At 52.6% G+C, this 273,498-nt stretch overlaps 18 protein-coding genes across 28 annotated transcripts in view; 5 read left to right on the top strand and 13 right to left on the bottom strand.

Annotated features, from left to right (window-relative positions):
* The window catches only part of ITGB4 (integrin subunit beta 4), a gene marked incomplete at both ends in the record, with an annotated part of 20,728 nt that extends 11,936 nt beyond the window's left edge, over positions 1-8,792 (top strand). Inside the window, 13 exons of the mRNA XM_084298278.1 lie at positions 133-313; positions 445-582; positions 1,123-1,305; positions 1,502-1,633; positions 2,653-2,853; positions 3,743-3,907; positions 4,380-4,553; positions 5,556-5,705; positions 6,381-6,569; positions 6,830-6,985; positions 7,419-7,583; positions 7,983-8,096; positions 8,650-8,792. Coding sequence (XP_084154404.1) covers positions 133-313; positions 445-582; positions 1,123-1,305; positions 1,502-1,633; positions 2,653-2,853; positions 3,743-3,907; positions 4,380-4,553; positions 5,556-5,705; positions 6,381-6,569; positions 6,830-6,985; positions 7,419-7,583; positions 7,983-8,096; positions 8,650-8,792 — 2,091 coding nt within the window. The remainder of the gene's footprint in view (positions 1-132; positions 314-444; positions 583-1,122; positions 1,306-1,501; positions 1,634-2,652; positions 2,854-3,742; positions 3,908-4,379; positions 4,554-5,555; positions 5,706-6,380; positions 6,570-6,829; positions 6,986-7,418; positions 7,584-7,982; positions 8,097-8,649) is intronic.
* A 2,554-nt stretch (positions 8,793-11,346) lies between these two features.
* On the bottom strand, positions 11,347-15,080 carry GALK1 (galactokinase 1; the record flags this gene model as incomplete). Its single annotated transcript, XM_084298286.1, has 8 exons — positions 11,347-11,460; positions 11,872-12,034; positions 12,401-12,551; positions 12,674-12,855; positions 13,234-13,369; positions 13,863-13,982; positions 14,302-14,491; positions 14,922-15,080. 8 exons carry the CDS (start codon positions 15,078-15,080, stop codon positions 11,389-11,391), a joined length of 1,173 nt encoding a protein of 390 aa, XP_084154412.1. The 3' UTR covers positions 11,347-11,388.
* An 8,850-nt stretch (positions 15,081-23,930) lies between these two features.
* On the bottom strand, positions 23,931-25,711 carry H3-3B (H3.3 histone B). Its single transcript, XM_084298692.1, has 4 exons — positions 25,589-25,711; positions 24,964-25,105; positions 24,727-24,880; positions 23,931-24,630 (listed from the first exon to the last, which is right to left on the bottom strand). The coding sequence occupies exons 2-4, from the start codon at positions 25,089-25,091 to the stop codon at positions 24,502-24,504; spliced, it is 411 nt and encodes a 136-aa protein (XP_084154818.1). The 5' UTR covers positions 25,092-25,105; positions 25,589-25,711; the 3' UTR covers positions 23,931-24,501.
* A 3,206-nt stretch (positions 25,712-28,917) lies between these two features.
* On the top strand, positions 28,918-70,794 carry UNK (unk zinc finger). 6 transcript variants are annotated; one of them, XM_084298744.1, is made up of 17 exons: positions 28,918-29,049; positions 46,188-46,397; positions 48,004-48,180; positions 48,586-48,716; positions 48,840-48,975; positions 50,560-50,677; positions 51,398-51,482; positions 53,329-53,471; positions 54,758-54,805; positions 55,689-55,853; positions 60,137-60,205; positions 60,887-61,061; positions 62,215-62,316; positions 63,779-63,967; positions 66,707-66,888; positions 67,416-67,673; positions 68,077-70,794. In XM_084298744.1, the coding sequence occupies exons 1-17, from the start codon at positions 28,952-28,954 to the stop codon at positions 68,230-68,232; spliced, it is 2,442 nt and encodes an 813-aa protein (XP_084154870.1). In that variant the 5' UTR covers positions 28,918-28,951; the 3' UTR covers positions 68,233-70,794. The 6 variants fall into 6 exon arrangements, with proteins under 6 accessions (XP_084154870.1, XP_084154871.1, XP_084154869.1 ...); XM_084298745.1 differs by having other exon boundaries at positions 55,689-55,889; positions 66,791-66,888; XM_084298743.1 differs by having other exon boundaries at positions 55,689-55,889.
* A 5,068-nt stretch (positions 70,795-75,862) lies between these two features.
* Positions 75,863-89,273, bottom strand: UNC13D (unc-13 homolog D; the record flags this gene model as incomplete). The annotated part of the gene is made up of 32 exons (XM_084298725.1): positions 75,863-76,406; positions 76,489-76,694; positions 76,960-77,083; positions 77,522-77,642; positions 77,864-77,947; positions 78,070-78,141; positions 78,218-78,323; positions 78,510-78,589; positions 78,715-78,783; positions 79,035-79,241; positions 79,732-79,830; positions 80,014-80,157; positions 80,399-80,519; positions 80,831-80,961; positions 81,137-81,188; positions 81,430-81,527; positions 81,965-82,021; positions 82,296-82,386; positions 82,693-82,817; positions 83,409-83,526; positions 83,642-83,745; positions 83,927-84,019; positions 84,309-84,413; positions 84,705-84,774; positions 84,977-85,045; positions 85,470-85,514; positions 85,872-86,049; positions 86,134-86,200; positions 86,450-86,509; positions 86,809-86,916; positions 87,155-87,187; positions 89,214-89,273. The coding sequence occupies 32 exons, from the start codon at positions 89,271-89,273 to the stop codon at positions 76,300-76,302; spliced, it is 3,204 nt and encodes a 1,067-aa protein (XP_084154851.1). The 3' UTR covers positions 75,863-76,299.
* A 7,525-nt stretch (positions 89,274-96,798) lies between these two features.
* WBP2 (WW domain binding protein 2) lies at positions 96,799-104,203 on the bottom strand. Its single transcript, XM_084298279.1, has 8 exons — positions 104,107-104,203; positions 103,273-103,381; positions 102,582-102,717; positions 100,885-100,977; positions 100,457-100,573; positions 100,115-100,237; positions 98,685-98,761; positions 96,799-98,402 (listed from the first exon to the last, which is right to left on the bottom strand). Exons 1-8 carry the CDS (start codon positions 104,163-104,165, stop codon positions 98,349-98,351), a joined length of 768 nt encoding a protein of 255 aa, XP_084154405.1. The 5' UTR covers positions 104,166-104,203; the 3' UTR covers positions 96,799-98,348.
* Positions 104,204-106,380: 2,177 nt separating this feature from the next.
* TRIM47 (tripartite motif containing 47) lies at positions 106,381-115,125 on the bottom strand (the record flags this gene model as incomplete). Its single annotated transcript, XM_084298341.1, has 6 exons — positions 106,381-109,987; positions 110,959-111,033; positions 111,676-111,871; positions 112,406-112,636; positions 112,727-112,822; positions 114,307-115,125. The coding sequence occupies 6 exons, from the start codon at positions 115,123-115,125 to the stop codon at positions 109,362-109,364; spliced, it is 2,043 nt and encodes a 680-aa protein (XP_084154467.1). The 3' UTR covers positions 106,381-109,361.
* A 1,118-nt stretch (positions 115,126-116,243) lies between these two features.
* Positions 116,244-119,995, bottom strand: TRIM65 (tripartite motif containing 65). Its single transcript, XM_084298236.1, has 6 exons — positions 119,528-119,995; positions 119,000-119,095; positions 118,690-118,926; positions 118,373-118,544; positions 118,038-118,118; positions 116,244-117,113 (listed from the first exon to the last, which is right to left on the bottom strand). The coding sequence occupies exons 1-6, from the start codon at positions 119,963-119,965 to the stop codon at positions 116,530-116,532; spliced, it is 1,608 nt and encodes a 535-aa protein (XP_084154362.1). The 5' UTR covers positions 119,966-119,995; the 3' UTR covers positions 116,244-116,529.
* Positions 119,996-121,907: 1,912 nt separating this feature from the next.
* MRPL38 (mitochondrial ribosomal protein L38) lies at positions 121,908-126,461 on the bottom strand. The gene is made up of 9 exons (XM_084298442.1): positions 126,360-126,461; positions 125,932-126,111; positions 125,241-125,369; positions 124,958-125,166; positions 124,553-124,625; positions 123,900-123,945; positions 123,418-123,576; positions 122,882-123,018; positions 121,908-122,544 (listed from the first exon to the last, which is right to left on the bottom strand). Exons 1-9 carry the CDS (start codon positions 126,415-126,417, stop codon positions 122,408-122,410), a joined length of 1,128 nt encoding a protein of 375 aa, XP_084154568.1. The 5' UTR covers positions 126,418-126,461; the 3' UTR covers positions 121,908-122,407.
* A 270-nt stretch (positions 126,462-126,731) lies between these two features.
* On the bottom strand, positions 126,732-140,909 carry FBF1 (Fas binding factor 1). Of its 3 annotated transcripts, XM_084298589.1 has the most exons (30): positions 140,489-140,909; positions 140,141-140,168; positions 139,434-139,475; positions 139,041-139,131; positions 138,647-138,707; positions 138,117-138,167; positions 137,816-137,960; positions 137,163-137,243; positions 136,196-136,315; positions 135,184-135,337; positions 134,784-134,917; positions 134,209-134,311; positions 133,760-134,113; positions 133,067-133,150; positions 132,695-132,789; positions 132,451-132,509; positions 132,177-132,221; positions 131,951-132,085; positions 131,616-131,716; positions 130,964-131,170; positions 130,452-130,559; positions 130,186-130,325; positions 129,903-130,021; positions 129,664-129,786; positions 129,131-129,316; positions 128,203-128,379; positions 127,902-128,039; positions 127,670-127,802; positions 127,215-127,321; positions 126,732-126,906 (listed from the first exon to the last, which is right to left on the bottom strand). In XM_084298589.1, the coding sequence occupies exons 1-30, from the start codon at positions 140,489-140,491 to the stop codon at positions 126,823-126,825; spliced, it is 3,408 nt and encodes a 1,135-aa protein (XP_084154715.1). In that variant the 5' UTR covers positions 140,492-140,909; the 3' UTR covers positions 126,732-126,822. The 3 variants fall into 3 exon arrangements, with proteins under 3 accessions (XP_084154715.1, XP_084154717.1, XP_084154716.1); XM_084298591.1 differs by lacking the exons at positions 140,141-140,168; positions 140,489-140,909 and adding an exon at positions 138,841-138,932 and having other exon boundaries at positions 139,434-139,477; XM_084298590.1 differs by lacking the exons at positions 140,141-140,168; positions 140,489-140,909 and adding an exon at positions 138,841-138,929 and having other exon boundaries at positions 139,434-139,477.
* A 2,286-nt stretch (positions 140,910-143,195) lies between these two features.
* On the bottom strand, positions 143,196-163,066 carry ACOX1 (acyl-CoA oxidase 1). 3 transcript variants are annotated; one of them, XM_084298256.1, is made up of 14 exons: positions 162,626-163,066; positions 161,489-161,648; positions 156,321-156,481; positions 151,241-151,348; positions 150,594-150,713; positions 149,876-149,991; positions 149,221-149,390; positions 148,727-148,889; positions 147,807-147,997; positions 147,406-147,585; positions 146,781-146,886; positions 146,550-146,693; positions 145,494-145,700; positions 143,196-144,496 (listed from the first exon to the last, which is right to left on the bottom strand). In XM_084298256.1, the coding sequence occupies exons 1-14, from the start codon at positions 162,735-162,737 to the stop codon at positions 144,446-144,448; spliced, it is 1,989 nt and encodes a 662-aa protein (XP_084154382.1). In that variant the 5' UTR covers positions 162,738-163,066; the 3' UTR covers positions 143,196-144,445. The 3 variants fall into 3 exon arrangements, with proteins under 3 accessions (XP_084154382.1, XP_084154381.1, XP_084154383.1); XM_084298255.1 differs by lacking the exon at positions 156,321-156,481 and adding an exon at positions 153,080-153,240; XM_084298257.1 differs by lacking the exon at positions 156,321-156,481.
* A 2,365-nt stretch (positions 163,067-165,431) lies between these two features.
* TEN1 (TEN1 subunit of CST complex) lies at positions 165,432-167,386 on the top strand (the record flags this gene model as incomplete). Its single annotated transcript, XM_084298399.1, has 3 exons — positions 165,432-165,517; positions 165,629-165,786; positions 167,250-167,386. The coding sequence occupies 3 exons, from the start codon at positions 165,432-165,434 to the stop codon at positions 167,384-167,386; spliced, it is 381 nt and encodes a 126-aa protein (XP_084154525.1).
* Positions 167,387-169,967: 2,581 nt separating this feature from the next.
* Positions 169,968-173,970, top strand: CDK3 (cyclin dependent kinase 3; the record flags this gene model as incomplete). The annotated part of the gene is made up of 7 exons (XM_084298387.1): positions 169,968-170,095; positions 170,687-170,764; positions 171,223-171,343; positions 171,882-172,052; positions 172,433-172,534; positions 173,247-173,450; positions 173,845-173,970. 7 exons carry the CDS (start codon positions 169,968-169,970, stop codon positions 173,968-173,970), a joined length of 930 nt encoding a protein of 309 aa, XP_084154513.1.
* A 4,831-nt stretch (positions 173,971-178,801) lies between these two features.
* EVPL (envoplakin) lies at positions 178,802-201,419 on the bottom strand (the record flags this gene model as incomplete). Its single annotated transcript, XM_084298233.1, has 22 exons — positions 178,802-182,245; positions 183,108-183,200; positions 183,704-183,814; positions 183,903-183,986; positions 184,417-184,567; positions 184,683-184,876; positions 185,447-185,585; positions 186,018-186,196; positions 186,914-187,095; positions 187,832-187,929; positions 189,169-189,323; positions 189,463-189,609; positions 190,531-190,656; positions 191,101-191,196; positions 191,856-191,963; positions 192,567-192,728; positions 193,398-193,436; positions 193,683-193,808; positions 194,451-194,574; positions 195,196-195,350; positions 195,705-195,804; positions 201,346-201,419. The coding sequence occupies 22 exons, from the start codon at positions 201,417-201,419 to the stop codon at positions 178,802-178,804; spliced, it is 6,087 nt and encodes a 2,028-aa protein (XP_084154359.1).
* Positions 201,420-208,733: 7,314 nt separating this feature from the next.
* Positions 208,734-223,730, bottom strand: SRP68 (signal recognition particle 68). The gene is made up of 16 exons (XM_084298538.1): positions 223,571-223,730; positions 221,356-221,422; positions 220,617-220,730; positions 219,443-219,638; positions 218,592-218,674; positions 218,240-218,349; positions 217,793-217,875; positions 217,407-217,547; positions 213,958-214,056; positions 213,579-213,643; positions 213,128-213,287; positions 212,330-212,424; positions 211,953-212,082; positions 211,444-211,519; positions 210,553-210,605; positions 208,734-210,095 (listed from the first exon to the last, which is right to left on the bottom strand). The coding sequence occupies exons 1-16, from the start codon at positions 223,689-223,691 to the stop codon at positions 209,868-209,870; spliced, it is 1,821 nt and encodes a 606-aa protein (XP_084154664.1). The 5' UTR covers positions 223,692-223,730; the 3' UTR covers positions 208,734-209,867.
* Positions 223,731-227,313: 3,583 nt separating this feature from the next.
* Positions 227,314-233,934, top strand: GALR2 (galanin receptor 2; the record flags this gene model as incomplete). The annotated part of the gene is made up of 4 exons (XM_084298340.1): positions 227,314-227,654; positions 228,721-229,405; positions 233,318-233,471; positions 233,756-233,934. 4 exons carry the CDS (start codon positions 227,314-227,316, stop codon positions 233,932-233,934), a joined length of 1,359 nt encoding a protein of 452 aa, XP_084154466.1.
* Positions 233,935-234,681: 747 nt separating this feature from the next.
* Positions 234,682-255,437, bottom strand: EXOC7 (exocyst complex component 7). Of its 2 annotated transcripts, XM_084298533.1 has the most exons (20): positions 255,278-255,437; positions 254,490-254,555; positions 253,608-253,792; positions 253,023-253,128; positions 252,255-252,477; positions 250,614-250,781; positions 249,562-249,573; positions 245,133-245,225; positions 242,644-242,789; positions 242,335-242,487; positions 241,803-241,901; positions 241,170-241,232; positions 240,783-240,849; positions 237,961-238,026; positions 237,121-237,241; positions 236,601-236,696; positions 236,239-236,302; positions 235,660-235,701; positions 235,365-235,498; positions 234,682-234,937 (listed from the first exon to the last, which is right to left on the bottom strand). In XM_084298533.1, exons 1-20 carry the CDS (start codon positions 255,335-255,337, stop codon positions 234,835-234,837), a joined length of 2,067 nt encoding a protein of 688 aa, XP_084154659.1. In that variant the 5' UTR covers positions 255,338-255,437; the 3' UTR covers positions 234,682-234,834. The 2 variants fall into 2 exon arrangements, with proteins under 2 accessions (XP_084154659.1, XP_084154660.1); XM_084298534.1 differs by lacking the exon at positions 249,562-249,573.
* Positions 255,438-266,966: 11,529 nt separating this feature from the next.
* FOXJ1 (forkhead box J1) lies at positions 266,967-270,975 on the bottom strand (the record flags this gene model as incomplete). Its single annotated transcript, XM_084298537.1, has 2 exons — positions 266,967-267,785; positions 270,442-270,975. 2 exons carry the CDS (start codon positions 270,973-270,975, stop codon positions 266,967-266,969), a joined length of 1,353 nt encoding a protein of 450 aa, XP_084154663.1.
* Between the last annotated feature and the right edge of the window lie 2,523 nt (positions 270,976-273,498).

The raw sequence follows: 273,498 nt of genomic DNA, 5'->3' as shown, positions 1-273,498 counted from the left end.
CCCTTCCTGTGTCTGCTGCACATGCGTGGTCACTTGTGCTGAAGGGATGGGGAGAAGAGACCCAAAGGAGAGAGCTAGCTCTCCCTTCCTGGCTCCTCTCCATGGAATCACGGCTTTCTCTTGCTTTGTCAGGTGAAATACTGGATCCAGGGGGACCCCGAGTCAGAAGCTCACCTCATCGATGTCAAATCACCATCGGCAGAACTGAATAACCTCTACCCCTTCTGCGACTACGAGATGCAAGTCTGCGCCTACAACGCCATGGGTGAAGGGGTCTACTCCGACATCATCCACTGCCGCACGCTGGAGGACGGTGAGCGCTCTGCACCTCGTTTTCCCCACATGGGAGCAAGCTGGCATCCTTGTGCCTGTAATTCAGGGAGCTCTGAGCACCTGAACGCTCCCAGCTGGAATAATCTAAGCACCTCGTCCTTGCCTTTCCAGTGCCCAGTGAGCCTGGCCGCTTGGCTTTCAACGTCGTCTCTTCCACCGTGACGCAACTGAGCTGGGCTGAGCCTGCAGAAACCAACGGGGAGATCACGGCGTATGAAGTCAGCTATGGACTTGTTAACGAGGACAACAGTAAGAGCTCGTTTGCTGTCTGGGGCAGCTCTAGGAACAGGAGAGCACTTTCCACATCTGGGCTGGCCCCAAGTTGCAGTAGAACCAAAATGGATCCAAAAGCATTTCTTGTAATAGTGGGATCTGGAGGGGTCATTTCCAGAAGGAGGGAGTACAGGAAATCATCCCTCAGGACTTAATCCTGCAAAGCCATGAGCACCCTCAGTTCCCATTCACTTTGGCAGTTTTTTTGCGTTGTTTTTCACCTTAAAAACTTAGCTCATACATCTAGAGGGACTGTGGTGCCAGAAAGATGCTATCTGGTGACAGTAGCTGATACACCAGCAACAGGAGACTTCTGCTGTAGGTTGACTTCAGCATTCAGTTTGGGGATTTCTCCAAAATTATGTCATGCCTGTCACTAGCAACCCAGATAGCCTCAGCACCTTGTCCCAGAGCCAAGCTATGTCCCAACACCAAACCACAAGCCTGTTGGCCAAGGAAGATCTGTGGCGGGGTTTCTCTGTGTCTCATGGGGGAAATGTGCACCTGTATTTTCAGTACCCATTGGCCCAGTGAAGAAGGTGCTGGTGGAAGACCCAAAGAAACGCATGGTGCTGATAGAAAACCTGCGGGAGTCCCAGCCCTACCGCTACATGGTGAAGGCCAGAAATGGTGCTGGCTGGGGGCCTGAGAGAGAAGCCACCATCAACCTTGCTACACAGCCCAAGCGTCCATTGTCCAGTGAGTTATTGTCCTGCCTGGGTGGGGAGCAGGGGAGGCAGGAGCAGTGCCGAGGAGCTTTCTCCATCACCCTGCTGCTTCTCAACACCCTGCCCTCTCCAATCGCCCTGGTGAAGGCTGAAGGCCAGCCTGAGCGTGGTGGAGACAGTGTGGTTTTGAGCTGCACGTCTAATGGCATTTTCCACCTCCCCTCCAGTCCCCATCATCCCCGATGTCCCCATCATCGATGCTGAAGGAGGTGAGGACTATGACAGCTACCTGATGTACAGCTCAGATGTGCTTCGTTCTCCGGCTGGCAGCAAGCATCCCAGTGTCTCTGACGATTCAGGTACGTTGCTCCAGGTTTTGCAAAGGTCATCTTCAACGTTCATTTTTTCCTTAATTGTTTTCAGCAGTGAGTTCTGTTGCTCCTTTTGTCCTCACAGCGACAGGGAGATGTGAATCATGGAGCTGGTGGAGATCAGCACTTCCAAAGCACAGTGCTTGGAAACATTTGACTGGTCTTAGTCTAAATAAGACCCGTGTCCCCTTGTCTTAGCCATGAGGCAAAGGCAAATCTCAGTGTGGGGTGGTAGAGGAGTTTTTCATAGCCCTCTGTGCTCATCTTCCCTTCATTTTGGTGTCTGAATGGACCAAGAGTTACTGTCAGAAAACAGGATCTGGCGAGGCACAGACCTCTGAGTCCCTTGGGTGCTTGGGGTCTCAGCCAAGCCAACAGGAGGGAATTCAACAAGTGGTGGGGAGGCACTGGCCAGTGAATTGGATCCCGGTGGATCCCTGTGGCCTCTGAGCTCTTCCTTCATCACTTCGCTTTGAGTGGGGCTGGCTCTCATATGCTATACTGGGACAGCAAGGGGAAGACTGGCCATAATGAAATGCTGAGGTTGTCATTGGGATCTGGAGGGTCTTTCCTGGGGGGTTCTCCAGAGCCTGGGATCCAGAAGCAAGTCCTTGCTCCCTTCAGAAAACAGAAATAACAGGAACACCAAGTGTCTGACCATCCCTTGTGCACATCGTGGAGCAAGGAAGCCTCTCCCGAGCAGAGGACCAGTGTAGCAGGCTCTTCGTGACAGGGACAGCCATATGGTGGGACTTGGACTCTCACCTTCTGTCATGACGGACACAGGGCTGGAAAACAGCCCTGGGGCTGGGGCACCCCCTGCATGTCACGTTCCCTCCATCTACCACTCACCTGATGGCTGCACCTCCTGACCTCGTCAGCCAACGGGCCTTGTTCCCCCCAGCGGCTGCCCCTTCCCCTCCCCGGCAAGCAGCACGAAGGCAGTGGGGAGCCCACCCCGTCCCCCGTAGATCATGCCAACACCAGTGCTTGCCTTGTCCCAAAAGGCTCCAGGTGGAAATATGTGCAGCTGCTGGGAGAAGACTTGGATCTTCGCCGCATCACCTGGAGGCTCCCACCCGAAACCATTCCCCGCCTCTCTGGCAGCAGCCACCTCTCCTCGGACACCGAGGGTCTCCTCCGCGAGGAGGACAGCGACGTGGCTACTGGCAGCCTGATGAGGAGCGGGACCCCCCGGCCCCAAGCAGGTGAAGGACGGCTTCGTATGGCCCTGAGTGTCCTGTCTCGTCCTGCTCTGAGCCACGGGGCCTGCGGCTGGGCCCCCCCCAGCACGTGGCCCCCTTCCTCCCCTTGTGTGCCCGTCCTCCTGTTGGCGTGATGTTCACATGCTGTAGAGTCTGCTTCAAAGCCTTGTCCTGGTGTGTCTGCTCACGAGTGTCAAGGTAACCCCCATCTCGGCATGGACTTGGGAGCCTGCTAGCAAGTTGCTTCTACAACAGGCCGGACCTTCAAGGCATGAGCCAAACTCAAATGATGCCTGCTAAGTACCACCTCCAAGGGCAGCTCCTCACCTTAACTGAGTGCCCTGAGCTACCAGGGCAGATCTGCTGGACCGTTAAACAGAAATCACTCTCTCGTGGTAGCTGATCTCTCCCGGCCTGCTGAGAGGGGATGAGGATTTATCAAGGACCTGAGCAGCGAAGCAGTTTGCTTTTCAGACCCAGCTGAGATGGGATCCAGAGTGAGATTTGGAGAAACCGCCTCCATAAAGGGCTGTTTTTCTTCTTCTGGCTTCTTTTTTAACCTGAAATTATAAACTTGTGTTTGCGTCAAAGGAGAGAGAGAACCACAAGGCAGTGCCCCAGCGAGGCCGAGGTCTGGAGTTACCTTGGGCACCATGGGTGTCTCTGGTGCTGGGTGTAGGCAGTCTCTGTTTCCCGTTTGTTTCCCCGTTTTTGCGTTGGGTGACCGTGGCTTGTTCTAGATGAAGCGCTCCAGAACCACCTTCCAGAGTGGCTAAGGCCAGGACAAAGCCGAGGCAGGGTGCACATGGTGCCTCCTGCTTCCTCCCCAGGGAAACTGGAGCAGAAGCCCAGTCCTCCAGCCGCCTTCCTCACGGTGTGCTCTCTTCCACAGAGCACCTGCTGAACGGCCGGGTGGACTTCTCCGGCAGCAGCAGCACGCTGACCAGGGCAACAAACACCAGCTACCACCAGCTGAGCTCACACGTGCAGCAGGAGCACAGGGTGATGGGCAGCTCCTCGCTGACCAGAGACTACTCCACGATGATGATGGGGCATGGTGAGTGCAGATGTGGCAGGGCCACTTCTTCTCTTCTACCTTCATAACCACCTTCAGGTCCGTGCCCTGCGGATCCTTTGGGGGTGAGGACTGTGCTCACAGCCAAAGGGGCCCGTGAACCAGAGATCTGGAAGGCTTTGTCCTTACTACTGATGTGCAAATGCTTTGGTAAGGCTGCTCTGCTTCCAGACCACTCTGCAAAGGGTGCCCATCCCTGATGTGCAGAGCACCTGGCTAACTGCAAAGCATCCCAGAAAAAGCACGTCTTTCTCTCTTACTCTGTCCAGCAGTGTGGTTCCCTTTCAGCTCCATGCACATACACCAGGCTGATGCTGCCAGGTTGCAAAAAGACCTTAAAATCTGAGCCTTAAAAAAAAAATCTCTGTGCAGGAGCCAGCACCCGGGCTGAGCCCCCTCTGAAGTCTTCACCCATGTTTTTCTCTTTCTCTCTTTCTCTTACGCTGCTCTGTAGATTACCCAGGGAGATCCCTCCCTCCCATCCGTGAAGATGCTGGGAGGACAATCCCGCTGCCCCGGGATGTGGGTTTCAGGAGCAGGGCAAAGGTGAAGGGTTACTACCCCAGCACTGGCTTTCGGGACTCTATAATCATGACTGATGGGTCTGCAGGGATTTGCAAGTACATAGGTACAGCTTTGTCCAGTGTCTCCTTCCAGCCACGCATCCCATAACCAGCCAGGCCACTGGCCATCCGTGAGCTGTTGCCATCTGCTGCCCCCAGACCCTCTCTCCATGGCTTTCTGTGTGCCACCCCAACACCCGGGCTGTGCCTCCATCACACCACCTTTCCATTTGCAGGTCACTTCAGCTGTGTTTCAAGCCACGTGGGCCAATTAACACTCACCGCCGCTGCCACCGTGCTCTAACGAGCTGACCACCTCATTGCCCCCTCCTTTTCATTCCTAACAAGCTTATTGTCCCCATTCTTACCCCACAGGCCTTTGGAGGACTCCTGGGGAGAACGTGTGCTCCGTACGAGATGTCCCTCTGCAAACTCTTTGGTCAGAAGTCCATGAGGTCCTGCCAGGAACTCTGTTTGGGTGCTGCATGCAGAAAGCAGGGGCAGAAAACAGCTTCATGTGCCCGTCCCTGAGCTTCACCTCCCTGGGAGGTTTCTGTGCTCGCCATGAGCCTTGTGTCCCACTGGGCTGAGCTGTGGGGAGCCAGGAGCACCCTGCTCTGGTCCCAGCTGCCTGTGTCCCCTTGAACAACCCCTGGGCTGCTTTAGCTGCAGGTTAGGGCCACTCTGAACAGAGCTGTGTTTGCTCTGAAGATGCCTGTGAAGGGTTGGGCAGAAAGGGCTGCTTTGGGGTGGGCCAGGAGGGTCACACACACTACATGGACTTCTGCTCTGGTTGCTTCACCACAGGGCCATGAAGCTTATCTTGCCTTGTCCCACCCGAGGGTGGCCCCCCAAGTTTGTAGGACATCCTTGTAGGTGTGCAGAGCCAGACAGTCCCCCTCTTGAGAGGCCCAGCTTGCAGAGAGGACATCTCACCACGTTTTCACCACGTTCTCCCCGGACCATCAGGACCATCCCACGCTTCCGCGTGCCGCTCCCTCCTCTCCCCCAGCCCAACTAACCCCTCACCCCCAAACCCCTGCCGTGACAGTCCCGTTCTGCCTCAGATTCCAGGCTGCCGCTGGGCATCCCCGACACCCCGACCCGTTTGGTCTTCTCCGCCCTGGGGCCCACCTCCCTGAAGGTGAGCTGGCAGGAGCCGCACTGCGAGAAGGAGGTGCAGGGCTACAGCGTGCAGTACCAGCTGCTCAACGGAGGTGAGCGGGCAGGCAGCTGGGTCACTGGGCAGTGCTGGGAGCTTCTGGTGGGGGAGACTTGCCCAGGTCTTCTGGGCAGGCTGCTCTCTTGGGTTTCCTTGAGCAGAAGGGTTGGAGCAGATGATCTCCAGAGGTGCCTTCCAAGCACAACCACTCTGTGATTTCGAGCTCCCAACTGTACTCTTCCTGTAGCCCCGAGGAAATGTCTCAGCCACGTTTTTTATTCCCTCTTTCTGTCGTGGGGACAGAAAGCTGCTCTAGGGTTTGTGGAGTCACTCCTCCTGCAAAAAACCCTGTGCTCCTTCTCCATCATCATCTTAACTGAAGGTTTTTTCATCACATTGGATTTGGAGGAAGGATTGGAACAACAATTTATTATTTTTACCTGAAACTTGGGGCAGTTAGTGAAAATGTAATTCTCTTTGCTTGAAAATCCCTGAGTTTTCAAGAAGCCATTGTTTGTTCTAAGCCTTTTTTGGAGCAACATCTGGTCCTGTGCTACCAGCTGGTGGGGGCAAGGTGTGATGGAGATGGCTGGGGAGGGGGGAACCTGGATGAATTTCTCTGGCTCAGTTTTCCAGACAGTTCATTTGAGGTAGGGTTTAGGAGAAAGCCAGGGCTCTGCCTTTGTGCCTGCAACACGGCGCTGATGTCCTGCTTCCCCGTGTGTCCCAGGAGAGGTGCACCGCCTCACCATCCCCAACCCCGGCCAGAACTCAGTGGTGGTGGAGGACCTGCTGCCCAACCACTCCTACATCTTCAAGGTGAAGGCACAGAGCGAGGAGGGCTGGGGCCCCGAGAGGGAAGGAGTCATCACCATCGAGTCCCAGGTGGACCCGCAGAGCCCGCTTAGCCCTGTTCCAGGTGAGGTGGATGGGGGGACCTGGGTGGCGCTGATGGCTCTGTTTCTGTCCTCACTGCTGGTGGTTTTCTCTCCCCTTACCTCATCCTGAGCTCTCCTTTCCTTTTTTTCATTAAAAAACGGGACCTTCTGCCCCATGTGCTTACCTTCCCTTAGCTGTTGGGGTACCTGAGGCCTCCCAGCTCATTATACAAATGCTGTGTGCAGCCCTCAGCTGGGATCCTCCCCACCACTTTCTGACCCCTCGCTTGTGCCCCCGCAGGATCCCCCTTCACGCTGAGCACACCCAGTGCTCCCGGACCACTGGTTTTCACTGCTCTCAGCCCCGATTCCCTGCAGCTCAGCTGGGAGAGGCCCCGCAAGCCCAACGGGGCCATCCTGGGCTACATGGTCACCTGCGAGATGCTGCATGGAGGAGGTAAGGTAGCAGGCTGTGGAAAACCAATTCCTTGTGCAGAAAACGAGATCACCTCCAGCAGAAACTTGCTGCCTTTTTGCTGGGAGCAGCAACAGAGTTGTGTGCTCACACCAGTGCAAAATGGGGACGTGAGACTGGTTCCAGGCCTGGGAGCAGCTGGACCCCGATGCTTTAAGTCATTGCATGATCTGGTGTAACAGAAGTGGGGAGAATTGGGATGTCACACAGCCCAAATCCAGCTGAAGTTATTTGCTCAGGATCAGCACTGCACTGAAGTAGGGCTGTCTTAGCTGCCCTATTTCTCAGGGTGTGACCGTACAACCTGTCGGTGGCACGGAGCTTAGGGAAAGCCAAGACTCCAGCCAGAAGTGGGAGGTATTTGCATGGACGGTCACTCCTATCTGTCTTCACCTGCGTCTGTCTGCGTTTTTAGGGGAGCCCAGGAATATCTACGTTGAAGGAGACAATCCAGAAACAACCCTGACCGTGCCCCACCTGAGTGAGAACATCCCATACAAGTTCAAAGTGCAAGCCAAGACCACCCAAGGCTTCGGGCCGGAGAGAGAAGGCATCATCACCATTGAATCTCAGGATGGAGGTACAGTACCACATCTTCCTGGAAATGCAAAGGCAAGAAGTCTCTCAGAGCAGTAAATACAGCTCCTGGAGCCCTTCCCTGCTCTGGTTGTGATTCTGTTTGCTATCTCCATAATGAAGGCAATCCTGTACCTTGTGAACGCTGTCCCTATTCCACAAAATGCACTGAATGACAATTACAAGAACCTGTCAGTGTTTAATTTATTACAAATCTTCTGTCTTATACCTGATTCCATGCATAGGCAGAGGTCCTCAGTCCTCCCAGTTCCTCCTAAACCCAGCCCTAATGACAAGACGAACCTCCTGAACTGACTGTTGGTGCTCGTTGTGCAGGGGGGTCACAAGCGTGGGAGCTCCTTGTCATTTCCTGGCTGACTTCTCCTTTTTTCCTTCTCCCCAGGCACTTTCTCACAGTTTGGAGGACAGCAGTACATGAGAGAAGTGTACAACTTTCCCACTGAATACACCACCAAAACCAGCATCAGCCACTCCTCCCTGGACCCCCACTTCTCAGGTAAGGGCTTGCTGTCTGCTCTGAAACCCTTGGAGAGCAAAGGTCAGCTCTGCTTTAACCTCAGATGTCCCAGGCAGTGCAGGGGGGGTCCACCAGGCAGGATAGATGGAGAGGACCAGGCCCTTTTCTGCACCACGTCCTGCTCTGCCCTGCAGGCAGTTGCAGCCATTTCCCTGTGTGCTGCCTGATCACAGAGGGAAATGTGAGTTTTTAGAGCCCCACAGGAGCAATCTGGTGATGAAATCATAGTTCTTCCTGCAAGGCTACGCCTCTGCAGAAAAGTATGATGACCATTTTAATTACATCAGTCCAGCTGTCCCATGTTGTCCCTTGAGTTCAAGGACTCATGGGCTCAAGCTGCAAGGAGGAGAGTTTAGGAGCTGGTAGAAAAACTCATCTTATTGACTGGCATAGCAAAGTACTGAATTAATTGATCTGGAGAGGTGGTATTGAAGGTGAAACCTCTGCCAAAAAAACATGAGGTAGTGCAGACCCCACTCCCCGTGACCCCATACTCAGTGCAGCACCCTGAGCACGAGGCCTCTCCTTGCAGATGGCATGCTGATGACAACCCAGCGGGTGGAGAGCGCCAGCAGCACCCTCACCAAGCAGGTCACCAAAGAGTTCGTCAGCAGGACCGTGATGTCCAGCGGGACCCTCACCAAGCAGATGGAGAGGCAGTTCTACGAGGCCTGAGCCAGGGCAGGCTGCCCGCCAGCGGGACGCCGCCGTTGGGGCGTGCAGGGCTCCGTGGCACGGTCCAGGAGGGCTTCATCCAGACTCTGCCGCGGTGCCTGGGCAGCTCCTCCTGTGGGCAGAGACTTTCCAGGGCACTTCAAGCTCTGGAGCTCAACTTTAGAGCCCAGTGCACCCCAAGCTCTGGTATGGTTGGGTCATCAGGCGGGTGCTCGCCATGCCCTGTCCTGCCCTGTAGAGCCCCAGTCCTGCAGGATGTACAGGGATGCCTTCCATGAGCAATCACCGCTCACTCCAACACCATTTTTGATGCCCACCCATCCGAGCACTCCTGCAGAAGTGCAGGTGTCTCAATGGTCCCCACCTCCCCAGGTAAATGGAAGGCAATGATTTACTCCTGGGTCCTCGGTTTTGAGAGGAGCCCAGCTGATGGCATCCTGAAACAGCCTGATATTTATAGAGGGTCACCGTTCCCATCTTTGCCCCGGGCTCTCTGGAAAACGGCTGTCTGCTGGAGATGGTGATTTTGTTCTGGGTTATTTTAAGAGCTGCATGGTAGCGGGTCAGGGTAACCTCTGCTTTCCTACTGCACCTGTCCTTCGCTGCTAACCTTTGGTACCACGATAGCAAAGCATAGCTTTCCATCTGTATAGCACTACTTGTGTTGGCCTCTGATGCATTATTTTTTTTTTTTTGCATACGATATTGTACAGTTTTCGTAGTATATATATAAATATATTATAAATTTTATTATTTTATTAAAAAACAATGGAGGTGGATGAGATCTATGCTGAGTGTTTGAGGATAAACTGGGACCGTGGCTGCTGAGAAGCATCACATAACTGGAAGAAATTAGTTAAGGTCTTGATCCAAAGGCTGCTAAAACCCATGGAAAGCCTGGTTTTGGGCAGCTGATGCCTGCCAGCCCTGCAACCCTCAGCAGCAGGCTGCCAGCAGCTGTGTGTGAACGTCTGCGGGCTGGAGCTGCAGCACGTGCCTGTGGAAGGGCTGAGATCTGCTGGGGAGCAGGATGAGAGGAACGGTTCCGTTACGGTGCCTGGAGCTGAGAACAGTGCTTGGGACATCACACAAGGCTGATGTGGACAGAGATTGTGGATGGAAAATGTTGGATTGCCTTTAAAAGCCCTTTTGCCCAACAGCAATGCCCCAAAAGGGACCTGTGAGCACTCGGGAAACACAAGGGAGGAATGGGACTGGGAAGAGCAGCATTTCTTCAGGCTGAGCTTATCTCCTGAGCCTTTCTCCTTGGCTTTAGCCGTCCTTGGACAGTGCTGGGTGTGGGGCTGAGCCAGGACCTTGCTGGGCCTCGTTTCCCAGCTCTGGGCAGGATGCCCAGCATCTCGCCACCCTCTGCCAGCACAGAACAATTGGGCTCCGTGTCTGGATGAAAGTCACGTTTCCCTGGCTTGTTTCAGCGGCACGGGCACAGGCGAGGAGCTGCTGGAAAAAAAGATCGTGCCCAAAGCAGCAGCTGCCACCTTCCTGGGTTGGTGCTTTCACCCAAAGCAGCAGCTGGCTCTTCTCTCTGGCAGTATCGCCTGCTTGATTTGATCTGAGGCTGCACCTTGGCTTATTTTATTTTTTGGAATCAGAGAAAGATTTTCCAGCTCTGACGGTGCCAAGAGAGCTCCCTCTCCTCGCCAGGCTGCTCATGTGGAGGGGATGGGCTTTACGTGTTTGAGCACAGCTGCACGGGGATGAGCGATGTCCAGAGGGGTCTCCAGGAGTGCAGCTGGAACTCGGGCAGTTTTGAACTTGGAGCAGGGCATCCTTCACCAAACCTACCAAACCTGGGGCTTTCCCAAGCGAGCAGGGATGACTTCCAGCTCCCCTCTCACCCCTGCAGCTGGGCTTTGCTCTCCCAGCCCAGCAGGAACAATTTCCAGCTGCTGCCTCTCCTCCTGCCCAGGAGCTCCACGACCCTGTGCTTTGTGCTCCAAGGGAAAAGACCGAACTCAGCCTCAAACAGGAGCCCCTTTTCCAAGCATTTTAACCAAAGGCTATCCTGTTAAGAGAAGTGTACAGCTCCCCAGCTGCTGCTCTCCCTGGCAGCACATGCTCCCTGCGTGCACGAGGCTATGTCCCCAACAGTGTCACTTTTTAATTATCGGCTGGTCACTCGGGCTGTTGGTGTTCCAGGTCAATCCGCCAGCAGGTCTCCGATCAGATGACTCCCTATTGCACTCAATAAACATTTTCTCTGGTCTGCCTCTTCCTTTTTCCTTTCAAAAGCATAGTTTCCCCCTAGGCCCTCCACCTGCACCAGCAGATGCAGGATGCGCTCCCGGGGGCTTCTGCCCGCAGCCCCCCAGTCACTACTGGCATGGGGCGCTTACACCAGTGTGAATGTGAACTGGATCCACCAGTCCCTGCTAGGAAGAGGTCCCCAGAGTCCTTCGTGGCTCAGCTCGGTCCAGGCAGGTGCAGAACGTGCAAATGTTTTACTTTTATTAAGCAAACGATGCAGGCAGACAGCTTGGCTCCCTGGTGGAGCGAGGAGAGCGGCTGCTGTTCCTGTCTCAGCAGGGACATGATCCCAGCACGGATCCCGGCTCGGACAAGATGCCTGCTGCTTCTACAGGGGCAGCACCTTTGCCCCATCCGAGGGTTTGGAGATGTAGAAGGTTGCAGTGCCGCTGTACTTCTCCTAAGGGACAAGAGGAGCAGTAAGTGCTCACTGCACGCTGCTGGTTTCGGAGAGCATTGGTGACAGCACTAGGATCGTCCCTGGGCTGCAGCTACCAGCACTGAGCTCAGCACTGCCTATGGATTATTTTTCCCTAGATTGATTTAGCTGCCCCAAGGCTCACCTGCCACTTTTTTGCTCCTTTTCTTGATGCAGTAAAGCCTTTTAGCAGTGCTCTGCAGCCAGCACAGTGCAAACTGCCTGGAAGAGCTTAGCAGCATCGGTGGACACGGGGATATCCCTGTGCATGAGGGCTGGGCTACCCTGACCCTAACTGCCTTAGGATCACAGCTTCAACATCACCACAGGCCCATGCCTCAGTGCATTTTAGGGATCTTTAAGTCAATCTCCGGTCACTTTTCTGCTGTGTACCTGGATGTGTTGCTGGGCCCTCTCTGCAGCCTCAGCCACCAGCAGCGTCACCGTGCAGCCGCCAAAGCCTCCTCCCGTCATCCGGCTGCCATAAACCCCATCGACCTCCAGAGCTGCTGCTACCAGCTCATCCAGCTCCGGGCAGCTCACGTCGTAGTCGTCCCTGGAGAGAGGAGACCCGGGGTCAGCCCCATGTTGCACCCCACCGCAGCAAGAAGGGCTGAAACACATCTCAGTGCGCCCACTGCTGCAAAAAGCAGCAACGCGGGGTGCCTGCAGACCCCAGCCCGGTGCTTTTCCTATAAAGGCACTTGTTTATAGGAGCAAGGTGCTCTGGCTGTGAGAAGAGGGACCCTGTAAGGTACTTGACCAATTGGCCAGGGATGTGCAGAGGTCTCTGGGGCTTTTCCCCAAGCTGTTACAGGCTGAACCAGGAGAGAGATGCTGGGCAGGACCCGTGCCTGGCTGCATCCCCAGCTGAGCGACCCCCACGACCAACACCAGCACCCCAGCCCCAGCACATCCTCACCGAAGGGAGTTGTGACTCTCCACCATCAGCCTCCCGAACGTGTTGTAGTCCCTGTCCTGCAGCGCTTGTGCTGCCCGGACCGTGCGCTCGATCTCGCCGATGACGTGCCTGGCACGCCGGTACACCTCCTCGCCCAGCCGGCCCCTGGCCGCTGCGGGGACACGCGCACCCCTAAAGCAAAGCCCCTCCAGCTGGGGAAGGAGGAACACGGCCGCATCCCGCGACCACATTTCCCTGCCCCATCACGCTGCCCCATGGAGCAGCCGAGCCCACCTTCCAGCTCGGCCATGGTGGCGTCCCGCAGGCTGGCCTTGCCGAGCACCGCCGCCGCCTCCTGGCACTGCCGCCGGCGCGTGGGGTACTCGCTGCCCGTCAGCGCGTGCCGCACGTTGGAGTTGGTGATGAGGACGGCCAAGCTGGCATCGGTCAGCGGGACGGGGACGGTCTCCAGGGACCTGCAGCGAGAGAACAGCACGGGCGGCGCGCCCGTCCCCACTGATTTCTCCGGTGAGGCCACGTGGCACGCAGCCCGTGCCTCGCCGGGGCAAAGTCCGCGTGGTGTAGGATTTCTCTTGAGCAATTCTCTCCTTCCCAATTATTAGTCCCAAATTAGGCCCTCATGACTTTGCAGGAAAGCCAGCCCAGGCACAAGGGAAAGGATACACAAGGGAAAGGATGCACAAGGAGCAATCGAGGCACCTCAGACTAGCCCCAGCCCCATGGTGAGATTTTGGGTTGGGGGTTTAATGCCTCCCTGCAGCTCTGTTTCATGGCCATAGGATCAGCTGGTCCCCAGCCCCAGCTCGCAGGCACGTGCCCGAGGAGGTGCTGACCTGCAGTCGATGAGCAGCGCGTGGCCCTCCTTGCCCATCACGGATATGAACTGGTCCATGATCCCGCAGGGCATGCCAGCAAACGTGTGCTCCGCTTTCTGGCACGCCAGTGCCTTGGCCACCAAATCGCCATCGTCTGTGCCAGAAAGGAGAGGGGCAGGGGTTAGCAGCTCCGGGATGGTCGCCCCCTGCCCTGGAGCAGGGTGAGCAAAAGCAGCAGTAATGGTTTGCTTTCACTGGGGTTCGCCAAAGGGCAGCCATCGTGATTTGCACCCTACAAAGTGTCCAGTGCTGAGCTGCCCCATCCTGGCTCTGCAGCACTTTGTCCTCCAAAGGATTTTGTGTTCGTGGGATGTGGAGAACTGGTGCCCTGGGTGACACTGAGCGCTGCACGCAGCTGTGGGATGGGGTTTGTTAAAGCATCAGCTGCCAGTGTTTGTGGCTGCATCACTGCAAATCACCTGTGGCAGCCTGGGGTCCTCAGATCCAGCTGGTTCTGATAATTTGCCGCTTATATCTCAGCTGGCCACAACTGAGACTGCTTAACAGAACAGCAGCATCTCTGAGGACAGCCCTGGCTCTGGCAAGGGAACAGAGGCACTGGGGACAAGGACCAGCAAGGACCGTACCGGGGCAGAGCTGCTGCAGGAAGGTGTAAGTAGCCACCTCCAGAGAGGCAGAGCTGGAGAGGCCGCCACCAAGGGGGACGTCGCTGGCTATCACAGCGTTGAAACCAGGCACAGGACCGCCTGTGGGAACAGAAGAGAGGAGAGGGGCTGTGAGCCCCCTGTAGGGCTGGGAGAGCTCCTGGGGATTCAGCTCCTGGCGGAGAGAAGCCCCTGCTTAATATTCTGGTTTTTTTTTTTTTTTTTTTTTTTTTTTTTTTTTTTTTTTTTTTGCACAGTGACCCGCAGAGAGGGGTTTGGGCTTCTCTCCACCCCAGTGCTGTGATCCTTGGAGCTGTGAGCACCTCTGCTGGAGCCTGGTCCCACCAGCAGCTGCTCCAAAGGGATTTTTGGCACCCACTGGCCATGAGAACATGGAGAGGCAGGAGAGCTCTGGCCTTACCCCGGTAGTGCTGGATCACGCCCTTGACGTAGTTGGCCCAGTGTGGCTGCCCGGGGCTCAGGGGGCTGCTTTTGCTGGGAGCTGGGAACTGCACCCTGCGGGGCTCATCCGCTGCCTCCGAGGTGGTGAGGATGGAGATGGTCCCGTCCTGCGTGGGGGACCCCACCAGCACTGTCCCCAGCTGTAGGGCCTGGCGGGGGGACACGGGCTGAGCGCCAGCCCCCTGGGGATGTCCCCCTTGGTGGCAGGGGACAGCCGGGGGCTGCTCCCACCCGCACCGATGGCACCCTACAAGCATCACCCTCAACTCTTCCCACGTGTCAGCACCCAACATCCCAGCCTTAGAGGGATCCCCCAAAAAAATCCCAGCACCCAAATGTTGCCCCCAGCCTGGGGGGGCACCGCGGGGCTCAGCTCAGCAGCAAAACCTCTTCCTGCAAGGCTTTTGGGGAAGCTTCTTTTCCTGTTCCTCGGCCTCCCAGCAACTCGCTCCGCGTTTGCTTTGGGGCCGAGCTCGGGCTCCTTGCAAGCCCCCCAAGGAAGCCGGGCAGCCCCTGGCCACCTCCATCCTCCCCAAATCCCACCCCGGGGGATGCCTCGGGGCAGCCGGGCGCCCTTACCATGGGCAGCACGAAGCCGCCGTTGTAGTCGGTGTGCTCGCCCAGCAGATTCACTCGCCCGGGGGCCCAAACCGCCCCGGCAGCCGCAGCCCCCCCGAAAGCCTCCCCGTAAGCCCTGCAGGCTGCAGCCAGCAGCGGGGCAGCCCCGGGCCCTGCCATGACTGCACAGCACGGAACGGCTCGGATCGGATCGGCCCCGCTCCGCCCCGACGGGGGCCGGGCTCGAACCCGCGACGCTGCGGGGCGGGGATGGGAGGGGGGGGCCGGGGCCGAGCTATGGGGCGGGGGGGTGGCAGGCGCTGTGTGGATAGGCTGTGGCTGCCGGCAGCGGAGCCAATCTGTGCGGTTTTTAAAAATAGAGATTCCTATATCCGTGTTTACATCCCTGTATCCTCGTATATATATCCCTGTGTTCGTGTATACAGCCCTATATCCGTCTCTTTATCCTTGTATATATCCTTATACATCCCTATATCTATCCCTATATCTGTGTATGTGTCCCTATATCCATCTATGTATCTGTTTATACATCCCCATGCATTCCCATATCCATGTACACATCCCTATAGCCTTGTATATATCCCTATAGTCATGTATACATCCCTATATCTGTCTCTTTATCTTTGTATATATCCTTATATATCCCTATATGCTTATATATGTCCTTATATTCATGTATGCATCCCTATATCTACCTCTTCAGCCTTGTATGCATCCCTATACCCATCCCTATATCTGTGTATGCATCCCTATACCCTTGTATATATCCCCATATATATACATCCTTTTATTTGTGTGTACATCCCTATATCCTTATATATCTATCCCTATCCCGATGCCTATATTTTGCTAATATATAGACAGACTGACACAAATATACACCCTTCAGTCACTGTTACGGGCGTTTGATGCCTATACAACACCCGAGCATGCTGTACGTAGGTGTGCGGTTATACACACGATGTCTCTGCCGTACCTCCGCACGGTAACGCCCGCCTCTGCCTCTCATACTTGTGCAAATACATACCGACGTGTGTACACAAGCTGACGTGTCACGAGCACGTATGGGCAAGGCGGTGCGAGAGGCCGTGTATAGGTGTGACAGGGGCTCGCGTGCCCCCCGTGCTCGTGGCTGACCCGTGTGGGGTGGCGCCTGAGCTGGGTGTGAGCCCCCCTGGGCCCAACGGGGTGCGGGAGGTGCCCGGTGCCTCCCGGTTGTGTCCGATGGCTGGGAAGGAGCCGCTGCTGAGCGCCCTCAGAGGTGAGAACAACCCCGGGGGTTCCTCGGTGTGGGGTCTGAGCAGGGGGAGCCCAAGGCAGGGGGTGTCGTGTTTGGCCCTGCTGCAGCACGACCCGTTGTTTGCGTTGGCTGCGCCCACGCCTCATTATAAGGAAGTTTTCTGGAGTTTCAGCCCGCTGTCAGGGTGGGTCTCACCCTGCTCGCACCCTGGGCACTTCCCACGGTGCCTACCCAGGGCTGTTCGCTCCCCAGCAGCCCCCCCACAGCCTGAGCACCCAAGGGTGCTGCTCCTCCCCTCCTGCAGGTGAGGTGCTGCGGCTGCGGGAGGCCGGGGGGCCCTGCCTGGACACCTCCCCACACCTCGCCTCCATCTGCCAGCTGCTGGAGAGCGTCCTGCGCAAGGGGCTCCGACGTGAGTGTGCCTGGGCACCTGCACGGAGCAGGGGCTCTGGTGTCCCCCCTGTGTCCCCCACGTGCGGCCGAGGCCCTCGCGCTCTTCTTGTGGCTCTTCTTGTCCCACAGAGCCGGTGTGGGGCTTGCGGAGACGGGATTATTGGCACTGCCTGGAGCAGCTTCCCCAGGGGGACGGCGGCAGGTGAGCGGCGATGGGGACAAAGCACAGCCACGCTCACTCCAAAACCCTCAGCCGCAGCAAGGGTGCTCCCCGAGGGCTGAGCCCAAAACCATTTTCCCTTTTTTTCCCTTCTCTCCCAGCAGGCCAAATCCTCTCTCTATCAGCATCCGAAGAGCCGCCACCTGCCCCAAGGTGCTGACAGCACAGGGCCGCGGCCGCTGCTTCCTACGCTCGGCGCTGCAGGGGAAGGCGCTGGCGGCGGCCCTGCGGCAGCTGGCGCACAGCCCCCGGCTCCTGGAGGTGTGCAGCACGCGGGGACCCCACGGGACGGGAACCTTCGTGGCTCCTTTTTAGCAGCCTCATGGCTCTTCTCGCTGTCTTTCAGTTCTACGACCCGGCGAGCTCCATCCTCGGCAATGAAGTCCTCCTGGGTAAGCCGGGGGCTCCGGGGAGGAGGGATGGAGCCTGCAGCTGTGGGCATGCTGCTGAGGGGCAGAGAAAGGAGCTGGGTGTGATTTTTTTTTTTATTTTTTATTTTTTCTAAGCCAAGCTCAATGGTAAAATCTAAGTAGGCTGCTGCAGTGATGGAGAAGAAGGTGGAAATGTTTAAAGAGGGCTTGAATCAGTCTGAGGTTGGTTTGAGTGTCGTGGGACCAGGCAAATTGCTCCTGAAGTGTTTTCTGTGCTAGTTTTTTGTACCAAGGGTGGTGATGGAGACACACTCCAAGGGGTGCCTGGGCTGTGATCTCTGAGGGGCTGGCGAAAGCTTTTCATCAAAATCAGGAGATCAATAACCCTGAGTTAGCTGCCCCTAGATGCCCTGTAAGTCATGGCTCCTCAAGGAGCCAGGAGAGGGGTACATGTGGAGGGTCTCTCCCTAGAGCATCATTAGTTACACTGAAAATGGCTTTATTTACACAAAAACGGCTTTATCTACACCTCAGCTGTGTCCCTGTGAGGCTGCAGCTGCTGGGGCCCAGCAGTGACACTGCCTCTCCGTCCCCTTCCTCCCTGCAGAGCCGTTCCTCTCGCTGGTGCTGGTGGTGACAGAGATGGATTTCTCCCTGGATCTGCAGGTGCGGCGATGAATCGGGTGTGGGGGCCCCAACCCCTTCCCCGCCGGCCCCAACGGCGCCGCGCTGCTTTGTTTGCAGAACTGCAGCTTCTTGGACGAGAGCTGGCTGCTGCCGGTAAGAGCTCGCTGCTCCCCGCTGCCACCCGCTCCGGCCCTTGCTGGAATGTCAAACTGGGAGAATAAGGAATTGCTTGGTTTGGAGGGATTGCCACGCCACTCTCTGGCCATCTGCGGCCGTATGGAAACTGGGTCGGGCTCCCCAGCACGAGTGGAGCTGCCTCTGCGCCGAGGTTGGATCCCGCAGGGTGCCTGCGCTGTCACCAGGAGCAGATCCTGGCATCGCCCTGGGCGTAAAACCAAGCAAAACCAAGCCAAGGCAGCACTGAGGCATAAATCATTGACGTAGTTTCCCCATGCTCCCTTCTCCACTTCATTGCCAAAAAAAATCCCTGTTTTTCTGGGCTTACACGCAGAATGCGGGTCACCTGGTTTTGTTCTCCTTTTTGCTCGCTGTAATATTTTTGCTCGCTGTAATATTTGTGCATTTGCACAGAGGCCACAAACAGCAGGGATGCCTCGACGTCTTCCAAAATCGCAGAGCATCCCTCTGTCACCTGTTTTAACCCCAAAGCAGCCCCGAGAAGCTGCCAGAGGCCTGTGCGTGCAGGAGGCAGGGCTCCCGCTGGCTTTCACGCGCTGCTGGCCACGAGCGCTCCCGGCTGCCTCTCAGCTCCCTGCCTAATGCACCGTGACAGCGAGGGCTGCTGCGAGCCGCGGCGTCTTGGAGAAGGGGCAGTGGCATCCCCCGGCTGCACGGGGACACGTGGGGAGAGGGAGAGGAGCTCAAAATTCATTTATGGGGCTGGATCTTTGCTTTTTGGGGTTGGTTCCAGGCAGATTTGTATCTCGTGAGTGTGGGCGCGGTAAATGAGGAGGGTGAGCGGCCACCGATGGTCCCTGTCTGGCTTCAGAAATTAGGGACCGGCCTCTGTGGGCTCCCAAAGCCTTGGTTTGTTTGGGCCAGAAATAACCCACAGCAAGAGATCCTGCGCTGCCCTCTGTCCTGGTCACACAGGGGAAGGAGCAGGAGCTCCTTGGGTGTCCTGGGGCCACTGCTGGGGCCGCTGTCACCAGCTGCTCTCTTGCAGGTGTGCATCACTTATGAGACAGTCCCGTGCCGAGTGCTGGGGATGGTGATCAGGTAGGAGACCTCAGTCCTCCTCCTCCAGCAGGATCTGGAGGCCCAGGGAGTCAAACTGCCCTGAAAAGGGGAGACAAAGACCCCTGAGAGCACTGGAGCTGAGGCTGGGGCTGTCTTGGGTCCTTCTTTTCCCCCATCATACCGGCGTTTGCAGGGAGGCTTTTCCCTCCCTCCACATATCCATGAACAATTGCCACTGGCACAAAGGGGATGAGGGGATGGGGATGGGTCCCGGGGGCTGAGCCGTGGCTCGGCCGGACCCACAGGTACGTGGACGGCCGAGTCTTTGTCACCGAGGTGCTCCCCGAGAGCCAGGCGGAGGTGGACGAGGTGGTGCTGGCCGGCGACGTCCTGGACGAGATCAACGGCTGCTCGCTGCGCAACGCCTCCAGCGGGCAGGTGGGGCACGGGGGGCTGGCACGTCCTCCCCTCTGCCTCCTCCGCCCCGTCCTCCCTCTGCCTTGCTCCATCCTTCCCTGCAGGCCGGTGCGATGGTGCAGAAGCTGAAGGGCCAGCCGCTGAGCTTCCGCGTGCTGCGGTGGCGGGGGCACAATGGAGAGGTCTACGAGCCCCTGCTGCCCTACCTGAAGGTCCTGAAGGAGAAAGAGCCCCGCTTCCAGCTCCAGCGCCGCCCCCGGCGCCGGGTCGAGAGGGAGACGAGGAAGGTGCAGGGGGGCAGGTGGGCACCTTGGGGGGGCTAAGGAGGGGCTGCGAGCATCTTCCCTGCCAAAAAGCAGCAGGAGGATGCGCGGGGTCCTCTTCTCCGCAGGCTGCTCTACAATGTGAGGTACCTGGGCCGGAGCAGCGTTGGGATGGTGAGGAGACGGGCAGGGATGTGCCCGTGGGTTATTTGTCTGGTGGGTTTCTTCTTAAGTGCAGGGGGAGTTATTCCCATTCCTTCCTTCCTGCTCTGTTTCAGTTTGGTGGCAAGGAGGTGCTGGAGTGGGCCATCCCTGCCGTGCTGGAGAGGGGCTCAGCACCACGGGTGAGCGATGGGGAGCGGGGGGTGCTCCTGCTTGGAAAACACCGGGAGGCTGAGCCTGGGCCCAGAGGTGCTGTTAGGCTCGGGTTGCTGTTGTTCGAGCCTTCAGGGGTTGGTCATGGAAATGCTGAGATGAGAGAGCGTTGGGTGGTGGTAAAAAGGGTGGAACATGGCCCCAAACTGGGTCCTGGGTGTTCAGAGGGAGAGAGGACAAGGCCAGCCTGTGGGTGCTCGCCCTCTGCTGTTCCAGGGCTGGTGGCCTTGGTGCAGGGACCTGGCTGTGATACTGAAGTTCTGTTGTGGATCCACGATTCTAAAAGATCCTTGGAAGAGAGGAGGCCCCTACATCTTCAACCCACCCTTCAATTTTTTTCCTTTTTTTTTTTTTCTTTTTAAATCCACTTCTGAAGCACGGTGAAGTTGGTCTCTTAGTTTGCAGTCTCCATCTCCTCTTTTGACCTGAGGGTTTTGCCACCAGCAACCAGAAAGTTCTTGGAAAGCCGCGCTTCATCGCCATTCATTACCTCTGCTTTTGGATAATCTCAGTCTTGCAAGAGTCTTATTAAAAACAGAGCTCAGGAGCTGTGATCATTAGGGCTCTTTTCTTTCCCCCATTCAGGAGGTTTTATTTGATGTGAAGGAAACGGAAATCCTGGTACAAGAGAAGGCTTCTTCCAAGGTGAGTGAGTGACACCCATGGGTAGCCAAAGCTTCGCAGGATGAGTTGGGAGCTGGGCCCCAACTCTTTCTCCAACAGGGATTTCAAAACATAGGTAGAGACAGTGGGGGGCCAAAAATAGATGAGGGTTAAAGGTTTTAGGCAGGTTTGCCACCCACAAAGGCTGTTTGAGCACAGTTTTCAGAGCTGGCCGTGTCTGTTCCTGTGCAGAAGGTGTCCCAGGGTGCACGTTGTACAGCCCAGGCTGTGCCTGCACGCATGGTCTGGCGCTGAGCAGCCACGTGCTGTGCAGGATTGATGCCCCCGGAGTTTTCTTTGTCTTGTTTCTGGCTCGTGTGTAGAGCATTGCACCTTGACTGCCCGTGGTGGTGTTGGAAGGGATCTGCTCGGGTTTGTGCGTGTGGCTGGGGCTGTGCCACTCACCGTGGGACTGGGACACTGCCCAGGGGAAGGAGTAGCCTTGGGGACAACGCAGAGCAGCAGCAGCACCGTGCCCCAGCCTCCCCTTTTCCCCCACACAGGTCCTGTTCCGCTACCTCTACCCCGAAATCTCCTGCGTGGGACGCCGCCGGGACAGCAGCCGTTTGTTCGCCTTCTGCGTTGTGTAAGTGTCACCCGCGGGCTGTGTGGCTCCTTGACACAAGGCGAGCATTGAGCAAGGGTGCAGCACCTGCAGGGGCAGGCAGCAGAGCCCCCCAGCAACGGGGACCCGGTGCCGTGGGACAAACGCATCCCCCAGGGCAGAGCCTGGCTCGAGGAGCCTCGAGGTCGTGGCCAAAGCGAGCCACGTGCGGTGTGACCAGCGTGGAAAATCAGCGCCAGTAGGGCAATGCTTTGGCCAGCACATGGGACGTGCAGCGGGGCTGGGAGTGGGCATCCTGCCCCAAAAGGGGGATGTAGGGGGGATGTGGGTCCTGGAAACACAGCGCTGAGCCCGCCGCGTGGCTGCTCGTGCGACTCCAGGAGCTGGCGCTTGGTCCCTCCCGAGTCCTGGCGCTCTCTGATGCGTGTTTCCACATTTAGCTCGTCCCCGGAGAGCCCCGAAGGGAACACGTTTGACTGTCTAGTGTTTGCATCAGGTTCAGAGCAAGAATGCGAGGAAATCATCAAGAGAATTGGTAAGGGAACATTTTATTTCTTCAGATATAATTACAGTAAAATGTGGAGTACCAAGAATTGCTATTCCATGCCACCACATGCAAGATCTAACAATTGCTTTTGTAGAGATTACTAAGATGAATAGATACTTTGATAGGTTTTTTTCTTTTTATTTTTTTTTCCTTTAGAACTGCTTGACAATTATTTTAAGAAACAGCTTCTAGGCATACCCAGATGTTTCATTGTTTCCACTAAGTACTTGGAGGAAACTTTGTTTTCGAGGGATGTTATTTTACAACATGCTTTTCCTCCAGGAGCCCAGCCTGCTACTGCCATTTAACACCAGATCAAGTATTACTAAATCCCATCACTCGCAGTTCCTATTTATAACCAGCCTATGTACAAGCTTCCCAAGTTAGGTGGCTCCTGGGCTACTGCTGACCCCTGGTTTCTTGTGGGACATCCTTGCTCGGTGTCCCCTGGGAGGGCTGTGCCCGGCAGGAGGCACCTGTGAGGTCTGTGTGGGATCTGCAGCCCAGCTCCTCCCTGTGCTGTTTTCCAAAAACCTGAAGGCAGCTCCTGAGGCAGACAGATAAAGGCGCTGAGGTGGTAACAGCCCCCTCTGATCAGCTTCCAGCCAGCCCTTGAAAACAATTAAGTTCACAATTTAGGTGCAATGAATTATTTTTCCCTCCTGGTTCAGCAGTGAGGAAGAGCGTTACCTAAAATCTAATCTTAGGTCACTTAAAGTTGTATTTTTAGCAGCTCCGTGGCAGTTATGATAATGATCCTAACCAGGGGCTGCGTTTGTTCCAAGTACATTTGGAGCAGATAGGGAAGGGTGTTGAGGAAGTTGTGTAAGAGCCCATGGTAATGAGCACTTGTTTCTCCAGCTGCAGGATTTAAACACACCGAGTGGTTTGTCTGATAAGGGCCAGCCCTGGCTTGAGCCCTGTGCTCCCCCCTGCTCTGCTGACCCAGCTCAGGATAACCCAAAACCCAGCGCCCCCGTGGGTGAGGCTGGGGGTCCAGCTCCCGTGCCTGGCCGGAGCGGTATTTTTGTACTTTCAGGATGTTGCTGTAGAAGGAAGTGCTGTAAACGCATCCGGTCTTAAAACAATTGCATGCATGGCCAGCGTTGACTTATTGCCTGCTCTCTTGTATAAACAACTCTTTCTTCCTCCCCAAATGCTTCTTTCTCCGTGGATATTTTTTTATTGAAATAAATCAAGATGGACTAGCTTGAGCTACTTCCTTGTGCAACTTCTGCCTTCGCTTTAGCCTTACCAGCATATCCTGTTCTTTACTAAGCGAGGAAAGCCGGTCTAGCAATTCCCATTTAGATGTTAATTACCTGTTCCAGATGTAGTCTGAGCAGCTTTTCCATACCACAGCTTATTAAGGCCTGGCTGTTCCCAGCGACACTACTAAGAAAACCAGAACTGTGTTAGCAGGAAGCCCGGAGGAACTGTCTGAAGCGAAGGTTTGTGTCTAATCCTGTCTCATCAAAAAAGCTTAGCTGGGAAATGAGGCTCTTACCGAGAGCCTAGCAGCCCTCTCCGGTTTGCCAGGCAGCCCATCTGCACTCAGGTTGTCTAATTAGGTCTCACATTTGCATACCATCCTGCACTGCTACAGCATAGCTACTGCATTACCTTGGGCTTAGTCATGGGGCACCATCACAGAAGCAGGGAGAGGCAGCAGCCAGCACCTCAGCCCCACAGGGGTGTCCCAGGCTCCGGGACACAGCCCTGGCCCAGCAGGGTAGAGGCTGGGGGTTTCACTGCAGGCAAGCCAGCGTTAACACTTCACCATGAACTTCCCCTACAGGTACAAAAAGGGAAGAAAAAAAGCTTAGCACTACAGCTGTGCCTGAGCAGCTGCCACCACTAAACAGTTACGCTTTAACAAAACTCCCCCCAGAGAAGGCAGCTGGAGCTTAGCCCAGGCCTGTCCACCTACCCCTCTGCTCCCTCAGACAGGGCTCCAACTACAGCAAGGCTCCTAAAAACTCAAGGGTGACCAGGGCAGGTTCTCTAGCTCTGTTGAAAGCCTAAGTTGCCACAGCACAGTCCAGTATTGCACGCATCTACTGCTAACATACTGGAGCCGGGAATAAGCTTCAAGCCCATACAAACCAAATGACAAAGACTCCTCACATGTGAATGTAAAACATTTAATTTAAAAATGTTGACACTACAATATATAAAATAGCTATTATAAATGCACATAGTGTATTCTATAGCTGCCAGGTTTACGTTTTTAGGAAACTGTAAGTTACACTGTGGTTAAGACTTGTAGTTTCACCCTCTGAAAAAGTCCACATTTGATCACAGTGATGTATGGTCAGACTAACAGCCCCAATTGTTAAACACTTGGATCAAGTCATAACCAGTTTTATTGCAAAAGGACCCTGTACACATTTATATCAATTCTAGTACCTTACAAGTTTAGCTACCCAACAAGTCATTAACATACAGAAACATGCATGAGAAGCAAGAAAGATCACCCATCCCTTCTGCATATTAGCAACTTGTCACTCCTGAGCAACAAGGCTCACATCACTGAGGTTTATGTGAACAGTCACTTTTAGCATTCATCCTGAGTGAAAGATGGAATGACTTAAGTACAAATGCAACATATTATAAACAATTTCTTACAAAAAAGTCACAAATTAAAACCAAAGTATTTTACAGAATTTACTACAAAACACCATAAAAACAGCCTTCACTTAAGCCCTCTCTCCCCGTATCCTGCGAGCCAACTGGATGTCTTTGGGCATGATGGTGACTCTCTTGGCATGGATGGCGCACAGGTTTGTGTCTTCAAACAGACCCACCAGATATGCTTCACTGGCCTCCTGTTTCAAGAGCACAAGAAGAAATGTTGTTAGAAACCCTCAGCGAAGCGCGCTCAGCACCGCGAGCTCCGAGGCCCAGCAGGCCGCCAGCAATACCTGCAGCGCACCGATGGCTGCACTCTGGAACCTCAAGTCTGTTTTGAAATCCTGGGCGATTTCCCTGACCAGCCGCTGGAAGGGCAGCTTGCGGATCAGCAGCTCCGTCGACTTCTGGTAGCGACGGATCTCACGCAGGGCAACGGTGCCCGGCCTGGGTGGAGGAAGGAGGAGCAGGTGAGCCGGGGCAGGGACAGCAGCGGGCCAGGCCGGGCCGTACCGTGCCGGCAGCCTTACCTGTAGCGGTGAGGCTTCTTCACGCCGCCAGTAGAGGGGGCGCTTTTCCGGGCCGCCTTGGTGGCCAGCTGCTTGCGCGGAGCCTTCCCCCCAGTGGACTTACGGGCAGTCTGCTTTGTACGGGCCATTTTTCTTCACTTACCTACGAAGACAAGCACGCCTAAGACAGGGCCCAGCTGTCCCGGCACGACCCTCCACAGGCCCGGCATGGTGGCATCCCTCCCCCCCCGCGTCCCCGAGGCGGCAGATGCCGGCGGGCTGCCCCCTCCCTCCCCCGCCGCCGAGGCGGGCAGGCGGCCAGCGGCCTCCCCCGGGAGGAGGAGGAGGAGTCACGGTTTCCCCCCCTCCGCCCCCGCTCTCCGCGTCGCGGCCCGGCCGCTCCCCTCCCCGGGGGAAGCGGACTGAGTCACGCCGCCTCCCGCTTCCTCCCGGGCCGCCCCGGAGGGAGGGGAAGGAAGGGAGGGGGGATGGGGCCCGGCCGTGACTCAGGGCACGTAGGCAAGGCCCGGCCCGGCAGCCAAGCTCCGAGAAAAAAAAATAAAAAAAACGAAGAAAATAACAAAAAAAAAACAAGCCGCACGACACCACCGCTCGCCGCGGAACGCACCCGGTAGTCGCCGCTTACCGATTAGAGAAGAAGGACGCACCGGCGCCGGTCTCGCTGCGCACCGAAGCCTGCGCTGCTCCCACCGCGACCCGCTCCGCAGCCTGCCACCCCCTCACTGCGCCCTCCCCGCCGCGGGGACCCGCTTTTTATAGCGGGGGCGGCACACGGCGCGGTGACCTCACAATGCCCGAAAGCAGCGCGCCGTCCAATTGGCCGGGACCTCCGCCGGCGCCGTGGCGTCACGAGACACAAAGGCCGTGCTCCGGTTCCTCGCCGCCGATTGGGCGAGCGCCCGGCCGCTGATTGGATGTTAAAGTCGGCGGCTGATTGGGCGGCGCGGAGCGCCAAGGAGCCAATCGGCGGCGGGCGGGCGCTCTGCGCGCTGATTGGACGAAACGGGGCACGGTTTGGATCCTACCCTTTGTTGCAAAGCTCCACAATGGGAAGTCAATAGGAGCGGGGCGAGCGGCGCCGGGCCACCGGGCCACCGGGGCTACCCCCGGCCCCGCCGGGCCACCTCGCCCCGGGGCGGGCTACGAGGCCCCGCCGCCTGCCGGCCCGCCCGCCCCCCGGCCCCGCCAGAAAGCGCCTTTAGCGGCGGCTGCGAGCGGCGGGGCCGGGCCGCGGGGGGTGCCCGGGTCCCGCTGTGCCCCCCCCGGCCGTGGGGGGACCGCAGCCACCGGGGTTGGGGAGGGGGGCACGGGGAGGTGGTAGAGAGGGGGTGCGAGCACCCCCGGGAGGCAGCGTGTGCTCCTGGTGCGGCCACGCAGCGTGGCCGGGCCGCCAGCGCTTGTCACCCGCTGGTGTTGGGGTCACGGAGGGGTTTGGGGGGGCTGCAAGGGCTCGTCCCGGGGTTTTGGGGGGGAATCGGGGGAGTTGTGGGGCTGGGGGGTGCTCCAGGAGGTGAGCGGGATCGGAGCGATGCTCAGGGCCAAGCGGGGACGTCGCCCCGGGACGTGTGCTGGGTGTGGGTGTGCGAGGAGGCCCTGTCCCTTGGCACTGCCACTTCCCTCCCCACACCGGGCTCCCATGCGCCTTGCTGGGCGCCTTCGAACTCCCAAAGCTCCCTGCAAAGTTTTGGGGGAAGTGGGAAGCCGGAATCCCTCGTCCCTGTTGGTAGCATCGAGGAGGAGAACAGCAATTAGGTCAAAACGCCGTGTCTCCTGGGGCAGGTCGCTACCTCCAGAGTCGCGGCTCGCTGCGCCTCGTTGCTTCATTACAGCCGAGCGACTGCTGGGGGTGGAGGCCGGCCCCTGCCCCCACGGGAAGGGTGCCATGGGCAGGAAGAACAGGTCCCAAATGCCCCGCAGTCGTAGCACGCCGAGCATGGAGCGAACACAAACAGCCTCCTGCTCCACAGCCGCTCCCCAAGGTACCCGCACGCTCGGCTCAGCGGCTGCCATCGGGCAGACTTTGCATAAGGTTTTGCATCCTCCCCGAACGCCTGCGTCCCTCAGGCCAACGCCTGGTGTGACGGGCAGAGCAGGGCTTCTGCCGCACGTACGGAGCGTGTGTCTCGTTTGCTTCTCTGCCCTGGTGAGACGAGCAAACGCACGCCAACGCGGTGCGACAGCACTGTGATGTGCGGCGGGGCAGGGGATGCCGGGGGCATGTTGCATCCCCCCGGCCTCCGATCGCCTTTTCGGGTTGATTTTCTCTCTGTGAAGAAACGAGGTGAATTACTTGTCGGAGACAAAAAGCAGCATAGCGAGGGGATGAGCCGGGAGGTGTGTGTAAACAGTCATTTGCGTTTTACGTGGTTTGGAAAATTGAGACCTGAAATAAAGAGTTCCCCTTTGGCCTGAGTTGTTTGTACTTAGGAGAAAGAAATCTAGAAACCTGTTCTGAAAACTGCACAGCCTTTACGTTTGGTATTTTTAAAAGCATAGCACGCTATTGCTAATGTGAGGGGACCGGTGCTGGGCGTTTGTTACTGGGAGCTGAGAGGCATTGCTCAGGTATTTCCTCTCCCATGTTTCTGGAGCGATGATTGCTTACGCTTCTAATTTTAGATACTTCTGATTTTCCTTCTCTTTGAATTAAGGCTGAAGAAAAGCTGTGTTGGGTTAAACAGAGGATGAGGGAAAGGCGTAGAGAGCAGAGCGGAGTAAACGACCACGCGTTAACAAAGATGTGCACGCAGACAGAACTAAGTGCACCCTGGGCACACTTAGCTGGCGGATCCTAAACGTTTCTGTCGCTTGGCAGTTTTCCTGTGCTGAGTTTTCCTGACTGTGAAACAGAAGAGGAAACAGCGTCCGCACCAGATCGTCAAGTAAACAGCAGCACAGAGCGACTCGAGTCAGTGGTTTCCGAATCCCTGCGCACGAAGCAGCAGTGTTATTAGCTGAGCAGGTTTTTCCTGCGGGTTCATCACCGACAGCGCCTGTACCTTTGACCCAACGGGGTGTATGTGGATGGAGACACTACGTGACATCCTTCCACACCTTCCGACTTTGAACAGTCGTCCCGCTCGACCACGAGCTGCGTGATTCTGTGTGTTTGCCTGCCGCGGGGGGGCTGTTCCACGGCCACGGCGTGGGTCCCACGCGGATAATCCTGCAAAGGCAGAGAGCTCGCTGTTAGGTGCCCCCGCTGCGAGCCTGCCCACGGGGGATGCCGAGCCTGGGTGGCGATTAACGCCCTTCCCCACCTCCCCGCCACAGCCGCCCGACCTCAGCGGGCAAACCGGCCCCGGAGGTTTATCATTAACGTTGCTCAACGCTGGCAAAGCTTTAAAAAAAAAAAAAAAAAAAGGGGGGGTGTTTGCCACAGAAACTCCCGCTGCCCTTCGCCACGCGAGCGGAGCCGTGCGGGGTGGCAGCTGTGGGAGCAAAGTCCCCGGGAGGCGCCTGCTCGCCCCGTCCCGTCCCGCTGGGTCCTGCCGGGCTCTGGGGGTCCCGTGTGAGGCCTGGGCTGAACCTGGAGCCCCCCCGCCCCCGTGTTTCTGCTGGCTGCTCGCAGGTAGGCTGCCCGCTGCTGCCTGGGCCTTCCTCCCTTTCCTCCTCCTCCTCCTCCTCCTGCTCCCTGCAGCGCCCAGGCCCGCGGGGAGGCCGCCGCCGCCGTGCCCCCCCCCCACCGCCCGGGGGCGCCCTCCCCCCGCCCCCCGCACTACAACCCCCAGCGCCCCTCGCGCGGCAGGAAGCGGCCTCCCCCGCCGCCCGCGCGGGGCCTTCTGGGACTCGTAGTCCCGCCGCCCGGAAACCGCCTCCCGACCGGGCGGAAAGCGCGCGGGCGGCGGGACTACAACTCCCAGCCTGCCCCGCGCCGCCGGGGCGGCAATGGCGGCGGCGGCGCCTGCGCGGGGCTCCCTCCGTGCGGACCGCGCAGAGTGAATAATAAAGGTCTCCACGGCGGGAGCGGCGGCGGCGGCGGGAGGCGATGTCCAAGGGCCCGCTGCCGGGCGGCCCCGCCGCGGCCGGGCCCGCGAACGCCGCCAGCGCGCTGCAGGCGCAGCCCGAGAAGCCGCAGCACTACACGTACGTAAAGGGAGAGCGCGCGCGCGCGCGCACGGGGCCGCCCCGCCGCCGCTGTCGCCGCCGCCGCCGATTCCGCCGCGCGCGCGCGCGCCAACGCGCGCCTGACGTCAGCGGGCGGCACGCGCCCCCGTCGCGCGCGCGCGCGGCACCGGCTGGAACCGGCCCCAGCCGGAGCGGGCCGGAGGGTGGGGGGAGGGGGGGGGGAGCGGCTCGCGCCCCCCCCCCCCCCCTCCCTCCCCGCAGCCCCGCCCGGCATGCACCGGGGCGGCCGCGGGGGGGGGGGGGGAGGAGGAGGAGGAGGAGGAGGAGGAGGAGGGAGGGGAGGGGGAGGGCTGTGGGGGGGTCCTGTCAGCGGGGTCTTGCGGCCCCCCCCCCCCCACAGCTGTTCCCAGTGGGGCACTGGTTGGCACTGGGGTGGAGCGGGGCCTGTTGGCATGGCTCACCCGCACGGAGCGGGGCCCCCCCTGGCAGGCGCTGTGGCACAGCGGGGGCCCGGCCCTGTCCCTGTGTCACCCAGGCGGAGCAGGGCCCCCTCCGGGTCACCCACATGCAGTGGGGTCCCCCCCCGGTTGGGGTCCCCCTGTCAGTCCCCAAGCCATGGGGCTCGCACCTGGGGTGTGCCCACCCCCAGGGAGACCCTGGTCCCACAGGGTCCCCCCATCGGTCACTGGGATGGGGAGGGGTCCCCCCTCAGACCCCCAGCCAGATTTGGGACCCCCCCCACCAGTCATCAGTGGCAGAGCGGGGTCCCCATCCCCATTGGGATCCCCTATAAGTCACCCACCTGCAGTGGGGTCCCCCCCGTTGCTCTCCCAAGCCAGTGTGGGGTCCCCCCATCGATCTCCCAGCCCATTTGGGGTCCCCCCGTTGCTCACCCATCCTCAGGGCTCGTACCTGCCCCGTGCCTTCCCCTATTGAGACCCCATCACCCCAGGGACACACGGGGTCTGTGCCCCTCAGCTCAGCCGCGTGAGATGTGGATGTCGATTTTATCCCTAAAATAATAAAGTTTGGGAGCGTGGTTGTGAATGGTGCACCGTGCTGTCCGTCCTTACCCGTGTAGGGTGTCGGTGATGTGTAGGAAACACGGAGCTTGTAGTGAGAGGGGCAGGTTTGGCGTCTCTGCTCTTGTCGCTTGGTTTTTATAAAGTGGTGGTGGGCTTCAACGTGAGACGCGGAATAAAACCAGACGTGGGGATAACGGGGTGTTCGCCATCCTCACCTCGGTGGTGGTGACAGAGAGGGGACAGGGCCTGCCCCGGCGGTGGTGGCCGCAGGGACACAGCCAGGACATCGCGTGGAGGAAGATGAAGGTGGCAAAGGGGCGAAGCGTGGCCGTGGAAACGAGGACATCAAAGATTAGGAAAGAAACCCTGCAGGAAAGGTTGTTGGAAACGGGCAGAGGAGGAGGAAGAGTGGGACCGAGTAGCTGAAAAGGGGGAAAAGAGGACAGCGTGGAACAAAGATGATGGTGTGATTAGCTTTTTTTTTTGTTTCCAGAGGGGAAAAACACTTATTTTCAGATGGATGCTAAAAATAGTTCAGTGAAAACAGTTGCAGGAAGAGCGAATAACCCCGAGTGAAAGATGGGCTCGGGGAGCGCGGAGTGCTGTCGGTGGGACACGAGCCGTGCCTGGAAACTTTTCGATTCGTACACGAGGTCACAGCAGCCCCTAAACGTCCTCCCGATACCATATGGCAGCTTGCTCGGTGGTCGTCCGCGCGAGCAAGTCGTACGTTGTCGAGATGTAAATATTTTCTTCCTTTTTTTTTTTTTTTCTTTAAATACAGTTTGTTTCCATAAAACGACGTGAAGGTTGCAAGTGGTAAACTCGAGGAAGCTTAATTATCTGCGTGCTGTTCCCTGGGGACATGCAATCTGGTACCGGGGAATCTCTCTCTTGGAAAGTTTGGGTTGGATTTCTCAGGAAGTTTTCCAATTTCCGTGTCAGTGTCGATTCCTAAGCTCTTGGTATTTGCATGAGATTTTTAGGTACTTTGCAGTGCAGCTCTGTATCTCGCGTGGACGCCTTGCTGTTTATTCTAGATGCAAGGCAAGAGAAAATGTGGGAAAAATAGAGTTATTGATGCTCTGCCACCCCGTTGTCACGGTTTGCTGGTAGAAGAGGAGCCTAAAAACCCCTTTTGATTGTGTCCTCGCTAGCGTGCAGTTAGTACTCCCAGCCACGCAGTCGTTTTGGTGCCAAACTCCTCTTTAATTATGAACGCCGTATTCCTCACCTGGGGATCTGCTCTGCTGCTGTCTGCAGGATTCAAGTGAGTAAGGCACCGCTCAGCAGCTGCCGTCAGGCTCTCCCCGGGTTCCTGGCTCGGGGATGCGTGCGTGCGGCCGTGCCCCACGACCCCACATCTCACAGAGCGGGGCCGTGCGGTGTCCCCGTGTCCCTCGGACCGAGGGCAGGAGCGCGGTGCGGGGTGAGCTGATGGCTCGCAGTGGGAAGCGGCTTTGCTTTGCGTACGGTGTGTCAAACCTCAACCGATTGTTGGCCGTGCACCGTTTCTTAGCTCTGGCTGGCAGGGTTGCTTCTGTCTGGGGCTCTCGTCTTTAATGTGTTACCTATGAGCGGGAGCAGAGGCTGAGTTCAAAGAAACTGAAAGCGAAGTCACGTAGCATCGCGGATAGCGAGCGGCTTTGTTTCGGTCCGGTCTGTTCGCTTGGCTGTTGCGGTCCTCGTTGGTTTTTAGGCCGACTGGCCGCGTTAATTGTGAGCTCTAAAGGCTGGGCCAGCTGCTTGGGTGCTCGTTGGTCTCGCAGAGTTTTAGATAAGCACAAGCAGAAGGCTCCTTCGTTCGCTGTGCGCTCACCTGGAGTCAGCCGCTGGGATAACTGCAGGGAACCAAGTCTTCTGGTGGAGATGAATTAACCCATTTAATAACGATAACTTTAAAAAGTGCATTCATTCATTCATTCCTTCATTCAAAATAAACATGTTGAAAATATCCCGAGTTAGGTTATGATCTCTGTGGGGCACAGAGCTGTGGGACACAACCCAGACCAGCTCTACTCAAGACGATTCTCTGGAGCGTGCCCGTCTCAAATATCCACAGCCATCCCCTAAAGAAACTTGGGAGTTTCCCCGCAGGCTGTCCCCTTGCTTGAGATGTGGACCATGATGCCTGGAGCACGTCCCGCCCCCCTTGCTGCACACAGATAAGCTTTGCAGCCTACAAGGCCGAAATTTGTCTTCCCTTTTGCACCAGGGGAGGAATGGGGGGAAACTCCTGAAGGATCGGTGCCCCGTAAGCGGTGCTGGAGCCGCATCCACGCGGGGACGTGTGCCTTGTGCTCATATTAAAGCCTGCTGGGTCGCGCTCACCCAGGCTCTCTCTCACAACCGTTTCGATGCCAGCCATGTAGAGGTAAAAGGAGCAGTGCACCCGAGTGAAGGGCATTTGGAGTGGGGATGGAAATCGGGCTGATGCAATGCTGGAGGTAGAGCTCAAGCTGACTTTGTACCCAAGGCATTTTTGGATCTGCGGGTGTTTGAGCAGAGCCTTGCCTCGTGGTTTCTCGGCCTTAAATAGGAACTCGGGCTGGGACAGCGCTAGAAATGAGAAGTGAAGAAGAAATAAAAGGAGCGAGGTCACAGGTGGATTTGGATTCCTGCGAAGAGCTTGCACGCGCGGTCTGATCTATCTCGAAATCTTACTTTTAAATTCTTGCTCAAAACAATGGCACACGGAAACACACCTCAAAGCATTTGTAGGAGCACAGAGTAATCCTTATCTTCGTATCAGCGGACAGTGTCTCATCGCTGTCAGGGCGAGCAGTGTCTGATCTCAGCCGTGCAGACTGTCTGTGGAAATAAAAACCAAAACCCAGATGTGCAGCAAACGCACTTTCAGAGTTGTTGCTCTTTCTGTTCCTCCAGGACCCTCAGCGTTTGTCTTACAAAAGGATTTGCGCTGTTAAATTCTGCTTTTGGTGTGCCTGGTCCTCACAGCCCAGCAAAGGTGTTGAGGCTTTTGAAATTGTTTTCTTTTTCAACCAGCAGAGCTCTGAAATCACAAACTGCTGCCCTCGTGCTGCTTTGGTTTTCCTGGTGAGAACCCTTCACCAGTACACTGGTACGGACTTACCCAGGAGCAAAACCTATCCCCCTACTAAAAAAACACAAAACGAGCATGTGCATTACTAGATTTCAGACTATGTAACACCCTTGGAGGTAGGTAGTTAGGAAAGCACAGAATAAGTGTGCCTTCCTTATTTATTTAAAAAAATATTTTTAAAGTATAATTTATAATCCAGAGATCTGCCAGCACTCCACTGTGTTGTTACCTATAAATGTTGGTTTATTTAATCAGGTGTGTATCGGCTGGTCGTTTTTGTTGTTATTATTATTTTATTTTATTATTTATTTGTTTGTTTGTTTGTTTTAAGTCTGCACAAGCTTCACTGCACACGCGTCCACCACAAACTGCTGTTAGGAAGCGTGAATAGCATGGGAAGTTGGGAATGCAAAGTCCTGGAGCGTTTACAGGAAGGGCCACGCTCACGGTACGTGCTTGCCATTGAATCCCTGCGCTGAAGCAGGCTGGAGGATAGGAGCCTGGATTTTAGGGGACTGCAGAGGATGGGTTTTGAAAGCCTGCACCGCTCTGGACCGTGCACGTGGTGCTGCAGCGAGGCGTTTCTCTGGTGTGTTAAGGCAGGGCTGGAGCTGCGCCTTGCTCGCCGCGCTGACGCTTCAGAAGTGAGTGCTTTGGGTGATCGAAGCGGGCAGGGAATGCACGTGCAGATAACTGTTACGTGGGATGCACGTAAATATTTTGTGCACCGAGGGCTTCCCGCACTATTCGGACGTTTTCCGAGTTCGTTTTGGTCTGGCCAGGTTTGGTGTTCCTCAAGTCTGAAGTCCCGTGAAAGAGGAGAGGTCCGATCACACAGAATCATTCCCACTTGGAAAATGGTTCTGAGATTTTATTTTTTATTTTAAAACAAACAAACAGAAATGAAAGCCTTTGTTAATGCTTCCACGTTATTTATGTTAGTGTACAGGATAATTTGGCGTGGCATGGGAAACAAGTAATTTGAAGGATTGTTTTAGAAAACTTCAGAGTTCAGGGTTTCCCAATAGATCCATTTTTTCTCTTACCTATTACCTAATATTTCTCCCCAGCATGGCTTTATTTTAAGGCAAATTGTCAGCATCCAGCGTGCTACTTTTGGTAGACCTGCTCTTGCCACCAGAATAGGGCTTCTGATTTTCTGCGAGACCCCGAAACGTGCACTCCTCTCCTTGCAGAGCATCTGACCAACTCCTAGAAGCCGTCCCACAACGTCTGCTTGTCAGGACCCTGAGAGGGGTGCTCGTTTCGAGGGGATGCCGAGGGGTAAAATTCTTCGGTTACCTTCGTGCTTTCTGAAAACTTCCTAAATCTTTTTTAAAATTCCAAAAGGCGGAGCTGAAAGAGGTGCTGAGGAGTTGCCTGGTCCATCCCTTGGCTTAAAGGAATCACCTACATCTACACTGTTTCCAAGAGGTTTTTTTTTTTAACATCCCTTACATCCCTCCTTAACATCTGCTTAAATTTCTTGGTGAAATCGTGGACTGCAAGAGGGAGACAGCCGTAGAGGCTTCTGTGCTGTAAAGCCCTGATACACTTCATAAACCTGGTGTAACATCCAGCACGTGGCTTGCAAACCAAGTGCAGAGCTGTCGGAGAAAGCCGTGCCCTGTGTGCACAGCCTGGCAATTCCCTCGCTGTCCTCTCTAACGGGGACCAGGTGCCAGCAGGCTGTGCAGCAGGGCAGATCCCCTAGCTGCCTTTCTTCTCTACTGCGTTAAGACAGTTTGTGTTTTGTTCCAGGGCAATCAGGAGCACCCAGCCTCGCTAGGAGAGCTCGCAGGGAGCTGCTGAAGCCTTCCTCCAACTCCACCTAGTGCTGCCAGCCCATTTAGATGCTTACGATAATTTTCTCAGCAATCTCTGTCATTCCTTGTGTATTTTGATCAGTGCTTGATGCCGTTAATACCGGTTTGACATTTGAAGCATCACTTGGAATGAATGCTCCCTTGAAACGAGTGCCAACGATTTCCTCTGAAATTTGTTGCAGGCTGCTGAGCGGCACAGCCTCGTGCTGCCGCGGGGCTCGGCTCAGCTTTAGGGGGCTGTTGTTACCACGAGGGAAGTTTGGGGCTTCCTTTGAAAGAAAAATGGGCATTTTTCAGTGCTGAAGCTAATTGCACCATCGCAATGTTGATAATAAATTGCGAGCTCTCTGAGATGCTGGCTGCTGGCCTGATTCCTATCTCTTATTAAAAGTCAGGGACGTTAAATTGAATGTGGTTGTTGGAACAGCAGCAGAAGGGGAACTTGGACTGAGTTTGTTGTCAGACAAGAAATCTGAGGCCATCGCTAGCTATCTGTTGGTCAGGAGTGCAGATACGTTTTTGTGGAGCACGCTGGCTTGTAAGAACAATTGCACGGCTGATTCCAGGTAGGAAATGATGGTGGGGTTGCTTTTTATCATCACATGCCTAGAATTTCTTTTCAGATTAATAAGCAGTCATTGAAAGGAAAATAGCTTCTTGAGCCTATACCCGATGAGTATCTGCAGAAGTCTGAATTGCAGCCAGTGTTGTTTCACTCATTAATCTTTATCTTCCGCGTGTCACCGCCGTTCATAAAGCAGCAGCCGCTCCGCGCCCGGCCCGCTCCGAGGTGATTGTTCTCCTCTTAGTTTCAATCAGCTGAGAGCTTCCCTGAACAGCACCTGGGTATTGCCATCGGAACAGGAATAAAACCAGCAGATGCCTCGGGGCAACCGTGCGGCTCTGCAGCAGCAACAACAACAAAGGTTTGCGCGTTTCGAATGCCTTGCAAGATTTGTTCCCATCTCAAACTGAGCCGTGGTGGCGTAACCCAGGGCTTGCCTGTTTTCCCCTCATGCCGTGGTGCTGCTGTGGGAAGCATCGGTGCTCCTGTCAACCTGTCTGGGTGCAGGGTTTTGGTTCTGAGGTGTGCTGGTCCTGTCCGTTGGGCTGCCATGGACGCAGAGAAAATCACCGGCACGGCGAACAGCGATTCTGTACAATCAGCCCGTGAGAGCTGGCTTTTATTTCTGTGCTGGCACATGTGTTATGGCTGCAGGTTTCTGCCTGCTAGGTAATCGTCGTGTTTTGTTTCGAACTCACAACAGAAAGTGTCTGTTCACAACTGTAAACCTTTCCAAAGTGCCTGCTGCAGATGTGGCTGGCTCTCAGCCTGGAGGGGCGCAGACAGCTTTGCCTGCTCGCACGTGGAGCGGTCTGGACGAGAGCTCTGCAGAGCCGTCGTTTCGTGAGGAGTTTGAGGTTTATGCTTGTGGTTCAGTGCTAGTGCAGACCTTCAGACAGTTCATGTCCTGCCTTAAAATCGTTGTGAGCGTGGGACTGCAACTGATCCTCGAGCTGCTTGTTAGATCATGAAGGCTGCGGGCACGGGCAGGAGAGGGAGGGCTGCAGCATCTGGAGCATCCCCTGTGAGGCTGGGTGCTGAAGGTTAGCTGCTTGGAAAACACTCGTAAAAACCCATCGCTGAAAGCCAGAGCCGTGTAACGGCTTGTGTGGAAGCAATGTTGTTCTGAATTAGCCTTTACAGATCCTTGCGCGTGGGATGTTTTGTTGTAGGGAGCTAGCAGAGAGAGTAATGCAGCGCTTCGAGCAGCCTGGCCCCATTGCCAGCCTCCCCAAGTGTTCCTACAGCTGCTGACCCTGGGTAGGCTTTGGGAGGGCCTGAAGGAGCACCGAGAGAAATGCTGTGTCAGAAACCTCACGGGAAGCTGGCGTTTTAATTTTTACAGCACAGGACATGGATGTATTCTTCGGGCCTCGGTTCATTTCGGTCGAGTCCAGCAAACCTGATACATGTCAACTCCATATGAACCTGGTGTTTCCAAAGATTTATTGGGTGTTCTCCACATTTGGGACTGAAAAAAGCCCACGGATGGATGTTTCTGTTAGGTAATTAGGAGTAAAATACGTGCTCATATTTAAGCACACGTCGATGTATTGTAGTGAGAATGGAAGCAGGTGGAGGCCTCCAGCAGCGTGTAGCTGTCCAGCTTCATTAAGTTTGAGGATTTTCACTGAAACAGTTGAGCTCAGTCCACATGTTGCTGAAACATAATCGTTTCAATACGATCCTGGTTTCGTAAGCTCAGCACTTAGGCAGGTGCTGTAGGGGAGGAATAATGTGGCCCCGAAATAGGGTGTGGAGTAGAAACCAACCTGGAGAGCGATGAGGGCTGTGTTTGAGGCTTGTTTTAGGCACAGCTGGGGTGTTGTCAAGCTGAAAATCCGTTGCTCCGACTTGGAAAAATTGTTTCTGAAAAACAATTTAGAAAAATGTTTCTAAAACATCGCGTGGACGGCCTGAATGTGTGGTTAATCCTGAGGCCACGCCGAGCGATGCGTGTTCACGGCCAGCTCGTTCGGAGATCAAACTGGGTGAAATGTGAGCGTGAGCTGAAGGCTTCATAGCTCCTAAGGAAACAGCTCCAAAATGCCCTCTAGATAAGGGTTTGCATGTGCCTGTCCTTGGATTGTTTTAATTATAAAGCTGAAAGCTCCGTGCAAACAAAGACTTGGGTTTAAGACGGGTTTTATGGGAATTACTCTGCCTTATTACCATTCATGGCCTGATGATGCAACAGGTTGATGCTTTAAAAAAAAAAACATGCAGACAGAAAAAAAAAAAAAGCCTCCAGGTGTTCCACTGGGCTGGTTTGAATGGCACAGCTCCACGCTGGGCTGCAGGGAAGAGGGGCCGAGCACCCCCACACACCCACGGTCAGTAACGCAACCCTAACCCTGAGCCTGGGGTCCTGGCTGCTGGTGCACAGGGCAAGCCTTGATTTTATGGCCTTAACTCTGCATGCAAAGCCACGCTTCCCTTTCCTCACCGAGACACGGCCTTGGTGAGCTGCTTGAGCTGCATGGCAGGATTTCTCTCCAAACGAAGCCATTTTTTGGCTGTCTGGAAACCGAGCAGCGTTTTCCCTGAAGCTGGTGCGGGGCTGTCTTCCTGTCCCGGCTAGGCACCGTGCTGCAGCATCAATTTTTATTTTTTGTTTTCCTTAGCTTTTCTGTATCCACGAGAAACAGCCATTTGTCAGATGTTTTGCTTCCCATTGACAAACCTCATGAAAATTTCTGCGAGTTGCCACTGTTCTATTTCGGGACGGACGGGGCTATTTTTAGCAATCAATTAAAGCTCCCGTCTGTAAAGTGCCGGGAAAGTGATCGAGCGCAAAGTAATCCCTTGTTCTTCCCGTGGAGTCCGGCTGACTTGCTCGCATTGTCACCCGCCCCGGCGTGCTTTGACATCCCAAAATAGCAGCTGGTGCTGCAGTTTGTGCAGCACACGCTACCCTGCAGCCTTTAAGCGGAAGCTTCCAGCTCAGCTTCGCCTGCCAGATCCATCGGATGTCGAGGAAAAGGAAAACTGGTGCGTGCTGCCTCCCTAGTTCTGCAGCGAAGAGCAGGGGAACCTCTCAGCACACCATGTGCTACGGACGTGGAGCCGTCGTCCTTTTCCTCGCAGAGGTACACCGTGGGTTACGGGAGCGCCTCGAACAAAAACGCCTCTGCGACCAACCCAGGCCAGCTCCGTGCATCTGCAAGGAGTCTCTCCAACTTTCACTTTCTTTCTTCGCCCTTAGGCTGACATTATTGTCAAGCTCTAATGGAGAAGGGGAAATCAAACAGCTTCACGATCGCCCGGCGCTGTCTGCGGTGTGACCTTTTTCCAGTTGATGGTTCAATTTATTTAGGTGATAAAGAAAACACCGAGGCATGTGAAGTCTGTCTTCCTGACAGATGGGAGCTTGCCGAAACTTTTTTCCTCATCCTTTTTTCCTTCCCCGCGGTCGCTGGCAGCCTTTTGTTTTTATAAAGTGGCCCATCTATTTTCCTCGGAGGTTTAAATGCTTTCTAATCTTTTCAAGGCTTACAAAACTGCACCTGACTTGACAGCGTGGAAAGGGAAAAAGCCGAGCGGTTGTTGAGGTGTGCTGAAAAAGAGCGATGCTCGTGTTTTGTGGAAGGCGATGCATGGCATGTGCAAAAATCCTTTGTGTTGGGGGCATGGGGGCTTGAGCAGGTCTGGGAGCTTGTTGAGAAAAACAGCATTAAATTGGTATTTTTGTTAAATCGGTCCTAGCATTGGATTCTGTCACAATAGTGGTGACTGATAAAGGTTCCTGCCAAAGCCTGCTCAGAAAACTTACCCTGAAATCACGATGAAAACCATCAAGCTTGCTGCTAAATGTGTTTGCAATTATTAAATGCTTATTATTTTGTTTGATACTCAGCTGTGACTAGCGTGAGACTGTATTTCAATACGAAATGACATCTGCTAGTAAGGTTTTTTTTTTTTAAACAACGGCAAAAAAAAAAACCACCACACTCAGCTCCCCCCAGCCGTTTGTTGGAACAAACTTGTCTGAACTCCTGCTCTGATTAGAAGGATGCTGAATGTTTCCTTGCCAGGGGTCTAGGCAGGTTTTAGAGCAGGCTGCGGGCAGACCCCAGCTGTGGGGTGGGGAGTGCGGTTTCCCTGTGCCCACCCCTGTGAAGTTTCAGCTCCTGTGAAGCTAGATTGCTTCTTTCATGCTTTTTTTTTCCTCCCAAATCCCAAGAAATCACGGGAGTGGAAGGCTGCGTTCCCTGTCAGGAAGCTCGCTTTGCATCGAAATGAAAACATTTTATAAGATGTCTTGGGAAAGGTAGTGTCAAACCCTGTTTCTGAAAGGTGTTCGGAGGCCGTGGGCGCTGGCAGCAGTAAAAGCCCCCGAGGCTGGCGCCTCGCTGACCTTCTTGGCGTGCTGATGAATTCCCTAAAAGCAAAGCCTTCCAGCCGCTCTGCTGGTGTGCCAGGAGATGTGGCAGGGTGTTACAGGGAACTGCCGGCGCAGAGAAACCCAAATCTCAATAATCTCACAATATCCATTGCGGGCTAATTATCGTGAAGCCATGCTTTTCTTTAAATCCCCGTTTCTTTCTTTATTTACAGTTGTTCTCGAGTATCTTTGACTGAAGAGCAAAAACTCCGGAGCAATGTCAGAGCTGCATATCGTGGCTTTCCCCCTGTCAGTAATGATATGTTAGACAAAAGGTACATTAGTAGGATTTTTATTGAGTATCCTGTTGGAATAAGTAGATACTGTCATGCGCCACTGACTCATTTCAATTGGAATACCACAGTTCAGTAAAGGAAAATAATTGAGTCATGGGTTTCTTACTTAAAGCGTGTTTGATATCATCTTCTGTAATAAAATTTTATGAGGGTGAAATGAATTTAGAGAGCTGATTAAATACGGACAGCTCTTTTCCCCTTGTGTTGGGTTGGTTCTCTGAGCTTAAAAAGAAAACAGCGGTTTTGAAAATATTTTCAATAATAAGCTGTATTGAATTTGAAACATCTATATCTACAGGAGCATTGTTTTTTTTTCCTGGGTTTTGCAATGCTGCCCACTTTGCAGGAGTCTGTTGGGGAAGCACGTTGGGTTTGCTTCAGACAATTCTGCGCTAGCTTGAACCACTCATTTAAACTTTGAAGCAGCGCTGGTAATTTTCTTTCTTTCTTTCTTTATTCCTAAGCTGAATGAGGGAAACTTTGAGCTTCCTGCTGCCTGGAAAGGTGGGTGCTGAGGGGAGCTTCCAGCAGAGGAAAGCCGGGGAGCAGCTGGGAGCAGTGACCTCTGTCGTTCACACAGCAGGGCTCAGAAAGCTCTGCCCGTGGCTGCGGTGTGCGGGGACCACCTGAAACTTTACAGAGAGGTCTGTGGCGTAGCCTCGTGCTGTCCTGTCTGAAACAGCGGGACGTCACGGATGTAAAAAGGCCAGCACAAGCCCACGGCATTCCCAGCTACTTTATGCCGATAAAATTATATTTTTGCTGCATGATCCTGTCTGTCAAGAGATGCAGGCAGACAGGACTAAAAGAAACGTTACTGGCATGAGAGCATTTTCTTCCTTATCTCTGAAATCTTCACAGGAAATGGAGGTTTGTTTGTTTTCTTTTTTCTTTCTTTTTTCCTTTTTTTTTTTTTTTTAAACAAAAGGCACTTTATTTGCAGGGTTCTTGGTTAGATTTACCTGAGAGTGACCCGTGCTGCCTCCTGCGAGTGGCTTCATGTGACGGGAGCTGCTGCGGGGATGGGGCCCCATGGCTGGGGCTCCCAGGAAAGGTGTCCGTGGTTTATTTCGGTCTCACACCACAAAATCCAGCACAAGTCACTCACGTGGGCCTCTCCGAGAGGTTCTTTAGCATCGTTGTGTGGGTGTAGGCACCCACCATGTGCACGCAGAACCTGGATGATGCTGGCATGAGGTCTCCGTGCTGTCCTCCTTGTACAGGCAGAGTGCCTTAGTCTGGATTAGACAATTACCTCATGGTTTTCTCTCTGCTGTCGTACTGCTGCAGAAGATTTAGATCCTGTTTGTCAGCCTCGGTGCTCTCTTTGGGCCCGAAAAGAATTTTGGCAGAAAGGGAATTGATGGGGAGGAGTGAGGAGGGCTGCGAGGAGAGGAGCCCGTCCTGGGGCTTGCAGAAAGACAGCGCAGGGGTGCTGGAAGGGAAGGAGAGCCCGGCTTTGTGTTGTGGGAAGAACAGGGATTTGGAGGAGTTGTTTTTCTCCTTTCTTTTCCACCTTCGTCAACAATGCCTCTCCCCCCCAGTCCTCCTGATCCCTCTGCTATGAAGCAGAGATTTCTCTTCTGGCGTCACTGCGCGTCTTCCAGTGATTTCAGGGAGCTTTGGGAAAGGCTTTTAACGAGGAATTTAGAGCTCAGCTGTCTTCGTGCATTACCAGCACATTTTCCTGAATTGAGCTCACGCCAGTGCATGCGTGACTTTTATCAAGTTTGGCAGGAAGTCTGCGGCCCTGGAACATGTTATGGATGCAGGTATCCTGCGCGCCGCGCTGCTTGAGCACGCCGGCTGCTCGCACAGCCAAACCAGCAACGCTGCAGCAAGCCGAGCGATCTCTGCAGCAGCAGGCGAGGAATGCGACCAGGACAAGGCTGCAATTATTGAGTTTGCAAATGAAGCTTCTCGGTTAGTTTCTTCTTGTGTTTTTCTTCCCCTTTTTTAGGTTTGATTTTTTTGTTGGTGGTGGTGGTGACATTTGGAAGTGCAATTTTGCATCTCCCCCATACCCTGTCTTTCCACCTGCAGCTCCCGAAGCAGGTTGCAGCTCGATCCCCCCCAGGGCAGAGGGGGAACTGGCTGCAGTTGCTGGCTGCAGATGCAAACACTTGCTGAGCTGCTGCTAGCAGTTACAGGCAGTTGGCAGTTCCCCTGCTAGCATAAACTCTGGCGGAGAGTTATTACTGCCCCTTCCCACTTCCCAGCCTGCAGGAAGTGGGATTTCAACAAAGTAAAATTCTTGGTGTGTTGTCCCCCTGCGCCAGGACTTTGCAGCTCCTTTTATTCTCCAGGAGTTCCCAAAGCTAGTTGGGAAAAGTCATCTTTCCCATCGTCTTCCTAGTGAAAGAAGCTTTCGTTTCTAGTAGCAGCTGTCCCGCTCAGCAGCAAGTTCAGTTCAGCCTGGTGACAGGCATTGTTCTGGCCGGTATTGTCTTATTTGTTTAGATAAATTGCATTTGTCTTTGGTAGGAATTGTAAATGATAAGGTTTCCTCCAGGAACCTGGGTGTTGCTGTTGACTTAATGTCGTATCACGAGAAGATCATGCTATGTGCTTTCTGCTTCTTAAAAAATTGAGCTTGAAAATATTAAATAAAGCACTTTCTCTTGTGTTATATGTGTGTTAAGTAGATGAATGCAAAACTGATCAGTTTCAAGTCTTTTTTTTTTTTTTTTCTAACAAATATAGAAATAACTCCTATGTGAAGCAGGGTACTAATTTGTCTGCCCCTTGTGTAGAGTTTCCTGAGCTCTTCAGAGAGTTGAGAAATGTGAGTTATCATTGCTAGATTTCCTCTTCCTGTAAAGGCATGGCATTTGGCTGACATGCTGTGAAATATGTACCAGTTATCAGCATGTTTTCAGTTTGAAGGGTCGTTCAAAAATTCCTTTTCCCAAGTCCACTGGGAAAGTATTTGCGGAGACCGTGCATGCCAGGAGGATCTGTCACGACAGTGTGTTCTGCTTAGAGCCTTTGCCGAGAGACTATTGAAATATTAATAGCATTCTGCTTAGTGAGCAATCACATTGCAGTCATACAGTCCGTATATCCTTTCCCTGTTCCCAAAACACATGTGGTTTGGATGTCTCTCATATATTTTAATACAAAGTGGCTGGTTGAGTGGCCCGTGTTCCCCCAAAGGAGCCAAAACTCAATTCATAAATCAAGAAAATAGAGGCCTATAAGGCAATTTACCATTCAGGCTATTGTGGAGGAGGGCGAGTTAAAATGTTACAGTGGGCTGAAAAAAAAAAAGAACCCAAAGCAGTGATTGAAAGGTTTGAAATGACCGAGTTAATGTGACAACTCTGGTTTTCCTCTGTTGGGCTTGATGGCAAAGGTGATGGTGCGCAGTTAATGTGTTGCTGCCGAGCTCGGTGATACCTGTTTGCGGGGCTCGCTTTGAAATGAAGAGTGAGAGATCATTTATTTAATAGACAGCATCAAAGCATGAGTTTCTGATGAAGCGAGTTAGGTGTTAAACACTTCTCAGGTGAACCATTTACTTATGTAATTATCTCTCATTTACATTATAATAAATGTTTCTCCAGGGAGTTTAGCCAATCATGAAATGCAATTAATTTTCAAATGCTCTTCAGCAACAATTGACACTCCAGGGACCGAACTCCCTCGGCTGTGTGTACGTTTTTAAACTCTCCAGTTAAAGCGAAGCCATTTCAGCTTGTTGATCGTATATTTTTAGGCTTTTTTTTTTTTTTTTTTTTTTTTTTTTTTCAATGCCATGTTTCATACATGCCTTTCACTAGAGGACTGGACTGGAGTGCTGGGCTTGATGCCTGGGTGGTTTAGGTCTGATATCTCCCCTCAGGTCTCAGAGCACTGGCGAGGTTCATGATGCTGGTCCTCAAATTAAGCCTGGACTCTTCACTCACTTTGGTGAAGATGAATGCTCTTTTGGTTTCCGTCGCTGGCTCTGAATGCTGTATGACACTGGCTGGGGCACGCAGCCCCTGTTTTGCTGTTCTCTGCATGTAAAACAGCAGCAGCATGAAAATAAAACCTCCCCTCTCAGGTGTATGTGGAGACGTCTGGGTGGAAGGGCCTGGCTGGTGACCAGGCCGTATCCCGCAGCGCAGTCAGCTCATGCTGCTTAAGTTTGCTTAATTCACTTTCTAACCTAAGTGTTGTTACAGTCACTTCTCTCCTAAGTCTTATTAGCGCACTGATAAGATAAAATAATCTGGAGAATTCCTTCTACACCTGTACTTGGTCCAACGGCTTGGAAAGCTGTCCAAGCATGGATTAATTCTCTCACAACATTCCCTTTTCAGATGAACTGCTGTGCTTGGAGTGGGGACCTCCATTTGAAGGGAGCCGGCTTTTTAAAAGCCAAAAGGAACAAAGCGATGTTGTTAGCCCTCGTCTGCTCCAAACGGACCTGTTTCTGCATGCTGCCTCCACATTTTCTGGCATTAAGGAGTAGGCCCCAGTGCGGATATTGGGAATGGGTGGGCTCAGGGTGCAAAGGGCACGCGGCCTTCACAGATCCAGGGCGAAGGCACATCCCACATCTCTGGAGGCTAAAGAGGAGGAGCTTTTATCCTTTCACACTGGCAAAATCCCATGTAGGAAAGCTCTCACCACTGCTAGTCTCTCCTCAGAGCGAACAAATAAAATCACTTTTGTTGGATACATCTGTTTTCCTGAGGCTTTCTTGTCAGCCTCGGGTGAGGAGGAAAGGATACTTCATTTACAGCTGTTGCTCTCTGACTGAGTTCAGTGCAATATTTGTAAATACATCTTTAGGCATCAGGAACATTTCCATTTATTTAGAAGTGTGATAGATTGTATGGTATGGGAATGAATACCTCATAAATTCCTGTACTCCATTGTTTTGCCTTGATGTATACACACAGCTCAAAATGAGTCCGCATCTGCTGTTAGACCACCCTGCTGCTTCCAGCAGAATGCCAGCGTTTATCTGACGGTCAGATTTTGTTCCTCCCTGCTTTAAACCTCTAAACATAAGAGACCAGAGTGTGAGCTGTTGTGGGAGGCAGTTACCCCTGGTCTGCTGGGGGCCTTCTGTGGTGTTCTTGGAGCCTCACCCCATGGGGTTTGGGTCCAAGCTGCTCGAGTTGTTGGTGTGTTCTCTCAAAATACCTGGGGGGGGTCCCTGGGGGGTTTCGGGCAGCATGGGGTTGGTAAGCACCTCCACACAGATCACAGTCAGTCAGATCATCGTGTTGATCTAAACCATTTTGTAATCCTCTACAATCTGGGTTTAGAGACTGTCATTAGTGTCACAAATAAAAGCTTGTGACTTCTTTAGTTCTCGGGATAAAAGAAGGCACGTACTTTCAGAGAATTACACATGAAAGTAAAGCATGTAAGCATCCAGGAGTTGAGGATAGTTACGCTGCTTTTCAAGAGTGAGTCCCGAATTCACAAGATTGCAGGAGAGAAATGGATTGATTTTATATTTGCAGCTGGCATGTGCCTGAAGGAGAAACAGAGAGAAACTAGGAGGAAAAGAGGTGGAAAAGTTGTTGTTGTTGTTGTTTTCTTTAAATCTTTTTCTCTCAGTAACTTGAAAGAAGTCTATTTTATTGATTTATTTTTTTTTAAACTGACCTCTGAGGGAAAACCCTTTTTGCCCATATCTCAGATTTAGAGATAGAAACGGTTGGAAAGGTACTTCAGAGTTGTCTTTTCTCACAAACGGTTTTCTAAGATTGTGAAAAGCCTCTTTGCAATGATACCGGAAGACACAAAGCAGTTCCAGCTACTTTTAGCTTTCCAGTTTGTGTTAACCAACCTGGTAACTGATACCTGCCCCTTACAGACAACCAGCAGCTCGCAGCCTGCAGTGCTGAGAGGAAAATCCAGGCAGGTGTGGGAAGGACAGTGTGCACCTCTGGGACAGATGCTCTGGTTTGGCACAGGCTCTGTGGGGAAATTGGTTATCTCCAACCACCATCCCAGTCCTAAAATTCTGCTTTTTGGGCTTCTGTCTGCAGTTACCTGAAGGAGTTCCGCACGGAGCAGTGCCCTCTCTTCGTGCAGCACAAGTGCACTCAGCACCGGCCCTACACTTGCTTCCACTGGCACTTTGTCAACCAGCGTCGTCGCAGATCTATCCGCCGCCGGGATGGTACATTTAACTACAGCCCTGACATTTACTGTACCAAGTATGACGAGACCACAGGAATCTGCCCAGAAGGAGATGAGTGAGTAAAGACTGCACCCTGCTTTTCAGGCATTAGGCTTTTGGGATGGGTCCAGTGATGATTCCAGCCAGGTCTTGTAGAGATGAGGCAAGTCAGCAGCAAAGCAGCTGTGTAGCGTACGTAACATGAGAACAGATGTAAAAACTGTAGTAGCAATCCCTGTACTCCAGGCCTGCTGCAGAGATGATACCAAAGTTGATGGGAATTCAGCTTTCATGTATTTTTAGCAAAGCTGGTGTGAAAAAGAGCTAGCTGACAAATGGACTTAAAGAGATTCTTCCTCTAAGTCCCTAATTGTCAAATTATAGCTTTTGCTCAGTAGCTTTATAGCTCAGTTTTTAACAGATTGCTGAAAGAGTAGGAATTTTGTCCTCAATCTGTCCCTGAATTATCCATACCCAGCTTTTTGAATCATACTAATTTCTTGCCAGTTTGTTTTGTCTTCGTGATCTTTTAAGAAGCCAGTAGGGAAAGGTCAGGTGTCTGGAATAAGGCAACAGGAGGAAGAGTTTGTTTTGTTGGGTTTTCCCTCCTTGTGACTGTGGTAAGTTTAAGTGAGAGATGCAAGTGTTTCTGCTGTGTATGTGGCAGGTTCCTGCAGTTAATGGGTTAACACAGCAATATGACTTCACCCACGTGACAGATATGGAAGAATAAATAGTGTAGCCAAACCATGGTCAAATATAGAGAGTGTTTTATATAGAGATGCTATAGAAAGATGGAATTTCAGTTCCCTTTCTTTGTGCCAGTATAAACACACATAGAAAAATGCTATTTATTGGGAAAACAATATTTTTTTGCCCGATTAAGTAAAGATCTTGTGGCTGCAGCAGAATGGACTAAATCCCTAGCCTGAGGCCTCTGTTTCAATACTTTTCTTCCTTCTTGTAAGAGAACTGGAAGGGATTGGAAAAATAAGATATTTGGGGCCTTTGGCTTTTAGATCACTGTCTCATATCTGGCTCAAATTCAACAAATGAAAACTGCTGCTATCTCAAAATCCTGCTGATTTGTATTTTTAGCTAAACACTGCAATGCATAAACTTCACCGATTCTATCACGTTCTTTTTATATTTCCTGGTGTAGATTATTCTTTTTCTGCCTAAGAGGGGAAACAAAACATCAATTAAAATGTTAGAGTCGTAATTCTCCTTTCTGGTCCTGTGCTCTGCATAAAGGATGCATCTGGCTATAGATAGACTGTCGCAGCCCTGTAGGAGGAAAGGCTGTTACCAGCAGGAAACAGTAACAGCACGAAGTCTAGATGGGGAAATGGTTTGTGCCATGTGATGTCCCTTCAATCATGGCTAGTATATCAGAATGCCTCGACAGTGTCCTTGCTCTTTTCCAGATCCCTGGCAGTCAGTAGGGTAGAATAATAAGCTGCTGCTGGCTTAGTAATTCAGTTGTCTGTTTTGGAGGGAAACTACTAAATACTGTGCAGTGACAGGTTTAAGGGTTCTTTGTAATGTTGGAAGGCACAATAGGAGAAGGAGAGTTAGCAAAAGCGTTGCCAACAGCATCCTATATTGGCAATTTGTCTCCTGATAGTGTTGAGTCTGTGTGACTAAACTGTGGCGGTTCTTCCCCTTCTTCTGTACCTCAGATGCCCCTTCTTGCACAGAACTACTGGAGACACAGAGAGGAGGTATCACTTGCGCTACTACAAAACTGGAATCTGCATCCATGAGACAGACTCCAAGGGAAACTGCACAAAGAACGGAGTCCACTGTGCTTTTGCTCACGGGCCCCATGATCTGCGCTCTCCGGTGTATGACATCAGGTTAGTAGGGCTTGGGGTTCTGTATGAAAAGGGTCATTTCTGGGACCATACTGCTTCAGAGTGAAATGCTTGGTGTTGGAGTGATGATGATGTATCCATTCCTAAAAAGGTAGGTCTACCAAATCTCCAGGGAGGATACTCAAAACGGGGCAGGGAGGGAGCACACTTTAAGCTAGTTGTGATGTGGGAACTGGTGGGGGCGTCAAAATAGTGCATCCGGAATTGTCAGAGGATGAAGAGCAGGTATTGCAGTTACTGTTTGACTAAGGATGTTCTGACAAAAAAAAGTATGAATGAAATGCACCCACTTAAGAATGGTTGCATGGTATGTCACAGTTTTTATCAGCGTTTATCTGTCTTCACCTGCTCAATCTGTCTGTTGTTCACTTGATTTTGTCCACCAAGGGAGCTTCAGGCCATGGAGGCTTTGCAGAATGGTCAGACTACATCAGAAGGTGGCATAGAGGGTCAGTCTGCAGTTGCTGCTAGCCATGCTATGATAGAAAAAATACTCAGCGAGGAACCAAGGTGGCAAGGTGAGTGTCAATTAAGCTCTGCAGGACTGGGAAGGTCTGGTGCTTGTGGAGTGCATGCTCCTGTTAAAAACCTTTGTGTAATAAATAGAGATCATGGTAACTAACTGGTTGTGTCTCTTGCAGATACAACGTATGTGTTGGGAAATTACAAGACAGAGCAATGTAAGAAACCCCCCCGCCTCTGTCGGCAGGGTTATGCCTGTCCCTACTACCACAATAGCAAAGACAGAAGAAGAAGCCCAAGAAAACACAAATACAGGTAATCCTGGGCCTGGGTCTTCTGTTTCCCAGCTGAATTGAGTGGTGAGGTGTATTAGAAGCCTGTAAGGAGGAAGGATTTAAGATTTTCTCTGCTAGATAGTTTTTTAGTGTGCCTCTAAGGCCTTTACTGACAGACATGATGGACTGTTATTTCCATCGAGGAGATGGGGTAACAAATAAACAGGGAGTTCTGCTTTATAGAGGAACCAGCGTCTCTAATAAATAACTGTTGCTAAATAGTGTTACAACTGGTTTTACAGTGAACAGGGTCTGCATCTGTCTTCCCCTTCTCAAATAAACTCTCGCTTTAAAAAGCAGTGCAAGAAAAAAAAAAAAAATCCCCATCTAGAAAAAACTCTCAGAGCAGTGTTTTCATGGGTAAGGGATTCAGAATCACCAGGCTGCTTGTTGTATGTGCCTGGTGATGGGGATCGTGAGGCACATTGTGACCTGTACTGTAGCTGGACATGCATTCCTAACCGACTGCTAAAGACTGCTACTGAGGCACCAGGGTGTTCTCCTCGCTCAGCTGTCCCTGGATTTTTCGGCATGCTGCGTCTCCCTGAACGAGTTTTATCCAAGTTATAGGCCCTCATTTCCTCTAACACAACAGAGCTTTTGTTGTGATCTCAGTGGGGTTTTTCCTTAGTTCCCTTTTGAAAAACATAAGAGCAGACCAGAAAGCCAGGAGAGAAAATACAGTGGATGTTCTCACTTCCCTTCCCCGCCCCCAGCATTCACAGAAATTTTTGAATCGATACTGAAGTTCTGTATTTAAAAAAAAAAAACAAAAAAATCCAAGGAATATCAATCCCAACCCCTTCAGGAGAAACAGGAACACTAAGTCAGTCTTCAGGCAGTGGCCACGTGCTTTCTGTCCCTGTCTGGGTACTTTGGGGAAGGGAAGAGGTGAAAGCTTCTCTCCTCCTGATCCCTTCTTGCTTCTGTGTTGCTTCCCCACCCCCAGCTGATGTGGCTGCCTCTTCTGTGCAGGCATCTGCTGCTGCTGCTGTCTGCTTCCCTCTGCTGTTGTTTTGGGGAATGGATAAGAGCATAAAGAGCAGAGGAAGGAGGTCACAGCAAACACTCAAACTTGGGAAACGGAAGTGTTCCCAGCTGGGAGAAAGAAAATGGGCTTGCCTTTTCCCCAGTGACCTGACTCTGCCTCTGTCCCACATGGCCACACTACAACCCTGGAAACATACCACTGCAAGGGTATTATGTGTTGTAGGATTAGCCAATTAACTTATTAGCTTTCTATGAATGTACAGTTCCAAAAGAGAAACCAGACCTTGCATCTCTGACGCTAATCACATCAGCTGCTAATATTGCTGAGTTACGTTGGTTCAGGTTGTATTAGGTTTCAGACAGAGAGCTAAGCCATGCTGCTTCCATTGGGAAACTGGGAGAGGGGGAGGAAGAAGCAATAGCAGCACTGTGGGGGCTGAGGAAGCAGCAGTCAGCCAAAGGGATTGTACAGCTGGGAAGGGGGGGGCAGCTGCGCCTGGTTCCCAACTGAAGAAGCAAAGCTCAAAACACATTTGTGCATCTGCTGCAGTTTGCTGCTCCCTTATTTCCACAGATCTTCACCGTGTCCCAGTGTGAAACATGGAGATGAGTGGGGAGATCCTACCAAGTGTGAAAATGGAGACTCGTGCCAATACTGCCACACTCGCACAGAACAGCAGTTCCATCCAGAGGTACAGTAACCTGCTCTGACACTTCAGTAGCTGACTAGAAAAGCAAATGAATTCCTGGTTTATGTGATACATTCGTGTGCTAGCTGGGAGAGTCTGTGTGCTGCTTGCGGCGTGGTCCTGGGATACAGAGGGTATAAATACCCACAAATTGGTGCTACAAGCTGCCAAACTCTTAGATTGAACATGTGCAGAGCATTCCTGTATCCTTGCAGAAAGTGTAATTAAGACTTTGTCCTAGTCTGCTTCGTGTTACAGTGCTGAAAATCTTTGTTGGGCCTGTATCAGCAAAGTAGCCATTGTCACCGCCTGTCGAACTGGGGTGGAAGGGAAATAATCAATTTCCTACAAACGTTGTCAACAGTTTGTCATTTTCCTTCCTTACATGGCTGTAGCTTTCTGGGCTGTTACCTACCAACTGTTTCCTACCCTTTAGCACTTTTATCATCCATGGAGCTCCCAGTGAGACTGAGGGAGTTGATGGCAAACTGGTAACCTTTGGGAGATGACTGTGATGGGAGTGTTCTTTGCGTGAGCTTAACTGTAATGGGCATATTCTGGGGTTTCTGTAGCTGTAGTGGGTCACCCTGAAACCTGCTGGCCTTTTTGCCTTTTATCTGTGTTTCTATCTTATCATTGAGTCTCTTTATAGTACTTTTGTACCTGGGCTGCCAGTCACTGTTTTTCCTGTTCATGTCTGGTTATTTTTTTTCCCATCCTTAGATCTACAAATCCACCAAGTGCAATGATATGCAGCAGTCTGGCAGCTGTCCCCGAGGACCCTTCTGTGCCTTTGCACATGTAGAACGTACGTGGGCTGCTTCTCTCATCTTTCATGGATGTTTGAAATTGAAGCTATGGAGAGCGTCTGGCCAGAACAGATAGCTTAAAATAGCTTAAAATATAGGGCCACAAAGAGCTTCTGTGAAAGAGTTTCAGAAACAAAGTATTAACTTCGATAATTTCTGTAAAACTGTGATAGTGAGAGGTGTTAACAGAGCTGAAGGCAGTAGGTAGTCCCATTGCACTGTCCCTCGAAGCATTTTTCCCTCTGTCTTTCACTTGCTCAGTTCTCCATATGTCGAGTTAGGAGAATGAACAGAGTGAGAGCTGCTTGTCTTCTGTAAGTAGATGAACAGTTCATAGCTAAGTTGCAAACTGGTTTAATTTTTAAAAGCTGATGATAAAATCGCAGGTTATAGATAACACATTGATCTGTTCTACAAATTAAATAACATTTTACTATTTATATTTTGCATAAAGTTTAAACCTTCAGGTTGGTGAAGAAAAATATGCGGCTTTTGGTCCACTGTTCCTCAAATCTGCTTTTCTTACTAGCTCCTTGATTTATAGAGCATTATTTTAATCCATTCATAGGTAATGGTTACCTCCCAAGTCCTATGGCTCATACTTTTGCACTCCAGTCTCATTGTTGAATTTGCAGTAATTAGAGCAGGTTACATATAAGTCAGTAGATTGGCTCTGATACTGCCTTGCTTCATGGCCTTGAGCACATCTCTTTGTTATTTGATTATCCTTTGTGAATGGTGGAATTAGTAATTGCTGCCTTTGTCAAAGGATGGTGAGAGTACATTCCCTACAGTTTACAGAGCTCCTTTATAGGAAGCCTGGTAGACAAGCAGTAATTACAGCAAAGGCTCTGGGCTATAGTGGCCCAAAACACAATAATGCAACTGCACAGTTTGATGCTGCAAGCTCAAGAGAGAATGAAATCTTGATAGACAAACAGCATTTTGCAAAGTCCCTCGTCTATAACACAGTATTTCTGTTTAGGAGACGCCGTATTCATAACAAGGTAACTGTACTGGATACTATGAAAAAGCCAGAATAACGTTCTGTGGCTAGCTAGGTCACTCAGTCCTGGTTATTTCTTGTGCAATCTAATGGAATTGTGTATATATAGATAGATAGATATGTATATATTTAAGTCCTTTTTTTTTTATTAAGGTGAACACTGAGGACCTAATTAACTTGAAATAACACGAGTACATTTGTTGTACATGCTCTTAGCATGAGTTTTGCTGATTATTAACAAGACACGTGTAGAAATCAGTATGTTAAAGGTATTGCAAGTATGGTGCCTGTCGTGTAGATCTTGTAAAGATGCTGAGCTGTATTACATGGAAAGACTACAAGTCTGCAGCATCTCTACTCCACCGTCCAAGTCAATGACACTTTCTTTTTGTGTGGTTGACAGCTGTACGCCTTTCTATGTATGTTACTTTCTTTTGGTAATGGTTTCTACTGCGAGCAGATGGGAACTTATCTCCCTTGGCTAATTATAACGCACCCATCAACTTTGTGCCTAGCAAAGAAGGAAGCCCTGCTTAGTTCAAGACAGCTGAATGAATAACACACAATTCATGCGAGGAAGATAATTTTGGAGCAGTGTTAACAGACTAATGAGCAGCACAGTGTACAAGTGGTGACAGTAATAACATAAGGAATATTAGATTAAAAAGTAGCTATTTGCCAGATAAGGTTGCTCCTTGCTTTCGTGCTGCTTATAAGTAGGTGTTTGTGGAATATTTCTTCTCTCAATAATATCTAACTATTCTTGTTCATAAACATCTTGTGGCCCATTGCAGTTGTACAGCTTTGAGTAATGCTCGATGTGCTTGTATTTCTTCCAGAGCCTCCTCTCAATGAAGATTTACAGCAATCCTCGGCTGTGTCTAGCCCTACCCAGACAGGCCCTGTGATGTATATGCCATCAGCAGCTGGTGATTCTGTTCCAGTCAGCCCTTCCAGCCCACATGCTCCGGACCTTAGCAATGTATGTAGCCCTGTGAGGAGGCCTTGTATGTGCTTTCTAAATCTGGATTTCTCTGAGTTGCTGTTCTTCCTTCTCTAAGAAGAGAACTCTTAAAGTATCCAGAGACACAAAGGATATGACGTTCTTCTTTTAGATACCAGCTCCATGCTTTGTAGAGGGATCTCTTTGTTTGGCACACACAGTTCAGTGGTTTTAGCATCGTCATTTCACCTATAAAATTTCTAAGCCTTCCTTTCTGCACAAAGCTTGTTGATGTACTTTCAGGAAAGTGCAATAACCCTGTACATGAAGTCCAGTGCCTTCATGTCTGGAGGTGCATATCAGGCTCAGTTTCCCAAGTACTTCTTAAAGGCTGTGAGCCAACACAATCTAAAGTACATAACTACAATCGAGTTTGTTTACATACGTAAACGCAGAGGCTCAGCCTGCGCATGTTGTGTGTTTCATTATAGGATATCCTTGTTTCCCTCCCTCTCTTCCTTCTGGATATAGCTGAACACTGCAATATGTTTAAATAAGGCCCCAGAGTATTGGTAGTACTTCTGGTTGTACACACAAGAACGAAGATCTTCAAATGCTGAATGGAAACACACAGAAAGATGATAAGCGTATGGAATGCTAGACCACTTCATTTTTTTTAGTTCTTGAAGTCTTTCCTGTTTGCACTACTGTTGATAAAGTGTATAACCTTTTCAAAGGGTTGGTCAAGGTTTTGAGAAAGTAAAATAGCGTGAGTTTAACTGGCTTCAAACTGGTCAGGAAGAAGTGAACTCATTTAGGACCTCTGTTTTATCCTGTTTGAAAAGAGAAACTGGTAGTTTGATTTTTCCTAGTGCCAAAGCCAACCAACAGTTCATAGTTCTGCTGAATTTGATTGCAACTAGAATTCCAAAGAGATCTTGGAAAGACTGAACATAGTATTTTCTCTTGGTAAATAACACTGTAGAAAGAAGTAAAAAACAGAAGCCCTTTATCCTACAAGTATATCACCCAAATGCTCTACTGCAACAAAATTAACGATCTCTTCCACTTAATAGCCCATTTAGGTCTTTTTCTATCTCAAGCTTTTTATTCTTTTAAACAGTCTCTTTACTAATCTTTGGATGCAAGCCACAAGGCAACACATGTCTTTCTGTGACTTCATCACTCCACAGGGCATCTGCATGTAGCTTGCAAACAAATATGGCTTTGCTGGTGATCATTTTACATGATGAATTAATCAAAGAAAAAGGTCCCTCTAGCAGCCAGCCTCACGTGGCGTGTTCTGTTTTGTATTTGTACTGTAGGTGTGGAGTAAAGCAGGAACTCTGCCAACTAGCCCCACCTCCACCACAGTGAGTAGTAACTTTGCAACTGTAGGGAAGCGTGGACAGCAGAATGTATAAAAACTAAATCAAAACATTGTAGGATGTTCCCTCTTCCTAATGCAAACCCAAACTGTGCCACGTTTGAATCTGTGGTATCAGTAATTGTCTAAATGTTGTTTGAAACACAGCCATGCTTGCCAGTGCAGGCAAATAACTGATAATAATCCCAGAGAAATGGGACGTTTGCACTCATCCACATAGGCTCTTTCTCTAAAACTCCTCTTAATCTCCTTTGCTGCTGTCTGTGGCTTCATCTCCAGTGCAAAACTAGACTTGTTGCATGTGGTTGTGATCCCTGATTACAGTCCAAAGAACAGAATTTGGAAATCCCTTTTTTAATGCAGCTGTTGATACTTGAGTAGTGTCTGCATTAAAACTTCCAGATTTCCAACTGAAAAACAAAAAATGCAGCATTACATATAGCTTAAATATTCTTGGTTGTTCTGACTGCCATAATACCTTTCCAGGTTTCACACTACTCCTCAGAGCTCAGATAGGATCCATATCACACAACTGTCTAAGGAAAGTGAGGAGGGTTTTGGTCCGGTTTGGAAACTGCCACATCTAAGGCCTCAGAGTAAACGTTTTTAGAGCTGTAGGTTGGCTTTTATAAGATTGCACTCCAGTACAAAGTGTTGGCAATAAAACCATAATTGTGGGACTGTGTATATCCAGTATCTATGGGAGCTTTTCCCTGTTTTTTAGCTCCTGTTTACTGGAAGTCTGTATGCTTGTGTTGACTGTCAGTAAAATTGATGCCCACAAAGAAGTGATTGAGCTGTTCCCTGCGATGCTTTTCTTCTTCGACTTGGTGCTGCTGTACTTTTCTGACTCTTGTTCCTTCTATTAGATTCTTTGTAGGAACAGCAGTCTCGGAAGCCCATCTAATATATGTGGGTCTCCTCCTGGCGCAATTGGAAAGCCACACAGCTTGGAGAGCATTGGTTTTCCTCCAGATTCAGTAACGGCAGCCGGCAGCTACAAGAAAGCACCGGGGTTTGAGCGAGAAGATCAGGTGGGGGCCGAGTATTTGAAGAGTTTCAAATGCCAGGTTAGTAGGAAACGCTGGCTGGAAGAGTTGGGGGGATGAAGAAGATTGAGAAATTGCCTGGTTTAGATTGAATGTACTTTTAATTTTCAAGGAACAAAAGGAGAAAGCACTATTCTCAGTAGCAGTTCTCAGACCTGTGCTGTTGCTTTCAGTGTCTGTTCCAGTCTCTTCCATCTTACATCTGTTCCTGTCTGGTTAGCTGTCATCACGCACTCAGTTTGTAGAAGTTCAGCTGCAGCTTGTTTCCATAATCCATGACGACTTCTGTCCTGTCTTGACCCTGGCAATCTTCCCACATATCACTTCTTGCTCCTTCTGTTTTCATATTTAAGCCCTTGCCAAGAGTTAGTTTCTTTTTTGCTATATTGTCTTATGGCAACTCATCCTTCCTTCTCTGTTCTCACTCTGAACTCTAACCTTCATCTCCATAACTTGTTTTATCTTCTGTTTTCAGCATTCATTTCCCTGATGTGTTAAAAATGCCATGTTAGTTGTCTCTTGCTTCTATGGCTGTATTCTTCTGATCCTTGATGCTCTCTTCTCCTTGGCTTCTGTCATAAATTTAAATTCCTCATTCTCGTTTGAAGATCTCTTATCCAACCGACATCTCTAATGACATTCCCTCTTATCCCTTTTGGATTTCCCAGTCTTGCCTAGCTGCTTCCTTAGTTGTCTCCTTCTTGATGTCACGCCTTGTACAAACAGCTCCCTAAGCCCCAATCTCTTCCATGTCTTCTGCCACGTTAGCTTTTCCACAGACAACTTCTTTCTGTGAATTTCCTTTCTTGATGTTACAGTTAACTATTTTCTCTGCACCATCCAGTCCAAGTCAGCCGTGTCCAACCCAGAGGAGGGGTTAGCTACTTTTATGAAAAGCTGCCTGCAGAAATGTTTCCTACAAACTAACTTAAAAAAAAAAAGTCTATGTTGCTCGAAAACAGAGATAAGAAGAAATACTTTTCTCAGCCTGGCTTCACTTAAACTCTTGTCTGTAATATTGAGAAGCTAGTCCTAATAAGCTTATTGCTGTGTTAGTATTGCACTGCTGTGAGAAAACAGTGGAAATATCCTGTCCAAACAAGATCCTGCAGAAAGTAGTTGAATTTAGAAGCAGACTGTGGGTTTTCTTGTATTTATTTTTCCAACTTTGGGAAAATATGATCAATCTTTGCAGTAGGACCAGTCTCGAGGACTGCTTAGTTGAATTAAAATGATTTAGTGACACTTACAGATTAAGCTATATACGTGTAGGCTTTCTTGTAAATGCTTCCATTGTTTGGCTTAACGTGCCATGTGGCTTAGGAAATGGCAAATTGATGCAACGCATCTTTGGGGGTAAAGTGCAGAGCATGCTGTGATCCTGGCACTACTTGTGGGCACAACAGCTTGTAGCAGTTGTGCAGAAACAAAAGGAGAAACATGTGCTCGTTCTGTTGCCTCTGCTGCAAAGGAGGAGTGAACCCAAAGCTGAAGGACCGAGAGAACCCCTGTTTCCTGCCAGCAGAGGCAGGGTGCCAGGGAGGCCCAGCTTTGGAGAAAATGGGCAGCAAGCCTAAGCCAAGGAGAAAGAGGATGGAGCTTGAATGGAGCCTTTAAAAAGAGGGCCAGACGATGAGCATTTATGTCTAAGGTCCAGGCTGTGCTACAAAGATACTGTATTCAGGTAGCTTCTTATTCATGTGGCTTTAATTAAGTAAAAAACTGTGTTAAATGACTGGAATAAATGCCTGTTAACACAGAGACAGAAGTAATCACAGTTGCCTTATGCTGGGCTTCTAAAGACAAAATTAGGTGTCTCATAAGTGTCCCGATTTAATTTTGTTTCAATCTATAATTACTTTATCTTCTGTAATTCCCTTTGGCTGCAGTGGGCACCGGAGATCCTCGTGTATGCTGTAAATTAGGCCAGTAATTAGGCACTTAACTTTGTTCACTCATATTTGGAAATGTAAGAGACGCTCTGGCTCAGCCCTGCAGTCGGGTTGTAATTTTTTCCTTGGTCGTCTTAGTACAAATAACTTCTATCTTATTAGAATGAAAAATGTGTTAATAGATTCCACATCGCTTGTGGTAAGGCTGAGCCAGCACTTAGGGCTAAAAATATTTTTCCGAAGTCCCGAAAGATTTAGCAAGCTGGAAAATGCTGGCTGCGCTGGGAGGAGTTGTGTGCCACGACCAAGAGGTGTTTCTGTGTCCTGACACAGCGTCCAGCAGGCTTGTTCCGTACTGGTCATACAACATTCAGTTTCATTCATAATTTATGCCCTCTGTTTTTCTTTCCTGACTGCAACAACGTGAGCTGGAGAATTTCAGCGTGCCCTTTGAATTCCTGTGTTGATGTACGGCCCTTTTTTATGTTACAGCTAAAGGAGACTGGCTTAGTGGTCACAATTGGTTTGCTCCATTTTTACACTCATGTTGCTTGATGAATGCAAGGCAGTGAGAACTGGGACAAACTCAGAAATGTGCTCACTTTTTCTTTTATTTAAAGGAGGGAAATAAAAAAGCTTCCAGTAAGACTTAGCAGCACCAGAGCCAGCCACACTGGCAGGAAGCCTCCAGTGAGGGGGGTACAGCTGCATCTGTGCCTTCACTTCAGCTGCTGACGTCTGTCGATAGCACATCTTGTGTTCAGCTGAGTGTCAAGCAGGGTAGGGATGTGCTGGATAATCTAGCAGGCGTGTTATCAGACACACACAGATGCACGAATGTAGCGCATCCAGGGCGCACAAAGGAAGACAAGCCTGGGAGCGGTTCAGGAGCAGTTTTGCTGTATGTAAACACACTGTAGGTTGTTCAGAGAAGCATGAGAGAACGGTACCTGCTGCAGAAGGATCTCTGCAGCCGTATCTCAGCTGCCTGTTTGCCAGGCTTTGACTACTCCCCCCGCCATAGGCGTACAGTCAAGTAGAGAAAATGATTTAATCCTGTAAAACAAGGGACGAATTCTTCTGCTTCTCTTTCGCCTGTCTGGTTATGTCATACCTTCCCTGCAATCATTTATCTTTTCCATGAGGCTGTCTAAACCAGAAAGTCACGGCGTGTCACTCAGGTCAGCGTGGCATCTCGTGCCCTGCTGTTGTGCATCGTGCTTGAAACGCCCCTGCAGAGATGGTGGCTGCCTGCGCTCGTGATAAAAACGAGTGAGCAGACTTTATGCCCAGACCACAGCTCTGATTCAGATGGAGAGGGCTGGAGGAGGTTGGTAAACAAGCAGACCTGACTCCAAGCAGTTGTTTAGCCCCCTTTCCGTGCACAAAGGGTGCGAGTTGATCCCCCTGTGCCTTGCTATTGCACACGTAGCAGCATGGGAGGAGCAGAGCACAGGCTGCAGACCAGATCGTTATACACGGACGGGCTCATGAGACCACTTCCTTCCCTGCTCTGGTTGTTGTAGCTCAGAATCGACTACGTCTATGTCAAGAGGGCTGAAATCAGTTAAGGACATGGTGCTGCGAGGTCCTTACGCTGATTTTTTCAGGCTGGATAGTGGAAATCTAAATATCTGTTGGCATTCATGCAATTTTGCAATTCCAGCCAGCATTGACCTCAGTCGTGTTTTATAGCTCTGAGGCCTCTGTTTTAAGGGATGGGGGAGGGATTTTTTAAAAATAGTTTTAGATGGTTTTGCTTTTAAAATTGGCCAGTTATCTCTTTATTTTTGTTCATGACAAATTAAGGGAATTTGAAGAGATTATCCAGATCCTTCCCCATAAAATGATGTTCTCTGTAATACTACATCTGTTCCGTTCTTCTACAAACTGTGCAAACCTAGCTGGGAGCTTGAAAAGTTTGAGGGAAGTGAGCATCTGCATATTTTATTTTCCCAAAGCTGCAAAACAGTTACATAATTTAAAATTATAGTGTATTTCTCACTGCTCTATTTTTATTTATTTATTTATTTTAGATACTAGTAGGGCTGATGAGCTATTTATAGCAAGGCAAAATAAGTCATGTTTGGTCTAGTTTCTTAAGATGTCCTTTGTGCCAGCAGAAACTGTAGCAACGCTGAAGGCCTATGTAATGGTGACAAGTCTGTGCATAACCCTGAGGGTGATGTCTTGATATATAGAAAGCAGATTAGTTGGGGTGTTCTTAGTTTGCTGTGCTCTTCTGCTGTGAATGTAAGGCTGTAAGAGAGGAGGGGACTGTTTCCCATGGCCTCTCCAAAGCCAGTGCTCAGCCATTTTTAATTTTGCTGCTAATCCCCCTGCTTATCTTTTTGTTTGTTTGTTTGTTTACTGTAGCAAGCAAAAATGAAGTCCCATTCACTGGAACACAGGAGCCAGGAGCAACCTTTGTTACAACCCAAACAGGTATGGCACTACTGGCAAGGCTCTGAACCTAGCTTAGTGCTCACGCTACCACAAATGAGGACACGAGATCTCTGTAGATCCAGACCACTCTGCAGGGAGCAAATTATAGCCCAGACACCATGAGGGATGCTCAGCTCGAGGGATTATTTTATGAAGATGGGGTTATTTGCTGGAGGGGTTATTTGAGAATGGCTCAGCCTGTGTCAGTTCAGGACAAATTCATGGGCCTGGACACAGCAGTGTCAGAGAATGTCTCCAAATTACAGAAAATAGAGCTGGAATGGTTCTTTGGAGTCATCTCAGTTCAAGGATTCAGCAAAGAGAATTTAATATCAGGTTCTAAGTCATGTGCTGAACTAAGTCTGAATGAGTGATTATGTGACCCGTGCCTATGATTGCATGCAACCTGTGGGTTACAAGAGTTAATTCAGGACAGCCTGAAGGCTGTTTGTAATACTGGAGGGAAAAAAAAAAAAAAGAAGTCAGCAGAAATTAAAGAAAAGCTGTTAATCTCTCCCCCACCCCCAGCCCAGTAGTAGCACCAACCATCTGTCAGGTTGGAAGCAGCCAGGAGCAGGTTTGTTGCTGATCATTGGCTCGTTCCTGCATGTTGTTGAAGGGATTTTTCTACACAGACGTCTTATTTTGTACCTCTTTCCTTTTTCAAAACTCTTGTTTCAGGACATACTGGGTATTCTCCCAGTGGGGAGCCCGCTGACATCCAGCATCTCCTCCAGTATCACCTCCAGTCTGGCTGCAACACCACCAAGCCCTGCTGGCACCAGCAGCATACCAGGCATGAATGCCAATGCCCTTCCTTTCTACCCAACCAGTGACACCGTTGAGTCCGTCATAGGTAACTTTGCCATTTTCACTTACATTAGTAGGGCTTCCTCAGACGTGAATCACCAGGTACGAGAACTGGGATTAGCGTGGGTGTTCCAGTGAACTCCAATTTTTCATCTGTGTCAGTGTGGGCAGACTCCTGAGCCTGTAGGCTTTTTCTGCGACTAGGACGCATCTGATGTTTTCTGCAGGTTATTAGAGGTGAAATTCACCTAGAGGACCAACAGCAGGCCAAAGGCCTCTGTGCCGTTTATCCAGAACGTCAGGTGGTGTAAAGGGCTTTAGTTTTAGGTTTGTCAAAGTGACAAAAAAAAAAGTTTGGAGCAGGCAGGAAATCATCAAGACGTTTTCCCACAGCTACGACCCCATATTCTAAACGACAATTTTATAGGAAGGGCCGCCACCAGGTAGCTGGCAAGGACTTGCCCTTCACAGGTTGTGGGACAGAGGCTGTAAGATAAAAGAGAACGGGAGAGTTCGTAGCGGGGAATCACTCCTTTTAGATAGATACACCTTTTTTGGTCACCTGTTTTTTGATCTAACATTTCTGAGGTGATCTCATTCGTTTGTTAAAAACAGTAATAGAAATGAGTGGGCATGTGTGGGATGGAACTATTATTGATCAAGGTTAGTGATGAGGCATGTTCAAGTAGATATAACATTTGCAGGCATTCATAAGCTTTCTTTATTTTGTCTTATCGTTGAACCTCAGAGATGTTTTTGAAGTGTTCCCTTCTGCTGGTATTCCTTTTCCAAGTGGCTCTTCAACGAAGTAGGGACAAAGCACAAGCCAGACCCAGACATGTCATAAGCCAGCGTTACTGCGTGTTATGGACAGACTTGGAAGAGCTATTTGGGGAAGACTTATGGGAACTGCTGTTATTTCATCAGACTTTTTTTTTTTTTTTTTTTTTTTTTAATATAACGTTTGGGAATGCTTTGAGACAAAGAAATCAGATCGGGTAAAAGAACCTGAACTGAAAAGCTGCCCATGACACTTCTGCCAAACTGTTTTACAGCAGCATTACACAGGATGGAGAGTAGGGCAGTGCAGACTGGAAAACAGAGAACGAAGGCTCCTCTGCATGTAGGCTCTTTGGGCCATCCTATCTCTTGAAGTTGTTGGTCCTTTATAACATAATTGGTACCTCTGTGTCTGGCAGAGTCTGCCTTGGATGACCTGGACCTGAATGAATTCGGAGTGGCTGCCCTGGAGAAGACATTTGACAGCAGCACAGTGCCCCACACGAGTGGCATCATGATAGGTACATGAAAGCAACAGAGCTTTCTTTATCTTCTGCCAAGCAGTGTTGCCCAGTCACCTCAGTGGAGCCAGCCCAACCAAGCTCTAAAACCAGTCCCAAAATACCGTTGGTTAAAACAGCCGTTATAACAAACTCTGGCAACCGCTGAGCATCTTTCAAGGGAAAGCTTGCCCTTATTGACTAGCAGGGCTGAGTTCTTGCCATTGGGCCCAGGTGTCCTGGGGATGTTTCTTGAGACTGAATGGGACTTGATTTTATTTATTTATTTATTTCCAAGTATGTAAGTAGACTCTAGAAGGTATTTGATACCTTTAAAACCAAGCCAAAGTGTAACAATTTGCATCTCGAGCAGAAAACTCGCCTTAGTAGTAACAGGAAACTCAGTGACCTGGTAATGCTATCCATCTGTCAGTCATCACGGCCTGCTGGTTTGATTCCTGTCGTGTCTGTCTCATCTTTAAGGCTTGGAGGTAGGCTGAGGCCTCTTCTACCTGTCTCTAGGGAGTGTCCAGAGGAAAATGAAACGTCTCCTAGCTTTTTAGAAGTGCCTGTAGTTTCTGGTTACCCTTGTTCTGTAAGACAGGTTTTGATTTGGAGCTAACTTTCATTGTCTGAAGGTTTCCAAGGGAGCTGCTCTGCCTGGAGCTGTATAGAGGTGTGGAAGGAACCCTAAAGAATATCACTTCCACTGCCCTGCCAAAAATAAGAGTCCGGTCAGAGAGCTTATTGTGCATGTCTGCTGGTAGCCCTGCTTCTGCCACTACCCATCTGCAGGGCTTGGAGATCCTCCACACTTTTCCCTCTTTTTCCGTCGGGTCTCGGTGTTTTCTGGTGGTCTTCTAAGAAGGAAGATCAGAAGAGAGTGAGGAGCAGGGCTGGGATCTTCCTCGGTCTGTGCGTGGCAGGCAGACTGACCTCTTGTGTAAGGGAAGTGTGGTATCTTTGGAGGTTAGGTTTTCGTTCGTTTGATTATTTTTAATTACTGGTAGATCCAAGCACTCACATAGGTCTAAAGCTAGTCACCAGTTTTCAGTAGTTCAGGTCGTGACCTGGCCCAGTGTGATAGTCTTCTTATTACAGGTTGTTTAGAAGCGTTAAAGGTAGAGGAACGTGCTGTAAAAGTGAATTTTCCGTTGCGAAGTATTTCACCAGATACCAAATTCATCTTCTCTAGACTGACAGGGACTGAAGCTTGCTCAGAAAACCTTTCGTTGCTTTGGCCAATGAAAGGAAGTAGTCCGTTGAACTCTGGAGGGTCTTAACCTACGTGGCTCGTGGGACAGCAGCTTCAGTGCTCCTCCTTAAGGCTTAGAGGGGGAATCCAACACGGTGAGAAGTGGAGGGGATCCTCAGGGGCTTAGGAGAGAGGGAAGCTAACGCCTTCTGCTCTGAACTCCTGCGCTGTGCCCTGGCCCATACTTCACAGTCATACATAGCCATTCTCTGTGTGTTCTTTGTCCAGGTGGGAGTTTGCTGCAGAGTTCTGCTCCTGTAAATATCCCCGGCTCCCTTGGAAGCTCTGCCTCCTTTCACTCTGCCTCTCCTTCTCCACCGGTCAGCCTCTCATCGCATTTCCTCCATCAGCCCCAGGGACACTTAAGCCAATCAGAAAACACATTCCTGGGGACATCAGCTTCTCATGGATCATTAGGTAAATGCACAGTGTGTGTGTCCCATGTACATGCCTGTCTGTGCCATGTAAGTATTTCCTTTTAAGTTAGCTTTGATTTTAATGTGTTATTTCACTGCTGCCATTTATGGCTCTTCTTCCCGTGAGAAGAGCAACAGTACTAAAGCTGCTTTTCCAAAAATCACCTAATAACTCGAGAGCAAAGGAGCAATTCCCTCTGTTCCTCATGTTTCCGGACTGAGAAAAAGGGCCTTGCTCTGATGATACCGTTTGGGAAAAAGAGCTTTGTCCTTTCAAACCCCTACTGCTGTGCTGAGACTTTACTTTTATATAAAACTCAGAGTTGGTTCCTCGGTTTTGTTTGAGGTGGGGATTGCAGTTTGCTGTTGGGACTGCTCCTAGGATAGGTTGGCTTTTGGGAGCTATAAAGCCAGCTTAGATCATTGTACTTGTCCAGCTATGTCCCCTTTGCTCCTTTTTCTTTCCCCTCTCTCGAGGATCCGTTTCCTGTATGAGGGAATGTGAAGGGAAGGGAACAGAGGTTACTTTGGAGCTTCAGCTGTATTGGGCAGAACTGAGAACTGAGGGAACAAATCCATTTAATTATGCAGATGTTGGGTTACCTTGAGAAATGTTAATGCTTAAGGCTACAGTGACACTTGCTCTGCTGATTTCTGTTTTTAAATAATAGCTCCTTCTATTGATGTAGAAGTCAATGCTTCGATTTTATATACACTTGAATCTCTAATATCCATCTTAAAAACACTTAACCATTTTATTATGTTGTAATCTACTGTTGCATGCACTTCTCTGTGTAACTGCATCCCTTGTTTGCACAGGCCAAAGCCACGCTTCCAGGCCTTGTGATTGCTATTTTGCTTTAACAGCTTTTACAATCACAGTAATAAGAAAAGACACATCAGAGGGCATCTCTGCTATTAATTAGTGTTGAGGCTGGCTGTTCGTTCCAGTTTCAGTAAGAGAAGGGAAACTTGCTAATAAGGTCTGCTTTTAATTTCAGGAAAAAATGAGTTATTAAGCAGTTTATTTGTGTAAAATAGGCGTAGTCAGGACAAATATAAAACCAAAGAAATGCAGGATTTTTTCAAATGCATTCAAATATTTTGTTTTCAAGAAAAATAAGATATTTTCTTGGAATGCAACAAAAATTTTTGCCAAGGTTTTGATAAGGTTTTTAAAATTATAACCTGGCAGTTGGAGCTCTGGAATCTGTTCCATGTGACTCACTGAATGCATGCAAGTTGATGTGTAGTTATTGCTTGTAGGTATTGCTGTTTAGTTGAAAATACGTAGTCCTGGGCTGGTTCCCACTGTGCTAAATGCTGTGTGTGCAGAGAAGGCATTCGTGACTACAGGGACTTCATATTTTAGGTGTGTAGTGAGAGCAGCAGGTGGAAAGAGGGAGTAAAAAGAAATAATGAGATTAGTTTGGCTAGCGTTATGGCAGAATTTGTGGCTTGCCAGCATCCTGCGTAGTGCTAGCCTCCCTTTCAAGTCAGCCAGAGTTTTAAAAGCAAAATGTGAGTTGGGGTTGCACTAAAACTTCTTGCTCTCAAATGAGTGCACTTCTGAGCAGCTGAAATGGATCAATGGTAAGTGGCTTGAGCCAGTGAAGAGCCCTTGCTGCTCTGCTAAATGACTTGTTTATGCAGCTAAGCCCATAGTCAAGACAAGTTACTGGTTTTCAGCTGCTCCCTCGAGGCTGTTTGTGTCTTGGCTGGCACTAAATGGGATGTAAGTTGTGTTAGTTTTCAGTGAGAGGCTGTTGGCCCTAGGGCTTGCTTGCAAACACAGTCAGTTTGGCTTCTGGAAGATCACAGTTATCAGTTGCAATGAGATTTAGGAGTGTCCTCACCCAGTGGTAAGCACCAGTAAATAAAAACGACTCCTACGTCAGGCTGGGGGGTGTCTGTGCGTATGAGGCCGTAGCGCTCAGCTCCGTCTGGAGATGAGCTTTTCCTACCAGTTCTCCCCTGAGTACAAACTGTGGATTCTTATTTTGAGTGAACATATTTTTTGTCATTAAAAGAGTACAAACCTTAGAGGCAGCCAAGACTCCGAGGCTGGCATCAGCCTAAAGAGCCAGCTTTGTTTACAGCTGATTTTCTGTTGCTTTGTCTCCCAAGCCTTGAAGTTCTTCCTGAAGAGAGGAATGATTTGAACATGCTAAAATAAGGAAGTGGCTAGTTGATCTTTCTACGGTGCCAGTCACTGATTGCATGCTACAACTCTGCAAGGGATGAAGCTGATGTGCATACTGCTGCTTCCACTTCTTCCTTTAGAAACAGGGCTTTCCAGTTCTGATCCTTGCATACACAGACAGTAGTGGCATTGGAGCATTTTAGTCTGGCCGTCTGGGAAGTGAGACTCAGAAAAGCTCCAAGCTGAGGAGACAAAAAGAGAAGTAAAGGCCCTACACATATTTTCTTAGGGTGTAGTCAGTTCTCTATGAGAAGGGGGATTCAAGCTGGTAGTCAACTTGACTGTAAAGTCAATGCTTCTAAAAACCACCTGGTTCAAAAATTGCTTCAGCTGTTCCTTGGATTTTCTGTATATTATAAAAGAGGCCTACTGGTGTGAAACTTCCCCTGCAAAGTCCCTCTCTGGGTCCTGGGGATGAAATAAATCTTCTCATTCCTATATACGCATTTTTGAATCCTGGACTTCACAGGGGTAGGGAGGAAATGGGGGAATTGCCAGCACCTGTGACATAACCCTCTCTATTTCCCTGTGAAACAGGTTTAAATGGGATGAACAGCAGCATATGGGAACACTTTGCTTCGGGGAGTTTTTCGCCCAGTACCTCACCTGCATTTCTGTCAGGTCCAGGTGCTGCGGAGCTGGCACGACTACGACAAGAACTGGATGAAGCCAACGGCACAATAAAGCAGTGGGAAGAGTCTTGGAAACAAGCCAAGCAGGTACTTGGGCAACTCCTGAGAAGCGAGATTAAGGAGGGTAAGGGAGTAGGAGGGTGTCAGCCTTTAAACAGGAGCTTACCAGAAAGCTGCAGGTTTTATCAGCAGATTCTCTTAAGTGTTCTTATTCTTTCTCCCCCCTTTGGAGAGACCAAAGTGATTTGTTTTATGTGTTCAGATGCTGCAAGTGCAAGGCCAGGTGTCATAACAGATGCACTGAAGTGCTTGGCAGTCTCTTAGACTGGCGATTGACTTAGATCCGTGACAATTTAATGTTATGCAAATTTCATCCCCTTCGCTGCCTAAACCAAATCTGTAGCCTGCAGCCCAACTGGATGGGGTACCCAGAATGAGCAGCACTTTGAAGTGGAGCTCCAAGGATGTTTGGGAATTTGGGAACAGGGCAGATTAGACAGAATACACTCCTGGTGAGGAGCATGTAGAAAAAATGAGTATTTTTGCCTAGGATTCTCTCCTGGACGCTGACAGAGTTTTCAAACTGCTGTTACTCTCTTTGTTGGAATTCGTAGGCTTGTGATGCTTGGAAAAAGGAGGCAGAGGAAGCAAATGATCGCGCCAACACAGCTAACATGGAATGTGAACTGGCTCGGGAGCAGAGGGAAGCCTTGGAGCTGCAAGTGAAGAAACTGCAGGAGGAGCTGGAGAGGATCCACACGGGCCAGGACCCTCAGTTTCTGCGCTCCTTCTCTGACCTGGAAGCTCTCTCGCTCTCTTCACTTTACACCCTCCAGAAACAGTTGCGGGCAAACCTGGAGAAAGTCGATAAGGTGAGTGCCAGGGATTTGCAGAGCAGGGCCTTGCTGCCTCTGCTCCTACAGATAGCAGCTCTTTTTCTTTTCATTAATACAGTCAGAAATCAGCAGCCTAACGAAGCAATTCTATGTGGAGGTAGCAAAAGTGAGTTCTAGCCACCTTAAAGGAAAACATCTGCCTCTTCTCTGTACCTAAAGTACAGAGTTTCAGTCGATCAAAGCTGCTGTGATCCTAAAGGTCCTAAAGGACACCACGCTGTGCTGCTTTGCTTTTGCTTCAGAAGATAAATGGATGGACAGCTGCAAGTCTGTCCTCTGCTGCCTCCTTGCTGGTCCCCAAACTGTGTAGCACGGGGCTGGAGCCCTTCTGTTTTCTCGTTTTGATGCTTACGTTTTGCCCTGTCCCCATCTCTTGCAGGCAGTATTTCAGATGCAGTCAGTGAAATGCCTTAAGTGTCAGGAAGAGAACCGGGTGGTGTTACCGTGCCAACACGCAGTGCTGTGTGAAACGTGCGCCGAGGAGGGCGAGTGTCCCATCTGCCATCCCAACAGGCCCCATTCTCTCCAGTCGTGACCTTCCAAGGACGCTTGTTCTAATCATATCGTATAGAACTTTTTAACTTTATACATACGTACATATATATGTATGTGTACATATATATATGTATGTGTAGATATATATATGTATATATGTGTGTGTATGTGCATGTTTGTGTATGTATATATATGCACACACACGCACATACCCACATAAAACAAAAATTAGTTGCAGAGCACTTTTTAATATTTTACAACCCGTATCTAAACTGCCCCTCACCCGTGCCCCACTAATTCTAACTCTTGAGGAACTTTGAGAGCTGTTTTTAATACAGATCAAAGGGCCATTTGCAAAGAGTCTGTGTTTCTCCTCTTTTCTATTTAGGTGATAACAAATTTTTGACTATTTCCAGAAGGATTTAGAGTGGGCAAGAGGGGCTTCCACGTGCTTTCCAGAGGAAGAGTTGAGATCATAGGGAGGATCGAGGTGGATTGAAATGACTTTTTTCATGTCTTCGGTCTTCCTGCTCTTTCACTGACCCAGCTTGGTTAAAGCCGTCCTCCCTGATGGAAGCTCCGCTGGGTCCCTGCCTGGTGGGCCTCACATTGCCGATCTCTGAATGTGCAGAAACTTTGTCTGTCATTTAAAACAGCAAAGTTTGCTTTTTAAAAATTTTTTACACTCTTTGTATATTTATATGAAAAGAAAAAAAAAAAAGGGGAAAAATATATTGTACCTAGAGCAAGCCAGGCCCCCAAATTCAGTGACCAGTAATCATTGCTGATACAGCTAATGCTGCAGGTTTCAGCAGCCTTAGAAGTATTGCCCTTGTGCCAGCTAAAGCCCTTCATGAAAGGAGTACGGATGCACAAGTTAGTTCTCTCCAGGCACCCCTTTGTGTGGGGGCTGTCTAGAGGATTTTTAGCGTTTCAAACCAGATTGATTTTCCTTTTAGCCACAGAGACCTCTTTCATAGCCACTGCTGAAACGCATGAAACAATTCCAGATAGTTTAAGGATGCTTTTTTTGAACAGAGTGGGTGTTGCCTGTTTCAGCACCTCGAGGATGAATTGTGGGCTTCTAAGTTCAGAAGCCATCAAGCCAGGAATCACGTCTGCCAGTGGTGACAGAGAAAGCCCAGCATGGAACAAACCGCTGATAGATCTATTCCTGCTTGAAAGTGGAGCTGGAGGAGAGTGTAAATTCCTCGCCTTCTGCTCCTAGGTGGAGATGCTTCTTCCTGCCCTCAGCAGCTCATCACTGTGGCACAAAACAGGACACGTATCACCACTTAAGCTTATAAATGCAGCCACCATTCTTATGTACGTAAGGAAGTGTCGCTGTTTAGAAACTCTGAAGCTAGTTAGTCTAACAGTGCCCTGTGGAGGTGCTTCCTGTGTTAGTTATTATCTTACAGAGCAAGGAGATAGAAAGGAAAAAGACTTCAATTTCAGATATTTCCTTAGAATAACTCATCAACCAGTCTGTCTGTGTACTGGTGACTTAGTAGTAATGTGGAAGCCCGCTGCATGCGGCTGGGTGCCCACCCCCAGTGCTGTGTGCTGGCAGGGATGCTAAACTCATCATGTGGGAGCAGAAAGAAGCATCTCCCATCAGAGGAGTGCACTCCCTTTTCCTCAATGCAAGCAAGGTGTTGTTGCGGGGTTTTCCAGTCCTCTCCTTCCTCCTATTTCAGACTCCTTTCCTGAGCACATGACTTTCCACCACCCTTGCACAGCTCTCACTGGCATCTCAGCCCTGCTGAGTTCGTTTTCGGCCCTTTGGCCCCATACACCATCTGCAGAGGAGCTCAGGGACTTTCTCCTTACTAGGATTCTCTTTGTATCTGTCCACAGTGAATTTATTCTCTTGGATCATTTTAGAAAAGCAAAGAAAGAAATCCCACAGACCAGTCCAATACACACCACACTGTCCAGTGCAGCTCCTTTCTAGGGAAAAGAAACGCCACCAGCTTAGACCTGTCCAGCAGCTGAGCTTCCTGTGACTTTCTTTACCAGCATGTACATTAAATTTTTACATCGGGTGGATTGCAGTAACCTGCTGGGATCTCAACTAGAAGGCCACTCAGTTGATTAAATATTTTTATTTCGCACAGGGATGCGTCCTGTGCTACCCCTCCCTGACCTGGAAAAGCACTGGAACCTCCAGCAGCCCACTGTTGTTGTAGGAACAACTGAATTGTTACTGGAGCCTCTCAGAAAGCTTCATATTTTAATGCAAAGACATAATTAGGTTTGCTTCCATAATTCCACCTTTCCTTCATATGGAAGGGGTTAATATGCATTCCCAGATGATCTCTTAAGTGCAGCTCTGTGTAGTTCTTTTTTTTATGTTTTCCCATTAACTCGTTCTTTTTTTTTTTTTTTTTTGGTAAAAATGCTTTTTTTTTTCCATGTGTATTTTATTGTAACTAGCATCAGTTTTTTAATTTTTTTTTTAATGGAGAGACACTGTTGGGTGAATATTGTGGCTATGTTGTTTGGTTATAGCCTTTGAATGTCTGTGCCATGGGGCAGCACATCTGCCTTGGTCTGATCTTAAGGAAAGACCTTTTATTAAAATATGTGAACATTTCTTTTTTTAGGGGAAAAAAAAGCGGGGGGAGGGAGGGATAAAAGTTGCGGGAGAAAGAAAAAGCCCAATGAAGATAAAAGAAAAAAAAAAAAACAAAACTAAAGTTTTTGTAACTAACTTAAATCATAGGAAATAAACTCTTGAATCAGGTCTTTAATATTTATAAGAGCCAGAGCTCACCAGCCTGTTTTGGCTCTTGGTTTGTAATGCTTACTTTTTGTTAGCGTGGTGGTTTCTCTGCTCTCCTGCCTCCTGGGGGCCTCTTCAGGGTGATGCTGTCTTCGGACAGCCCTCTCGTTCCAGAACTAGCACCACCTGTGTGACTTGAGCTGAGTCCCAAGGGCTCTTTGCATTCTCCCCTCTCTTCAGATGAAGCTTGTCCTCTGTTTGCAGCTCTGTCGCAGTGTGACTGCCAGTCACAGCGTGATGCACGTCTGTAGGGTCCAGGGGGACGAGACACTTGCCCCTCATTTCTGGGGGGACCCAGAGGGCTACGAGAACCATTCCAGACCAGAGAAAGCATTTTTATTTTTTCCTTTTCAGTAAAACAGTTACTCTGTTTTAAAACTTATCCTGAAGGACCAAAGAATTCAAAATTTCCCTAGTTGTGGCCCTTAAATTTTAACTTTCTGTTGCCACGCTGTGCTCGTGGCAGAGCAGTGACAAGGAGTTAGCACTAGCCCCGGGACCTCGCGTCCCCTTCCCTCGCCACCGCCCCAGCCTGTCTCAGCACTCTTAGCACAAGCCCGTAGGCTGTTTCTCTTTCCTCTGGTGCTTCAAGAAACACCTCTTCAATTTAGGTTTCTATCAATTTGTTTGCTGCTTTCCAAATCAAGAAGTATCTGAAATGTGAATTATTTTCTTAGGCAGCAGCTGGGAAAGAGAACTTCATCGTTGTGTATTTTGTGACTATTTTGGGGGGCCAACATTTCATACCTGAGCGAGGTGAGAGCGGGGGGGGGGGGGGAAGGCAGCGTTTCTCGCCCACTCCAGCAGTTGTTACCGCCGGCCCCAGGCAGGCAGGATTAACCACAATCGCAGCACTGCCTTCAAGGCTTCAAGAGTCTGTGGTCAGCTTCTGCGCGGTGTAAAAAAGAGACTTGTAAAAAAATAAACCTGGTGCTAATATGTACAGCCCGTGTAACGTACTGTCGAGCTTCTTTCTGAAGCAGGAACTCCCAGTTACAGGACACGCAGTAATACATCAGAACCAAGGTGACTTTGTATTTTTTTTGGCTGTCACGCCTCGAAGCAAAGTGGTGGTCCCCAAGTGGTCCCCGAGGCTTCTCGCTGAGCCCCCCCCCAGCTGGCTGCCCCCGAGCAGCCCTGAGCGCGGCCGCATCCTGCCCTGTCACAGGCTCCTCGCTGGGCAATGATGTTTTTCTCCCCGCGTTTTTGGGAGCCTCACAATTGACCTCGGTGACTAACTGTGCAGGTCGGACACTTCTCGGCTGAGAGCTGGGGAAAGGGAGTCTTTAACTAGCTTGTGAAACCGCAGTATCCTAAAGGTCAATACGCTTTTACTTTATTATAGAGAAACAATATAGAAGCAGATGGCTTGAGACAACAATATCCTGGGTAGATAGCTACCAAAAGCAAGGAGCTAGCTGTAGAGGATAGCCAAGAGCTGAAGAACATTGGTGAGCATCACTTTGGGCTACCAGGACCGCTTTCAGGTCCCACCCAGCCTTTGATGCCGTAGCCCGGTGCCGCTGGCACCGGAGGGCCTGGGGCAGGTCTCAGAGCTGGAGCTCCTTTCCCTTAATTCGCCTTCCCCAGAAGGCAGCCACTGCAGCTGTTCCCATACCGAAGGGTTTTATCCTTTCCATACATCTCTGAAGCTGAACCTGAGCCACTTGCAAGGCTTGTGCAGCTGAGACAATGAAGAGAATTCCTTACCGTGTGAGGAAGCCTTTAATGCTGAATGGACTCAGTAATTCATTGCTGTTCCACCAGCCTCCGAATCCTCTCTTCCCCCCTTTCCCCCCCATCTAAGAAGGAAAAATATTACCAGTGTTTTCCTCCAGATTTATAATAATCCCTGGAGTGATGGCCAACAGCAATGTAGATGTTACTGATGTAAAACCTAGTATTTTAAAGGTGAAGTATTCCTGCAAACTAGTGACTGCGTCGGAGAGATTTCTGGGGCTTCCCCACTCCGTAGCTTCCAATGTTAAAACAAAATAAGTACAGTATGAGTTTAAAAAAAAAATAATAATACACACTGCAGTATTTCTCGTGGCAATTCTTGCCCAGTCTCTTCCTCGCTTTCCCCGGGAGGAAGGGCACTGGGCAGAAGCGCCCCAAGTCCGTGTAGAAGTTGGCAGAATGGTGATCGGTGGTGTGTAAAACGTGTTGTTGATTCCATGTATAGAACTGTGATTTCAGCTGTCGTTCTCTCGTACTCTGTAAATATGTGTTTTGGCTGTCGGAAACCTGGTTTAGACTCTTTTCTTGGCAGAATGAATTTGCATGTGGGGCTGAAAAGAACTCAATCTGTGTCACAGTTTCCAAGGGCAGGATGGATTTTTTTTTTTTTAGAGGACAATAAATTTTTATTTTTTTGCTAAGAAAAAGAAAAAAAAAACAAACCAATAAAGCCGTGTGTGGGTGTGTGTGCGCGCATGCGTGCCCGCGTGTGTGTGCAGCCCGTCCCCGTCTTTGGGGCTGGGGAAGGAGTGGAGAAAGCTGGGGAGCCCTCAGAACAACAAATACAAGATATCTCCGTGGCCAGTTTGTCCTGCTCCCTTGTACACTACTGAGAACAATTTCTTGCCCTGCTCCCTTCTGGCTCAAGCGCCTTTTTGGGAGCATGGTGCACTTTGTGGTAAAGGTGCACTGGGTTAAGTGGGGCAGAGACTCCTCGGGGAGTGGCGGATCCACAGATCCAGGAGCATTTTGTCATCCAAATTCATGGCCTGGACAAGAAATTGGCTCTGAATGCTTCCTGCGGGAGCCAGGCCAGGCAGAGGTGAGCTCTGCGCGCCTGGGCGACTGCTGCAAGTGGAATTTCGTGTATTGGCAACCAAACGAACGTGCCTTCCACAAGCTTCCAAAAATGAGCTTTTATTTAAAGATGTACTGACCGCTTCCTGTTGGTTCAGTCACAGCAGTAACCCAAATCATCCAGTTTATATTAATGAGTAGTGCAGGAAAATCGGGAGACGTGAGTGCCTGCCCCCTTCCCTCTCGTGTGGCAGTGAGCTGTCTGTGCCAGGAGGAGGAAGAGGATGGCAGTGATGGGGTTTTCTTCCTCCTCAGCCTTGGATTTGCTGGGAGCTGGCTTTGTGTGCCTCAGCCCGTACGTTTCGATGCGTTAGGCTTGTCTCTCAGCACTCCACGGGGTGAGTTACACTCAGACTGCCTAAGGTTTGCTGGTCCTTCTCTGTACATGACACCATTTCTTGCAAAAATTAAGCTAAAACCACTTTGGGTATTAGCAAAAAATGCTGGAACCACAGGGTAGCCCCTGCCACCCCCTCACTGGGCACATCGCTGTTACAGCAACAGGTCAGCCCGGGTCAAGCCCAGCACAAAATCTGTTAAAAAAAATAAATTTAAATAGGTACAAAACAAGGTAAACCACGCTCAAAGCTGCAGCCTCACGTAGCTCAGTCCTTGCTTTAGTGTGTGAGGCTGGCTGCTAGCAGGTGCCACCACCAAATGGGCTGCAAAGCACAGGCGTGGGTTTTCCTCTGTCCCCGAGCAGAAATGAGAGCGGGGAACAGCACCTCCTGCACAAGCAGGCACCCCTCTCCTCTGCATCCTGCTCCCGCCCAGCCTCGCTGCTCCTCTCCCACATCTCACTTCTCTGCAGAGCTGCAAAAGCCCAAAGTGGGGACCGAGACGAGAATAAAGCAACCAAATGGCTTCCTCGTGAGCGAGCAGTGTCTTAATCCCTGCTGCTGCAGGCTTGGCTAAACCTTGCCATGTCACGTCCATACCAAGGGAGCTTTTTTTTTCCACTCCCATCGAGCTTGACCTCAATCGCCTGTGCAGCCCGTGGAGGCAGCAGCCGAGGGTGATGCTCCCTGGGGACCCTCGGGGCTGGAGCTCGGCCACCCCCTTGCTGGGCAGGGGATGCATGGAGAGACCACATGGTGGGAGCTCCAGGTTTATAATTAGTATAATTGCAGCTAAAACAAGCTTAAAAAAAAATAAAATAGCAACCAGCTGGGAATTGTAGCTGCTACACCTGGGCACCCCACATGGAGCTGCCACCTCTGCCTCTCGTGTGCTGGAGCCAAAAAGGTGCAGGTGCCTGGCATGGGCAATGCCTGACTCCTGGCCTCTGTTTTTAGTGGTTTGGCAGCCCAAATTGCTGCTTGGTTTGGCTCCTGGGGCTCTGGTGCCCTTTCTTGCTGCCCAGGTTCCTTCAGCTCCAGGAAGCACCACAAGGTTGGTATGGTTGGAGGTAAAAGACAAACCCATGCAAAAGGACCACACATACTTTTAAAAATATACGAAGTAAAAATAAAATAAAATAAAATAAAATAAAAAATAAAATAAAATAAAATAAAATAAAATAAAATAAAATAAAATAAAATAAAATAAAATAAAATAAAATAATAATAAAAACCCTGGCTGGCTGTACAGGGCTGTGGCAGCCGTGGAGCAGGCAGTGCTGTGCTGTTGCTGCACCCCATGCCCCTGCCCGGCCCAGCTCAGCCTCCGCAGCCCCAAGGACACACACATCTGCCGGGGGGGCCTCATTTCCTCATCCACCCACCACACACTGCCATCCTAAAAGCCTTTTGCCACAAGGAAGCCAGACCTGGGCTTTACATGTGTCTGGTCAGGCCTTGGGCCGCCACCCAGAGCCGAGCTGCAAGCACTGCTGGGTGGCAAGAGCCTTGCGAGCAGGCGGATTTACACCTGGGTGTAAACCCCGAGCTGTGTAACGGCCCCGTAACCCAGTGCTTTGCTTGGTTCCCTGCCAGCACGGCAAAGGGGAAGCCTCCCTCGGGGCTGGCCAGGGCAGCGCTGCTGTTATTGCCCCCTCCATACGGCCTTGTGTCACTGCCTGCGGTTGTGTCCCCCCTCCCAGCACCCCAAACACTCAGCCAACACACCGGTTTTGTTGCTTTTAATTTAAAAGGCTTATCCATGAGGAAAAAAAAAAAAAAAGAATAATAAAAAAAAAGGGCAGGTTTGGCCATGGGTCGCCCCACCCCAAACAAACCCCGCTGCCCTGACGTGGTTTTGCAGGGGGCCGGGGACACGGCCGGTGGTGACAAGCTGAGGGGGACGGCAGGGACAGCCACACACTTCCACAGCCCCGTGTAGTGTTGCTAATCTGCAAAGGAGGCCCCCCCCAAAAAAAAAACACTGTGTGCCCACCCTCCTGAGCCCCATGGGGGGCACTGCTCAGGGTGAGGCAGGCGCTGGGAGCTGGTGGCAGCTCAGGGACCCCACTGCAGTCCCCACAGCCCCCGCGGGTGGCTCCGGCACTGTCAAAACTCCTGAGGTCTCCTTCTGGACCCCCTCATTTTGGGACCTCTGCCTCCCTCACGCCGTCTCCTTGGACTGCTTGGCTCGTTGCTTGCGGAGCTTGACGAAGGCCTGGGCCTCCTTGTCCCCCTTCCTGGACTCCAGCAGCCGGAGGATCTCATCCCCTGTGGCACAGGAGGGGACAGACATGAGGGGAGAGGCCTGTGGGGACTCAGCGGGGCCGGGGCGGGCTGTGGTGCCCCATACCACTGGGTTTGGGGTGGGTGAGCGAGAGGCGGGTTTGGGGCACCCATCCCATGTCCGCCTGGTCCTCGTCAGCGTCCAGCCCGGGCACGTGGCGGAGCGAGAAGAAAGCTTCTCCCTCCAGGTCGTTGGCCCCCAACGTGTCGTAGTCGAAGACGGTCAGCAGCAGGCAGGCCCCCTCCTGACGGCATTTCTCAGGGGGGATCAAGCTGGGGGGAGGTGGTGGGACACGTGGGGCCGTCTCACCCCATCCCCTTGGTCCCAAAATTCCCTTTTAAGACACTGAATGGGATTCTGCGGGGTGATGCTCGGTGGGAAGCCGACCCTCCCCACTGCACTCACCCTCCCCGTGGGAGCCCCCCCAGGCTCTCCCGAGGGGGGCAGGAGGTGAAATCCCACCACAGGACCCAGTTCCATGGGGCAGGGCTGCTGGGATGGGGACGTGGGGGCTGGTGGGCACCAAACCCTACATACAAGTCGAAGGCTTCGTCGAAGAGCGGGTGCAGCTCGTTCCTCTTGCACTGGGTGGTCCGGGCCACCACCTCGGGGAACTCGTGCCGGGGCTCCAGGGTGAGCTGGACGAAGGGGTCACTGGAGCCTGGTGGGGTGCAGACATCAGCCCCCTCCTGCTGGGGTAGCTAGGGGGGTTCAGGGCATCATCCAGAGCAGCCAGCCCAGCCCATGGACCTGGGAGGCAGCTGGAGCATCCCCTACTGGGCCATGCATGAAGGAGCCATTGGGAGGCTCAAAATAGGGGTGACCTCTCCTGGAGACTTCCCCAAATGACAGCCAACCCAAGGGACTGTCCCGTATCCCCCCAAGCAGTTTTTTTGTGTGTGTGAGGTGTGCTTTACATAGAGGCAAAACGCTGCCAGCCCTGGCTGCTGGCTTCTGCTTCCAGCACCCCCAAACCCACAAAATAACCCCCTTCCTCCTCAATCCACCTCATGGGGTGCAAAAGCAAACCAAGACGGAGCCCTGGGTCATATCAGGGCCCACGGACGGGGCAGAGGGTTGCCCCAGCCCACACGCTCACCGTTGGAGTCCAGCGGGATGAGGTTGACGGCGTTGAGCACCTCCACGCGCAGTTTCTGCTCCGAGGGCCGGTACAGAGCCTTGATGGTCACGGCCCCGTACTTCTCCGAGCTGGCATCCAGCTGCAAGGTGCAGCGTCGTATCAGGAGCCGAGCATGCGTTATGGGGTACCGGGGAGTCGAGGGACATCCTCGGGGATGCACTAAACCCCAGCACCGGGGCAAACCCACTCCCAAAGCCCCAGGATTGGGGGAGCCTGTGGTGGGGAAGTGCTGCTCTGGTGGTGTCCATCAGCAAGGAGGGGGGCTCGGGAAGGGACTGGGTGCCGCATCCTGACTCCCACCTGCTCCTGGATCCTGTTGCTGAAGTATTTCTGGATCAGCTTGCGGCTGGTGCTGGAGCAGAGGGCCAGGTGGCTCTCCAGAGACTGCGGGGAGGATGAAAGGGGGCGGTCAGGCACCAGGACACGTCTGCAGCCTGGGGATGCTGCCCCCCCCGGCTCTCACACCCTAAGAAAATCCCACTCCCACCACTCCCCAGCACCCATACCACGAAGGCTGCGCTGTGCAGGGTCTCCAGGGGCAGCCCGCAGCCCTCGGCGTGGAAGCACAGCTCCAGGCTCTGGGGAGGAGGACGCTGTTAGCTGGCCCCCAGGCACACACCCAGGGGACTCCGGTACCCCCCGTGTCCCCGGTACCTTCAGGGCACATTGCAGCTTCTTGTAGCGCTGGGTCGAGGACGTCTGCGGCCCCGCAGCTGCAGTCAGCACGGCCAAGGTGTGATGCCAGAGGAGAGCAAGGAGGCTGCAAGGGCGAGGGAGAGGGGCTGTGAGCAGGGGGACCTGGGGTATATCCAGAGCTGATGCAGGGAACTGGCTCACCCCACTAGGCAAAGCCCCCAGCCCCAAGGCGGGGTGACCCCAAGCCCCGTGGGGGATGTTCCTGCCAGGGGAATGCTGCTGGCCTCCACCCTGGCACGGCCCCGGTCACCTTTTGAAGTTCTCCTGGACCAGATGCTCGTTGAGATACTGCAGCTCCGACTCCAGGAACTTCATGAGGGGGATGATGGACTGCAGCGAGAGGAGAGGGGCATTGGGGAGGGCACGGGGGGCGCATCCAGCAGGGTACGGCTGGGAGAGGGGGAGGGTCTGGAGGGCTCCATCCCACAGCAGGAGGGGCCAGGCCAGGAGCTTACATCCTCAGGCTCCCGGGTGTCGTTGGAGGCTGAGAGCTCCTGGATGTGTCTGGCGATGCCCGCTTCCAGCTGCCAGGGAGAAACACATGGAGGCACTGGGGCTTTGCACCAGCATCCCCTTTTCTGTGTCTCGTGGACATTTGGGGCTTTTTTCCCCAAGAAGCCCCACAGCAGCTTCCAGCACACATCCTGCCCCCCCATCCCACACCAACATCCCTCCACGAGCCTCCCTGCTCTGGATATTTCACCTCCCCCTTCTCCCCTTACACCTTATTGCCATCCCCTCAGATTAAACCTCCCCGCTGGGGTCAGGCAGTCACCTTGGTGGCCAGGGCTTGTACCACATCCTGGACTTCGCGGTCCAGGCAGGACACGGTGCTGTCGAGCTGGTGGTGCAGGGTGTGCTGGATCTGCTGCGGGTCGATGACGGCCCCCGTGCGCCGCTCCAGCTGGGCCCAGTCCAGCTGCGATGGCAGCTTCAGGATGAGCAGCCGCAGCTGCTTGATGTTGTTCACCACGATGCAGAGCTGGGGAGGAGGGTCTGCTTCAGGGCACCCCACTGCCCAACCCCATCCTCACTCACCCTCATCCCCATTCTCACCTTACTCCACCCTACCCCACCCCCACCCCCACCCCCACCCCCACCCCATCCCCTCCATCCCCTCCCCTCCCCTCCCCTCCCCTCCCCTCCCCTCCCCTCCCCTCCCCTCCCCTCCCCATCCCATCCCATCCCATCCCATCCCATCCCATCCCATCCCATCCCATCCCATCCCATCCCATCCCATCCCATCCCCTCTATCCCATCCCATCCCATCCCATCCCATCCCATCCCATCCCATCCCATCCCATCCCATCCCATCCCATCCCATCCCATCCCGTTTCCCCTGCCCACACCATTTCCCTCCCAGTTTTCCAATATTACAGCTATGGGGGTCAGCAGATCCCCATAAAAACCCAGCCCCAGAATGTTGGGGCTGCCACCCCCTCCCGAGCTGTGGGTCCTGCCCCGATACCAACCCTGTTGGCCGCTTCACCCTCGTTCTGCTCGCTCAGCGACAGAGCCTCAGCCCTGGCCTTGATGAGCCGGCAGTACATCAGGGCGATTTTGCACATGTCCTGCAGGGTGGAGAAGGAGCAAACGAGACCAAAATGGGAGAGCACCACAGGGCTGGGGTCCCTCACCACGCCGGCATGGGACACTGGCCCTATCCATCAGCACCCAGCTCCAAGAGCGGAAGAGAAAACTGCTGCTGGTGCCTGTTGGGTCAGCTTCTGCCATCCAGGCCCGGGTGTACGAACCTCCACGAGCTTCACCATGATCATGAAGGCTTCCTCGGGGTCCGGCCAGTTGAGCTGCTGCCAGGTCTTCACGATCTGGGCGTAGCAGGTGGACAGGTCAACGGTGGAGGTGCTGTGCTTGTTGTGCTCCCCAAAGGGCGTCAGCTGGCGGGGCAGAGACAGCAAACATAATTTAGCTTGTATGGGAAGGAGCCGTCCCAGACAGGAAAGCTGCTCCTATGTTTTAGGGCTCTCTGGCTCCTCATCAGCTCCTTCTTATACCCCATCTGAGGGGTGAGGACCGAGGAGGGGTACGTAGCCCTGGGGAAAAGACCTCGGGGGGATTGTGTGAGGGACTTGGTGAGTCCCCGGGGGCTGCAGGGAGTTGTTCTCCCCCCCGGGTTACCTGGTCCATCTGCACGGCTCTCTGCGCCCTCTCCAACGCGATGGTGTAGGCTTTCTGCAGCCACTGGGGCACGGCTTCCTTGAACCACTGGTGGAAATCGCTCAGGGCCAAAGGCCCGTCCCTGTGGATGAAGGCACCAGCTTCTCCCAGTGCACTGTGATGGCACGGGGCTACCACCTTACACGCAAAAAACTGCCCCAGGGAGGCACATGCTAAGGAAAAACCTCTGCTTGGAGGTGAGGTCCCCATCAATCCCACCCAGAAATGGGCCTGAAACCCTCCTGGTGATGCTCACATCGACACCAGCCACCAACAGCCTGGTCTGCCAGGGCGGAATTAGCAGTGGAGGTGAGAGGGAAGGGTTTGGCAGTCTTCTGGATTTACTGCTCCATCCTCCCCACCCCCCAGCATCTCCCCTTTGGGGTTCAGTACCTCTCTGGGAGGAAGTCCTTCATCCGATAGAGCTCCTGCAGGTTCAGGTAGAGCTGGAAGAGGCTCTCAGCCGTGGGCTTGGACATGCTGCTGTCCACCTCGTGCAGCTGCTCCTGGACATGCTCTGCAACCTGGCAGGGATAAAGGGAAGAAGGGGTGGCTGTGGGGCAGAGGTGTTTTTGGGGGGCAGCCAGGAGGGCTGGCTCTGGTACAGGCTTTCTGGAGGCACGGGGTGAGGGTGGCTCAAAATCTCAGCCTGGTTCAGCCCTCAGTCCCAGGAGTGCAGGGCAGCCCGGGCTCGCTCACCAGGCTCTCCAGCTCCACGTAGGCGATGGAGAAGAGATTCAGCTTCAGGGTGCTGCAAGAGAGAAACAGGGAGTCAGGAGCCTGCCAGCCGCAGCCCAGCAAACCCAGCCCAGCAAAGGCTCCCAGCCCGTGCCCTAGGAGAGGAGAGCTCCACGAGGCAGAGATGGGGCCTCTGGGTTTCTCCTTTCATAGGTGCTGTGGAGCCCAAAGACCAAGGAACGAAGCATCAACGTGCCTTGTTGCTCTTGGTCCCGGGGAAGGTGGATGAGGAGGGACCAAGCTTCAAGGCCTACCTGATGAAGAACTTATTCCAGGTTTTCTGGCACTGCTGGAGATCTGCTATCACCTCCAGGAGCAGTTTGGCCAAGGCTTTGCCGTTCTCCTCCATGCTCTGCGAAAGAGGGAACAGCTTGTTTTGGATGCTCAGCGATATTGAGACGACATCCAGAATTGTTTTATTTCTGTGATTTGCTCTTGTGGAGTAGCAGGCTAGCATTACAACCACATCAGGAGCACCAACAAGTTGTCATCCTTTGTCCCCCTGTGCTTGCGTGGCCGGGCAGGGGACCACCTCCTGCTCCTGCCCATCCCACCAAGGCCTTAAGCCTGCAGGTAACATGCGTCATGGGGCTTTAAGCTGGCAGCATTTGGGTCTCCAACTTAAAACACCATGAAACAAGCACCTGCTGGACACCCAAATACCTCGACAGCTCAAAAAACTGCAAAAGCCTCCTCTCAGGTCTCATCATCCCACCCCTCAGCCTCCCTCACACCCCTGCCCAGGAAATTGCTTCATTCCTTGTCAGAGAGGCCGAGATGGGGACTCACCTTCACCATGGGCTTGAGGTGCTGCTTCTTCATGTGAAACCACTCCGTTGTGCCTGACTGCAAGAGAGGAGCCCTGGTGTGAGAAGCCAAGGATGGATCCAGCTCTGCCATCCCCTCCACCATCCCATTCCCCTGGGCAGGACCTTGTGGTGGGAACCAGAGGTTTGGGCCACCCAGCAGAAGAAATGTGGGTGGTTTTCCCCCCAGGACAGTCCGGGTGGCTTTGTAGGAGAGGTGTGGGCATTGGGCAGGGGTTGGAGATGGGAAGGGGTGCTGCAGGGTGCCACCCCTCTGGGGTTAGGGAGGGCGAGAATCCCCCTGGTGCCACTACCTTGAGTGCCTCGGAAACCATTTTGGGGAGGTCAGGGCTGAGCGTGCACAGCTCCCGGAAAGCTTTCATCTTGCACATCTGGACCAGGACCCTGCGAAGCAAGAAGCATCGGTGAGACCCAGCACCGGCCCCTCTGAACCAGCGCCTCTCCCCCAGGAGACCCTACCCAAACAGACCTTCTCCTCCCAACAACATCCCCCACGGGGAGCCCTGGGCGAGGGGCCAGACAGGAGAAGTGTCACAGCAGTTAGGTGTCCAGCAGCCTGGAAAGGCGGGGCAGGGAGGGAATGGGGGCAAAAAGGGCTCTCACGGGCTTCTCCTCCAGCTTCCAGCCTTGTCCATGCTGGTGGCCAAGCACTACGACCCCGCGCGCCGCCCACACCGGCGCTGCACTCACCGCAGCAGGGACTGCAGCCTCTCCGTGGACCTCGCGACGGAGAGGGGGAAGATGATGCGGTACCTCCGGATGAGGGACACCCCGTAGGTCAGCAAGGACTGGAAGGACTCGGCCAGCTCTGCTTTCTGGGGAGAAGGAAGGGGACGCGCTGTTGTCCTTGGTGGTGGCACCACGGTGCCATTTGGCAAGGGGTCTGTGGCTCTTGATCTTCTTCAGGGGTGGAGAAACCTCCTCGTGTGCCCAGGAATTTCTTCCTGGAGGGGCTGAGCTGAGCTTAACCACACGAGCTTAACTTATTTGCAATTAAACCACATCGCTACGCATGAATAATTAAAAGGCTCAGCAGGGTGCTGGGATGCCCTGGAAAAAAAGGCCGGGAGAAGCCAGTGGGAACTGGGTCAGATCCCATTTTTTGCTGGTGTTGGGACTGATGTGATCACAGCGATGGAGGAGGGCGAGATCAGTGCAAAAAGGGTGAGGGCTCCTCTGCAGAGATGGGGAACAAATCCCCCAAGGGAAGGGCTTCCCTAATTTGTCCTGGTCCCTATGGCTGGCTGCCCACCAGGAAAGCCCCGCAGCCCATCCCTGAGGTCTCAGGGCACCCCTGCACCCTACAAGCCCCTGCCCTTGCTGCAGCACAAGGAGGGAATCGTGGCCGGGAGCTGCAAGAGGAGGCTCGGGGTGGGTGCTTGGGGCACATCTCCTCGGTGTCCCACCTGCTCTGGCCTCAGGCGCTCCTGCACCCACTGGTACTCGATGCTGGTGATCTGGTGGAGCAGGCAGTTGCTGTTGAACTCCAGGCTCTGGTAGAGCTTGCTGTACGCCAGCCACTGCCTGGGGAGGAGGGAGAGGCCCGGCTGAGCCCCAAGGGAATGGTGCAGGGCTCCCCAAGGCTATGGCCAGAATGGGGAAGCCGAGAGCTTCTCCCAGCTCGAGGAGGGGTACTCACGCCATGACCTGGTGGAAGTCAGAGAGGTCTTTCTGCGTGGCGTGCAGGTACAGCACGGTGCTGGCGTGCCGGCTCAGCTCCCCGTCCCAGGCAATGCTGCCGGCCTGCTGGGAGCACAGGGGGTGAGGTGCCTTGCAGCAGGCTGGGCTGAGTGGGGACGGGGACGGGCACCAGGACCGCGTGTGTTCACGGGGCCACAGGCACCAGGCACGGAGCAGAGCCTGTGTCAACGTGACGGGCACCAAAGGAAGCCCCCACCCCGTCCCTGCTGCTTCTCCACGGCACCTGGTGCTGCAGGATCTCGTAGGACACCAGCTGCTGCAGGAGGTGCCGATGGACGGTGTAGCTGGGCTGCGTCCTGCTGCTCGTGGTGGCTCTCTGGAAAGGGACAACGCATGCCAACCGGGTGGGCAGCAACCTGCAGCTGCCCAAACGTGCAGGGAGGTGGTCGGATGGGGGAAAGCAAGAACCCAAAATGCATGGAGCCAGAGAACCCAGCCCAGGGGTGCAGGTACGCACAGAGCCCAGGGGAGGGCTGAGATGGGTTTCCAAAGCCTGCCAGCACCCCTGGTCCTGGGGCACGGAGATGGAGCCCAGGGGACGGGCAGCTGGGGAAGCCCCGTCCTGCCAGGAGATGGAAGGGGACCCCCTGCTCCCTGCCTCCTACCCTCTTGTGGGTCAGCAGGAACTGCAGGTGACACTGGCCCCGGTTGGGATATGTTTCTGTCCGCGGCTCCAGCTGGTACCACTGGTCGTCCCAGCAGTGCAGGTCCTGCGTGCACAGAGGCAAGGGGTGAGGGAGTGTTCCCACGGCAGTAACAGGGCAGGAAAGTGCTGCAGTGCACATCTAGAGTATCTGACTTTTAAAAAGCCATATAACCACTGGGTAAGCGCGTGGGACTGGCACTGGTCCAGTCCCACGCTGTGGGGTGCCCAGCACTGAGCTGGGGGACGTGGCATCGCCCTGCAGCTCTGGGAGCCCGGCTCAGCCCACGCTGCCACGGGGCTGGGGTCCTGCCCGGCCCCCCCCAAGCTTCACCCGCATCCAGGTCACGTCTCTCACCTTCAGGCGCAGGACCACGTTCCCCAAGAAATCGTCCTGCCCTTTGTCTTTCCGAGCATCCTTAAAGATCCTGAAAAGCAGGTACAAGGAGGGTGGAGAGGTTCCCACAGCCGGCACCAGCCGTGGTGTGGGCAAAGCGGGGCAACGTGGGGCCAGCAGGGAGCTGCTGCCCTCCCTCCCTCTCTCCCTTCCCCCAGGGGCAGTTGTTGAACCCAGGAGGCAGAGGAGCCACTGACAGCCCCACACGGCAGTGCCGGGGGGACAGCACCCACCGCTTGAGGCCGTGAAGGTCTGTCAGCTCGCCCAGCTTGTGCCGCACCGACTCCACCACGTCCGAGTCCCTGGGGGTGGCAAAGCCCACAGTGAGGGCAAAGGGGGGAAATCAAACGAGTGCAGCGCGTTTCAGGGCACCGCAGTGACGGTGGAGGTGGGGGTGAGGGTGTTGGGGGCTGAGGACACCCCCAAAAAGCAGCTGTCTGCCCCAGATGCCCCAGATCCACAAGCACGTGGCTTGTTGCCATAAATTAAATCAAGGCTCGGTCCTCAGCTGCTTTTTGCCTTGGGCAATGAGTCTGGGCTGTGCAAAGCCAGCCTGGGCTCCCTGCCCTGCGCAGGGCTGTCAGTGACTGCTTGCAGCTGAAAACAAGGCAGAAATGGGGCCCCAGCAGTTTTTGGGGCTTTGCAAAGGGTGCAGATCCCAGGACCAACCCAGTCACCCTCCCAGCCTCCAGTGCCAGGAGCAGGACTCTGCCTGGCTGGGCTCACCACATGTCCAGGTGGAAGCTGGCCGTTTCCGTGTCCTCAAACTCCCTGCAAGGCACAAGCAGAAGGCGTCACGCCAGCAGCACCACGGGACCAGCAGCAAGGGGGCAGGACAGCGGCCACAAGGGAGATGAGATGGAGATGGAGGTGGAGATGGAGATGATGGAGAACTCCACACACACACACTCACACACCATGCAGCCTGGGAAATCAGTACCCTACAAGACTGATTTTGGCCACCCCCTCCAAACTCCCTGCACCTGCTGGCTGGGTCAGACCAGATGCACAGCGAGACCCCGCAGGCATCACCCCACAGAGCCCCCAAATCCCTCCCCCCAAGGCAGGTTAACCAGCCGCCACCCCGCAGCCCCCGTGAAGCGCTGGGATGGAGGGGTGGCAGATTACAGGATAAACGTCTCGTCCCACACCGGGTTGAGCGTCTGGCTTATGACTTGTGTGCGATGGATCTGGTCTTCGGGGATGAGGTCCTTGACCACGGCCTTCAGCCGCTTCTTGCTGTCGGGGTGGGCCGGCTCCTGGCTCTTGGCCTCGATGCCCAGCAGGCAGTACGGGTCGCTGAAGCCTGCAAGGGCCCGGCAGTGCAAGCCCTGTGCGAGCAGCAGCCATCCCCTTTTGGGCTAAGCCACCCCCTCCCAGCTCCACTTACCGCTGACGTCTTTCCCCAAAATCCCCTTGGCTTCCTTCACGGTTGCTTTCAGGCAAAAAATTGGGCTCTGAAAGAAAGCAAAGATTGCTCAACCTAGGGGAAAAGCAGCCACAAAGATCTGCTCCGGCCTGGGTGCGCACCAGGGGGTGAAGGAGAGTCCTGGGGACCCAACCCCGTGAGGAAGTTCAGGGCTCGAGCAGGACCCTGCCACCACCTTCCCCTTGTCACAAAAAGGCTCAACACCCACAGAGCACCCCAAACCCGAATAGGGGGACCAGGCATCGACCCCGAGCCGGGATCCCATCCTGCTCCCTACCTCCAGCTCCTTGACCCGCTGCATGCTGGCCCTGTGCTCCTCCGCGTCCATGCCGAAAGCCTGTTATAAATATTAGGGCCGCTGACGGATGTGGCCCTGTTCCTGGTGGCTGGACAGCAGCCAGGGACTTCCCGCTGTGCCCCGGCAGCCAGCTGGAGGCGAGGAGCAGCGGGAGGGCTGGGGAACGGCTGAAATTCGGGAGAGCCTCGGGCTGAGCGCCCCGAGCCCAAGACAAAGCCCTGCTCACAGCCCCATGGCTGGATGCCGCTGCCGTGTCTTTAGGGGCGTCCTTTAGGGGCGACTGCACAGCACGGGGGGGACAGGATGGGATTGGGGGGGTCCCAGCGGGCTGCACCCACCTTCTGCACGTAGGCGTAGAGCTCCTGGGCGTCTGCCACGTGGTGGGGCTCGGGTTTGCCCATGCGGTGCCGGATGGTGTAGAGCACCTCCTCGTACAGTAGGGCCAGCTGCGGGGACAGCGCCGACCCCTCGCCACCACCCCAGGCACCCCATGTGTCCCCCCCCACCCCAACCCAGCACCCCGCTCGCCCTCCTCCCCAGCACATCCATGGGGTGCCAGCAGCTGGGTGAGCTCGCTCCGGCACCCAAAGGCGATGTCCTTGGGGAGGCTCTGCGTCCCCCCCTGCACCTCGGTGGCCCCCTCTGATGTCCCCAAGGGAGCCCACGCCAGGGCCACACTCGTACCTCCTGCTTGGAGAAGCGGTGGGACAGGTCCATCTGGAGAAAGGAGAGAAGCAGAGAGGTTTCCCGTCAGGGCTGGAGACACGGAGAGGGTTTAGGAGGAAACTGCAGGGAACTGGGGACAGGGTGGGCTTGTCCCCAAGGTGCCATTTAGCCCCATGGCCAAGGTGCAGCATGAAGCCCGAAACCAGATCCCCATCGCCCATCGATGGGGGCACTGGGGCTTCCCCGAGCCCTGCAGGTTGAGGGGTGGCAAGAAATGGCAGCTGAGCTGCCCAGGGCAGCCGTGGGCAAGGAGCCAGCAGAAGGCAGGGGGCTGTCAGGCAGGAAAAGAAACGTGATGCTGAACTGCTCTCTGCTGGCGTGAAGACCCCGTGCCCCACTCGCCGGATGACCAGCAGTGGTATTTGTTTTACAAAAGACAAGGGAATGAAAACCAAGCCAGGCAACGGGGCACGTCCTGACCCTGCTGCCCACTGTGCCAGGCATCACACCCCAGCCAGCCCGCACCAAGCAGGGCTCTGCAAGGTCTGGCAGGGGAATTAAACCGCCTCTGCTCCCAGTGCCCCTGCACCCGGAGCTCTCAGCCTGTGCCCATGTGTGCCGGGTCCTCCCTGGGCCAGGCCTGTGTTTGGGCTGGATTTGGCCACAGCCACAGCTGAGCAATTTGTTCCCTGCGCCCATCCTTGTCTAGCCACGGTGACTGTGCCACCACGGGCTGGGTGACTGCAGTGGGTGTCATGTGCCAGCCGTGGCAGCTCCGGGTGTCTGGGACCCTTGGGAGCACAATGGGGTGACACCACCACCCCAAAAAATAATTCGTCTTAGCCTTGTTTTTTGGACATCTTTGAAATGCGCTTGGTCCCTTCTGTGCCAAACACAGACCCAGCTCATCAGGGTTGGGATGATGGGGGCTGGTAGGAAGGGATGAACCCCACCCCCAGGTCAGCCCAGGTCCTGAAATGACCTTGGGATCCTCCTAATAGAAAGAAAAAAAAAAATACAGCCACTGGAACGTCACCATTTGCTTATGGCAAATCTGGGGCTGCCGTAATCCCCCAGCCATCTGGGCTGGGTTCAGCTCCTCCACCCGCAGCAGGTTTAACCCTGGAGCTGCTTCAGCCCCGTCCTGGGGGCTGTGGTCTCCAAACACCCCCTGGCCAAGGTTGGAGCCTTGCCAGCAGCATCAGGGCAGCATGGGAGGGGGGCAAGGGGCTTGCTGCCGCTTTGTGGGGTTGGGGCTCTCCCAACCCCACAGCTCCCCACTGAAATCAGGGCAGGCTGCCCTGGTGGCTCCTTTGTGCTCGCCCACACGAGCACAGGACTCCGTGAGATAAAGCCAAGCCCCTGCAACGTGTTCGCAGCTGCTAATCCCTGTGCCAAGACCCCAGCTGAAATCCAGACGCGTTGCTTAAATCCAGGCCTGGACACGGCTGCCAGCACCCCCAGCCTGTGCGCGGTGGCAGCGACGCCGTGGGGCAGCTTTTCTGCAGGGATGGAGGGAGGACGAGTCCCTCGGGGGCATTCAACCCCCAGCACAGCTCCTCAGCATCGTGTTGCAGGCACCCAGCAGCACCAGGCACCCCCCCCGGAGGCTCCTTTGGCTCTGGCAGAGCCCCAGTCCCATTTCCTGGGGACATCTGCGGGGATGCAGCCTGCCCGGCTGCCGTGGAGGAAGTCTCTTGGGGTGTTTGGGTGAAAAGCAGGGCTTTTGGGGGCTCTGCAGATGGGAGGGAGCTGGGAGACAGCTGAAGGACCCTTCTGTACCAGCACAGGGCTCGGGTGCCTGTGCAGGTTTACGGCAGGATGTGCCCCCCCCCCCAGCTCCCACCCCCATTTCTTGCTTGGCATCAGCATCAACGTCAGCACCAGCCCAAGCCTGGCCGCACGCTCACCCCAATTCCCCCCCCACACCCCGAGCACCTTCCCCGTGTCCACCCCCGGGCCCAACCCTGCACCCTGGGGTCCTGCAGCCCCCCCTGACCCCCAATCCCAGCACTTCTGGGACCACCGAGCCCCAGGTGCAGCCTCCAGCCCCTGGGGAGGCGAAGCGGGCACCTACCTCGGGGCTCTCCTCCTCCCCGGGGAGGGTCCCCGCGGGGGCCTCGCCAGCAGCCTCCATCCCGGGGCGAAGCTCAGCGGGGGCAAGGCAGGCTGTGCAGCGGGGCCTCCCTTCCCCTCGCTCACATGCTCGGAGGAAACCACAGCCCTTATCTCCCCGCGGCCATTTGAGCGAACGGAAACGGCGCGCGGGCCTCCTGCAAGGGGAGCGGGGCCACGCAGGCGCCCCCCAGCCCCATGGGGTGCTTGGGGTGCAGGTGGGGTGGGAGAGGGGTGTCACGTCCAAAGCCGGTAGTTGTTAATGAGAGAAAGTTTACTTTTTTTGGGGGGGAAAAAGTAATCCTGAAGGCAGAAGGTGGTGGTGGCGGAGAGGGTGGTGACGTGCGTGGAGGATCTGGGTTGCAGTGTGGGTATTTGGGACCCAGCGTGCCCTCGCGCCCCTTAAGGACGGGTGGGGGACCCTAGAGAAAGCAGAAGTCATCTGGGGGCTGGAGGGGGGTCTGCAAGAACCCCCCTGTGGCACCCAAAAGGCCTTGAGGAAGCCTGTGCTGAGAACTGATGCAGTTACTGCACGCCTGGGGACGGCTGCGGGGCTGTCCCTGCCGGGAGGGGACACGCAGCCTTCCTCCCCTCCCCTGGCTGGTCACCGGGGGAAAAACGAGCAGCAGGAAACTGGTGTTTTACTGTCAGCTTTTGTTCCTGTAAACACTTTATCTGATCTCGAGGCATGCTGACGGGTTCCTATCAGCACCCACCAGCAGCGCCCTCCCCAGAGATGCCTATCGGTGGGACAGGGGCTGGCAGCGCAGCAGCACAGGGAGGGGGGGAGACAGCTTCCCACCACCTCCAATTTCTGGCCCCCAGATCCTCCTGGGGGCCCTACACGAGGTGTTTCAGGCCAGCCAGGGCTGGGGCAGCGGGTGGCGATGCTGGGGACGGAGGTGCTGCGTCCCCCAGCAGGGATTTCGGTTGGGTCCAAGCAGGAAACCACAACGGTGGAAACTGTGCCGAGACGTTTGTCCCCGTAATAGTGGTGTGAGGTGATGACGCCGGCGGTGTGGGGGTGTCCCCGGCATGCTGAGTCAACCTGGGGCTGCTGGAGGGGGGAGGCAGGCAGCCCCCCGATGGCAATCATCTGTTCCCTTAATACAGGCACACTGCGGCCCCGTAGCTGCTTTAGGAGGGACCCCAACTGCCCTTCGCCCCCCAAACCTGCAGGCTGTGATGGCAAAAGGAGGTCCCTGAAGCTGGGGGATAGGGAGATGGAGAAAGGAGATGGAAGAAGCCGGTTGATGGGATGCTCAGGTGTCTGCTTGGCATAGCTGTCACGGAGCAGACGTCAGGGCTGCACGGCACTCGCCCAGCGCTCGCTCTGTCCCTCCTGCAAATTCCCACGGGCAGAGGGATGCAAAGCTCTAGGCAGAGACGGCGAGACCCTGAGCAGCTGCAGCCCATCCCCACCAAATGGCCTCGACCCCTGAGCCTCGAGAGAAGCTGCTGCTCAAGCTCCTGCTCCCCCATTTCAGGAGGGCTCCTGTGCAGCGCTGGGGCGCAGGGCTGGGCTCAGCACCACTTTGCCTCCACCTCACCCTAATGCAGGGGTGCTCGGGGCTCTCCCAGCCCCCCCATCCTCATCTCGGACCTTTCCAGCCTGCAGGAATTTCGGCTTAGTGTTTGCTTCACCTTGGGCAAACAGTTGAAAGGCGTCTCCTGCCCTGCTGGTGGTGGGGACACGGTGCTGAGCTCTGCCCCGCCAGGCGCATGTGCTGTGCCTCGACCTGGGCCATCAGCGCCTTGCTCCACTGCCCAGTGTCGTCAGAGGAAAGCGGAGACGTGAAGTGCACCGTGCCTCTTCAAAACGATTGCTCTCAGCTTTGATTGCAAAAGCAAAATCTGGCATAGCAGAGAGCGACCACAGAGATAAAGGCAGGAGGCAGGCACGGCGCGCCGGCTCCCCCCGAGCTGCTCACACCTTCTGCTGCTCCTTGCCAGCAGAAAGCAACAAGGGGCAAAGAAACACCCAGTGCCTCCCCCAGCACCCGGAGAACAACTGGTGAAAGTTTAGTTGAGCGTCCCATCCACCTGCCTTCCCCTTCTAAGGGTGAAGAAATACAGTTGACTGCAAACGGTGCTGAGCATCAGACAGGCAATCCTCAGCCAGAAGCCTGTGTTGTGGTTTTGCAGATTTTAGAGAGCAAAATCCAGCTTCAGTGTGGCAGGTTCGGTTAAAAAATTGTCACCAGAAGTGCCTGGGATAAAACAGGTCCCACGGGCACAGGACAGGGATTGCGCGGGGTTTGGGGCCTCTTTTTGCAATGCGAAAGGAGAGCTCTTTGGGGATCGTGTTTCAATAACAACAAATGCCCTTTTTTTTTCCCCCAGGTTTCACCAGCAAGCACCTGCTCCAGAAAACACCAGAGTTCACGGCTCACTGTATTTGCACCTCAAACTACTCCTCATCCTGGAAACACCACAGAAAAGCCCTAAAAAGCAGCTCTCAGTAGTAGCACAGGTTTCTACTCACTACAGACAATCCCAATTAACTCCATGCCCCAAATTAGCAGAACCTTGCAAAACTCCCCACATTGCCCCCCGTGCTGCCAAAGGACGTGGTTTTCCAAAGGGACCAGGTCTGGGTTCCCCAGAACAGCCCTCCCTCCCACACACCATGTATCAGCACAAAACAGAGCAAACCTCTCCATTCCCTTTAAAAGCAACTCATCCTAAAGGAAAACACTTTTTAGGGCTATATTCCTATGGGGCTGCAGGCTGCCCCGGTATAAATCAAGTCCACGGTTCGTTCATGCACAGGGTTGTAGCTGCTGCTCTGGGGTATCCAGAGAAAATAGGCCACTATAGAGCAAGCAGCCTTGCACTTTTTAAAGTTTATCTTTCCTCTAAATGAAAACCAGCTATAAAAGGAGACCCTCCACAGGCATCAATAGCAGTTTATCTTCCTACCTCTTGGCTTGATAATCCTGGAGACGCCGCCTGTCCTCACCCTTATCTCAAGCTCTCGGCTGGAAATGGGCAAATGGTCAAAAAAATTGATTTCAACATGTCCCTCCCTCACTTCTCCTTTTAAACACCGGCTCCAATGACTGTGCAAAACCAGGCTGTGCCTGCTACGGTTTGGCAAGCCGTACAGCAGAAGCCCGAGGCGGAGGAGAGCAGGGCACGGTGGCGGAAGGCACTTTCAAAATGACACCAGGGAGGCTCCTGCTCCTCCCCCAGGACTTTCTACCCCAAGCCCCCCGATGCTGCCTGCCCTGGGACCAGCGGTTTCATACCCTGATGGATGTCAGCCAGTCCCCCTGCTTGCCTAGTGTGGGGCCTTTCAGTTATTTCTGCCCCTAAACCCACATCCTTTCTTCCCAAAGGTTCTCCTGAGCAGCTGGAGTGCTGCCCTAGGAAAAAACAGTGGTGGATGGTTGGGGGGAATCCCATTTCAGAGCGATGTCAAGGCAAACCCCGTCCTGGGAAGTGCTTTGGGATCTTCCAACCACCCCCTCAGGGCAGTGCAGCTGCGAAATCTGCATTTCCCTGGAGCAGGACAGAAGGGTTTGGAGCATGAGGTGCCTTCTGCACCGCAGGTGCAGGTGAGGATGACTCCAGTTTCACAAAGCAGCCGGCTCTGTGCTGCTGGGCACTGACCAGATGTCACCATCCCCAGCCCCTCCGGAGCAAACACAGCTATGACACCGTCTTCTGCCTGCTGCAGAGGGAGCAGGGAGCGCTGCAGACCTGCACCTTGGCTCTGCCAGCGAGCTCAGATCAGTTTCAGCCCCTGGATTTCTCCTCTCCGCACCGTGGCAGTGAGCCCAGGGCAGCGGCTGCTCTCTGCAGGGCCAGCAGACGGGGGACAGAGATTTCAAGGCCACTCAGCCTGCCAGCTCTCAGCACTGGGCTCAGAGCAGCAGGAGCGATGCATACTCAAGCCTCAGGGGGATGCTTGTGAGAATCTGGGGCTGACACCGGGGTCCAGGCATGCCAGCACAGAGCGCATTGAGCGCATTCATGCCTGGCCTGGAGCATGCATGCAGGATCAGTGACCAGCCTCACTGCTCACTGCTCCAACGCATGCTAAAGCTCCTCTGACAAAGCTGCCCTGAGCCCCCACAGACAAAAAGTGGGACAAAAGGCAGGGATCGCAGGGCTGACCCCCTTGCCTGCAGATCCCGAGCAGACGAGCCAAAACACCCAGCTTTATGGCAGCTGCTGCGTGCCACGGGGAGAGCGACTGCTTCCCAGGCAGGACCCAGCCCTTGCAGAGCAAAGTACAGAGCCAGGCTGGAGAGACGAGGCTCCAGCAAGGGCAAGGAAAAATGTCGATGGACAGGATTTGCTGAGCTCCCAGCCCAGCTCCAAGCAGCGTGGTCCGAACCCATACCTTTTGCTCCGGTACCCACCTGTGTCAGAAATCTGTCACCCAACAGCAGCCAGGAGGATGCAGCAGAGGTTTTCCCAGTCCACGTGTATGCAGCAGTCCAGGCTCTCACAGTTTTGTGGCTCCTTCCCGGCCCGCTGTGGCCTCTCCCCGGCGGCCCTTGAGCAAGGAGGGTGCTGAAATACCGGTTTCCAGTTGGGTCCCATGATGGCAGGCAGCTCTCTGAGCTGACTCACCCCGGGGAGCAGACGGGTGAGTAATAAAGGCAAGTGTGACTGCGGAGAAAAACCCTTGCCTAAAATGAAGGTCCCCGCCTCGCTTTGTCCTGGCATTTCAAGCCAACCCGCAAAACCCCACATTTGTCACTCAGGTTTGCTCGTAAGGCTTGAAAGCACCTCTTTTATTGTGGCTTGTGTTAGCAGAACCTGACTTCTGTGCCCAGCTGGGTGTTATTTGCAGCTGACACAAGCCATTGCCAGCTGCTGCCCCGGGGGTGCCCGCAGGGGTACCACAGGAGCCCCCCCAGCAGCTCACCAGCAAGGGCTGGCTGCGCTCCTGGCAGCGGCTGCTCCAGGACCAGCTCAGTCCCAAGTTCACCCCACGCCTCCTTCAGCTGTGCTCACGGAGGCGGACGGCACTGCAAAATCATAAATCAGGACATCCTCGCATGGCTGAACTGCAGTTTGACCGTCTGCTGATGGGAAATGGTGGGCAATCGCGGCAGTCCCCAAAGGGACACGTGGCAGGCACGAGCAAAGCTGGCCTAGCTGCTGTCCATTTCCCCAGCTAGAAGGGAAATCATGAAAAATAATGATAACCAGCTGAGGAGGGCCTGCTCTCTCCTTTGGCTGGAGGCCTTCCTGAGCAAGCAGGTGCAAGCCCCATCCGTCCAGGGCAAAGCCCTTCACCAGCCCCCAGGGGTTTCAGCAAGGCTTTCAGATCCTGCAGCAGGACGTCTGCAACCAGCACCTGCAGTTCCTGCAGTAACAGAGCTTTGCACAAGATCTCCAGGCACTTTAGAAATACCCAGTTTCACCACACCACAGCGAAGGAGGGAAACAGCCCCATACTCGGGGAGGGGAAGCAGGCCCAAAGGGCACGTGAGCGACTTCTCAAACAAAGATCCAACATCACATCCAGAAGACAATTGTATACGTACTGCCTATGCCAAAAGATTTACTAACACTAACTGTTCCCTCTGCCCTGCCTGTCTGTTCAAGGACATAGTACCAGCCAAACGTTAGGATTTAATGGCTTGGATTTAGCTTTCATAGGCCAGTGTTTCTGCCACATAACTGATGAATCACTCAAGCACAGATTAGATCTGGAGACATCCTCATGTACACTTCCTCCTGCCCTACTCCCATCACCACTTCCAGAGCAGAAGACAACTTTCAGTACAACTTTTCTACTTTAGTACTTAAAATCTGGCCCTGTACATGGGCAGCGGGACCAAGTGATCCTTGAACCCCCTCTAAGCCCTTTACAAAGCTGAGCACTGCTCACTCTTCCCATCAGGGAGCTACCAGCAAGTGCTGATTACCCAAGACAAATCTGGGTTTTCAGGTTTTTATGAGCAAGGCACAGATTCTCACCAGCATCTAGCTGGCCAAAACCTGCACCCTCCTAAGTCATGCAGCTCCGCTCAACCTAACACCAGCACGAGCTGTTCTGTGTGACTAGCCTGGCCTTTTGGCCCCCACAGCTTCAGCATCACCAAAACTTGCTTCAATCCTCACCATCTTGCTCCAAATGTACCAAGAAAACCACGATCAATCTCGTTTTTGACTTGCTCCTTCTCTCCTCCCCACAGACTATGCTGAGGTCTAGCATTCACTGACAAGCCATTGACTTAGCTCACTAACGTCACATTAAGGAGACAAGTACTTTATTTCTTCTAGCCTGATCCACCCACCCATTTATTTATTTTTTAAGGCAGCAAACATCGTGGTCTCCCTGCAGATCTTACCACTTGCCTGCCCTGATGGAAAAGACTTTGTTGGAGCCATGGAGCCAAGTTCTCATCCAAACAAGTAGCTAAATGTTTCTTCTCTCAAGCAGACTTGGTTGTGGAAGGAAACTAAAAATAATTAAACAAATAAAACAACTTGTGTTTGTGCTGATTGCTTGCATGAGAGCTGTACTGTAAGTGGTACTGGGCTAGAGACCTGGAGGCTTTGTACAAACTGTTTTCTAGGAATATCTGTCTGGGAGTAGAGAGTAAGTGGGACACAGATGTTTTGAAACAGAGTAGGAGTCCTAGAGTACAGAGTGGTTTGACAGAACTACAGCAGCAGCTTCCTGCAGTGTCTTACAGTAGGACTGATAATCATTCAAGAAATCTAGAATTGAAGTAATTTAATTCCCAAAACAGGATTTATTGCATTCTCCCTGGGCTGTAACATGTGTCTTAATATCTGTCTTAGTGCTTTCCTTCTCCGCCCACCTCTTGCTACGGAAAACAATCCCAAGTAGATGGGCCAGCCTAAAACAGTTAAAACTCAGTAAAACAGTTATGTGGGAGGACAAACATGATGTAGAAGAGCAGAATTTGGAAGATGTCCACACCAGCTGGGCCAGAACTTTGAGGTGGCTCCTTACAGCTCAGAAAAAGAACAAAGCCACGCAAAGTTTGGCTCCTGGTTTTCCAGGAAGAGCTACTGGGTAGAACCACACCACCTTAGAGAGTTCAGACCTAGCTGAACACAGCTGTCCAGACATCTCAGAACACTATTAAAAAAAAAAAAAAAAAAAAAAAAAAAAAGATAAAATCAGGGATTGTTGTCTGGTAATTAGAGACAGATTTTAGAGGCACTAATTTTTTGCTGTCTCCTAACTCTTTGCTCCTCAACAACTACTTTCAGCAATAGATTGCAAAGGATTACCAGGACAACTAGTCTGGAAAAAACAACAATCTTGGTAAAATGTTGAGCAGCTGCGTCACCAATTTACAACAGGATCCAGGAAATGGGCATTTGTAAAGATTTAACACCTGATTATCATTTCACAAAGTAAGCCCAATTCAAGAGAAGTCAAGTGACTAATGCCACCAATGACAAGCCAATGCAAGAAGAAAATCCCCCTGTGCCAAGCAATTTTGCTGTTTAAATTCCCTCTGCCCCCATCCAAAGCTACTAAGTCACTGCCAGCTTTGCCCATTGAGACACACAAATTGAGACACACACTAATTTTTGAGCTGATTTCTCTTTACTTCACAGTCTCAGCAAAACAAATCTGCATTCAAAAGTCATTTCACATTAATATATTAATCAAACATCTTCAAAATAAATATATATTTTTTAAAATAACCATTTCTTTACATCACTGCAGTAGCAATTCTAGAAAAGTCAGTGCACAGAGAGTAGCAATTCCATTAATCACCTAGACTCAAATGAAAAGAAAACAAGAGGTGGACCGTTTTTCTCTCCAAGCAGGCTGCATGCAGTAAGTCTCAGCACTTCCCTAGCACATGATCTTTCTTCACACTTGCTGGGACGGATCTTCTCTCTCTCACAGACGCTGTCAGAAGTCAGTAAAATCTGATTTGTGCAAAGCTTTGTACAACGCAGTTTCACAACCTGGTTACTGCCCAGTCCTGCAGAGGTTCTGAGCACTACAGTCATTGCTAATGAGATCAAAGAATCAACGTCACGGAAGGAAAATGCTTGAGCCCTCAGTCCAGGGAGCTGACATTCCAGTTACTGAGAAGTGAATTCACAGCTGATCCAGGAACACTAACAGCATTAAACAACATTCAACTGCTCAGTTATACCCAACAACTTATTCCACCTTTTTGCATATTCTCTCAAGTGCTTCCAGGGCAGAAGCAACTATTTTCTCCCTATTACCTATTAATTCACCAGTTAAACCACAGGATTAAGATGCTTCACTGGCCAAAAGGTGTAACTTGTGTTACAGCAGAGAAAAAAAAAAAAAAAGTGCATTAATGACTATAAAGACAATACCCAGGACTTAGTGATCTCAAGCCCACATATCTAACTGGAAAAAAGAGACAACAGAAAATTAGTGTTCCCATATGATCTGTAACTAGTTAGATGCTACTAATCAGCCACGGGCAGTATGTTTTCCTAAAAGAAAAAAAAGGAAACTTGTCAGCATCACCATAGTGCACAGCAGGAAAACTTGGAGGGTTATCGGATTATTTGTCGCGATGGTTAGGAACAACTTATTTGAAAATAAGTTTAATAGATATCTGCTAAATTTAATAGATATCTATTTCCTCTGAGATTCCAAAGGTTCCTTTTGAAGCCCTTTCTTGGTAGGGGAGGGAAAAGTTGGATGTGACTCTCTGGGTTGAGAGGGATACCCAGAGACATCCCTGTGTCCAGAGATAGTCTTGGTAAAGTCAAGACCCCTCAACAACCTTGTTCCTACGTTATGAGCTTATTAATTATGAGTCTGGAGCAGGTGCTTACTCTAAAGAGGTACAATTTAAGGATGAAAGAAAACAGACAAAGGAAACTATCACAAAGACAACCTCCAGTTCTAGTGATGGCGTGCACAGGGAGAAGGGAATACTGTGGTAGGACGGCAAACCCCCAGAGCTCTACGAGGTACCAAGGCTGTTGAATTCTCTCCCCTTGCTCTGCACATATCTACCACTAAAGTCCAGGAAAGCCATGTGCCTTGAGGTAAGGCTCTACTCCTCAGTGTTATGGACCATGCCCCAAGATTCAGCCAAAATGGGAAGTAAGAAAGCGATGAGTCGTGGAGAAGTTCTGTGGTAGCTTATTGGTTTTTCTTATCCTCTGGTGGGAAGTACGGAGGAGGGGGTGGCTGGTCCTGAAGTAAAGACAATAAAAGAACATCAATTCATAGCTAAGGGAAACAAAACAAAGCAATCGATTCAGACAAACTTTGTTGTGTCACTGAGAAAAAGAACTGCTAACACAACATGGTACTTTGGAACCTTTGCTACTTGTACATGATTGTGACTCTCTCATGAGCAGAAAACCCTTCCAGAAACTTGATTTTAGCATAGACCAGTTTCCTTGATGGAAACGTGGACTTGTTTTGCAGACAGCAAACACTCAAGCTGATAAAAAAAATGATAGAGGAACTTACCGTGGGCATATAGACGTTATGTGGGTTGACTGGGTTGTAGTAAGCACTGGCAGCAGCTTCAGCAGCTTTCGCTTCAGCTGTCACGGAAACAGAAGTTACAAATTTGGTGACATACAAAGAAATTTTATAATCAAAACTCCACAGTCTTGGCCATTAACTGTTACTAAGCACTATCTTAGAAACCCTCAATTTCCAAAATAGCTGCAACATAAACACAACAACCAAGCATTAACTCTTCCAAATAGCAGATTCAGTTGCCACAGGACTGTCAAAAGAGAGGCGAAACAGACCGAGACTTAGTTTGGAAATGTCACCTGGAAGTTGCTTGTTAGCCCACATATAAACACTAACAGCTGTTTTGCCTGAATACAGACCATAACCCTTAAAAAGGCAGTCAACCAACCATCCTTCTCGGGAGTGGAAATACAAAACAAAAATCAGCACAAGTTTATAGCAACTCAGAGGATTTACTTAGTAGGAGGTAATTTATGAAGACAATCCAGATCCTTTATTTCTGCGGAATATAAAAGTCCTGTACGCCCATCTGGATCCATGCCATCTTCCAAATAATAGTTCAATGATGATGGGTTATTTATTCAAACCAGAGACCAGTTAAGCTTACTCAGATAAGTGTCCTTATCTATGAGAAATCTATGGTTCTGTCCAGCCACAAAAGCTAATTTCTCATTTTTTCCCACATGCAGACTGTTCAAAATCATGTTCCAAATCATTTTGATAAATCCAAAATGAATAAAAACAAGACTGACTTTTCCCCAGCTCCTTTCCATGATCTGTTCCTCAGTTCCAAATTGTTTAAGCAAAAGCAAGCAGGTTAGAGGGAAATGGGAGAACAGGGAGCAGGTATCAGCAAAGGCATATTTGCTAACTAACACAGGCAAGAAACATCAACATCAATTGCAACGTCAATTTCTTTTTATTCACCTAACAGAGCAAGATTACCACAACAGAATCACAAGTGTTGGGTGGGGGGTTTTTTTGTTTGTTTGTTTGTTTTTTCTTGTCACAACAAAAATAAAGCCAATTGCAAACTATCTGCTGATGGCATTGGTGAGAACCAGGCTGGCCTCCACACTGAGCTGGATATACAAGGCTGAAGATTAGTGGAGCTCCCTAAGCCCCCCCCCCTCTCTCCTGAACAATTATAACTTAAGTGAAGCTTCTAAGCTGACTCTGAGTTCCCCCGAGAGGTAAGACATGAAAGCCCAATGAGGGTAACAAAGCTACATGACTTTTCTGAGCAGTAACACTGATGCTCAACAGCCTCAGCCTTTTACACAATGACTCCTTATACATTTTTGCACAGCTGTTGTCAAGAAGCAGTGCCAGAGAACGTCTGCCCACTCCTCCCCAACACCAGTGCTAGGGACGTTATAAAGCAGCTGGGAGCTCATTCACCTCACAACTCTTACCTGCAGGAGTGGAAGGCAGATCAGGACCGCTGGTGGGGGGTTCCATGGGCCCCGGGTACGGCGGGGGGGGAAGCTGCATGTAACCCATATCTGCACCCCCAACAGGAGGGGGAGGATAAAACTCTGTCAGGAAAGGAGATAACACAGCAAAAGGCTTAACTCCTTTGGGTGGGTCACAGCACACAGCCAAAACCAGCCACAGGCAAATACACTGAGAAAGAAGTTGCACAAGGCATCAGATCCAATGTCAGAGATAATGTCAAATTAGTATTTCTAACCCTGTTTTAGTTATTCAAACTTTTGCTAACTAGAATGATCCCCGTTCTCAACCCTCAGACTTACCAGGAGGAGGTGGTGGGTATGGATATCCCCCATTAGCTGCAGGTGGTGCAAAAGCATAGGATCCGTTGGGCATATAGGAATAGCCATAAGCTCCATTGGGCACTTCACCTCTGGAGGCTAAAGAAGTAAAGATAATTTCACCCCAACAGAACATCAAACCCGCATAACGTACAGACCAAGAACTACAACAAACTAAGAGTCCTCATCTGAAAAAAAAAATAAATAAAATAAGCTCCAATCCTATAAAAACACTGCTAGTTGCACGTGAAAAAAAAAAGCTTTTTTCAAAGCAAGTAAGTTGAAGATACAGCCTGACACACGGACTGGAATCCAACCTGTTCCGAATTAAAACTGCCACTGCTGTAAGATTAAGGCAAGGCCTCCCAAAACCACAAAACCAAGTGGCAGACACCACCAGGCTCCCATACCTTGGGATGCCACTTGCAGCATACGCTGTCCAAACTCGATAGCGCCCCCAGCTGAAAAAGTCATCTTGAACGTGGCAGATCCTTCCCAGCCACCTGCAGGGAGGAAAGACAGAATTCACAATTAAGGAGAAGCCATTTTGGTGCTATTTAGCTTCTGTGCTTTATCTACAGATGTCCTGTACGTAATTCTTTAAAGAGCTTATCCCAAATATCCAAGAGGAAACTGCAGATAAAGCAACAGAATTACCCTATTATCAGAAAATTTCACACGGGATGATATTTTCAGGTCAAGAGACACCTGAAAAAAAGAATCAATGGGGGAAGACGTTCAATAGCTTTCTGAAGTTGTGCCTGTTATCATACTGGCTGCCAACAGACCAAGCTATCAGAAGTGCTGGATTTACTCTAGCTTTGTATAAGATTAGTGCAGAAGACAGGGATTTTGTTAATCCTGTTTGCTAGAAGGCTTTTGCAACTACACCTAACTGTCAGCTATAAATTAGTTTGGGAGTTCGAGTGCCCAGTGAAGCAAAGAGCTTAATGAAAAACATGGACCACGTAAATCCATTAAGTCCATAGGAAATATATCAAGTCAGGATAATTAAAAAAATAAATTAGCAACATCTCATATTACAGGCTAAAAAAGAAAAACATGCACAGCCCACGGTCCCAACAATGCCTCAAAGCAGTAGCTGTGTCAGTGCTGAAACAGGGACGTGTAGATTAAAGAACCTTTTGAGGTAAACCAGACTCTCGTGGCTGTTAAAGCAACATCCTCATTAAAGGAGACAGCCTCTGGGGAAAACTCGCAGAGATTTTAGCTGAAGCAGTTTGCCTTTCACACAGTTTACAGTGTTTGTCCTTACTGCTCGGCCTTTCTCTCATGCTGGACGGTCCCGTTGTGCTCCCATACAGAAGCTGTAATGCTGATTTCAGGGTAATAGACTGAAGTCTCCTAAGCACTGCGCTGTGATTGCAGTGACACAGCTAATAGAATAAATCAGGCTGGGGATGAAAAAGAGTTTACTGATCTACACCTTGGTAAAAAAGCAGAAGTACAAGAGAGTGATTCAAAAAAAAACTGAGAAAAAGTCTACCAGAATCTTCCAATTGAACATAATATGAATGTTTGAAACTGCCACTTGAAGATTCCCTAATGTCAAGATAGTTCATTCTTTTCCAAGCACGTGGCATTTTACTTCCAAGATGCACTACAGCAGTAACATGCTTTTCCTTGAATTTCACAGGAAACGATGGAGAGCAGTGCTCTGGAGATCGGCACCTCAAAACCCACATCGATCCAGAAAGGATCAGGCCTGTTTGCCATGGGATCTGGACACAGAACTAAGAAATAAGCCCAAGTGACCAAAGCTAAATGACATCCTCTGTTTTGCCATCGCAGCCTGCTCTCTGCTCTGATGTTTACTCAGTGAGATCACTTGGTTGACTGAACTCAGGATTTTGTACAGAGGGCAAGAATGAGATCAGTTCCAGAACAGATCTGTTCATTGTCACTGTGCAGACAGCAGACAAGGGGAATATTTTTAGCTGCTGGTTTCAAAGAGAAAAACGCATTTTAGCAGTACTGTAAGAACCCATGTGGTCAGTATCCAAGTTTGGGTTACATTGCATAATTATTTCACTAAAAATTATACATCCTGTATCTTAGTTTAACTGCATATCAGTACCATACATACCTCCCGCCTCTGCTTTCACTGTACCCTTGATATAATTTGCTCCAAAGACAGGTTGCTTAATTTCACAATCTTTCAACAAATAAAAGGCCATCCCAAAAGATTGCATAGCATCCTTTCCCTTCGATACAAAGATAACCTAAAAAAAGAAAGTAACATTACAAAGGCTGTTTAAAACAAACAGGAAACGCAGCCCCAGTTTATTATCTGAAGAGACTTCTCGATGGACTGAAGCTGCTTCCCACACTTAAAGATCCTTGTCATTTCTGCAAGCCCTAAGCTACACGGAACAGTCACAAGGGGAAACTGAAGCCTCAAGGCAATAAAGCCATCCAGAAAGATTACACTTGCTAAGATAATACTCCTTCCAATTTCTAGAGAACTTGCTGCTCCGCACAGCTATGATTTAGTAGCTGAACTGTTGCATCCAGCATTTCCAGACCACTGCTAATTTCCAATTCTGAAGCTGCCTAATGGACTAAACAGCTGCTTGTACAAGAAGTAATCAGATTTATTATCTTTTGACGAATAGACAGGACACGCAATGTATTCATAATGCTCCCCAGAGGGAGAGGATGAGCCATACTTCAAGGAGTAGTAGATTATCCTGACTTTCATGCGTGGAGAGCATTTAAATACAGAACCATGAAGAACATTTATCTCCTCACGCAAGATAAAGCCTTTTACTACTTACTCTGTAGGGAGTCAAGAAAACACTCCCTTTCTTGGTCCCTTTGAAGGCATCTGGCATGGGTTCGATATCACTGAAGGTGATTTCTACGTGGTCATAGGTCATCAAAACGCTGCGAACAAGACAGGAGAAGAGACACGGTGTTACAGTTCAGACAGAAGTGCAAAATGCACACAGCTTAGGGACCTGCCACAGCTGGGTGTGACTTCAGGTCAGTGCTGAGCAGACACAAATCGTTCTGCTGGCACTTTTTGTCGTTACTGTTGGCTGCAGCAACTTCAGCAGCCCTGGGCTCCTTCCTCAGTGTGCTGCCACAGCCAGGCAGCGCATCCAGCCAGTCAAACTGACCCAGACCTCGAGGTAAGCACATTTATTTATTTATTTATTTATTTATTAATTATGTTCTGGCGCCCCACCACCACCAGCCCAGAGCAGGGGCCGCTGAGGCAGGCGCTGCTCAGCCTGGGTTACACAACGAGGCTGAGGAAGGTCCAAAGCCACGGCTGGGGCACCTCAGGCACAAGAAGGGGGTTGGGAGGAGCCGCGTCCCCTCCCTGGCCTTCAGGAACCGGGGGAGCGCCACCACCGGGGCTGCCCCCCCTTTTATCCAGCCCCCCCCCCCCACGCACCAGCCCGGCACCGAAAGGGTTAACCCCCCCCCCGCCCCATACACAAAATGGCGGGGGGTGCGCGAGCCCCCCCCGGCACCACGTGACCCCTCTGGCCCCGCCCCTCTCGCCCCCTCCCCTCCCGTCCCGTCCCCACCGGACCCCCCGAGGGGAGGGGGGAGGAAGGGGGCCATGGCCGCCCCCCGGGGCCGTGAGGGGCCCCCCTCACCTCTCGCTGTTGTTGATGATGACGCCGCCGCCCTCCGAGTGGTTCCTGTTCAGCGCCATGGCCCCAGCCGAACGCCGCCGCCGCTTCGCAGCCTCCGGCCCGCTCTGCGCATGCGCGGCTGGCGAAGCTATCGGCGGGGTGGGTCTCCGCTGCGCGCGGGGCATGATGGGAGTTGTAGTCTCCCGCCCCCCGGCGCCATGTTTCACCCCCCACCCCTCCAATAAATAAATAAAAAATTAAAAATCTGATTTGGGAGTCATGGCTCCCGGCCCGGTTACTGAGCGCTGTGAGGGGTGCTCCCACCCCTCTTCTGCCCAGAATCGCATCCCGCAGCTGCACTCACCACTTCCATCCTCCCCCACAAAACCCCCTGGGGCCCACCCGCCACAGCCTCACCATCCCCGAGGAGCCCTCCGCAATTAGCAGCCAGCGTTAATTTACTGAGCCACAGCCAGCTGCTGAGATTGTATTAAATTTTCTGTTTTCTAGACATAACAGGAGGGATAATCCAAAGAGCTGGTCTCCTTTTCAGGAGACCTCCTAAACATGTTTACAAACCCATTAATCATCTGATTACACGGCCCTCTGACCATATATAATAAAATTATTTAAGTTATTTGGAGCCTGCCTCATTTGGCAGCAGTTTTCCCAGCTTCCTATTTTAGTCCATGCCACACCACTCACAGAGAAAGCAAGGGGAGTTTGCCCAGCACCCTGACAGCTTTCAAATCCGCTTGTATTTTCTTGTGGTTTGCATGTCTTTTTTTTTGGAAGACGTTTCCGGGCCAGCCCACTAGTGGCTGAAATGCTTTTCCTAGCAGGCTATCCAGTTTTGCACGCAAGTTCTTTTTTTTTTTTTTTTGTACAAAAACCATGCAACCACAAGCGATTTTAATGGTCTTTGGAAGCCTCTCCCAGGGAAAAGCCCATAAGTAAAAGAAACAGAGACAAAATTGGACTTTCACTGGTTGGTCAGGGCAGAATTCAGGTGTTCAGAATAAAAATCGCACAAATCTAGTGGTACTATTCCTAAAGTGAGGCTTAGTCCCTTTAATAGCAAATAGGCTTGCTTGGTTTCCATCATTCTTTTAATTCACGCTTGATTTCATACACCTGCAGACAGACTTTTGTCCAATATTGGATCCAAACCATGCTTTGGGTTCCTAGAATTACCCCCTTATATTTGCACAGGGTACTCTGGAAGGACTGAACAGTCACCCTACAAGACAGCACCCTGTCTGCCTGGCAGAAATCTGGGTACAGGAAAATATCCGTGGTGTTAGCATAGCTTTAGGCTGGGTATTATCTGCTGCTCCAGCTGAGCAGGAGTTAGCTCTTAAAAAATAATAACAATAATAATAAAAAGTATGATTGCATAATTTCATTAAAAGGGCTCCTCATATTATAATGCACAAATATACATTAAGAACATATACTATCCAAAATTTTATCTTTTTACATGGATTTGAGCTTTTCCCTGCAGTGCTTACAGCCCAGCCCCCTCCAGCTCTTTCTGAGTGCCTGGGAATCAGCTGGGGTAGGGGAAAAACGAGAAACACCACACAATGGAAGTCAGATTAGAATAAATGCAGTGACACAATCTGCACAGTTCCTGGCAAGAAAAGCACAAGTTTGTGCTTTTCATATCCGCTTTTTCAATAAGTTGTAAGTTTCCCTTTTAAGAAATGGTTATAACAAACAGCCTCAATTCCTCTCCTATTAAAGTCAGTAGCAGACATTCACGCAGCTTCCACCACAGCTCCCAGCTGAAGCACTGCCACCTCTCATGAACTAATACTTGCTCAGTGATGTTCTTCTCATAGCTCCAGCTGACATTTGCTATTAAGAAACTCAGCCTTCATTTAAAAAAAAAGTGCTGGCATGCATGGGAAACTCTGAACCTCCTTGTTACATGGAAAACCTTGGAAATTTATACCCAGATGAAAACACTAAGGAAAAAACGCCTAACCTGTTCCTTTCAACATTGTTATTTCTAAGTCGAGGACAGGGGTATAAAAGAGGCAAGGAGGGAATTGAGACATCCATTGTTTTGAACTGCCCAGAACTGACAATATTGCTGTTGGATTCCAGGATTCTTCCGCTCCTTTTGTACTCCAGCAATAAAAATGTGTATTTGGCACAAACCCCTCAGACACTCTTGGAAAATAAAATCGCTGCGATTTGATGCCAGATGTACAGGACACGGAAAATATAAACAGGGGATAATAGGACAACTTCAGTGGTTTGGTATTTAAAGGAGAGACAACCCAGAGCTATGTTTGTGTAACATTTAATGGCAAATCATAGTCTCCACCAACATTATATTATTCTGTTACAGTTTCTTCACACACTGTAAAAGACGCTACAGTAACTGTATATTTAAAAATCCTAATTAAAAAGAGGAACACTCTGTGACAGCAAAAATAACTCAAGGGAGCATGGAAAGGCTGTTTAAATTGCAAAGTGCTATCTATCTAAACTCACCACATGCTGTGTTTATCCTTTCATTTACAGCAAAAAAAAAATCAGAAATCCAAGGCTGGTATAGTGCACATTTCCTAATCATTCCAGTTTACACCCCAAATTATTGGCAACACAAAGCAAACTCTGGTCCAACACCCTGGAGGGATAGCCCCAATCTTAAATCGGTCAGAATTTGCTTTATGCCCTAAACCATCAGGATTTATAGCACTTCCAACTAGGATAAAAAACAGCAGCAGGAAGGAGAGGGTTTGATAACACTTTCCAAACACACTGCATCTACAGGAGCTCTCCAAACCCTCTGGAAAGCTGCATGTCAGCACCCCAGCTATGGAGGCAGACAAGAATTAAGCGACTCGCCCCCGCCGCAGACAGCAGTGGCACCAGCAGAAGCAGAGCCCAGGCTCCTGACGCGTCCTCCTGCGGCTGCAGGGATGGAAAGGGAAAAGTGTTGGATCCCTGCAAGCCATCTCAAACCCTCAAGGAGCAGAGGCTCACGTCTTTGCGTTGGGCAACACCGGGAAGGGAGGGATCGTGGCTCAAGCGCACCGTTCCCCCAGGGAGCCATCAATCCGCCCACGGCCAAACGAAATGGGGCAAAGGCCCAGATCCACTGTATTTACTCTGGCAAAACTCCTCGCTGCAAATGGTGGGAGTTTTGCCTGAATAAATGACATTTGGGGCCCAGCCTGAGCCAAGACATCAGCCCATATGCGAGATCTCTTCCCGCAGGCGTGCAGCACAGATCAAGGTTACCTTCCTCTTCCTCCCAGCACATCACCAAGCACAGGCTGCCGCACGTCTCCAGCCTTCTTATCTGGCAAGGCATTTCGGACACGAAATGCTCTCCGCTGCTAACAAAACAGCACCGATGCCTGCGCTGTGTCACCGCTGACACCTCGTGCAAAGGCTGTTTTGCAGGAGGGAAACTGGCACGAGCACAACAAAGCGTTTTCGAGGTAGGAGCTCAGGACATGGGGAGTGAATTCCCATGGGGGCCACATTCCCGCTGGCCGTGACAATTTCATCCTGAGAAGGGGAAATCGGGGAAATTCCCTTCATTCATGGGAAGACCTACACCCCACTTCCCACCGCCTGCAGCATTTCAGGAGGAGCGGAGAAGGAGCAGTTTCGGGCACATCCCAGCGGTCCCCTCTGCGCACCAGTGCTCCAGCCCTGCCCTGGGGACGGGGAGGCTGCATTCAGAGCCCTCAGCCCAGAAATCTGAGAGCTGACAGCAGTGGCTGTTTGCCGGGACCTCTGCCCATGCCAGCGGGAGCTGGCAGCATGGGTAAAGGAGCTCTTCAAGCCTCACTGGTTAGGTAAACGTGGCTAGAACTTTTAAACCTCTTGGCTTTGTGGCTGCCTTTTTTTTCCCCCCGTGTTCACTTTTTTTCCCTGTCTCCCTTTGAATATACCACTATCATTTCCAGCTTATCCTTTGGGGAATACATATATATATATTTATTGTATATTTAGCTAAGTGGGACATTTTCCATCCCTGTTGACTATTGGTGTGTCATCACTGACTCATTCACGCCAGCAAAGAATCTGGCCCAGTATATTTTCTCTGTAGGTATATATTACACAGCATTACGATTCTGTAAAGCAAGCTTCAGGAGGTAGGTAGCCAACTAATCCCAGAAAAAATAAACTTGGAGGAAGGCAGGGCAGGCTGAGACAGGAGCCGCACTGTGCCGCCTCTGTAACGTCTTCAGGGCAGAGCTGGAAAAGCTCCTTTAGGACACACGAATGGGCATTTTGCCTCTCAGCCTGAAGTTTCCACCTTTCCCAGAAGGGACACTGTCTTGAGAGTAGTTTTTGTTAATTGTTACTTATTCCCAGAGTTTAAAGCGCCACTTAATAACTAACTTTACCTTTAGCTGATGCACTCCCTCACAGCTCTCCCTAAGACACACTGTTTGCCCCTGGGAATACTCACAGCACCTCTTTGTGACTTGAAAAGCTCTCTAAGCTACGGGGTACATTTACAGCTCAAGTGTGCCCAGGGTACTTGAAGAATTGGGAGTTCAACAGTGTTAAACTCCCCTAAAATAGCAGGGTCCTCAAAAAAGGGAGGGGAAATTTGACTGTAAGGCTTCTGAAAGCAGTTCCCCAAGAATGCGTTTACTGAAAACACATCCTCAAAACTGATCTGGGCTGCTCCCTTTGTTTCTCAAGGCAGGACCTGTGCTGGCATTCCTCTCCTTTCCCAGCCGGGATGTTTGGCCGTGGTGGGGAACAGCCCGGGCGCTCCAGCACACGCGGGACCACAGCTTTTCCACAGCATCCCAAAGCTGGGGGAAGGCAGAGATCTGTGCTTCCCATTTGTGGCACTGATGGGTGTCGAGCCCCGCGGGGAGAGGCTTTGGGCTTCACCCCATCCACGCCGGGCTTGCTGCTGCAAAGGCACTTCAGGAAGCAGCGTGCAGGCGGTGCTGAGCCCACGCTAGGAAAAGCGGCGGCGACACACAAGGCACAAAGCAGGGACCCACACGAATCGCTGGGTGGCGTGAGCAAGTAGGGAGGAGAGGGAGCGGGCAGCCCAGCACCCCGACACGGCCTGGTGATGGGACTCAGGCTGACGGTTCCACTTGGAGATCTTGAAGGTGTTTCCCGACTGAGGTGGCTCGATTCTGCGATGTAGTGGCACTTCTGAGCAAGGTGCTGCGGCGAGAGAGGACCACCACAACCCCGGACACACACAGAGGGAAGCGATGCCGGTGGCCTGCTGCAGGAGAGACCCTCCTGGGCTTTCCCGTCCCTCGGGGAAGTTACCGGCGCTTGAGCACCGAAACGCAATCCTTCTTCAGTGGCCCAATCTGCAGGTGGGCATCAACGCTCTCCAGGAAGAAGGCCGGCTTCAGCTTTAACGAGAACAGAGAGGAGAAGTAGTAGTTGATCTTGTTCTGGAAGGGGTTTACCTGAGTCTTCCCCAAAGGGGAGTACTTGAGCTGCCGCAGGCACGTCATCTTGGAGTCCTTGACTCCGTAGAAGGTCAGAGCCTTCTCCGAATACTCCAGGAAGACCCCGATCGTGTGGAAAAATGGCTGCTGGATGACAGACTCAAAGCCACAAAACCAGGCCACGTAGTTCTGTCCGTTCCACTGCAGGCAGCAGGACTTCTCATTGCGCCCCAGGCGGCAGCGGTTGTAGGCTTCGCGGGTGTTGAAGTCCTCGGTGACGACACCGATGCTCACCCAGCCGTCGATGATCTCCACCTCCCAGTAGTAGTTGCCCCGGTTCATGAGGTTCACACCCAGCACTTGCTCGCAGTTGATGAAGCGGATTGGGCTCTCTGGGTAAGGGATGGCGCTAAGCACCCTCTTGGCTCCTTTGGTGCCAAAGAGCTGGATGAATTTGTCGGCCGTGTCGCTGTCCAGGTCAATGATGAAGGCAACTGTGCAGGGCAGGAAGAAGACACGAGGATGACGAGGGAGGAAATCCCCCCAGCCCTCCCTGCTCTGATCCCCTGCTCCAGCGTTCAGCAATTCCCCTGCTCCTTTCCAACCCCAAGCAGCTCATTTTCTGCAGCACCCTTAAGCCATCACCCTGTCCTCTTGGTTTTAAATCCCATGGCTGATTTCAGCTGGTGAGGATAAGGGGCTCAAAACTGTGGCATTCCCATGCCCAGGGTGAATACAGCTTACTGGGCAGAGGAGAGAGCAGACAGGCTGCAAAATGAGCCCAACCATGTTATCAGACATCCAAGAATCCACCTGACAGACTGGTGAAAGGAACATCCCACATGAAAGCAGGCTTCGGGCAACCACAGAGAGCACAGGAGAGCTTTGCCTCCCTTCCTCACCTGCCCCCAGCAAGGCTCTCTGATCTCCTGCCCTCTTCCAGACCTTCCTCTTCCTCGCCCTGCCGTCACCCGCTCACCCAGCACCCCAGCAGAGCAGCCCTGGGCTGCGGCCCCTTTGCCCCCAGCTTCCTCAATTCACACGCCTCTCCCACATGATCCTCCCACCAAACCTTCCCTGCCTCATCACAACTCCTTGCACAGCCCCAAATCGCCCCTCCGTGCCCACCGCTGCCCTGCGGCCAACGAGGCAGAGGCACAAAACCCCGATCTAATTTAACCGAGGATCCAATTCACCCAGGGCTGGAAGGCAGCCGAAATTACACGCCTACAGCCCCCCTGGCAGCTGCTCTGGCAGAACCGCCAGGGAAAAAAAAAATCACCTAAACGGATTAGGGCCGTTGTCAGGAAAGCGAGGAGACTTCCCCGTTAGCTGAGCAATATTTCCTCTGGCGCACGGCAGCAGGGCCAGCGCCTGCCCAGTGAGCGGGACGGAGCTGGCGGGGAGAGGAGCGAGGGGAGATGGGCCATGGCAACAAGTGTCAAAGCAAAAGGCCGCCGCTTACATTTCAGGAAGTAATCCCGGCTCTCCAGGCAGGCGGGATTGTTCGGCTTGTCTGGAAACCGTGACTCGGTCACTGCTGCGAAGAAATAAAAGGGATGGAAGGGGTTTGCCACCAGTAAAAGTGCTGCTGCCACCGCCAAGGGTGTTACTGAAGCGTCACCCCGAGCTGTGGCCGTGTCTCCAACTCTCCCTGCGGGATCAGACCCAGGAAAGGACAGAGGCCACTTTTGCCACCCCAGGGGGACAGGCAGGGGGACAAGGAACCGGCTGCGATTCCCACAGGAAAACGAGGGACAGGAGGGAGCTCAGCCCGGATGGGAACGCAGCCAGGGAGAGTCCCAAACCTCCAGCCACCGTGGTTTCCCACCCCTGGCAGCCCTGGGAGACCACAGCCCGCCCGATGAGGGGATCTCCTGTCCCAGAAGAAACGGTCCCCTTTCACGGGAGGCCTCTTTGGCCACTTGCCCCCTCCCGCAGGGCCCTGCCTAACTCCCAGGCTGTTTGTTGCCTCTCAAGTCTCTGGTCTCCGTGGAAAAATTCATAAAACCTCAAGGAGGAGGCGTTAGCACAGGCAGCGATTGTGCAACCAGGCCTGAGAGAGGGGCCAGCGCTTCCAGGAGCCCCCGAGCCCGCAGCCATCTCCCGGCCACGCGGGGAAGGCACACGTTTGGGTGCCCTGCACAGCACCCATGGGCAGAGGGGCCGGGCGGGCACAAACCTTCCTCCGTTTCCTGGAAATTCAACCCGTCGACGCCTTTCCCCTGCAAGCGGTCCCACTGCTTTTTGCAGACCGCCGACAGCATGTCCTTCACGGCGCACACGGCCTGGGTGCACTTGGTGAAGTTGAGCTCGTTCTGGAAGCTCGGAGCCGGGGAGAGGTTGTCTTCCATGGCTATTTTTAAGGCTTGAAACTCCTGAGCCAAAAAGACAGAATTTCAGGAGGTTTCAAACGCGCCGAAGTTGCCTCTTGTTCCGCAACCCCACCCTGCCCCAGAGGATTTGGGAACTGTCAGCTCGCAGGACTTGGCCCGAAATCAGGCTTGCAGAAGGGAGGAGAGCCTGGCCACGTGTTCCTGGAGCCTTCTCTTCGCTCCCTTTCAAAGCTGGGCTCCAACCGTGCCCGTCTCCTCCCCAAAAGGTCTCTCCTGGCCAGGGTGGGTGCAGGATGGGGCAGTGGGGCACCCCAACCTCTGCCTCTGCGACCCCACACCTGGGTACTGAGCCTGGCCAACACATCAGCTTCTCCTGAGGCCTGGAGAAGGAGGGAGGTGGTGGAGGAAAAAGCTTTGGCAGCCCGCTCCTGCAGCGGCAGGATGCTGCAAACAGGGAGGAGACCCTGCAGCCTCCCATCTCGGGGCTGCCAGCACCCAGCTCCACATGAAACGAAACCAAAACCAACAGACAGCATCTTCAGCTCCTTCCCCTCAACGCCATCCCCACCCAGGCACCTGGAGGAAGTAGACGGTGTCCTTGCTGGGGACGTTCTGCAGGTTTTGCTTGCACTGGGCCAGCTTGGCTCGCCTCTCCTCCTTCCAGCGGAGGTCGAGCTCGACCTCCCCCAGCATGGAGCGCTCCCCGTCCTCGATGAAGCCGGCCACCTCCTTCTGGAAGGTCGCCAGGACCTCAGAGGCTTCTGCAAAGAGCTTCTCCACCCGCTCCTTCTCCTTCATGGCGACACCCTGAGCACAGGGAGAGAGGGGTCGGTGTCACAGGGAGCGGGAGGGGAGCCCCCCGGCCCCCTGCTAACGGAGCGGGGCCATCGTGGTCACCTTAATGAGCTCCACCATCTTCTTGGTCTGCGTGATGGTGACGGCCAGCTCCTCCAGCTCGTTCTCCACATTGCTGAGGAATTTGGCTTGCTGGGCCTGCGGGCACAAAGGGTGAGTGCTGAGCTCTGCGCCCTGCTCAGAGCCCAGCAATAAACCCTGCCAATCCGCAGCCCACACGACTTCGCTTTTGGGCATCAGGTGAAGGGTGCAAGGAGATCATGAGTTATTTTCCCCATTTCCTCCTTCTGGAACCTTCTAAACCCATCCAACCTGCAAGTCTCTCTTCTCACTTGATTACTTCTAGCAAAACTGAGAAGGGCAACCGGGCTGCAAAGCGCAGTGCCCACCTCCATGCTCCCTGCTGCCCTCTCAGCTTGAAACAACAAACCAGGGATTCGAAAGCAAAATTCTGCTCGTTCCCAGGCAGTGATTGCAGCGAGCACCAATAAGCTGCACAGCCAAGGCTGGAAAAAGCCACTTGGGACAGGTGCAGAAACCAAGAGGCAGCCACGGAGCACCCTGGCCCCTGGAAATTTCTTATAAAAGGAAAGCAAAACAGCTCGGGAGCACGGGGTGCTGTTTTGCTGCAAAGGAAGCACCGTCCGAACACGGCGTTTCCTGGCGGGCTATTGTTAGCACCAGCCCGTTACCCATCACGGGGACAGGTCCCTTGGGTGCCAGCAGAGCATCGCACCCTTTGCTGGGTCTGTTCTCCCCCAGAGCTTGGTCCCTGCAGCGTTCACGCCTGGAGAGCCAGGGCAGCCGCCCTCCCTGTCCCCCATTCCCTCCCCGCAGACAGCGGTGGCAGAGGTGACGCTGAGCAGCGCCCGTCTTGGTCCAGCAGCTCCGAGGAGCTGGGATCATGCGTGCTTTCTATTTTAAGGCCCCTATGACTAATCAGAAGGGTTTCCCCGCAGCCCCAAGAGCCCACGAAGGAGCAGGAGCTGGCTCGGGGCTGCCACTGTCTGCGTCCCAAGTTCACACCTGGGATGAGCAAACCCCCCGAGGTCCCTGAGGTCCCTGATGCCACCACGCTGCCAGCTCCATCGCCCTGTGCCCAGGCCTCATGCTGGGAGCCCTGGGGGTGTTTGTGGGTGCGAATCTGGGAGGTGACTCAGCCGCATCTGGGAATGGGAGTGACGGAAAAAAACCCTGCTGCCAAAAGGCGCAGCACAAAGGGCTCATGGAGCGGGAGCTGAGGCCGGGCAGGGAGCCAGCGCGCGGGGAAAAACCTCCTTGACGGAGCTGTGGGAACGAGACGGAGAGGGCGGGCACCCCATCGGGGCGGCGGGGCTGGGGAGATCCCACGTGCCCGTGTCCCCCATCCCCAAACCCAAAGGGACAACGGGATCGGCCAGCCCACCCCACATCCCACGGGGCACCCCGCCGGCACGCACCCCACACCGGGACGAGGTGGGAACAGGGTTCAAGGCCCACCCCATGCATGGCACCCCGCCGCGATTCCATCCCCGCCGCACCCACAGCACCACCACCCACCCCTCGCCGTGCACCCAGCGCCCACCCTCGCCCCGTTACACCCCCCCAGGCCCCCCCACATCCCCCCGCATCCCCCCACGCACCTCCTTGAGCTCCCGCTCCCGCTCGAGGGGCACCACGTCGTGGGCTCGGTGCTCGTGGGCGCGGCAGCGGGGGCACACGCAGGTTTGCTCGGCTCGGCAGAAGCCGTCGAAGGGCTGCAAGTGGCGGGGGCACAGCCCTTCCTCCAGCCTCCGGAGGGGAGCGACCAGGCGGTGGGCTCGGAAAGCGGGGGACCGCCGGTGGGGCTCCAGGTGAGCCCCGCAGAAGGACGCCAGGCACACCAGGCACGAGCGAGCCGCCGCCGCCCGAGCCCCCTCGGGGCACACGTCGCACAAAACCCCCTCCTCCCCTTCCTCCTCGTCCTCCTCTTCCTCTTTCTTCTCCTCTTTCTCCTCTCCCCTCTCCGGCTGCTCCTCCTCGGCTCCCGGCGCCATCGGCGGGCTGGGGGCGGTGAGAGGGGGGGAGCCGGCACCGGGTGGGCTCGGGTTTGGGCTCGCCTCGACGGGGGGGGACGCGGGGCCGGCAGCCCCCAGCAGCGGCAGGACCTCGCACAGGGCTCGGTTCTTGCGGAGCCGCAGAGCCGCCGGGAAGGGCTCCTGGCACAGCGGGCAGCGAGCAGCCGCCGCCCCGCCCGCCGCCGCCCCGCCGTCGGGGGGGCCCGTCCTCCCCCGGAGCTTCCCCAAGCAACCCTGGCAGAAATTGTGCCCGCACGGCACCGTCACCGGATCCTTCAGGATATCCAAGCAGATGGGGCAACCGAAAGGACCGTCGGGCAAACCCGGCACGGCCAGCGCTAGCCTCAACGCCGCCGAGGTGGCGGCGGAGGGGACCGCCCGGCTGCTCCCGGCGGTGGCCTCCATCCCTGCTCGCCCCCGCGGCCCCAACGGCGGCTGTGGGGCGGGAGGGAGGGAGGGAACCGAGCTCCGCCCGCCCGCTCCGCCTCCTGCCCGCCGTCGGGGAGCCCCGGCCCCCGCCGCTCTCGGCCCCTCCGGGCGCTGCTGCGCACCCCGGGGCCGGGAGGGGGGCACCGGGAGCCCCCCTCGGGCAGAGGTCGCGTCCCCGAGTCCGTGTCCGGGGATGGGGAAGGGCAGCCGGGGGCCTGGTCCTCGGGGACACTGAGGAGCTGGGAGGGAGGTGGTGGGGATGGGGTGGGATGGGAATGGGGTTTGGACAGGGATAGGGAAGGGAATAGGGGTGGGAATGGGATGGGGATGGGTTTGGGATGGGGATAGGGTGGGCATGGGGATGGGATGGAGATAGGGATGGGACAGGGATAGGGAAGGGAATAGGGGTGGCAATGGGATGGGGATAAGGACAGGATGGGACGGGACAGGGAGGCAGCAAAGTGCTTTCAGTCTGCGGAGCTGCCCGCTAGACACAGGGTGACCCCCACAGAGGCCGTTTTTCATCTTGGATAAGCTCCCAGGTCCACACCAGCTCACCCAAGGACAGGGCCGGGAGGTGCAGGGGGAAGGAGGGAGCGCAGAGAGCCGAGCCCCGTCTGCCCCCGAAGGCAGCGATTCCTCCTCCAGGCTCCTTCTCTCCACAGGAACCACGACGAGCTGACTCCTCGCCTTGCACAGCCCCAGCGCCTCTGAACCCGGTGCCCAGTTTCACCCAGTCACTCCTCACCAGCAGCCCTGGGGAAACACCGGAGCTGCGCTCTCACCCTTGGGAAAGCTTCAAAGCTTGGGGTTTTCTTCCACACCGGATCAGCCTTGGGGCAGAGCTGCAGCAGGGCAGGCTTCCTTATCACAGCGCTGCCATAAATAAAGCACCTGCTGCTGCTGCCGCCGCCGCCGAGGGGCTGCTTCCTGCTGCTGGCCCCGTCAGGATGTGGGAGCAGGGACGCCCAGCTCAGCCCTGCCCCGGCCTCTTGGTCTCACATCTCCCACCAGCATCGAGGTCAAACCGGTAGAAAACCAGCCCTTTATTGGGAAAGCGGCATCTTACAAAGAGCAGCTGCAGTGTGGTGCCCCCAAAAGTGGCTCTGCCAAGGGACATAGGAGGGCTGGGGACCCGCTCCAGCCTGCCTGCAGCACCTGGGGCCCACCCCAAATCTCCTCCAGGCTTGTTTTCTTTTTTTTTTTCCAGGATGAGAGGAAGAGAATCACGGCCTTCCACCCCCGCACAGCAAGTGGGGCCTTGATTCCGCTGCAAGGGCATCACCCTTACCAGCACATCTTCTCCCTGTGACATGTCACCGTTGTGCTATTTGCATATGCAAATCAGGGCTGATGGGGATGCCCGGCCTCTCATTAAAGTCACTGCACCCCATCCTGCCCCGAAGATGGTGCTTGGGGAGCCGGCTGGGGCTGATCCCTGCGGCCCAGCGTGACGGCGCGGCCCTCGCAGAGCCAGAAGACGGGGTAGAGCGGCTCGGTGAAGACGGCGTGGAAGCAGTGGATGAGCCGCGTCTCCTCCCCGAGCCCGTAGAACGAAAGCAGCCCCCGGCCGTAATCCAGGCGGACCCCCAGCTGGGTGTAAAGCCTCTCCTGGATTTTCTCCTCCCGGCCCTTGTGCCAGGCCAGGTAGCCGTCCTCCCGCACCTGCAGCCCCCACGAGCCCCCATCCAGCCCGATGCTGAACTTGTGGCCCGGGGGCTGCCGCCGGGAGAGGCCGCGGTACGTGGCCCCCAGGATGACGGAGTGGCTGGAGATGGCCACCTCCCAGTAGTGGCAGCCCTGCCCGTAGCCCTGCTCGCACAGCACCTGCCAGGGCTCGAAGGGGCTGCCCCGCTCCTGCCACCCGCCCGCGGCGCCGGTGCCGTGCCTGGCTCGCCGCTGGCCCTTGGACAGCTCCAGGTACTTGTTGGCTGTGTCGGGATCGAAGGTGAGGTTGCGGTGGTCTGGGGAGAGAAACGGGGCCCGTGGGGCCGAAATGCTCGGTCCCACCTTAATGGCTCCAGGCTCGCGCCAGCTGGAGTGGTTTAAGCTACGTAGGGCTGCCCCAAAAATAGAGGGGAACAACGCGCAGCTGGCTCGGAGGAGAAGAGGAGGGAGGTGGGGGTGATACCTGCCCGCTCCCCAGCTATGAGGAGCCGAACCAGAGCCCTGAAATAGTTGGGGGGGCACAAGGACGCTGCGCTTTGCACAGCCCCCAGGGGGAAAACACAAACCCAGCAGCACCTAGCGAGCGTGCAGCAGCTCAGGGGTAGTTTTGGAGGAGAGGTGCTCGATTTGAAGAGTAAAATATCGTGTGGGTGGAGGTAGGGAACCAGGTGGATGATGAGCAAACATGGAACTGCAGGGAGTTACTCTCATCAGGTGGTGGTAACTCCTCCTGGCACGTGGCAGCCCCAGCACCCCACAGCAACCTGGCCCAGCTGCCTGTTCTGGGCTTAGGTCTGCTGCTCATAACTAAGTTTTTCTGTTTGTTTGCTTTTGGCTATTAATAACGCTGAGAACAGTCTGTGGGACTTGATGGAAGGAATCCTTATAGGTCCCGTGCGCACCGATTGCCTTCCCGGGAAGAGTGTGACCTGAGCAAAGAGCCCTAAATACCCCATCCCTCCTTTTTTTCCCATCAAGGAGATGGGAGAAGGAGCATTTAGGAACAGGTCCCTAAGGAATCAGAGTGGCATCAGCCCAGGGAGGGGAAGGGAAGGATGCAGCTGGGCATGGGGGCCTGGGGATCTAGGACATGATCTGCAGTGACTGACCCAATGCCAGGCACTGGCAGCCCCCATTTTTATGGGAAAGTCCGTCCTGGTGCTGCTGTCCCCCTAATGAGCCCCTTCCCAGCCCCACAACGTCCCCCCCATGCTCCTCACCCTTCAGAAACTCAGCTCGGATCTGGCACTTGGGGAGAGGGGTCGCCGCCTTCATCTCTGTCCCCTTGGGCTGCACCGGGCCTGTGGGGGACAGGGACAGGCACGCTGAGTGACACCACCCAAAAACTCGTCCCTTGGATGCGAGGAGGGGGAGGAAATCCATCGTGTCCAGGCCTGAGAGGCGGCACGTGTGCTGCCAGCAAGGAGGGGACACACAGGGGAGCCCCCCAGCCCCTCCTGTTCCCCTTGATGCCCATCTGCTGGAAAGCAGCACGGTGACACTGCCCTGGGTGACGTGGAGCCCTGTGGGATGGCCCCGCAAGCAGAGAGCTTACCTGGGACAATGGGGTTGGGGGATTTGGGGGCCATGGCGCCGGGCAAATCCTCCAGCAGGAGCCGGGAGATGCCGGTGAGGATCTCGCTGAAGGGCTCCACCACGCCAGCCGCGTCGAACTGCACCGGGGGTGGCACCGCCAGGCTCTCCCAGGCCGGGAGCAGGGGGAATTCCTGCGGACGGACACACAGACACCCGAGCACCATCCTGGGGAGGAGCAGCAGCTCCCAAACCTGCCCACAGACACCGCGCGTCTCCCCGCTGAGTGCCCCCAGAACATCTACGGCCAGCGTTACGGGGCAAGGAGCGGGACGGTACCTCGAGGAAGGTCCTGTGGTCTGTGGTGGAGACCAGCAGGTCCCGTGCCTGCTCCTGGTGCTGTCTCAGGGTGTCCAGGTGCCCCTTCAGGGTGTTGGAATCCTCCTCCACGCGTCTCAGCGCTGCTGACAGTTCTTGCTCGACTTTGGCCACCATCTGGCACTGGAAAGCCTGCAGGCTTTTCTCCAGGTGGGCGAATTTGCTCAGGATCACCGATCTGAGCTCCTCGGAGGAGTCCTGGCGAGGAAGACCGGTGAGACCCAGCGCACTCCCACCTGTGGCTCCAATGCCGAGGCGGTCATGGCGTCACCTTGATGCTCTGCGTTCGCTCCTCCAGCTCCTGCAGCGCCCGCTCGATCTTCTCCGACTCCTCCTGGGCTTCTTTCACAGACTTTTCCAGGAGGGCCTGCGGAGGGGAGCACCAACACCCCGTGGCAGAGCACATTGCTTGCTTTGCCCCCAGGAGCCTCCAGGACAAGGCTCAGGGGGCAGGACAAGGCTTGGGAAGGAGAGAGGCTGCGTCCAGGGGCACAAAGTGGCTTTGCTTTGTTTTGTGTCTTTAGGGCTGTTTCCTCTAGATCGGGGAGGGGGATCACAAATATTGCAACGTTTATTTAACCCGTGCTGCTGGGTTCACCCAGCTCTCTGCTGCTCCAACAGCCCCTGGCATCTGGGGGAGCCGCTGGGTGCCGGTGGCATCTCCAGGGCCCGTGGCAGTTCAGCAGAGGCCGGGCACAGCTCAGTGCACTTTGGTACATCACAGCCCTGGCTTTGGGGTCAGCAGCAGAGGGTGCCGCACCACGCACCCTGCTCACCTCCCACCGCCCCAATTTCCCACCTGCTTCCTGGAGTGCACCTCCTCGAAGAGCGCCCACCGGTGCCGCTGGCACTGCCGCATGATGCAGACGCAGCAGATGCACCGCTGCTCGTCCTCGCAGTACAGATCCAGCGATTTCCCGTGCCGCGGGCACAGCCCGCCGGGGGTCACCTCGCACCGCTTCACCCCCGTCTTGCTCCCCTGCACCAGCTCCAGCACTTTGCTCAGGGTGACGTTCTTCTTCAGCTCCAGCTGCGGCGCGCAGCTCTGGCGGCACTCGGGGCACGAGTAGCCCTGCTTGGCCCCGGCGGCCGCCTGCTCCTGTTTGCTCTGGTGGTCGCTGATGCAGCGCTTGCAGAAGTTGTGGCCGCAGGGCAAGGTGATGGGCACCTTGAAGAGCTCCAGGCAGATGGAGCACACCAGCTTCTCCTCCAGCTTGGGCGAGATGGACAAAGCCATCTCGTGCCTGGGATCGGGGCAGCGAGGGAAAGAAGCTGGAGAAACAGAAACCCCGCTGGGGAAGGAGGAAGAGCTGGGTGACGCCGAGCTCAGAGGCGGGTCAGGGCTCCGAGCCAGGTGCACCCTTAAAGGGACACCCAGTGGGTGGCCGCTCGTCCCTCGGCCACGCGGGCTCTGCCCTGTGCCCCCCTGGGAGCAGCAGGGCGCTGCGGGAAGAGAAAGTGCCACGGTGACAGCATGGGGAGACGCATGGCAGAGGCTAACAGCATCCGAAGCAAGCGTGTTCCCATGGATACACATTCCTCTGTATTTAATTTCACTCTTTTTTTTTTTGGAAGGAGCTTCCTGGCATCCTCAGCTCTGCCAGAGCCCGGTCCCTGAGCAACGCAGGAGTCGTGGCTGACAGTGAGACCTCGGCACAGCCCCGCTGGCAGCCTCATGGCTGCTGCAGCCCCTTGTCCCCTCCCTCTGCGGTGACGAGGGCTGTGCCACAGCCCAGCCTCGCAGCTTTCCATCTCATCCAGCTCCTGTCGGCTTGTGCCACCGCCTGCAGCCCCCGCTCCTTAGGGCCGGACACTCCTGGCCTGCTCCTTTTGCCACCTGGGTGCGGGTTGGCGGGTCTGCACCCCAAAACACAACAGAGATTTCATCCAGGCAATCAGCCCCTGCTCGGACAGCTGCTGGGGTCTGCTGCCTGGAGGTGGCTGCGCTGCCATGTACCACACGCCTCCACTTTGTGTCTTCCAGCTGTTTCACAAGTAAACGCCAGGAGCTTTTACAGCCTTCCAGTCCCAGCCTTATCTACTCACTCTTGCAGACGTCTTATTGCTGTGTGCACACTCCCAGCCTGCAAAACACGGGCAGGTCGGCCTTAACCTGCAGGTTTTGCAACCTCTGCATACGTCCTGGCTTTGCATTCACCTGCTGCAGCCAGGGATGTTGCTGGCAGCAGGGCAGAGCCCCTTCCGTAGCGGGGCGGAAGCTCAGAGTCACCTCCCCAGGCTGCAGGGCCTCGGAGTCTGTCACAATTTGCTGCACCCCACAGCACCCCTTCAACCAAGACAAGCAGCAGCTTCCAAAACATTGATTTTGGCTGCATCAAGTTCTGGACAAGTGTTAAAAACTGAGAGAGGAGCACAACGTGACCTTTTTCTGCCTGGGACTGCGTGAGACCAGCTCTCCAGTTGCACCCCACCAGCTCATCCACCCCCGCTTAAACCGGACCCCAAAACCCTTCAGGACACAGTCCTGAGCAATGGCAGGAGGTGGGCGCTGCTGCACAAGCTCTTTTGCTTGCTGGTGGGGGTTTAGGAAGAGGGGGACGTCAGATAAACTTACTGGGAGCTGGGAACAGGCAGCTGCAATGGCAGGAACACGCTGATTTTTGGGTGGGGTTATTTAAAACATGAGAATGGGGTTGTACTAAGGGCGTTATTCTACAGTCGTAGAATAACAGAATATCCCGAGTTAGAAGGGACCCATAAGGATCATTGGGTCCAACTCCTAGAAAAGCAGAAAAAAAAAGCATAAAGAAAGCAGAGGAAAAAAGAAAGAAAAAAAAAAAAGCAAGCAGAGCAGAAAGCAGTGTCTGCAGCTGGGGTACAGCATGGGCAGGGTGCCAGGCCACCACCACGTCTGCCCCAGCCCTGCCAGCTCTGCCTTTAATCATTTATCCACAGCTGGTGTGGGCTGGCTGTGTGAGGGGAAGGAGACTGAGGTCCCCCCGCCTGAGTAGCTGTTAGGAGAGATTATCTTCCCAAACGTCTCCCGTGTATGTTTACCACCTGCGTGTTGCGCTCCTCCCTCCCCACAACACCCGAGAGGGGAAGGAGATCCGGGCCAGGGGAAGGGAAGGGCTGCGCCTCCCTGCTGCGCCCCGCCGAGCTCCCCAGCAGCTGGCTGACACACTGAGCTCTTCCCAAAAAAGACGGGACAGCGCCACCACCGTCGCTCCGCGCGTGTTTAATCAGACTCATCTCTTTCACAGGACTGCTGAAATAAAAGCTGGCACAGTCCTGAAGCCCAGCACCAATAAGGGAAGGAGGTGCAGGTTGGCCTAGCCTGGTTTTTCATAAACAGGCAAAAGTAGAACCGTGATCCTTCCAGAGAAGCCAGGCAGGGCAGTTCTGAGGGACTCTGCTCTGCCTCTGCTCCTCATCAGCTCTGCTACAGAACCAGTAGCAAGGCTGCAGCCTGGATTTATTTTCATCGTGCTCTTAAATAGCCTTTTTCCCATGTGGCTGCCAGCACCGACTGCCTGTTGCCCTCAGCTGCACGCTTCCCAGCGCTGCCAGCAAAGTGGAACGGCCAAGGGAGCGGGATTTTGTTGTCTCCCTCTAGAGGTGCAGACTTCTCCGGTCCACAGAGCGGTGTGAAGGCAGGGAAGGCAGCAGCCCCACCTGCTGGGCCTGCGTTGCAGCGGGCACCGGGGCCAGGAGGCAGCTAGTAAATGCCGTAGGTGGGCTCCGTGGTGTCCCGGTACCTGTCCAGGTACCTCAGAGGCTGGTGGCGCGGGAACTTGACCTGTGGAGGATGGTAAACGGGCGGCCGCACAAACTCGAACACGGGCTCTCTCATATCTGCAAAGGGAACACACACAATGCCTCGGGTTCAAACCCCAGGCCCTCCCCCAACAAGATCTGAGACCAGGGCTGCTCAAGCAAGCCCCAGTGAAGGCTCTTCTTGCTGTTATTTTAAAATGCTTGCTCCAAACGGCCTCGTAGAGGCTGTTCCCTCAGCCTGCTGTTAGCATGGAGGAAGATGGCTCAGTAAGAACCAGGTAAGGGAGCTCTGACAGCCAGAAGCAAGCAAGAGCTTACAGCAAGAGCTCATTCACCGACGCCGTGCGTGATGTACGGGGCACAGCCCGGCCCCTGAGCAGCCCCGTGCAGCACTCCCCCACGCTGCATTTCTTACTGAGAAGCTGGTGGAAGACCCAGGTCACGGAGCTGTCCCACTGGCACTGGAAGAACGCCAGCCCCGCTGGGGTCATGCTGTCCTCGTGCTTTCTGTAGAAGTCGAACGTGCTGAAGGTTCGCATCTTGAGGCTGTGGCTGGAACGAGACACGAGCACAAGAGCTGAGGTGAAGCTTGCTTCCTGTGGCACCCTGCTAGGCAACAACTTCCCCACATCATCCCAGAGTCTATACAATAAACGTGCAAAAGGCAATCACTAAAGGAAAATTTCCGAGCTTCTCCAGCCCTGCATAAACCTCTGCCCTAGGCAGGGCGAGCTGCTTTCTTAACAGCCTGGTTTAAAGCAACAGGACCCCGTGGTGCTTGCAGGGCTGAGATTGGGGCTTCAGGTGACACACAAAGTCAAAGCAGCTCGGAACAACCCCACAGGCTGGGAGGAATTGCTCTGCTACAGCAGCACTAAGCACGAGGTCATAACAAGCGATAACAGCTCGGCCAAAGGAAGAGAGAAACTGCCCAGTGGAAGCCTGAATTACCACGGCGTCGGCCGAACGTCCTCGCTGAAATCTATGGGGCGTTCTTGCTTGAAGAGGAGGAAGACAAAGCGATGGTAGCCAGTTCCCATGGCGGGGAAGGGGGGCAAGTAGTGACAGATCTCCTTGCCCGCCTTGATGTCGTTGCCGGGGATGTTTGTCCTGGACACAAACACATTTATTTAATTAAATACCCAGTCATTCCCCTCCTTTACGACCCGCAGTTTCATCCAGGGTTACAGGTCACCCTCAGCTCCACACTGGTGTTTGACAAGCGAACAGACAGTAGGGGCTGATTCCACTGAAGAAAAAATCACACCCAGTGATTTCAATGCCGAGCAGCAGCAACATCTGCAACTACTGCATTTTCACAGCAGGACCCAGAACAGAGGGTTACAGAAGCTAACGGCAGGAGCATCAGGGAAAGTCGAGGACCACAGAAACAATCCCAAACTGCAAGAAGCGGCTCTGCTGTCTATACTCACACCAGCCAGTGGAGGTACTCCGCGTCAGTCTCTCTTAGGTGTCCATCTGCAAACACACACACACAGACACCTCAGTGACAACTCCACGTCTGCATCAACCCCAAAGTGAGAACGCCCGGATCCTCACAAAAAGGACACCTCGGGTGACGTTGCGTGGGTTGCTTCACTTCACTGTGCCCTGGTTTCCCCGTGCCAGCTAACCTACCTCCCTCGACAGGTTGCCAAGGAAGAGGAGAGTTTGGGGGTAAACAAATGAGTGGAGTCAGGGAACTGCCTGCTCCATACCATGACAAAAGTCCTGTTGCATCACTGTCCCATCTCTCAACTGCTAGATGTGGGGAGGCTACAAACCCTCCTGTGCAGGCAATGTTCTGCAAACATCCATTTCTTGTCTCGCATTTGACAGAAGGGCACAGAAATACTCAGAAAACGGAACTCATGTGGTTTCTTTGAGAGTGTAGTCCCTCAAAGCAAGGAAATTCTAATTCCTTTCCAGTCTTTGAAGTGGTTTTCTGCACCTGGAGCTTAGGGGACAGCCCCCACTTAGCAGCTGTCACGTCATCTCTGACTGCACAGCCAAAAGAAACAGGAGCTAAGCAAAAGCAGAGTGCTACCACCCAATTTAAACACGTTTCTAAGAGCCTTGCACTCACCTGGATTTGTGAGCAACAAAGTCCAGAGGGAGCCTTTATCTGCCTCGTATGACACTTCAGGGGGATTGGAAGCCTAAATGTAAAGACAATGGAAATCATTTGAGCAGCAGGTTCCATTAAGATCAGGTCAAGATTTCTAACCCAGAGAACGTGAATTTGTCACGGGCACGGTCATGTCAGAGTAACCCAGCTCCCTCTGGAGAGCCCCAGGAATGTTAAGAGCCGTCAGCCTGCTGACTGACTGATCTCATCGCGCACTTCTGTCCTTATCCCATCCAAAAACCTTGTTTCCTTCAACCCAGAAGAAATACTCTCATAAAACAACCCCCCAGAATGGACAACGCCAACCAGAAGCACCTGGCAGAAAGAAACAGGCTCCCCATGGGGCCAGGGTTGCTCACACACCTCTGTTGGAGTCACCATGTTCCCGTAGTACACCGGCACGAGGTGCTCGTCCTCCTGGCTGTACTCCACTCTCAGGCTAACCCAGGGGGTGAAGGTGCCCTTCTGGAACAAGTCGCGGAATATCCCATAATACTCTGCCAGGCGCTGCTTGTGGAACGGGCCGCTGGTCTTCTCCCACTCTGCTCTGACCTCGTCGAGGGGGATGAGTGCTGTGGGGAGAGAGAAAACTGCAGGAGCTGCTGGGAGAGGGAGCAGCTGGGGCGGGGAGCAGCGGGGCACAGACCAGTCCGGAGCCGTGCTGCTCTTTCCATCTCGGCGTTTTGGTGGTTCTGCTTCAGGATCTTTTTTCTTTCCTGATGTTCCTTCACTTTCAACAGCTTCCCACGCGGCAGGCTGATATCAGTCTTTGGTTCTTTAAAGAGGGGTGAAAAAAACATTTATGTATAAAATCCGAACACCCGCCCCCAAAAGTGCTCTACAATATGCTTAGAAAGTGGAAGAAAGAGACACAAAACTGCAGCCATCAGTCACTTGATTCTGCCACCTCTCTGTCTTCCCTCTGCACCTCCACACTTCTGCTTTTTCCTCCTGCCCAGCTCCTTGCACGCCCAGATCTGGGAGTTTGCCACCTGGTGAGCAGGTCTGGGGTCCTCAGCAGACCAATCCAACTACATTACTTGCTGCATATGGTTTAAAGGGCTGTTTCCTGGTCTTATTTCTTGGATACTGTAGAGGTTTCTGGAAATCCCTTATCTATCCTGCCTGTTTTGGCAGGTTCTGTCCAGCCTCCCTCCTTCTAGAAAACGGTTATCTGTCTCCCTGAAAATATCCACGCTCTGCAAAAGGGCCAGCCTCGTACCAAACCATTTCATCACGTCATTACAGAGCAGGGTTTGGGGCCAACCCACGGCCCCAACAACAGGCAGCGCCCCCGACCTTCAGCCACAGAGCCGCGGAGCCCTTCCCGCGAGTACCTGGCTCGGGGCTGGCATACTGCCGGTACGTCTTCCACCACCGGGCCTTCCTGCCCTCCTTCTCGGCCTGCCTGAAGTACCGGGTGAAGCTGCGGTATTTCTCCAGCGCCTCCAATTTGCCGACATCGATCTCCTCGTTCGGCATCGGGCCCAGCGGGGCCGCCCGCCTGCAGAGAGCAGCTGGAAAAGGGGAGAGTTCAGGAGAAGGGCTTCAGGAGAAGGGCTTCAGGAGAAGGGCTGCAGGAGAAGGGCTGCAGGAGAAGGGCTGCAGGAGGGCCGAGGGGCCGCAGGGAGGCCCCGGGGTCGGAGCAGGCCGCACGCTGCCCCCCCTCCCTCCCGGACCTGCTTCCCCCGGGCCTCCCCACGGTCCCCCCCAGGGACCCCGGGCCCCGAGGCCGCCCCCAGCCCCGTCCCCGTCCCCATCTCACCGGCGGTGCCGAAGGCCCGGGCTCCCCGCAGGGCCGCGCTCAGCAAGGGCGCCGCCATGATGCGCACCGCCCTCAGCGGAAGGGCCCCGTTGCCATGGCAACCACGGCTGCGCCGCGCGGAGCCCGGCGCCGAAGGCCCCCTCTGTTGCTATGGCAACGGGGCTGCCCCACGCAGTGCCTGACCCCAAATGTTTCGCCTCCCCTCAGTCTTGGGGTCCCCCCCCCCCCAGTTCCAGCCCCAAAGATCGCCCCCGCCCTCCCCCAGCTCACGTTAGCCAAAAAAGTAAAAACCCTGAGGGCTGGAGACCTCCGCCCCGCTGTGGGAAAGGGCTTCAGGCTCTGCTCATAAACAATTTGTTATTAAATTCAGCGTTATGTCCCCAAACGGGTGTTATTTATTGTTTGTTCTCTCGCCCCCCCCTTTCTGCCCTCAGCAGCGTGCTGAGGGGACGCAGCCAGCTCCTCAGGCTGACAGAGGCGATGTGTTGTAGGGTGCTTTCGTCAGGGTCTGCAGGAAGAACTGCTCGTCCTCCAGGAAATCGCGGTCCTGAGGAGAGAGGGGCAAGGCTCAGGAGCTGGCAGGGGGCTAGCAGGAGGGGAGGACATCACAAAAACACAGTGTGGGAGAGCCAGCAGGGATGGGGTGAAGGGAGAAACACCGCCGAGCCAGGGGTGCTATGGAGGAACGCGAAACAAGAAGCAAGGATCCACTTCTGGGATCGCTCCTCTGGGTGCCCACGGCTTCTGTGAGCCCTCCCAGCCCAGCCCAGCGATGATTTTAGAGCCACCCGTCCTGTGGCGTCACCCAGCCCTGCTCCCTGCCAGCTGGCTTGAAGCCCCTTCCAGCCCGCTCACCTGCTGGGCCCTGTGCTTCAGCAGCAGCAGTTTGGCGTAGAGCTCCGCGGGGCTGGTCGTGCCTGCACTCCTGTGCCCGGGGAATGTTCGAGCAGGAGGTGGAAAGCCTGCAATGAGAGCCCGAGGGTACAGCCCCGTTGCCATTAGAGAAAGACAAATGGAGGCAATGAAGCATCCCTTTTTTGCTGCCTGAATGTCCCCGTAGTGGAGTCGTCCTGAATCTCTGAGCACAAATGGGCTTTAGCCCACCCGCCTCTCCCTTCCCGACCCCTTCTGCTCCCTCTTGGCATTGCCCTGGCTCACAGAGCTCAACTGAGCTCCTTCAGAGGATACGGGGGGGCAACACCAAACCTGATCTGATGTTCATATGAAGGGGAGCTAAACAGCCCCCAGGAGCACCCCAAGACTCCCGAGATGTGAAATAAAAGCACAGCTGCCCCTCCCATCAGCCTTACTCAGCACGCCGGAGAGGCCCTTGGTGGGGGCACGGAGGTCCTGGTCTGTGGGCAGCAGCAGCGTGGGGTTGCTGGGCAGCTCCTCGCGCAGCTGCTCGAGCTGCCTCCTCTGGTGAGCCATGCTCAGCCGCTCCTGCCCCAGCCCCAGGAGAAAAGGAGAGAGGTCGGTGGCAAGGTTCAGGCCCTGGGGATGGCAGCCCCAGTCCGAAAAGGGAAGGTGATGAGGAGTTACCTGCTGCAGCTGCTGTTCCTGCTGCTTCAGCTGCTCCAGGTGCTGCTGCATGAGCTGCAGCCGGGTCTGGTGCTCGGATTCCAGCCTGCACGCCTCCCGCAGGGCTTGCTCCCCTTCCTCGTACTTCTGGGATGAGAGCTGCAAGGAACAGAGGATGGGGACAGGGCTCCTTGTTTTGTGCATCCCCTCATTCCCCTCCCAGGACAGGAGTAGGATGCACGGCCTCAGGAGGGGTGTGATGCCCCAGCTTTGCTGCCAGCCCATGTGCAGCTGTGCAACGCAGCTCGGGGGCTCCACTGACCTTGTTCATGCTTTTGATCTCCTCCTCCCGCTGCCGGATGCGCAGCGCAGCCCCTTTCACCTTCTCCTTCTCCAGCCTCAGCTCGTGCCAGGCCTCATCTAGCAGCTCCCTGTCCCTCGCCAGCTGCTCCTCCCTGGCCTTCAGCTCACGGCCCCGTATCTTCAGCTCTGCCTGCTCCTGGGATGGGCGTGGGGGCAACCGATGTGTTACCAGACCTGTCCTGGACACTTTTTCCCTGTCTTTCTGAATGACGGGAGAAGTCTGCCCCTGTTAAACAACTTGTGTGCACCAGACCTGGGGTGCAGAGCAACACCAAGCAGTGCCCTCATCCATCCACCCGTGGGGACCAAGGAGCTGGGATTGTGTACGCACACACACACTCCTTCCCTGGAAAGGAAGGAGCCCCTCACCATGTCGCACACCCTAAAACACGCTCAAGGCATGTCAGTTTGTCAGCAGGAGAATTATCCAGCTCCATGGTTATTTACCACCACAGTGGCAGCCATTAGAAACACAGCTCTGGCACACCCTGCACATCCCCTCTGAACAGCCCCAAGAGAGAGCAGAACTGGCTCTGGATGCATCCCCATGGTACGGTGAGGTTTGGCTTAACCCATCACAGCTGCCTCCTCTCACCCGACTTGGATCTTACAGCAGAGGAGCCTGGTCTGGCTGCCCCAAACTCCTCCCAGGCAAAGGGGAGAGGCAGATGGGACCGATGTCAATCTGCATTGACACCTACAACCAGCTGGCAAGAGCTGCCCTTGGAAGAGCCCGATTCTCACCACCAGACCCAGGGGGATGCCTCCATCCCCTCCATCCTAAACACGAGAAGCAAGCTCTGAACCTTTCCCCGTGACCCCGTGGGGGAGCCCAGCTGCCTGCCAGGCAGCGCTGGGTGCCACGGGAAGGGACTCTGGGGCCGTACCTTGGCCAGGCTCATGATGGTGCCCTCTCTCTGGGAGTCCATCTGCAGGGCTCGGTCTATATCGCGCTCCATCCGCTCCTTGCTCAGCTGCTGCTGGGTGTGGAATTCGGCCCACTCCACTGCCAGCTTCCGGCGCTCCTCTGAGCACTTCTGCATCACCGACTTCTGCTCCTCCAGCAAAGCGCTCTGGAGAGCATCAGAAGAGGCAGAGAGACAGCACTAAGTCCCCCAGCCACAGGATTTTCTCCTTTAACCCATCCCTGCAGATAAATTCCATGTAATATCTACAGGCTGGTCCAATCCAGGGTGCTCAGTGTGAACCCTGCACAGAGCTCTGGCCCCTCGTATCCACATGCCAGGCCGTTGTTCTGACTGAGATTCACTGCGAGACCGAGAGTGGGATGGAGGAGGTGGAGGGGAGAGCAGGGATGCTGCAGCCAAGCACCCGTCTCTTTCATCCACCACACCACGGTGCAGCCCCAGGCAGACTCGTGAGATGTGAAAAACACCCGGAGATGCCTGCCCCACCTCACCTTCGCCCTCTCCAGCTCCGCTCGCTCCATGGAGAGCTGCTGGGTCATCACTCGCCGCTGCTCCTCCAGCGAGTGCTGCAGCGATTCCACCTTGGATTGCTCTGCTGTCGCCCTCCACCGCTCCTGGTCCAGGCACAGGGGAGAGACAGGTGCCACTCACAGGCTCCAAAACCAAGGGTCTCCAACGGGAGAGGCATCATCCATCCTCCCCGTACCCAGAGGGCGTGACATGCGCTCACCTGCTCCAGCAGCCGAGTCTGCTCGCTCAGCCTGGCCTCCATTTTGGCAATCACCTCCTGGAGTCGGCTCCGCTCCTCCTCCATGTCCCTCTGCTGCTGCGACAGCCTGTCCTGGAGCACTGCGGAGAGGCAGCAGCAGCGCTGTGAGCTGAGGTGTCCAACGACCAAGGCAGGCAGAGCTTTGCCAGCCGGGGCTCCCACCCTCTGGCTGAGTCAGGACAACACTCCCCATTTTCTGGGGGGACCTCGCAGCCGTTTCAGCCCAGGAGAAGGGCAGCCGTACCCCTGAGCTGCTCGTCCCGCTGCCGCGCCCCCATGGCCAGCTCCTGGGAGGTGGTGTGGTGCGTGGCCTCCACCTTGTGCGAGAGGTTATGCAGGTCGCTGGAGAACTTCTCCATCTGCTCAATGACACCGTTCAGAGACCTGCGGAGAGGAGCGCCTGTGGGACACGCTTCATGGCACCCCGGTGGAGAAGGGCTTTTGTGGCTGTAGGGCAGGGAACTGAGCAGCCAGGGCTCAGCGGGGGGCTGTGAGAGCGGGGATCGGTACCTGGTGTGCGAAGTGGCGCTGGTCACCGCGTCGATCTCCTGGTCTTTCAGCCGCTTCAGCCGCTGGAGCTGCTCTTCATGGTCTTTGCGCATCTCCTGGACAGACGACCTGCAGGGCACGGAGGAAGGAGCCCATGAGGGGCTGCTGCAAACTGCTGCTCCCTGTGGTGGGCACAGCTGGGATGGGCTACATCTGGGGGTCGCAGGTTACTTTGCTGAAAACTGTTCTCTCATAAACTGTGTAGACAACAGTGACTTAGGGACCTGAATAAAAGGGGTTTGGGGAAGATAAAATGCTAGATTCTCCTTTCAAAATACACTGCTTTTCACTCTGAAATGATACCTACTGCCAGATCTCCCTCTGCCCATCCATGAAGCAAATCCCATTCCCAAGGCCACCAAGCTGCCCCCAACCCAGCGCTTCTGGAGCCAGATTTTCCCTTTCACTGTGTCCCCAAACCACTCCCCAGACAGAGGAAGACTGGACTAGCACCGTGTGCGCGCCACGCTCACCTCTGCAGCTCTCGCAGCCGCTCCAGCTCCCGTGCACTCTGCTGCTCCAGCGTGGCCACACGCTGCTGGTGCTGTGCCACCAGCTCTGCCCGGGCCCGCTCTGCGTCCTGGCTCTGCGACAGCAGCTGAGCTGCCAGCTGCTCCTTCTCCCGCCGCAGCCTCTCCTCTCGCTGCCCGTAAGTCTCCTCCACCACCTTCATCTGGCTCCTGCCCGGACACCCAGACGGGGGTCAGGGTGAGGAAGAAATGCTGCTCTCGTGGCGTTACCCGGTGCTCTCCACCCGAAGTGCACGTGGGGATTTCGTGAGCGGATTGGTGTCACTGCATGCAGGGAAACTGAGGCACGGGGCACTTTGCTTGCTCTGGTCTGAGCCCTGAACTCTCCCACTCCCAGCCAGTGAGGTACCCTGGCTGGGGACACGCTGGCAGTGGGACTGGTCCCTCCTGTCACCCACAGGACAGGGCTGGTGAGCGCAGACCCTCACCTTGGCTCACCTGTGGGTCCCCACCTGGCCAAAACTGATGTGGCTCTGTGCTTGCCCACCTCGGGACAGATTTGGGAAGCAGCCCAGCCCTCCCACAGCAGGGAAAGAGGACAGAGCTACAGACAAGGTCACAACACGGGGGACAGCTGTGGGCAAGAGCCCGGTACCTGTGTGCTCTCTCGAGGAGATCCAGGTCCTCCTGGTGCCGCTGCTTGAGACTCTCCAGCAACATTTGGTGCTGCGTCCGCTCCAGCTCCAGCATCCGGACCTGGGGGGCACCCAGGGCAGAAGGTCCTGGTGCTGCCCTGGGTACAGAGTTCCCAAAGCACCACCAGGCAGCTGAAGGCATCCCCGGACTGGGAGGTTTCTCTCCTCTCCCCTGCCATCCTGATGCCATTTGGAGCAGATCCGGCTCCTCTCCTCCCACGGGGTTATTTGTGCTCCCCCAAGGACCACTTGTTTTTTTTGATTTGTGCCCCCCAGGTGAGGCAATGGGGCTCACCTGGCTCTCCAGCTCCACCACACGGGCCTGGGCGCTGAGCAGTGTTGCCTGACAGCCCGTCACATCCTGATAGACCTGCGCTGCTGGAGCTCCTGGCCTCCTCTCGTGCAGGGGGCCTTGGGCTGGGAACTCAGCCTGTGGAAACAGAGAGAGAAGACCAAGACCCTTAGGATCAGGAGCTTTGCAGTATGGCCATCAGTTCCCGAGGGAAAGAACCTGGCCTCACCTGCAGCTGTGGGGCAGCCTGAAGGGGTGCCCTGGGGGTGGGAACCTGCAGAGACACACGGATGCTGTCAGGGAGGTAAAGCCTGGCTCTGGGGTGAATCCATCCCCAATGATTCCTCTTCTACCCTTCTCCAGCCCAAACCCATCGCTGTTCTGGGTCTCCTCTCCCCAGGTAAATGTAGCAGCCCCCATCCAGACACGAGCACACGAGGCTCTTCCTTGCTGGGGGCAGAGTTTGGGTGCTGCACCTCTAGGTACGGTCTCACCAGACCCACCTGAGCAAGTGGGGCAGGGCCCAGCACCTCCTGAGTTGCTGGGGATGCTGCTGCAGGGCCTGAAAGGATAAAAAAATCATCTTTTGGACACGGCAATGGAATCCATCCCCTTCCAGGAGGATGAGGGTCCAAGTCTCTCAGGCAGAGAAGGGTCCTGCTCTGCTCCAGCAGCTGACCCTGGGGACAGAGCCAGCCCAAATTGGATCCGGCTGCTGCCCAAACTGAGCCACCACGTGAAACACACCGTTGGCACTGGCATCTCTTGGGGAATCTCCCTTTGCAGGCTCTGACGGGTGAGCTGAAGCTTGTGTCGCAGTGCTGAGCCACGGGACCGGGTGCCTGCATGGACACAGACACGTGGGAATGATGCACAGCAGTGTCACAGCTCGGGGAAGAAGTGCACGGGTGTTATTTTTTGAAGTTTAAAGCTTGGCTGTTCCACTGTGAGCAAATAACCAGCCAAAGGTCCTTCAGAGCTGCCTTCCCTCCCTGTTACAGGGGTCTCAGACCAAACTGACCACTGCTGGCCACCGCCTCTCCCCTTTCCCCCATCTCCCTTGGCTGCTTTCTGCAGGCCACTTCTCTCAGGATGCCCGAAATGCGAAGGAAGCCTCACCCAGAGCTGTCTGCGCTCGCTGCCTTGTCCTGCAGGGCAGCTGCCTGCGTTGGTGGGGGTGCTCCTGCGGTGGTGGTTGGCTGGCTGCAAGCAAAAAGCATCATATGTGGCAGAACCGAGCAGATTATGAAAACCAAGATCCTTTTCCCCAGTGCTTCACAGGTGAAAGCCTCCATCCCACCCAGCTGTGGCAGGATTCATAATTTTGGTGGCAGTTAAAGACACCCCAAAATCTCTATCACCTGCGTTCCTCCTCACTGCATCCAACCGCTTCCCCTGGGCAGCACATCCCTGCCCAAAACACATCTGTTTGTCTGCACAGTGCCTCAGAGTCCCACTTGAATGGCACAAGTCTAAATCCATGCAAAACCCCAACCAGAGGAGGTGGTTTGCCTGGAACTAAGAGGAGTGAAGGGAGGAACAAGGAGCACAGGGTGGGCCCTGGGGATGCGCTGATCCAGGGCAGCTCCAAAGAACCCAGGGCAGCACGTGAAATCTTGGCTGCAACTGGAAAAAGAAGGGTCCAGAGATGGGATAGGCTGTGGCCTGGATCACTGGGGTCTTGCATTATTACCCCAACCTGAGATGAGAAAGTGCTTAAAATTAATTCCTTAAATCCCAGACAAGGTTTTCTGAGGTCCTGCTGGAGCAGCAACGCATGGAACAAACAGGAGACGCTGATTATGCCCTTACCTGGAGGGAGGGTGGGGGTCTGTTTTTTTGCTTGGGGTCTCCAGGGGCGCAGCACCTCTCTCCTGGGCCTTTGCCTGTGCTTGGGCTTTCTTGCGAGACAAAGCAGCACTCAGCCAGTTCTCCTCTTCCCCACAGGTGGGTTTAGGGGCTTCTCCCTCCGTGGCCGGGAGCTGGCGGGAGCTCAGCACAGGACTGGCTTTAGCTGGCGATGGTGGCTCCGAATCCATAAAATCCTCATCCTTCAGGCCCAGCCAGTCACCCCCAGCCCTGCTGGCCCGCACGGGGCTCTGGCTGGCTGCAGGAGCTTTGGAGCGTGAGTCCGGTTTCGGTTCACTGAGGTTCTCAGCTGAAAACCTGCCGTAAGGAGATGGAGCTGCATGCCTGCCTGCAAGGGGACCCTGCCCACATGGCTGGGAGTTGGAGCTACAGAAGCACACGGAGCACAATACCTCACAGACTGCCTCCTTGACGGCCGGCCCTCGGGCGTGGAGGCCACTGTGGGCTGGTAGGCTCCAAAGAGAAATTCCTCCTCGTCCCAGCCCTCTTCCTTCTCTGTTCAGACAAGCAGGCTTGAGTCAGTGCCCAGAGGAGCAGCCAGCTGCAAAGACACCAGCCCACCTCCTCCTCCTCCCCTGCAATTCCCACTGGGATCGCTGCCTCTGGGAAAACACTGCTGGAAACATCCTCCCCAGAAACCTGTGAGCAGCACGCTTCCCACTGCGGCTGGGAAAAGGATCTTTATTAGGAATCAGCCCACGCCCAAACGTGACTGAGTTACTCAGTAGATTACCAATCATCACCTGAGCTGCAGCAACTGTGCAAACGCTCTCAGTCTGCCTCCAGGCCATATTAACATTTTACATTAGCCACCTTCCCCGTGGGGCTGACAGAAAGCTCATTAGTAACCCTACTCACCACTGCAAAAAGGGTGCTTGCCCTGCAAGGGCATTAGAAATCCATCTTGCTATCCCAAGCCAACACCATCACCTCTTTGGACCATCCCAGCATCCCTGGCTGTGCTCACCTGGCTGCTTTTGGTACTTCTTATCCAGTTTGAACTCCTTGCTTTCTCCCGTGCCTGGCCGCTCCAGGATTTTGGCGACAGAGCCTCTTCCCAGTAACTCATCCAGCTTGGAGCGGGCTGGACGCACCTCCTCCCTGTTAAGGGCACAGCAGCAGATGGGTTTCTTCAAGAAGCAGGGCCATTCCAGAATACACAACCTTGCCAGGGCGTCCTGACTCTTGTCTGAAATGAGGCTGCTCCTGCTCCGTTCTGGGACCCAAGGGCAGAAGCTCTGAAGTGCTGCAGCATTCCCCACCCGCCTTTCAGCAGCTGCCACTGAGCGTGGAGGCACCATCTCACATCCAAGCTGTCCCCAGCTTTACTCCCACTGTATTTTCATTGCCCACGAATGTCTCCTTACTCTTCTGCCTTCTTTCCCTGCTTCTGGTCTCCTTTTGGGCTGTTACCAAATCCCAGCGCATCCATCAGGTCATCACCATCATCTTCAAACATGAGCTCCTCCCTCCTCCGGACCGGGGCTGCCGTGTGAAGGGGTGTCTGGGGTGGGGGTGGCTCTGGGGGTGGGATCACAGACAGAAGGAAGTTTGATCAGGGTTTAAAAAAACAAAAACATGGAAAATACAGGAAATCAAAGCAGCCCTGTCTACCCTTTTCTCTCAGTCACCTTTAAATAGTGCTTCTCTGTGACCAAAGCCCACAGCAAGTGACAAATTGGCAGTGCACTCCTTCCTGGTCTGTGGCCACACATCTATTGATGGGACAACACTGGGTTTTGTGAACATGAGGTTTCTGGCTCACACCAGATTTTTAGCTTTGCAAGTTTCTGACCAGGTAATTCTGCCTCCCCACAAATGAGTCCTTACACCACGAGTGCGCCCTAGACCTTGCCCTAACCCACCAGGGGCTGTTTGTGCCCCTCTCTGCAGCAGAGCAGATTTATTGAGGTGCAGGGGGGATTCTAGGGGACTATCAGATCCATTAACATCCCTACTGCAGGAACAAGAGGGATGGCAACTAAACACAGCCACCGTACGCCTGGATCCAACCCGGAGGTGCCCTGAACAGGCTTTGGCTTGGGTGGCAGTGCTCACAGCCACCTCAACTCTGACCCAGTAAACTTGTTCTCAGTTGGCAAGGCACGACAAAGGTTGAACGAGGCCGTGTGTAAGATCTGAACCTCTGTTCCCAGAAAGGAAAGGCCAGTGCTGTAACCTATGGCACACTGGAAATATCAAGCCCTCGGTGAGCTGTACTACAACTAACCCCGCCACAAAGCTGCTCTATAACTGACCATGCTGGTTAACACCAGATGGAACTAGGCGGCCTTCAATTTTATCAGTTTGGACCTCACACAAACCAGTCCAAGTTGCTGATATGAATACAAAAAGGATGTGTTGAGCATGCCTACTTACCTTTGTCTTTGCTCGGTTCTGTTTTTTTCACAGGGGCACTTTCACAGCCTCTTGGAGCTGGTTTCTTGGGAGCATCCTGCTCCTCATCAGATAACAGCCCAGCTAAAGGATCGTCTAAATCTGGGAATTACCCCGTAGGGTCAGGAAAGGAGAGTAGTAACAGCAACAAGGAAACAAACAAAAAATAACAAACTCATCGCTACTTAGAAGAACAATTCTGCATCAAGCCATGCACTACCCCCACCAGGAGCACATGGGACAAGAGACCAGTTTTGCTCAAAGCCACAACTGCAGATACTGCAGGGATATGATGACAGTATCCCTGAATTTTAAACATTCAGTGACTGTATTTCTGTTCATTTTTTCCATGTTTTCTTTCTCCTAGAAGAAAACAACCTAAGATGTGGGCACTTGAACACTTGGACACTGTTCAGGCAAAGAAAAAAAGGAGAAGAAAGCCCTCCCATCAGCTTCACCTAAAGCCCACTGGGCTTAGTGATTTTAACTGTGCTTTAACCAAGATCTGACTTGGACAATCAGATCTCATCTGTACCAGGAAACCTCTTCTCCAGCCTCGTCTTTGGAAGTTGGATGGAATCCCTCTCTGATACAAGGGTGTCTGAGTGTAACAGACAGTCACTAAACAGCAAAGCACACAGGAAAACACAATTGCAAAGAGATGCCCTCAGGAATCACTTTCCAGTCCTGGAGAAGGCCTAGAAGTGCTCCCGTTCCCACCTTACAGATGGGAACTCCAGCAGCAGAGACTGGCACTGTATTTTTTTTTTCCCTCTAGTCACTTTTGCAGAATTAGATCTGCAGCAGAATCATAGGAGTGAAGGGCTCTGTATCTCATTAATCAGCCAAGCCTCCACTTTACAGCAGAGGCCAGCTATGGGCAAAGGGCAAGGACAGGGTTCTCAGTTCTCGCCAGGCACCTGTGAGGTGAAGTGAAGTGAGATCCTACCTTCAAAGTTAAATTTCTTATACGGTCGGGAAGCAGGTGGGGATGAGAGTGGCTTCTTTTCCGTCACAGGTGCAGCCTCTCCTAGAAAGAGAGACCACAGCTCACTCAGGGCAGTGCAGATACAGGTGCCCCTGCCCTATCCCAGCTGAAGGTCACTTCTTGCAGCAGCCCCCTAAAAGCACATGTTGTGACAGACATTGGCCCTGTGACCCTGTGGGGTGGGAACATCTCTAGAGGAGCCTCCTTGCAGAAAAGAAGAAAAGTGCCTCAGAAAGAGGACAGTTTGGGGACCGGTGTATCTTAAATGCAACCCCTCTGGCTCTCCTTCCAGGCTGATCAAGCAGATCCCACCAGAAACACTTTGCAAGGCACCAGGGAACCACTAAATGGCATTTGGCCCGCAGCTGCAGCATGGCTGTCATCACTGCTGGTGTAGTGATGTTATCACAGCACGACAAGAGGCTGGGACAGGGATCTCCCAAGGGACAACACACAGCCAGAGTAACGCTCTGTCTGTGACAGCCCCAAAAGGAACCAGAAGAAAGGAATTTGGGGAACAAATAAACTTTTTTTTTTTTGCTATCTAGCATCTAAATACCCCTTATTTATTTGCAATCAGGCTGTGAAAAGAAGAGCAGAGCTTCCCTTTATACCTTTCTCAGGAGCTGGCACCTTCCCTGAAGTTTTTACTGCTCCTTCCGAGGAGTCACATTTCCCAGGGCCTTTTGTGGCTGCCTTCCCTGGCCCAGAACTGGGTTTTGGTATTCCCAGGAGATCAGCTTCCATGTCATCCATGTCCTGGAAAGCAACAGGGTGAGGATGGCAGCAGGGTGAGCAATTGCCAGGCCATCACAAGGACCGTGCCTCAGGGAAATGAGCAGGACAGCTGGTGCTGGAGGCTGTGACACGTGGGGCTGAGATGATGGGTACTTTGATGGGTACTTGTGCACTTACCTTCAGGGTTTGCAGCACAGCTTGTGGGTCTGCATCGGAGACACTGGATCCCTGCATGCCAGAGAGGGGAGAGATCAGTTCAGAAACTCCTCACCCCAGAAGAAGCAGCCTGGTGTTCAGGACCCCCATCATCTGCATCTACCAGAGACCTGGGTAAACTGCTCCAGCACTCAGAGCCCTGGTTCTCCTCAGTTTATGAGGAAACATGTTTAATTCCTCCTGGTGCATTCCTTACTGGAAACCCCCTGTGCCTTGATGCCTTTACTCACATCCTGCTGTCCCTGGGAGAAGTGTCAGGAATATTGCTTTGGGTTAGGGTCCACCTCATCCAGGGCACCTGGAAGCCCATCATCCACCCACTCCCCTGCCCCATCTTCCCAACCCCGCTGAGGGGTCACCTCTTCAGCCAAACTTCAAGGTTCCTCCCTGATATCCCACTGCTGACTTGGACGGGGCAATGCTAGGGGAAAACTCGGCCCAGCTCACCTCCAGCTCTCAGGATACCCAGTCTCTCAAAATCTGGGGCTCACCTCTGCAGCTTCCACGTCCTCTGCAGGGAGTTTGCTGAAGAAATCATCCTCCAGAAAGGACCTGTGACACAAGCCTAGGGGTTAGCAGCACATGTGAGCTGGGGAAAAAGGCTAAAAACAGCACTAGGAATGAAGTAGTAGTGCTGGGACTGCTATGTTTAAGCAAACAACTGCTGTAATAGAGATTTACAGGCCTGGGGGTACTCAGCTCTTGCTGGAAAGCTTCAGGCTCTGGGTTCTCAGCTCTCAAAGCCATCACAGACAACTCCTTCTCATGTAATTGCTACTGGGGCAGGGAGTGAGGCAGAGGAGACAAGGACAGGGCAGGTCAGAAGGACGTGGGGAGTGCAGAGAGCTCTGCAAATGGGAGAGGCTGTGTTTGGAAGGTACTCACTTCTTGCTGGCCTGCAAGCTGGTGCCCCGGGCTCTCCCACTGCTGACAATGGCTGGCTGGGAAGGTTTAGCAGATTTAACAGGGACTTCGTCTGGAAATAAGACAGGGAGAGATTAGGGTGACAGACACAGGCACTCCAAAGGGGAATTTGCTGTCACCTAATGGGTCAAGAGGCTTTGAAATGGATACGCTTCACTCTGCATTCCCCAAGCCGATGTCCAACCCTGTTCAATGGCCTCTGGGAAGCTGCACTCAGCTCTGCTCCCTGCTTCATCCCCCCTCACAACTGGAGCTCCCTTGGAGAGCAGTGGCTCCTGCACCACCACCTCCTGTTCCCAGGAAGGAACAGGATGAGGATGCCACCCTTCCAGCTGCAGAGAAGATGCACTTTACCATCGTATCCCAGGAGGTCACCCAACACGTCATCAATGGAGCCTAGAACGAGACAAATTACAGGAGCTGAGGCAGGTGGGCTCACCAAGCAGGTGTAGAAAAGCTCCCTATTTCAGCAGGCTTGCTCTTTTGAAATCCCCCAGAATAAAGGCTTGATTTCAAGCATCATCAGGCCCTCCTTGCCAGCCTAGAGGGAATTGCCAGGACCATGACTCAGTTCAATATTTTATACATGTATGATTTAGCTTCAGTTAGCCCAAAATGCTATTTTATCTTTATCAAGCATACCAGCTGCTTTCCATTCAGCTAGTCACTGGCCACAAGCAGCACTTAATCTGTGAGCCTCTGGGCAACTCAAAAGCATCACAGTATTCAAGGCTGCAGGAGGCCTCTAAACAAGGCCTTGGGGAACAGCTGTGGGAAGAACTAAAGTAAATGCTTATGTTCTCTGGACCTGGAAAAGTCTCCAAGAGAGGGAATTTATGATCACAATAAACCAATCCACTCAATCTGAGAGGCAGGTGAGCATCGCTGGTTCAGGAAGAGTATAATACCCTGAGCAGTAGCCTTCAGGCATGGATCATAAGTTATTTCAGTAGCCACGACTGCTGCCTGATCCTAGTGTCCCCCATCTGCTCTGTTCCATGTATTCCTAGCAGATCAAAGCACCTACAGACAGTGAAAGGAGAACACAAATGCATACATACCTCTTAAACTTTTCTTGGATTTTGTAGCCTATGGAGAAAGACAAATTCCCTTGTTACAAAATGAAGCAGATCTCACCTGGATTTTCCCCAAAACACACTAAAGCCATTGGCAGGTTCTCCAAAGAACCCCTTAAGCAGTAACGAAGCCCTCCTCCTGCCCATGCTGTTTGGGAAACAGCACACGAAATGCTGGGGAACGGCAGATACTTATAACTTCTGAGAGAGCCCAGCGAGCACACAAGCTGGGCAGAAGCCTCTAGTCCCTGGGACCACTTCTGCCTCCACACAGCGATGCCAGAGCATCGAATTTGGATTTCCCAGGCCTGCGTTGTACCCTATCACACTCACCATGGCAGAAATTCTGCTTTCCCTCGCTGTGACAGGTCTGGTTATACATCCAAGCTGCACCTCGCAGGGGGTCTAACACCACTGCTCACCTCCACACCAACCTCCCACCTGCGGCAAGAGGCAGATTTCTTGGTTTGCGTTCACAGCTGGCTGCGTCTCAGTTAAACAGACCTCCCTCTCCTGCCTGGGTCCTCTCTACAGCCTGCCAGACACCCCCTGTGCTGCTCGGACCTCTCGAAGCCACGCAAAACAAGGCTTAATGCGAGTTCAGTTAAAAAACGGAAAAATGGTGTGAGCGGTACGAAGGGAGCCGGCAGGTCTCACACCGGGACCCCCCTCAGCGACCTCCGTGCCCCCCGGGGCCGGGGCAGCCGCTGCCCGCCCGCCCCTCAGCGCCCCCAGCCCCGGGCCCGCCCCGCGCCGCCCGCCTCAGGCCGGGGGAGGCCGCAGGCCCCGGTCCGGGCCTTCCCCTCACGGGGCGCTGGGAAGCGAAGTCTCCGCCGGGCTCAGGCAGCGAACTACAGCTCCCAGCAGCTCCCGGCAGCTCCGGGCAGCTCCCAGTAGCCCCCAGTATCCGGGGCAGGGCGGTTGAGGACGCCCCCCCCCGCTTGGAGGGGCGGGAGGCAGCGCGATGGGGCAGGGAGGGTGCAAATCTGCAGCCCCGCTGCGGTCCTGCCAGCGCTTGGCTGCTGAAAAGGGACAGTCTCCTACCTGCAGTCCCCCTTCCAGGCGCTCAGGAAGCGGTTCAACCCCCCCCCAGTTAGAAGCTGGCCGATGGAGGGGGCTGGGTTGCTGGGGAATCGCCTCAGGCAGCGCTGTTTGAGGTTGTTTCAAGAGCACAGACCTCACACCACCTGAGAGTGGCAGCCACTGCCTTCAGGCTTAGTAGAAGGAAAATACAGGCTGGATTCACAGAATTCAACGAGAAGCTGTGAATATCCCCCTTTTTAGCAGTGCTCTATTCCGTTAGAGCTGCTCCTAGCAGCCTAAGACAGTTTGCTAGCTGAACTACAAGCAGTGACCATGGAGCAGCAGTGAGCATCCATTAAGCAGCTCTAACCCCAGCAGTCAGCACAGCAAGGTGTGCTAGCACTGCTAAAATCAACTAAGAGGTAACATTAGAAGTTTGTTTTCTTTTTAAAAGTTAATTTCTTACCAAAGCTAGGGCCAGTAAAGTCAGCCCTGCTCCTGAGGCTGCTCCAGCCTCCTTCAGTTGTGCTCAAGTTACACATTTGTGCTCAAGTTTGTGCTTCCAGAAACACCCTGGGGAAATGCCTTTGAGATCTTACACCCCACAGACCCATCTACCTGTGTTTTTCACATGTGGTGCCAGTCCATCTGCAAACGGGCTCCTTCTACAGACTTCACCCAAGGCAGTATTTTTAGGAGTACACCTAGTACATCAGACTGAAAACCATACTCAGCTTGTTTCAATACTCTTCAAGAAGAACCATACAGCTTACAAGTGTTACCATCTGACACTGAAATCACTTCAGCATGAGCAGAAGTCTCAATTTTGGACATGGTGCCACTACATTTTGTTAAAAGGTGGAGAAGTCCTAACCAGGACGCAGGGCCTGTTGACAGAGTTGAACTGCTCTCTCTTGGTGAGCAGACAGTAAGTCATAACAGGCTGTGGTCTTCAGGTAGTAACACCAAAAAGCAGTGAGCTCAAAAAGGATACGATATATTCACCAATAGCAAATACAGCATTTGCTGGTTATGTCGCTATCCACTCAGAAAAAAAAAAAACAACCCACAAAACACGTAAGGGGGAAAAATTTTAATGGAAGGGCTTTTATGAATTCAAGTTTCTGCTGCCAACCACAAATTTTTGTTAGTGACAGGGATTAGCTTTTTCTGGCCTATAAGCAGTCACATCCAAGTCACGAGGCAATGTCATGCAGCTTTGATCTCTGCCAGATTTTTTTCTGTAGCGTGAGCAGCACCAGAGGCAGGAATAGCTGCTAGGCTGCTAGCTGCCTTAGAACTCTCCAAAACCAGAAAGGTCAGACTAGAGCCAAGAGAAAATTCAAGAGTTAAGGTAAATTCTTGCAGAAATTCTAAACTTGGCAGGAAAAACGAAGCCTTACCTTTCTTTGTGCAACTAGTTAAGAGCAGCAAGTTCAAGACATTATTTCTTTGTAAAACTCATCTTTTCAGTACTTCATTCTACTTTGTTACTTTAAATGAGATTCATGGAAGACGACACAGAAGAGCAAAAAGAACAAAGATGTTTTGTCTGAAAACACATTTTTTGTAATTTATTATATTTGTACATACTGTTAGCTAGTACTGTTCTCATTAACATATCTTTAACCTTTCCCTGCTCCTCCTTCATCATCCCTCCACAGGTCAGCAGTCTGCTCTGTTGAACAGATGGAAATCAAAGCAATTTGCCTTGGTAACCTAACCAACAGTGGTTTCATTCAACCTGACTCGACACCGAAAAGGGCATGTTTGCTTTTTTCTTTTTCTTTAACCATTTAAATTTAAACATTTCTTTCTGTCGAGCTATTGTGTATGAAGCTAAAGATCCTGTCTAATGATTGTTAGTACCAGGAAACACTCCTCCATGATAAGTGATCCAAAATTAGAGACTCCAACAGATACCAAAGCTGTAAGAAGCAGCTTCTCAGATGCTGCCTCAGAACTAAAGGCTTATACTGAAGCTTTTTACCATTTTAATCTCAGAGTTACTCGTATCTCTTGAAGAAAGGTTTTATTGTCACTGGACAAAGTTATTGGTGTTGAAAGACAGCAGTAATTGTGTTTAGTTGTAGTTGCACTGATTTCATTGGACAGACATCAGGAGGTTCTGTTAATAACAAAATCATCTGTTAATCCAAACAGTACTGTGCAAGTCGCAAGTCAATATAAAAAAATTAAGCAAATCAGAGAAAGCTCCTTGGAAATGCATTGGTGGGGAAAAAAGTCTGGACACTTCACTTCGGATTGTTGCTTTCTTGAAAAATGCCTTTAAAAACCAGAACATCCCGGAACAATCTGAAGATCCAAGGACCTCGGCCAACTGATTTCTGCCCTCGAATACTGGCTTCATCCTTCCACGTCAAATTTGCAGTTTCCACCACTACACGTGGACTTTCACATCAAACCACCATAATTAACATTTGTAAAGTGCTTTGAGATAGTGCTATGAAAATATCAACAGTTAAAAGAAGGGCAGGATGTCTATTATCAGCACCCAGCTGGTTACTACTACTGATTTTGCTCTCAGAGCAGCATCACTATTTTCTTCTTTTACTTCCTATTAACAAAGAGTAAGGTGACAGTGTTAGAGATGGCACACAGATAAACGGAGTTTCTGCAGGGCAGTGAAAGGATGTACTGGAAAACATGAAGATGTCTTCTGGAAAGAAGACTGAAGTAGAGCTCCAGACAAGGATGGGTATTTACTTCCCAGCTACATCAGGAAAGTAATGCCACATGCAGACTTTCTGCACAGAGAACTATGCAGGAGGCCTTAGATAGCACAGACATTTGTTAAACAAGGAGAGAGTTGGTGCTAACCTTAAAAACATATATATCAAAACATCGATGCTTTTGGGGAAGGGGGAAAACGTAACTGCTCATTTGAAGCTATTGCCTGAGGGCTGTTAACTACTTAGTAGTAAAATCCTGTTACCTTTCCAGTTGACAGGAACTTCTCTCTAGTTAGCAGCTTCACAAAAGCAATTCTTGTATGAATCCATAAAGCTTTCCCAGATTTTAAAAGGTTAATTTTACCATTATAATTGCACTTTAAAACCAGGCATCAATCCCTACACACTCTCCCCAAACACCTTCTCAATTTATAAAAGTGGAAATAAAGGCTACAATTATTCACTGTCCTACAGCTACCAGGATTTGAAAGGTTTGATTCAGGTGCCTGAAGAAAGGACACAAACATCCAGTTTTCAGGGCAGGAAAATTGTGCATTTTAAAAACCAGCAGGCTTCACAGCTTGGCTTGCATCGGCTTCAGATGTTTGTGGAAAGACTCGTGAACCTGCAAAGAGTGCAAGACAATGGTTACAGCAAGATCAGGCCAGCATTTTGAAACACTTTCAGTTCTCTACATCTTGCAGAAAATCTGAATCAGAGGCCTCAAGAACAGCCAACTAAGTCCTGTATTTGAGTGTCTGTATGACAAAGGGTGAGAATGAGACCAAACAAGTGCTTCTCCACTACCTTTCTTGCATGAAATGAAAGAACATAAGGTGTTTTATTACCACATGGACAATTCTTAAGCATTTTAATTAAAAGAAAGCTGGCAGACATCTCCTAAGCAGACGGTAATGAAGCTCTTAAGACCAACTGACTTCAGAAGCACAAAAAATTAAGAAAGCTCTGGTGGGATTTAACTATAATTGCACAACCTCTGGCAGCCTGTGCTAGGAGTACAGACTGTCTGGATCAAATAAAGGCAAAAGAGGCCACCATGACAGGATTTAGAATTTTGTTTTGGCTGGTGGAACATAGACACTTCACAGCTCAGTTTCTTTTATTAGCTCAGCTACAGCCTCAGGGCAGATATGCAGCACCTGACACTTTCAAAGAACTACTTGGGAGCAGTTTCCTTCTACAGTCATTAATACTGCCTGAGGGCAGTCGAAGATTTGATAGAAAACAGGTAGGCTTTCACAGCTACCATCATTAAACAGAATTAAGATAAAGTGATAGTTGCTTTTAACTTCAATGAGATTATCCGGTTGTTTCTCTAGGTAGACTACAATTTCCTCCCCCAACTGAGGAAGTGAAAAGTATCCTGCAAGACCGTGTGTAAGGCATGTGTGGGAAAGTAGCTACAACAGAAAGTACGCTGAAAGCAGAGGAGCAGAAGCAGGTTGCTAGTTTTGTTCCACTACCACCAGTGGCTTCAGCTCCCTCCTCCCCCTTTATCGATTACCTGCTAAGATCACTGACTGGATCAAAATTAACAACCCTAAATTGAGTTATTTCTCTGCACACAGATGACCTAAGAGGAAGAAATAAGGCTTCTTTACCTCTGTTTTGTTCAGTGGAGATTTCTTTGCCCACTCAAACATGTTCTCGTAGACATTGCCGTCATACCGGCCAAGCACAGATCCAAGATGAGTGTCGTGAAAGTCAAAGGAGTCTACCAGTGCTACTGCGTTGGGACGAATTATAGCCAAGAGCTCCTTCACACGCTGGTTCACTTGAGTAATTTGGGCATCTGTCAAAATACCCGCCTTGGGGGAAAAAAAAAAAAAAGATTATCAGAAGAGTGTGTAAGTCACAAGAACCTTCCCTTCCACTATGGTCTAACACAGGTCAGCCTTTCCTCACCCAAAAATCCAGTAGTCTGTAAGACCCCCTGCCCCAAAGTGCTAAGTAACCAAACTGTCAATCTGCCATTGGGTACAAGCAGGAGAAGGTGCCTAGCATGGCATAGTCACAACATTGCCCAGCTATTTCAACAGGAGACAATTTTAAGAGCATCTATTTTAGCCTCTGCAACAAGTATTCTTGAAGAATGTGCACACTCGTATTAAGTTCTTCCTGGTTTCTGAGAAGTTTTTGGTAGGCAGCAAAGAGGAAAATGAGAAGATAAAACATATCATGTCTGCCTGAACACAAAAAAAAACAAACATTGCTGCAAATACATTCTCAATCTGAAAAAATAAAAAGGGTAATGCCTGGCAATTTAAACCCATTCACTGAAGGATGGGTTATTATCTGGAGTACGATTTCCCCTTTTGGGCACTAATCTGCAAATGCATATAGCTCTCAAGGCATGTCTAACCTACACTTGTATCTCCTTTATTATCTCCTTGTTTTTTAACATACTGGTCACTATTAACCACTGGAACACATTAATCCAAACAGATGCCACACTACCATTTATCACCCAACTCTACTTCTGGTGGATCCCAAGGGAAACATATCAAGAGCCTTCCACCAGAATCACACTGCTCTTGGACTTATGCAAGTGATAGTCAAAACCTTAGGCCTAGGCAGTCATGCAGCTTCACATTTAAAACATCTCATAACGAGAACTCTGGCTCAGGAGGTTTATAGAGTTGGAGAAATACACCAACCTGCATGAAATCCCCTGCGTTCTTACTGATCCCATACAGTGCGTACAGGAGACATAATTCAGTCACGACAGCACGGACTGCTGCATTGCTGATCTCAGACAGCTTTGCTGTGAAAAGCTTCACTATTACGTAGTGACAGTGTACCTACAAGATACAAAAGGAAGATGAATCAGATTCACAAAGGGATTACAAGTTCCTATAGCACCCCTCTTTATCAGGTACGTCACTGACCTCAGATGCTCGTACGAGGTCAACAGAAGTTCTGTTCCAGGCATCCTCCTTGCTCTTTCTGTGGTTCAGTTCAGCTTGCAAGTTCTTTGCTGCAGCTTCTACGAGCCTATCTCAAAAAAAAAAAAAAAAAACGGGTTATACAATAACACATTATCAAGACTACATACACCAAATTTGTATAAATTCAAGTCTAACACATCAGAACTCAGAGGCGGTGTGCAGCACCTGAACGCACTGCCTGGAGCAAGCAGCTGTGACCCTAAAACCCCTGTCATCACTGCTGCATCTAGAACACAACTACACGGGGATAAAAAGACATTTGACAACGCTGCTGGGGTGCCTGAATGCCTACTCTCACGTAGGTTATCTGTTATACTCTTACACCTTCCCCACAATAGGCTTTAGAATCAGGATTGTTTGCCTGTATGTAGCCTCTTGCAACCTCAGAGCGTTTGACACCATTCCAAGCTAGTAAAGTGCATTACTTCTTGCAAGCGCCATGCAGAGCAAAGCTTTGTCAACCACACCTTGAGAATCTCACGTTAACCAGGCACTACAACACTACCACCTCCCAACACACCCGATTTTATTAGTGCCTGGCTCAGCCTAACAAGCATGAACTCACCGGGCAGCCCGTGCTTTGTAGGCCTCGACCAAGCTGGTTGGATCATTAATGCGCACACTCACGGTCCTCGCAGCCACGTGCTGTGGCTGAATGCGTTGCCTGGAGAGATCATTAAGGTAGGACACCATGCCAGAAACCCGCTGACCACCAATAACTTGGTTGTAGCTTTTGATAAGGAATCTGAAAATAAGAACAACAAATAGCAACTCTTACTCCTTAGTTTGAATGGAGAGAAGTCCTTTTACCTAGGGTCAGGCAGTCTGTCAAAGACCAGTTGCAGGCGTATGCTGTTGTCAAAAACAGAGCTCCATGGTAACAGAGGATACTTCTTTTGCTCTTCACTTCAGGTGCAAAGACCATAATGCCAAGGCAAGAAAGTTGATGGACAGAAGCTAACATACCTAGCTGTCTGCAGCATCATGACTGTGTTTTCTCCCTCGTAGGTGCAGGATGGGGTGAATGTGACGTAGATGTCAGGAATGCCACTGCAACGAGAATAGCCATGCCCACCACAGGCCATTCGACACTCCTCAATACCAGCATTGGCTGTCCAGGAAGTGAAAGCCTTCAGTCCTGCTGTCAGTGCATGGAGCTGATGGACAAAAGCAAAGCAAGTTAGCATCTTTATATTCCATTCTAAGTTTGCACATGTACCTACCAAGTACTGCAACTCCCAGAAAAAAAAAGTCAACACCACCCTCCCACTTATCACTAGGTCTTGTTTTTCTTGTAAGGTCTCTTTCCTGAGCCAAACTACTTATGTGAAAGCCTATGTACATGTAAGGACTTAATCTAAGTACCTCATCTTTTCTGTTTCTACACATAACGTGGACAACTGTTTTCAATTGCTTTTTGTCACATTAGGTTCTTAAACAGAATCCCTAGTTGAAAACTAACACTTTACAATCCTAATCTCCTCAAAATAGTACTGACACCTTTGATCAACACATCAGTTCTCCTCTATTCACCTCAAGATCAAGAACAATAATCAAGAAGGTACAGCACAGGCATAAGACCAGTCTCAACTTCACTCCCAAATGACGTGCCATCATTCCTGAAAATACCTTTTTTTTTTTTTTTAAATATACACATTAGCTTGCTTTCTTTGCATCACTCCATATTTCTTTGTGAAGCTCTGCTAAATGAACAGTGCAAACAAAGTAAGAGTCACAAGCACATACTGGACTTGGGATCACTGGATCTAAAGTACAAGACACCTCAAGACTGAAAACCACAAAAAGGCTTGTGACTTTGCTCTCATGTTAAAAGCAATTTTTGCATAAAATCAGAAGACCCCTCTGGTTTCCAGAAGATACAGTACCTCTGGCAGCTCACTCAGATCCCCTGCATTGATGTCTCCACTGATACGCCGATAGGTGTCTTTTATGTAGGCTCCCACGAAATGAAAAGCATATGCTGTTGCCAGGAGAGGGAAGAGTTTGTACTGTTGGGTCTGATAATCCAAGATCTGGGGTTCTGGTTCCCTAGAGCAAAACACCTGAGAGTTAGTAGCAGTTTGCCAGCCACAGGCATACTGAAGTCCTATTCAACTCTAAGTAGCTTCTCCACTTGGACAGTAAAAGATGCATTCATATCAAACCAGAATATCCAAGAGCATACGACAGTCTCTGGCAGGGGGAGGGCAGTTTGGCAGTCAATAACGGATACAGTCAAATACTCATTTTCCAATGTTAAACTCTTATAAAACTCTATCAAGTGCCAAAGCAAGTAACATGAGCCACAGTCCCTCTTCTCTCCAGCAGTTAGGAATTTCCCCTCAGCATTTCGGCTGCTCTTTCCTTTCAGTGCACTTACCCTGGCTTTAGCTCAGACTGGTGTCTCACTGCGCTGTAGCGGATGGCAATGGTACAAGCCCGGGACAGTGAGCGAGCAGAATCCCCTACAATGAGGGATCGGATGAACACCATGGTCCCATAGGTTAGCTTGTCACTCACTGGTTTCACATAGGTGCCATCTGGTTCAACCTGCAAAAAAAATAAACACAACAGCCTGTTGATTTTTATAGTATCTTCCCTTTTTACATATTCACATCTCAAGCTCTACACTCATCATGTAGTACTTAAAAGCAAGCTACAATCTTGATGGTATTTGGATGAGAAACTTCTCCAAAAAAGACCAGAATAGTATAAAGACCTCGCCAGCTGGGTGGGTGACTTTTGTTCTTTATTTACAGCCCTTGGGCAGCAGCTAGAGGTGAAGCCTTCTGAATCAGCCCCTGAACAGTCATTACAGGTCCTCCCTTCCCATACAATTAATAGGACAGACTGCACGTTTCACAGAGCAACTGGGGATAACAGACAGCTGTAGCTTCCCCTGTAGCAATGCTATCACACACGAGCAGGGAATGCAGATGAGTAGTTAATATACAGGGTTTACGGCACTATTCAACCACACGAGAACATTTGAAGTGACCATTTTTAAAGGCATATGCTGAAACTCATTGCTTTACCTGGGCATATTTCATCAGCATGTTTTCCCGAGGAATTCTGAAGTTGTCCATCTTCAAGTAGCCATTATCCATTTCATCATACCCAAACTTTGGCCCGATGTCACCCACTGTAATACCTGCCACACACAAAGCCATTTGCATTAAGAAAAAGGAACACTGCACAAGAGGTTTAAGCCTTCTCCAAGAAAGCCATTCTTTAGTTTTCTAGAAAGTCCTATCACTGCTAGGAGTAACAGCAAACTAGGAGCTTAGATTCTTTATTGGAATGAAGAGCACCAAAACATGGGGCCTTCGTAGTTTACATGAAATCCTACTGTATGCTGACTGAGGGAGTTTTCTCTAAGGATTGCTCACCTCCCTTCTATCTAGGGGATGATGAAAGGTATTTATCCCTTTCAGAAGAGCACGTGCTGCCTCACAGAATGCCTAGCTGGACAGAATCAAATTCCCAACTAATCTTCACATTGAAAACATGACGTGAAAGCTTATTTAGTAGTAGTTCACTTGTAAGTAAGACTCATGAAGTTTTTATTTAGTAGTGGTTCACTTGTAAGTAAGACTCATGAAGTTTTAAGTCCTGTGACCTACAATCTACTCACTCAAATCAGCTAGTGAAATACGCTATGTTAATTAACAAGACACATGCAGCTGTATATAGCTGAAGAGAAACAGATCTGAAGTTTTCCATGAACGCTAAGCCCCCAGAACAAATTTTTACCTGGCAGAGGTTCATGGGTGCCCAGCTGCCGTATGGGAACGATGAAGGCATGCAGTCCTTTGCACTGGCCCTGAGTGTAGAGCTGAGCCAGAACAATGGCATGGTTCGAGGTCTTTCCAACTGCAGGAGTGGTAGTCAGAAAAAAATAAGCAGCACACGTATTATTAACACACACACCTTTCCTTGAAGCAGGATCCAAAATACATTAACCCCACCATTTTAGAGAAACAGATTTGCAACACTGATTAATATCCAAATTTTACAGCTAGACAAACAAGGCTGCCTAAGTCAATGGAAACTGGACGTTATTATTCTCTTGGCTGTACAACACCAAGTCCCTGGCAAACCTGACAGGAAAGCCAAAGGAAGTCCTGTTCTACAGACTGCCTCAGATGCTTCAATAAAGATTCTGATAAAACATAATGAATTACATCAAATCTACACAGCGTGAATGATTCAGGGAAATAATCCAGAGCACACAGATAATGAGAAGTTTAGGTAGGCTCTGACAGGTCTTCTACTTGTGCAAAAGGCAACTCTGACTCTCTGGACCAAGCTTCAATCATCATTCTGTAGATATAAGACACGTGACAGCACCTCCTTGAGTTTTTCATATGCATCTTCCAGATTTATATAGATACACTTACGTCCACCTGGCCACCACTTAATGGAGGTCACAGTGGGGCTGTTGAGGATGAATTCCTGGGTAGCGGGGTCGTAAGTAGCTGTAGTTTCTAAACCCCGGAGATGAGTTCCTGAAAACAAGCAAACACACCGTGTTGGCAGAAAGTCAGTCACAAAATACAGACAAGGACTGAATTGGACAATGGAAAGTTGAACTCCAGTAGTAATGCACAAATTTTAATTTTGCTTTTAGGCTACAGTTAGTAGATATTTAATCCTTCATAAAGAATGAGTGAGACTCGGGCCTTATTCTGGAACCTAAAGCCAATTATCTGCAAACTCATTACTGTTTCACTGGTCCAATACTACTTTCCAAGCACCTCCGATCTGACAATTTTTTTCCTATTACAAGCCTTTTGTCAATAGAGAGATCCACAAAACCAGCTCACCTGGCTTTCGCTAAAACTGCTGATTAAGTGCAAACAGAATCATGCACTTTGCAGCCAAAAGATGGAATGAATAGTACTCGTAATATCTTTATTCCTTCATCAGGCCTAGGATCTCCTCACTTGATGGAGCAAAATTCTCCCAAACGAGATCATTCATTGCTCCAAAACAATAAGTAGTGGCGTGCATATGCTAGGTTACTTATACAGGTAGATGAGGGGCTGCAAAATAACAAAGGTTACAACTGCAGGCACAGTCTGTCTTCTGCCTTGAACTCTTCACTCTGCAATTCATGCAAAACTGTCTCAGCAATGGCAGTGTCATTGCATTAGTGAAAAATCACTATGCCTACGTGTTTAAACTAGTCAAGCTGCAGACACTCATGATAGTCTAAACTGACAGAGAAGATGGAGCCAACAACTCTACGTGGGAGTTTCAACATGAAAAGACATCACCTCGATGCATCCACGTTTCCAAAGCATGGAGCTTGGCGGTATATTTCCATGGACAGCTTAACTCTTACTCTGCTGGCAAAGGGTCTTCAGACCTCACTAGATGCAAGAGATTCTCCACAGACTTGCAGTTATTTTAAGCTTCACACAGTCTCTGTATTTCACTTCAGCACAAAGGTGAATCCTGCTCATTTTTAGAAAATATTTCTTATCTGCAACTCTGATATCAAAATAGAGTTTCCCGAGGCATAATATCCTCCCTTTGAAACTTGGATTAAGTGTTGAATCACAATACTGCTGGAGTTATGACAATCCATTTCAAAGCTTGAAAGCAAAGAACAGCAACAGAGATCAAAGTCTACTTAATACAAATACTCTAAAAAAATGATTTCATGGTCCAATTAATAAGAACACATCGGAGTGAGCTAAGGAACCAGGAAAAACGCTTCCCACAAAACATGAACACTGAGACCAAGTCATCCACATGTTCTCTGATCCAAGGCCAGTCCCAAGGTGACAAGCAGTTCTTACTTTTTTTGGCACCTCTTTCAGTATCTTAAAGCTCTGTCCTTTTGTCTTCACAGTGAGTGTTACAGTAAAGCAGAAATCACACTGGAAAGAATGGTAGGTGTAGAAATGAACTGATGTCATCAAATTGACAACACCATAGCCATATGCAGGTGGTGTTTTAACAAATCATCTATAGTAATTTGAATGGCACAAGAGGAGCACTCAGTACGTGTCTGCACAAAAATACAAACTCTTCCACCATCAGGGAAAAAAAGGTCAGAAAGCATGTGGTGTTGTAATCTCTTAGGAGTTTCAGAAGCAGTCCACTTGTCCCTAAAGCCATAAACACATACTTACAGACCACGGGATAAATGCACACCCTTTTTCCCAGGCAGGGGAATCCTTTGCACACAAAACCATTCTTAGAAATAGCATTTAGTGAATGTACTGTACCATGGCCCATTTCAGTCTGGGCATAGGTGCCAATGATCTCCAGGTTCCAGGCAGGCATGAAGAAGCGATCCTGCTGCTCTGGGGTTGCCTGGGTGAGAAGGGTGGGGAGGAACATGCCCAGATGAAGATCCAGAGGTTCAGGCCGTCCTCGATGAACAAAGCTGTGAAGAGGTGCCATGGGATGGGAGTGTGAAGGCAATGTTATGGGAGGGAAGCAAGCAAGAGGATTCATGGTGGAGATTCAGGAAGAGACAAAAAGAGAAAAAAAAAGATTCATGTGTAAATCAGAATTCAGCAGGTGTATTTTAGAAAGCCAGAGCACTCTCCTTTCCTCAGATCTGAATAACAAAAAACATGCTTACTCTGAAATAAGCATGCTGCAATTAATTTACTCCTAATCCTATATAAAATGCATTTGCAATATTCACCTATTTTTGATGATAAATAATTGATGATGGATAAAATGATTAATCCACACCGAAAAACAAAGACAATATCCTCACTATGGTTTGTAAACCAGAACCCACTGCGTTAAAAGAGGGGCTGAGGCAGAATGGCAGTTTGTTGAAGATGTGGTCTGGTTGGATGTAGCGAGCCTTTGGCTGTACGAACAAAGTCCACACTTTTTTCATGGTTGGAGAGCAAAATGTGGCAGAAGTCCCAGTTCATCCAGCTGGATGAGCTAGATTTTCACTGGAATATTCTTTAAAAAATAATAGTCTCCACTATTTTTGTTGTTAAGATTAGATGTATATACTACATACCCCTCCTAAAATTCCTGCCATCACCTCCCTTCAACTCCTGCTATTTTTAAAGGCTCTCTTAAAAGGAAAGTGCTCTGCATGTGTCAAAGTTGTGAACATAACATGGCAAGAAAGCCAACATTTTCCAACGTGGCAATCATCAGTAGAAGATCTCTCCAACTAAACGTTTCACTAGAACTAACCTTCCTCCACGTTCTATCAAACACCACTGCTAGGTTAAGTGGTCTACTAAGAATATGGATATGAAAGGCTAAATGCTTCATTATGTTTTTAAATATTAATTGCTTTGAGTACTTAGAGCACTGTTGTAGCTTGGAGGAGACAAAAATGAACAAACCGTTCTACTGCAGTGTTCTCCAGTCTCAAGACTATCCCATTTACTCGAGGAGTTTCTCAAAATATATAGAGATTATTTTTGCAAGTATTACTTACTAACTTCCAAAAATAAGGGAAAACCCAAACAGCATTAGTCCCTACTGCACAAGGCTGACAACACTGCTTAATAGTTTGCATTCCCTATTATAAGAGTTGGGCTATAGATTGTTGCTAGGACTTCTGCACGAAGACTAAAGCATGAATATGCCAAGTGAACAAATAATGTAGCTTGTTTTTAATAGGATTTTTTAAATAAGTGGGAAGAATTACTGAGAGAATATTTGTTGGAGCTCAGCTCAAATTCAGCTGGCACACAGAGTGGGACCAATGTACTCATGTTACCTCTAGGCATACATTGATGTAAGTGGCCCTCTAACAAGTGTTGTTCTTCAGTTTATTTGTAGGCACCTGAAAATATCAGCCAGCTAATAATCCCAGCACCAATGTTTTATAAGCTTTTTGACTGAACAGTGACCAGGCTCAACTGAAGACTAATGGTTATTTTAATCAGGAATACCAGATTTTAAGTGAGTTCAGTGCTGGTGAGATACACATAGCTGGTATACAAAAACTGAGAAGAAGTCCTTAATTACTAGCCATAGCTACAAGCCAAGTAGAAACAACATAGTATTTTTATTTCTCCTTTGTGTTTCCCTTTCAGCCCAGTGTTTTATGCCTTCTTCTGTTTTCTTTCTAAATCATTCACTATGAAATATGTTAAAACCACTACAGACTACCAGAAGGTACTCCCTAGGTTAAAATTTGACCAACTACCCATCCAGGCTGGGATTCAGTTCAGAGGGCTCTTTCCCCCATCACCAGTTTCTAAACATCAGGCTTAAATTAAGCAGAGCTCAGTGACAATTATTACAGAAGCTTTACTTATGGAACAGGTGTCCAGCATTCACAGCAAGAATGCCAAACCATCGTACTTTCATTATTCAGCACAGCAGGTATATTCACTTTTCTATGTTATCATCGCATTAATTCTATTAAGTGTCAAAGTAGACATTTTACCACCAAACAGGAGAGCTGCAAGCAAACCCAACCATCACCAGGCAAGAAAGTGCAATGATCTAACGTGAAACAGCAAGTAAACCAAATCACTTTGGTGCGGACGTGTGCCTGATTTAAAGAAGGCGGTGTGAAAAAGCAAACACGGTTAGCAAGCATTTTTGTCAGCCGTTTGACTCCGCTTCCCATGCTGAGTTCAGTTCGCTAACTCCATCTCTCTGAAGCAGAACAGACGATGGGAATTCCTCCGCTGCACATTCTACGAAGATTTCAGCTAGCACAAGTAATGTAACCTACCAAGCAGGCATCCAACTTGGTTATTACCATCCAACTTGAGCAGTTGTCCAGGCTTGTACACATCCTGCTTTCCAGGTTCAGATGCCAGCACATGTTCTGACATCTTTGGTCTGTTAATTCTTACTGGTATTTAAGAACTGTAATTCCAGGTTCTGGGCTAAAATTCTGTGTTCTTATCCATTAAACATTCTTCCATATGAATAACTGAAGGTAGTTTGCCTTGATAGTAGGAGTAAGATGTTTTTCCTTCTTTGGAACCGAGACCCTTCCATGAAGTTAGACAGCTGCAGTGGAGTAGCACCTGGAAGGACAGTGCTTGGGGCAAAGCATACCTTACTTTCAAGGGCACAAAACGCAAATCTCATCATGTTACACTGCATCTGAAGCTGTAGGCCTGACTTGTTTACGCGGGCTGATCATGCACTAAGAACTCCGCAACACATGCCTCAATCCAGGCAAAAAATGAAATCCGCAGTACTGTTGACTGACATGTTCCAACTAGTTCAACTGAAATTCGGACTCCTGGGGCTTATAACAACCTCATCTTAAATCAAAGGCAAACAGATATGAAGTCAGTGAACAGCTAAGAGGTGCATTCTGCAAAAGACCAAAATTAACCCTGTGTTTTAGGATGAGAGACAGAACTGCTCTCCAGCTATCAAGCTGGAGACATCAGTGGTTAACCAAGTTACTTTACCTTTCCCCTTTCAGATTTACGCAGGGAGCATTATCAGTTTATAAACTGGAGTTACAGAAAAGAGGTTACCCAGCGATCCCTGAAGGGAACTAACCATGTCCCATTTCGGTTTGGGCGTAGGTGCCAACTATCTTGACTCCATGGACCAGAGGCAGCCATTTCTTCTTCTGAGCATCAGTCGCTTGGCTCTCTATGGTTGTTTGAAACATGCTGAAGTGTAGACCAAAAGGTTCAGGAAAATTGCCCAAGCATGTTCTACAGGAGAGAAATAGAGGGATCTGGATCTCAGTCTCACTGAGAACGAGATCCTGAAAGGCTTTTCTCCACCTGTAGCATAAGATAATGTTTGCTATTTCGACTTTTCTTTGTCCCATGAGCAACCTCCAAACATGGAGGAATCAGAAGAAATGCTAATGGGAAACATTTATTTCAGACATTTTCTTCATGCTATGATTTAAGCTGTCGTTATGGAGCTAGAAAAAAAAAGAACTGTGCTATAAAGATGCACTGGGAACTTAAAACAGTGGACAGGAAAACCAAATTACTTTTCCCCCTATCCCTCATGCTTGGTGGGAATAAATCCCACTGCTGCTAGTGGCGTAGAACTAGGCTGTTATTTTTAGAAGCACTACGTATTGAAAAGGAAGAAGCTTCTTAGGTGACCAAGTGCTTTTCTGAAGAGCTCTGTATTACCTGTGTCTGCTTCCATCAGCTATGTGATGTTGAGCTCACCTCCCATTAAAACTGTTACAGGTTAGTAGTGGAATGTAAGGAAAAATCAAACATCTTACACAGGCTTCATCAAAACAAATTATTTCATGATTTGTAGCCACAATGGCAGGCAAATTCTGCTTCCAATGAAAACAAACCCTGGGACAAACATGCTGTAAAGTTTCGCTGGGTAAAAGCTACGTAGCAACTGCATCTTCCCTTCAACGTTCTGCAGAGCCTGAAGTTCCTTCATCTTCCACCTGCTGCACGTGGATGCTTATTCCATCCAGACTCAAATATAGAAGAGAAACACGTGATCTACATGAATACCTACACACAAGATCTCTTCCACCTGCTCGAGGTATCGGCAAGGGAAGTGCCTCCTTCCATCGTGGAGTAATAACACCTGCCCGGGAAGCAGACTGAAGTTTGTTGCTGGTGCAGACCTGCACTGAGTAGCAGATATTGTGCATCCAGTTTTTCAAATTACAGCAGCATTTGTGGCTGGCATTTTACACTATGCTAGGAATGAATGCCTGGGAGCAGAGAATAAAACATTCATAGTTCAGAACAGATCCCTACACAAACTGTGCAAATCAGCCTTAGGGCGAGAGAGCAGGACGATGCTTCTTCAGGACCACTGAACTGCATGGTGAAGATACGTTCACTTAGAAACTGTGCTGTTGAACAAGACCAAATGAGCCAGGAGCAAAACTCGCATCATTAAGTGATCTCATACTTGCTATTAATGTGCTTTCAGCTGGTGTGAATGAAAGCACAGTGCCTAGAGTTCTTGGGATCAAGAAAGTCGCTTCCCTTAGCGGAAAATATTATGTTGCCTACAGCAGCAGCACATCTCCCTGCAAAGCAGAAGTTTTTTGTTTTTTTTTTTTTTGAACAAGGGCTTTCAAATGCTATACAAATAGGGAGACAATATTTTGCAGCATTGTTGTGGTTTCTTCGGTGGGTTTTTCCTTTACACCTACACAGTAAAAGGTACTGGGATTTAACAGATTTGTCTGATTGCACAAATATCAACCCTACCATGTCCTACCAGTACCTAAAGGGGGCTACAGGAGAGCTGGGGAGGAACTCTTTGTCAGGGGGTATAAAGATAGGACAAGGGGGAATGGCTTAAACTAAAAGAGGGTAGGTTTAGGTTAGATATAAGGAAAAAATTCTTTACTCAGAGGGTGGTAAGGCACTGGAACAGGCTGCCCAGAGAAGATGGGGATAGTCCATGCCTGGAAGTGTTCAAGGTCAGGCTGAATGGAGCTTTGGGCAAGCTGGTCTGGGGGGAGGTTGCAATTAGATGATCTTTAAGGTCATCTTCCTTCCAACCCAAACCATTCTACAACTCTGTAATCCATAGAGTACAATAAAGTACTAAAAACTAAGTAGTAAAGCTAAGTGTTTGCCTGACACTCCAGAGCTAAACGAACAATTGCAAAGACATTCTCAGTGTCCTGGTTTCAGTTAGGACAGAGGGGACAGACCCAGGACACTCAGCCTGCAGAACTGGGTTACAGAATAGGATTGTTTACTTTAAAGCAATATCTGCAAGCAAAATGTTCTTGCTGTTGCAGTTCTTGAGGCAACTCCCAAGGAAGAGTGTGAAGAACCTCTCAGTGGGCAAGAAGCCGGGGCTATGTCTGACCTGCGCTGACTGACTTCAGAGCTAACAACCACATGGTAACCAATCCCTTTTCCAGCTGTACCAAAAAACCCAGCCATCCTCATCCACTCTAAATGAATTTAGCAGCGGCGAGTAGTGCCCCTATTACAATTTTTCTGGTTTGATACACTAACCTGAACACCAAAACGAGAGGCAGACACATTCTCACAAGGGAAGCGCACATTCACACAGTGCTTACGAATAAAGGAAGCATCTGCTGACTTGCAGCTCTCAGACCTTTTCTCTGTGCCCCATTTTCTCTTCTCTACTTAATCCCTTTTTCCTCAATTAAGGCTATTTAAATTTGAAGGTGAATTAGGATTCACCAGATTGCTCTCTTCAAAGAGCTGTGTAGCACTGTGGATGTCAGAACAATGTCCCGTTTTTCATGCTGACTTACATTTTGCTGTAGTTGGACTGTAAAAGAAACCTCAAAATATTAGCACATTAAGGCTGCTGGCCTTCATGAACAGCAGCCACAACAGTGATTGCAGTGCTGACATGTTAATACACGAGAAAAATTGTCTAGATAAGAAACAATTAAAATGGCTTCTCTACACATTTAATAGATCTCATATTTTGGAGGAATATTCAGTTCAGCATATCTCAGCAGCAACAAGTGTTTAAGCACACCTTCAGGTCACCTGATGGAAGCATTTCTCATCAATCAAGCTATGATGTTGGTCATTTCGTGATACAAAGTTACCCAATGAACTTCCAACAACATACAACAGCTACAGGAAAAATATCTGAAAACGCCCCAAAAAGCTAACAGTCACTGCCTACATAAACAAACAGGTGCCTGCTCTTTGGGGACAGTCACAAGGTGAGAGGGATTATTGCAAAATATCTTAAGCTTCCGTATGTAGAAATCTGGTAAGTTCAACTTGACAACATAATCAGGGGCATCAATCTATTTCATAAACTTCATTAAGGCATGTCACAACACCAGTGCCACTCAGTTTTCCCATTTGGAAAACTGAATAAACTCCACATTAGCTTTTCCACAAAGCCCCGTCTAGTTAGCACTGATTAACACACTTGGGTATTTGGGTGGGATTGGCTAGGTATAAAAATCATAGTTTGCCACCCAGCAGGTGAGAAAATGGGAACAGATTTTAAAATGCATATGAAATCAAGGGATGATAAATACTTTTTCTTCCATACATTAAGAATCACTACTCCAATACCCTCCCTTGCAAACACTAGACATAATAAATTCAAATTGTTATTAACAGCATGTTCTGATATGGTTCTTACAGCAAACAAACTTCTCTTATTAGTAAGAAGTGTGTGTACTGCTCTTCATTATTCTACATGCTCTTAACACAGAAGTCATTGGAAAACAGTCAGTCTACAATAGCTGCAATTATCTCTGGAGATCCTGAATACCTGCAATTGGAGTCGACTCTGAAAATAAGTAAGCTTTCTCCATTTTTTCCTGTTGATTTTTGGATCATGAACTTGACTGGTCACACCTATCTGTTCAATCACAAGAGATATGAATGTATTATTTGGAACCTACATGCAATAATGGAGTTTTTATCCAGTCAAAGTTAAGAGCTGCTGACTCTAAAATGAATCTTTGGAAATAAACTAGAATCTATCATGTGAATGTTCAGAAGTGTCCTGATTTATAAAATACTGTTACCTAATGCTAACACTAGATGTCTTTCCTAAAAGACAGCATTTACATTGCAAACTTCATGGAAATTCGCCAGCTGGTATACTGGATATACCTCTCTGAATTTTCTCCACAGTAGTAACTGAAGAAACTCCCCTATTGCCTCCAGTAGGAAAACGCTGGTGTAGGAAAAAATTAATGATTGACTTTTGCCATCCAGTACCTGCAATCTAGTGCAGTCAGTGAACTTTCTGGTTATCACTGTCCAACAACACCAGCTTTCAAAAAGAACTTTGACAGAGTTTTCCACGAGAACTTTCATGACATTGGTCGGTGCAGACCAGCTTCTCTGAAATTCAGCCCTCAGCAGACAAGGTGTTCTCAATTAATTAGTTCCAATAGTCACACCGTGAGGCCAGCGGCAGCTCTTCTGCAAATCCCATCAGAGGGCTCGTGATTCTACCAGTCCATTAAATAATGTGCAATGCCTAGTTAATGTGCCAGAGGATACATTCATGGTCTTATGTGCAGAGTTCTAGAGCTGCGCAATCCCTGTTAATCAGTTTATTTGATTATATCAGAGCGAGCTTAATAGAATTAAGGGAGAAATACAAAGTCAGAAACTCCTACAAGCTGGAAGCAATGAAATTCAGTTGTAAAGACATTTTTATTTTTATTAACTTTACCCAGGGATAATACTATCAGATAAACTAAAGGTCAGATACAATAAAAAGTATCTAGGTCAAAGGGAACCACTATAGCACCAGGGAGCTTGAGATAGGGGACTGAAAAAACATAAACAAGAACTTCTAAGCCACCTTGGAACATTTTCAAGTCTGCCTGTAACGCAACTTTGTTAGGTCTCAACACAAAGTGGGGCAATAAGCTTTAGGAGACTTCATTTGAAGCTCCTGCCTCATCAGATCTGCTCACAGTCAAATATTTCAGTATATTCCTAACGCATTTTGTCAAGTCAGACTACAAGCCCCATTTTTAACCTTCTGCATCACACATAATAGAAGGGCTGTAACCATCAGTGTTGGATTTCTAGCCAAAACACTAAGGAAACACAACATTCAGGACAACGGACCTTCATGGGAAATTCACTGAAGCCTTGAAGCCAAAACTTCAATGGGCTTTGCTGCAGGTCTTTAGTTTTCTTTGAACAGCTAACATAGGAACAAAGGTGCAGCTTTAATGACCTTGGTGATGATAAGAGTGAATATAAGAAGCAAACTCTACAGCTAGGTACCTTTTAAACCAGTAGATCTCCTCCGGATCTGCAATTCCATATTCTCTTAACTTCATAACCATCAGAGAACTCTTCCTGATGGCTTGCTCATAGCGTTGGCTTCGGGAGAGGAAGTTCAAATCCTCGTGCTGGAAGTCAGGGTCATTAATAACTAAGGCCTCTGGGGACAGAAGACAAGAGGAAAACAAACTCAGTTTTCACAGGCCACAGTAAATCGTGCATGAAATGATTCAGCTTTTTTCCTCTGCTGTACCTCAGGTTGCAGAAACCAAAAAATTAAAACAGAGCATTAAAATTTAATGAAATTGGGAAGAAGTCACAAAGCTCAAGTGTTTTGGATAGAAGGGCTCTTACAACCGGGCACTTTCTTGTTACTCCACGTAAACCACATTTCAAATTAGGCACATTCAGGACTAGCATGAGATTAACTCACTGATACAAGAACTGCAGGCCACTCAACTATTTCACCTCCTCAAATGGCCACTGTTACTATAGGTTCAGATTGCCTCACGAACATCTGATCACCATGCAACTTCTTGGAGGAGGGCACAGCTATTAGTCCCCCTGTGCTGTCCGGAAACTGAGGCACCCAGAGGCTACAGACTTTCCCTGTCCCCTTTGGCACAGACATTGCACAACACCGGCCTCTGCCAGTCCCACCCCCAGCACTGGCCGGGGAAGAAAAGATGGCAGCGTTGCAGTAACCCCATATATCATAGCAGTGACAAATGAGAAACACGCCAACTCCGTACCGTTGGGCAAGAGCACACCAGAAGGACAAAAATGAGGGGAGAGGGCCCCAAACAGATGCCCCTGGGAAGCTGCCTCTCACCCAGCAGAAGGGGGAGGATGGGAGCCTGGCACCCTTTTACCAGCCTCACATCCCCCTCCCTGCACCCCAAGGGGGGAATCTCTTCCCTCAGGCACCCCCCTGCCTGCACACCATCTCCTCACAGCCTGACCCTCTCCCTGGAGCACCTCATCTCCCCCAAAGCCCCCTCAGGGCCCTCCTCTCCCCCCTAGGACCCCCTTCTTCCCCTCAGGGCCCCCCAGAGCCCCCTCAGGGCCCCCCAGAGCCCCCCCCCGGCCCTGAGCCTCCCCCCACCTCCTCGCGGCTCCCCTCGGGGCCTCCCTCACCGATCTCCTTTCGGCGCCGGGTGCGCTCGGCGCCGCCGTCCAGGATGTGGGTGAGCAGCTCGGGCTGGAAGGTGGCGGCGGCCCGCTCCCTGCGCAGGTCGGCGTTCATCATCGTGAGGCGGCGGCGGCGGCTCCGCTTCGGCTCCGCTCGGGTCGCGTTCGGCTCCGCTCGGCTCCGGTTCGGCCCCGGTTCGGCTCCGTTCGGCTCCTCTCGGTTAAGGTTCGGGTCGTCTCGGTTCCGGTTCGGCTCCGTTCGGCTCCTCTCGGTTAAGGTTCGGGTCGTCTCGGTTCAGGTTCGGCTCCGTTCGGGTCCTCTCCGTTCAGGTTCGTCTCCTTTCGGGTCCGGTTCGGGTCCGTTCGGTTCCGACTCGGCTCCCCCCGGCCCAGGTTCGGCTCCTCTGAGCTCCACCCGCCCTGCGCCTGCGTCCGACCTCAGCTCCGCCGGCCCCCGCGTGACGTCACGCCCGCGACGTCACGCCCCGCCACGTGACCCCACCCCCGGCCACGGGGGGGGGGGGGGGAGCGGAGGGGCGAGCGGTGAGTGCGGGGCAGGGGGATGGGGGGGGGACGGGGGCATGAAATAGGGCTGGAAACGGGGCTGGGCCGGCATTAAGTCGTGCTTTATGCATGCATGAGGCACGGCGTGCCTGGGGCTGGGCGTAAATTCAGTCGGGCTGCAAGCGTGCGTGCAACGTGGTGTGCACGGGGCTGCATCTGCATTAAATCGTACCTGAAATGTGCATGCATAGTGTGCACGGGGCTGCATCTGCATTAAATCCTGCTTTAAATGTGCGTGCATGGTGTGCACGTGCATTAAATCCTGCTTTAAATGGGTGTGGAACATGTGCACGGGGTTGCACATGCAGTAAATCATACCTTAAATATGCGTATGTGTTGTGCACGGGGCTGCACATACATTAAATCATACTTTAAACGTGCATACGTGGTGTGTACAGGGCTGCACGTGCATTAAATCCTACTTTAAATGTGCATGCATGGTGTGCACGGGGCTGCAGATACATTAAATCCTACTTTAAAGGTGCACGCATAGAGTGCACAGGACTGCACGTGCATTAAATCATACTTTAAATAAGCATGCAACGTGGTGTCCCTGGGGTTAAACATGCATTAAATCAGGCTGTATATATGCATATGGCATGGTGTGCCTGGGGCTGGGCATAAATTAAATCGTGCTGTAAATGTGCATGCAACATGGTATACCCAGGGCTGGGCATGCATTAAATCATACCTTAAATGAGCACACACCACGGTGTGCCTGTGGCTGGGCACGCATTAAATCATGCTTTAAACGTGCATGCCACATGGTGTGCCCGGGGCTGGGCATGCAACGCACATGTGTTCAGTGTGCATACGTGGTGCATCCTAGGGCTGGGTGTGCATTAAATCGTGCTGTAAACGTGCACACAGCGTGGTGCATCTGGGGCTGGGCGTGCATCAAATTGTGCATTAAACCATGCATACAATATTCTGCAGCTGTGGCTGTGCTTGCCTGAAACAGTGCACTAAATGCAGATAATGTGTCGCATCTGGGACTTATTCCTTGTGAATTAAACGTGCATACAACATTTTGCATTTGAGGCTGAGCATACATTCAATTGTGCATTAAATTCTGTATTAAATTTACATATAACATGTTGCATCTCAGGCTGGATGTGCATGTAACTGCCGTATCTTGGCTGTGCATTCAATTGTGAATTAAGTAACAGATTGATCATGCACATAACATGCTGCATCTGCAGCCAGGCATTTAATAAATGATTAGTTAAATGGCTCATTAAGTGCCCACATAGCATACTGCACTGGGACAAGGCACAGGTTACGTAGTGCCTTGGATAGCGCAGTGTGTGTGGTTAATGTGCTGCACTTGGAGCCAAGCGTACACTAAATGCACACATAACGTGCTGCTGATGATGTTGTGCAGCGCATGCAGGATCGCCCTGCTCTCCGTGGCCTCCCACAGCTGGTCTATGGGATGGCAGCAGCGTGTTTTGAGAGGTTACAGCCCCCTGAGCAATGCGTGGGGTGGGGAAGAGGCACCGAGCGTTAAAGCCTTGGGGTTGCAGCTCAGCGTGTCCCTGCTGCTGTGGGGTCAGTACTGGTGTTCCCCAGCACCTCGGGAGGCATCCCTTGTCTGGTTTGCAGGGGCTGTGGGCAACAATTGGTGTCTTCCCCCAGTGGGGCATGAAGCCAGAGAGAAAAGCATTAAATGGAGCACAGAAACTTGCCAAATCCAGAGACTCAACAAGGGAGAAAGCAGAGAAAATGCCAGAAGAAACCACTCTGGGGCACAGCCACATGCCTGGCCATGGCACAGAATTGTGCTCCAACTGCAGGATCAGCCAGTGTCAGAATTGAATTCCCTATCCTGCAGCATGAGAAGACTCAGGACTATCCCTTAAGTCTTACTGCATGGCACCCTGTCACCTCAGCAGCCTGCAGCTCCGTCCTTCACACTCCCTGAACGTCTCAATCCCTACTTTTCTTCACTCACCATTATTTCCACTTCCTTAATCTTCATCAACTCACCCAAAATGTGGGGGAAACCTGGGGGGTCTGGTGGGCTGCCCATTGCTGTTCACATCGGGTTGTGGTGGGGGAAGGCAGGGGAGGATGCCAGGGGAGGATGCTGCACGCAGGACTCAGCGGGGAAGGCAGGCAGCTCCTGCAGCCCCCTGGCTGGGGGGGGGGCATTGGCACAGCAGGAGTTTCAGGGCAGTTTCACCTAGCGCCGGCTCAGGTACTGGTTGGCAGGAGCTCAGATCTGCTTTCCTACAGGTTGCTTGAGATGCTGCCAAATGCTGGGGTCTACTACTTCCCATGGGAGATCAACAGCTCCATCCCAGAGGGGGAGGCACTGAGGACATTTGGCAGGTGAGAAGGGTACCCTGGGTGTTGGGCCTCTCCTTCGCTGCCCTGCACCCCCCTGCTTGGTTTGTAGTGCCCATTGCACACCGCTGAGCTTCCTGCATCCATTGCTCCCAGGTTGAGCTGCTACGACCTGGCGCGGTCCGAAGCCATCCTCAGTGCTCAGCACAGCGAAGCCCAGCACCGCGTCCACGTGGACACCCGACTGGTGGAACCGTTTGAAGCCCAGCTGGGATCCCTCTACATGGTGCTAGGAGAGGCTGAACACAGGGAAGGTAAATGAGTTACCCGAGGAAAGGCAGGTTGGCTTCACCCAGCGGTGCTGACGCGTGGTCTCCCTCTCCCAGTGCAGCTGTGGGCTCAGGCACTCGGTGGTGAGAGCTCGGTCAGCACCGTCTGCCACCTGCACAGCTCTTAAAATTGTTTTGCCACCACCTGCTTCATTGTCCACATCCATACCATGGCCACAAGCCTCACTCGAAGGAGTCCCCACACAGTGCCACAGATTGCACAACGCTGCTTTGGTGCCATCTGCTCGAGGAACTGGTGCCTGGTACTCCTGCTGGTGATTCTTCAGCTCCTTCACACCTCCCTGGGCACACGGTGAGACACACCATCGGAGGTTAACGTTGGCCAGGGCAGCTTCAGCCTGTGCCACTGCCTCTGGTCACACAAAGTGCCTAATTCAGGGCAGGAGCAGCCAGTCACTCCTTGGTGACCACAGGAAGAGCCACCCTTATCTTGGTGAAAACCTGGTGCTGTGGCACAGATCTCTTTAGAAGGCAGACATGCCTTAGCAGCACAACCGAGCTTGCGAAACCTGTACTAAAGCATTCTGGCTCCCCTGCCATCAGATCAGGTCAGCTTTGCTCCGTGACAGATTGCAGCAACACCTCCCCGTGAGCTGGCTGGGTCGGTCCTTGCCATCCTTGAAAGGCTCTAATTATACCCCTGCTCTCAGAGATGGGGCATGAGGAACACGGGCAGGCTTTGTCACGCAGGGCACTCTGTTGTCACCCTGCTGCCCTTTCCTGGGGTGCCCTGAGTGTTATTCCAGCTGCACGGTGCTTTGTGTGGGGAGTGGATCAGGGCTGGGCCACGGGGTTGTGAAGCAAATCCCGAGAGTTGTCTTGGCCACACCTGGTATCAAGCATCCACATTTGTGCCCTCGAAACCCTTGGTGGCAGGTGGAAAGCCACACTGCACGTGGCTTCTGGTGCGTCACCTGCTAAGCCTCTGCTGCAAAATTCCTTCAGAAAGACTTGTTGTTTTGGTTGTCACCGCTTCGGAGTGAGCTGGCCCCATTCTGCAGGCGTGGAAGGGGAGGACTGAGAGGCAGCACTGAGCCTCTTTAAGCCCAGCTTTGTTCTGTCCTCCTCTTGCCTGCACAAAGGTGTTCACAGATGGGCTTAAACCCAACCCTGATGTTTTTTAAGACATGGAAAACCAAAACTGCACAATCCAGCCACGAGGCAGATGGATGCTGTGTGGCTGCTGAGGGCACCACAGTGTCAGCCACCAGCATTTGGCAGCCAAAAAGGCAGAGGGAAGCCCATCACTGAATTAACCTGCACTCAGGTCTGTGGTGGCATTCAGCCAGACTTGTCTCCTGCAAGGTCTTGGGCCATGGTTATTTGGCCACTTGGAGCCATACACTGCTAGAAGGAACCTCTCTGTGTGCCCCCAAGCTGCTGCATCTGTTGTGCTTCCTACAGAAGCTTCCCGTTTATATTCCTAGGTGAGAATCCCGTGATAAAAGCCCGGATACTGACCTGCGTGGAAGGGATGAACGTGCCCTTGCTGGAACAGGCCGTACAGGAGCAGAGGAAGTACTTCAGTGAGCGGCAGCAGCAGATGGGAACGGACACATCCTGATGGCAGCTCCGAGCCATGCCGTGAGCTGGTCCCCACCACGGCCATTGGTAGCACTGCCATTGGCAACAAACATCTTGAAAGTGTATTTAGAAGGTGGGTTTGAAACACAACTGCTTTTTGCCATGGCAGAGAGAGGTCAGTAAGCAGGGGAACACGTGAAGACTGTGAATCAGTATGTAGTTGTGGAGCTGCCAGCATGTGGCAGGTGTCATCACTGAAAATCACTCAGGGAGACAGGTTTGTTGTTTAAGAGGGTGGGTAAGGAAAGAGCAGGTGATTTACAACAGTCCTGTTGAGATGCAGGGCTTAGAGAAGTCAGAAAAAGGCAAAGTATATGAAGCTGGAGTTAAGCACCTGTGCACACCCTCACACACACTACCAAGGTGCAGCAGATAGAAGGTAAAGGGCATTAGTGCAAAGTTCGTTAGCCCTGCAAGGCTGCGGGTCCAGCACACACGTGCTGGGTTGCAGTGACTCAGCTGCCACACAGGAGCATTCCTGGCAAAACACTCAGGTCTGGACTGAACAAAGGAACAAGAAGGGCGAGGAGTCACTACTTTCAGTAGCAATTATCTCTACACGGGTTCAGGAGCTTGTGTTCAAGGCAGGTCGTTGACTTTAACTCTAAATTAAATATTTGCAGTGCCCTGAGAACCACCACTTTACTTTCTTCCTTGACACAGTTAAGTTTAGGAAACCTTAAACCACTAATTTTTGGAAGTATCTAAAGGTTTTGTTTGATATGTTCCTAAATAAAGATGAAAAGAGAATGTGACATGTCTTTTATTGATTAAAACAAAAACTTTCTTGCTAATACAAATGCATTAGTCCCTGCAGAAACACCACGGATGATGTAAGAAAATTTAGCAAAATGCAATTTTCCTCCCACTACAAAGTACTGGGTGTGTAAGGAAGCACTTAGTTTTGAAAAAGTTGCAAGAAGAGGAGTTGAAATTACATCAGAGCCACTCTGGTTTAAGAACATGGTGCTAGGTCCACCCAGCAGGATTAAACGGTCAATAAAAAGACAGAAAAATCACTACTGTGAGATGAGAATAAAATGTTAGTGCACACAAGAAGACCTTCCTGTGCAATGGGAACTGCTGGACCTGGAATAAGTTGGGACTAACTCAGCCACCTGCAGCCTTTCCTGTTTTTTTTTGTTTACATTCCCTGGTGGAGTATTTAGAAAATAAGGACTGAAGCCATACAGCGCACAGAAGCAGATCAAAATGGAACAGATATTGGCAAAGTCCCATTTTACCAGCAGGCTTGATTCAAGATCCTGAGATTGCTCAATAATTACAGTGCTTGTGATAATCTTTAATCATAGTTTAGCCTTCTGTTTTTCTTCATGCAGTTAACAAGCTCTGAGATCCCTGCCTCTGCACACTGTTCAGCCCAAATCCAACAACATAAGATGCAAGATTTATTTTTTTTTGTAAGACACAATGATTAGTCTGTCATGATGTGTTTATATTTATACTTCATCACCTGTCTGTTCTCCCACCTTCCTCCCTGTGCTTAAATTTTATCCAAATGGCCAGGTCTGCCATAGAATTGTGAATATCCAAGATACCAGGTTCTTACGAGTGCTATGGGGGGAAAAAAAAAGAAAAACAAAAAAAAACACCAAACAGGTAGACGAGAGGAAATGTGGCAATGCCTCGAGATGCAGATGTGAATGCAAACTCAAACTTCACAACCCACAAGAGAACCCACGCAGGAGCTTGCCTTGGACATGAAAATCCATAGGGAGCTGGGGCCCAGCTCTGCTAGCCACTTTAGTTCTTCCAAATCAGCAAAATCAGAATCACTTTTAAGGTATTTTGAGATGGTGACTCAGCAAAGTCCTAAATCAGTCCTGTTTAGGTCACCTAAAAGTGCTGTGGATGCACAGCCAGTGGGCTGCTGTGTCCTGCTGTGCCCACCCCAAGACACGTGGCCCCAAATTCTGGAAGAAGGCAGACCTGGATCTCCGTGACTCTACCTTTTCAGGTGCCACAATTTATGATTTTTTTTTAATCTTGTCTTCTGCCAGCTGGCAAGTCAATAATTAATCCACCCCCTACAAGGACATCATCCAAAAAGCTGACCAAGCATTGCAGCCCACAGCATTCACGGGACAATTGCACAAGACAGAAAATAAGACATTTGTGCCACATGTTTGCCCTGAGCATGTTCCAGGGAGCCCTAATTACACACCACATCCCCTTTATGCCAGGCACTGCACCAACAGAGCTGGAGAGCTTCTCTTGGCCCCATGCAGCCTTTCCCCCAGACCCCAGGTGCCACTTTGCATAAGTTTTCCTCAATTTTTGCTTTAACCAACGCATCCCACAGCCTCAGTGCAAGCATATGGCCCTGGGCAGGGCTTAGGGGCTTTTTTTGGGGCCTGTCTGGCAGCCCCACAACCCAGGCAGCCCTGCCTGCCAGTGCTGTCCCCACCCACAGCTGTTCCTGGGCAGCAGGGAAGGGAAGCAGACATTTTCTGTCTTCCTGCACCTCATTTCTCCTCCTTTTCCCCCCACACCCGCCTTGGAAAACAGGTGCCCCCTGCCAGAGCCAGGAGGCCAAGGCCATGGAGACCCTCCAGCAGGCGTTCCAGAAGGTGGAGAAGATCGGGGAGGGCACCTATGGCGTGGTGTACAAGGCTCGCAACAAGCGCACGGGGCAGCTGGTGGCCCTCAAGAAGATCCGCTTGGACTCGTGAGTGGGGCCGAGCCCTGTCCCCAGCGCCACCATGGGAGTGAGCAGGAGGGCCCTGAGCACAGCCCAGTGTCCAAAATGGTGCTAGAAGCTCAAAAAGAGCCTGACATGAGGGGAAAAATTCTCTCCAGGCCGACATGAGCACAGCTAGGGCCCAGCCCTGGTGCCATGTCCCAGGGCCAGGGAGGCAGCCACCATGTTGGGATGCAGCCACTCCCTCAGCAGCGCGGTGCTGGGGCCTGGTGATGCTCAGCACCCAGCAGAGCTGACTTGGGTGGGGACCGAGTACATAAAAGCTTATCCCTGATCCTCTGGGTTGGCCCTGGTTTGTTTATGCACTGAGGGGTGTCACTGCAGATAGGCAGCCATGGTGGACTGCACCCCACAACTGTCCACTCTCTCACCACCCCCATGGCTCCATTTTCCCCCAGCTCATGCTCTGTTCTAACCCAAACCTGGGGTGCCCCATGTGAGATCTTCTCCTGGGCCCAGAATAGGGCACAGTGTTAGGGGAAAAAGGGAAACAGCATCCTGCCAAGCTGCAAGGTCCAGCTGTGGGACAGGGTGCCCTACAGCCCACCTTTACCACAGGGAAACAGAGGGCGTCCCCAGCACAGCCATCAGAGAAATCTCGCTGCTGAAGGAGCTGAAGCACCCCAACATAGTCAGGTAAGGGCCATAAGAACCCTCCCCATCAGCTCATTGACCAGCTTCTGCTCGTTGATGTGGTCAGCTCCAGATCATACAGCAAGAGTAGCCTTCCAGTCCTTCACTGACTACACAGAAAGAAGGAAAACAAACAAACAAACCAAAAAGATGCAAGAATCTCTTCTGCTTCCTTGTACAGCAGTAGCTCACAGCATTACTGCTTCACTTCACCAACACAACCTGGTTCAGACTACTGCTACCCCTCATCCTGGGTGCTGCTTTTAAACCTAACTCACTGCTCTGCCCCAGAGGGCTCTCAAAACAGATGCACCTGTGCGAGGGAGGAGGGATGTTTAGGAATTGGCAAAGGTCTGGAGAAGAAGGTCACCCCAGGTGTCTTGTAAGAGGCTGTAACATCCTTGTATAGTATGGATTCCCACGCAAAGGTACTGAAAGGAGTGCTTGCACTTCTCTTGCAGGCTCCTAGATGTCGTGCACAGCCAAAAGAAGCTGTATCTGGTATTTGAATATCTCAATCAGGACCTGAAGAAATACATAGATTCCTCCCAAGCTGGAGAGTTTCCTTTAAGCTTGGTCAAGGTACAGTGCAGAAAGAGTGAGTGCTAATAGGCTTGCAAGAGTGTGTGTCCTTGCTGCCTTCTGCTGGTCGGAGCCAGCACTGAGCTGCTTTTAGCCAGACAGCATTGGGAAGGGATTCATCCTTGACTGGAGTCATTCAGTCTGTCGGATCTCTGACACTACAGCTGGGAAACCTCCCGGTGCTATTGCTCAGGGCATTTGTTTCCCAGCTGTTTCCAGGCTCTCCAGCCCATCTCTGTATTGAATAAACCGTTGATATGAGGATAACAGAGGAATCTATTGCTAATTGCTTTTGCATGGAGTAACAGATGAGTGGAAGGGACTGCCACTGCTTAAATTGGAATGTCTCTGTCCCCCTACAGAGGGGGAGCAGTTTGTGTGCGTCTCTGGGTAGTAGCCTGCAAGCCTGGTGTTGCATGATAGCAAGATCATATTTCCCATTCAGGTTGATGAACAATCCAAAGCATGTCGGTTCACATGACTAAACCTTTGAAATGGTTTTAGTTGTGGCCTTGTCTAAACTCTCTTCTCTCCTCAGAACTACCTTTTCCAGCTGCTGCAGGGTGTGAGCTTTTGCCACTCGCACAGAGTCATCCACAGGGACTTGAAGCCACAAAACTTGCTCATCAATGAAGCAGGAGCCATCAAACTGGCTGATTTTGGTCTGGCAAGAGCTTTTGGAGTTCCCTTGCGGACATACACTCACGAGGTACTGTTGAGACTCCCTGCCATCTGAGAGCATGGTCCACAATGTGAACAACAGCAGCACAAGTGACTTGATCCACAGCTGTGCCAAAACACCTGCCCTTAACCTCACCTGTAGCTAAGGGGTTATCTTGTGTCCCCACAGTGTGCTGACTGCTTCCATCCCAGCCTGCCTGCAAGCTGGGTTCCCACCTTCTCTGCATAGGCTATATTTTTTCCAGTGACCTGCTGAAAAACAATCTGTTAATCCTAATCATGCTGTCACTAAGGTGTCTGCTAATTAGGCACGGCCTTGGCACACTGATTTATCCAGTCACTGAGACACAACCCAGAAAAGAGAATCCCATGCCTCTACACAGAGCCTGTTTGTTGGTTCCTTACCAGGTGGTGACTTTGTGGTACCGAGCCCCTGAAATACTCCTGGGATGCAAATACTATTCAACTGCTGTGGATATCTGGAGTATCGGCTGCATCTTTGCAGAAATGGTAGTATGGGTTTAAATGGTGTCTTTAATGAGCGGGGAGGACGCAGCTGCAATGGGAAGTGGAAAAGGAGGGGCAGGATGCAGAAAGTCCTGTGGGCCCACCCTGTGTTGGGGTGTGTATTATGGAAACTCCACCCTGAGGGTTAGCTGAACGCTCAGAAGGAAATCTGCTGGCTGTAGGGACTTGGCAGAAGGCAAAGCAGCCTCTGTAGTCCAGTTGCAGTGTCAATATGTGGCGATATCAGACTTCATTCTTGCTGCTGCAGCATTCTGAACCTGGGAGGAGATAACTCTTGCAGGTGTCCCCCACCAGCCTGCAGAGAAGTAGCACTTGGCACAGCATTGCTCTTTGGGTCTCCTAGGTGTCCATAGCCTACTTCAAAGAGCTCAACATCCCTGCAGTGAGACAGCACTGCCCCTACCTCCCAAAACCCGTGAGGTGCAGATCAGCAGAGCCTGGGCAAGTAGGTGGGAAGGGTGCTAGCCTGCAAGAGGAAATGGTAGGAAACTGGAGACGAAGAGGGATAAGGGTCTGGTTGAGAGAGAGGCAGCCTCAGGGGGGCCTGAGTCCATGGAGGGGAGCTGGAGACAAACCCTGGTGAGTGTCACAGCCACTGCCTAAGCTGCCCTGCTCTGTGGACAGCAGTTTGCAGAAGGAAATAGGGCACAAAGCTAATGGAAAGGTGGGAACTGGCTGCTTTTTTTTGCCCCAGGTGACCAGGAAGGCCCTGTTTCCAGGGGACTCCGAGATCGATCAGCTCTTCCGGATCTTTCGCACCCTGGGTACTCCCACTGAGGCGACCTGGCCTGGGGTGACACAGCTGCCTGACTACAAGGGGGACTTTCCTCGGTGGAGAAGGAAAGAGATGAAGGACATCGTTCCCAACTTAGATCGAGATGGCAGAGACTTACTGGCAGTGAGTGAGGGTTCATAACAAGACCTGGGGAAACGACCTTATCAAACCAGGCAAAAAACAGAGATATTTGGGACTGATCTACCTTGAAGTGCTTTAGCTGATTTGGCTCTAATGTTCATCTTTGCCAACACATAAAAAACAGATCATGGAAGAGGGCTAAATGCTGGCTCTGAAATAGGGCTGTCAGCGTGGGTTCCTCTAAGGCACCACTGCACGGAGGGTCTGAAAGGCCCTGGAGTGTAACCCACATGGTAACTTCAGCTGTGGGTTATTCCTCAAGCCCAGAGAGAGGAAAAGGCAGGAAAAACATCTGCATTTGGGCTCAGCCATGTGCAGGTGCAAACAATCATTTGGCTTTTAGAATCCTAAAGCTGGTGGGTTTTTCTCTTGGCAGCAATTGCTCCTGTACGACCCCAGCAAGCGCATCTCAGCCAAGGCAGCCCTCAGTCACCAGTACTTCTTCTGGAAAAGCCCGCAGAGCACCGAAGAGCAACGTGTGATGCAGAGACACTGCAGATGAAGTGATGCAGCTCTCCCCGTGCTGTGTACCCCTGGGTAGCAGCGCAGATCTGGTTTGGGGCACTTAGCAGGGGACTAGGTGGGGCTCGGGGCCTCACTTCTGAGGAGCCCTGAGGGGGACATTCTTGCAGTTAGAGACTCTCAGCCTGTTGCTGGAGGAGGATTTGCCTAGGTTATGGCCAGTAGAGCTGTTTTGAAGAGGTCATGTGGAAAGGTGGGGTTATTTATCATCATAAAACACTGTAAGTGGTAGAGCATACTTGTCCTTCATTAGCCAGCAAGCTAAGGTGACACACAATGTTCTGGAGCATCACCAGCTCTTGCTGCAGGTCTGACGGTGGCAGTTCCTGACACCAGGGTGTGCTGGAGCTCCACCACGGGTAGGACAGCACTGCTCTGCTCAGCTGGTCGTTGCTGTTAACAAGAACCAGGTTTGCCAGCGTTAGACTCGTTGTTTAAGTTGAGCTGTTTAATGGAGCTAACATTCTGCTGTTTTGCAAGCTGAGGAGTGCTGTAAGGTATCTGAACTTGTGCTTTAGCTGGGACTGAGAAGCCAGAAGATCCAGTTAGCATAAAGCACTTGGGTTGGAAACGGTGACAGCTGAAACACCAGCTTTCCATCATCGGTCCAGATGTAACACTGCTTCCTTTGCTTTATTGTCTTGGAAAAGTTTTTGCCTTCGAGTGTTTGGAGAATTATAACTAACTTTTAATGTGTTTTTGACATCTGAGATTTTTTTTTTCCAATACAGAAAAAAATAAAGGCTTGTCGTTTGTTCAGAAACATCTGTGTTTATTGCTTGGCTCAGCCTGTTGGGCTAGTGACGCAGGACAAGCTGGCTGGTCCCTTTTTTTTCCACAGACCTCTTCTCCCCTCACCATCTCCTGCACTCTTTCTTTTATTCTTTCCGGCTCACATCCTTGGCAGGTGCAGAGATGTGCTCTCGATTCCGTTGAGGAACAAGGGGCTGATGGTTCTTCAGCCCAGTGCTGTCTCAGTACAATAAGATGGGATTTCTTTCCATCAGTGGTTGCCACAGACCAGTTCAGAGTTAGGTCCTACTAATTTAAATACTTGAGACAGATTTTTAACTTGGGGAAGCCAAAGTTCCAAAAATTCTGTTTTTCATGCTTGTACGCATGCAGCCCCCTAAAACCTGTGAGCCTAAGAGCTGATTTCAGCACAAGCTGACAGCTCCCAAAAGCTATCGCATTCCTAGAACTTAGTAACAGCTACACAATGTGGTGAAGGAGAGAGGCTGCTGCACATCTCAGCTGCAGCCTAAACCCCTCACCACCTGTGAGACAGCAGAAACCTTTAGACTTCTCCCATAGAAAATCCCCTCTCAGCCCAAAACCTGCCTGTCTGAAGCCAAGCTCTGTTAACCTTTGGCTTGCTCCTTCTTCCCACCTGAGAAAAGGCAGCTGGTGGCTCTGCTTAATTCCCAACATCAAAAAGATCTCTGTCATCTCTACTGAAGCAGCCACCCCACACACACCCCCAAGAGCAACACCCAGGGAGCTGTTGCTCACCTCCCTCTGGCCCTGCCCTGCCGCCTGGCTGAATTCCCCCTGCGGGTTTAGCAGCCGCCAGGACCTGGGTAGCTCTCTTGCATCTGCAATTTGCACAAATTAGGTTTTGGGGAGGGTTGCTTTGCTTTTGAAGCTGTTAGGAGTCATGCTGGAGTGCCTGCCTGGAAAAAAAGGTGTGCTGCTCATGCTAGGGAGGCACGATTTTCTGATCGAGCAGGGAAAAGCAGGCAGCTGGGCTCTCCCAGCACCTTGAGAGCTACCTGGCAGGAAAATCGAAGTCCTGCTGTGCTTCTGCAGCATCTCTTGTCCTCTGTATGATAACACCCAGCTTGCAGGGGCACGTTTGAGAGACCAGGATGAATTCTGCTGTGGGAATCATTTCCCTGCCTTTACATACATGTTTTAAAGTCAAATCATTTTGTACAGACAATGCTCCATTGTTTGCTCTCTGCAAACAAACGCTCGTGTTGTACCTAACAATTTGCAGAAGTGTTGGCTTGCTTTCTTATTTTTTTCTTTTTTTAAGACCAACGTTAGGAAATAAATTCCAAGGGCATTCACGCAGTCCAGAACTATAACTAAAAATACTATGGCTCATCTCGCCCAACCAAATGAAGCAACATGCTGAATTTCAGACATTTATGACCCAACCCCATTGTCAGCAAAGGGAACTAACAACAGCTGTGTTGAAAGAGCTGCTCTGGGAACGCCACCATCCAACCCCATCATCCTGTGCCTGAGAAGGGAGGAAAAGCACTGCCTGCATCCTCTTGAGCAGCTCACAACCCCGCCAGGTGTCTGGGCTCTGGGAAAGCCCCCCGGCTGGGTGGTGGGGACACATTCCTACAGACACATCAGGAGGATACGATGCGAGTGGCTTTCTGCAGATCGGGACTGCTTGATAGCAAAGACAAGATTTTTTTTTGTTGTTCTGTTTTCCAGAAACAAAAGGCAGACCTAGCATCCGAGGGAGACTGCTCAGCCAGCTAGACCGCTCATCCAGCTAATCGTCTCTTAACATCTTCACCCAGCCGTGGATAAATACCTATTATCCCCATCATGCAGCCAGGGAGTGCATTATCCAAAATGATCAACCGACTGCCTAATTACCAGAACTCCAAATCCCTTAGTTACGCAGCATTCCCTAAAACTATTTAAGCAGCACTTCAGGAAAGAGTCACCACGTGACCGTCAGGCTGCTTTAAAACCAAGCAGGGCTTTATCTCATCTGCACGGGGAGCGGCGAGGATGGAGGGCAGCCCTACAGCCCAGCACCCTGCCCCGTGGGTAGGCTGGCAGCAAACTCACGTGTCTGGCAGAGCTCGGTGGTGATGGATCCTCCCTGCCTTCAGCCAAGGGGTGCGAAGCTGGGAGCAGCCTTGTTGTGCTTCAGCAGATTTGGGAAGGATCCCTCGGTGTGCTGGGCTTTAAGGGTTTTGGGGGCTGTGGTTGGTGTGCTGCTAGCACTGGTCCAGGGGGTCCTTTGTGGTGGGACGTGATCCTTACCTGCCCTCGGTCCTGTGCTCCGAGGGGCTCACCATGGCGAGGTTTCTCTCCTGATGCAGCCCCCAGTCCATCACAGCCCAGCCCCAGCAGGAGGTGATGCACAGTGCCCCGTGTGCTGGCAGCGCCCTGCCAAGAGGGAACGGGCTGGGAACAGTCACTTTGGGGTGTGTGCAATGGTTTTCTCTATTGTAAACCAACAAATTTCCCTGTATTGATAGGGCCAGTTGAGACAGGCCACAGTGGCAATAAACATTGACACTACAAGGCATAGGGCAGAGCTCTTTGACTGGAAATGTGGCATTTCCTTAGCTGGACTTGTTTTTTTAACTGAATGCTGCCTGCCAGCAGAAAGGCAGCAAGACTGTGTTGAGTTTGCCAGCATGGGACCAGCTTCTTCTTGGAGCCCAGACTCCAAATCCCAAGTAGGCCATATGGAAATACAAGATATGCTGCTGCTCTGATGGGGGACTAAAGGCTAGGATATCTACTGATATGGATCATTTTGGATTGTGTTGAATTTCCCCAGCAGCATCGGCTAAAAGAACCCTTGTTGGAGGTGAGAGCAGCCCATGTCAGTAAAAAGTCATTTTTTTCCTCATCCCACAAAGCCAGGGGACTCTCCAGAACAGGGCAGAGTCTAAGGAAGAATGTTTCACCTCTCATCTCAGCAGGGACACGTGAGAGATGGGACTTGCTCATTGCAGCAAGGGCTGAGCACTGCAAGTGACAGGGTGAAAACTCACCTTAAAAAAAAAAAAAAAAAAAAATAGCAAATGCAGATTTTCAGGTATTGCTGGGTGGATCCCACAGCCAAGGGCTGCAGAAAGCAGTTTCCATCACTGTGGATTGCAAGCATCAGCAGTCTGCTACTGAAGGTCACTCCTTCCCTTGCAACACATCTGCCTCTGCACGGGTGCAGGACAAGCCCCCAAAACACCTACTTTAATGGGGTTTGGTTTGGTTTTGCTCGAGGCGTGGCTTCATCTGTCAGCAGCTCAGTGAACCAGCCCCAGACATCCTACAACCAGCACTGCCACTGGCCTGCAGCCAGAGGGGCAGCAGGGACAGGCAGGCAGCAGGAGGGGACGTGGGGTGTTCTCCACTGGTTGCCTGCACTTGGAGTGGGCCAAAATAACGTGGAACTGCACCCTTGGGTGACCAAGTCCCAATTTCAGGGGTGTCCAAATGACCAGGGAGCAAAGTCCCATTGGTTTTCAGTTTGAAAGGCAAATATAGCAAAAACTTTAAAATATTTGGACTCACAAAGAAATTTAGGGTGTTCAGTGCTGTGAGATTGGGGGAGCGAGGGGCAGCGAACCCTCTATAGGTGGGGCCGCAGGGCACACGACAGCACAGGGGCACCAGCCTTCCCTCTGGCCACTTTGCAGCCTGGGGCTGCAGAGAGAACACAGCCACAGAAACACACTTGCTACGTTTATTGCATGCAGAAGAATGACCCAACCTGAAAACACTCTGCCTCTCCCCCCCCTTCTGGGCACGACCACGTTTAACCTACTGCCAGAAGAAGTTCTTGCAAGCAAACCCCCTCTGCAGTCACAGCATCGCCTGGGGGCGGCGGGGGCCCCGCGTGCCCAGGTCCTTTCCACGATCACGTTTTTTTTTTTTTCTCCCTCGCACGGCCAAGCTGCGCTGGGAAGCAGGGATAGCTAAGACAGAAGAATATGCAGCCCTAAATGCTAGACGCTCCGCTCCCGTGATCGCTGCTGTGGGGAGAGGTGTTTCGAAGGGATGAACTCCAGAAGGAACCGGGTCTGGCACTCGCCTGAATCCATTCAGTGCCTGAACCGTGAGAGCTTGGGGGAGCGGCTCGCCTGGTGGTAGGGCTGGTAGCCCTCCGAGGCGGCCGGGAGCAGCAGGAGGCTGCCCAGCGAATCCTTCTGGCAGAGAGCCATGGCCTCCTTGTAGTTTATCTTCTCCTTCGTGACGGGGTCAATGAGATCTTTCTCGTAGTTGGACTCATCCTGGAGCCTGTTGGCCAGGTCGCCCGTTATCATCCCTGTCTGGGCGGCTTCCAGCACGGGGATCCGACCGGTTTTCTTGGGATCGATGAGTCCTCCGGTTAGGTGCTGGACCTCCAGGTAGGGGAAGGCGCTGTCCCTGGTCATCCATCCCTTCTGGACCGCTTCCCCCACGGACAGCCTTCGCTTGGTCACCGGGTCCTCGATCCCCGTGAAGGCTTTCTGGGCATTGAGCAGTCTCTGCATGTAGGTCCTGTCGATCAGCCCCCTCTCGATGGCCTTGTGGACTGACAACCGGTCCCGAGAAATGAGGTCTATGATGCCCCCCGTGGCAGCCTGGGCTTCCAGAAGCTTCTGAGCCGTCATGGGATCAAGCAGCTTCTTCGCCACAGCGGTCTTGATGTTGTACTTGGTGTCAGTGGTGGTGTCGTACACCCCGGCGATGGGGCACGTGTCATCACAGAAGCCCTTCTGCGAGGGGAAGAAGTTTTGGGTTTGGTGGGTGGTGGGTGACTGGAGCGGGGATTTGGAGATGATGGAGCCGATAGAAAGGGACGACGGAGGCTTGGATTCCCCGGCCACCAGCAAGGCAAACTCCGAGATGGGAATCTTGCCGTCCCGGTACAGCTGGTACTCCTCCTTGGTGATCCTCCTCAGCCTCAGCGCGTCGTCGATGGAGTACTGCTTCCCGCTCTTCTTGTCCAGGAGAACCGAGACCTCCCCGTTGGGGCCCAGGGTGGTGACTTCCTCCCAGTCACACTCCAGCTCCTGCAGCTGGATGTACTGGCCTCTGTCTATGATACCTCTCTTATAGGCTTCGTAAGGGGACATATCCTTCCCCGTCTCAGGGTCCAGTATGGAGATCTTGGTGGAGAGGTTCGTCTCTCTCATCTGGGTCTCGTGATTGATTTCTTCCCGACTCACCCTCGACTGGAGATCTCGGATGAACCTCTCCTTGTTGTAGATCTGGTCCTTCTCCCTCAGGATGTCTGCCTCCAGCAGGGAAAACTCATGCTCCAGCTGCTTCTTCTTCTGCCTGTCGCTCTCGGTCCGTTGGTTGAGCAGTTTGGACTCCTCCCGCAGGAAAAGGACTTTCTGCTGTTTCTGCCTCTCCAGCTCCCGCAGCTCGCTCTCCAGGTTGGCTCTCTCCTGGATGGCCAGGTTCCTGGCTTTCTGCAGCTCCGTCTCCTCGCGAGCCCACGTCCTCTTCATGCCTTCAGCTCTCTCAATCTTCTCCCTGAGCCTCCGCACCTCCTCTTCGGCCTTTTGCTTGGCCCCTCTCTCCCTGTTCAGCAGCTCCCAGATGCGTGCGCGCTCACTCTCCAGTGCTCTGTCCTTCTCCACACGAATCACCTCCTTGTAGATGGTCTTCTCCTGGGATTTTGTTTTCTGCAGGACGTCAATTTGCATCTGCAGGTTCTTGCACTCTCTCTGCAAGTTCAGCACCTCCATCTTCTCACGGTCCAGCTCCAGGCGCAGGTTGCTGGCAGACTGCTCGAGGACTGGGTCCTTCTCCAGCTTTACCACTTCTTCCATAATGATCTTTTCTTGCACCGGGGCTGGGCTCTCCTCCAGCTCCTTTATCCTCAAGGTAATTTGTCTCATGTCTTTTTCCAGCGCAAGCCTCTTGTTTCGATCCTCCTGAAAGTTGAGCAGCTTCTCTTGCTCTTCCACCAGCGCACGAAGCTGCTGCACATCTCGTTCCATGCGGCGCCTGTTGCTCACCTCCTCGTCCAGGCTCCGGCTCAGCCTGTTGTGCTCATCTCGGAGCTTTGGATCCTTCTGAGTCAGAATCACCTCTTGGACGATGACCTTCTCCTCCGGCTTCCTCCTCTCCAGGAGCATGTATTTATTCTGCAGGTCGTAGATAGCGTCCTCTGCAGCTCTCCTTTTTTGAGACATGTTACGCACTTCTTGGCGCAGGCGGTCAGCTTCTTTTTCCAAGAGTGGGTCATTCTCATATCGGATGACTTCCTTGTTGACCAGCTTGGTTTCCACCTTGGATCTCTCCCTCTTCCACTCGTCCCTTTCACCCTGCAGCCTAATGAGCTGCTCCTGGGTCCTGCCGTTGGTGTTCACCAGTTCATTCAGCTGTTCTTTTAGCCTGTCGATTTCTCTAAGAATTTCTGGACTTTTCTCGTGTTTCACCACCTCCTCTATGACCTCCTTCAGCTCCACCACTGGTTTCTGCGACCTGAGGACATTGAGCTCTGCTAAGGCCTCTTCCACTTCACTGTCAATCTTCGTCCTTTTCAGGGTAACTTCCTGCAGCTCTCTTTTCAGGTGAGCAATTTCCTGCTCTGTTTCAGGATCCACCAGGAAAATCTCATTGACCCTCTCTTTAACTTCTACCCTTGGTTTTTGCTTCTCTGCAATACTGTACTGGCTTTGCAGCTCTCCCAGCTCACCTGTAAGCATTAGGTTCTTGCTCCTCTCTTCTTCAATTAGGTTTTTAAGCTTGGTAGACTCTTTCAATAACTCTGGGTCCTGCTCTACCTGCTTCACCTCCTTCACGATAATTTTGGGTTCTGCTGTTTCAATTAGTCTTTCCACTTCCTCAATCTTATTCTTCACCTTCACTATCGCTTCCTCTGCGGACTGTCTCTTGAAGGATTCCTCATCGATTTGTAGCTGCAGGGTCCTAACGGACTTCAGCATTTCTGGGTTTTTCTCCAGTTTGATCAGCTCCTTCACCACCACTTTCTCTCGGATGTTGGGCTGCTTTCGCTCTAGCTGATGCAGCTCTCTCTTACGCTGCTCGAGTTCAGAAGCAGCAGCCAAGCTTTCCTCCTGGAGACGCTTGATCTCCTGGCGGAGACTGGCTGCTTGACTATCCAGGCTTGGATCTTTTTCAATTTTTGTTATCTCTTTGGTGAGGAGCTGGGCAGGAACGGCCTTCTTCTCGTTCTCCATCTGCGCAAGCTTCTGGTTCATCGCTTCAATGTCTTCCTGCAGGTTCAGCCTCTTTTTGCCTTCCTCTTCAATCTGCTGTGTCATCTTAGACAGGTTGCTCTCCAGCTGTGGGTCTCTGTAGTATTCTACCACCTCCTTTTCTTCCACTCTTTCAACAGGCCTCTGAGTCTTCAACATTAGCAGCTTGCTCCTGTGTTCCTCCAGGTCCTCTTCTATCTTGGCCACTTTTCTCCTTTCCTCCTCCAGCTGTGTTTTCAGCCCATCAGATTCCCTGCTCGACACGGCTTTGTTTTCAGACTGCTGGGTTTGCTCCTGTACAACCTGAATGTCCTCATGCACTTCCTTCTGCAAGGAGAAAACAAAAAAGAACTTAAATAAAAATAATAGCCAGGGAAACCAACTCAGTCTCTGAATCAAGCACGGAAGCCTTTTTTTATGACAAGACATGGCAGGAGGCAGAACTAGTACAGAAACCTGACAGCCTCCAGATGATGAGGCTGTTTGTAAATGACAGATGAGGACACATTCACACCATCTCAAGCAACTGATGTCTTAAAGAGTTCCCACCTGTCAGGGGGATGCTGCTGCAGCAGCCCACAGAGGTGCTTTGTGCTGCGGGAGGATAACCTGGCCAGTTCGTGCTGTGCAGCATGGTGATGGTAACAGCACAGAGCTCCCCCATTTAATCTCCTGTCCTTCATGAGCACACTGAACAGAAGCCATCCAGACTGGAACAATTTTCTACAGGTGAATCAAGCCCTAAAAAGGTATAAAAATCCTACTGCCTGGAAGTGATTCCAGAGGTGTGTGAGCACAAAGTTCCAGCCACATTCACAGATGAATCTGAAATTCTCAACCCATGAACATTGAATAGGCATGGCTGAAAACAGGAGTTAAGATTTCTGGTTTAAGGTTTTTTTTTTGTTTGTTTTGTTTTGTTTTCCCTAGCAAAGACTACAGCTTCAGTTAGAGTTAAGGGCCCACAGAAGTGACAAATGTCACAAGCTGAGATCAACATCAGTGAAACTGTTGTTACTTTTAGTCTTTGCTCAGTGGTTTCCATTCCTGTCCTTCTTAACACCTAGATGTGGAGACCTGGAGAGAGGTGGAGGAATCCCAGGCTGAGCAAATGGTGACAGCTTTGGAAAGATCATTTCCAACCCCGATCTGGAGTACCCCAACCCTGCCACAAGCTCTTAGCTGGTACCTTCTCAACAATCTTCTTGGCAAACTCCAGCCAGCGGAGCCGCTGTTTATTTTCTGCTGCCAGCTCCATGTAGAGCTTGGTTACGTCATTTTCCTGAAAAAGAAACAGCCGTGAGAGCCTTGTCCCACTCACCCTACCATAGCCCTGCTGGGTGCTTTCTATTCCCTTTTTATTCAAATACCAAGTTATACACGAATCTCAGGAGATGTACAGCAAAACAGCAATGATCTACGCTATTCTTGCTGATGCCAAACACAGAGAATGTGCAAATAAAAGGTTTGGAGGGGACCATCAAATTTGTGTTCATCGACAGATGTCTGTGTAAGCCCACACACCCACACTGTAACATTTATCTTCATGCACAATAAAAGAAGGCATCAGCAGCAATCTCAGCCAAAGGTAACAGAAACATTGCTAACTCCTGATCTCACTTGCTGCTATGCCCCATAGACAAAGAACTCACTGATGATATTTGTCCTTGGGCTTAGAATAACGATCAACTGCTGCTGTAAGAGTGGATTAAGGCCTTGCAGAGCACACAGGGCTTGGGTAAGGAGCTAGAAAATATTTTCCATGCCTTTATCTTAACATTTTACCTGGGCCTGGATGCTTTCTTGCAGTGGGGTCACACGCAGCCTCTTTGCAGCAAAGTCTGTCAGGGTAGGGTCCAGAGAAGAGCTGTATTTGCCTGCTTGGAGTTCATAGTCCTGTTCAGAGCAGAAACAGAAGAATCAGCTGGGATCTCTCAGGTGAAATGACGATAAGGGAGTGTTACACAGGAAAACCCAGCCATACATTGAGTGTGGACTGCACGTTCCGGGACTGTCTGACCACTGCATTCTTCTCGGGCTCCTTGCTTTCAATCTCCTCCACCAGCCTCTGCGGGAGAGATGTGTGATAAGAATCAGTTGGAATAGCAGCCAGAGACCCCCACATCTCATCGCCCGAGCTAGTCAGCTTAGGATCTGCTCAAGGAGAGAAAGATGTAGGGCCCGGGTGCAACATCTCAGCCCTAGGTAGTATCTTAGATGTTGTCTTTCAGGAGCTGCATGTGCCCTCTCTGTGCAGAGGGTATCAGCCTTGGGGTGACTACCACAGATGAGAACACCAGCGCTGTAGATGAACACAGCTGGGCAAGATAAATCATCTGTGTGCTGCAAGCCATTGTCTCCTTTTTGCAGCTCATTCACTAGGACAGGTGCAGCGCACAGCTAGGAGCTGGGTGGTACCACTTGCCATGCCATTCAGAAAAGCAAACTCCTCCCGTGCTTGTAACATTACAGGTCGTGGTGCTTGCCCTGGAACACACCTTCTGTGCCTGCAGCTTGTAATTGATCTGGCTTGGCCCATCCGTGGTCTTCACTTGGTGCTTGGGTAGGTTGTTCATCCAGAACATCAGGTTCTCATTGGAGTTTTGGAACTGCTGGTAGGTGAGGCTGATATTTCGGAGCGTCTTCTCTCTGCACGGCACAGAGGTAAACACAGGAACATTAAGGGCAAGGGTAAAGATGCACGTGCGGGTTCCTAAAAATACACCATGGTGAATTTCACCACAACAAGGGTGATGTTCCTCACCTCTGGTCCAGCTGGTCTGCCACGGCGTGGTAGCGATCGTTGAGGAGCTGCACCTCCCGCTTCTGCCGGGGCAGGTCAGGGCAGTACTCCTGGAAATTGTTCTGCACGGCGCTGCAGCTGTGCTCGGTGTCCTTCAGCCCTCGGTTGAGCTTCAGCACACACTCCTCTTGGGCCACCAGGTCTCGTTTCATCTTCTACAGAGGAACAAGACGCCTCCAGGTTTGCACCAGTCAGTGCCCCAAACACCTCCTCAGCACCATCCCTCAGCCTGCAGCACCTGGGGGCTAGCCAGGCTCTCCAGGACACACACACAACGTGGAAGAGGTGGAGCAGTGAGGCTTAATCAGCAAAGAAGGTGGGAAGCCAGGTGGGTTAGATGAAGCATGGAGCAGAAGGGAGAAGTCCTGGGGAAGGCAAAAAAGGGTCACTGCAAGTCAAGGGTGAGAGCTAATGTTGGAGCAGGGAGATTGGGAGCAGGATGGGTAGGGGGCAAAGCAATGGACAGCACGCAGGAGAAAGGGCAGGCAGGTTAGATGCTAAGGGGTTCATAGTGGATTTTAAGGACCACAAATGTAGTCTGGGAGGGACAGAGCTTTTTGCAGTGAAGCGAGTGTAGGTCAGCCTACAAAACCAACACAGAGCCTTCCAGCAATAAATCCTTAGAAGGGCTCCATCACCAGTGCCTCAAAGTCCAGCTCTCCCCACAAGTGCTAGCTGAGCTCACTGATTTCCCCTCCCTAACAAAGAGCCCAACATTTCCCTACCTGCAGGTCGTTGGCCCGATCCTGCAGGGCATTGGGGGACGCAGGAATGATGCTGTCCTGAGCCAGCTTGGCCTCAAACGTGCTGATGATCTTGTCTGTGTTCTCAATCTGCGTCTCCAGGTTCAGGGCAGCCTTAGCCCTGGGGAAGGGAAAAATGACACAAGGTTAGCTGCAGAAGATCCTTTTCTCTCCCTCTTCTCTCTGGTTCTGCATGTTTAAGCTTATTTAATGACAAAGCATGGCAGGCAACAAGCAATACGCACTCACAACCCCGCTCTGCTGCCCACACAGATGCGTTGCACTTCCCTGCACACAGCAGGGCTGGGACATGCACCCGTTGACGTGGGCTTCCCGTGCCTGGGGGGGGGGGACTGAGCACACATTACACACAGAAAATCCTGCGGGGATGCCTCTGATGATGCACGGAAGCTTCCCAACCTCCCTTGGCTGGCTGGGCCGCAGCCAATGCCCACACAGGCCGCGTGCATTTTCTCTCAAGGCCTCGTGCTGACACATCTGCGCGGCATCTCACCCCCCCTCATCCCCTCCAGGCCTTGCCACCGCCACTCACTTCTCGTTGTACAGGCTGGAGAGCATATTGACATCGCTGTACTTGCTCCTGAGGGCGTTCAGCGTGACAGGCAGCTGGGAGGCCGAGGTGCTGGTGGGTTTCTTGGAAAGGAAGGTCTCACACTCCTTCTGCAAGGCATCCTTGGCTGCCCCCAGGGTCTCAAGTTTCTTTGTTGTTTCCTGGCACATCAGATGGGAGCAGAGTCACCCAACGTAGTCATAACAGGGCTGTTGCGAAAAGGTGCCTCCCTCAGGGGTGGATTTTGCTGTGGGGCTAAGGGTGCGGTGGAGCCCTCTCATGAGGTGCCATCCCTCGGGGCACAGCCCCAGCCAGACGGTGGCTGTCTGGGGATGGCAGGGTACGGGGAAGAGAGGTGGAAGAGAGCTACCTGCCTGAGCTCATCCTCCTGCCAGGGATGGGTAAATACCCGTGGATGAAGATGCAACACATTGAACTGTTACAGACCAGACCTTCTCCAAGAGAAAAGGAAGGGGGCTGCAGGGCACTGTGTCTTTTCCTGCCCCCTTCGCATCTACCAGGCTGTAGTTGCTATCAGGGGAACCAAAGCCAGCCCTTGGATGAATTCCTTTTCTCCTGTTGTCTTTCATGCTACAAACTTGTGGGCATCCCCACGACAAGGTAAGGAACTTTGAAGGGGACACAAAGGGGACACCTTGCTGCAGAGCTGAGCCAAGGGAAGGGGCCGCATTCCTCTAGGGTCTGTCTTAACCAGCCCCACTCCAAGGGCTCAAACCAGCCCAAAACCCCTTTAACTGCAGCAAGATTTTCTCCCCCAGAGCACCAGCCGTGTAATTCCCCTCTCAGCTCTGTTTTTGGGTACCAGTCATGGTGCTGCCATGCTCATCCTGCTCCAGCCTGCCCGCTGCAGCGCCCACCTGCTGGTGTTTGATCCTCCTGGCAAGGTCGTCTGTGGGGTCGCTGTAGCTCACTGGAGACCTCACTCGGTTCAGGACCTCCTTCTCCACCTGGACCAGGTCCTTGCCAACACGATCCAGGCTACCGAGGAGCTGATCGGCTTGGGGATCATCCTGGACTACCGGGGGGCTCCTGGGCAGAGCTGCAGTGAGAGACAGCTTGGGTTAAGTCCCTTTTCTCATCTGCCAGTCTCGGTACACAGCTGTTTCCCTGGGCTGTCCCAGACACGGTCCCCAAAGCTCCAGTGACTTCTGACGGACCTGCTGCAGAGCTCTGCCCTGTGTGGCTGCTTTTAAACACATACAGGTTAATCCTGAGAGCAGGGGTTCACACAGCCAAAAATGATTCAGTTAACTTTCCCAGCTCACACAGCACGATGCAGATGTGTGCTGCCTGCCTGTGGCAAAGGCTTGGGAACATGGCTTTCCCTCTGCACTGAGCAGCCAGAGCTCACGTCCAAGGTAGGGACAAGGACGGCCACGTGCAGCCATGCAGACACAGTCCCTTCAGTGGGAGCTTTGGATCTGCAGCTGTAGGAATACCACAGCTCCCAGCGGTTGGGATTCAGTCACTGCTACCTCCTTATTGCACACCCCCCGGCTAGTGAGGAGAACTCAAGGACCCAGACCCCGAGGATTTAATTAAGGCTTCTGGATAGGCACATCCCCACCTATCCCTAAATACTCTGCAACTACTGATGGAATGAAGGTCAGTCTCAGGGGTTTGGAATGGCAGCAGGGAGCTGAAGTGAATTCCCCTGGCAGCACCACGACTTGGGTTCCCCCTTCCCTGCTCTTTTCAGGATGTAAGGCACCCTAACGCCGACCCGCAGGCTGCCAGCCAGCTCTGCAGCGGGCTCGGCCCCCGAGCAGACGTACCCTGCTGGCTGAGCTGCACTGTCTCCTTGTGGCTGTGTCTCAGGGTGCTCTGAGCTGCTGCTCGCTTCTGCTTCACCGCACTCAGCTCCCCCTCCAGCCTGCAAGCAAGGAGAAGCCACATCAGCCGGCAGGTTGGGAAACCGCGGCACGGGGCAAGCCCCAGCAGAGCCTGACCAGGCGCAGCCTGGGAGCTTGCAGCCTTTTGCAGCTCAGAGAGATCCCTCAAGAAAGGGGAAAGCAACAAGAGTTGGTTTGATTAGCTAATTTCTCCCAGTGGAGCCAGTGTTTCCCAGCTCTCGCCAGAAGCTGGAAATGTAGTTCACATCACTGCAGCGCTTTGCAGGAGCTGCTTCTGTGGCTGCTGATCTAGAAGTCCGAGTCTCGCCTAGCTGTGGTCAGAAGAGCCCCCGCAGAGGGACTAAGGATGAGAAATAAGACAAATGTTTGGTTGTTGTTGTTGTTTTTTTTGCAGGAAGAGAAGTAAACACTGGGAAATGAAGCACGGTGCCAGGTGCAGCCTGAAAAGGACCGGAGCTTCAGGACAATACCAGCAGAGCTGATAGCTGGGAGGATGTTGCAAAGTTGTCCTTTTTTGTTTTAAAATAGGCATGAAGTCCATGAATCCAAAGAATTCGGTAACATGGGATGTGTGAAGAGGGATTTTTGCTCAGCAAGAGCAACACAACACAAAAGTCACGCCTGAATGCCTTGGGAACAAAATTCCCATCACAAGCATGCCCGGTGATGCTGGATTCAGGCTGTGGGCAAAGTTTTGGCAGCACATAAGCAGTGCTGGTTTATCTAAGCACCTGGGGACATGATAAAAATGGAATGCCAAAATCTCATTGCATTATCCCCCCCCCCCCCGTCTGTGGGAACCTCCAAAACCGACCGAGCAAACAGGCAGCAAAGTGCACGGTGGTTCGAGGAATGTTTTCCAGTCTCCAGCCGGGGCTGGCGGAGAGGAGATAGCACAGATAATTCCGTCCTGTTTGGCAAGTCCCAAGCTCCAGACTGATTCTGCAATGAATTTAGTCAAACCTATGCAAGTCACATGTTTGGGTGAAGAAATCAAGCCCGTCTGCCAGAAAGCTCTTTGACTGCAAGATGGGAACTGTGTGCAATGCTGATGAAGGATGGCAGGAAAATGGACAAGCCACTGGGGCACAGGGAACAACCCCTCTGCAACAGGACAACCAGGAGGTATTTCATGCGAGCTGATCAATGGCTCTGTTCCCAGCTGCTCTTTCTCTGCAGTTTAGGCAGTCAGGGGATGGCGAGGACCAAGGAGCAAGCCTGGATGTCTCTCTGGGTCAGGCTCTCCACGGCAGACTTACCTGTTGACCTTGTCAATGGACTCGGGGTCTGGTGGAGGGATGGAGAAGCAAGCAGCAGGCGCCTCCTGGACCACGCCAGTGCTGCTCTGCACCACCCACATCTCGGGGTTGCTGTTGTCCTTCAGAAGGTACTTGTCACCTCTGGTCAGCTGCACCTGGGACAGACACAAAACCCAAAGGCTTGGCTTTCCAGTGCTAGCCCAGGTCCTCCCGCCATGGGAGGAAGATCTGGAGCACTCAGAGAAGAATCTGGATGCCTGCTGCTTTGGAGGGTACCACTAGCCAAGCTCTCACCTCCCCAGCATCCCAGTCACACAGCGTGTCCAAGGAGAGGGGCTGGGAGGGACGCATCCTGCGCAGTTTCAGCGGGCTGATCTCTTTGCTCCTCCTCTTCAGGTCAGCGATGCTCTTCTCTGCCTGCTTCACCGCCTTCTCCTCGTTCTAGACAAAGCGGGGAAGACAGCGGTTATAACCAGGCTTGGATGAGGAGAGAGGGGGGTGTCACACTGCCATGGGTGTTTTGGGGCCAGTTGTCTGTCCTTGCACTGTCATTTCTAGATTGAAGTCAGCAGTTTCTTCATTCTCGACCCATCCGTGTCCCTTCCTCTCCCTCTGCTATTAACACTCTCCTCTGTTTTCTTCGCTCACAGGAGATCTGCCCTTGAAGGGACAGCCTGCATTAACCTCAGGTGATCCCACAGTGTCATATTAAATCTCCTGGGGAAGTTTTTCCTTCTCAGATGAGGAACAGAGACCTGCCAAGAGGTGGCTGCATTCCAGTGTCAGAAGTTACCGAGATCCCAGCACCTCCTGGCAGTGAAAGGTATGGGAAGACACCGCACCGAATGCGTCCCTTCCCTCTCTCCCGGGCAAAAGTTTCTTCCCAACCTGTATCTCGCCCCCGAGGTCAGATTTCTCTATTCCCTCCTCGCTCTTGACTCATGGCAGAGCTGAGGAGATGGCAGGACCTCTCCCTGCTGCTTGGGTGCCAGCAGCTCACGCTCTCTGCAGGCCCTCTCACCCAAATACCTCACGTTTAGGACAACACAGCTCCTCCCTGTGCCTCTCCTGTACTCTGATAGTGCCCTGGGGCTTGGATACGTGTCCCTGGTGGAGACCCCAGGGGTCACTGCCCTACTGCAGGAGCAGCGAGGCCCTTCTGGGACCACAGGGATCCATCACAGTACTGCCATGGGCCTTCCCCTCCTGACACAGAGGCAGGACGAGCTGTCCCAGGGGCTTATTTACCCACCTCTTCCCCTTCCCCATGCTTATTTATGGGGACAGCTGTGAGAGTTGGTCTGTGCTCAAGACACAAGATCTCCCAGGCCTGGCTGGTGCCACCAGCCCCGAAAACCTCACCTCCAGCTGAAGCAGCAGGTCTGACACCACGCCAGGGCTGTCCTTGTTGAACTTGCTGTATTTGGTGTCCAGGTCGGAGTTCATCTTCATCAGGGAGAGGCTCACAGCCTCAGCGTCATCCTGGAACTGGAGACACAGGTAGGAAAACGCTCAGAGTGTGGGAGGACATTCGTGTGTCCAGGTCTGGTGGCGTGCCTCAATTCCCAGCCACTCTCCCACAACCTGGGGCTCACCAAACCCTACAGACCACCTCAGAGCGTGACCTCGGGCACAGACTGCACCACAGAAATACCTGTGAGTAGACACGTACCAGGTAACAACGATGAGCAAACCCTCCCCTGCACCTCCAAGCCAGCGCACCAACTGGTCCCAGCAGCAGGGCTGGGAGCCCATCGTTCACTGATGACATTTTGAGAGGTGTTTCCCCAAAATACCCTCACCAGGTGCAAATAAAATACCCTGACAAAGCAAAGGATCCCATACTGATCCCTTTGCTGGCTCTGTTCCCGTGCACAGCCTGCCTGCTCCGGCCTGACTGTGCAGCCCCACGGTCTCCTCGCTGCTTTTTACCTTCTTATAGTTCTCCACGCTCTTCAGCTGGCTCTCCTGGCAAATGCAGAGGTTCAGAAAATTCTGCCACTCGTTCTTCAAGGCTTCCTGGTGAGCCTGCGGTGGGAGAAAGCACGACTCAGTGGGCTCCAGCTGGTCCCACCTGCCTCACACCCCTGGCCTCCCTTCTCCAGGAGTCCCAGAGGTCAGAGGAGGGGTAAAGACCGCTGCTGAGCAGCAGCAGAGCTATTCCCAGGCATCGCCAGATCCTGAATCTGAGCAAGGACACTGCTCCTCAAGGACCTTGCCCCCACACAGAAGCCACCATTTCTCAAGGGGTTTCTGGTGCAGGTGTTGTGAGTCCACCTTGGCTGCCCGTGGTGTCTGCGGCCCTGGGAGCACAACCCTGGAGGCCGAGAGCTGGTTTCACCTGGGAGAGCTCAGCCACATCACACCGTGACCTTCACTGGATGAACGTGGCTGTATTTTACCACATATCTGTGCACCAGCCCAGGAGCAGAGAGGCCCCAGCACACAGACACCAGCCAACGTGCCTTGGAGGTTTCTGAAGGGGGTGAAGACCCTGCACTGCCCCCAGCCTCCCCACGGGGCCAAAGCAGGCAGAGAGGTGCTGTGGGACAGTTGGTACAACGTGGGGAAAAGCATAACATAGCAGCTCTGCAGAAGATGTGAAGAGGTCTCCTCCGCCCCATCCCCTGGCTCTTGGAGCACAGGTTATGTGAAATATTCTCGTTCTCTCGTAGGGAATCCCCCACCTGGATAGGTTTGACAGCCGGGTGCTTTAGTTCAATCATTCTGTCCCCATCATCCTGAAGGTTGTTCACAAACTCCTCCTGGCTGAGCAGCTCTTTGGACTTGAAATCCTGCAGGGGAAGAGACACCTCATGGCAGCGGGAGCACGCAGGGAGCACAGAGCAGCCTCCTGGGCCACCAAACCCCTTGCAGCAGAGAACAGGCTCCCCAGGCACAGACAGCTGTTTTGGTTTGCCTTTTTTTTTTTTTAATAGGAAGGCGCTAGGCATAACTCAGACAAATTAGGCACGCTTGGGCCTATGGAAGCATCAGGGCATTTGTTCAAAGTGCATTTTCCTAGGCAATTAACTCAGTTCTTCCTGGTCCCGGCAGAAAGTAGTCACTGGGTGTTGAACTTTGGACACCGAGGCTCACACGACGCCAGACCTCTCCCTCCCCTCTGCCCACTGACAGCTCTGCACCCAGCATCAGACAGCGCTGTCATGTACGATCCCATGTCCCAGCTCAGGGGACAGGAGGGGACGCGCAGCGTGGCTCAGCCCCAACCCTGCTTCCTCCCAGAGCATCTCTTCTGCCTCCACTCCTGTGCCCAGCCCTGTTGGGCTGCCTTGGGAAGCCACCAGGCTGCTGGTGACGTCCAGGATGATCCATCCTGCAAATCTCACACACCAGGCTCGGCCAGCCCGTGAGAGCTGCATTCCCCAGGAGCTCACCTCGTACTCCCGCCGCACGCTCTGGACGTCCAACATTTGGTCGCTCCAGTCCTGCTTCAGGATCCTGGTCTGCTGCTCCGTGAGGTAGCCCAGCTCCTTGGTGCAGCCCTGGAGGTGGTGGTACAGGCTGCCCAGGCTCTGCCCGCGCCAGATGGAAGCTTTCTGCCCGTGCACAGAGGAGAGAGACGGAGTCAGGGCTCAGGCTGCGGAGCCTTCCCCTCCTGCTCCCCCTGCGCACCCCCTAGGAGATTCCCAGAGCCCTGGGTGAGACATCGCTGCCACTCTTTCTTATCTGATGGGGCCTTTCCCTGCCTCACAAACAGGATGTGTTTGTCTAACCAGACTCTCAGGTGTGGGCTGATGCCTCAGGCAGTCTGAGAGCAGGCCCAGCTCTGCTGTATTTCTCACCAAAGGCGTTCTCCAGCACTGAACTTAGGGACCCAGCCAGCTAAACCCAACACCTTCTTCCTGGCCACCTCCTTTGTTCCAGTCGGTCATTTCCTCTTTGCAGTCCTTGTTGAGGATCAGCACAAGCCTCAGCATTTGCAATCCCACAGGAACATCCTGCGGGCTGGGACGGGGTTTTCTGCACAGAGGCACCTCCCAGACCAATGACCCACAAAGAGAAGAGGCGCAGACCTCACCCACAGCATGCCCCCATTCGCAGCTTGCACCCAGTCCAAGGTGGGGAGGAGATGGGGAAAGAAAATGAGGGACATGACTTCACCGTGCAACACCAAAGGTAGCCTCTGCCCTGACCTGGGCATTCCCTGCCCACTAGGAAAGGAATTACTTTGCTGTGTGGCCCCAGAAAACCACCAAGAAGCTTACCAGCAAGTCCTTGTATTGACTCTTCAAATCTGCCACATCCTGGGTTATTACACAGCCAAGATCAAGAGGGGAAAAAAAAATTGTTACCAAAATACCAGCAGTGATAGATGTTGTCAAGCTAATTTATGGAACGTGCTTTAGAAATTGTACAGGAACCACCTCCTGCCTGGCTCTTCTTGAGCTCAGGTGTCCCCATGCCCCCTGCAGAAGGAGGGTGGGTGTTCACCATGGGAAGGAGCATGCGGGACAGGGGCAGGACAAGGAGGGGATGGAGGGGTGCCTTACCCCGCAGCGGATGTTCTTGATCTGGAGGCCATAGGCTTCGATCTCCTTCTGGAGGATGTTGTGCTCAGCTATTTGCTTTTCCAGCTCCGATATGGCAGGGCCGTACTGTCCCGCGTTGACTTGTTTCTGTGCAAAAGGAGTTAGGCAGAGACTAGAGCAAAATCCCGTATATCAGGGAGAAACCACAGCATGTGCTGGCAGGGTTGGAAAGATCTGATACCACCCCAGGAGGAAGGGAGGGGATCTTGTTGCTGCTTGCCATGATTACTGAGGGCTGCCACTTCCCCAGCCGTACAGAGGGGCAGAGATAAGCAGGCCATGTACCCCAGCGTACAAATCTACGCTAAACCAGCCACTTCCCATGGTGATGTGCAGTGGGTGTGCTTAATTACCATCTGGTTTTCAAGGGAATCTAAATTGACTCCAAACGGGGCACTTCGTACCCAAGACCTTGCAGTGTGAAACCCTAGGACGTATGGCTGTAAGGTCCTTGGAGACGTCACCTTCTCCATCCTTTTATTGGGGCATCTCTACTTAATCCCCCTCTGGTAGCTCTTAATCTCAGTGGATCAATGCAGAAGGTCCTCCTGAGGCTTTTAAGATGTGGAAGGAGAGCCCTTCCTCCTGCCCAGCTCGACTGAATTAGCTCCACCACCAACCCACACCGCTCCTGCGTGATGCTGAGCGCACGATGGTTGGCAGAGCCCTCAAGGCAATGTCTGGCCTTGCAGGAGTGGAGAGAAACACGTAAAAACCAGCTGCTGTTACCATCTTTTGGTCCAGGATCTTCGCCCAGTCCACCCTGGGCCCCACGTCAGGGATGTTCAGCTTCTCGTAGAGGGCCCGGTACTCCGCACACAGCTGCGTCGTGCGGTCGTGGAGCTGCTGGATGCTGCCGGGGACAAAAGGCAGATTTCAGCCATAAAACCCAGGCTACTTTCTCATCCCTTCATGCCACTGGCCTCCTTCAGCACAGGCACTTGCCCTGGGGTTCTCCATCACCCAGGAATTACAAGCCAGGAGAAAGCTGGGAAGAGCTGCACGGAGGTCAGGGCTGTCCCTTCCCAGCTAGGAAATAATTCTCCCCTCCCCATTTCCACCTAGAGGGGCTGGAGACAGAAGGGGAGCCAAGCCCCAGGCGCCAGCTGAAGACCTCACACCTGAACACCCACCTCTGATTCTCTCTGCTTGCCCGAGGACAGGTTTCCATTTCACGAGAGGCAGAGGAAAGGGGGATTTGCCTTGGGCATGGGGAGCCCGGGAGCGGGGCCGCCTTTTAGCTCTGCATTTTTCTGGCAGCTTTTACAAGAGCTCCCTGACAAGACCGGGGGTCTCCTGGGAGATGGCTCTGGCAGCCACAGCGCACAACATCTTTACAACATGTTGGCCAAAGCCCTGATTTTAAGGCTGATGGGTGAAGCTCTGCCTTTTCATGGCATCGACCAGAGCTCAGCCTAGATCCCAGCTCTGGGATGGGGGCTCCCGATCCCACCAGCTCCCCGCCTGCACTCACTCTTTCTCTATCTCGGTAGCCTGAGGGTGCTTCAGCCGCTTGGCACGGTCCACGTCCAGGAAGAGATCCTTCAGCAGGGTCTCTGCCTCCTTCAGGTTCCGGGCATTCTCCGCCTGGAACTCGAAGGCCTTATTCTTCTGCTGATTGCTGACATCCTGGGGCCAGGGAAGACAGAGAGAAAAAAAGCCTTGGACCACAGAGACCTCACAACATGTACAGCCTCGATGCTCAGCACACCGACCACAGAGGAGCCCAGTGCAAGGGGATGGCTGGGGAGCATCCCAACCAGCCAGGGACCCCCGAGGCTACACCAAGGGTAACATTTGGGAGGCCCTGGCACGCAGCCCCAGGGGCTGGGAGGCTCTGCAGGGTGCCTGGTTCCTCCCCAGCCCCGGGTCAGCCCCCAGCCCTGCTCCAGCAAGCTGCTGCGCAGAGCAGACACCTCATCTGTTATTCTAGACGCTGCATCTCTAGGCAAAGCCTTTCACCTTCCCTCCGCCACATCTCACCTGCGTGAGCCTCGCCTGCGTCTCCAGGATGTCCTTCTCCACCTGGTCGGCGTTCGTCTGCATGCGGGTGATGAGCACGGCCAGATCATTTGTGGAGGACCTGAGGGTGGGAGCAGCAAAGCAGACGGTGGGTGAGGGCAAATCTCACCCCCTTCATCACTGCCCAGGGCCTGATAACAGCGGTGTGATTGCAGCAGGTAGGTGGTGGATTTTTGCCCAGCACGGCTCCTCCTTGCTGCAGGACACTGCAGATGCTCCGAAGTTCAGAAGGATTCAAAAAGCAGTGGAGGGAAGGGGGGGGAGGGAAAGGGAGAAAAAAAAAAAAAAAAAAAAGAAAACCCAGGAAGGCTCCCAAATGCACCAACACCACATCTGGCTTGGAGCTGCAGATGGCTGGAGGCCGGGAGAGCACGCTGCAGAGGCAGCACGAGGTGCCTGCCCTGCTTGGAGGCACTGCTCTGCTTGGCAGAGGTAGGCAAGACGGTCCCTCAGCCTGGCCCAGAGCTTCAAAGTGCTTTGTGGTTCAGCTCCAAGTGGTGCTGCAGAGCCCAGCACCCCCCAGGATGGGGACGTGGTGGGCGAGGAGCTGCAGCACAGGCTGCAAGACCCTCCGGGTACTGTGTCGGCTGCTGCAGTCACGTTGCTTTCTGGGCTTGGGAACGAGTTTCCTAAGGCTGTAGCAAAACTGTAGCCCTCCTACACCCCAGTGGAGATTCACTGAAGGTCCCGGGGACCATCCCCTGTTGTGTCTCACCTCGCTGCCATCACACGGTACCACAATCCATCACCTTTATTATGAAAAAGCACCCAGAGCCCTGCCAAAACGGCTTCATCCAGAGCCCCCAGCAGGGCACGGGGTGGTTCCCAGCCAGGCAGCTGCAGCCCTAAAGCTCCCCGCGGCCAAGGAAGCACAAGGCTCGGTGCCACCTTTGTCCTCCTGTCCTTTGGCTTCCTGATAGCGCTGCCCTTGGGGATGGAGCTGGCCCTGGCCTCCAGGCAGGGAGGTGAAGAGCTGCCAGGGTGTGGGCGAGCAGGGGTGCGGACCCATAGCATCATCCAGGGGCTTAGGCCCGTGAGTGACTGCTGATGGGAGAAAGGCCAGCAGAGGCTGAGCTCGGTTACCTGCTGTCATCTGAGACCTGAGGGAAAGAACTGGACAATAACAACGGGACCACTTGAAAATAGGGGGACACTACAGGAGCTCATGTCTTTTGAGGAGGAGGAAGGTAGGAGAGAGGTGCTGTCCTGCTGCAGAGCCACCCACATCTGCCCCCCAGCAGCTCCTTTCCTTCCCAGTCCCTGCACCCAGCCAAGCTCTGCCCTTAACAGCCCCAGCAGGCTCCAGCCATTCCGTGGTTGATGCCCAAGGTGAGAGCAGGTGCTGGACGTTCACTTATTACAGCCTGGAGTGATGACAAAGTGCCCGTTAATGTTCCAGCCGTGTCCAGCCAGGCTGGTGTCGAAGTCACAGCCCACACGGACCGTGGCCGAGCCCGTGCAGCCCCAGGGAGGTGCAGCCCAGCGCTCCTGCTCTCAGCATTCTCCTCTCCCCTTTCTCCAGCTCCTCCCTTGTTTGCGATTGCCCAAGAGGGCGGCGTGGGCCTGAGACACAGACACGGCAGCTTCCAGCTCCCTCGGGAGCTTTGGGCTGGCCGTGCCCCAGCCCCCCCGCCTGCAAAGTGCACGGGGTGCCTTGCTCCTGCAGTGCCCTCCTGCACGGGGTCTAAACCCAATGGGGACAGCCCAAATAGGACACTCATCACCTGCAAAGCATCACTGCTTGCTACAGCTCCTCTTCTCCATCCCCTTAAACGTCCCTCCCATCCTATCTGTGGCTCATGGATGCGTTTTCCAGGGCAAACCGCAGTGCTTTTGGCCCAAACCACACAAAAAGGGTGGGTGGGAGCAGCACAGAGCAGGGCTCGATGAACCCAAACGCACGGCCGGCTGGAGCACCAGGAGGTCCCCCCTGCCCAGCAGCTTACACAACGTCCCACTCATCCCCGACACGCCTGGAATGAGGTGGTGTCCCATGAGCAAATACTCGAGCACCACCCAGGTTTCCTGCCCAGACTCCCTGCGCAGGGAGGAGCGACTGAGTCACGGGCTGGCTGCCGGCCCGGGGGACGGGCGCCTCTCCCAGCGCGCCCCGAGACGCCCGGGTGAATTCAGCTCCCACCAGGGGTGCCCGCATCAAGCCCTGCTGTGAAATGACCCCGGGTTGATGCCTCTGCGCCTCTCAGAGCGGGAAGAAGCAAGGATGCAGCCTTCCCACAGAGGGGAGATGCCCAACAAAGCCTTTTCCTACCTGCACAGCCTCCCTGGGCAAAGGACACAGCAGGACATCCCATCCCTCGGTTCACGAGGATAAATGCAGGGAGCAGCTTGGTTCAGAGCAAGCCACAGCAAAACTGCAGACTGGAAAGACCTCAGCAACCTCCCAGTCATAGGATGGGAACAAAATCTCTCCTGCTGGTCCCAAAGCAGTGGGGGCTCTGCTGTGCCCACCCCAGCCTTGGCTCTGCACGGTGCACTCGAGGTTAGAAACAAGGACACTGTTAGAAATGACCCAATGTTCAGGGAAGAAATGATGCCCCCCAAAGAACACTGCCTCAGCAGGATGGGGGGGTCTCCTTTACGTGTCTGGGAGATGCCTGTGCCCACCAAGGAAGGAAGCCTGGAGGAGGAGGTTGAGAGCCTTCAGCCAACAGCTGGGCTGGATCTCCACAGCCCTCCAAGCAGCTGAACAACCTCAGGGCCTACAGGAGGGCAGGCTGGCTGCTTGGGGAATGCTGAAGCTGAGGAGAAGTCCTGGGAGGTGTCTGCACGCCGTCCTGGCAGCCTGCGAAGACCTGATGCACGCCTGGCCAAGTCTCAGCCATCCTCAGCTGAGACCAAGGGGGTTCCTCAGGAGGCCGTGCGTGCTTGGAGAAGAGCCCAAACCACCACAGAGCCTCCTGTCTCAAGCACAGGCCATGCTGAGAGGAAATTCAGCCTCTTCCATCCACCCGTGAGGTCTGTAGGGCCATGCCACCATCCTTCGGGGCCATGCCACCGTCCTTCAGGGCCGTCCCTCCCATCCCATGTACCAGGCCCTTCTACCCCAAGAAACCCTCACACAACGGGAGCTGACCACAGCCCAGGCCCACATTTCGGAGTGAAGATGCTGAAAATTTGGGCCACAAGGAGACAACCTGGCACGGGGCAGGATGCGAGGAGCCACGAGCTCCACGTGCTCACGTCGGGCCCAGGCGTGGCGAGCGGCCGCAGCCACGGGCCTGCCGGGATTGCCACGGACATTGCTCCTCCCTAGGGCTATCTCCCGCCTGGAAGAGGCAGAGCACCATCATTATCGTCATTAATTGCTTCATTTCTCATACCACTTTCTACCTCCCGGACAGCCCGGCTGCACGCAAGGGATGGTGCCTCAGCGGGCAGAGGACATGTCGGGGGCACCACGGCGCCCACCCACCCCTGCACCCTGCCCCTCCTCTCCTTCCTCCCACTGGATTTGGGCTGCAAGCGACACCCCAGGGCTGGGGCTGTGCTCCCCAACACACACAAGTCCTCGCTCTGCCCCTCCAGCCCCATCTGGTCACAGCAAACAGGTCCCCAAGCCCCTGTACCCCCACCCCGGGACCTCACAGCTCTGGGCTGCAGAAGGAGAAGCAGAGGCAGGCGGTGGCTGAAGCGGCCACCCCAGGAGATTTGCCAACCAGCTCCGAAGCCACCCACCCAGAGCCTTTGCAGAGATCACACCCAGGCACCCAGTCCAGCCAGATCTGATTCAGTTCCACCTCTGCATGAATTTTCCCTTTCAGCCCTGCAGTGTGACTCTTCCCGGAGCTGGGCACAAACCCGAGGTGGTTACGGGCTCCCCGGGATGCATCCCCCGAGCAGAGGGCCCCAAGAGCTCAGCACCACCGCCCCTACAATGGAAACAAGGTCCTGCTCCGTAGGTCCCTGCCAGGAGCTTCAAACTGGGAGCCCCAGAGGCAGGGAACCTCAGATTCTGCTGAGCCTCTGGGCCACCGAGAGCAGCCATGGGCCACCAAAGTTTTCTTGGGGCCATCTGCAGAGCACATGCTGGTGCTGAGACAGCTCATTCACCTTCTTTTTCTCAGCTCATGGTGGCAGGACGGTGCTGACCAAGCCCCAGGCTGTGGCCAAACTAATTAGCCATCATCTGATGGTCAGTGCCTCCAAAACCAAGCACAACCAGCTCGGTCATTGCTCAGGCTCCAGCCTCCATCCTGCACAAGGAAGAGATGCAGGGCTTTGCTAGGATGTGACACCTGTGCAGGGAGAGAACCTGGCCCCAAACCCCCAGTGGCACACCAGGGGCTGCAGTGAGCTGCCCCACAAAGCTGCACAAGAAATCCCCAGCCCAGTTTAGGAAGCCAGCAAGCTGCATAGGCTGGGGAGGTGGATGGCTTGCACTGGACAGACTGAAAACAAGAGGCTTGGAGCTCTGAGAGGCCCCAGGTTCTGCCTCTGCATTGAGTTTTGTGAGTGCTCAGCCCCATTGGGGCAGAATTGTGGGGCACCAGCTTCCAGGTCACACCAAGAAATCTCAGCCTTTGCCAGGAGCCCTCTCTTCTCCAGGTCCCTGCCCAGCCAGCAGCACCGGGCCACCACCCTCCTCCTTGGCTGTTTGCTGATGCTGGGTTTGGTCCCCATAATCCCAATTGGGCCCCCATAATCCCAATGCTGCCAGCACCACGCTGTGCCCACCCGGGCTGCTGCACCCGCAGCGTCCTGGGCAGCTGGTGCCGGTGGCCCCTTTTCACTGCGGGCTCCCTCCTCCTCCTCCGAGCCACCTCTTCACAGCTTTCCTGGCCTTTTACCCCGGGATTCCTGCAGAACTAGTCTGCTGACACTGGGAAATGCAAAACTGCTGAAGGAAGGTGGAAAATAACCCCGAGTTAGGACCTGCAGCACAAGGGAGGGATGAGCACGCTCTAGAAGCTCCCCGGGCAGCATCTCCTCCCCTCCTGCTCCCACATCTCCCTCGCCAGAGCTTTTGGAGCCTGCTCAGAGCAGGATGAGGCCGTCAGGTCATTTTGGTACTGCCTCAGCCCAGCCAGAATGAGGCCACCTCAATGTTTTGGCCCACAGAGACCCCGCCTGTCAGCAGGACGGATGAGACCAGCACCAGCAAACCCTTCCCTCGCCCATCCCCACCCAAGCAGCACCCGGCCGAGCATCCCTGTCCCAGGGTGCTTTTCCCAGGGCAGCACCCCACCAGCCTCACCCAACTCAAACCCAGGACCTCAGATCCAGGCGTCCGTCTGCCCCGCCATCGAGCCGAGCCTGCTCCACCCAAACAACGAGGTCCTGCTTGTTCTCACTGCTCCTGCCTGCCGAAAAGGGGCTCTGCGCCTCCCTACCCAATGCTCTAAGCTCATGCTCAGGCCCTGCACGTCCCGGGGGTGCACAGACACACCTGGGCTGGAGCACAAAGCCCACCAAAATTGAGGACAACAGGGTGAGCCCCGGCTTTCTGGCTGCTCCACAAAGTGGGATATTCTTGGGGTAAATCCCAAAAGCCGCGAAGCGTTTGCGGGCATCAAGAGCCCTCCCCTCGTCCCCCCTCCAGGTTCCCAGGGCGGCTTCCAGGGAGAAAAGGGGCTGCACTTACTTGCTCGGCTTGGCGGGGGAACCTCTGCTGGGGGAACTTCTGCTCGGGGAGCCTTTGCCCACCCCCTTGAACATGTCGGCGAGGTCCCGGCTGGTCTCGCGGAGGCGGCGGCGGCGCGGCGGGCGCTGGCGTCCTGCTGGGCTCTGCGGGGATGGAGAGCCGAGGCTGAGCAGGGGCAGGCGGCAGCCCTAAAGAGCCCTTTCGGGGAGGCTCCTCCCCGAGCGCAGGTGAGCAGCTGCGGAGATGGAGGCTTGAAAAAAAAAAAAATCGACTCGAAAAACCAGTTTGGGGTGGAAAGAGCAGAACCCCAGAGGGAGAACGGGGAGACCTCGCCCTGGCTCGCACAGCGTTTCGGCACTCACGGCCCCGGCCGCGCGGCAGCTCCCAGGTGAGGGGCAGAGAGCGCGGCCTCTGCAGAGCAAAAGTCTGGAAATGGGACTTGGGGGGAGATGGCTGAGACTACTGACGTGGTTTAAAACATCCTGTGTGAGCGATTTCACATGCTGGAGAAGCAGCAGAGGTGCTAAGCTATAGACAAAGCCATCCAAGAGTTTTCCAAAGCAGCAGCATCAGTTTGGGAGCCACCAGTTTGCAGAACGTGATGCTTCAAATCCAGGGAGCAGGGAGGGAGGGCAGAGGATGGGGAAGAAAAGGACCAGGAGTAGATGGGGACCACAGCACCCACATAAACACCCACCACCCACGATGCTGGTGCAGGTTTGGGGCCGTTCTTCCCCATTTCCTGCAGCCCGAGACCAACCCAAGGCCAGAGGCAAAAGCCAGGGGTCTCATCACTTCCCTCATCAAATCAGCACAGAACAGATCAAACCCGTCTCAGGAGAGGAGTAAAGACATGCATGGAAAGAGGCTCCTTTGCAAGGGGCTCCTTCCATTATGGTTTTGCCCCTCAGGCCACGATTTTGGAAGCAGGAGGACAGGAGGTCCCAGCTCACAGTGCTGGGAGGCAGCCGGTGCTCAAAGCACTGGGGGAAGCCAGGAGAGGACCAACATCTCCCCCAGGCAGCCTGTAGCTAACGGGGACCCAGTGCAGGGCCTGGCTTTGCTGCCTGCAGGCCCACAGGCAGGGTGGAAAGGGGGGGCTGAGAGCTCACCCCCTGGCCACTGCCCCAGGTGGCCGATGACAGCAGCGATGCTCTTGGATCGGAATAAATCGCAGCTGAGGGGGGCCCCGGGGAGGAGGAGGACCCCATCCATACAGCTCCAGACCTGCAGCACCAGACCCTGCTGCACTCGCGTTGTGGAGCTTAAAGAAAGATGGGAACTTGCCAGGGAGAAGAATGGAAAGCGTTTAAGACCTCGGCCACGGCTGGTGCCCACACACAACAGGAGCTCAGGGACATGCCACAGCATGGGACAAGCCCTCCTGCTGCTGCTTTTACAGCCAGGAGACAATCGATGCCCTTTGTCTTCCAAACAGCAAAACTAAACCCAGCCAGGCTGACTGCCACAACAACCCACCCTGCCACACCAAGGGGGAGAGCAAAGTGGGGAAGGAGCAGCCCCCAGGCCATGCTGCTGAGCAAGAGAGCGATGGTGCACGTTGGGCTGGGTTTGTTTCACAGAATCACACAATTTAATAGCTGTTTTCCTTTCCTAGAGCTTTGCTGGGGCTGCCCAGGTCCAGGCTCCCCAGGATCAGCCACGTGAAGCTGGGCCAGGGCCACGCAGCCCCTGCTTCTCCCCAGCCTGACCCTGCTCCAAGTAACGCTGCTGATCTCTGGACAGAGCCACCCACGAGGAGGCTGAGCCTTGCCCAGCGGGTGCCCAGAGTTAGGACCAAGGCGTCGCTGCTGGGGCTCCTGGCTGGCAGGAAAAATCCCCCTTGAGGCCATGGTGGGCTGCAGAGGCAGCAGTGATGCACGTGGAGACGATGCTCTGGGCTCTGGCTCCTGGTTTGGAAGAGCAACCGCGGCGGTGGGGTCATCTCCTCCCCTGGAGCAATGCAGCGCTGGTGCCAGGGGGGCTGCAGGGTGCTGGGGGGCAGCTGCAGGCAGCCCCAACCAAGATTTGCTGTCAAAAACGTGTGCCTGCAGACTTGGGGTCCCTCAGCTGGACGGAAAGCCCCCGGCAGCCCCAAAGCTGTCTCTGAAGAGCGGGCACCTGAGTCAGGAGCTGGGGGACCCCACTCAGACCCCACGATGCACAAGGCAGCCTCCTCTCCTTGCAGACCCCAACGACAGTACTTCTCACATCATTCCCCCAGCCCTTTTTCCTCCTTGGGGAGCAGTTTCCACGCAAGCCAAAGCGCAGCAGCGAAGTATCCAAGGAGCCCAGCTGTTTTAACAAAACACCACCCCGCTAAGAAAACAGAACGCCTGGTTTCCTTCAGCCTAAAATCCCTCCATCCCCAAGCCTCGTTTTGCTTTATCGTGACCGATTCATGAGCAGAGCAGTGGCAGCACCACGAGCAAAGGAGGCAGCCAGGAGACGGCTGCCAAAGCTGTGGATGTGCCCATGCTGGGGGGGGCACGAATCCTGTGCTGCCACATGGCCATGGTGCAGCCTGGTGGGGCTGGCAGCGCCAAAACCCAGTCCTGGGGGTGCTCAGCCCCCGCAGATGAGGCTGAGAACCCATTAAAAAAAATCTTCCCGGGGCTGGGCTGTGCTCAGCTCGCTGCCAGTGCCGGGATGCAGAAGCGGCCACGACCTCGGGCCCGAGGGGCCTCTCCCCAGGAGCCAGAGGCCGGCCCCAGCGCGCCGCAGCCTCACCTGTGCCGGGGGTGCCGGGGAGCGAGTGGGGCTGCGGGGCTGGGCCATGGCCCCCGAGCTTGGGGTCTGCCAAGCCGCAGCCCAACGGGGAGCGGGAGCTGCTGCTGGGTGTTCTTCTTCCTCCTCCTCCTCCTCTCCAGGTCTCAGGTGGACGGAAAGCCCGAGCCTCGCTCCTCTGTCTCTCCCTAAATAGAGGCTGCTCGCCCCACGCCATCTCAGCCGCTCATTAAGGGCTCAGGCCCAGGGCAGGGCTCAGCCCCGGACCCTTCCGACATCAAAAGGACCCGTCAGCTCTCGGGGCATCCCGCACTTTGCTCCCACTTCCAGCCCTTGAGCAGGGCATCACGGCCATTCCCCACAGCAGCCCGGGCATTACCCCGATTTTCCTCTCCCCAGAGGATTAGCCAAGCTGTAATAGCGCCAAATAAATTCACCGATGGCCCGTTCTCAGGACATCTCGTCTGGAAAACTCATTTGTAGCTCACAGGACGCAGCCTGCAAATGTTGTGTTATTATCCAGGGACACTGCTGGAGCAAAGGGCTCCACAAACTGGGGCTGGGCACGGTCTGTCCTAGATCAGATAACCGAGCAATGAGAGGGAACGGAGCCCCTGGGACGAGCACACCTGCCTGGGAAGCCGACCCTCCCTCCCAGCAGGGCAGCTGGGGAAGCGCCCTTGGACCCCACCTGGGGGCCGTCAGCGTTTTGGGAAGGTTTCTTCAAAAAGCTGCTCGGGTGAAACAGCAGCGCCCTGGCGGAGGAAGCGCCCTGCACACGCAGCGGGCTGAGGCAGGGGACATTCGGCTCATTTGAGGAGCATCTACCAGCAGAAAACCTCCCAGGAGCAGCCCTGAGCAGGAAGATTACCAGAGCAGGACCCAGGCACCTCGGTCAGCACCAGGAAGGATGCTCACGCACCCCAGCAGGCGAGCATCTGATTTTCAGCTCCCCTCAACCCAACCGAGCCCCTGTGAGGGCTCTCAGCCCTGAGCTGCGCAGCTCCAGGTGCCGCCTGCCTGCTCCCAGCCGGGATCCCTTCACCTTGGCCGTGGATCTCCTGCAAAGCTGCAGCGGCCAACATTTTTGTGGCCCCGGCAGCCCCGAAGGGGACGCATCCAGCCAGCAGAACTAATTCTGAGCGGCCAGACTTCCCCGAGTCAATTTGACGCTCCGAGAAAATTAGAAGTTCCCCCTGCTTCTGCGGAAAAAAAAAAAAAAAAAAAAAAAAAGGCGAACGTGGAAGGCAGCTCAGAGGCTTTGATGCTGCTCTTCAGCCATGCGGGCACCACAGGCGCAGCCGCGCTCCCCGCGCTGACCAGGGCTGGGGAGGAGAGGTGCTCCTTCCAGTCCGCGGCGTGGGGGCCCGGGGCAAATTGCTGCGTCTCGGCGGGGTGCGCGGCCAGCCCCAGCAGTCAGCCCGGCAGGGGAGTGGCGAGAGAACTATTTCTAGAGCCCGCATTTTGCCTTTAATAACCCTGAGACCAGGGGTGCCCGGCAGTGGAGGAGTTTGTCCCAAGATCACAGCGCGGCAGCGCCTGGAAATGCTCCGTCCGCGCCGGGGCCCGGTCGCAGTGGGAATTCCGGGGAATGGGAGCACATGAAAGCTGCGCCCGAGGCCACGAGCACACAACAGCCATGCAAAGCGCCCTTTGAATGTGGTTTCAAGCTTCCCCCTGCGAGGAAGCGCTGCTTGGCCGGCCGCAGGTGGGGAGGTTTTCACCCAGGGTTACTCGCACCCGTCCAGGGAAGGTGCTGGGGGGCCCACAGCAGCCTCCATCGCGCGCCAATCGCCCTTTACGCAGGGTAAAGCACCGAGCGATCCCTCTCCAGCGCACAAAAATAACCCCAAAGCAAACAAAGCCCCCAAAATGGCCCTCCAGAAGCCCACTGGGGCAGGAGATGCGATCGCAGCAGCAGCAGCAAACTGGCTCACGCTTCGCTCACCCCGTACCCAAAGCCCCAACCCTCTCCTCGCCGGACACAAAGCAGCCCCAGGCAGCACCCCGTGGCCACAGAGACCTCACCCAAAGGGAGAGGGTGAGGGAGAGGCTGCCCTTCACCAACCTCCTCGCCCTCTGCACGGCTTGGGCGAGCCCCAGAAGCCCGGCACCCTTTGTGTGAGCAGACGAACCTTGACTCTTGGGGTGTCCCTCGGAGCCGCTGCGTGCCCGGCTCCCGGCGCCGAGCCGTTCTGTGCCAAACCCTCGGTGCCAGGACCAGGCTGCTGCTTCCTGGAGCTTCCTGCTACTCACCGGGGGCACCTGCCGCCCGTTTTTCCCCGCCCTGGTCAGAAAAGGCTCTCCCCCTTTGGTTCTTTGGAAAAAAAGCCTGCCTCCATCTGTTCTAATATGCCTGAAAACAGCAATACAGGCAAAAAGCCTCCAGATCGCATCAAATCTCTCCTTTAAGGGAAAAAACTCCCAATTTACACCCTGAGATGAAGAGCACCGGGCGTCTGTGTTCATAGCTCAAAGGGGGAACGTGAGAAGAGCGACTCAGCAGCACGGACATCTCCCAGAGGATGCATCTTCTCCCAAGAACCAGCTCTCCCCGCTCCTGCTGTGACTGGAGGACTTCCCCTGCCTAAAACTTCCCCTGCCTAAATTCGAGGGGCTGCAGCCCTTTGTGGCCAGGTGCAGGCGAAACAAGCTGCCAGCTGAACTTTTAACCATCTCACCAGAACAGCCATAAAGGCCCCCGAGAACTCACTGCCACTGCTCACCGAAGCATTTTGGATTGTTTTTTCTAGTAACACAAACCTTTGGTTTAAAACAGCCCCAAATTCTTCATTTTACAGGAGGTGGAGACTGTGATTTAGGAGCTCCCAGGCCGGAATGCTCCTACCCCACACCACCTCAGCTCTTTTACCTGCCGGTTCTGCCCCCCGCCGCTCATTTCCTACAAACACTGGGGTGTGCAGGGGTCTCTCGATACCTTCCCACCGTCCCCAGACCTCCAGGAGTGGAGGAACAAACGTGATCACGGTGTAAGACACCGGCGTTGGGGCCGAGGGCCATCATGTACCTCTCTTCCTTTGATTGATGCCACGACACTCGGCAGGGCTTGCTCAGCCTGTAATTAAAATTCCAGCACGAAGACCAAAGGTGCTGCGCTCCGCGTGAAGAGCTGGCTGAAGGCAATCATCCTGACCACTCCGCTGGAGCTCCCTGTCTGGGGGCAGTGCTGGGGACTCCCTGCCAAGTAATTCATGGAAAGAGAGCAAACACCATAAAGCAAACACTGGGGCCTAATAAAAGGACAGCGCAGCGAGGAAGTGCCTTTCTAGGCATCAGCCTGGTGTTCTGCACCTCGCTCCGGCTGCTTCGGTTTGGAGGTCCGGCAGCTGGTGGCACAGCCACGTGCTCGCCAGCTCCAGGGGAATCAGCCTGGTCTGGATTCTACACCACACACTTCAGATCTGCCCACGCTGCTCCCTTACAACTGCTGCTGCCTGTGCCTTGCTTTTGCCATCCCAGGTTTGAGTCTCAAAAAACATCACAAGTCTGGTTTTCATCATACAGCTGACTTAAATGCTTTTCTACCTTCCTCCCTGCCCCATTTTCAGGTGTTTTCCGAGTGCCCCACACGAAGACATGTTAAAACACAAAAAACTCCACCTGTCATTCCCAGAGGTAGCTCATCCGAGCCTTCACGCAGAAATCCTCCTCTGAACCTAAGTGGCCACTCTTCAAGGCTAAGTAGCCCCAGATGAGGGTACGGCCTCGATCCTCTGAGTGCTGGGGAGGCAAAGAGTGCTCGGTGTTCCCAATGCTCACCATAAACTGCACGCCTCAGAGGACAGGAATAAGACTTTATTGTTTTCAGACTCCTTATCAGCGTCCAACGACTCAGTTATCTTTCAAAAGATGTTTAACACAGAGGCCAATTCCTCTCAGCTGTCTGTAACAGTAACACGTTAGGAAGCGGCTGCAGTACAAGCTCCACTGGAATCCATCCAGGCACCACACAGATGGTGCAGACAGGAGTTTGGTTGGCAAACCAAAGAGGGTAACGCTTCTCCAACTGACTTGATAGAAAAGCTGAAAAGGAGAGAGCAGCTCTGGAAGTACCTAGAGAGGTACCGCAGAGCTATCAACCACCCGATGTCAGGACAGATATTGCACAATCTTTCCCTGTACATCAGGAAAATGGTGTCATGGGGAAGAGGAACCTGCCACCCAAGACCGAGTTTTCTAGAAATTATCACCCAATGAAGAGACCTCAATGTTTGTTCCTGTTCCACGATTCCCCTCTCGTAAAATCCCCTGGCAGCCAGAGGTAAATGGGCAGCTGCAATACCAGCACTTCCCAGATCATTTCCACCTTGCCAAAGTTCAACACTAAGTTCCTCCTGCTCCTCTTGAAAGTTGCTTTGTGCTTTGAGAACTCCCAAATCAGATCAACTTGGAACAAAGCAGCAAACATTCATCCTAAAATGATGGGAATCGTTACTAACCCCCCATTCTCCCGACATGCACCTTGCATGGAAAATCCCCACATCAGTCAAATCACTTAAACCTGTTCCTGTTCCCACCCCATTAACTCCAATGCCTAAAAATGGAGAAGCAACACAGGGTCAGGACAACCAGCGCAGAAGAGGTAAGGCAGGCAGGACTCTGTGTCAGCTTCCAGCAACAGACTGAGTACGAAGCAGTGGAAACTTCCAAACACTTTATTAGGAACAGTTCTGCCCATGTGCTGTTTTTATTTCCCCTCCTTCATGAACACAATTATGGAATTACCTGCCTTTCTTAAGTGCCTGTCACCACCTCACGTGGGTGCTTTACAAAAATGTGCCTGGCACGACAGGGAAACATCTCTACCGGTGCCCTGTTGCTTATTTCTCATGTCAGGTTTATCCACTAACCTGGATAGGAAAGGATAGGATGAGAAAAAAGCAATGAACTCCAGAAAAAGATTATCTTTTTTTTTTTTTTTTTAAGACAAGATTTAGATCAGAGACAAAATCAACAGTGACAGCCCCAACTTCCCAGAAGATCAAGAAGCCACCCACGAAGCTAGTTTCCCAGGAAAAGCCTTGTAGGATTATGTTCTATGCTGCGCTACGTATTTACCAAAACACGTATCGATGAAGAAGGATCACATCAGCCCAGAGTACAAACTCAGGTTATACTCCAACACGCCTGGGGTATCCATCAGCATTTGGTAAGGGATTTGCCATCCTTATTGATAAGGAAAGAGGCTCCGTTTTGTCATTTCTGAATGTCAGTTTCTTTAAAAAATAAAGAGACTTCTCTTTACATGACTACGTATGCTTCTCAGCAGGGACTGGGAGCTGAAAGGCAAGGAGCTATTGTTTTATACCCTTTGCGTGGGCACCCTCACCTCGCTGTTTCAGTTCTGCATCTAATTTTGCCTGTTTCCCCATCATACCCAAATTTCTGAAACAGAATACCAAATTAGCGTCAAATAATGGGGCAGGGGAGGAATCAAGTTATGTCTATGCCCTGGTCCGTGGTAGGTAAATGTGTACCAGCCCCGAAGAGGCCACTGGTCACAAAGCACGCTCCAAACTTCTCCAAGCGGAATGGAATTTCTCTGTGCTCCAAATTATGTTCAGCTATTTATAGAGTACGTGTTTCTGAAGAAATTGCTTGTCTTTAATACACCGGGCGAGAATGTAAGTGCACAGACATACACACAGAAAATAGGGAAGAAGATGGTAAAACCTCCCTCTGTCGGTTTCGGTTGCAGATATTTATGTCCTAGAACCTCTTGGAGCTTTTCCTTCAATACAGGATAAAACCTCTGTTCCTCACAGGGGTCCTGGTTAACTTTTGAATCCAAAGATGCCCTTGATATATCCCGTGAGGCCACTCTTGGCCTTTTGCTCCACCTTGTCTTCCAGAGGTGGGAAAGCGACATGGTTAAGGGCCAGGTCAAAGAACAAGGGTTTGCATGGAATGGGCTGGAAGCCCGGCGGGAAGTGCACGAGGCTGACTTGCTTGCTGACAAGAGAAGGATCCAGACAGAAAGTCTCAAACCGTTCCGAGAGGGGCTGAAAGAGACCCATGCAGAAACAAAAGTTATACACGTGTCAAAACACAGCTGACAAACCAAACAAGCAAAGAACTAGCAGAACTGCGCTGACAGAAGATGGAAATCCCACGTGTGGTATCTTTGTCCCATGAAAATGGATTGATCTCCTGTCAAAGCTTTACTGCAGGATCCACAGATCTTCCCAAATGGAGGGAGAAAGCTTAAAAAAGAAATAAATGCCACACTAGAAGCTGCAAACAGCATCCTAGTTCCTATCAAAGGAACTCCACCCTGCCAGCAACTTTCAGGACTCACAGAAGGAATAAATCCTCCTACAATCTCTCAAATACACTAGTCATGACAAAAATTCCAATTAACCTGACATTTCTCAAGTTGAAAGAGACACTCACGTAACAGGTTAAAAGCAGTATTCATTGAGAACACATCTACACTACAACCAAGCTCTTAGCTCTTACCTTGCCATCCTTGACCTGAGATGGAGACTCAGTCTCATGATTATCATTTGCATCTGCAAAATTAAAGAAAAAGTGGTAAGAAAAACAGACTAGATCTTGGTGTATGCCACAAGTGTCTCAGGAATCAGCTACCCCCTAAGCTGAGCTATGAAAGCACGTTTCTGGGATTTGTAAGAATATTTTCAGTAGAAGCAGCTCGCTTTCTAGCCAAAGAGAATCACATACACTGAGTTACAGCTTTTCAGTGATGGAGAGCTTCTCCAACACACGGCTGTGAGAAGCTGCTGAAAGCAGCACAAATATTAAAAACAAAGATGATGAGAAGACCCAAGTGGTGTCTGTTAAAACAACATCAAGGCAATCCATTAGTTATCTTGGGCTTCCAGCAGCAGGCACAGCAAAACCAGCAGCCAAAGAAATCACAAAGTTCAACCAGTTCCCTAAAGCTCCCCTAACCTGGTCAGCACCGCCAATGAGCAGAACAACACCTCTCTTCCCTTTTTCAGGGGTTCAGGTAGGCAAATATAAAACGAGTGAGGCCACTAGGAGCTAGTGCTATTACCAAAGAAGTGGTACACACTGAATTCAACTTGTTTGCAGGAGGAAAATTAAACACTAAAAATGTTCTGTGCAAGTTCCCAAAATAGGTGCACGTCCTTAGAAAACATTTTTGCAACTACAGGCAGGGAGCACGATGCCAAGTATCTGGCCAATAGCTGCCTAGCTGCATTACACATAGCTAGAAAAAGCTAAAACGGAGAAGAAAAAGTTTAAGAGCCTCCATAAGTCAGAGTTGATGTGGAAAAACACCTGGAAATTCAGAAATAAATTAAATAGCTGCAATGCATTACTTAAGAAAAGTTAGAACTCTGGTTTAATTGTAGAGCTCACCTAATATAGCTGCTGCTTGCAAGGAGTATTTCTCTGCATTGACTTGAGTGATCAGATCCTGAACATCAGGCAACTCCTAGGGCATTAAAGAAAATTGTATGAGAGCCTGAAATATGGCAGAGTTTAAGAGTTAGAGCAAAAGTAAAATCTGACAAAGAACTAAAAATTAAGTCCTAGTGCTGAAAAGCCTTCCCAGGAGAGGACAAGCTACAGCACAGGCCTTCAGGCACTAAAGTAGTCGTATGAGAGAAAACAGAGAAGTGAGAAAACAAGGAAAAGTGGCATGGAGATCTTGCAGCAAGGCCACCTCACCTCCAAAGCAGGCAGCCAGCTGAAACATTTCCACATCATCAGACAGTCTCTAGTATAACACGTCAAGAAGTATTTTTCTTAATGCTTCAAGACCAGCCTTGAATTTTAATGGCCCGGTGTCTAATGGACAATAAATACTGGGCAAGAGCTTTTTAGTTAACTTCAGCCTCTCTCTGCACACAGGATTGGGTTCCTACCTTCAAGCTGTTTGTAAAAGCTCCAGCTCCCGACTGAACTTCACCAGCATATTTCAGCACTCTTTCATACAAAACAAGAGCTTCACTCCACTTCTTTACCAGGACATAGGACTGTGCAATGAAGAAACACCTGCAACAGTAAACAGGGGATCCCTGATATGGCCATATTTGTAATCCATGGCTTTTACAGCTCAAATCACTAATAACTGGAGATATTATTAAGAAGGTCTGACCAGCTTCCCCTTAGCATTCGCTCTTCGCTTCACAAAAGGGCAGAGGAAACTGTGTCAAAGTCCAGCACAGTGCTCAGAGCTTTGGGACAATAACCTTTGAAGATGCAAAGCCTGCTAAAGAACATCTGGCTGTTTCTCAGTCACCTGTAAGCTTTGTACACAAGCGTCTTCAATCCAATCTCTTTTTGGAAGTTCTTGTCCTCTTCTAAGCCAGGAAGCTGCGTCAGCTCCACAAGGTTCTGCGCAAAAGAGTCAGAGTAACAAATTCAGGCAAGTGCTATTTTCCTCTGGAATCCAAAAAGCTGCCCCTTCTAATAGGTAACACTACACTCCCATGGAAATAGCTCCCAGTTTTCTAATTATCAGTATGCGCTAACCTTGTGAAGGACAGTCACTGAAACTTGTGCAAGTTCACCCTCAGGACAGATTTCCTGACACAAACAGGAATTAGGGCAAAGACTCCTCAAATTTCACAGGGAGTAATGCTTTCGTAAGACATTACTTTTCCCATTCATAACTGCTCCAGCCACAGGCTCCCACAGTTAATTGAAAATTTATGTGAGAAATTGAGAAACTGCTTATGAAGCACAAGTACAGGGTGTTTTTTCAGCTGCTACTTTCTCTAGCCAGCAGAAAGTAAGGCAGCTGCTTGGGTGCTGTATAAAATAGTCTGAAAAACTACTGGAAAACTGCATTGGAGTGTAAAAAGAAGCAAACCCGTTCTAGCAGCGTTTTCTGTTCACAGCTAAAGGCAGTGTTTTTTTCATATTCCATGCAGATGCTGAACATCTCCAACAAGGTCACTGGATGTACCAAGCTGCTCTTCAGATTTCATGGGCAGTTCATTTGCACTTCTCCATTTTATACAGTGCTGTGTTTTTTTCTTTCTAACAATGTTCACCAGTCAGTAAAATGAATTAGATCCGCTTTCCCTAGCATTACCTGCAAAATGATATCATACAGACGGATCAGGTCCTGAGGCCGCGCGGTGCGCTTGCCATCCTCTTCTGATCGCTGCTGCTGCAGCAGTGCCTTCTGCAGAGACTTCGCCATGCTCTCGTTGCGCTTGATGGCTGTCGACAACTTGATGTAAGTCAAATAACTGAAAAGATACACCATTAGCAGACTGTCAGAACTACTCAGACATCATTCAGTTCCGGAGAGAAAAAGCAACAAGTCCTCCCCCAAGTCCAAGCTATTACCAGCAGGGAAAAAAAAAAAAAACTGAGAGGTCAACATGAAAGTCTTAAGTAAAGTACTTTGAAAGCCACATGAATCAGCCCCTTATCCATACAGTCACCCTTTGAGATCTGAGAGCTCCGAGACAAAAAAAGCCTTGACATAAGAGCATGACTTCTTCACACTAGCAGAGGCCGCAATGTTTGCCTATTACCTGTGTAAGTACTGGATGTTGGACACCTTCCCGGAATCACCTTCCAGAGAGTGTTCCCGCTGCTTCTGTGGAAAATGGGGACAAAATACTCCATGATTCACTTAAAGAGGCTTCTGGCAGAAGAAAACACCAGAAACAACTCACAGTTTAGGTAAATCAGGGAAGTTATAATAAACTTTTGGGCAATGAATGAGGGCTTCTACACTATTGTTCACCCTCACCAACTCTGAAGAGAATCAAATCAAAGGCGGTAAACTAGTTTGCAGCATTTCATCAAAGAAATCCAGAAAGTCACTTTTGCCATTAAGCAAGTTAGACAGTATCAGAAAGTCCCCCAAAAAAACACTACCTTGTGGAAATACTGATGTTTGGTGCTTACCTGGTCTGGTTTCAGATCTTCCCGAACAGCTTGAATGGCGTCTCTGCACTCACTGAGTAGAGATTCAAACAAACGTTCCTTTGTCTCCTCATTTTCTGCCTAAGAGCAAAGCAAAATTTAGACTTCTGTTAGACATTTTAGATTTTGTATCCCATAATGCAAGAGTCCAAGGAGATTACACCAAGTTTCTCCCAAATTATGACTTGAGCATCCGTGAGTAGCTAGAACTCTGATCTGTACCTGTCTGCAAAATAGTTCAGGGGGCAAACTGACAGAAATTGGGACCAAAAAAAAGTGCAGGGAATGTGGTCAATATTTTACAGCACTGGAGGACCAGCACAAGCAGCTCTGATCACCTCATCCCTGCACCTCCTGCCATCCCAGCAACATCCCTGCTGTCCAGGATGGGGCCTGCACTGCTCTGAGAACCGCCGGGGCTGGACTGTGCTGTGGGAAATGCCCAGCAACATAAGAAGAGCTGAGCATTACCAAACTGGCAAACTACCAATGCAGACTGCTCTTGTTATGCTGATTTAGCTTTTCTCTTGTGGTAAGCACATGTAGATGACTATCTTTTCTACACTCCCACTCCAGCAATGCTCTCAGTGACAATAATTAGTCTGTTTGAAGCATTTTTTTTTATTATTATTCTGTATCTCAGCAGCGGGAGTAATTGAGTAGCTTTCTGCTGTCACCACAAGTTTGGTCAAAATGTGAAGCAGTTTTTGTCTTTTCACCCCAAAACCAAATTGTAAAACACCCTTGGAAAGCAAAAACAAGTTGAAGCCTGATCTTCGCGTAATGGACTTGCATACCAGGTACCCAATTAAACAATACACCCAAAATCACTCTTACTGATTCAGTATGAGCAAACTGCCCAGAAACTGAATCCCAACCTTAACAATCAAAGGAGAGGTTAATCTGGTAAAAGCAAAGCACGTCAGCACTGGTATATCAGTTCCATGTCACAGAACAGCCTAAGATGAACATTTGCTGACTTTTTTTTTTTAAACTTGAATTTTTTCCAAGTAAACAAGAAATAGTCTAAAACATAATTGCTTTTATTATCTTCAGAAGAGCTCTACAGCCTCCTCTTTTAGGAGCTACAACTTCTGTGAAAAGCTGCTGAGCTCTACCAATTCAAAGCCTTTCCTCTTTTCAGGTTTGCAAACCCACGAAGGAATGTTATGTCTACTCCCCCACAAAGCCTCAGGTATCTTGACCTAAGATGAAGGCGTGTGTTTTTTTGATTCCCCCTTTTTTTTTTTTCTGCGGCAAGAATTTTTAAGGTGGGACTAACTACTGAGAAAAACCAGAGACAAGTCTGGCAGCATTCTCAACCTCACCCTGCGGAGCACGGCCATTTCACTGCGCGCACAAAAATGAAAACAGACGGAGCTAAATCATCAGTCAAGCACAAACAGGGAAAGGGCTGGGCCACGCAATGAAACAAAGGCTTTCCTTTCGAAGCTAAGGTTAAACAGATCGTGAGCGTGTACATACTCCTATGTTCTGATTTGTGAGATACCAGGCCATAAAACTGAGAGGCAGTGCTGTGGCTTGGGATTAAAGTGCTCTGACAGAACAGCACAGTAAAGGAATCAGGGGAACCAGTCCAACAGAACGCAGTTTTGAAAGTCTGGGAGTGCTCATGTCTATTTTTTCTTTATTTTAAAACTTCATATATCATTTCTGAATTATTACCAGCCATTCTTGCTACAATCCTAGTTACTAAAGATGATCACAGCATCCTTGAGGCAACAGCAGTTAGGAGCACGCTTTTATTGCTTTGTTCTGCAGCCCTTGAAGAAATGCATTCAAGTCTACAAAAGGGATGGCATAAATATTTCAAAAGCGTGGATTCGTATTTCAGTTTGGCTTATTTGCTTTGTTTCTCCAGTTACCATTAAGACATTGCAGGCAACAAGGCAGTGTACTGAGAATTTCTATCTTTACTCAGAACACACATTTGTGTTTGTTTCTACCCTGGCCACTGCTGTTACGTTAGTGTTTCTGCTAGTCTTCACCGAGTTGAAAGGTGCCAAAGATCCCAGGGATCACCACAACGTGTTTAGGCTGAAGCCGGACTGCCCATCACAGCTGACACCAACTGCAAAGCTGCTCGCAAAAAGCCAAGTTTCAGCCCCCCAGGAGGGTAAACACTGCTGCTGCGTGCTCAGCTCTCACCACCACTAGCTGTGATCTGGTACCACACAGCTCCTGTTTAGTCAGAGGTTCCAAGGAGCACAAAGCAAGATTTGACATTTCAGATCACTGTTCTGCCCCTGCTTTAGGGAACAAATTGGGTAACTTGACTGAAGAGCTCCATCTGCTACCCTTGCAGGATAGAAAGTGAACGAGGGAACACTCAACTCTGAACTGCACTTCCACCTGCTGGCCATATCAATGTACTACCTTCTAAAACCAAAAACGAACGAAACAAAACAAAAATAAAATAAAATCTCAGCAACATACTGTTCATAATATTCTGCTAAGAGTAGTTAACACTAATGTTTCCTACCCAGCCATACCTCATTTACCCTATTAGGCTGTCTTCTTAATACTATCTTAATACTAACTTAATACTTTTGCCCACTTGCCTTACACCTTTGTAGAATTTTCATTTTATCACTTAAAAAGGTATTTATCCTCATTTTTCTTCTAGTGCTAAACAGTTCTTTGTTGATGCAAAAAGCTCATCTTTAGTGGCAACAATTGTTTCTGAAGATCCTTTTACTACCATTTAAAAGATGCTGTATGCAGAATTCAGAAGAATACAGCACCTGGACACTGTATGCAAGGAAAAATCCCCGAAGGGAACTCTTGGCTGCAACACTAAAGGCATGCACAGTGTGTGCCACTGGAGGTGTTTCAGAACTAGCACATTTGAGTTTACCTCCTGACATTTAGCAATTCTCTTACTTTTGAAGATTTGCATGTGTCAACAAGAAAACATTCTAAGCCTCAGAGCAGCTGCTTCACTTGGCAAAACTGCTTTTCATTGCTGAAAAAGAGTGATCATTACAGGTTTTTTTCTTCTGGTTGCTCTTAACTTTGAGCATTTCATCAAGATAATGTAGAACAGTAATTCAGAAGTAGTTACTCTTTAAACTGTAACCTTCACTTCCAAGTGATTTACAAACAGTAATGGCTATCGCTCTGCTACTGAAGGACAACACTTCCAGGCAGGATGAAGCATTCAGAAGAGCAGTAACACTCGCTGGCTTTGTAGAACTGCTCTCCCAAACCACCACCAAGGACACCACACGAGCTAGCCCCGGCTGCCACTGAAGCTTTGCGTTACAATACTCCCATTTTTAATTTTAGCTTTCTGACCACAAGTTTGAGAAGGGATTTAAAAGCTTTTAGCCCAGGCACCAAACTTTTAACTTGCACAATGAAATAAAGAGGACAATTAAAACAGACATCGGAAATGGCTTCTGAGTTACCTGAACAATAGCAGCCTCGTTGTCGGCCAGCCCCAGCAAGAAGATCCTCACTTTATCAATCTTCACTGGCACAGTTCTTCCTCTCCACTCCACCTCACTCATCGTGGCTGCCTGTTTTGCTCGAGTTTGGGTAATCAGTGCCTGTGAAGAATGGACTGAAGTTACAATCCCAACCTTAAAGAATCCACAACTGATTACTTTGAAATCAAAGATTTGTTTGTCTTCTTTATTTCTTTTATTTTCTTTAAATGTGTGGCTTCCTATAGAGCTTGGGCTCAAATTAAGCTCTTCTCATACATACTGGTTCTGAAATGGTGTACTACAGCAAGATTTATGCTCAAAATGTGATATTTGCATGCTTCAAGTCAAAACATTCAGTAAGTTACCTCCAGTTTTTCTGCAAGAAGACCTTCAGTGCCACCAGACCTCAGTCTCATCTGCATCAACTCATTCATAGCAGACTGGTCACCTGAGGGAATTAACAAATCAATCTATTTCCATCTGAATTCAGAAATCACTTCAATACAGGAAAACTATAAATTCAATAGATTTTATAGTGGACATTTGTTGGTGAAGAGGATAAATATACAATTTCATTCTGACTTCACACACAACTGCAAACAAGTATTTTGTCTTTTTATAAAAAAAAATGCAGTGTTGCAAAATTAATATATTTCTCCACAGCTAAACTGACACAGAACACAGTATTTACCCACAACATCAAGGACTCTCTCCTGTGTCACTTAGATCAGTATTTAAACACTGAGTCAACATTTATTTCTCAGGAGCAAACCTTGCTTTTTGCTGGCCATTAAACGCCCCCCTTTCCTTACCAATATTATAGGCACAGTAACGAATGTTGGGAGAAATCTCTTCCACGCGCTGATTATACAGCACAGCTTGCTCTTCTGTGAAAGCGTTGGCCAGTTTCTCGTATATGGTCCTACAGGAAAGAATATATATTAACACTGTATTTTGTGAGATGCTATTTTAAAGAGTTTATGCCCATAATCTGGAGAATGCTACTTCTTCAGCAGTACCTCTCAGTTAAGTGCAGTTAGCTAAACAGCCCACAGCTGTTGTGCACACATACACCTAGTAGACTGACCTCCAAACCATTTACTAAACGAAGCAAAGTGAGAAGTGAGGAGAAGTGAGGAAACTCGGAGAAGTGAGAAAACTCACTTGCATTTGTTGAAAGCTTCCATTGCCGCCTTCCACTCCTGGTGTTCAAAACGAAGCATTCCCGTGAGGTAAGCCATGTAGGCCTGCAGACAACACAGGGATAATCAAGCTAATTTTCCCGAGACTGACAGCCCAGTTTGTACAACTTTTGGCACGAAGGCTGCTGTGACGTGTAGAGTGAGTGATTATGCCTTGCCCTTCTTGTTTGGTCTTCCCACAGAAAACAATCCATTTGGATTACACATTACTACCTAAGAAACCTTTTCCTTTTTTTTTAAACTGACATTTCTACATTTCTAAGGACGTGGAAGCAAACACATTTCTTGCTTGTCATGCAGTCGAAACGGCCCACTCATGTCACAAGACATTTTTTTTCCCAACACTAAACCACAAAATGACAATTTTAGCCGAGTACCATTGCAGCCCTTATTCACAGTCTGGTGGTGTCACAACACAGTTGCTCTCTATGTTCCGGGAACCAGAGCCACAAGACTTGTGTTCTAGATAGCTACTTCAGTATATTAAACAACTCTAAAGGTAAGTACAGTTTCTTAGGCTGTGTTGCATCATCTTACTTCTTCCCAATTCTTTTTACTTCTGTTACACGTACTGCTTTTTAAATTAAAGATACACTTACACAACTTGATCCTCATCTTGGCTGGTGTCACTTATTTTTGCAATCCTAGCAGCTGCATTAACAGAGAATCCAAGCTAGATAGAGAGCCATTAGCCAATTCAAAAAGAAGCAAGTTTTGATCATCTAGTGCTAGATCAGAATAATCCCTTCACCTAAAACCCTGAAGTTTTCTTCAGCTTTTGCTGTAAAGCAAGACTGAAGTATCAGAGGTTACCTGGGCCTCGAGCTTTGTTTTGGCATCTACTCGGTTACTTTCACACAGCCTCTCCAGCTCCTCGGCGTGCTTCACGGCCTTGCGCAGGCGGGACAGCAAGTGAAACCGTTTGCGAGGCTCCGTGTTCGCCTCCTGCTTGAGCTGCATGGCGTAACTCCAGGCTCTCTCCGCATCCATCAGTATCAGCAGCAAATACCTGCAGGGGAGAGGAAGATTAGTGACAAAGTGGTGGTGGCTCAAGCAAGTGCTAACGTAGTTCTTTGCGGAGCAATCTGCAAAGTTTGGTAACGAAATTTCAGCTTGGCTACTAAGAGGTATATGCTTTTATTTCTTAACTTTAAGAGAACGTGAAGTTGTGCTACTCTTAAGTCTTAGATTTTATTTCACTTTATCGAAGTGCAATTACTCAAATAAGGAAGAGAATTTGGTAATAATGCTATAGCACCAAAAAAGCTATTAAAAAAAAGGTCTCTCTGATTTTAAGTTGCTTTTCAAACTGGTTCAATGTGGGTAAACACATCTACGCTCCCCACAATTGATGCTGTAATGTATCTGGCTTCTTAACACAGGTGAAGACAGCATCTTGTTTTCTTTCCCCTATGAGAAAAAAAAAAGACAGCAGACAATTTAAATGTTTCTAAATGCTAGGAAATGAGCCCAAGACCCTGGCTATTCTGCACACATCAGCCGAGTATTCTGCCAGATTTTGGAGGTCTATGTAAAACTGGCAAGCTAATGTTTTTGTTCAGAGGGAAGAGATTCTATCTCCAATCACATCCTTGCTGGCTACAGCACACGCACGTGGCCACCTTGCAACACTTCTGACTAAGTGCTTCCTCTTTAAGACCTAAATGATCTTTACTGATTATGAAAGGAACCAACCCATTTCAACGACTACAAGGGAGAACAGGAACTGGCTGTCACTGCTCCTTCTTTTCTTCTCCCCTTTATTCACAAGATAAAGCAGTATCTGAGCAGCGTTTCTGCTCCCTGCACAGCAGCCTGAACTTTGATCTTTTATTAACATCAACAACGCACATTTCTGAAGAGCAACGTCTGCAGATACTGCACAGAACAATTTTCTACCTCACCCACACGAAAATAAATTCCTGAAATGAGAACAGCTACTCCCTAACGCACAGCACGCCCGATTCCATCCTGTTCCATTCCGTACCTGTTGTCTGAGAGAATCTCTTCAGTCACCTTCTTCCCAGTGAACTTGTGCCTGTTTCCCATCTTGAAGTTGAGAGTTTTTCGGAGCCGCCGTAGCCTACGGGAGCAATAACCCCTATGGAAAAAAAAAAAGGAAAGGACGGTCAGTTTGGCCACAGGACAGCTTTGTTTTTGTTTGCTGATCTCTCCAACCAGGAAGAAAAAAAAGCATCACTCAGGGCTGTGACAGGCAATGTTTCTACAGCTAAGAGCTCCCTGTATGACGTGCAGCGAGAGGTTTTTCAGAAATTAGCTGTAAAACAGCAGTTAACAAACAGAATAAAAGAGAGGGAAGAAGACACAGAGTAATTCTTCATCTTGAAAAATCAAAACAATGCTCTCCTTATTGATTGCTTTATGTACATTCCTTGAAAATTCAGCTTTGGAAGAATATAGTGATTGGAAGAGCACAGTGCTCATCAGTGAGGTGTTAACAAGCTCTTAAGGGGCAACAGAAAAAGAAGAGGCAGTTTGTGTCCTCCTCAATGGAACAGTCACAGCACATTACATTTAATGAGGAAAAAATCATGCACATCATTTCACACGAAGCAAACCGTGAAGGGGTATTTACCTGGCAGATCATTTTTGATGACTGCTACAGTGGGTTTACATTTTAAACGTGCTTGTGCTAATTAATCAGGTAAGCCGAGTGGCACGAGCTGTGTGAGACCAACCCCACGCCATCCCTGCAGCTTACTGACCTGTACCTCTGGAAGTCTCCATGACGCAAACCGTGCTGCTGCTGCGATTCCTTCACGATCTGAAGGACTGGGATTTGTGTTAAGGCAGACTGGCAGTACAGCGTGTTGTCAGCTCATCACCCTACCCCAAAATAACAAAGGGAACTCTACAGGTCCCATTAAGCGAGTACTCCTTGAAGAGACATTGGTGAGGGGTGCCCAAAAGCCTCCTAAAGACCCACAGCTGGAAGAACTGACAGGGTTAAAAGAAATCCTACCTCCATAGCTTATTTCAGAGCTTTTGTGACTGTCAAAGACAAGACTACAGCATACCACAAGCATCCCCTCTCTTAGGCAGCGAGCCCTAATGCCAGCAGAGCTCATTTCTGAATAAAAAGACGTACCAGCAGAAGTATCTGGGCTAAAATCAGCACCACCCCCACAGCCAGCGCCGTGACACAGTTCCGCTGACACAACCGGAGCACAGCGAGCAGCCCTCCTGCCCGTACACGTCCCAGCTCTCAGAAGAGGAGGCAAGCGCCGTACTACGCCGAGCAGAATCCCTGCTGCCTTCCTCACACAGCCTTCCACGGACAAACCGCTTCCTGATACTAGGATCTCATGAAAACGAGCTTATCTGAAGTACTCGGGGGGGTTATTTTCTACTCAAGTTTTCCAGCACGCTTCTAATTTGGCTGCACGTAACCGTAACAAACGCTCCATGACAGAAAGCGCTGGCCTGTGATTTCCTACAGCAACATTTATTTCGTGGCTTCCATCAAATCTGTGCAATTTTTAGTACATTTACTGATTTCTGTGCATCTTGTACTTCACCTGCCTGCCCTACCACACACAATCACACTGTATTCTACTAAATTTTGCAAGTGTTATTCATTGAGTTTACATGGCAAAGTTTTCATTTTGGGAAAGACGAGCACAATCATAAGCAAGAAATCTCCGTGCAGTACTTACGTACACCAAAGACATTCTCTTTTAAGCGTCATCAATAAGGCTTTAAAACAAAAGTAGCAACCCACACCAGACCGTACAATGAGCCCATCAAACCAATACTGTTGGTGCAGCTGCACAATAAGAGGCCACCAAACTTCTCCAGTTTAAAGGGCAGGCCTCTCTGTTTTCTTGTAATTACACCTGAAAGAAAGTCTCCTTAATTTAAGCATCGAGAACCTACACCAATAACTATTACATTAATTAGGCTGCGTTAGTGAAACAAGGCAAACTATAATGCCTGAACGTGGCTCAGGGCACACACTCCTCATCTCTGCTGCCTACCTTGTTATTTTCAGCCTGTGCAGTTACTTGCTTAAGTCACATCCCTATTTTATTCACATTTTTGCTGTCTTCGGTATCACTCTTAGAACTACCAGGGCAGTTACCAGAGCTGCCACTTACTCCAGTTCCTAACCTCGCGACACCTGCCACATGCTAAGCTCCAAACTGCAGCCTTGTTTCGCTTGGATGCAAAGCGAAACCTCTCCCCCAGCAGGTAAAACCCTGCCCTAGCACAGCTGTGCAGCCTCACGTGGAAGCCCAGAGCTTGATGTGCCACATCAGCCTTCGGAAGCACTAAATCTGGAGAAGCCAGTCTGCCACCTAGCACACCTGCCAGACTTATTTTACCCACTATCACCCACTTCAATGATTAACGTTACCCCCAAAGCCTACCGCCTGCCTCCTCCCAAAGCACACAGACTTCTACCTCGCCGGCTGCCACGTGGCTGGGAAGAGGCTGCAAAGGCAGGCACAGAGCCACAGCTGGAGCACAGGACAAGGCTCAGCAAGGCAAAGCTTTCTGCCCCTCTTCCTCTCACCAAACCCTGCCAGGGCCGGCGGGGGGTGCTTCGGGGCCAGCCCCAGCTGTGCAGCAACCCCTTCCCTTCACTCTTTCCTCCTTTCCAGCTCCCTTCCCTCCTTCCCCCCAGCTCCCCTCAGCCTCCCCCCCAGCTCCCCCAGCCTTTCCCCCCGGCTCCCCTCAGCCTCTCCTCCCCTCCAGCCTCTCCCTCCCGTTCCTTTTACCCCTTCCTCACCATCCCCTTCACCCCTTCTTCCCCTCCAGCTCCTCGCAGCCCTCCCTTCCCCTCCCCAGCTCCCCTCAGGCCTCCCCTCACCTCCCCCCCCCCAAAACCTCCACCTCACGGGGCCGGGCCTGCCACGTCCCCCATCCCCCGTCCTCCCCCCCGTCACCCCCATCCCCTCTCCTCTCCCCGCAGGATGCTCTCCAGCCCCAAGCTGTCCCCGAGGCTGCCGGCCCGGCCCCCCGGCGGCCTCTCGTTCTCCTTGTTCTCCTCAGCGCCGCCTCCCGCCCCGCCGCGGCCGCCCTGCCGCTCCGCCGCCATCTTGTGCGCGGGCCGCCGCCGCCGCGCGGCATCATGGGCCGGGAGGAGGGGGCCGGGGAGGGGGGGGACGCGCTGAGGCGGGTTTGGGGTGAGGGAGGATTTAAGGGGTTTAGGGCGACCCCAAGCAAGGGTTGGAGCTCCTAAGGTTGTGTAAACGCCGCTGTGAGCACCCAGTTTACAAGTCCGGGCTCCTCAGGCGCTGCCCCACACGCTGGGCTGCCATCGTTGTTATCGGCGTGGCCACGGTGCCTCTGCCTCAGCGCCCACCCCATGTCCCCTCTCAGATCCTTGGCTGCCCTCCTGAGGCTCCCCCCGTGGTGGGAGCTTGAGAAAAGGGGGCCCTGCCCTGCCCCCGGAGCTTCAGGGAGCCCTGTCCTGCTGAGTGTGGTTTGGGGTCCCGAGGAGCTGCCCCAAGCTGTCTGGCTCCACCAGCCCGGCAAACAAACCAAAGGGTCAAGGGCCAGGGAGCAGCTGGCTGCGATAGTTCCTTCACTAATGCCCCTCATTAACCATCAGTGCCCTTCATTAACCAGAACAGCCCAAGGAAGGACCATGGACAGGGCTGTAGCTACCAGCCTGGCCATAGTCCTGGGCACCCAGGGCATTCTCACAGCCCCCAAAGCCCCCCAGATGCTTGTAGGGCTCCTGTGGGACCAGCCCCATGGGGCAGTGCCATCCTCTGTGCCTCCTTTCTGGGGACTCTTCCACCCAAACCTGCACTGCATCAATCCAGGGCAGCCTCTCCTTCCCTTACCACAGTCTAAGGACGTGTTCGAAGTCCTCAGCCACCTTTGAACATCGTGGTCTGAGTGGCACTTGAGGGAAGTGGGTTTAGACTCCCCCAGGCCAAGCACTAATCAAAATTTCCCATCTCCAGCCCCAAAACATGTAGGGAACACCTTTACTCTGTCTGATCATGCATCTGGTAAAAGGAGAGACCCTCTGTTATTTAGAAACCTCAAACACACCCAAACCCAGGAGCACTTCCCTGCAGCCAGTTAAAGGTATGAACCCCAGTTCAGATCAGGCCCTCTTCCCCAAGGGCTTTGGGTATTTGAAGCAAGCTTAAGGATACCTCTTCAGAACCAAACACCAACTGCTTTCCAAATTCCTGCTGCCCTAAACACCTCTGCAGACAAAGCCATTACCACTGAGCCTTACAAGCTGCTCCCGCAGATCTCCCTTCCAGCCTAAGGCTCTGCTGCAACAACAGAACTAGCAGAAATATCTGCCCTCCCCTGGGCTCAGCTCTGACCTCTTATTTCTGATTTCAAAGCTCTCGTTCCCTCTTTTGGACACTAAAGCTCAACGAGGAAAGAACAAAACCAAATTCTCAATCTGAAGCTTTCCCTTGCAAATCTCTTAAGCCGTTTCTGGCTGCTCTTGTTTTTTACCACATCTCCCTGTGATCCATTCCCTACCTAAACCAAACTGTTTCAGGACAACGCTCGATCCAAGCAGACGTCTATCAATAGAAACATTTTACAAACGACTTCTCTCACATCTGCAGTGGCTCAGAGAGACGTGGGTAAGGTTGGCACTGCAGCACTCGTGTTGAAAAGCCCCGGCACAAACACACACACAACGCACACCAAGGGAACTGCTCCAATAGCCAAATGGACCACGTTTAACACGGGCACAGTTCTGCCACGCTGCTTTCCTTGTGTGCCAGCTCGAAGCTTTGCCTTTGCTGCTCCTCTGGCATCTATACATAAGAGCGAGGATGAAACTGTCTCTGTGCATGGATTCCTGCTGCAGACCTGGCTCTCCTCCTCCTCCAGAGGAAGAGGAGGACATCACAAAGCTGGCACGCTGCACTGAGCTGCAGCCTGCAGGTTCTCTGCGTTGGCAGCATCGCAGTGTGCCTGTTGCTCCTGGTTTTGGCCACCCTTGGAGGCCAGGGACCTGGTCTGCCACTGACAGCCCAAATAACGCCCCTACAGCTCAGGGCAGGGGAAGAATTTCTCCTGAAGTTTCTCGATGAGGGAATCTTGTTCATCTCATTATGATTTTTATGATTCTTTGTTGAACTGGTTAATGGTTTTTGCATACAAGGCTGCAGGTTGTGAGCTGCACCAAAGCTTGGGAAGGTTTGGGAAGAAACTGGGTGTTTTCCCTTAATCTCTGTGGTGTGAGCAGAGACCTGACCTTCCCCTGAGCTGACCACAGGTGCTTAGGTACACAGACGCACCATCAGGGTTGATAAAAACAAATGCCAGTGCCCTGCTGTGGGGTTTTTAGGGCACTCCCAGCAGGGTGGCAGTGCCCTGGGGCCAGGCTGTCCCCGTGAGCCATCCACACAGCCTCCACCACATGGCTGAGGAGGCAGCACAGCCCTCACCCCGGGCAGGATCGACTCCCCGAGGGTTTATGGCCAGTCTGGGGCTGCGGGAGGGAGGCAGAGCTGCACTGCTGCGCATCAGCACCCGCTGTGCCCTGCAGGACGGCTGGATTTCCTCTGAGCTGCTCCTAATCGCCTGCTTGCCCTGCCTGCTAGCACCTGGAGCAGGGCATCCTCTCGCACCAAAGGCTGAGCCAGGCGGTGAACTCATTTCCCCACGCAGCTCGGCTGTTTGCTGGGGCTGCTCACGAGTTTTGGGGTCCCGGGCGTGACATGGGCTCCGTGTGCTGTGCAGCATCCCCTGGCCTCGCAGTGCGAGATCTGAATGTCCATAAAGGTGATGGAGAAGCTGTGCAGTGGGCTAATTATCAGATTAATTGATGCATGAAATATCTCCCTCCACAGGAACGAGGCAATACAGCCTGGGGGCCAGGTGAAGCGTCCTCGGAGAGCTGCTCGCACCGAGCAAACCGAGATGTCCACTTATGAACACTCTGAAGCAACAACACCAGCAATTTCACAGGCAAGAAAAGAACAGAGACATTAAAAAGATTTGTTCTGGCTGCAGTGAATTAACCCGATCCCCCACACTGTAGGGGAGAAAAAAAGAGATTCTCCTGCAAACCTTTACTCATCCCTGCAGCGCTCTTGTGCAGGGCTTTTTGTGCTGGACAACTGACAAGTTTGCAGCCTGAGGACCCCCGTTCCTAAACCCCTCTGCTTTAGGCAGGCAGCTCCCCAAACAGCCAGCTCTCGTGCCACTGTGGGGTGAAGACGGAAGGGAAAGCACCCGGCCACCCCACTGCCCTCCCATCGGGGTGCTCACCCCCAGCTCCCCCAGCCCCTTCCCAGGGGGTCGCCGCACCCTGGAGCGATTTTACCCCACTAAATCCCGCTCCCCCTGCCTACCCAGGGCAGGAGGTAGTGCTGGGGACACACACACACACACACACGACAGATTTCAGTGCTCGTTCCACTAAAACAGCCAGCGAGGGGCTGGGCAGGAGCCGCCACCGCCCCATAGCCCTCCTCCTGCTTCTCCTCCTCCTCCTCCTCTTCAGCAGCAGGGAGAGCACAGAGCACGGAGCAGCACGGAGCAGCTGCGGGCTCCCAAGCGACCCGGAGGAGGCAAAGCTCTCCCCTTCCCCTTGCACCATCCCCGTGCATCCCCCTGGCACCTCCCGCGTGCTCCCTGTGCATCCCGGTGCGTTACCCTGCACGTCCCGCTGCGCTTTCCCTGCACCCCCTTCCCCGGGCACCCCTTTTTCCTTTTTCCTGGCCATGAACGGGTCGGTGCCGGGCTCCGAGGAGGGCTGGCAGCCCGAGGCGGTGCTGCTCCCGCTGGCCTACCTCCTCATCTTCCTCGTGGGCACCGTGGGCAACTGCCTGGTGCTGGCGGTGCTGCTGCGCAACGGGCAGGTGAACAACACCACCAACCTCTTCATCCTCAACCTGGGGGTGGCCGACCTCTGCTTCATCCTCTTCTGCGTCCCCTTCCAAGCCACCATCTACACGCTGGAGGGCTGGGTCTTCGGGCCCTTCCTGTGCAAGGCCGTCCACTTCTTCATCTACCTCACCATGTACGCCAGCAGCTTCACCCTGGCCACCGTCTCCCTCGACAGGTAGGGAAGGGGATGGGGGGCTCCTCCGCGAAGCCACCCCGGCAGGAGAGGGGACAGACAGCCCCGGGGAGGGATTGAGCACCTCTGGGGGCTGGCGGGGGGTCCAGGAGCATTTCCCAGCTCATGGGTGCAAGGAGATGGGAGCACTGAGGACCTGAAGCAGGACGGGAGAAGGTCGAGTGGGGAGCCCCTGGCTCTTACCGGGGTTTCAGACCCCCAAGCTGCAGGACCAGGGTTTAGGCAGGCTCTGGCAGTTGAAGAGGGGATGGAAAACCAGAGAGAAACCAAGCTCTGTCCCTGCGCAGCCCTGGCTCTTACCGGGGTTCTTGGAGAGAGCAGCTGCCCTCCAAAGCAAAAAAAAAAAACCAAAAACAAAACATCAAGAAAGGGAAAACACGGGGACGTGTCAGCTTGGGCGCTGCTTTTTCTCACCTTCCCCTTTCAGTAGCAAAAAGCCGATTTCTGTCCCCGCGGTGTCCCTCGCTGCGGTGACCTCCTCAGCCGGGTTGCAGCAGGGAAGCTCTGCACAAAGGGAACCTCAGCCCCTGCGAGGGCTCCCAGCCACTGACAGCGAGCCTGAAATGATGGGGGCTGCTCTGCTGGGCGTGCGAGGGGATGCAGCGAGCCCCCGGGGAGCCCCCTGCGTCCTGGAGGAGGGAGCAGGAGCTTGCCGGAGCTCCTAGACCTGGGCGTAATTAAGGACCCAGCTAATTGCAGACCTGATTGTGGGGCGGTGCGTGCTTTTGCATGTGCCAGCGTGAGGCATGTGGTGTGTGGGGGTCCTGGGGGCTTGCTTCTGCCTTCAGATCCCTGCTGCCACCCTCACTGGAGCCGGATCAGGTGTGGGGCTGCTGGGCTGGGGAGAGGGATGGGATGGGGCCAGCCCTGCCCGACCCCAGAGCAGAGAATGGGGTGGGACGGGGCAGGGAACGGGGCCGTTCCTCACCCCGCTGTGCTGCACAGACCCCCAGAAAGGGTGGGGAACTCCTCGTGGGACCGATGGCCCCAGCCAGCCGAAATCCAGCACTTGCAGCCTTCCTCCACGCCCCCTCCCCTTCCCACGCAGGTATTTGGCCATCCGCTACCCCCTGCACTCGCGGGAGCTGCGGACGCCCCGCAACGCCCTGACGGCCATCTGCCTCATCTGGGGGCTCTCCCTCGTCTTCTCGGGCCCCTACCTCAGCTACTACCAGCAGTTCCAGCTGGCCAACCTCACCGTCTGCCACCCCATCTGGGACGCCGCCCGCCGCAAGGCCATGGACCTCTGCACCTTCGTCTTCAGCTACCTCGTCCCGGTGCTGATCCTGGGCCTCACCTACACGCGCACCATCCGCTACCTCTGGAGGTCCGTGGACCCCCTCCAGGACGCCTCGGAGTCCAAGGCGGCCAAGAGGAAGGTCACCAGGATGATCGTCATCGTCGCCGTCCTCTTCTGCCTCTGCTGGCTGCCCCACCACCTGCTCATCCTCTGCGTCTGGTTCGGGTACTTCCCCCTCAACCACGCCACCTACGTGCTCCGCGTCCTCTCGCACCTCGTCTCCTACGCCAACTCCTGCGTCAACCCCATCGTCTACGCCCTGGTCTCCAAGCACTTCCGCAAGGGCTTCAAGAAGATCTTCAGCTGCCTCCTGCGGAAGAGGGCGGCCAACAAGGTGCACGCGGCCCCAGCCACCCACACGGCGAGCACGCTGGAGGCAGAGCTCAGCGAGCTGCCCCACGGCCCGCCCCGACGCTGCTCCGCGCGCTGCCAGGTCCCGGAGGGGTCCTGGGGGGAGGAGGATGGGGCAGGGGGGCAGCAGCAGGGAGCGGGCGGCTCCTTCGTCACCTTCAACGTCACCTAGCGGAGCCGCTCGCCGTCACAGGTTTGGGGACGGACCACGGTTTGGGGTTAATTGTGTCAAGTTTTAGCCTTTTTTCCCTTCGAACGCTGCCAGGTGTAGAACTGCTGGAACACTGCTGCTTTCTGAGGGCTCAGCCAAGCGAGCGCCTGAGGAGCCAAGCGCAGGACTCGTTCCCACCCGACACGCTGAGAGCAGAGATCAAAACCCCAAATCGGTTCTTGTCCTCGATCCCTGCTCCTCTGCCCGGGGCAGGCTGACACCCTGCCGTGTCTGCGCCCGGCCCCTTGCGAGAGCTCCGATCCCCCCGACCACAGCAGCCTTTGGCTCCTGCTTTGGTGCGTGCGAGGCTCTGCAGAGCACCCGGAGGTCACCCAGGAGCGTGGCCACAGCCCCATGGGGCCTCCCTGGAGAGGTCAGGGTGCGGGGGGAAGCCAGGTGGGATATTAGGGGGGCAGAGAGCCTGGGCAGGGCTCAGCACCTCCCCGGGGGGGTCCATTTACCTCTTTCACTTCCCTCCTGCTTGGCGTGAACGGGGCAGGGATGCCACCACGACCCACTCAGCTTTGGTTTGGCTCGCCCATCAGAGGAGAGGGGTGCTGCAGGGGCTGCGAGGGGAACCGAGGGGCACGGGTGGGCCCCGAGCGGGCCCCGAGCACACCCACGGGGCGCAGGAGGTGGCAGCGAGAGGAGCGGCTCCGGGTGCCCTCCTCACTGCCGTACCCACGCACGAGAGGCTGACGTGGCTCACGCCCGTGCTCTTAGCGTTGAAAAGGCTCCGAGAGCAGCTGGACCCTGCTGCAGCCAGCAGCCGAGGGCTTGATTTAAAAGCCCATCACTTTTCTGAAAGAAGAAGAGCGTCAGGGGAACGGGACCCGCTAGCTCTTCTGAAAAACCCTGCCCCAGAGCACTGCTGGAGGAGGTGGGGAAGCCGTGTGGGAACGGGCCCGGCTGTGCCCAGCATCCCTGCAGCTTCCCGGGGCTGCCCCGCAGCACGGACACCCACAAAATCAGCTCCCCGAGAGCTCAGCTCCCTGCCAGCCACCATCACCCGCAGCAGCGGGATGCCCTGCAGGAGGGTTTTAGGGCCGGGACCCCGCAGCTCCGCTCCCGGAGCCGTGTTGGGCGCAGCCCCCTTGGCACGCCGCTGCTTCCACCCCCCTCCAGCGCGTGGCCTTCCCTCCCGGCGAGCTTTCTGCTGTCAAACCCTTCTCTTTCCCCTGCCGGGCGTTAGGATAAGCAGAGCTTCCTGTCCCCGCGCAGCGAGCCATAAATCGGCCGCCGCCTCCCCTCGCTGACCGTTGTATTTAGTCTGGGCCCGCTCAGGGCGTGAGGCACGGAGAGGGATTGTATAAACAGCCCCATTACTTCTCGCAGTATTTACCTCCCCTGCTGGACCCTTCCCAGCCTGGGAAAATATTGCATCAGGCGCGCAAACACGGCTGAAAGCCTCGCCCTCTGCTCCTGACCTCGGCCACGGGGAGCAATCCTCACCCCTCCACCCCGCTCCCCAATGGCAGTGGGGACAGGACACCGTCCTGCTGCCCCCTTACCCCAGGGGAAGTCCCCAGAAAGGCCAGGAGTCACCCAGCCCCGGCATCTTCCTAAGCACAACAGCCACGCGTCCTTCCCCTTCCCAAGGTGTCTTCCCAAGCACAAGCAACAGGAGAGGGCAAAAGGAGAAGGAAGCGAAGTGGTTACGGGGTGAAGCCACCCCCAAAGCCGGGCAGAGCTGGGCTGCTCCGTTCAGGACCCTCCTTCAGCTGGAGAGCCGAGCGAGCAGCGCTGCGATGCCGCACCGACCACGGGCTCGGCACGTGTGTGGACGTGGAGATGAGAGAAAAGCTGCAAAGAAAGGGCAAGCGATTCCTCAGCGTAACAAGAAGTGATTTTGTGAGCGAGGGGAGCGCTTCGCAGAGCCTTCCAGCACGTCCATTCAGCACAGACACCCCAAAACTGACTGCAGTGACTCCCTGCCCCCCAGCTCGTCCCACTGGGGCAGCAGGAGAAGGGAGCAGCACGCGGAGCACAGCACATCCCTGCCACCTCCGTGACTGCTCCAGAAAACAAACCCCAATGCTTGCAGGGAGGTGGAAATGTGCCGGCTGCAGCATCGTTACGCCCCTTACAGGGTGGGACAAAACACAGCAGCCCCCCCCCAGCACCTTAAACACGGCACGAGCTGGACAGAGGGGAGAGCTCCGCGTGGGGAGAGCTCCCTGTGGGGAGCTGGGCTGCCCCGAGCACAGGAGGAGGAGGAGATGCAAGATGCTGAGCCTCAGCACCTTGAAGTCTAATAAAATGTGAAGGTTAAAGGTGAATAAAAGCAGATTCCGCTGGGAGAGGGAAATAAATAAGCTGAATTCAGCTTCCACCAAGTCCAGGGGTGTTCAAGGAGACAAGGAGCGTTCAGCTGAAACCCCAGGTTAGTGGGAGCTTTCCAGAGCATGGTTTTAACACCAATGTTCAAGGATTTTTTAAAAAACTTCGTCAGCACCTGCAGGGAGCCTGCAGGGACCCCGTCCCAGGTTCCTGTCCCTGCTGGGTTTGTGACAAACACCTTTTGTTGCCCCAAAGCCAGGCACAGGGGAGGCTGGGAGAGCCGGTAGCAGCCCCAGACCTTATCACATCCCTCCAACCTGCCCCCCTGCAGCAAAAACAAAACCAAAAAAAGAGAGAGAAATGGGTCTCCAGCCCCCAAACCCCAAATACCAGGAAGCAGAAACTTGCCTAAGGGTGCCAGGGGAGGCACTGGCTGCAAGAGCAGGACCTGGGGGCGCAGAGAGGGAAAGGGAAGGGCGTTAAAACCGGCACGAGCCTCCGAGAAAGCAATGGGGTAGGGGGGTGTCAGCACCAGCGGCACAGGGCAGCCCTCGCCTGTGCCAGCAGTCTGGGCTGGAGCTGGCATGATTGCTCTTAATTAACGTGTTGCGCAGACATTCCTTACCATAAAAAGCCAAAAGTGCAACGTTTGGCCCTGCCTTGAACCCTCGAGGCAGCCCGGAGGGGCGAGCGCTCCCCCCCTGCTCCTGCCTCCAAGCCGGGCTGGGAGCCCGTCCACCTCCACCTCCACCTCCCCACGCTCCTTCCCCGCGCAGGGGAGAGGCAGGAGGTGCAGGAGGGGTTCGAGCCGGGGCCAGGAGGCTGCCTGGGTTTAGGAAAGGGGAAGCGGGTGGCTCTGCTTTCTCCTTAGCTCGGGGGAAGAAAGGGCGTTGGGCTCGCGCTTAGGGCTGTGCAGCCAGGAGCAGCAGCAGGCAGCACCTTCCCGGTGCACAACGCCTCCTCCCTGCTGCACAGCCCCTGCCGAGCTGGGCCCTCAGCGGCCTCTCATCCCCTTTTTGTTTCCCCAAACACTGCCAGGGCATCCCCAGGGCATCCAGCAGCCGTGCCAGAGTCTGGTGCTGGCAACCAAGAGACCAGGATGCAGCAGGACATTGCACACCCCATCATCTGACATCGTTCCACCTCCTCTGAGCTAAGCTGCCCCAGATTCTCTTCAACCCCAGACTGGAACAGCTTTCCAGGCTGACAGCAAAGCCCAGAAATGCCTCTTCCAGTGTAGACCATGCAAAGGCCTTCCCAGAGCCTCCAGAGAGCAGCTGGGGGCTCCATCCCAGACCCTAAAGGCCTTCACACATTTCTGTGGGCTTTGGTCAGCCCCAGAGCATCAGCACGGGGACGATGCCCACCCCTGCACCGAAGCTCAGATGCTCCAGGAAGGCCACAGGCAGAACTCCTCTCTTCCTTCCCCTAGCTTTGCTTGCAAGCATTCCAGGTGAACTGCCTTGCCCTGGAACCAGCTGCAATAAAACGGGTGTTTTATAGCCTCGGCCCGAGCGCATCAACGAATTCCAGCCACTCTCCTGGAGAAAGAAGTCCAGATCAGATCACTGCTGCAGCAGAAACAGGTCCAAAGAGACGGAATCCAGCTCCTTCTGCTCAGTGTCAGTGTGTGTATCCAGCACGGCCGACACCGCACGTAATGCGAGCCAGCAGCGTGCTGCTTGAGCTCCAAAATGCTCCTCCCAGGGCCTGCCAAGCCTCCGAGAGGCTCTCGGAGCTGGCAGAGGAAAAACAACTGGCACTGAAGCCTGATTTCCCCAACCATTTGAGATCAGAGGGCTCTCAGGTTGGTGCTGAGCAGCCACCAGACCCCCGAAACACAACCAGGCAGGTGAGGTCAAGCTTTGACCCCCTGAGGGGACCAGATTTGGGCTGGACGGGCCTGTCAAAGGTGGTGGTTTGTTGTTGTTTTTACTCCAGGTGTTTTCTACACCTCTAAAATACCCGAGTGCTTCAGGCCACGCTCAGGAGGAGGTCAGGGGTTCAGAAAGGCCAAGAGTTACCTGGAAAACAGCTCCGTGCAGCAGCTGGGTCTGCCACGGCAGGACCTGCGTCCTCACCCGGGCTCTAACATTCAGCTCCTGCGTGGCACGGGGTGAGATGTGCTCCTGGCCACAAACACCTGGGGCAGAGCGTTCCGAGGATGAACAGCCCTGACTCTCCCAGGGAGCAGCTCACCTCACAGCTCTGAGGCTCCCTGGGTGGAGAAATCTCCTCTGCTAGGAAAAAAAAAAGGCAGAGTTGGTGGATAGGCAGCAGCAGAGGGTTTAAAACGCAGCTCCCTACGTTTCTACATCTGTTCTCACTCCCTGCTTCACGCCGAGGTCTGCCTTATGCCCTCCCCTTCCCCTCGGGGTGGTGGCACAAAGGCTCTCCCATCGCTGGGCTAATTAGGTGCCAGCATACGCTCACTGCTGTGAAGGTGGCCTAGGTGAATCATGGATTTGCTCCAAATTGCAAAGCAGCAGCTATTGTGAGCGCTCCCAGCTCTATGGAAACCCTACCTTTCAAGTGTTACCACAGGCAGACAATGGGTAAGAGCCCACAATAGAGCGAGCAGCAAGGTGGGAGCAAAAGGTGCCTGGACAGAGATGACAGAAACACAGCACACACGCCCCAAGCTCTCAAAGGCCTTGGCATGAAGATGGCCACATCTAGCTCCTGCAGCACTGCCTCAAAGTTCTGCCCCAAGGATTCACACACTCACTGTGTCAGCTGTGCAAAGCATAAACGCTTACAAACCAGCCTGAAAATATCTAAGCGTAAGACCCCGCGACACAGAACTGCGGCGCACATCTAGAGTCTTGGCTCAGGATCCACAGAAGGAGGCAAAGACAGCCAGGAGGTAGCGTGTCCACGGGTTTATAAATCTGATAAATACAAGTATAACGCCCTGCCCGCCACAACGGGGCAGGGGAGGAGGGAGAGGAGTCACAAAAGTTGCTGAGAGAACAGTGACTTGTACTTGGCAGCTGGAGAAGTACAAGAGGGCTGCGGATTTACGCTGATGTGTCAAACAGCTTCTCGATCATCTCTCCCACTTGGTCGACCTGGTACTTGATGTACTTCTCAGGGTTCTTGGTGAAGGGCACGTTGCCGTATCTGCAAAGGAAGACAACACACAGGATGCAGCAAAAGATCCTTCTCCATACTGAGAGAGGCCGTCCCCACCCGCGTCCTTCCTCTGCCAGAGAAATCAGCTCCCCTCCAGCAGGTCTCACCTGAATCTGATGGGCTGTCTTGTAGGGAGCAAGTGACCTTGCTAGTTACAACGGGTCTCCTGAGGTTTACGTGGGTAAACCCGGGGTGGCTCCGAGCTCTGTGCTAGCTAGAACATCTGCACTCACCCTGAACAAGGAACTGGGGTGACGAGGAGGTGTTCGCAACTAGCAGAGCTCAGCTTAAGGATGTGTTAGTGTACAAGATGGAAAAGCTACAACAGGACAGTGGAAAAGTGCTTCAGCTCTGGCTAACCTAGGTCCCAAAGACCCAAACCCAATGAGATGACAATGATGCAAGAGGTTCTCACCTGTTCAGGAAGGCACCGTAGGTCTCTTTCACAATGGTTTTCTGCGCCCGGCGAATTTTGTCCCGTTGCTCCATGTCTGGAATTGCCCAGGCCTTCTGGATCTTACATAGCTCCTCCAGCCCGTCATTAAAACCCTGCCCAAAATAAAATTTGGAGAGTGTTCTGACTACAAACACGTCTGTAAAACAGTGCTATTTTCCTCCACTGGTGATCACTACTGGACAGGCGTTCTCCTCAGGCAGATCTTTTTTCTGTCCCCGTTTGCCTCAGTCATGTTCTTCTACCATCTCCTTACCTTAAAGCGCTCCTTAATCATCTGCCTCTCCTTATCCTTGAGCTGCAATAAGGAGAGAAAAGTTTTTATTTCGTTGCCAGAAATAAAATCCCAACATCACTGTTTGCCCACAGGTTCCCCATCCAACCTAAGTGATACCCTGCCTACTTGGCTCGAATTCCTTCTCCTGAAGCAGGGAGGAGAGAAGCTGCAGTGAGCAGCACAGTACATACAGCTATTGGTTTTCATGTGAAGTACATTTAACGAGGGTAATTTTCAGCCAGAACAGGCATAAAAATAGACCTCTTTATGCTTTGAGCCCTTTCTTAGGGAAGGTCTTTGCAAATCCAAAATAGCAGCATTTGCTCAGGTGAAAAGAGAAGAATGGAGGCTGAAATTAAAAGACTTGTGTGAATCTGGGGCAAGGGAGATTAGAAGGCAGCGTGATTCTCCATCTCGTCCTAGCCACAGTATTCACTCCACAGAGCGATACTGGCACAAGCTATAAAAGTGATTTCTGTGAATCTTTGATTACGACAAGGGACAGGATGTTTCTGGCAGTTGCTATCATCATTAAATCATCCTGGCCTGCCCTCTCACCTTCACTCCTGGTTGAAAGACGGGCAGATTTCTCTCCAGGATGTAATCTGTCACCTTCAACCAGCTGCATTTGAAATGATATGGGAAAAGAGCAAAAAGAAGGAGTTATTTACATCTCACCACAGCACGTACGCCCTCACCCATTACCCAAAGGCCAACCTAAGCAACACACACGCCAAAACTTTCCACAGTGACCATTTCCCAAGATTCATCCCTTGGGAACCAGAATACTTGGTTTGGGTTTTAAACTAGTTTGTGTTTAAGGCTAATCTCTCCCACTCTCCACCAGCACTGGTGGTGAATCTCCCAAGAAGTCTCAAACTCTGACAGAAGTAAGGGAAGAGCAGAGGATATCTCCCGACCTGCGCTGGTAGGTCTGGATCTGCTGTTCAATGAGCTCCCGGTAAGACCTCTCAGCTGTCTTCTGTGTCACGGCTACCAACTGGATCAGCTCAGACCTGAAAGGAGAAGAAAACACCAGGAAGCCTGTGAGCCAGGTGCTCTCAGGGCTACTGCTAGCAAGATAGCAACATTTCACGTCCCTATCAACATGATCTTTTGTGCCCTTTACAATAAAAGGGATCTTGAAATGCTTGAACTGGGAACAGAAACTACTCCACGTTGCTTTCCAAAGCCACATCCTCAATCCTCCCAAGACGAAAGGGTTCTCTGCAACGTAAGGTATCTCTGATGCTTTTATCTCCCCCCCGTCGTGTAATGCAGTGTCCATAAATAGGGCAAAGGTTTCAAAACCTTTTTCAAACAGTCTCAAGAATGGAAGAAATCACACAGAGGAGACAGGCCTGCAAGTAAACACACTCCAGAGACTGGTTGAAAATTGTGTGTAGCATCAGCTTGGACTTCAAAGAGATGCACACTTACTTCTCCAGAGACTTCAGAATGTAGTTGTAGTTGTTGTGCAGAAAAATGGCACTCAGAGCTGGGTCTTCATAAACCTTGGATTTACTGAGAAGGTTAAGCTGCAAGTTGCCCAGTACTTTGCCTTAAAGAGGGAACAACAGAGGAGAAAAAGTTTTGCACTAAATCTTCTCGTAACTGGCAACCCAAACCCAGGACTATGTGCTGTAACCAGGAACCCACAGCAAAGCGAAGAGCACAGCCCCAGATGCATGTACAGAGAAGTGTGTGATCACGTCTAATTAGCAATCCTACAAGCCTTACACAGACCTTTCCTCGGCAAGTAACCAAAACTGCCCTGTGAACTACTGCCTTTGTTGCAGCTGGCAGCATGGGCTCACAGTAAGTCCCAGGGCCAGCATGAGTGATCAGACTCAGCCCCACCACAGCACAGGCTCACCTCAAGGAACCTGATGGACCTGAGCACTGTGATAACAGACCACCACGAGGCAGTCCCACGAACCCATCTCACCATTTTACTATTAAATACACAACCGAGATTTTACAGAGCCCCTCTGGCAGCTGGCAGTCCCTACAAGGCTGAAGGCCCAAAGCCCGGTGTGAGAACAGTTTAAGGCAGCCGATGCTGAAAGCCAAAGAACCTGCTGCATCGCGCTCTGTCCTGTCTAATTGTGACTCCGAAACTCCCAGGCTGATCCTTTATCTCTATCCCTTCCATCAGACTCCAGGTTGAACAGAGAAGGATCGCATGGAGCAAGAGACACAGCCCGTGCCTCACTCAAGAGCAAGCCATGAGAAGAAGAGCCAAGGGGGCAGAAACAGGCAGGTGTGCAGGGTACTCACAGATGTAGGTGCTCAGCAGCCGCCTGCTAAACTCCGAGCTGTAACTGCTAGCTGAAGAGCTGGTCTCTGCAAGGAAAAGAGCCTTAAGCCAGTTAACATGCCAGGAGGAAGGGCAGGGTTCGTGTGGCCAGCCTGCCTCTGTTCAAACAAGCCCCTTCCCTGTTGCTATGGCATTAGGACAGAGCTCCCGTCGACAGTGAAATTAGCTCCCTGCTTCGGTGCCGACTGTCAGGGGATTATCCAGGGTGAGGGGGAAAAAGCTCTGCACCCTGTGATCCTTGCGGCTGCATCAGGTGCTGAGCATCCTGGCAGAAACCTCTCCTCTCCTTCCTAGTGCTCAGAGGACATCCACTTGATCAGAAATCAAATCATTAAGCAAATCCTTTCCCCACCACCCAAAAAAGGGGTTTTAAGCACCAGAAATCTGCAGTCGGAGAACAAATGAGCTGGAGCTGTTAAGAGCAGGCACACAACACTGACAGAGACAAGCAGAAGGGCTCTGGAAAGTTTCAGCTTTCCCCGTGGCTGCTGACAGAGCCTGCTAGGCTCTGCACGAGGGGACCCACCAACACCATCGCCTGCCCATACGCAGTGGCTGCGTGCTGCCGTGCGTCCCTCTGAGCACCAGAGGGATGGTTTCTGCCCTCCAGGGAGGGTCTGTGTCCCCTGGGACACACGGGGCAGCCGTCTTCTCCTCCCCCTGCCAGCGAGTTTGGCAGCCAGGCCTAGCTCGGGTGGTCTGAGTTCAGAAGCGCCCCATGGGAAAGGCCTCGAGGCTCCCGTTGCTGGGAGTTGGACAATGAGGAGCTGAGGGCGCTCGGGATGAAGCACGACAGCAGCCGGGCCAATTTGCTGCCCGTGCCAAGCGGCCTCGGTGCCATCGGAGTGCCTGCAGCCTGTTTCAGCTCATGTGGCATCCCCCTTTGTCTGCAGGTGACGAACCCTCGCTATTCTCTCCAGCCCGCTGGCAAGAGTTACTCACCCTCCCCTTTTTCCCCTTTCAATTATGCCCCCCTCCCTTTTTTTTTTTTTTTTCTTTTCAGTTAGATGTTAATTTATTTACCACTCCTGGAGGACAAAGAATTAACATACATCACAAGAGCCCAACGCAGCGTGAGCGGGTGTGTGGGGGTAAGGCTGCTTACCTCTGGGATCTAAAGGAATATTGTATGTGTCCCCAAGAACTACAAGGATTAAGGCAGAGCAGAGAGAAAAGGGGAGGGAGGAGAGAGAAAGAGAAATGCAAAGTGCAAAAACACAGGTTAGAGACCGCCATCCCTTTGAGAACAAAGCAGATATTAACACAAAGCAGCCACAGACAGCTACACCGGAGAGCAGGCAGGAGTCCCTCCAAGGCCACAAAGGGAGCTGGAGATCACGGAGGAGAGGCTGAGTAACCTCCTGCCCCTGCTAGCGACTTATTTGCATCACCATTATTTGCATTTAGCAAGACACCTCACCCCACCTCAGTTCAAACTAACTTTCAGGGCCAAAGAAAGCCTCCTCTGCATCCTCAGCAGCAGCTCACCGGCCCTTGAAATGAATGCATGGCCCACGTAACCTTGCCAAGACACTGAGCAAAGCCATCCCACCCTCACTGCAGTGAGACAGGGCCCTGCAGAGCTGCTCTGTGGGCAGCAAGAGCAAGGGATTGGTATTTAACTGATAAGCTTTGCTTTTGCCACCACTTGAGGGGAGCTCTGCAGAAAACTGCACGCGTTTCCCATCCCTGGCAGAGGGCAGCCGGCAGCAAACGGTCCCAAAGGCCACACTGCACAGACAGAAGGAGAGGTACAGTGCCTGGATTCTGCCCAGGTCACCTCACGGATGGCTCTGAGGCACTAAACATCAGTCCTGCTTAGCAGACCTGTTATAATGACGCCGGCTTCAAGATTTGCTAATTGAGCAGGCTGCAGAGAGGCATTTCTCTCAAGCTGGCTTTGCGCAGCAGGATAGCTCTGCAGCTGGTGGGACACGTAGCTGCAATTAAAAAGGAAGTGGCTTTTGTCTGACCACATCCATGATGCTGTATGACCAATACAAAAGGGTTCAGAGCTGGCAGAACCTCCCAAGCAGGACCTGGGAATTAAGTCTGGAGGCAGCTGTAAGCTTCCCTCTTCTCCAGCTCCTCATGGAGCTTTCTCCAAGTGCCAGCCTGTGCCTCCTCAGGTCCCTCTGCCCCCTGAATCTCCAGTTCTCCCCCTCTCCAGCCTGCTCTGTTCTGACCCACTTGAAGACATGAGCTCTGTGAGCAAGCTGAGGGCTCACTACAGAACCAGGAGCTGCTGCTCTGCCACGAACCATGCTCTCCCTCTGTGCTGGCACGTAGCTCAGGATTCCCAGCTTGACCACGGCTGGATGCTGAGGAGAACGCTCTTGCTGCTGCTGTTGTACTGTGACTGGTGGATTTGGCAGAGAAAGAAGGCAAATTCATCACTACACAGCCCAGCCACAGCTAACTCAGCTGGACCAACCACCCTCAGTCCAACACAGTCACAGGGAACCAGTCCCATGTCAGATTTGGAGCTAAGTGGCTAAGCCATCCTCTTGATTCGATAATGCACACCAGCAACAAACGCCATCCCAAGAATACCTGATAGGATCAAATGTGGAAGGCCAGCAGGGAAACTCTCAGCATCCCTTGGAGCTCTCCAGACAACCAACTACATAGTCAGGGCAGATCGGAGGACAAAACAAACCACAGGGTAAAGAACAGGAGAAGAACAAGCTAACAGTGCGCGTTGAGGTTTGGTCTTTTTAGGGAAGATGCCCAGACAATTTGGGGAAGGAACTGCATGCCCAGATAAGCTCCATGAATGTACCTTGAGATGCCAGCATGGCACCTGCAGTCTCCTGGAAATCCAACAACTGCTGTAGGAAAAGGATGGCCTGGAAGAGAAAGAGAGAGAGGGAAGTGAGGAGACGCGGTATCGGTTGCTTTTATGCTGCACTATTAAGGATTGTGAAGGACCACACATCTTGACATGTTCAAAAGCCTTCAGGAAACAGATTGCTGTACTCCTTTTTGTTGCTGGGTTTTACTCACACAGTCACACCACAGCTTAGCAAGGGAAACCAGCTGATCCCTCCAGGGAAGCGCCCTTCCAACACAAAGACAGGTCAATCTAAGAAAAGAAGTTTCCCTACTGCTCTACAACCTCTTCAGAGGCTGGTTTTTACACAGGACAATTCAAATCATCTTCACGTACATTGCTGGTGAGTTCGTGAACTGTCCCGTCTTTTGGCATGTTATATTCCTTGTCTGGATCATTCTAAGGAGGAAGAAAAAGACATTAAGGTGAGCATGTTAGAAAACCGAAGGCATCTACAATACAACTGCTGCTGCAAGTGAGCCGTAGCCTTGTTGATCCAGCCTCTCAGCATCCTCAGACTCGTCTCTCACAGTGCCACCTCCTGGTGCTCAGAAACCATAGCTTCTGTGCACCGACAGCTCAGGACCACAGGGATTTTGTTCAGCACATCACCATCAAAAGCTCAGCTCACCCATAGGTGAGCTTCACCAACCCCCCTTTATACAGGGACAGTTCATCTCGAGTCCTCCACAGCTTTTCAAGTCAGCAATTTTCCTTTCTTTTTACAGGGAGTTAAGTTCTGAGATTGACTTTGGTATCTACAGAGGCCTCCTGTATTTGAGAGCAGCAGCCAGTGTTCAGCATTTGCAGCTGACCCCCCGGTGCTACCCAGCAGGCACAGCCCCGCTTTGGAGTCAGGAAGTTAGGTGGTCTCATGGAAAGCAGAAAGCTCAACTGGGAGTTCTGCTCAGAAAACCCCTTTTCTAAGCCTGCTGGCCTTGCTGGAGATAACGGTGATGGCAAACTTACCTTAATGTTGTCAGCAAACTCCTCCAATGCCTTCGCACCTGTAGTTTCCATGGAAGTGATCAGCCCTGGCAATTTGTTCTTTGTGCCTGCCGCAGTTCCCTGAAATAGTCCCACAACAGATCAGAGAAAATGAACAGTATCTGAGTCCAGCACCTACCCTCCTTTCTGCCCCATCCCAGCACCTCATTCTCAATTCTCCATGTATCAGAAGAATATTTATAGCATTAGCAATAGTGAGTGAAACCCTGCGTTCTTTGGCCTGCCAGGAGGGAGGAGGGAAAGATGCTGCAACCCCAGTGATGACCAGGACTTGCCCCCTTTCAGATTTCCTCTTGTGTGGTACCTGACCTAAGAGGCTGGAGCATCAGTCACCAGCTCCAGCTGGAAGCAGATGGAAAGGAGCTGTCACTCCCAGTCCACGCTGAAGGACAGAGGTGACACTGCTTTGTTCAAAGTCACCGTCTCCATCCCTTTCAAAAAGTTCTCCCCACAACCCAAGCCACAGGACACTCTCCAATCCCACCAAACTCACCTGCAAGACCTGGTCAAATTCGGGCTTCATCTGCTTGAGGTGCTTGAGGATGGGGAAGATGGTGAGCACCGCCGAGTAGTCGTGGCGGATGATGGCTTTGCGGGCTGCCGAGACAATGTTATCCCCCTCCATGATCAAGTTATCCAGCGACTCCTGCAACAAAGCCAGGCGGTCAGAAGGAAGCAGCAGGACTTCTGCCAGGGCACCCACAGCTCATGGTGTAAGCCACGTCCTCATCACAAAAAAGAAAGGGGGAGGAATTTGTATGTGTCCTTTACCAGAGAAACCAAGGGGAAAGGCTCGACTGACCTGGATGAGGGAATCAAAAGTCTTCTTCTGGTGGTGCTCCGGGACGATTTCTGTCAGGAGCTGGTATTCGCTCTGGGCCAGTTTGACAAAGGCACTCACACAGTGAATGTAGGCGTCGATCTCGATGTCGAACACATCGTCCCTCCCTGCAAAGGCAAGATGTCTTTAAGGGAGAACCAAATTCGCACCGAGCTTCCAGCAGCTCTGCTCCCTCCGGGACCTCGGATTACGCAGAGAGCGCGAGGTTCCTCTCCAACAGGCGGCTCTGGCTCTGCGCCCGTCCTGCTGTGAGACCGGGAGCTGTCCCCTCACCACGCCTGCCCCCCTGGTTTGCCCACGGGAGGCATGCAAAGTCAGCTGCAGCTCAGGGCATGGACACGTCAGCACAACACCAGCCTCGTGACAGAAGGCAAGTCTGAAGCTCTTCTGGGATACAAACTCAATTTAATCAAGGGCTCAAACACAGAGTACTAGACTAGGGAAGGTCTGAGGTGAATTATTCAACATCTCTGCTTGTGCTTTTAGAATTCCTTATCTCCACCCATCATGCAGATGAAGAGCTGCCACGTTGCATCAACATTTCTTGGAAATGGAGGCTCTCCTGGAAGGCAGCCTCTTCCTACAGGCAGTAACCAAAGAAAATAACAGGCGGATAACTACTAAATCCTACAAAGCAGGAGCATCAGCGCAGTTAGGTGAGGTATCTGCCACCAAATGCTGTGTACAAATGTGCATTTTTGAGTTCTAGCACGTGAATGTCTCCAAGACATAGTGAGGAACCTCTGTGGTAGGCATAAGAAGGGCCAGGAGAATACGAGGGCACCCACCTACTGGTGCCAGCCACGAGCTGGATGTGTCAGCAGGACACACACAAACGGGCTCACATCACCCTGCGCTGCTCAGACCCCTGCAGTAACCACTATAAAAGAAGAAAATTACGCAGAGGCCTTTCCTAAGGCTGCTGCTGCTGCTGCTACCCTCCTCCCAGCAGCATCTGCAGCTTCTGATGGAGAAAGGCCCAATTCTTCCCTACACTGACGGGTCCCTCAGAGTGATTTTTTAGAAGCTGTGGGCAGCACGTGGCACACAAACGTGGTTTTACACATGGCCTGCGGTGGAGAGCAGCCCACCAAACGGCACGCCACACGTCGGCCTTGCCCTGTTTGCTTTGCTTCAGCGCCGAAAAAGCCCCTCAGCACAGTGGCCCCCAGGTTTGGTTAGACAAAATCGGGGTCCCCTGCCTGAGGGCGTGGGTTTGTGCGATTAGTGGGAGTGAACTCGACTGAGGAGAGCCAGAGCTTCACAGCCAGGCCAGGCCCATGCTCCAGGGCTGCCCACGCAGAGGAACAGCCACCAGGAGCGTGAAGCATGCTGCAAGGAAGGGCTGTTAGGCAGCTTGTTACGAGGTGCCAACACGGTACTTACCAGCAGCCGGCCCGTGCTTGTCGCTCAGGGTATCGGAAAGATGTTTAACTCGTAAATCATGCTCATGACCTAGTGGGATGGCAGCCGGCACAAACAGAAGGCGCAATTTATCCAGGGTGGTTACAGCACGGATGCTCACACGGGCTGGAAGCCGCTTCAAGCTTGGCTTATTTGATCTGATGGACTTTTTTTTTTTCCCTACACAGTCCCGGGAATGCTACCTAACCGAATTTATGCGTTATGGGGTTATGCAGCAGTAGCAACCCTTTGAAACCTGATGAGAAGCGAGTTAAATCATTTCCTGGGGCACAGGTGTCACTTGGACCTCCTGCCGTAAGCTCTGAATGGGATAATGGGCACTAGAAACCCAATTTGTACCCACAACTGTTACAAATTCAAACTCAAAATTCACCCTCCTGCTCAGCACTGAGAATTTTTTTCCCCAGTAAGTGATGTCAGTCACTATCTGGGATTCAGCAGACTACAACGTAGATGCTGAAGAAATCCACTTCAGATGAATATGTAGCAGAAGGGAAAAAGGTCTTATAGGTGCTTTGAAGCAAATTACATCCTTTCCCCTGTCTGGTACGACCTCTACGAGCAGAGGTCGGCACGCAGGAGACCCTTTAGGTTGGTCTTTGCAGAGATGTGCAGGCGTGATGCCCTGGGCTCGCTGTGGCCTGACACTTCTGCATCAGGTTTGGAAAGGTCACTGGGAAACTGAACGTCTCAAAGTCCAGGCAAAACAGGGAAAGAGAACAGAAACACCACAGGCAGATGTCAGCAGAGCAGAGCTTCCGTTAGCCACGTGCCTAGGGCGGACTGACTGCTTTACCAGGAGATTCCTGGTGAGATTCCACCTGGACTTTGTCCACCAAGCCTTCGAAATTTAGACACAAACTCAGATCAGTGGTTTGGGCTGCCAGCACCCCCCTGGCTGCCCAAGGACCGTATTTCCCTGGCACTGCCCACCAAGCGCTCGGCTAACGGAAGCCCCACCTGGAAAAGCAAGGCTGGTACACAGAGAAGCTCAAGGGTGAAGAAGTAGCTGGAGCTGTGATTACCTTCCATAGGAATGAGGTTAGAGGCCCCCTTTTTCCCATCTAGACCATGCTGAGAGTACTGTTTCAGAAGGTTCTGAGCCTTACGGATCGTGCCTGTCACCAGAGCCAGAGAGAAGAGACAAGAAGACCTAGAAAATGAGTGAAAGAAAACAAAACCCAGAACACCAGCCCTTCACCAGCAGCTGCCACCTGGGCCCAGCAGGAGGGTGCTGGGCACCGAGCATGCTCAGCACAGGACCAGCAAGAACCCAAAACTCGTGCCCGAGCGTGTGGATGCCAGAGTTGTTTTCGGGTTGTCTCCCTTCTTCAAGGGGAGGACGTGAAGTCCGGCCACAGCTAAGGAATCAGGGAGCGCTCGGGGCAGTTTGGTGAGCTGGGAAGGCTGGCTGGGAAAATCTGACCCCAGCTTCCTTCCCCGGGATGTTTTTATTGAAGCTGGCACTCTGCATTGCAGCACAGGAGCCTTCCCTGAGCTGGGCTGTGGACAATTTATAGCCAGCAACGCATTGCCTGCCCCCCAGAGCCACAATCGCAGCTCTTCCCTTGCAGGTGCCAAAAAAAAAGGTGCCAATCCTGGGTAATTCCTGAGCATGCTCAACATAGATCCCCGCAGCCAAGGCACCGAACGATCTCTGGCATGAGAGGAAGCGATCAAAGGGTGACAACCTCGGGACTTCAGAGAGCAGTGCTGCAGCAGCAATCCCCATCCTAGAGACCACCGAATAAAGGACGCTGCCCACCCATGTCTAACTCGCATTAAGGCACCCTAATCCCCAAGACACTTTTTCTTCTAAGGAACTGCAAATCAATTAAAACCATGGAAAAAAAAATAAATAACACGGGGTTAAAAGATTTATACTTAACACACACAAAAAAAAACAGACAGGACTGAACAAAAGCTGCTGCTGGATACACAGCTAGGAAGCACAAAACAGAAGCATTAATGGGACAACTGAAAACTAAGCGCTGTTTCCACATTAAGAGGTTAGTGGTCATGCAACGAGCTGCAATTATCACAAGCACATGGACACACTCCCACAGCAGAGCGCTGCCGTTGCCTGCACAACAGGGAACGGAGAGTTTTAGGAAGGCAGGAGGACTCTCCGTAGAAAACCCAGATGAAACAGAATCGGGCTGAGTAAATGAAAGGAAAAGATCCAAGAAATAAAAACCCGGCTGCCAATGCTGAGAATCAGCCCTCCATTTTAAAGCAATAAATACTTCAAACGTGCAGAAAGTTCCTACAATGACATGGGGATGGCCTCACAGCAGGGCTCTGAGCTCTTCCAAACCCCAACCCCAGCCCCAGGCACCCACCAGCTCCAGCACCCACCTGGGGCCACCTCAAAAAGGGCCCTGGAGTGAAACCTTTTGGCACGCCTCTGGCAGCCCCTTCACAACCCCACTCACAACGGGGCGCTGCACTTTCTCCCTCCCCAAACCCTAATCCTAACCCTACACAGCGATCGGGTTCGGGGTGGGCTGAGGGAATCTTCCACGTTGGTCTGGCAGGAAAATCCTTCCCTCTAGACCCACGGTAGGCAGGTGGGAAGACCCGTGCCCTTGTGCTGATGGATTTGTTCCCAGTTTCTTCCACGTTCTTCCTGCACATCTGATCCCAGAATCACTTCCTCCAGGTCTCCTGGTGCTTTCCATCCCCAACATTTCCACTTTATTCTTAGCTACTTTCAGAAACCTCCAGCGTTTGGGCACAACGTGAAATTCCTCTGAGCGAGCAGGGCAGCAGAAAGCCCTGAAGATATGCACTGAGCTATTTCATGATTATTATTATTGCTGATATCATGGCCCAGCTGATACGCTGGAGCTCAACCCAGCTGCTGTTCTTCTACCAGTTCTTTGATCTTTTCTACTTGCCTTCAGAAAAAAAATAAATATTAAAAATGGGTAAATTGGTGTAAAAATCAAGCAGAGTGCAACTGCTGTTGCTGCCCAGAGGCTCTCACTTCCCAGGGATGCAGCACACATCCCCACAGCTCAGCCCTGACGGTTTCTACTGCCTCTGCTGCCCTGTGCACATGGCATATGCACAATTACCCGGGTTTAGGCCAACACACACACCCCAAGTGTTTGTGGGCATCACCTGAGTGCTGCTGCATCCCCCTCACTTGGTGTTGTAATTAGGCTTTAATGAATTCTGGTGAAAACCAAATGCTTTTGTTCTGTACTTGTTTTCCCTCCTCAGGCAGCTCGCAGACCAAATGGGATGGCCAGGATGGTGTTTCAGCTGCTAGTGAAAGCATCACGTTCCAGCTAGACAGCCATCAACAGGGGAAGCTGGAAATGGGAACAGGCTCTTCGTTCTGCCCCACGGGCCCCACACAGCCTGTCCTCAGGTTCACCCAGCTGCGAGGTGCTACCTGCACTGCTAGGAGGCAGGAGATAAACTGCAAACGGCTCCCCTGCAGCTTGTAGAGCCCACCAAAAAAAATAAATAATAAAATTCAGACAACACCGGAGATTTTTGCTCCTGAGCCTGTTTAAATAAAATGGTTTGGGGGCGTACATGGAGCAGAGTTTTCCAACTCGATGTTGTTCTCCTGTTTTTCTCTTCCACTACTCAATTTTCTAGCCAAGCAGAAGAGCAACGCACCCCCTTTTCTTTAGCACCAACCGCAGGAATCTGTACAAAACTGGCTGAAGCTCCGTGGTTATTGCTTATAGGTACCCCGTGCCCCGTCCCTCCCAAACTTCTGGTAATTTAGAGAGTTTCTGAACTGCCTCCTGCTCCCAAGCCAACCCCGCGCTGCCTCCACAGGCCTCACACAGAAGCAATCCCTTCAGGATTTTACGAGCAGATGTTTGTAACAGGACAATTGGGGAACCTGAATGCGCTCGTCCTCTGAGGCAGGCTGCTGACATTTCACACAGCAAACTGCTTTAAAAAAAAATAAATAAAAAGGCCACAGACTGCTTCTACTTGACTTGGCAAGTTGCAGCCAAGAGGAGACGATTTGGCTTTAGAAGCATCTCCAGCAGTCAAAGTTTTAATTGCATGCTGGAACAAGAGGAAACAGAACAGGGTGCACCAACAAATGCAGCAGTGATGGAGAGATGAAGACTCTGAAACAAAGCATGGACGAGGAACGTGTTCTCCAGTGCCTGGGGGAGGGAGGGAGAGGGTCTCTGCCTGGTTAGCTTGTCCCTAGTAGCTTACCTTCCCTTTAGCTGCCACCTCCCTTCCATTTTGGGTTGTAAAAAGGTTACAGCACGTCAGATTTAGTTTGTTATTTACCCCCTGCAAGAGGTTAAAGTGTGCGCTGGGGTGTGCGCTGGGATATTCTTCCTGAAGGAATAAGGAAAGCAACTCCCTTGGTGAAACAGCGAGAAAACCCCTCGTCTGGAACACAGTTTTGTGGGAATTCCCTTTCTGAAGGGAATGCACAAAAAAAAATCTTTGTCCATAGCTGAACAAAGGCTAAAGCAGGTGAATCAATGCCACCAGAGGAATATTGTTACGCACAGTGCCACCGTGGAGAGAGTATCAGACCTTCGCCTCTGGAGCTGTCCTTGAAAGCTGACAGAACTGCAGAGAAGCTGGTGAACCTCTGCTCAAGGATTATTTTTCCCTCCTCTCTAACTTCATTTCAGTACAATTTAGCAGCCATAAGGGATGGCTGCTGTATGAGGTTTAACCACCCCTGTCCTTCAGGAGCTACAGCCTGGTTCTGTGTCCTTGTTCACAGAAGACTGGAGACAAATGAGCCATTATTATATTATATTTATATATCTCCTTGAGACTGCAATACCCCAATAGATCACTTGAAATCCTTTCCTTCATGCACTGTGAGCTCTGCGAGAGCATTCAGGCTGTGCTCGGTGCCTGCTACCTGGCCCGACTCACAAACTCGCATTAAACTTGGCCAAAAGATGCCAAAATCTCCTGGCAAATTTACAGCTGAGACATTCATCGTGACAAGTGATTTTGGATGCCCAACCGCATCCATTTTGGAGGAGCCTGGTTTGTAGAGAGCAAACGCTTCTCAAACACGTGGGCTGTTTTCTCTGCTCTCTCTGTGAGCATCCAAGATCCAAGGCTCATTTAAAAAAAAAAAAAAAAAAAAAAAAACCACTATTCCTAGTGATTTTTTTTAATCTTCCCATGAAAAGAAAAAAATCTCCTCCACTTCTGACTGTCTCCCTGAAGCGTAAGAGCTGTTCACCAGCTGCAATTCATGCTTCAGCTCTCAGGAACAGCTCCAGGGCACAGCAGCAGCGGCACAGATTGATTTTAGAAGCCCAGAGGGGCGATCGCTGGCTGTCACAGCCCTCCCCGGGCAGCCTGCCCTCTCCAAATATCCCAGGCACACCCCCTGCTGTAGCACGAAGAGGCCCACCAAAGCCCCTCCATTCAGAAGTGAAGAGAGCGAGCACCAGGGCCAGCACACACACACACATAGACGCACGTTACCTGGGATGAGGACTGCATTCACATCAGGATTATAGAAATAAACACAACACGATTAAAATGGGTTCCTTTTCCTCCCTTTCCCCATCCCATCCATTCCCAGTCCCTGCCCGCAGCTCTTAAGTTCGTATTTTCCTGAACTCATTTGAAGGGTTTGGACAATGCAGGAAAAATATTGGGGTGAGAAAGTTTTTGCCGGGTAAACCCCCAGAAATCCAAACTTTTCTGACTTCCATCACTATTACACAGGAGAAAACAGGGTGCTGGGGACACGCAGAGGGACAGCATCGCTGCTCTGCTGTCAGAGGTGCACGCTGGCTGTTGCTGGCCCTCCTTCTGGCCGTTTTCCCACTAGGTGGCACATTTCAGAGGCCAGGACGCCAGCTCCACACTGGAGCAGCACACGGGAGCGACCAGCCTCCCAGCTGCAGAAAATGCAGCAAAACTCCATTATGAGGAGAGGTGGAATAACTCCCCAGCCACGTTCATCTCTTCCAGAGACAGCCTGAGGCAAAAGCTTTAAAAAGCTCTTCCAGAATTTGATTAGGATGACTCTGGATCTGTAGGCAAATTCCTAGTCCCTCTTCCAAGTTCTGAGGGATTCTCAGTCTCCTAGCCCAGTAATTATTTACACGTAAGTAGTGATTAAAGTGATGTGCTTTAGCAGGTCTCAGTTTTCCATTTTGCTGTAACACTGGATGCAATCCAAGCTCCAGGGCTGAGGACAAGTGTTCTCAAACCACATTCATCTCCTCCTCTCTCAGGTCTCTTTCTGCTCATCTCCTTTGTTAAGGTAACGGCCTTTTCTTTCTCTGCACACAGACCCCATCCTGCCCCGTCCCACCTCTTCACACTACCCAGAGAACAGACCTGATGATTTGAGAGTTGGAAACAAGGTCTGTAACCTCTGCCCTGGCTTCAACACCGAGAAGAGGTGCTCCTCTCTGAAATCCCACCCTGCTCCTGCCCTGTCAGCAGGCAGAAGCCCTGCAGAAGCGTGTCAGATACCCAGGGGCGATGGTGACACGTTACAGGGATCCCCCGCTCGGACTCACCTGGTCTCTTGACTGGCTTTTTGGTGGGGGTGTCCTTCCTCTTGTTCTGAATGGCAGGGGAATACGGCACCCCCGTGGAGGAGCTGTTCTTTCGGAAGTGGTCCTTCAGCCCCTTGATGGAGCGGTCGAGCTGGACAGAGCGGATTTGGAAGTACACTGTCATGAAATCTAAAGAGACGAGGTAGAAACGAGGTCATAAATAAACGGAAAGGAAAAAACAAACCTTTCCTGTGAAACGCTGTGGCCCAAAGAGGGCTTAACAGTGTTGATGTGAGACCCCAGATAAGCATTTTTTCCTACCAAAATATCAAATCCAGCAGTGCTAAATCCAGGAAGAAACCAAAACACAGACTCAAGAGAAAGAGCAAAATCTTAGTACGGAGGAGACAGGTGTTTCTCTATTTCACAAGAGAGAAACCAAAGCACGCAAACAATCTAACAGCATAAAAGACAGCGAAACCTGAACCAGAATCCAGGCAATCGCTCTGAATCTTCCATTCCCACAGGCAACTTCTCCTGTTCTGCCACAGCCCTGAGATGCTGACTTCGAAACCAAGAAGCCATAAAGTGTCCTGCCACATCTTTCACACCAGGCCCAACCTTAGCACCTCCAGGCCTTCCTTCCAAACAGAACCCTCAGAGGACGAGCTGATTAACCCAGGGTTCAGCACACTGCTCTCCCCTCCCATCTCTTGCTCACCCTTCTTCCATCTCCACTCCCTTCCCTTCCCCATGGCAATGCCGCACCCTGAGCCTGCCTCTTCTCCAGCCCAGCTCCCTCAGAACTCCTTCCTTAAGGATCTCTTGCATTTGATTCCAGCACAGAGACCACCTCCCACACTGCAGGGTCAGCTCCTGTCCAGTTTGTACACGAAAGCCAGAAAAATCTCCTGATTTCTTCCGAACCTGGCTTCCTTCCCCTGCAGCGTTCACTCCTGCCCTCCCACCACACCCACCAGTAAGTCCACACGCTACTACCAAGAGCACATCAGTTTTGGAAACGATGGGAAGTCAATAAAGGAGTATAGAGGTGTAGGCAGGTTCTGGTGCTGCAGACCAGGAAAGAAGAGATGTGTATTGACTGGGAAAAAAAAATCCTGTGCTGCTTTTACACCCCTTTCTGGTCACATTTACCACACAAGGTTTTGTTCATAAATAGTTTCTCCAGGGGAGTTGTTATCAGTGTCTTGTACAGGTGGAGCACCTGGGCCCTAGGTGACTGCAGCTCCAACAGAAGGTGTTGCAGATGCACTTTAAATAACGTGCCCCTGTCAGGGATTTCTGCTACAGGCCAGGCTATGCTTTTGAATGATTTGTGCTTTACTTATGCAGCTTTTGTTCTCATCAGATCACTGTTGAACTGACAGAGCGCGTTTCAGCCCTACTACAAACAGCATAAGGACGCAGGCTCTTCAGAAGGGAATTGAACAGAGACAAACTCCTACCCTAGAAGATGTCACTAAAGCTTTTTCTCGTTTTGCTTGTGCTGCCAGCTACCAGCAGCAGCATGACTCTTGCTTTGTCAGTCCCAACCTCACCTGAGCAGAGGCTTCACGGCTGGAGGTGTGTGATTTGCACACTTACCTGCTGACAACAACCCTCACCACTCCACTTCTGCTCTCAGCCAGGAGCAATGCCCACCTTGGTTCCTGCCGTTTTCCACCAGCCAGCCAGAAATGCGGATGATATCGTGCAGGACGCTCTCCGGGAGGTGCTCCAGCGACATCTCCTCCTGTGTCTCCATCTCATCATCGCCGCTGATCAGGTCCAGGATGAGGATGGGCGGGACTGGCTTGGTGTGCCGTGTCATCAAGCTGCGGAACTCCGACTCCAGCGACTCTTTTCCCCTCTCAAAAAGGGATTTCTGGCACAAAAGAGCAGAGGGATAGAAGAAGCACAGGGTTTCTGTAATCACTCACGGGTCTTTCTGCATGAGGTCTCACATTTTGTAGTGTTTCTAACCACTGTCAAGTACCGCATGCTTCAAGCTCCGACAACGCCTGTAACTAAGAGACTTTTAAGGTGAATTAAATACAAAAATGCCTGGGAGTTGCTCAGTTTACAAGTGGAATTGCAACAGATCTCACATCCTGCTCAAGCAACTGAAGGACGGACAAGAGGTACCCAGGGGGAAGCTCAATCGACTCCACCACACGCGCACGAAACGCTTTCACAAGTCTGAATGGCACAAAGCATGAGGAGAACACCACAAGCAGAAACACTGCCGGGCTCAGATTTAAAAAGAAGCCAAAAACCACATTTATTTTTTTTTTAGCTGTGCCCAAACACCTTTTTCACCAGGCAGCAAGCCCACCAGCCTCTTGCAGCAGGAGGGCAAGCGGCACATATCTGTCTGTCTGTCCGTCCATCCCTCTCCCCCCACCGCCAGCTTCCAGATCTGCGACCTACCACGCGGTTCAGCTCTGGGCTGTCCGGGCTGTTGTCCTGGAAGTACTCCACTGCCTTCTGGATTTTGTCCATGCAATTCAAGTATTCCTCCAGCCTCCCGGTGGGGCTAAAAATAAAAGCAAAAATAAAAAGCGGTGCCCCAAAGACCAAAGGAAGAAAATGCCAAGCAAGCACCAGACCAAACTCCAGACGAAAATAATACAGAAAATTCTAATTTCTTTCTTTCTGGGTAAGAGGAGATCATGAATTCTGTTTCGACTGCACTTCTTGCCACAACTGTGCAGTTCCTGCCAGGGCAGAAAGAACTCTTGTGGAAAGAGCAAAGAAGAGAAGCCACCAGCGAGCTTCATATGGCAAAATGCGAGTAAAATCTGGGAGAGACATCAGTGCAGAGCCTGAGCAGACTTTGCCCTCTGGGGATTGTTGATATTCAAGTCAGGAAGCTTTCCGGAGGACTGGTGTGAGGGGATAACATGGAAAGGATACAAAGAACATTTTAAGTGTGCAGAGTCAGCTCCTACCTCCTTCTGTCCCAAAAGATCAATAGGATGAAGCTCCCCAGAAAGATCCAGCTGCTGAACTCACCCTTCCTTTATGATCTTCTCCGTGTCTTTAGCCACGTGGTAGTAACTGATGACGTGATCCAAGCAGGACAAGGTCTTCTCCACATTCTCCTGCAAGCGCTGCAGATTCTCTGTCTGTTTGTGGACCGGGATGATCGAGTTCTCCAGTTTCATCAAACGGCTTTCAAAGGAGGATAGGATGGAAACCTACAGAGAGAAACAGAGAGAGCTGAGGACATCCTTCCACAGGATCCACACAGGAAGTTAACAGCGAGATTGGGGCAGTCCCAGACCTTCAGGTCCCAGCTTCTATCCCGGGCTCTACTACTCAGAAAAGCCTCAGCAAGCGCATAAAGGGTGCCTTAATGTCATCTGTTCCAGGACAAAACGTACTTCTTTCAAGACGCACTCCTATGCTATGCTTTCCAGATTTCTCTAGTGATGTGTCTGTGACTTTCTTAAGTCACTGACCCCAAAACTGGGCACAGCATGCCAGCTGAGGGCTTACTAGCACCACTTAGAGTGCAATAATTACATTCTACCTCTTCAGCAAAACATTTTCAAAATAAACCCCAAATGAGACCTGCCTTTATGAAGCAATGATGGGATGCTGTTGCACAAATTAGTTTGGTGTTTGTTAATATCTCTTCCCAAGAGAAATGACAGACTGTAAAGCCAAAGGTGCATTTATACCCACATTTTCCCAGGAAAGAGGCTTGGGTTTCAAACATTCATCAGCCTTCCCTTTTGCCCAGCCAGTTAAATGTAAAATACAGATGTAGAACACGTGGCTTATTACTGTATATTCTTCACACAGGCACAACGAGGCTCTTGAAAATGGATTTTCCTAAGGACAAGCAGCCCTACACCCAGCAGTAAGGCTGAACCTCAAGGACCTCCTTACCATGTTCTTCGTGAGCTGGTCGCTCTTCTCAAGACTCTCTTTGATAAAGGACAGAGTTTCTTCCTCCTGTCATCAGGATGAAACACGCAGTTAGTTCTCACTGCAGAACACCCAACATTTAGCCCGCTCAACACCACGCGCAGGGTTTCACAAGCCCTGAACGCAGCAGCAATCCGCCTTTGGTCTGACTGTGAGATATTATAATAACCCTGGGTTTTTTTTAGAAGTAGTAATGAGTATGTATCAGCCTAGGAGCATAAAAATCAGCCGCTTGATGTAACTGGTGTGCGTCTAGGTGGAGCAGAGACTCCCGACACACCCAGCGCTGTTTGCTTACCTCCATTCTTTTAATAAATTGTAAACTTTGATTATAACCCTATTTTGGGACTGAGCCATTTATGACACGACGCTGAGGCTACTTTTGACCACTTTTTATCCTAACAGATACCAGGCCATTTAACCCCAGGTGAGATATATACGATAAGCAGCAGGTTTTTTTTTACAGATTACTCCTTTCCCCCAAACACACCGACCCCACAAGCGTGCGGACAGCCGTACCCCAAAGATTTACACCACACACACACCCCCCCACACCCCATTAGCGGTGCAGCCACCCCGCACCCCCCAGCCCCTCAGAGCAGCCCCGTGGTGCACGGAGCCCCCCCAGGCCCTGAGGGGAGGGGATGTGTGGGGGGGGAGGCCCCGGGCCCGTCTCCACAGCAACGCGCGGGGGCTGCGGGCCCGGCCCCTCGCCCAGGCCCCGCCGCAGACCCCCGGGCCGGCCCCACCTGCTTGAGTTTGCCCTCGATCTCCCTCCTGCGGGCCGAAACCTCCTCGCTCGGGATCATGGTGCCGCAGGGAGCCGAGGCCGCGCTCCACCGGGCAGCCGCCGCCGCTGCTGCTGCTGCTGCTGCTCCCCTCCCGGCTCCGTCCCGTCACTGCCGCGCCGCCATCTTGGGAGCGGCGGGGGGCAGCGCGCATGCGCGGGAGTTGCGGGCGCCATCTTGGGAGTGGCTTGTACAGAGAGGGGAGGTGGAAGGGCAGCGGGGGTGGGGCGCATGCGCGCTGCGGGGCGTGGAGGCCAGCTTGGGAGTGGCGGCCGGGCCGCGCGGCCATCTTGAGAGTGGCGGGGGGGGGGGCGTAATGGGGCTGCTGCTGTGGGCCCATGTCTGGTGCAGCCCTCAGTGCCACCCACTGAGACATGTCCCCAAGCACCACGTTAAACACTCCAGGGATAAACCCTGTCCCCAAGCACCACGTCCAACCTTTCCCTGAACACCCCTAGGGATGGGGACTCCACCACCCCCCTGGGCAGCCCATCCCAGCGCCTGGCTGCTCTTTCTGAGGAGAAATGTCTCCTCACTGCCAACCTGAACCTCCCCTGGCACAACTTGAGGCCATTCCCTCAGTCCTGTCACAGTTCCCTGTGAGCAGAGGCCGACCCCCAGCTCCCCACCCCTTCCTTTCAGGCAGTTGCAGAGAGCAATGAGCTCTGCCCTGAGCCTCCTCTTCTCCAGCCCACCCCCAGTTCCCTCAGCTGCTCTTCACAGGACTCGTGTCCCAGGCCCTTCCCCAGCTTCGTAGCCCTGCTCTGGACACGTTCCAGGGCCTCGATGTCCTTCTGGTACTGAAGGGCCCAAAGCTGAACCCAGCACTCAAGGTGCAGCCTCGCCAGAGCAGAGCTCAAGGGGACGATCCCCTCCCTGCTCCTGCTGCCTGCACTGTTCCTGACACAACGAGGGTGCCATTGGCCTTCCTGGCCACCTGGGCACACTCCTGGCTCACGTTCAGGCAGGCATTGGCCAACAACACCCTCAGATCCTTTTCCTCTGCACAGCTTGGAGGAGAGCAGGGCCATGGGGACAGTGCCAGCACAGGGGAGCTGGGGGACACGTGGAGGCAAACACGTCCTGGGCACCCCCCCACCCCCCTCGCACCGCACCCAGCTTGGGGTCACACACCAGGGCTGCCCACAGAAGGAGGAAACAGGGTGCCTGGGCAGGTCACGGCCATTGTTTGCCTCTGGAAAGGAGCTGTACCCTTTCCTGAAAGGTGATGCGAGGCATTGCCCAAGTCGGCCCTTTCCCCCACGGGCTGGAGCTGGTCCTGCCAAAGTCACAGTCAGCTAATCTATCAGCTTGGAGATCCGGGTAGGAACGGGGGAAAAAAGTCAATATTGTCATTCGTTAAATTAAGCGTATATCAGCCATACTAAGCACAGGGCAGCTCTGCTTGGAAAGATCCCCCTGAGGCTCACAGGCTCCCATTGTGGTGGGATTTACCAGCCCCATGGCACTGGGGGGAGAATTAAGGTGTGCAGGAAGGTCACAGAGGCTTAGCCCTGGGGTAGACGATGAATTACAGAAATGCAGGAATTTGCAGGAGCATAGGGCCCCCTACCCCTGTCCTGCATCTTCTCCAGAGAGAAAGGGTCCCACCAGGGGAGGCTGCCTCCACCTCCCTGCTGCAGCAGGATGGCTGGGTTTGTCGGGAATGGGGCAATCACGGGGCTGCACAGCCTCAAAAACCACGTCCAGCCTCAAAAACCACATCCAGCCTCAAAAAACACGTCCAGCCTAGGGTGAGAGCTGATGTTACCACTGCAGACAGCCCCGGCCTCCCTGCCTTGTGCTGCTCCGAGGCAAGGGCAGCCTCCTGCCGCGTGAAGGGCCCGCCGTGTTCCCATCCATCTTCCCCTTGTCAGCCCACCCCGGGCTCTGGAAAGGAGCTGAAACAGCCCAACGGGCCCCTTTTGTTCAACAACTTTGGCACATTTCATAACCTACCTTATCATGCTGCAAACAGCTGTGCGCTGGCCCTGGCCGCCGCGAAGGGCAATGCGCAGGCAGAGCGCTGTATTTTCTGGATGTGACATCGCCCGGCCGTGGCTGCCCACCCAGGTTTTATGGGGACATCTGCTAGAGGGGATTGTGTCCTGTGAATGCGAAGAGACAAGCTAGCTCCCCCTCCGGGCTGAGCACCCGATGCTTCTCATGCTTTTCCCTGCTGAGCTGGCAAGGTTGGGAAGGATTTTATTGCTGTATAGCAGAGCCATCTCTTTTTTTTTTTTAATTATTATTATTTTTTTTATACAGTAATCCTTACCCGTTCTGCTATTGCTCACCCCACTCTTCAAGGGGAAACCAGAGCCAAAAGGAAATCTCTCTCGCCCTGAGCCCAGGGAACGATCATCCCCACCAGTGTCATCCACCCCTGTGAGCTCCAGTGCTGGAGGTGTGGGGACACGAGAACTGTGACATGCCCCTGACGTGCTGCTCCTCTGGATTTAAAATAGCTCCTGAAAAAAAAAAAAAAAAGAAAAAAAAAAGAAAAAACAAACAGAAAGGTCCCTCACCCCCTCATGGGATGAATGAGCAAAGAGGGGGAGCTGGGCTAGATGCACCCGGGCCACATTCCAGCTGGGGTGTAACGCATGCACCAGGAAAGCCCGGCTGCCAAAAAAATGTAGAAAATGCAGGTGCCCGTGAAAAATAAACGTGCAGTGCCACAGCCGAGGCTCGCAGCCCAACCGCCAAGAGCCGCAGCGGCAGGGGGCATTTCTGTTCAAAGGAGGAAGAGGGAGCAGAAGCGGAATAAGCCTGAGCGTGTGCTGACACCGGCACGCCGGGACCTGCAGCGGGGGCAGCCAGCAGCGGGACAGCCCCAGCCCGCCGCCGCGGCCGCCTTCCCGCTGCTCCTGGCTCCTTCCCGCGCCGCCAAGCTCCCGGCCCGCCAGCGACCGCTTCGAGGCAGCCACGGTGACCCGCTGGTGGCCGCAGGAATGCTGCTTCGCCCCTCGCTTCCTCCCCCTGGGGAGGAGGGGAGAGAAAAAGCCCCCTTTTTTCTCCCCGGGAGGCCGTCACCGTCGGCAGGGGTACGGCCGAGCCGGCGTCGCTTCGCCGGTGGGATGTTTGGTTGGGGCTGCGATGCGCTAATTAAAGAGTTAATGAGGCTGGTTTGCAAAGCTGGCTGTGCTGCTGTGAAAAGCAAGGCAGGGGATGCCAGCAGAGCCCTTCAGGGTGTTGGGACCCTGGGTTCGACCGACGTCACGGCCCCGTCGTTCGGCAACGGGAGCTTTGGCCACCACAGGCACGAGGAAGCAGGGCCGTGCCGGCCGTTTCTCTCCAGCCGTGGGGTGTTTGGGTCTCCCAAAATGCTGGGGAAAGGAGGCCGGACCTGATGGGCACCGGGGGAAACTGAGGCAGGAGGCGGCCAGCTTTGCTTTGCACACTCAGGGGCTGGCACCAAGCAACTGGAGAGACCCAAATGCCCCCCCAGACCCAAATTTGTGCCAGCTGCCTTCACAGTGGCAAGAGTTATTGCACAGAAGGTGTAACCTTGGCAAGATTTGGGTGAATTCAATTGATAACAGCTCTCAAAGTGAGGACTTTCTGCCCTCTGCACTGTCGTTCATCCCAGGAAGAGTTCCTGTTTAAAAAAATAATAATAATTTTGTTGCAAAATGAATTACACTCGTACCCTCCTCCCACGGATGGGATTAATCCACCTCCTGCATGGAGGGGACAGAGGGGACATGGAAGTGACCTGTTATTCCCCATGCTGCGGTGAGGGGAAAACAAGGTTAATGCAGCCAGGAGCCTCCCAAGGCGCTTTGCATTTGATGTGAGAGAGGAGAGAGAGCAGAGCGTGGAGGAGCCGGGATGAACATAAAATTACAAAATGTTCATTATGGGCTGAGGGGCGTCCCGGATGCCCCCACGGGGTGACCCGGGCCACAGGGACGCATGGGAACACCGCTCCTGGTGGCACTGCCATCGCCTCCTCCCCAGACACAGCCTCTTACGTCTCCCTGTGGGTCAGCCAGATTGAAAAGGCGATTAATCTTTAGCCAGGTTAATCTTCATCCAGAAAAGCCAGGAGCTGGCCGAGAAGTCCCCCACTTTCCCTTCCAGGTGGGGTTAGGACGGGAGAGGCACCAAAAAAGAGCACGAGCGTGTTCAGACAGCACCCGGGCACGCACCGCCACTCTTAGGATGCCCGTGAACTTGAAGGAACAAGGGAAGTGAACCCAAAGGACCTCACCTCCCCGCTGTTATCTCAAGCCCTACCAGCTTCCCTTTGATCAGTGACCTGCCTTAGAGATGCTCAGCGTGCTGGAAAAGCGGGTCCACGTGGGAGAGGGGCCGGTGTTGGGCTCCTGCGGCTCCCCAGTCCGGCCAGTATGGCACTGGGAAGGACTGGGCTACCCCAAGGGAAGGGTGCAGCACGGCAGTGATAGCCCCAAAACAGCGCTCGAGCAGTTGGCTGATGCCAAGTCCCTAAAAAGATAAATAAATAAATTAAAAAAAAAAAAAAAAAAAAAAACACAAAGCAAAAGAAGGGAGCAGAGCTCCTCGGCTCGCTGCAGGAGCAGGGTGGTGGGGATCAGCCCCTTGAGGGCTGGCCCCAAAAGTCCTCCAGGTCCTCACCCGCTGCCCCAGCCCCACGGCAGACACAGGCTGGGCTCCCCCCCTCTGGGTTTATTTGCCGAGGGAATTAAGGTCCTGCTGGGAAAACCTCCCTGGTGCTCTGATAACCGCCCGTGCAGCCAGCTCTGAAGGGCTTTTTGTAACCAGTCAGGATTAATGAGGTTCCCCCATTGCTGTTTGCTGAGTTCTCCCACCATGAAGGGCCGTGGGAGGGGGTGGGACAAGGCACAGCCCCCCCTCCTCCAGCCAAGCCCCTCGGGGCACTGAGTTGCTGGCACACAGAGACCACCACGATGCCACCCCGCTCACGCCCAAACCTTTCCTCTCCTTCGATCAGGAGCTGAGCTTCCTACGGGGTTTCTTTTGGGGCAGGGAGCTGTGCACACACCAGGAGCATCAGCCCCAGAGCAGGGGAGCTGCAGGCACCGTGTTCCAGGGGCTGGGGCCAGCCTGGGGACGATGCTCATTTTTCTCTCTCGGCCACGTTGCTGGGGGAGGCAGGGGGGTGTTTGCCGTGCGGGTCGGCAGCGGGCAACGTGCTGGGGCTGGGGAGGAGGCGAGGGGCTGCAGCTGGACCCGTCCCCCCAGCAGGAATGTGCTTGGCGACCCCAGGGTGGCGAGGAGACACCCGGACAGGCCAAGGGGACAGCAATCGGTGGGGGTTGGAGGAGCCCCGTACCCAGGGGACCCTCCCCTGTCATCCCTCTCGGGGTCCTGCCTTCGCCCGCTGCTTTCCCAGGGGCTGCGACAGCTGCCTCGCCACCGACCTTTGGATGTTTGCACATTCCTGCTCGTTAATGTGTCTCGGAACCAAAAGCTGCGGGATGCAGCACTGCGTCCCCACCGCCGCCTGTTCTGCTCTCCCCAGCTGGAAATCAGCACCCACACGGGCTGGGCGCACACACACACACACGCACACCCCAGCATCCCGACAGCACAGGAAAGGTCCGAAAGCTGCCGGAGCTCCCCGGGCAGATGGCAGGCACCTCTCCCCGCCGCGCACAGGGAAACCGAGCACCATGTGGGAGCGGAGCCATGCCTCCCTCGGCCGCCAGGCTGGCACGCTGCCCACCAGCACGCTGCCAGGCCAAATTCTTGGCGATTTCTAGGTTAACGCCCGCCGCTCGTGGTGCCCCCGCGTCCTCCTGCCTCCAGCCCCGCACATGGGATGGGAGCATCCCGGGGGATCCGCACCCAGCGTCCCCACGCTGCCCAGCATGGCCCCATCCGTAAGCCCTGCCTGTTTGGGGCTTATCCCCACGGTGACCCTAAAATCACCTGCTTGCCCCTGCAGCAGCACCCATGGGTTTGCTTTGGGTTTCTAAAACAAGCGTCTCGCCATCCTGAAAATAATAAAATAATCTCAGGACGTGGGATGACCCTAACGCTCCGAACCTGGAAATAAATCACCTGGAGAGGGGGAAAAAAAAAAATAAAATAAACAAAGGCTTTGTAAAGAAATCCCCGCGGCCCCAGCGCTTGTTTGCCAAGCGGCCAAGTTTCGACCTCGGCGTGACGTGGTTTCCCAAAGGAGGAGGCGAGGCTGGCACTTCCCTGCAGCTCAGCCCCGCCGTGGGGGGGGTGCTGGATGTGTCCCCCCTGCTTTCCCGCAGGGACAGCGCGGGCTGGGCTGGAGGAGCCCCGTGGGGACGCAGCCACCCACCCGGGCACACGTCGGAGGCACAGCGGGGAAGAAGAAGAAGAGGAGGAAGAGGAGGAGGAGGAGGAAGGGGCAGCATGCCTCGCATCTCCTCGTGACAGCACTCACGCAGGGGCCGTTGCACGGCGCTCCCCCCGCCACAGGGCAAGCCCCAGCCTGCCGGAGCATTGTGCTGGCCCTGCGGCGGGGAACGGCTGCTGGCAGCAGCCCCTGACCCTCCCAGGCACCCTGGGGCACGCAGGGAGGCAGGTGACGGAGGGGAGGTTTGCTGGGGGGGCTCTGGGGCACCGGCAGGTGCACCTGCTCTGTGCAATACGACTGAAAATATGAGGACAGAAGCATGTTCCCAAAGTGCTGCCCAAGCATTGCTTTGGGGTAGGAACGGCCCCCAGCAGAGCCCCGTGCCCTGCAAAACCCCAACGGGACCTAAAGCAGCTTCCACGGCAGGGAAGAGGAGCAGGACTGGGGTGGGCACGATGAACACAGAGGCAGAGCTGCAGGGGGCTCTGCTTTCCCCACTGGGGGCTTTGTACCCGACAGTGGGGTTTGGGTTCAGGTCCGTGTCGAGGCACCTCCTCGCCCTGCCTCAGTTTCCCCATGGCTGCTGAGCCAGTTGTCCAAGCCGTGTGAGTGCCACGGGTCCTGCTGGGCTCTAAAGGCAGCACAAGGCCATGGCTGGAAGAGCAAAAAAGGAGCTTTGCCCCTCTCTGCTTTCCGAGCTGCATTTCTCGGAGCTCTGGGGACACCACGGACTGGGAAGCTTGGAGCAGGAAGGTGTTTGCATCCAGCCCAAACCCTCCAGGAAAAAAACGCTGGGTCCGACCCCCTCACAGCTTCCCCAGCATTCAGCCAGGCTGGGTGTTGCTCCAACACCTCCATCCCCTTGGGTACAAACCCCTCCAAAACCAGTGTCACAGGAGTCCCCAAGCTGTCCCCAGACTTGGGACCAGGCTGATCCATTTTCCCTGCTGCCATCCCCATCCCGTGTCCCACGCAGGGTCCTCCCAGCCCTGCCCAAAGCCGTTCCCACGAGATCTCTCACCCACGTGAGCACGTTTAGGAACCTGGGTTTTTCTTTTTTCCCCCCAAACTTTGGAGGTTTGTTCATTGCTATGCAAGGCGAATCCATTCCTTTACCCTCCTCCATCCTGCCTCCCCCTTCTCCCCCCTGCCGCTCCGGCCCCATCCCAGCCCGGGAAGTGAAAGCGGGCTGAATTTTTCACGATGAGGAGAAAATAATAATAATAAAAATAAATCTGGGGGTAGGGGAAGAAACCATGAGCTGTGACCTCCTCCAAAACAGCACCAAACCCACACAAGGAAAACAAAAGGCGGCGAGATTAGCATTTCCAAGCCGAGCAGAGATGGCCCCAATCTTTGAGCTGTTTATTCTAGGCGTTGATTTTCAATATTTGGGATGATTAGCAAGTGAAAGCCGGCTGTTGCCAGAATGGCTCCGTGCCAGCCCTGCACTCAATGGAGGAGAAAGAAAGACGGGGCAAGAAAAGGAGAGAAAAGAAGGGCTTATGTGGATATTTCTTCCCCCCTCTGCGAACGGGGAGGTTGGTTGGAGGCGTCAATGTTTGCCCATCCGGGGAGGGTGACGGCTGAGGGGGAACGGGAGCGATAACTAATAACGGGATGGCCGCTGTGGGTTTCACAACACCGCTGGGATGGGGCAGGAGGAAGGAACCGGGCACTTCCCAGCTCGGCAAGCCCGGGCAGGCCGAGCCCGGTGCCCCCGGCGTGGCCGCGCCGCAGCCCAGGCCCAGGCCTAGGCCCCGGCCTGTTGCCGAAACCCCAGTGCCAGCCACCCCCTCATCGTGAGGGGGGGGAATAAAAACAACAAAGACATCCACGTCCAAGTTTGTTGTGTTGCTTTCAGGCGCGGAACAAAACGAGGTTGTTCCAGGCCTCGCCTGGTGCCTCCTTTGTATTCGCCCTTTTTCGCTTTACAGCCCTGGGCTGGCTCGGGCAGGGAGGAATGTTTTTTCCTGGCACAAATCTCTTGTTGGTTGTCCCCCCCCCCCCCGACAGGGCTCAGCTTTTTGCAGGGGGTTGAAGCAGAAACTATGTGGTTGTGGCCAGTAAAACACAGCAAAGCAGAGAAGCGAGGGGGCTGCCAGCTTTTCCCAGCGCTGCCGCTAACCCCGTTCGTGTGGGGGAAATGGCTGCCAAAGGGGAACGGAGAGGAGGAAGAGCCACTGCTGGGGTTTAGGCACAGAATCGGGGAAACATCTAGGCTGGAAAAGACCCCCGAGATCACCAAACCCAACCATCAACCTGAGCACCCAAATCCCATTGCTAAGCCACGTCCCTTAGTGCCACATCCACATGCCCCTAAATATCCCCCCAGGGATGGGGACTCCACCACCTCCCCACGGGGCCCATTCCAATGCCTGACTGCCCCCCAATTCCCCATTGCCTTTTGGGGTTCCCAGTGGGAAAGGAGAGCCAAGATTTGCCCCTAGAAGCCCCCAAAGGCATCAAAGCCCAAGGACAACCCTACCTCATCCAGAGGGCTGCATCCCAACCTTCCAGCACACACTAAAGCCACCTGCAGCAGTGAGCCCAGCCTTTATTTTGGGTTGAGACTGGCTGGATTGAGAGCAGCTGTGACCACCACCGAGCTAACAGGCAGCCCTGCTCTTGGGGATCCAGCAGATCACCATGGGGGTGGTAGGGCCTGAGGGCTGTGATGGCCTGGAGCGGGTCCAGCTGAAGCGCCGAGCTGGATGAGCCTGATGCAGGGTCCGGAGGGGACATCTCTGCCCCGAGGATGCCCCACACATGGCCAGAAACCCCTTCCAGCCCCTTCCTCCCATCTCCCCCAGCAGCATCACTGCCTTATGGATGTGGGCATGGATACCCCCAGCCCACCTGGCATTACACTGAGCCCTGGTCCCGCAGCCAGCCTGGCACCCCATTGCCCTCACTGAGCCTCCTGCTCCCCACTTGCATGCAGGCTCGCTTTGCTGCCGCTGCTTTGCTTCCCTGCCCTCACAGAGCCCAACAGCTCCTCGGCATAATTGGTCTCACGAGGGCTCAGCTATTCCTGAGGCTTTTGTGCAGCTCCTCTCGCCGCCCCGCACCCAGGAGGGCTCCCAACCCGCTTGTGTTTCTGCAGGGTGAGGTGGGGACAGGGCACGAGCAGGAGAGAAAACAGTGCCAGGCACCCACACCGTCACCCCCAGGAGCAGGGAATGATGCTCAAGGGCAGCTCTCAGCACCTGGGACGCCAGGCACAGCCACCCTTGTGCCCCATAGATGGTGTGTAACACGTGCCATGCATCGGGTGGTTCGTGCCTCAGTTTCCCCCTGGGGAATTGCTGAGCTCCCATGGACAGGGCTGAGAGCACCCACACTGCTCTCACTGGGTACTGGGCTGGGCTGTGACAACGAGATACCCTTTTTCTTCACAGGAGAGCCTCAGACAGAGCCAGGCTGTGCTAGAGGAAAACAAGAAACCAAAAGTCTTTTTTTTTTTTTCCCTTCTCCCCTTTTTTTTTTTTTTTTTAAAAAAAAAAAAGTCTTAAAATTACTTTCAGTGAAAAAATGGTTAAAGTATACACGTATCTTTGCAATTCTTCAGCAGCAGTCTGGAGGCCAAAAAAAACAGGAAAACATTAAAAAAAAAAAAATAATAACAACTAGCACCAGTACTGGTATATGCATCTACACTGCCCCCAAAGCCCCTCTGAGACACAGCCCTTGCCCCCCACCCCAGGGACACCACCCCTGGCTGGTTGGTGGTATCTCAGGGGGCTTCAGCTGCTGGCCCCAACCCCAGCCCCGCTTCCATGAGCTGAAGTTGTTGGGCTCACAGAGCGATTGGGTCAGGTCCTGGGGGGGATCTGCCAGGTGAAACCCCCAGCAGTCCCCCCCCCGTCCACATCCAGGGGTGCCACCAGCCTGTCCCACGCAGGACTGGTGCTCCCATCACTGCAGCTCCAACCTTTGGTGCCTGATGCCCCCTCAAGCGGCACCGCGTGCGAAAATTTGAGTGCAAATTACTCCAAGGGTGTTTTTAATTTTATTTTTAAGGCTGGTTTATTGACTCTTATGCTACAGCTATATTCCCGCTAAGTTAGGTTGCTCACATCGAAAGTCCTAAGTGCTTTTGTTAAAGATTTTCTTTTTTTTTTTTTTGGTTGCAATCTTCCATTTTTCAGCAAGTCTAAAGACACACCACCAACACTACAGCTTTTCCTTACTCCTACCTAGCAGCTACCATCACCCAAATCTCCTACAGCGAAGGGAAGGTGAAGAATCCAGTTCCCGAGAGCTTCAAGTCGAGTTTCAGCACAGTTTGGCTCCGCTCCCCCCGTGTCTCAACTTTGCCTGGAGCTCCTCCACGGGCACTGGGAACAGCGGTGATGCTGAAACACAGGGAAGGTTTATTCTGGTCTAGACCCTTGGGCAACAGCGGTGAGGATTTTGGGTGTAAAAAATATAAAAGTCACTTCTGGGAGCGACCCAGTCCCCTCTGCTCCTCTCCTGCCGTGGCCGAATCCTGGATCCTGACCGAAATTGCTGCTGCAGGGAGCCTCCCCGGTGCGAAGCAGACATGCGGGACGCTGCGGTCTTGGTTTGCAGAGTGACGAACGCGAGCTTGTACTCAGCAAAAATACAAAACAACCCCCAAACTGCATTTCCCCTATCCCCTCTGAAAAGACATTCTAATGCTAAAAATATAGGTTTCTTTGAATATATAATATATAATAGATTATATAAAAACATCTACAGAGACAGATTTGCTGATTTGCATCTGACTTTACAGACCTTTTCTTTTTCCCTAGGCACAATTCAGGAGGGAGGTTGAACTCGGAGAATCCAACAGGGACCTCTATTCGCCTGCTAGCTAATTATCACCTTACACCTACAAACTACCCTGGACAGAAAGAAAGAGACAAACGGAGAGAAGAAGGGGTGAGGAAATTGCACGTAGTCTATCGAGTTCCTAAGCCGCCAGGAATCTCCTCTCTCGGATCCGTTTAGCAGGTGCTCTCCTTTAGCCCAGGAGGAGTGCGTGCCATGTCCATTTCCACGGAAAAAAGAAGTCATTCACATTTCTTTCTTTAAAAAGTAAAAAAATAAGTACTGCTATATCCCTTTCTTGAGCGAACTCATGGACCACAGGCTTCTGGTGTGTCCTTTAAAAGTATTTCAAGCGATTTCTGCCTTCTTGTGTCATTCCCCCCCTGCTTCCCCTCCTTGCCACCCACCCCCCGCCGGCCTGGCTGCGAATAACCCTACGGTGAAGCTACAGAAGTTGCTGTGGATGTCTCTGCCTCTCGAAAATCTTGTCCCCCTTGCAAGTTCCAGCAGCACAGGGGGAGCACCCTGCTAAGGTCTCTGTGGGCTTGGCTGAGTCCTTCAGGTGGCCGCTTATAAAAAGGATCCCACACTGCTCCAGTCGTTCACGTCTGCAGGCAAAGAGGTGTCGCTGAGCTCAAACAACTGCTCCACGCCGACCGAGCCGGAGAGGTAATCGTTCCTGCCTTCGTCCCAGGGGTGCTGCAGGAAAGAAGTGGCCATGAAGGTCTCGTCAAAGTCCAGGTTGTTCTGGCTGGATTCGCTGAGGACCTGCTCGTGCCCAGCGGTGGTGCACCACTCCTGGGGACAGTCGAGGTGGCGCCCCTGCACCGTCAAGTCCACGTCGCGCCTGATGGGGCTGATGGGAGGCGTGAGCTCCAGGTCCTCAAAAGTGGAGAAGTCTCCGTTCAAGTTGGTGTCGAAGATGGCCTCCCAGTCAAAGTCGCCCTTCAGCGACCCCAGCTCGGTCTGCTCCTCCTGGGTGAGCAAGGCAGGGTTGGAGAGCCGGGACGACTTGGCCGTACGCTTGGGCAGGGGCTGCTTGCGCTTGTGGCCCGCCTTCCCGTCCGCCGGGTTCCAGTTCTGGTCGCCGGTGACTTCTTCGAACTCCTTCAGCAGCTGCTGGGACTCCACGTTGACGTTGAGGACGTTGCCGTTGGTCCAGGTGGAAGCCACGGGGCCGGCGCCGCAGCGCGCTTCTTGCTGGGCTCTGCCGGTGAAGGCCGGGTGGATCTGCACCGGGGGCATCCTCCGTTTCTTGAAGGCGCCGTTCATCAGCCGGTCGGCGTACTGGGGGTCGATCTTCCAAAAGCCGCCTTTCCCCGGCTCGTCCTTCTCCCGAGGCACCTTGATGAAGCACTTGTTCAAGGAGAGGTTGTGCCGGATGGAGTTCTAGACCCAAAAGAGAAGAGAGAGCGGGGTTGAGCGCCTGCCTCCTGCCGCAGCACCTACCCGCTGGGGAGCCGGGTGGGAAGGCACGTCGGCGGCAGGCAGCTTTGGGGAGAAAAGAAGGCAGAAATGGCAACGTGAAAGCATCCCAGGCTACGTGCCCAGCAGAAACTCCCCTGCCCCAGGCCACCAGCGCAGTTTTCCTGCCTCTCATCCAGAAGCAGCTGGAGTTAAGGGTTCGAGCTAGGACTTGCCAACCAACGGGGAGCGTTTGGGAACCTCTCCTTGGCTGTGCACCTGGGCCATGGGGCTTTGGATGATGCAGAGCACTGGGAGAAACCAGCCAGACCTGCTGCAGGAGCTCAGGTCCTGCACAGCAGATAAGGAGGAAGCCTTCACACCGCCATGGCCACAGCCACGTTGCAAGAGGCGATGCATGGCAGCACCGTGGGGCACAGCACCATCCTTCCACGCATCCCCCAGTTCTCCCGAGCTGATTGCTAGCAGCAAGGGGGGAATATTTCTCCCCAAACCAGCCACCGTGCCTCCCTGCGGCCAGGCTGACACAAAGGAGCTGGGTGAAGCCAAAGGGGCCCTTGGCTATCCCACTGCAGCCCCGTGCACAGCCGGAGCTCGCCCGGGCTATCTGCCCCCAGAGGTCCCTCCTGGCCCAGGAAGCCTGGTGTGAAGTCTCCACATCTTCATCAGCCACGGCTCAGAGTAGCTGGAGGGAGGAAAAAAAAAAAAAAAAAGACAAAAAAGAGGAGTTTCTGCTCCCGTCGAGCTGTTCTGAAGCCCTGAATGTGCCTAGAGTGATGTGAATAATCAGAAAGGAAACTCAGTTATTGGGTAAATAACACAGCGTCGGACTCCACAAAGCCAAGACTGTATTAAGAGATTGGATATGGTAGAGGGTTGGGTTCTTTTTCTTTTTTTTTTTTTTTTTTTAAATGTTGCCTGGATATCTTTATGCTTATTCATCCATAATCCGTAGTGCCGAGTAGGAAAAAACAAGGCTTGAATGCTCAGAGCTGTTGAAAAACACGCACACACACACAACAAAACCCTGCTCTGGGCTGAAGCTCCTCGGGTGCGTTGGCTCCTCTCCAAAGCACTCAGCTCCCACAGGAATAGATCCATCTCCCCCCGGAGTACGGGTGGCATGACCTTTCCAGGCTGTCTTCACATACGGGAATTGGGATAGTGGATGAGAACACAGCCTCGGAGAGAAAAAAGGAAGGAAAAAAAAAAAGAAAGGGGGAAAAAAAAAAAAAAAAAAAAAAGGAAAGAAGAAGCAGGAACCGCAGACATCCCTGCGAACGTTGCAGGCTGCGGCGATTCCAAGTTTACAGTTTAATGAAATTTTACAAGGGTCAGAGCCTTGCAAGCTGAATTCTCTGCTGTCTCCCCTCCCCTCCCCAAATTTCATTCAGCCTGGGCTGCCCTCCGTTATTCCCCAGCCAGTTAACATATTTATCATTCCTCCCCGCAACAATCCCGTGAGCCCCCTGCATGTCTGCAGAGAGGGATTGAAAACCCTGCTTTTTTTTCTTTTTTTAATAAACACATTTAATTAAAAACACGGTGATTAGCCGGCCGTGAGTTCACAGGAGAAAGCCAACATGCTGGCACACCACTCCTCCCCCCAAAAGGCTCCCAGACCCACCAGTAAAGCGGCCGTCCCTGAGGGCTCCCGGTTGCTGGAACCCTGTGCCCCCCGTCCCTGGGGTCCCCCTGAGGACAGCGTGGGGACGAGGGGTCCCCGTGCACCCCGTGGCTGTGCCCCGACCCCTGCAATGCCATCAGGGAGCTTCTGCTGTGCAACCCAGGGGGTCCAGATCCTAAGGGAGGATGCAGGTCCCACGCGGCCCCAAAGAAGGATGGGGGCTCCCTTCTTTGGGATGGGTTTTGGGGATTCTGGAGAGCCTCCTGCCTGAGGAGGCTGTGACGGGCGTTGTGCTGTGGGTTGCGGCTGGGAATGACCCGAGGAGAGGGGCGAGCCGCCCCGCTGCATCCTAAAAACCTCGTGGAGACCTCGCCTGGGGAGAGAGGGCACCGAGCAGGGAAAAGCCCCTGGCTTCGGGCTGTCCCCTACCCCTGGGGCCGGGTTTGTGCAAGCTGGGGGACAGCAGCCTCCCCCTGAGGCCTCCCCAGCTCAGCACAGCGATGGGGCCTCCAACACCCGCGGCGGCGTTTCTCCTCTAAGCCTCCCCAGCGAGGGATTTGCCCAGCAAGCAGCACCTCCATCCCTCTCCTCGGGGACGGGGACGCTCGATTCAGCAATTTCCCACGTGCCAAGCCCCGAGGGGAGCCACCAGGGCCCCCGAAAGGTGGAGCTGAGGGCAGACGCCTCGCACGCGCCTCCCCGATCCTAAAATGGCCCTGGGCTCTGCCCCGTAATGGCTCCTTCCCTCTGCCGCCCTCGTGGCTGCATCATCCCTGCGTGCCCGAGCCCGAGGCTCCTTCTCTCCATCCTTCCTCCCTCTCCAAGCACGGGGCTGGAATTTGGGGTGTCTCCATCCCCGGGGAAACCCGAGCTAAGCACAACCTCCCCAGGAGCAAGCTCCCCTTTACACCGAGGATTATCCCCAGCGCCTCCACCCCACACACCCAGCACCCCCCAAATGGGGTCTGCAGGCCCCCCCCACGAGGCACCCACCTGCCAGGTGGGGTCGGCGTGTCGGAAATAGCAGAAATTATCGGTAATCCACTTGTAGATGGCCGAGAGGGTGATTTTGGTCTTCTTGCTGGCCTCCATGGCCATGCAGATGAGGGTGGCGTAGGAGTAGGGCGGCTTGACGTGGGGGTTGCTCTTGTAGTCGATGTCCTCGGCGGGGGGCTGCATGCCCCCAACCGGGGGGGCCGTCCGCGAGGTGGAGGACGAGGTGGGCTTCCCGGGGGTGTGGGGCATCCCCATACAAGCCGGGTCGGCAGCCAGGGGCGAGCAGGGGGCGGCGAAAGCGGGGAGGCGGTGGTAATCGTGAGGGTCGGGGCCGCTGGGGCAGGAGGACGACTTGCCCACGTTGGCGTTGATGATGGAGAATTCCTGCAGCCACTGCAGGCTGGTCAGGCTGTCGTCCAGGTTGCTCGAGTCGCCCATGCCGCCGCCGCCGCCTTCCTGGCCTCGGGTCTCGGCCGCCCGCAGGCTCAGCCACCCCTCAGCCATGGCCGGGCGCCCCGGCAGCTCCAGCATCCACGGGGAGCGGCTGGAGGGAAGGGACGGGGCCGATCCTATAAAGGGAACGGGGAGGGGGTCAAGCCCCGAGGGTGATAGCCGGCCACCCGGGGGGGGGACGCGTGGTGGAGCCACCGCCGCCACCGTGATGCCTCCCTCCCTGCTGGGGGTTAGGGGAGCCCTGAATTTTGGGGGAATTCCGTTAAAGGGTTGCACCCTGCCAGCTCTCAGACCCCGTGTGCTGGTGATGCCCACCAGGCCGGGAGAAAATGGGAAAATAAGGAAACAAACCCCCAAAAAAACAACCAAAAAATCCCCATGACCAAACACAACCCAGCTTTGCAGTCCCACAAAATGAGGAAGCTTCCCCCCAAGGGACAGGGATGATTCTCCCCAAGGGCTCACCCACCCCTTTTGTCCCCTTTTTGTCCCACTTTGCCCTAATGGGACCAAAACCTAAAACCTCAGCACCCTAAGTGCCACTAAGCCCCCTTCAAGCTCCCCCCTGCTACCGACTTCCCTCGGCAGTTTGCTGTTCCCTCCACCTCACACCCCTAAAATCTCCTGCAGGGAACACGAACCCACCCCAAAAACACCCTTAGGGCCAGCAGGGGGGGGGTCAGGCTGGGGTGATCGTTGTGGGGTCGGTGTCCAGCCCCCCAGCCCGGCTGTAGGGCCGCCGGAGAGCCCCCGAGCCCTGTGGGGACGGCACCCGTGGGGTTGGAGCTGCGGGTTCCGAGTTCCACCGTTCAAACGGAGCGGCTGTAACAGCTGGGGGGGACCCAAAAACCCCATCCCGCTCCCCAAAACCAGGATTATCCCCCCCAAAAAAGGGGCTCAGGGCAGGGAGAGCCCTTTGGGATGCCCCCTCCCCGTGTCCCGCGGCCTGGCCCTGCAAACTCTGGGAGGGGAAATCCCAAAGCCCTTCACTTCGGGGAGGATGAGGGGGAATAATAATGGGAAATAAACGTCCCACCCCAAAATGAGCCGTCCCCAAAGGCCGCAGTTATGGGATCCCCTGGGCGCTGCCACCCCTCGGGACCATCCCGCGCCCACCCCAAAATACCGCCTTACCCCGTCCCAGCGACGTCCCCCCGCTCCCAAACTTGACGGGAGCGCGCAGGAAGCTTCTGGAATTTAAAGAAAAAAAACTTAAAAATCAAAAAAATGTATAAAAATATTTAAAAATATTTTTAAAATAGGAAAAAAATACTTAAAAAAAAAAAGAGGTGCCAAAAAGAAACCAACCAAGCACCCCCGGACTTGCGGGCAGCCGGAGAAGGGGCGTGCGGGTGGCGGCGGGGGTTAATTTTGGTTTAATTTCCCCCGTTTTTGGGTAAATGACGCCCCGGGCGCTGCCCGCCGTGATTTGCCGGCGGCCGCGGGGCGGCCATTAAGTAGCGGCTCCGAGAGGCTTCGCGCGTTGCCATGGCGACGCCCCGCCCCGTAAACAGCTTCGAGCCTCGCCATTGGCTCTCGCGTTGCCATGGAGATGGAAGGGGGGGAGCCTGCGGCCCTGAGGGGGAGGGGGCGGCCCTGAGGGGTTTGGGCTGAAATCCAGGGGTTTTGGGGTCTGGGGGTGAGCCCCCACAAAGGGGGGGGTGCGGGGCACGGCTTTGGGCCCGAATGGGGCCTCGCACGGGCAAATGGGGCCCCAAACAGCCAAATGGGGTCCCAAACAGTCAAATAGGGTCCCAAACAGTCAAATATGGTCCCAAAAAGCACCACAAGCACCCCAAAACCTCAACCCCGCGCCCCAGCCCTCTGCGGGGTCTGTGTGGGGCGAACCCAGCCCTTTCCTTCCTGTCTGTGTCCCCAGAGAGAGTAAACCCAGCGCTTTCCTCCTCGCCCGTGCCCTAAGAACAAGCTTTAGGGGAACGGGGGGCTGCCAGATTCCCCCTTACAGGATGGGCTCTGCCCTTAATTAATTAACGTGATTAACACCCTACAGGTGCCCCTGACCCCCCACAGCACCCCAAAGGCTGTCCTTTAGCACAGGACCGGTTGCGGGAGGATTAAGCCCCATGCGTTACCCTGCCCCACAGGGGAAGGGGCTGCCCGCCTGGAAGGGTTCATTGCCATTTTTTTACAGCCCAATCCCAGAAAGAGCCCCAAATCCAGCTGGTTTCTACCCTTTTACAGCAGCTCTCTCCGCAGCGGGACCTTCCCCTGCAAAAAAACCCTCCTAAGGCAGCAAGAGTGGGGGACAGCCGGCCCTTAGCCCACTGTGGGGTTTCCTGAGCGGTCCCATGGGGAAGCATTTTAGGGCTGGATTCTCCTATCCCATCCCCTGGCGGGACCCCTCACCCTGCTCTCGGTGCCCCCATCTCCCCCTTCCTCTCCAGGAAGGGTCCCTCTGGCCTTGCCCTCGCCCACCCCAAAGCCACCAGCCCCGTCTCTTCCCCTATGGGGTTTGTGTTTTGTGCCTTCTCCAGCCCAGCCAGGCTGGCAGAGCTTGGAGGGGGTCAGGAAATTGGGGTCGGGGGGTTGCTGAGGACATTTGTAGGGACATTTGAAGCAGCTGGGCTGATTGCGGGGTGG

This window comes from Netta rufina (assembly GCF_964035555.1).
Source record: "Netta rufina genome assembly, chromosome: 19".
In the NCBI taxonomy this organism is placed as follows: domain Eukaryota; kingdom Metazoa; phylum Chordata; class Aves; order Anseriformes; family Anatidae; genus Netta; species Netta rufina.
This window is presented reverse-complemented; position numbering and strand designations above follow the sequence as displayed.

Excerpts from the sequence above, each read along its gene's own strand:
- H3-3B (XM_084298692.1), bottom strand. The coding sequence starts at position 25,091 with ATGGCCCGTACAAAGCAGACTGCCCGTAAGTCCACTGGGGGGAAGGCT. Across the intron at positions 24,881-24,963 it reads AAGAAGCCTCACCGCTACAG|GCCGGGCACCGTTGCCCTGC; the intron begins GTAAGGCTGCCG and ends TCCTCCACCCAG. Across the intron at positions 24,631-24,726 it reads CAGCCATCGGTGCGCTGCAG|GAGGCCAGTGAAGCATATCT; the intron begins GTATTGCTGGCG and ends CTCTTGAAACAG.
- UNK (XM_084298743.1), top strand. The coding sequence starts at position 28,952 with ATGTCCAAGGGCCCGCTGCCGGGCGGCCCCGCCGCGGCCGGGCCCGCG. Across the intron at positions 46,398-48,003 it reads ATCTGCCCAGAAGGAGATGA|ATGCCCCTTCTTGCACAGAA; the intron begins GTGAGTAAAGAC and ends TCTGTACCTCAG. Across the intron at positions 53,472-54,757 it reads ATGCTCCGGACCTTAGCAAT|GTGTGGAGTAAAGCAGGAAC; the intron begins GTATGTAGCCCT and ends TTTGTACTGTAG.
- WBP2 (XM_084298279.1), bottom strand. The coding sequence starts at position 104,165 with ATGGCGCTGAACAGGAACCACTCGGAGGGCGGCGGCGTCATCATCAAC. Across the intron at positions 103,382-104,106 it reads ATCATCAACAACAGCGAGAG|CGTTTTGATGACCTATGACC; the intron begins GTGAGGGGGGCC and ends TCTTGTTCGCAG. Across the intron at positions 102,718-103,272 it reads TTTTCTTGACTCCCTACAGA|GTTATCTTTGTATCGAAGGG; the intron begins GTAAGTAGTAAA and ends TTCTTTTTTTAG.
- TRIM65 (XM_084298236.1), bottom strand. The coding sequence starts at position 119,965 with ATGGCTTTGTCCATCTCGCCCAAGCTGGAGGAGAAGCTGGTGTGCTCC. Across the intron at positions 119,096-119,527 it reads AGGTGCACTCCAGGAAGCAG|GCCCTCCTGGAAAAGTCTGT; the intron begins GTGGGAAATTGG and ends TCCCCTCCGCAG. Across the intron at positions 118,119-118,372 it reads CCCCAACCCCATTGTCCCAG|GCCCGGTGCAGCCCAAGGGG; the intron begins GTAAGCTCTCTG and ends TGTCCCCCACAG.
- MRPL38 (XM_084298442.1), bottom strand. The coding sequence starts at position 126,417 with ATGGCGGCGCCCTTGCTGAGCGCGGCCCTGCGGGGAGCCCGGGCCTTC. Across the intron at positions 125,370-125,931 it reads GTATGCCAGCCCCGAGCCAG|AACCAAAGACTGATATCAGC; the intron begins GTACTCGCGGGA and ends CCCTCTTTAAAG. Across the intron at positions 124,626-124,957 it reads ACATGGTGACTCCAACAGAG|GCTTCCAATCCCCCTGAAGT; the intron begins GTGTGTGAGCAA and ends CTTTACATTTAG.
- FBF1 (XM_084298589.1), bottom strand. Across the intron at positions 132,222-132,450 it reads GCCCTGCCCCACTTGCTCAG|GTTCCCACCCCCAGGGCACC; the intron begins GTGGGTCTGGTG and ends GTGTCTCTGCAG. Across the intron at positions 129,317-129,663 it reads CGGAGCTGGAGAGGGCGAAG|AGCGCTTTGCTGGAGGAGCA; the intron begins GTGAGGTGGGGC and ends GATGCTCTCCAG.
- ACOX1 (XM_084298256.1), bottom strand. The coding sequence starts at position 162,737 with ATGATGAACGCCGACCTGCGCAGGGAGCGGGCCGCCGCCACCTTCCAG. Across the intron at positions 146,694-146,780 it reads ACCTCGTACGAGCATCTGAG|GTACACTGTCACTACGTAAT; the intron begins GTCAGTGACGTA and ends TGTATCTTGTAG. Across the intron at positions 144,497-145,493 it reads CTCCACTGAACAAAACAGAG|GTTCACGAGTCTTTCCACAA; the intron begins GTAAAGAAGCCT and ends CACTCTTTGCAG.
- SRP68 (XM_084298538.1), bottom strand. The coding sequence starts at position 223,691 with ATGGCGGCGGAGCGGCAGGGCGGCCGCGGCGGGGCGGGAGGCGGCGCT. Across the intron at positions 218,675-219,442 it reads AAACAAAGCTCGAGGCCCAG|GCCTACATGGCTTACCTCAC; the intron begins GTAACCTCTGAT and ends TGTTGTCTGCAG. Across the intron at positions 217,876-218,239 it reads TTACTGTGCCTATAATATTG|GTGACCAGTCTGCTATGAAT; the intron begins GTAAGGAAAGGG and ends TAATTCCCTCAG.
- EXOC7 (XM_084298533.1), bottom strand. The coding sequence starts at position 255,337 with ATGATCCCGAGCGAGGAGGTTTCGGCCCGCAGGAGGGAGATCGAGGGC. Across the intron at positions 238,027-240,782 it reads TGCCATGCTGGCATCTCAAG|AGACCAGCTCTTCAGCTAGC; the intron begins GTACATTCATGG and ends TTTTCCTTGCAG. Across the intron at positions 234,938-235,364 it reads TACGGTGCCTTCCTGAACAG|ATACGGCAACGTGCCCTTCA; the intron begins GTGAGAACCTCT and ends CTTCCTTTGCAG.